We start from the raw sequence: 284,479 nt of genomic DNA, 5'->3' as shown, positions 1-284,479 counted from the left end.
CACACAAGGAACCTCACGCAAAGATAGTCATTGCAGCGTTCTTTGCAACAGCAAAACAACACACACATCTGTTAGGAGAAGAATGGACAAGGGGAGTAATTTATGAGTGGAAAGGGCCGAACCACATCTACATACACCAGCATGGAAGGATCTCCCAATATATCATGGTGGGTGGAAATGACAGTCTGCAGAATGAGCCCTACCGTATGAAACGTGCCATTTAAGTAACCTTCAAAAAGCATACACCCAACCTCTCCATCACTCATCAGAGTATGGAAGGTGGGTTGGAAGGACACTGCAGAAATTCAACTTCACATTATATTTAGTTTAGCCCTTTTCAGACACAGCTTTGCTTCCTATAACTGCACGAGAGAGCTGGCAAAATGCCCTCCAAGAGAACTCAGATGCTAGAAAGAGCGACCGAGTAACAGAATGTGGGGGAGCTGATTTTAAGTTAAACGAGCAATTTCAATTTGGACAAAATGAACAAATGTGGTACGTTTTATGACTTTGCCTCAGTTAAAGATTTTCTCTCTGGACATTAAGAGAAGCCTTTTTAATTAAACATTGAATATTTTGGAGAGAGAGAAGCTGTAATCTTGGCAAAATAAAACATGCATAGATTTTAAAACTTAAATAAGACCTTTATTTCGCTGGTGCTGTTTCCAGCAGCATTCCTTGTTCTTTGTGTTCCTGAGGTCACTGGATGGTAGAATTCATGGTGATTCTTAAATTTCAAGGAGGTACAGGGACCAGGTTTTAAGCAGCATTAACACATATAGTGGAAAAGTTATTCATCCTTCAGTTCATGCAGGGCCTCATTTACTCATAGTGATTCAGATCTGTCTTCATATTTTCTTTTCTTTCTTTTTATTTTTGCTGCGTTGGGTCTTCGTTGCTGTGCACAGGCTTTCTCTAGTTGCCTTGAGCGGGGTTTACTCTTCGTTGCAGTGCGCGGGTTTCTCATTGTGGTGGCTTCTCTTGTTGCGGAGCACAGGCTCTAGGTATGTGGGCTTCAGTAGTTGTGGCACGTGAGCTCAGTAGTTGTGGCACATGGGCTTAGTTCCTCCGCGGCATGTGGGATCTTCCCGGACCAGGCGTTGAACCCGTGTCCCCCGGCATTGGCAGGCAGATTCTTAACCATGGCACCACTAGGGAATCCCGGAAGTTGCTTTTATAGGTTCCTCTCTCAGGTGGTACTTGGATATCATAGAAAATGTGAAGTCGGATCTGGAACTTCCCTGGTGGAGCAGTGGTTAAGAATCTGCCTGCCAATGCAGGGGACACAGGTTCAAGCCCTGGTCCGGGAAGATCCCACGTGCTGTGGAGCAACAAAGCCCGTGCACCACAACTACTGAGCCTGCACTCTAGAGCCCACGAGCCACAACTACTGAGCCCACGCACCACAACTACTGAAGCCTGCGTGCCTTAGAGCCTGTGCGCCACAACTATTGAGCCCACATACTGCAACTACTGAAGCCCACATGCTCTAGGGCCTGTGTGCCGCAACTATGGAGCCCATATACTGCAATTACTGCAGCCCTTGTGCTCCAGGGCCTACACACTGCAACTACTTAAGCCTGTGTGCCTAGAGCCTGTGCTCCACAACAAGCCACCGCAATGAGAAGCCCATGCACCACAACAAAGAGTAGCCCCCACTCGCCAAAACTAGAGAAAAGTCTGTGCGCAACAAAGACCCAACGCGGCCAAAAAAAAAATAAGAAAAAAAAGCAACTTCTATTGTTCTCAGGTGACCTGCTTTACCTGGCAGTTATCCTGGTCCAGCTTGCCCCCTGGTGGCAGTGTCTCTAAATTGCAGGCAAAGTAGTTAGGTCTTAGAGATCCAGGACGTACATGCTAAGGAGGGGGCCCAGAGACCATTTAGTTACATCTTTCTAACCATGCCTTTCCTGCTCCCCACTCATATCTCCATTTTACAGATGAGGAAACTAAAGCCCAATTGAGTGAATTTATGTTGAATTTGGAAGTGAACAGTCCACGTGGTCAGCTTTGCAAATCCAATCTGTCAGTGATGGTCCAGTGTGGCTGGCAGAGACTTTCCCCCTTCTCCCTCCAGGAATCATGGTCTCTGTGGTAAATGGGAGCTAGCAGGAGCTGCAGCAAGTCCAGAGGAACTCCAAGAGGCAACCAGAGACTCTGCAGCCCTAAGTTACTCTCTACCTGGACTCGAGTCCCTGGGAAGACCAACTTGCTTGTCAGAGCCTCGTTCTCATTTACAGCAGGGGTAATAATATCAATCTCAGGTTTGCCTGAGAAAATGCACATCCAGGACAAGGCACAGTGTGTAGCCCTCTTCCAGGCATGTAACAAGTGCTTATTCTTTTCTTTCAGGCCTAGGTTTCCCAACTATGTTTCAAGAAACACTGGGACATGTTAATGGGTGTGACGTAAAAAATTGTTCCATTGTCAAATGGATGATGCTGATTTAAATAACACTGAACAGTTTTCGTTGGTACAAGACTTCTTAGGACCTGGAATATGCTAAGCTTCATTGTGTCACCCCAAATTATTGTCTAGTGTTCACTGTCCCCCACTATGCTGGTACAGACAGAGCAAGCCACCAAGACCTGTGACAATAAAAATGATTTTGTTAAAATTGCACGTTCAGAAACCTGGGAAGTCATCTGGGGGAGAGGAGCCTTGTTTTTTGGGGGGTGGTGGGTGGACTGATGTGTCAACCAAGATGCTCATTATCAAAGCCTAAGGGCCTGGCCCCCTCCCTCTGGCCAAGCCTGCAGACATTCCACCTAGGGAGCAGATAAGTAATAAGAGAAGGCGTGTGAGCCTGTCCTCAGGACAAGGTGGTGAGCTTGATGGTGGTCCCATGTGAATCAGGCTGAGTGAGGGCTAGCCCAACCTCCTGCTCCCAGTCCTGTACCTCTGGCTTCCCTGGTTTACAAGCTAAAGGGTGACATGATCCAGGCAGTGGCCAGGAGGCAGGCCTATGTCTCTCCTATTTCTAACCTCTCTCCAGTGGGCTTGCATTTACTGAGCACCTAGTATGTGCTGGTGTTTGGCACCGTGGGTGGAGACAGGGATGAGTAGTCCTTGTGCTCAGAGGGCTTCCAGGCTGGGGTGATAATAACGGAGGACATAGGTGAGCAGAATGCTAGGCAGTGTAGAGGGTAAACCCTGAAGGTTGTTTTTTTTTTTTAATTTATTTATTTAATTTATTTATTTTTGGCTGCGTTGGGTCTTCATTGCTGCGCGCAGGTTTTCTCTAGTTGGGGAGAGCGGGGCTACTCTTCGCTGCAGTGAGCGGGCTTCTCCTTGCGGTGGCTTCTCTCATTGTAGAGCACAGGCTCTAGGCGTGCAGGCTTCAGTAGTTGTGGCACGCGGGCTCAGTAGTTGTGGCTCACGGGCTTAGCTGCTCCGTGGCATGTGGGATCTTCCCGGACCAGGGATGGAACCCGTGTCCCCTTCATTGGCAGGCGGATTCTCAACCACTGCGCCACCAGGGAAGCCCCTGTTTTTTATTCTTTGAATGCAAGGGCTTGATTTAAGCTTTGATTGCAGAGGCATCAACTTCAAAGATGATAACAAATAAACACATTGCCAGCCATACAACTAAATAAAGAGCGAGGTCACCTCCCCCACTGAGGCTCCTGGTCTTAGAGATCTTGATTGATTTCAATCACTGACCATTTGGGTCACTTGTTCCCGTGCTTTAAGTTTCCCCTCTTGGGGACTTCCCTGGCAATACAGTGGTTGGGTCTCTGCACTTCTAATGCAGGGGGCATGGGTTCGATCCCTGGTCAGAGAACTAAGATCCCACATGCCGTGTGGCCAAAAAATTAAAACAAAAAATTTCCCTTCTTGCATTTTAAATTCACCAATAAAGAGTGAGTCCTCAAACCTTAGGCCCCCACTTTCGACCCCAATAAAAGCAGGACCCCAGGCCCTCCTGTTTTCTCTCTCTCTTCCTCCCCAGGACTTCGCTGTATGGCCCCAGTGTACTGTGTAATTTTCTGGTCTTGTAAGTAATAAATCTTTATTTCTTCAACATTTCCTGATGGTTATTGCTGAGGGGCGTCTTGCAATCATAATAAGAATCACATAATAAGAACCACAATGGTGGGTCCAACCACAGCACTGGTTACTGATTGGCTGAGACCAGCACGGAACAGAGTGAGAGGGTCAGGAGATGGTGCAGCAGGATGCTGGGGCTGGAAGCTCACTGCCCAGGGCCTCCAGGGTGAGCATGAAAAGCCATGAAGCCCTGCCCCGGCCCCAGGAGACTCAGGGTGAATGTTGATGGAGCCGACCACGGTCCTGGTAGAGACTCAGTGGGGTAGATCATTCCAGATCTGGGGGAAGGAAATCTGTGAGATCTTTTGGAGGTCAGAAGTGAAGACTTCCACCGCTGCTTATTTGCTCCCCAACTGGTTTCCGCAGCCCTTCCCCTCGGCTGTCTCTAAGCCCTCAAGCCCTGTGATTAGAAGGTTCTTCCTTCCATTGACCTGTTGACTGGGGGGGAAAAAAGCACAATTTAGAAGTTGAGAGTTGTGTTTTATTTGGTAGACTTTCTGAGGACTTCAAGCCCCGGGGGACAGACTCTCAGATCGCTCTGAGGAACTTCTCCCCAGAGGTGAGGGAGGAGCCAGAATACATAGGGGTTTCTGCAACGAAGACCAGGTAGTCGGAACATCGAAAGATTAGCATTAATGAAAGAAAACCAGACATCTCAAGTTAAGGAATTTAGCATTTTTCTATGTATGAGAAGATGCAAGAGTCTGGGCTCACTGAAATCATTCCTTTGATATGCACCTTTGATATCTAGGGCCAGTATCCCGTTCTCTCCCGGCCTGAGTCCCCTCAGGGCTCACCATGGGTGGGGGAGCTGTAGTGGCTTGATGGCTGCAACACCCTTTGTTTACTGATACGGCAGGCAACATTTTTCATTCACAGATCTTAACCCATGACCCCTAAGAGATATTCCCTAGGTTTTTGCTTTCCTTTCAGTTTTGTCTATTTACCCCTTTGCCCAGGGTAACTCCCCACTCCTCAACCTCCTTGGAAAAGTCTACCACAGAAGAGGGGAGTCACTGTGGAGAGCCTGTATGTCCTCGAACTTAAGGGACTAGAAACCCAGGGTGACCCCATTTAGAAAATAGCACTGAGAACTTTGCGTGCATCAAGTCAATCACAACACCCCTACCAGGTAGGTTCCTTATTGTCCCCATTTTACAGATCTGGAAATGGAGGCACAGAGAGGTCCAGTGACTTGTCCAAGGTCACACAGCCAGTAAGTGATGGAGCTGGGATTTGAATTCCGAGGGTCCAACTCTGAAGTCCTCATGCTTAACCACAGGTTACATTGCTCTGAGGAAATGTAAACGGTGGTTTTCTCAGGAATTAGTGTGGACAGGAGTGAGGCTTCTAGAATGTTTGTGTCAGAGTCCAGAGGAGGAAGTTCACACAGAGATTTTCGTGTTTGCTGCTAGTCCTTAAATTCTTCCTGATAATGTAATGCCAGTGATCTTTTAAAGCTGGGTGAAGGAGGAGGAGAGCTACAACGTATTTGATCTGAATGATAGCCAGACAACATCCACAAAGAAAATTAACCTGGGTTATGTTTACAGGCTACCAGGTAGGCAGGGCATCTTGGACTGTGGCCTGAGGTCATCAGACCATGTGCTCCATCCCTAAAAAGGAGCATGAGGGCACAGGCTGGAGGGACTTTAGGTAACCCTTGTACCCCCTTAATTAACAGATGGGGAAACTGAGGCACACAAAATCAAGTGAATTTGATTCACTTCTCCTCTCGATGACCTCTCAGTGACCTTCCTTGCCTTTGCTAACTCAACTCATGGTGGCGGGCAGAGCTGGGACTTGGGTCTCAGGATTCTCCCTCGGGATGCCCAGCTCAGCCGCCAAACAGGTGTGAGCCCCTGGGCAGGTTACTTAAGGCTGCTCTGAGCCCTGGGGTCCTCATCTGTAACAGGAAAGTCAGAAAACAAACCTCCTAGGGCAACTGTTGCAGGGGAGGGGGGGCGTCAAAGATAAACAGAGCCTGACATTAGTTAAAGAGGTGAAAACAGATTTTACGCAGTGACTACTGACAGTAGGGAAAGAGCTGAGTCCCTTCTGATTTCTGCAGAGGCAACTGGGCGTTTTAAAGGGAGAATGAGGGGGTGCGGAGGGGGGAAATGGGGCTCAAGTGAAAAGTTGCAAAGGTTTGGGTCAGGTAAATGCGATGAGACAGGGGGTGCCTGGAGGTGGGCAGTCGTACAGGCTGAGATTCTGTCCTCCCACAGATACTGGGAGACAGGACTGGCCTCCCTGGTGATTGCTTTTCAGAGGGATGGTTTTCATTCAGGTCCTTGAGGAAGATACTCCTGGGGTGTAGGAGAAAGAGACATCTCAAAGGGACAGAGGAGGGATTTGTCATGGTGAGCGCTTTCCAGCAACCTCTCTAAGAAACAGAGGACAGGGACCTACGGTTGGGTGTTGGCTGCAAAGGACAGTACATTCTCCGGGCAGCGTGAACTTTCTCATGCAGGCCTTTCAGTGGGACGCCTGGGGTCATCCTAGGGGCACAGCCTTACTCTGCCAGAAGCCATGGTAGAGTTTGGTCAGCTCTCCTAGTGCAGGGGTTTGCACGAGTCTTTATGCGCTAAGAGTTCTGCAGTTTTGAGCGGCAGCCCAGCTGCCCCTGTTGTATGTGGTACCCAGAGCTGAAATAGTCAAAGGATAGTATGACCTGAGAGGGCTTTAGCAGAAGTTAATTGGTCACGGGGTACTTAGGACTGATGTAGTGGGGCAGCCTATGAAAGTTTTAATCTGTACAAGTGAAAACACTCTTAATGGACAGAGATGTGATTTGAATCACCACACTAGGGAGATTTACCCCCTCGTCCAGTTCCTAGAACTCGGCCAGTTCACAGACCCGGAGCCCCTTGATTGAAGGGAAGGGTGGGTTCCCTCAAGGAAGGACCCTGCTACACTGCCAAATATGTATATAGTAAATGTTTCTTCTAGCCTTCTCCAAAGGGATTGTGCATCAGGGAAAGGAAAAGATCCAGACTTTTGGAAAATACTGGTCCAGGAACAAGGGCCAGAACTGGGACTGGCCTTTCTTAATGGCCCACTGGCAAAAATTTTGTTCCTGTCTCTGCAACGTTGGGTTTTAGTGGTTTAGAGAGCTTAGTTCCCAAGGGAGAAATGCTTCTAACAGGGGACATCAAACAAGGGTTCTGCTGTTCTGGAAGCTGAGGCTGCCACCTGGCCAGTTGGGGTTTCTCACATCACTAAACCAACAGGCAAGAAGGGCGTCACTGTCCTGTAGGGGTGATTAGTTGTGACTCTCAAGGGAGAAGAGGATTGTTATTACACAATGCAGAAGGAAGAGCGCCTCTGGAACCCAGGGCCTTTTTGCAATGCCTCTTAATATTACATGCTCAATGGTAAAAGTTAGAACAAAGCTACAGCAACCCAAGAGAGGCAGAACCACCTTCAAGGATGGTGTGAGTTGCCCCAGCAGGTAAAGAACCAGGAGTCTGGAAGTGCTGGTTGAGGGCAAGGAAAACACAGAATGGGTGGTGAAAGGAAAGTTATTAACACTAGTTATGTCCACGTGGCCAGTTGCAGAAATGAGCACTGTTAAGTGCTATTCAGTTTTTTCTCCCCTTTTTTTTTTAAAGAAAAAACTCTATACTTCATTTTATTATTTAGTGATTGAATTGCTAAGTGTACCCTGAAGCTTCAACATCCACAAACTAAAGTCAGTTTTATCTGTGCTCTGACACTTGATTGATATAAATGTCTTTTAAGAAATTCCTCAGAGACATCTTTGGTTTGGAATACATTCAGTAAGTTCATACGCATCATTTTTTAGATTCTGCATATAAGCAATATCACATGATGTGTGTCTTTCTCTGTCCGACTTACTTCACTTACTATGACAATCTCTAGGTCCATCCATGTTGCTGCAAGTGACATTATTTCATTCTTTTTTATGGCTGAGTAATATTCCATTATATATATATATACCACAGCTTCCTTACCCATTCATCTGTCAGTGGACATTTACGTTGCTTCCATGTCTTGGCTATTGTAAATAGTGCTGCAATGAACGTTGGGGTGCATGTATATTTTTGAATTATAGTCTTCTTCAGATATATGCCCAGCAGTGGGATTGCTGGATCATATGGCATCTCTATTTTTAGTTTTTCAAGGAACTTCCATATTGCTTTCCATAGTGACTGCATATGGTTTTGTTTTTAACTTTACTTTTAGTGTTCACCACCACATACACCTTTAAAAATTGTATACAGTCAAATCTGTCAGTATTTTCTGTTAGGGCTTTTGGGTTTCATTCCTTCAGTCATTTTTCAAGTATTACTTAAGCATTTGTAACATGCCAGGTACCTGTTTCTAGTCCTGGGAATACAACAATCATAACAATGCTAGGGAACTTCCTTCTCTCATGAATTGTTCCCACTAATCAGGTTTAGAGGACATTCCTATCTGCAGATCATAAAAACAGTTGCCTGTATTTTCTTCTACTATTTTTATGGTATTCTATTGTTTTATTTATTTATTTATTTATTTTTCATAAATTTATTTATTTATTTATTTTTGGGTGTGTTGGGTCTTCGTTGCTGTGTGCGGGCTTTCTCTAGTTGTGGCGAGCGGGGGCTACTCTTTGTTGCAGTGCACGGGCTCTAGGCATGTGGGCTTCAGTAGTTGTGGCATGTGGGCTTCAGTAATTGTGGCACGTGGGCTCAGTAGTTGTGGCGCATGGGCTAGTTGCTCCGTGGCATGTGGGATCTTCCCGGTCCAGGGCTCAAACCCGTGTCCCCTGCATTGGCAGGTGGATTCTTAACCACTGTGCCACCAGGGAAGTCCCTATTGTTTTATTTTTAGATTTTTAGTCCATTTGGAAATTATATTTGTGAAGAGTATGAGGTAGGGAACCTAACTTCCAAACGAGAGTTAATTATCTCAACAGTTTTGGGGTGAGTCATCCACCCTTTCACCAGGATGTGAAATGACACCTTGTCTGATAGTAAATTCCCACACATATCTGGTTTTGTTTCAGACTCTTGTGGTTGGCAGCCTTCTCAAACGATTCCCAATGATCCCTGCCTTCTGGAAGTCATGCCCTTATGTCTCCTCCCCGGGAGTATGGGATGGACCTAGTGACTTGCTTCTAACCAATAGAACACCACACAAGCGATGGGACCTCACTTCTGAGATTAGGTTGTAAAAGGCCGTGACTTCCTCCTACTAGTACTCTCTTGGTCTCTCTTGCTAACTTTGGTGAAGCCAGCTGCCATGGTGCAAATTGTCTGAGGAACAGCTCACGTGCTACGAAACCGAGCATGTCAGGCTCTGGTCAATAGTCAGAAAGGCACCGAGGCTCCCAGTCCTCCAGTACACGAGACACTTAATCCCTCCAACAATCACTGAGTGAACTTGGCAGCAAATCCTGGCTCAGTCAAACCCTGAGATGACTGTGGCCCCAGCTGACACCTTGACTGTGTCCTTGCCAGAGACCCTGAGCTGGACCATCCAGCTAAGCCACATCTGGTCTGACCCAGAGACCGTGAGATAATATGTGGTATTGCTTTAAGCCAAGCACCCTGGCCCTGTTCCCAGCCCTCCGCTTGAAGACAGGGTTCTTCAACCTCTGGGGCAGTCTTAGAGTCTGGCTTTCTACCAGTTCTCTTTGCAATGGTGGCAACACCAGAGGGGTTTGCCTGTGGCCAAGAGACCCCCTGCAATGGCCAGATGAAGTTACCAGGGCCCATGTGACATTCAATCACACGTTCCTTTTATCTCGCTTGGGATAATGATGCAATCACTCACTTTTCTCTAATTTTTAAGAGAAGCATATACGTACAGAGACAGCAAGCAAGTGGAATTCCAACCACAACTCTGAATTATTTTTAAACATAATTTTGAGAAGGCAATTGAGAATGAAGAACTTGCAGACATGGTGTAATTCCTTCTTTTTAGAGATAAGCAAGCTTTGCCTGGAGGGACATGAAGCCCTTGGCATAGCCTACTTAAGAAAAAGAGGCAAGAGCTAACAAGAAGGAAGGATGGAAGGAAGGAAGGAAGGAAGGAAGGAAAGAAGGGAGGGAGAGATGAAAGGAGGAAGAATAATTCCCTTCTTTCTTCCCACCAGAAGAAGAAAGTTCTGATGCTCTGGTATCACGAGGTCTTAGGTTCCATGTAAAGAATTTTCTTGAAGGAACCTGATAACGACCCACCAAAGGTGAAATGTTAATACTGATGAAGTTGTAACTAGGACTTTTTCTGCTTCTGGGTTAGAAAACATTTTGCACTAAGGGCATTAATGATCTCATCTAGCATATGCAGATTATATCAATAATTTTATTCTGAGTATTTTAGAAGACTTAATGCTGTCCTGGCCTAGATCTAATTTTTAAAAGAGAAAACAAAAGTGTGTAATGTTTAAATGAGAAAAGTAGATATTGTCATAGAGATAGAGAAAATTAATAGAGTATAAGAAAATACTATGTGCAACTTTGTGCCAATAATTTGGAAGATCTGGATGAAATGCCTAATTATCCTGTAAACTATAATGCACCCAAACCAATTCAAAAAGAAGCAGAAATGCTAATGAGAGAGAAAAAAGATGAGAATCTTTCTGATGTTGGTTTTAATCTGATGCTCAGTTTAATAATATGCCACATTGCCATGGGGGAGGGGGTGGGGGGAGAGGGAAGTATTGGGAGTTTGGGATTAGCCGATGCGAACTATTATACATAGGATGGATAAAAAACAAGGCCCTACTGTATAGCACAGAGAACTGTACTCAATACCCTGTGATAAACCATAATGGAAAAGAATATGAAAAGAATACATATGTATAACTGAGTCACTTTGCTATACAGCAGAAATTAAACGCAACATTGTAAATCAACTATACTTCAATACTTCAATAAAATTTTTAAAAAGTAAATGTGCCACAGAAGCATATTAAACTAATACTATGCTACAAAAGACAGACATAGCTCTTGCAGGGCCTTTTGCTTTGGACACAGATCCTTGAGATGTGAATGTAGAAAGAGTATTTTTCAGATACCAAGTCTCCTTTTAAGTTTTAAAATAATACAATAATCATAGAAACAAATGGAAAAGCATATTTAATAATTAAACACTTATAAATGTATCAGGTCTAGACAGTTTAACAAGCAAGTTCTTTTAAATTTTTAAATTCATTTAAGTTTTTAAGTTATTTTAAGACAAGTTACTTTTAAGCAACAGATAGTCCTTGTGTTATTTAAATGATCCCAGAGGAAAGGTAAAGATGGAAAGAAAACTTCCCAATTAGTTCAATGCAGCTGTCACATCCCTGAACTGTGGGGAGAAAGCACATAAGCCCCTCTTTAGAAAGAAAACTTAAGATCAGGAAGATGAATGGAGGTCGGCCAGCTGCTAATCAGAAACAGGCTTGCAGGGTAGAGTTTAAAACTAAAGAAAAAGCCTCAAAACCAATGCAGTTTTGCTTTACCTGCTTTACCTAAACTCGAACTCACCTCCCAGAAAAAAATGAATTCCTCTGATGCTAATAAACACGTTCGTTTACTTTTTATTGCTCATATTAAGAATCTTTGAAAAATTCAGTTGTTTCAAAGGCTTCTGAAACATTGTTCAGGGTAAATTATATAATTCATGAAAACTGATGATGGTTCAAAAATTATGTCAGTATACATAAATGATTCAACAGCAAGCTCAGCAAATTTCTTAAAGCAGCGTGATAGTCAGAGAGCATGACACCTCAATGGATGATTGCAGCATTAAGGGAGACAGCCTTCTGTTTTCTTTTTTACTGTAACAGAATTTTAAAATACTTGATACTTGACAGCTTTTTTTCTCCTGAAATCCAAACGTGGAAGCAATGTTTTTTAACTTATCATCCTTTTTAAGTTTTTCTTTCATGTTCCCAAAATTTGATAAAGCTAACATAAAAAGAGATCTATAGATTAACCTGACTTACAAATGCAGATGCAAAATCATCAATAAAATATTGGCAAATCAGATCCAGCAGTGTTTTAATTTTATTTATTTATTTATTTATTTATTTATTTATTTATTTATTTATTTATTTATTTATTTATTTATGGCTGTGTTGGGTCTTCGTTTCCGTGCGAGGGCTTTCTCTAGTTGCGGCGAGCAGGGGCCACTCCTCATCGCCGTGCGCGGGCCTCTCACTATCGCGGCCTCTCTTGTTGCGGAGCACAGGCTCCAGACGCGCAGGCTCAGTAGTTGTGGCTCACGGGCCTAGTTGCTCCGCGGCATGTGGGATCTTCCCAGACCAGGGCTCGAACCCGTGTCCCCTGCATTGGCAGGCAGATTCTCAACCACTGCGCCACCAGGGAAGCCCTCCAGCAGTGTTTTAAAGGAATATCTGACTGAATAGAATTCAATCCCACAAGGCAGTGATAGTGCCAACTTAGGAAATCAATCAGCACAATAAATTAAAGGAGGGGCCCTACCAGTAGGTCCCATAACATTAGAAATCGCTCCATAAGCCATAATCCCTGGTGGGTTTGGGACTCCAAGGGATTGTCCCACCACTGTGGCTTCCGTTGCCAAAGCAAATTGTACCCAGCAAAATAAAACAAGGGAGACTTTATTTAAGACTACTGCAACAGGGGAGAAAGACTAGAACCAAGTTTAAACTCAACTTGCCTGAAACAAAAAGAGCAGGAGGGTTTTCAAGAGCTTACCAGAGAGGAGGCTCACGGGCTCTCTGTGTTTGCTAACTGGCTTTAGCAAAGAAGAAGCAAACGTTATCTTATCTCATGTCAGGAGGTAGTTTTACAACTTGGAGCAATGTGCCCACCGTGGTTAGGCACCTACCTCTGCACCGTAACTGGGAGAGAGAGACCCATTTTCTTTGATGATGACACTTCAAAGGGATGGCAGCCAGGTCCTTGAGAAAGGCAGTTCTGGGTTGTAAAACTGGAAAGGGGCTTTTAAAAACGATGTGATATCTCAAAGGGGCAGAGAAAGAGTTTACAAGTTTTCTAAAGAAAAGGCTCTAAGAAAAGGGAGGTCAGAGCCTAGGGTCAAGAAGCTGGTCTAAGGTTTAGTAAATGATGGTTTCTTTCTTCTTTTCTTTTTCCCTTTTTTTTGCACGGCATGTGGGATCTTAGTTCCCCAACCAGGGATGGAACCCTCGCCCCCTGCAGTGGAAGCACAGAGTTTTAACCACTGGACAGCCAGGGAAGTCCCAAACGATGGTTTCTTTCTTTTTTTTTTTTTTTTAAAATATTTATTTATTTGGTTGCACCGGGTCTTAGTTGCAGCAGGCGGGCTCCTTAGTTGCGGCATGCGAACTCTTAGTTGCGGCATGCATGTGGGATCTAGTTCCCTGACCAGGGATCAAACCCGGGCCCCCTGCATTGGGAGTGCGGAGTCTTATCCACTGCGCCACCAGGGAAGTCCTTGATGGTTTCTTTTTAATTGGTCTGATTTAAAAAAAAAAGTTGGTACTGCTTCTCCTTTTTTCTTTCTTTCTTTCTTTCTTTCTTTTTTTTTTTTACTCACGAGTATCAGTGAAAACGCAAAGCTTGGAAACCACCTATGTAGAGAGAGATAGGAAAGCAGAGAAGAGGGGTGAGCAGTAACAGAGGAGGAAACAAGTCCCCACTCACTAATCAGGGGGGCCAAGAGGAAGTCTCTGGTACAAGGGGTCCCACTTGCAGGACCCAGGGTATGGGACCAGAAGCCCATCAGGAGCTGGGGAGGGACAGAACAGGACAGGTCTGACTCTTGAGTCTTGTAGGACAGAGACTCCAGCATGAGAAAGAAGGCAGGGATTCAGCTGTCAGAGGCTGGCCCCGGGTTGCCCCAGCTCTCAGGAATGAGACTGGACCCAAGGATGAGAACAAAAGTGCACAGGGGTCAGAAACTGCTCTGGCCCTGGGCATCCCTGCTGCCTAGGGCCAGGGTTGGTCCTAGGACTGAGGATGGCTCTCTGCCTCCAGCTAGGCAGTGGAGGCGGGGAGAGAGGGGATGGGAGGGTGGGGCACAGGTGGCTCAGTCAAAGGGAGAGAAGGACTCCCTGCTGAGCACAGAGAGACCTGGATGGACAAATCCTGCAAGTGTAGCCCAGGGCACAGAGCTGCCTCTGATGCAGGGCCAGTGGGCGGAGTGCTGATGGAGGAGGGGGGAGGTGGGAGGCGGGAGTGGAGGGCTGGGCTCCTGAGCTGGGGCCCTGCCCAGCCATGGGGAGCCTGTGGCCCTGGCCCTGGTCAGGGGGAGCTGGCTCGTTTCCTGTCCTGGGAATCCCCCAAGTCACAAATCACCACTGGCAGACACCTGCCCAGGTTTCTGCATCCCAAGTTCCTAGCTTCAAACGCACAGACCTTGGGGGTCAGCGTCCGAGCCTGCCTTTCTCTGGACTACAGTTATTCCAGACCTGTCCATGGCTCCCTCTCCACTGTATAATTTAATTCTTTTGAATTAATAGCTTTGAATGAGGCAGAGGAGGTGGTCAGCTTGTGCCTTGAGAGATTAGGACAGAGGTTGCTTAGACACAGGGCTGACTCACACCAGAAGGGTCCCAAGGAGATAAGGGGTTGGGGCTTGGGGGTGACTCGGGGAGTCAAGTAGATCCAGGCTGCCTGAGACCATCAGGTCCTGGACGGTCCCTTCTCCACAATCAAGGTAATGAACACACCCGTCACCCCAGCCTGATGGAAGAACTGCCAGGTCTCCTCAAGGTACCCCAAGGTGGGAGGGGCTCGGGTTGGGGGCTGTGGCTGACATGCCAGCCCCTCAGCTGCAGTAAAAGTCGGTCAGTCTGACTCTGGGACCACTTCCTTGGGCGGGATCAACTTTCAGGGCCTTTGCCTCCAAGTTACAGATGACATTTTTTTTCCTCCATCTGATCCTCCACTGAATGCTGCTGAATCTTAAAGGAGGACAAAATCATGCAGATTTAAAATGAACACAAGTTAAAGATTTCATTTAATTCATTATTAATGAGAAAACCAAGTAGACATTACATCCAGTTCAAAGGAGAGTCCAAAGAACAGACATATTTACATTTACAGATTGAGAATGTTGAAATAAACCAAGTGTGTGTGTGCGTGTGTGTGTGTGTGTGTGTGTTGAGGTTGGGTGTTCCTCTGCTGAACAGAATTTATTTGCACGTCTATAGGCAAGGATTATTTTGTATTGCTATCGATTATGTACCATTTATAGAGTTTAAAATAGCTCAAAGGCAGTAAAAGGCTAGGATCATATCTCCCCTCTTCCTACGTGGGTGTGCTCTAAACAAGGTGTCATTTTCCCTTGGAGAAAACTTTTTTTTGTTTATTCCAACTTTCCTTAAGAGACAAGAGGAAATTTTAAGTATCTGGTTAAAGGTGATGTAGAGTTTCTAGCCAGCCAGGGGCAAGATATAAATTGTACTGCAGCCATCATTCATAAGTCAGATGTGTCATGGTGTTCAACTTATCTCACGGGCTCTCTTTATCTTTGACTTTAGTGATAATACAAATATGTGCCTAAGGACTTTCAGAGCCTTCCTGGCAATCTCTACCACCCAACTCTGTTTAAAAGATTTTGCAGAAGTGGTGGTGTGGCTCTCTCCCCTCTGTTCCCAGCTCAGGATAGAGGGGACTTGGAGAGGGGCACCTCCACCTGGCCCATAGGGTGGGTGCCTGCTGGTCCCTCTGGGGCTTATAAATATCCTGAGTGTTGTAGGGAGGCAGTGACCCCACTTGGGAACTGAAGCATCTCCGTGGAAGCTTCCAGGCACAGGTGGCACGTGGATCCCTCTCAGCTCAGGCTGAGCTCCCAGGGTCCTGGGAGGCCTGCCCCTTGGAGGGTTCTGGACTGGTTCCTGACCCAGCATGGCTCCTCGGCACTGGCCCAAGGGTAGTATAATCATCCACCTCCAGCCCCCTGGCACCCTCCAAATCGTCACATTCAAGGTGTGAAATAAAATTCATATTTTATGGCAAGAGAAGAAAATGTAAACATAAAATTTTTTCTCTGCCCTTCGGCCTCCTCTCTCCCCTGCCCTGCGCACTGTGTATCTGCCTTGTGCATCAGCAGCAATACCTGCTCAGCTACAAAGAGCAACATTCTCCCAGCATCGACAAGACAACAAAAGAGAACATTCCTCTCGATCTTGTAAGGACGCTTAACTCTAGATTGTGTATACTGTCAATAATACGTCATTCTGTAACAGGGAAGAGCCAATTCTGACTCCATGTTGGATCTCTTTCTTTTACTTTAACCCTTGCTTTTTGTTGCTTTTGTTATTATAATCACTGTCTATAGCTGTAAGCATACATAATGGCCTGCCACAGGGAACCCTGCCTCTCTGCCTGACTGTTAAGCTAAAGTGCCTTTGTTCAGCTCACAGAAAGACATTCTTTTTTTTCTTTTAAAAACTTTTTTCCTATTTATTTATTTATTTTTGGCTGCGTGCAGGCTTTCTCTAGTTGCGGTGGGGGGGGGGTTACTCTTCATTGTGATGCACGGGCTTCTCATTGCGGTCGCTTCTCTTGCTGCAGAGCACGTGCTCTAGGTGCACGGGCTTCAGTAGCTGTGGCACACAGGCTCAGTAGTTGTGGCTTGCGGCCTCTAGAGCGCAGGCTCAGTAGTTGTGGTGTGCAGGCTCAGTTGCTCCGCGGCATGTGGGATCTTCCAGACCAGGGCTTGAACCCGTGTCCCCTGCATTGGCAGTTGGATTCTTGACCGCTGCACCACCAGGGAAGCCCTCACAGAGAGACATTCTGACCCTGCCCACCTGTGAATGGCTGCAGAAGAGAAGAAATTAACACATCCCTTCCTATTTTGCAAGATAAATGGCCCTTTTACTTTACTTCCTCACCTCCTCCCCCTCTCTGTTCTATAAAAGAAACTGGCATCCAGACCCTGATAAGATTGTTTTTTGGGGATCCTAGTTCGCCATCTTCTTTGTCTGTGGGTTTTCCGAATAAAGTCGCTATTCTTTGCCTCAGCACCTCGTCTCCCAATTTATTGGCGGGTCGTGCAGTGAGCAGAGCAAGCTTGGACTTGGTAACAATTTGATGTACAGCCCTCTGTCTCAAAAAACTTACATATTTGTGCCTTGACTTCTAATGGGCAGAACAGTTCTCAGAGCTTTCTAAGATGCTCTTCCCAGGTTACAATTCTCAAATTTGGCTCGAATAAAATTTTCCATTTCTTTCTTAGACTGACTGATTAATTTTTCATTGACAAAGGACAGGTGCAGGCATATAGACCAGACACAGGGCCTCTTGACCCAGGCTCCCACAGCACCCTCCATGATCTGCAGACACAAAAGCCCCTTTGTTCCTCGGCTTCTTCTCATTCTCAAGAGGGCCCCCCCACCTCCCCCCGCCAAGAACAGTTCAAGGCCTTGTGGAAGGATGATTACCCTAATCTCAGTAATCCTCATGATAACTTTATGAAGTAGAGGAACAGCTATGATTGTTCCCATTTTACAGATAAGGAAACTGAGACTCAAAAAGATGAGGTAACTTGTTCAAGTTCACATAGCTTAGTGGCAAAGCAGGTGTTGGGCTGTATCCCACAGGCCTATGAGGCCTGCACTTGCCCAGTTTTAAGACCGAAGAAAGATCCGGGAGTCAGCAACAGAGACATCAGTGGTTTAATGGACAGGGGGAAGCTTACACGTCTGAAGCAACACCCCACCGTGTGCGGTGATGGTGGGCAGGACACGGTGGCAGTCCTCACTCCTGGGGGTAAGAAGAGGTTACCCATTTTAAGGGGGAATTACGTCAGGTTGGCTCATTAGTTACCAGGGAAACCAGCAGAGGGGCATGCCCCTCACTGTCCCTTTGATAAGAACAATCTCTAGCTGGGGCCTGGGGCAAGTATGTAGGAAGGTCAATCATATGAGTAGGGTGTAGGTGAAGCAAGCGCTGGTTGGGCAGGGGATGTACAGAGAGCAAGAGAACAGTCATTTTGAGTGACCTGACCATACAGCAGGATTCAACCTCCCATGTGACTGCAAAGTCACTCCTCCCACAGATCCAGGTTGTGAACCCAGGCATGAGTTTCTTGGCCAGGGGTTCCCATGCAAGGGATTTTCATAAGCGTAGTCCCATCATTGGAGAGGGAAGGCTACCATGTTTCTGAGCCCTAGACTCTTCCCTCTGTCATCACATGGGAGCTGCTTCTTCTCTGTCTTTGGAGATAATGAGCACTGAGAGATTCATCTTCCTTGCGACTGCAGAGTAGTTCCTGGTATCTCCTTTGACCCACCCTTGATAAAGGCAGGTGGCTTGGGGAGGGGTGTGGTGCCTCCTCTCTAGTTCCTCATTTTTGGCTCAGGCCACCCTGGCCCATGTCCAGCACTTCTGTGGCCTTAGCAGAACCAGTGGCCCGGGGCAAGTCCACTTATAAAAGGAGAAGTGGTCGGGGGCTGAGGGGTCATAGTCAGGATGTTGAATTCGAGGCGTCTCTGGAACCTCTAAGAGTAGTGATGCCGAAAACTGGTCTCTGTGCATCATGCCAAATCGAATCTTGGAGACAGAGTTTGGGGTGAAGTAGAAAAGAATAACTTTATCGCTTTACCAGGCAAAGGGGGATGCAGTGGGTTTGTGCCTCTCAAAACTGTGTACCAACCCAGAAGGATTTGGTGAAGAGTTTTATAGCAATGGTTCAAGGGTGGGGTTGCTGATAAGTATTAGGGTGTGTGCAGGGCCTCAGATGGTCTCCTATTGAGCTTCTCAAGGTTATCAACTTCTCAAGGTTATCAAACTGTGATCTTCTCTGGAATGAAGAATGCTAACATCTTCCATTTGTTGGGGGTTTAGTTCTGTAAAGAGCTCAATGATATTGTTATGCGTATCCCTTGAGGCGAACCAGGACCCTGCCCCAAGGCTGCACTATTGTTTCATGGCTGCTTCTCCACTGTTTCTGCATCCCCTCCCTTCCCTGATTAGCAACTGTTTGAAAGATTTCCGTGCCCAGGAGCCCCACAGGGTCCTGCTCAGTTTCAGGAGGTGCCCTACATGTAGCTGGATTTGTGGCTGTCAGGTTTGGAGGAAAGAACTGGCCTGAGAAACATCCAGGGAGAAGCTTGAGAGAGCCTGAGAACCTGAAGGCAGGGCACAAAGCAGGGGGTCGTTCATGGGGAGTGGGGTGAGAAATGGAGCATTAAACCCCTGGGGACATGATGGCCGATGGGGGGCGGGGAGTGGCTGAAGAGAAGGGACAGTCAGAGGGGGAGGAGGGAAAGTGGTGGAAGGCATAAAAGGGAGAGATGTGTTAGGCACCAGGGGTGGAACAGTGTTGGACGTGTGTCCCCGAGAGGTCAGGGAGGAGGTAAGCCCCTGGGATAAGGGGTCAGGAAGCTCCTGGACGATACTGATGACAGACAAGCCCGGGGTGCATGGGGGCAGAGCTAGACTGTAGTGAATAGGATGAACACAGCTGTTTGGAAAAGCTTGGCTGGAAAGGGAGGAGAGATGGCATGGAAACCTTACATGGATGCTTGGTTGGCGGGAGGGGCAGGCCTTTTTTTTTTTTGAAGATGAAAGAGAGTTGATTATGTTTTCAGGTCTGAGGAACATCCCAGAAATTTATTAGATACAAGACAAAGAGGGGATCAACCGATGGGATGAGGGAGATGGGAGGGATGGACTCCAGCTTGGCACAGTATAGGGAAGAGGGAGACAATGGCTGGGAAATAGGGATGCTCTGAAGTTGGGCCTGGAAAGGCCAAATGGCCAAGCGCCTGCCTTGGAGACGTTTCTGACATTGCTTCTGTGGGGCCAACAACGTGACCCCAGGATCCCAGAGGTTACACTGAATCTAACCAGCAAGCCAATGTCTGCCTTAAGAACAAACACTCTGGCCTTTTCTGGTGGCACAGTGGTTGAGAATCCGCCTGCCAATGCAGGGGACACGGGTTCGAGCCCTGGTCCGGGAAGATCCCACATGCCGCGGAGCAACTAAGCCTGTGCTCCACAATGAGAGAAGCCACCGCAATGAGAAGCTTGCACACCGCAACGAAGAGTAGCCCCCGCTCGCCACAACTAGAGAAAGCCGTGCACAGCAACGAAGACCCAACACAGCCAAAGATAAATAAATTAATTTAAAAAAAAGAACAAACACTCTACTGCCGTGTAACAAACTACCCCGAACTTGGTGGCTGAAAACAACAAACGCTTACTGGCTGTCGCTGTCCCATGTGTTGGCTGTGCTCAGCCGGGTGGTTCTTCGCTCCATGGGCAGCATTTAGCTGGGAACTTCGCTGGGGCTGGAAGGGGAGGGATGGCCTCACTGACTGTCAGTTGGGAGTCTCACTTCCCTCCACATGGCCTCTCATCCTCCAGGCCTTCTCTGTCCACAAGGCCTCTACAGCAAGAGAGCCGGGCTGCTTTGCCCAGTGGCTGCCTTCAGAGAGGGCAAAAGGAGCTGCAGGGCTTGGTAAAGCCTAGTCCCAGAGGCCACACGGCTTCACTCCCACTGCATTCTACTGGCTGACGTGAGTCACAGGTGGCTCGGATCCAAAGGGAGGAGAAATAGATTCCCCCTGTTGATAAAAAGAGCTGCAAAGTCACGGCATAGAAGGGCATGGGGGTGGGAGGGACTGTTGCTGCCATCTTTGGAAACAACTGACCACAGCATGTCTCAGGAGTCAGCGTTCTAGCTGAACATTCATTTTCACGCATGGGCAAGCATTTGAGATTTAATGTGCAGTCAAAATATCTTATGTGTTTTTTTCACTGCTCAGTGAATGCAAGTTAAATGAAAAAAAACCGTCTTAAATGAACATTGTATTTTATTCTTTTATTACATAAATGTGCATTGATTATGGGAAAATGACAAAATAATGTTTCACAAAAAGGGAAAACGAAATTCACTTGTAATCCCATTCCCTGAAGAAAATGCACAGTAGGTGAATAACCCTGCAGATTTTTGGACTGACTTTCAACCTGTAATACCTTCAGCTAGAAACCCCTCTTCTGACAATTAAAATTCTTAGAAGATATATTGCTCTCCTCGAATCATCATGCAAAATGATGATGTGAAACTAAATGTTATTGGAACAGAGGGGGCTGTGAAGTTTAAACCTAATTAGTAAATTAGGATGTCTTCTATATGTCTGGGAGTATGCTAGGCTCCCACTCCCAAGCTGCTCACAGCAGAATGGGAGAGATGGATGAATGAAAAGAGAGTTTCTATTTATTGTGGTGAGAGCTACAACAGAGGGATGTGGGGAGGCCTCGGGTCCGTGGGGTGGGCAGGGGGAGGGGGAGACAGGAGGAGAAACAGGATGAGTTTCTCTTATATATGATGACCTCTGAGTAGAGGGTCAAAACACAAACAGGGTTGCACTGGGGCCAGAAGGAAAAGGGAAAAGCATGAATAAAGTATGCAGGTGGAAAAGGAAATTTATAGAAGGCCTTTGATGTTACATATTATGTCCCAAGTTTTTGTTTTTCTTATTTCCAGATTGCAATTTTATCCTTTTTAAAATATATATATCTATATTAGATTTTCTTTCTCAGCAAATCAGAGCAATCTTCTCCAACACTCCCATCTTTTTATTTATTTATTTATTTATTTGGCTGTGCTGGGTCTTAGTTGTGGCACGTGGGCTCCTTAGTTGTGGCATGCATGTGGGATCTAGTTCCCTGACCAGGGATCAAACCTGGGCCGCCTGCGTTGGGAGCACGGAGTCTTAACCACTGGACCACCAGGGAAGTCCATATCATTTTTTAAATCCTGTTTTGGACTTCCCTGGTGGTCCAGTGGTTAAGAATTCACCTTCCCATGCAGGGGTCGTAAGTTCGATTCCTGGTAAGGGAACTAAGATCCCACATGCCCGCGGGGCAACTAAATCCACGCACTGCATCTAGAGAGCCCACGCCACAGTGAAGACCCAGTGCAGCCAAAAGAAAAAAAAAAGAAAAAGAAAAAGAAAAAAGAATATTAAAAAACAAACAAACCTGCTTTATCGTTAAATACAACATAGTACCCCAAACCACACGAAACATGTGTAGCTTAATAAATTATTGTAAGGTAAACATCCTTGTAATTGCACCCCCCAGCACAGGAAACAGAACTTGACAGCCACCCAGAGCCCTCCACAGGCTGCCCCCAAACACACTTCTCAGCCCCCCAAAACCAGCATCCCGACTTTTATGGCAGCGCCCATCATTTCCTAATTTCTCTTTATTGTTTTATCATCTAAGGTGCATCTCCAAACATTATATCATAGTTTTGCCTTTTTAAATCTGTAGCTACTCCATCTACTTCTCTTTTTTCTCCTTGCAATGTGTTTGCTTATGCAATTTTTATGTTAAAATTGAGCCAGTCAGTTGAAGTATAAACACATATTTATTATTTCAAGAGTAAAAGGCTGTGCTAATTAATGGTGGTGAAAGCTGTTAATTTTCTGAAGAAAAACAATAATTAAGGGCTTTAAAGCATTGACTAGGGAACTAGATTGATGGTTAATACAAATATTGAAAGAGTGTATTTGCTTGATAATTTCAGGAAGACTATTATAGATGGTTTGAGCTTATAAAATATAAATAACAATAAAAGGCAGAGAATGGAGATTTAATTATAATTTTCATCGCTGTAGAAATTTTAGAGTAGTAACATTCCTTACATGGAACAGAATCTCTTTAAGAATTTTATTTCATTTTTTAGTGGTTTAATTCCATTTAGGCCATATACCCTTCAAGAAAAGCTCCAGTGTGAGAATTGTTCATATCTTGTGTGAATAAATTAGAAGTGAAATGTCAACTTAGCCCCGTCCATATTTCACAAAGAGGAAAAGAGTTCAAAACTGAGTTCCAGGTCCACGATAAATTATCTTTGAGGCAGACACATTGAAGACGATGTAGCAAGGAAGAAAGGAATCCAGTATTACACATAAGCAAGGCACCCAGACACATTTTGTCCTCATTATTCAAACCTCAGAACAACACACTTCACAAGAATGCCTTAGGAAGGCCATTCCTCATAGTTTTGAGTCCTCAGAGGCTAAAATCTAAACAAAATGCTTGTAGAAATGACTGTTCCAGACTGCCAACCATTTTCAGAAGTTAAAGATGAAGGCTCTGGGATCTGCCTGAGCAATTATTCCTGGGTATAGAATTCCTTCTGGAAACATATTGCCCGAAACTTTTACCTGACTGATGTTCATCTGCACCGAAAGATGAGGACTATTTTCCAACAGTTGGATATTATCCAAAGGAGTGTTTATTAAGCATCACAGGCGTGTAGGCGAGGAAACCCAGGAGTGATCTGAGGTTGACAGTGCTGAGAAATTGTTTTTATTACCCAGAAAAATGTCAGTGTTTAAAATTTGGAGACTCACATTTGTAATAATAAAATTGTAGAAATGTTTCATTTTCGGTGGATAACGTTTCAGATTTATTCTTGGATTCCAGAAGCGTGTTCTAGGATGGTAATGGTTGATTTGGGCCTCCTCAGGGCCCTGGGTTCTGCTTGCGGGGATATCAGAGAGGGCTGGAGGGCCCCCAGGCACGCGGTGGCTGGGCTCAGGGCTCAGACTGGTGAATGCTGTCTGACACCCACATTTTACAGGCGAGGAGACCTCAAAGCGAGGCTCAGAGACGGTGAGCGGCACGTCCAAGGTGGCACAGCCAGGTAGAGGTTAAGTCGAGGCTGGAGCTCTGATCTTGGCTCCAATCCCAGGAGGGCTTCCTGGAGCACAGGCGGCAGCCAGTTAGGAGCTCAGGCTCACACTGCAGCCCTGAGACCCGGGAAAGAGTACATGCTTCTCCCTGCGACTTCTCAGGTCCTGACTTTCCAACCAGCCTTCTCTGCAGCTCACCATTTCTGTCGTGAATCCACGTAAATCTCATCGTTTAATTGTCAGCCTGAATTCACCTCCACCCACCTGCCCACATGTAAGGAGACCTCAAGTTGATTTTCCCACAAAGAATTGCTATGGCTCTATCTTAAGCCTAAATGTTCAAACACACAAGCCTTTTGCCCCTTTACAACCGTTGATTCTCGTCGTCAGACTCAGGACCTCCCACAAGGCTCCATTATCATTATTCAATTTTTAGATATTTTATTGTTTAATATTTTAATGTATCTTTAAAAGGGAATATTTTAAAGTTTGCTGTGATAACTTCCTGTGTTCCATCTCCCACTTCCCACTTCTTTGCAGCCTGGCCAGGGGACTCAGCTCCTGGTACGCAGGGAGTCGGGAGGCTGAGAGACACCTTCGCCCACCAGGCGAGGCACCAGCAGTGTGAGTGGCTCAGTGTTCTCTTGGTGGGTGACGGGGGTAGCGATGGAGCTTCCTAAGTTCCCAGGCAGCAGAAATCCCTGGCAGACCCTGCCCCCGTGTTGGTCTTCCCGGGCCCTGATGTTTCGGGGGTGGCGGGAGGGGGAGAACGTAGAGGAGCAAACATGCTTTGAGGAACATCTTCCTACTTCTGCTTTACACACCTCCAGACTGAGCTCCTTCAGGTCAGCTCTGTGAATGGCACATTCCTGGGCTCCCAGGGCAGCCTAGGGGTTCCAGGAAGCTCAGGGAGAGTGCTCAGCAGGAAAAAAAAATCCTGGGGACAGGATTCCGGGATTCCAGCTCAGATACCGCGTGTCCTGCACTGAAGCCCGGAATGTTCTCTCCATGCCAGGATGGTGATCGCACACATGCAGGAGGGCCAGAGAGTGCTCTGGCCAGACGTGCCCTTCCTGGCAGAAAGGAAACAAAGAATCATCAGAAGAGAATGCCAAGTGCCCACTCTTTCCCTCTCCTCCTCCCTGCCCTTCTCCCCATCCCAGGAAGAAGGCAGGATATCAGGGTCTGAATTCTGAACATCAGGACTCAGTGTGCCCATCACTATGGTCTACACACAACACCCAGCTCATTCTATCATCAAGTGAGGCTCCCCAGTTCATGGGCCCAGCCCAGGGTCTGGCTGGATAGAACCAGAGAGAGGGGAGAAGGTGTGGGCTCTGGAGTCTCTGTCCTCAAGGAGTCACTCATTCATTTACTCATTCATTTACTTGTTCGTTTGTTCATGCATTCCACACACAGAGTCCTGAGTGCCACCTCTGTGACAGGACATGTGCAGACAGCCAAGGAAAGAGATATTAACAAGGTTGGGGGCTGGACATGAAAACTGAGGACTATAGGACAGTGTGGGTGGGTGCAGGGAAGGAGAACGACTAAGGAGAATAAAAGCACTTTCAGCTACCACTGACTGGGTTATCATGCACCCTGCGTCATCTCACTTGATTCCTTCAAAACCCCTTCGAGGTTCATAGAGAGAGAAAGAGAGATAGAGATAAAGAGATAGAGAGAGAGTTCTCTGGTGAACCTTCTTTTTGTTTTTTTTAAATTTTATTTATTTATTTATTTATCTGTTTGTGCCAGGTCTTAGTTGCAGCATGCATGTGGGATCTAGTTCCCTGACCAGGGATCGAACCTGGGCCCCCTGCATTGGCAACACGTAGTCTTATCCACTGCACCACCAGGGAAGTCCATCTGGTGCACCTTCTTATAAGGACATTAATCCTATTGAATCAGGATCTTTATGACCTCGTTTAACCTTAATTACCTCCATAAGGTCATATCTCTAATGCAGTTGCATTGGGGTTGTTAGGGTTTCAGCATATAAATTTGTGGGGGACCCAATTCAGTTCACAGTACTCACACTCTGAGCAGGTGGAGGTGGGAATCGAGGCCAGGACCCTGTGTCTCTGGGCTCTCACCTGCTCTGGGTATTGCAGCCACCTCCCCCTGCATCCCCCTGTGGGTGTCAGAAGCTGCATGAAGGAACTGTGCATTGGGCTGACAGAGGATGTTTAGAAGTTTACAGGGAAACAAAGTACAGAAGGTAGAAGTACTTCTGGCAGAAGGAACAACATTTGCAAAGTAAGTAAGGCTCAGAAAAAAAATTGATATCTTGGTGTCCACAATTCTAAGAAGCTGGGCAATCTCGTGAAGAGTCACTTGTGTGGAAGGAGGCCAGGGCCAGCCCCACTTCCTCTTTCTGCTTCTCTGGTTCCTAATGACGTCAGCATAAATAGGAAGACTGAGAGGCTCGTTGGCTGCTGCCAGGAGATTCCAGCAGAAGGCCCAACTGTCCCGGCACAAGGAGGTATGGCCCGGCTTCAGGGGCAGGCTGAAGGGTGGGGTGGAGAGCAGGGCAAGTGTGGGAGTCTGGGATAGAAAGGATAGGGAGAGCCTGGGGATGTTGAGTGGGTAGGCATGCTCTGGGGACTTGAGAGGTTAAGGCTTGATCTCTCAAGCAGGCATTGGAATGAGGGGTTGGAGGAGAGAGCTCTGGAGTCAGATATCTGTGTTCTGTCCCTTGCTTTGCCACTAAAGCCTTGGTGACAGTGAGAATATTCTCTCCCCACTTTGGGCTTCTGTCTCTTCATCTTTAGAATAGGAGTATTGGAGCTGACACTCTCTGAGACCCTTTCCAGCTCTGACACATAGATTTAGAAGTGTGTGTTTGTGTGGAAGTGTGCGTGTGTACATATGAGGAATGTGAGGGCAGAGGAAGAGGGATATAAAAGGTGGAAGCTGGAGATTCTCTCTATGCAGGCTCAAAGCTCAGTGTGGTGTGGTGAGCTCAATTTAGGAGTTGCAAGGGTTGTCCCAGAGCTGTGTAAAGACATTGACTCTTCTTGAGCACCAACCATTCATTTCCCCCAAATGTTGTGTGATTAACCTTGTATCCTGTAACTTTGCTAAATTCACTTGGTCTAATAGCTTTTTTAAAAAAATTTATTTATTTTATTTATTTATTTTTGGCTGCATTGGGTCTTTGTTGCTGCACGCAGGCCCTCTCTAGTTGCGGTAAGTGGGGGCTATTCTTCGTTGTGGTGCGTGGACTTCTCATTGCGGTGGCTTCTCTTGTTGCAGAGCATGGGCTCCAGGCATGTGGGCTTCAGTAGTTGTAGCTCATGCGCTCAATAGTTGTGGCTTGCAGGCTCTAGAGCACAGGCTCAGTAGTTGTGGCACACGGGCTTAGTTGCTCCGCAACATGTGGGATCTTCCCGGACCAGGGCTCAAACCCGTGTCCCCTGCATTGGCAGGCAGATTCTTAACCACTGCACCACCAGGGAAGCCCAGTCTAATAACTTTTATTTTTTGATAGTTTCCTTAATATTATCTGTGTGCATGAGTATCAGCTGTGAATAAAGACAGTTTTATTTCTTCCTTACCAATCTGTATGCATTTTACTTCTTTTTCTTGATGTATTGCATTGGCTAAGACCTCCAGCAACATATTGAATAGCAATGGAAGTATAACATTCTTGTCTTGTTACTGATCTTGGTGGGGGGAAGCTGTTGTAGCTTTTTCATAGATGCCTTTTATCAGCTTGACGAAATTATTTTGTATCATGAATGGGTGTTGAATTTTGTCAAATGCTTTTTCTGTGTGTATTGAGATAATCATATGATTTTCTCCTTTAGTCTGTTAACGTGGTAAAATTATACTGACTGATTTTCAAATGTCAGGCCAACCTGGCATATCTGGTATAAACCCTACACAGTCATGGTGTATTACCTTCTTTATATATTGTTGGTTCCAACTTGATAATATTTTGTTAAGGATTTTTGTGTTTATGCTCATAAGAGGTATTGGTCTGTAATTTTCTTTTCTTGTATTGTCTTTGCTTGGTTTTGCTGTAAGAGTATTGATGACTTCATAAAATGAGTTGAGAAGTATTCCCTCCTTCATGTTCATGTAGAATTGGTATTATTCATTAGAATTCATCAGTAAAGCCATCTGGGCCTGGCATTTTATTTGTGAGAAGGTTTTTAATTATAAATTCAACATTTAAGCAGATATAGGCTTATCCAAAATTTATAATTCTTTTTGATTTAGTTTTGGCAGTTTGTGTCTTTCAAGAACTTTTTTAATATTTATCATTTTTGGCACCCTATTCCTTTACACAAATTCAAATTTCATCTAATATAATTTTCCTTCATCCTAAACAGATTCCTTTAATATTTCTCATAGCGCAGGTCTGCTGGCAATGATTCCCTCAGCTTTGGTTTGTTTGAAAATGTCTCCATTTCATCTTTGTTGTTGAAAGATATTTTCACTGGATGTAGATAACTAGATTGGCAGGGTTCCCTCCCCCCACCATTTAGCATTTTTAATATTTCCTTCTATTGTCCCCTGGCTTTCATAGTTTCTCATGAGAAGTCTATTATTTTCCTTATTTTTATTACTATGTATGTAATGTGTCTTTTTTTAAAATACATTTATTTATTTTATTTATTTTTGGCTGCATTGGGTCTTCATTGCTGCATGTGGGCTCTCTCTAGCTGCGGTGAGTGGGGGCTAATCTTTGTTGTGGTGCGCAGGCTTCTCATTGCAGTGGCTTCTCTTGTTGCAGAGCATGGGCTGTAGGCACATGGGCTTCAGTAGTTGTGGCACGAGGGCTCAGTAGTTGTGGCTCATGGGCTTAGTTGTTGCGGCCGGCATGTGGGATCTTCCTGGACCAGGGATCGAACCCATGTCCCCTGCATTGGCAGGTGGATTCTTACCCATTGTGCCACCAGGGAAGTCCTGTAATGTGTCTTTTTCCTCTGGCTGCTTTGAAGATTTTCCTTTTAGCACTGGTTTTCAGCAATTTAGCTACTTACTACTTGTTAGTTAGCAACTTCTTTCTTTTTTTTCTAGTTTTTTTTTTAAGTTAAACATCTTATTTTGTACATACAGAAGAGTATGAAAACTTGTAAGTACAGTTTAAGAAAAAATGATAAAATTGAACACCTGGCTACCCATCATTCATACTAAGAAATTTATTTATCCCACAAATATGTATTGAGCATCGTTCTAGGTACTTGGGATGCATCAGTGAAAAGAGAAGACAAAAGAAATTTGCCCTTACAGAACATGTGGGGAGAGAAAATGATGGAAAGAAATGGAGCTAGTGGGGAGGGAGAATCAATAAACACACTAAATTAGTATATCGTATAGTGTGCTAGAAAATAACATGTGCTAGTCAGGGTAAGAGACACCAGAATTTGGAGGAGGGAGGAAGTGGGTCGAGGCATGTCTCATTGAGAAGGTGCTCTTTGAGCAGAAACTTGAAAGAAGTGAGGCAGTTAGCCATGTGGATATCTAAGGGAAAAACATTCCAATAAGAGGGAACAGTCAGCGCTAAGGTTCTGAGGGAAGAGCAAGCTTGGAGTATTTGAGGAATACCCAGGAGGGCAGTGGGGCTGGAGCACAGTGATCTAGGAAAGCATCTAGAGAATAGTAGGAAAGGAGATCAAAGAGGTAATGGGCGAGGGCAGATTTTGTGAGCCTTTGGAAGAACTTTGCTTTAACTCTAATTGTAACAGGGGAGCCATTGGCTAATTTTTATTAGAACTGACATCTGCTTATGGCTTCCATATTGTGAATAAATAATGAGGGGAGACGAGGATGGAAATGGGAAACTTTAGGAGGCTTTCCCACAATTCCAGATGAGATCTGATGAAGACTTAGCCAAAGATGTTGGCAATGGGACAAAATCAAGGCAAAATCCTGATTAAAGACAGAATGGATGGAGAGCAGTAAGGATGCTGAATGCAGACAACTCTGAATGAGTTTCATTGCAAAGAAGGGAAGACAAATAAGGTGTAAGTGGTGGGGGAAAGTGGGACCAAGAAAAAGGCTTTTTTTTTTTTTAAGATGGAAGAAATTACAGCATGTTGTGAGCTGATGGGAGTGATCCAGTAGTGAGACCCAAACTGATGCTGTAGGAGAGAGAGAGGGAGGGAGAATTCTTGGAGCCATGTCTCTGCCTAGGCAAGCATGGACGGATCCTGTGCACTAGTTGGGGGCTTGGCTTTAGATAGGAGCACGAAGAGTCCATTGGTGGCAATAGGCAAGGGCGCATTGTGTGTGAGGGCAGACGCTGGTGATGGGAGTCTGTGGGGTGGGGGAGGAGGCTTTTCTGATCAGTTTTTCTAGTGAGGGAGAAAGCAGGTGGAGGCTGAGAGTGGGAGTGGGTATAGTGGAACTGGAGGCGTAAGGGGAGTGGAGAAGGTATGAAATAACCTCCTAGGATTGGGAGAGAGAATGGACTGGGTAAGTGTGGGATGGGGGTCTGGCAGCACTGCTGGATCATAGTCAAATATACTTTAAAATTTTTAAATTTTATTTTGGAGTATAGTTGATTAACAATGTTGTGTTAGTTTCAGGTGTACAGCAAAGTGATTCAGTTATACATATACATGTATCTATTCTTTTTCCAATTATTTTCCCATTTAGGTTGTTACAGAATATTGAGCAGAGGGAATTCCCTGGTGGTCCAGTGGTTAAGACTCACGCTTCCAATGCAGGGGGTGCAGGTTCAGGGAACTAAGATCCCACATGCCACATGGCATGGCCAAAAAAAGTAAAAAAAAAAAAAAAAAAAAAAGAATATTGAGCAGAGTTCTCTGTGCTATACAGTAGGTCTTTGTTGGTTATCTATTTTAAATATAGTAGTGTGTACATGTCAATCTCAAACTCCCAACTTATCCCTCCTCCCCATCGTCAAATATTTAAAATGAGACTAATTGTTGTGGTTTTGTCCAGCTGTGCCGGGGGTGGTGGGTAGGTGAAGGGTTAGAGTTAGCCAAGACTGTGGATTAGCCCAGAAGTAGAGAAATAGGCAGACAGAGTTGAAGGTGGATGCTGAGGGCGTATAAAACATGATCATTTTCTGTACTTACAAACACCGCTGCCTCCTTGCAAACCCCATCTCAATCGGGTCCTCCTTCCTACTGCTTCCCAAAGTGGGAGGTAACTTTTAGACTGAATTCTATGTTAATCTTTCCTTGGTTTTTCCTTAAACGTTTGCCATGTATTGCTAAACAATATACTATTAATCTAATTTTGGAAACTAGAAGCATTCACAAACCTGGCTGGTAAAGGAAGGATAATATCCCCACTGTTGGATGGAGGCTCCCAGGAGAAGGAAATTGGACAGAATCTCTGACTCTCAGCTCGGCCACAGAAGACCCCACGTGTGCCGGCCAGCCGGCCCCTGCTCCAGAGATGGCGCTGACCCGGGGGCTGCTCCCCCTCGCCCTGCTGGTGCTCTGCTGGGGGCCCTGCGTGGCAGGGGCCCAAGGTGAGCCCGATCGCTCCCTCCCCCTCTCCCTCCCCCTCCCCACTGCTGGGCCCCATCCCAGAGGAAGCTCCAGACCCTATGCTCCAGCCTTCCCTCCCTTCCTTCCTTGCCCCCCGAAGCCCCTGCTGGTTCTCTTCTCTCCTGGTCGTCCCCGGAGTCCCCTCTTCCCTCCTCCCACACTCCCGCTCATTCTTCCCTGGCCTCCTGTAAAGGCCCTCTCCGGTTGTGTGGCTTCTCTGCCCACGTTTCTCCCTGCGGCATTTGAGGCCTCTGACCTCCTGGCTGGCCATTCCAGTCCTTTCTCTGACCCTCCTTCGCCCCCAGACACCAGCACCTAGACGGCCTTAACCAGTTCCCACCTGGGCGCCCTTGCTCCTGGGGACCCTCGGCCTGGGGGTCTCTCCTCCTGCCTGGAGGCCCTGCTGAGATGCTCCCCGGGCTCTTCAGGCCTGTGAACCCCCCTCCCCAAGGGCTCGCTGAGAACTTGGCTCCCCTGATAGCGCTGGAGACCACGCTCCCTTTCCCAGCAGCTGACCACGAGAGCAGGGTGGGGACGGCCCAGAGGGGGGCCCTGCCACACCGCCCCTTAGGGGTGGGTCTGTGTCTCTGCTCCCAGGCTGCACGCACCCAGGGGCCCAGGGGCAGGGCCTGTGCCTGATGCACGTCCCCACCCTGGCGGGGGAGGGACCCTGTTCCAGGAGCAGGGCAAGGCGGGGGCTCAGGACGTATACTGTGAATCAACCAGACTATGTGTTTCTGTGCAGACAGGAGGGTCCGTGGCTGGCACCCTCACAGCTGCAGAGCCCCCAGCCCCGCCCAGGGCTCCTGGGGACCTCTGTCTGGCCTCCAGGAGCCTCTACGGGACTCTGGGAGACGCCTCTCCAGTGCCACACACCAGGAGGGGCTGGGAGGGGCGGTGACAAGGGACATCTGGAGGGGAGAGGTGTGACCCCCTTTCTGCCTGCCCCTGTCAGGGACCTTCCCCCTGCAGACCCTGCGTTGCCATAACGACTACACCAGCCGCATCGTCTGCAGGTGGGCGGACACCCAGGACGCCCAGCGGCTGGTCAACGTGACCCTCCACCGCAGGCTGAACAGGCGAGTGAGGCCGGGCCTGGGGCCGGAGGGCAGGAAGGGCCTCTGCTGTGGGGACTGTGCCGGGGTTGGGGCTGGACGGGGGGGTGGGGCGGGGAGGCCCCTGCCCAGGAGCTGCTGCCCCACCAGGCGGCCTGCCAGGCCCGCGGGCTGGTGTCTGACATCAGGTTTGGGGGAAGAGCCTCCTGTGTTAATATGGTTGTTATGATGGTGATGGTGATAATCTTCTCTTGTTTTGTCACAACTGAACAAGATCACCAGGCAGCAATCGATCTTGGTTCATCCTCCCTGTGAGGTGGGCAGAGATATGATGCCCAATTCACAGATGAGGAAACCGAGGCCGTGGAGGTGAGGTCCCTCCCCCAGGCCACACGGTGGGGAAGTGGCCTGAGCGGGACCAGTGTCCTGCGTCCAGCCTGCATGGCTGGGCTCCACGCGCCCCCCGGGCCCTGCCACCTCCAGAGTGGTGGCGTCTCCTCTCTCCTCACCTGGTCTCTGGGGCCTACCCCATTAGGGAATGTGCTCCCACCATTCTGGGATTTGATGAGAGTCTGACTCACCATAATAGAAATAGTGAAACAGCTGGCATCACAGGGTCTGGGGTGTCCCCTGGAGGCCGCCCCTGGGAAGAAGCCGCTCTCACCCCACGGCGTCACTGCCCTCCCGCTCTCTCTCCTGCCCTCCCGGGAGCCTCAGTCTTCCTTGTCCGCTGTCCTCTGCCCCCACTCCACCTCCCACCCTTAGCTGTGACCCACTTCCTTCTGCTCGGGGACAACAGATCCTCCCACCCCGGGGACAACAGATCCTCCCACCCCAATCAGATCCTCCCACCCCAATCCCTAGCCCCCCACCTCACACGTCTGCTGCCTTCCTGGCCCCGCCCTGCAGGATCTGCCCTGTCCCAGGCTGTCTGAGGCTGCAGTCGGGCTCCCACCTGGTCTTGCTGCTCAAGGACGTCGCTGCCACCACAGTCTCCACTGTCCCCGTGCTGTCAACGGACCCTCTCCCGGGACCCACTTTCAGATGCCAACCAGGCTGCAGCTCTGGAGCCTCCTGAGCCCCATCTCCTGCAGCCGGGCCCTTCTCTCCTCTGCTTCCCTTCCCATCAGCACTCTACTGCCTTCTCCCATTGGGTCCCTAGAACCTGCTCCAGTAAGGATTTCCCTCTCACCACGTCAATCAACCCCCCTGGTCAAGATCATCTGTGTCCTCGTGTAGCTGAGCCTAAGGTCATCTGTCAGCCTTCTTTACCTGACCCATCCACATCACCTGGCACAGGTGACCCCACCATGCTCCCCTTGACCTCCAAGACAGTCCACTCCCAGGTGTGCCTTGTGCCTCCCTAGCCTCTTGATCTCTTTTGCTCGCTCATCCTGATACCCCACGCTCCGCACGGCAGGATGTTCTAGCGCTAACATCACCTGCTCAGGCCGCCTTCCCTGACTGCCCACTGCACGTTGCACGCCATCTGCCCCTTCCCTGCCGGACCTATGTAAAGTTTCCTCCGTTTGACATATGACATAGTTTATCCAGTTGTTTCAGGTGTGTCTCCCTCTACCAGAATGTTGGCTCTGCAGGCAGAGATTTGTGTGTGTTTTGTTCCCTACCAGCTCCCCCTACCGCCCCGCCCCTGGCCCTGGACAAAACCTCGCACATGGGAACCACTCAGCAATGTTTGTGAATGAGTGATTTTTCTTCATTCTGTGTCCCCTCTTGGCAGGACAGCCTCGCAACCAGTGTCCTGCGATCTCAGTGACGGCCCTTGTCCCCGCTGTGTGCCCCGAAGTTTCATCATCCCCTACTGGAGCTTTGCCTTTGCTGACTATGACTACTTCTCATTCCGACCAGACCGGCATCTGGGTACCCAGAGGTTACTCTGAGCCAGCACGGTGAGACCTGGGCTTCCTGTGTGGACAGTGGTGCGAGAGGCAGACCAGGAAGTAAGAGCCTTCAAAGGGTGGAGACACCGGCTTGAGATGGGTTTGGCTCTTGGGGGAAGAGGATACGGTCTCCTTAGATGGAGGCGTTGGGGCAGGTTCAAGGTGAGGAGCCCCAGCCAAAGGTACCTCCCCCGCCCCTGATGTTCCAGCCCTGCCAAGCCATTGCCATCCAACCCTGAAGGCTTTCCTTCTAGAAGCACAGTCCTTCCTATTCAGATACAAACTTTATAGCTTGCAAATCTTTCATCAGTTTGGTCTCTTGCAATGTCTGTGACAACCCATTTTATAGATGAGGCACTTGAGACCCAGGGCAATTACCTAACTTTTCCAAAGGGCCACCATGAGCCGTCATGACAGTGATGGGCCGGACTTGCCGAGTGCTCTCTGCATGTTGGAGGTGGAGGTCGTCCCCTTACTGCCCTCGCTGCGTGGCCCCCAGTGTGTGCACTGCGCGTCCACAGAGCCTAAGAAAGTCAATGGTCTTGGGTGGGTGTTGATGACGGTTTCATATAGTTAGATTTTATTTAACTATACATTAAAAAGAAATATAACCAACACTTTGAACTCATGCATTCAGGGAAATTATTTCTGAGAATAAGGCTAAATAGAAAATGAAAAGTCCTATTATGAAAATTTACATTCACGTGGCCAAAACTATGCCTATCCGGGCTTTCAGCAGACACTGTTGGTTCTTATTTCAATCCCAAAACAACACCAAAGTAGATAGTATTGGGACTTCCCTGGTAGTCCAGTGGTTAAGACTCTGCGCTTCCAGTGCAAGGGATGTGGGTTTGATCCCTGGTTGGGAAACTAAGATCCCACATGCTATGTGGAGTGGCCAAAAAAAAAAAAAAAAAAAAAGTAGATAGTATTGTTACTGCTATTTGGGGATAAAACAGACAGAGGGCAGTGTATGCCCACAGCCTCACAGGGGCTGTGGGCAGAGCTGAAATTCAGACCCAGGAAGGTATGACTTAGCTGCTCCTTGCAAGTGTCAGATGGGGAAGGGGCTCCAGCCTTTGTTTCCTGCCTCTGATCATCACAGCAGCACAGAGCTGTTGCCTGGAGTAGGGGATGGGTTAGGCAGTGGTGAATTCACTACAAACGATGTCTCAAACATGTGTCTGATGGATGAGAAGGAGTCCCGTCCCGGTGGAGCTCAGAGCGTACAGGGCAGGGCACACCAGATGTTGTCGGGTGTGATCACTTACTGAAGGCGGGTGCGTGCCACGTGCCGAGGGGCAGTGGACAAGGAGCCCCTGGGAGGTCAGGACAGGCTTCCCCAAGCAGGGAGCTTTGCAGGGAGATCTACAGGGTGGGAGGGAGGAGAGTGGGAAGAGCATCCCTGGCTAAGGAAACAGTGTGTGCCAAGGCTGGGCGACTTAGAGGGTGAGGCTGGTTGGGAAAACTGCTAATAATTGTGTCTCCAGAGCATCAGCTTCAAGAGGACTGGACAGAGGTAGGAAGGAGAGGGGCAAGGGAGACAGAGGCCTGACCAGGACGGGCTTCTGTGTCCTGCAAAGGAGTTTAGGGGTCACCCTCTATCCAAGGCGGGCAAACACCTATAGAGTGCCAGAGAGGAGATATCTTAGGCTTTGCAGCCAAATGGTCTCAGCAGCAAATCCTCAACTCTGCCATTGTGACATGAAAACACATAAGTGAATACGTTGGCTTGGCTGGGGTGGTGGTGGTATGGGATGAATTGGGAGATCAGGATTGACATATATACACTAATATGTATAAAATAGATAACTAATAAGAACCTGCTGTATAAAAAATAAAATTAAATTTAAAAATTAAAAAAATATGTTGGCTGTGTTCTGATAAAATTTTTTTCATAGACAAAAATTTGAATTTCATTGAATTTTGATGTGTGGCACAATATTTTTCTGATTAAAAAAAAACTGTAAAAAAATATGTAAAAATCCATTTTCAGCTCCCAACAAGCTGTGGGGCCAGATTTGTCCCTCGGGCCAAAATTTAACAATCCTTGCTCCAGATAATAGTGGAGAGAGAGCATCACAGGTCAGATGAGTGAGGAAGCCAGGAGAGGTGAGGGTAAGTGCGCCATGGGGGTGAGGTTTAAGGTGGGAGGTGAGAGCAAGGTTGGAGTGAGCAGACCATAAAAAGAAGATGGAAGTGCAAATCATAGGGAGTAGAAGGGATTCATTCATTAATTTGCTCCTTCACTGAGCACCTACATAGGCCAGGAGAGCATTGAAGTGCTCAGGCAGTATCCCTGCCCCCACTGGGCTTACAGTCTGATAACCAGAGAAGGCTTCATGGTGGAGGAGACCAGACAACTCAGGGATGGGGCACCATAGTGCTTGGCCTCCTAGAGCATGCCCAAAGTCAGGATGTCAGTTCTAGGCCCCCAAAGCTTGGCAGTGAGTCAGGGAGGGGACATATGTGTGTCTGATCTGCTCTGAAGCTACACATGTGGAGATCTGGATATTTCACTTCCTCTGTCACCTCCATCTGTGAAATGAGCTCATGGACTACATCTCTCAGGTTGGATGAATAGGTTTTCCATTGGTTTCCCAGTCTGTTCAGTTGGGAGCAGCTTCCTAGGGCTCCAGGCTGACAAGGAGTCCCACTGCATGACAGGCTCAGGGGCTAGGAGTGCATGATTGATTAGCGATGCCTGCTGTGGCTGGGGCTGGGGCAGCGGTGCTCTAGATCTGCCATTCTGGGCTGAAGATTTTCTGAGGCTCCAGCTCTGACACGCTCTATCATGCCCTGTCCCCTGTCCGGCATAGAATATTGACATCTTGTTTGGCTCTTATGGAACTTTTTGTGTTGGAAAGTCGTCTCTCAGCATTCAGATATAGAAGCTTCAGGAAGTCTGCAGCCATGCCATTCATGGATGAATCTGCACACCCAACCCTGTAGGTCCCAGCAGGTGTCTGCTTGCTGTTGGTGATGGAATGATTTCATGAAAAGTCTCTGAAGGTGGACTTACATGTACTCATTCATTGATTCCTTCATTGATTCATTCATTTTGTCCCCATATTCGATGAACCACTCATCTCAGGCCCTGGGGAGAGGCAAGGGGGTCAGGACCCCACCCCTGACATCCACAAGCTCCTGGACTACTTGAGGGGACAGATGTGGAACCATCTATATCCTCCAGGGTTGTTAAGGACCATACAAAGGGCTACGGTGGGGCAGGAAAAGGAGCAAGGGATTCTGCCTGGGGGAAGGGTCCAAGAATGTTCTAGAGGAGGAGACGTCTGCTGGGCACTGAGAAGTGCAGGATGACACTGGACACTGGAAATAAGAAAGTGTGGACAGGAGAGAGAGTAACATGAGTCACAGCGCCCTCTGCTGGGAAGGAGGCCACACAGAGCTCCTCATGGGCAGTGGGGACAGAAGGAAGCCCCACTTGGAGTGTAACTGCCGGCACTTTGTACGGAGCTTATGTTCTGTGCGCCCAGCAATCTGCACATCTTCATTCACATGCACATTGAATCCTCACAATGTAGCAGATGAAGGTCTGAGGCCCACAGAGGTGAGGGGTCTGTCCAAGGTCGCTCAGTCCGTGGGGGCCGTGCTTGGCCTGGAGCCCAGGTCTGTCCACACGTGGGCCCTGCAGGCCCTGAACCTCCCACACAGTCGTCCAGCCCCTTAGGGACCCTCTCCTTCCTCTCCCTGCAGTGCAGCCCCCCGCACCCAAGGACCTCAACATCCGTGCTGCCGGGGACGGTTTCCTGCTGTCCTGGAGTGTGGCCCATGGGGGTTCCCAGAGCCACTGGCTGTCCAGCCTGGAGTTTGAGGTGGTCTACAGGCGGCTTCAGGACTCCTGGGAGGTAGGGACGCCACCAGCTGTGCCCTGCGCCCACGGGGACCTGGCCCAGCCGGCCCTGCTCCAGCAGCCCCTCTCTCCCCCAGGACGCGCCCACCATCTACTCCAGCTCCTCCCGGGCCATCCTGGGGCCAGAGCACCTCATGCCCAGCAGCACCTATGTGGCCCGAGTGCGCACCAGGCTGGCCCCGGGCTCGGGGCTCTCGGGACGGCCCAGCCAGTGGAGCACGGAGGTTCGCTGGGCCTCCCAGCCAGGTAACAGAGTCGGAATAGGGATGGCGCCCCCCTGTGGGGAGGGCAGCTCCTTACAGCTCCTGGACAGAAGGCGTCCAGGGGTCCGCACCGTGGGATCCACGGAGGCTCTGAGTCATGTGTTCAGAGTGACTTCCCTGGCCCACCCCGTCCCTGCTGTGACTCTGCAGAGGCAGCGGCTGCATCTTACTCACTTCTGGGCCCCAGTTTGCTGCCCACTTTCTGTGGAGGAACAATTACAATTTAATCACAATGGCATATGAGCATCTGTGTTTTCGTGAGAACTGCACCATACGCAGACATATCAACGTGATTGTGTTAAATTCCCAAACCCTGAGGCTGACATGCCCTCCCAGCTTTGCACAGGGGGGTGTGAAGGCTCACAGAATTCACTCTCTGAGCTGTGCTTACACAGCTGGCCCTTCGGGCTGAGTTTAACCCCTGGTCTTTTTGGCCCCAATGCCCATAATTTCTCTGTGATGAGCCTCATGGTGGGCCGACTGAGGGTTAGGGAATGAATGAATGAGGACTGAATGAGGGACTGTCTCCCTCCCAGGGAATGAGTCCCAGCCCCAGAACCTCCAGTGTTTCTTCGACGGGGCTGCCCTGCTCAGCTGCTCCTGGGAAGTGAGGTCCGAGGTGGCCAGCTCGGTCTTCTTCACCCTCTTCTACAAGTCCGGCCCCAGCGCAAGGTGAGTGTCCCCTGCCTCTGTCCCCTCTGCTCCTCTAGGCCTAGCCCTCTCCAGGCCTCCTCCTGCCCCTGGGGGCCCAGCAGATGCCGCAGTTCATCCGGAGGTGTCATCCCTCATGTGGCCCTGCCTCCCCCTGCCCTCGCCTGTGCCGTGATCCTCAGGGAGGAAGAATGTTCCCCAGTGCAGACGGAGGAGACCAGCAGACCTTACGTCCGGCACTGCTGCCAGATTCCCGTGCCTGACCCCAGGAACCACAGCCAGTACATCGTCTCTGTTCGACCAAAGGAGGAAGAGAAACTTATAAAGAGCTCAGACAACAGTGAGTTTGCCCCCAGCCTTCTGCATGGAGAGTCTTGTGACAGCACTGTTTCCTTTGTGACCCGTAGAAACTCAGGGTTCCTCATGGCCCAGTCTTCATGTCTGTCACTTTGCATGAAATGCAGTCCAGCAACCCAAACTGAACAGGAGCAAGTCTAATGTTTAAATTCTCAAAAAATATATAAATGATGCGGTTGATAACATATCAGTCCAATTCTGAAAATACTTTCCCCATTCGTTTGCTCTGTGTTCTCAATCTGAGTTTCCAGACCTTTGGCAACTGATACCACTCAGTCTCAGTTGCCCTCTCAGCATGTCCATTGGGCTGTCCAGTGTTATTTTACACCTAACATGCTCCATAATGAATGTCCCTTGTCTCTCTTATCCTGCTTTTCCATATCCTCCCCACTTCCCTAAATGGTAAGTCTTTTTTAGTTGCTTTACCCAGAAACCTTGGGATCCTCCTCGTCATAGCTTTCTCTCAAATGCCACATCCAGTCTCCCAGCAAATTTTGTCACCTCGATCTTTTTAATACACCTAGAATTGGACCATGTGTCTACTGCAGGCCTTAGTGCAGTGAGGTCTCCCTCTCCCATCCTTGCAGTCCCTTCAGTCTCTTCCCAATCAGCAGCCCATCTGATTTTGTTAACACATAACCAAATTATGCCCCTCCTCTACCCCAAACCTTCCAAGAGCTCCCCTCCTGCACAGAGGAAATAACAAGATCCCTGTCACAGCCCACAAGACCTTTCTGACCTACTCCCCTCGGCCCTTGACTTCAGCCTCATGGCCTCCTCCACATTGGGAGACTCTCTGGGCACACCCCTGCCTCAGGGCCTTTGCACCTGCTTCCCTTTGTTCTCTCAAGTTGCATGGCTTCCTCCCTCACCTCCTTCAGACCTTTGCCCAAATGTCACAATCTGTGTGAAACCTTCTCGGAAAAGTTTATTTACAATAGCACCCAACCCAGAAATCATGGGTCACCCCACTTTCTTTTCCCACAGTACTTATCACCACCTGACGTATATTTATCTATCATGTCAGCTTTGTCAAGACAGGGACTTTGCTTTGTTCCCCAGAGCAGCACCTGGCACACAGTAGGCCCTCAAAGTGTGTTGAATCAAGGTACAAACATTGCCTGACAGTACAGGTCTCTCCCCACCTCCTGTCCGCTCTCTGTCCTTTGCCCCCCGCCTTCCTCCAAGGCTCCCCCCTCCCTCATTGCCTCAATCTACCCCCCATGGATTTTCTTAGGATGGGGATGGGGAAGGGAGGGGCCAGGGCTGGTGTGGGAAGGGATGAGGGGTAGGAGGAAGGAGTTCCTTCTTCTTGAGGCCTTTGAAGCAAAACAGGGATAAAAAATAACAATGTAGCTAAATAGGATCTTCTTTTTTTTCTTCTTCTTATAATAATAATAAATTATTAAATTAATTATTTAAAAATTAAATAGTAACAATAATAATTATTTTTGTCCCTGCTGTACTTTGATGACTCCAAAGAAAAGCAATCTCTTGTATTTGCTTAGCACTTTTTAAACAAATACTTTAATTTCATTCGAGTATAGCTGATTTACAATGTTGTGTTAGTTTTAGGTGTACAGCAAAGTGATTCAGTTGTGCATGTACATATTGCCTAACACTTCAATATCGCAGAGTGTTCCGTGCTCTGTCCTTTTAACTGTGAGAGACACAGCCCCTGGTTAAGGGCAGCAGGTGTGCCAGGTAGACCCAGTTTGAAGTCTCCGGCTTCCCCAGTGGATGGATTTGCTAATGCCCAGTTTCTATGTCTGTAAAGGGAGGCCCCAGTCACACAATGGAAAGAAGGAGATCAGGGGTTCAAGCCCAGGTCTGACTCTGGAGGCTGCATTCTTCCCCCTTCTGAGATCCTGCCTCTCTTCCCCTCCCCCTTCCAAAAAAATCTGGGAGCACTTCCTCCTGCAAAAGCCAGATGATCCTTCAGTTTCTGTATAGCCTGAACCCTAAGAGATCTCAGATCCACTGTCCTGGGATAAATCAGGCTGGCGCTGTCCTGTTGGACCCAGTAAACAAGCTATTTCCCCATCTGATACCATTCATCCCAGTTATGGGCCAGTGGTGAGCTGGTAGAAAGCTCAGACTCACCATTCTGTCCCGTGGCCCTCACCCCGGTCCTGAGCAGGAGGAAGAGCGATGACCGTGGTCTTTGTTTCATAGATGAGGAAACTGGCGCTGAGACCAGTGGTAACTGGATAAACTGACACATCAAATGCAGAGCCTGGGCTGGAATCCTCGGCTTCTGTATTAGTTTCCCATTGCTCCTGCAACAAATTACCACAATAATAAAAAAGACTGAAATAGGTTTTACTGGGCTGAGGTCAAGGAGTCGGCAGGACCACAGTCCCTCAGGAGGCTCTGGGGGAGAATCCATGTCCTGGCCTTTTTCAGCTTCTAGATCTGCATCCCTTGGCCCCTGGCCCTTCCCGCATCTCCAAAGCCAGCAGGAGAGCACCTTTGAATCTCTTTCTGCTCCTGCCAAGTGCCTTCTCTTTGTAGTCAAATCTCCCTCCTGCCGCCAGCATATAAGGACCCCTGTGATTACATTTATATTATTTTTTTAAATTTAATTTTATTTATTTATTTTTAAATTTTTTGGCCACACCACAGGGCATGTGGGATCCTAGTTCCCCGACCAGGGATTGAAGCCCTGCCCCCTGCATTTGAAGTGCACAGTCAAACACTGGACTGCCAGGGAATTCCCCCCGCTGTGATTACATTTAGAGCCCACTTGGATAATCGTGTCCCCATCACAGCATCCTTAACTTAATCACACCTGCAAAGTCCATTTTGCCATGTAAGGTAGCAAGTTCCAGGGCAGGACCTGGATACTTTCGGGGGTCCTTGTTTATTCTTCCACAGCCTCTCTCTGGTCTTTTCATCATGGCAGCTCCAAATCCTGCCCCGAGGGTCAACCTCAGGGAGGGGTGGGCACAGGGCCATTGGAACAGCCTGGCCTGTGTCCAGTACTAATGAGGGGATGGGCCTCTCAGAGCCTGGATGGTGTGTCCGCAGTGAGCACCTCCGAGTTCCCTCTCGAGATGGGCAGTCTGCACCTGTGTCCTGTCTCTGGAGGACAGGGGTCTGTCCCATGCCCGGCAAACCCTCATGAGGGGCAGCCAAGCGAAGACAGGCTGGAGCCACGGGTGGAGAAGGGCACCGTTCCAGGGCCTGAAACTCTGTTCACCTTCCCTTCTCAAGGCAGCATAAAAGGCAGGTGCCTGGAACAAATGCTATCAAAGTGGTGACTTTGACTCAGCCCACGTCAGTTTCAGGTAAAAGGCACAGATTGTCAAATGCGGCTTCTTCAGCTACTGTGAGTAACCAGCAACCCAGCCACCTCATTACTGATCAACAGACTGCAGCTTATCTCAGCACCTCCCAGGGAGGAGCTGGTCTGGCCATGATAGATGCTGGCACCCCAAGTAGGGGCACAGAGACCCATGATGGTGGGACCTGGGGTCCTGGACCAGTGGAGAGAGCACCTGTGACCAGCCTGGAACACAAGGAATGTTCCACCAGAGGAATGTTAGAAACAGCGTTCTCTAAAAGTTTCCCTCCCTGCAGTCCAGATGGCTTGCCTGACCCTCAACGTGACCAAGGGCAGAGATGGCTACACCCTGCACTGGAAAGAAGGAAAAATGCAGGACAAACGCATAAATCTCATCCTCCAGGTCCAGTACAAGAAAGAAGCTGCCTCATGGGAGGTGAGGGCCTGTGCCTGAGGAGTGGCCTGGATGGGGGAAGGGGGAAGCGAGAAAGACCAGGGAGAGTGCCACCGGCCAGGTTCCTGGCTCCCAGCAGGTGCCCAGTCAGCGGGAGCCACTGGGACTTGGCAGTCATGCCCCTGTGCAGTCAGCAGGTCACTATCCTTCCCTTGGGGAAGGAACTGAGACTCACAGAGGTGATGCGAACTTGGCCAAAATGAACACGTGACCCTGAATTGCAAAGGAGGTGTAGACATCAGGACGAGAGACAGCTGGAGGAAGGGTTTTCAAAAGTCATAAAGGGGGCATTTCTTCACGAGAATCTCATCCAGAATGCAAATGTGCAGCTGCTAAGAGGAGAGCTGCTCCCTGCGAGGCGGGCAGGGCTCCAGCCTGGGACTCAGTATCTGGCCCCCACCCCCAGGTATCCATCAGGGCCTGTGGGCAGAACCTGGGGCTCCACAGAGGCCAGTTCAGAAACCTCGGAGCCAGCCCCAGACCTTCAGGCTGGAAATGGGGAAACTGAGGCCAGAGGGGGTGTGTCAGTGGTGGAGCTGGAAGTGGCCCCTGGGCTCCTGAACATCTGTCTAAGGGTCCAGAGTCCATTCCTCCTGCACTGTACTCCTGGGAAGGCCATAATTAGGGTCCAGGCTGTCCCAAGAGGAGCTGGGAGGCTGAGTGGGGGACATGGTGACTGACTCCTCAGGGTTTCTGGGCCTCGGTGTTGTCATATGTCACGGGGCGCATTGCAAGAGGTGCTGTCCCTGATCCCGCCTGGGTGCCGCCCCTCTGTGGGCACTGGAGTGTGGTCCTCCGCGGTGGGAGTGATGCTGCCTCAGATCTGGGGATGTGACTACAAGGTGACGACTGATGGGCAGCAGGAGATCTGGGGTGCTGAGGCGGGAGGGCTTCATAGCTGTGCCCACGCGCACGAGACCTCAGCACACCTGCTCACACACCCGCACCCACAGGAGACCAAGACAGAGGACTTCCAGAACGCCCACAGCATGTGCCTGCCACCTCTGGAGCCTGCCACCAGGTACCAGGCCAGAGTGAGAGTCAAACCTGACCCCCAAGGCTACAACGGGATCTGGAGCGAGTGGAGTGAGGAGAGCTCCTGGGACACTGAGTGGGGTATGTCCTCCCGGCCCCCACTCACCCCTCCAGGCACAGCCCCACTGGGCAGAGGACGGGGGTGATATGGACATGAGATGTAACCCCACCCCAGGCTAGTATCCTTTCCTGCCAGGTGTCATTAGAGATGAGAAAGTGACACCTGATGTGCAACACAGACTGCAGGTGAGGTCTCGAGAGGGCAGAGGAGAGCACGTCTCACCAGCAGGTCTCTCTAAGCCTGGACTTTAGCCCTCTATTAATATGGCCATGCTTTCATTAGCTTTTGTGGCAGCTACTACCCAGGGACCACTCAGCCCCAGTTTTCTGTTACCATGAAGAACTACAGACTGGGGCCTGGGATTGGAAAGTTTTGGTCTGATTTCTCAACCTTCCCTCAATCTGCACTTGCTAATTTCATTTATCTGTCACCATCACCATAGCGGTCACCAGGAGACAAGTACAGAACAAGGTCCGGGAGGTGGTGGCAGAGAGAGGAAAAAGTGTTGGCAGCAAGGTCCCCAGTCTCAGCCAGCCGTAGCAGGGAAAGAGCACGAGGAAGAGGACCCCAGCCAAGCAGAAAGAAGGGCTGGGCCACTGGACCTAAGGGAAGGAGACCAGGGGAGTCCTGGAGGCGCCCGGCCTCTGAGGGGCTTGAGGTCAAGTGGAGAGTTGTGAGGGCCCCTGATGGGCCTTTACACCTTCTGGTTCCTCCACCATCACCCCTTTCCCCTTCTTGGCCTCTCCAGTCCTCCCTGTTCTTGACAACCACCTTGTATGCTGCCTCCTTCAGGAAGTGCCCTATGATTGCCTCTGGCTGCAGTCACTGCCCACCTACAGCAACACCTGCTACTGGACAGGATCTAACCCCCTGTGTCCTGCCAGCAATCCAGCACTGTGGGTGGCTCAGACAAATGCCCTCTTCTTCTTAGTCTGTTTCTGGCCTCTTCTTCCCCTCTGCATGCCAAGGCAGGAACTTCACCTCATCTCCTGAGCCCCCAGCCCTTTCCCTCCCCGAAAGCTAATGCGCCTTTTCCCTCCTGGCTGCCTGGAAGTGCTGCCCATGTGGGTCCTGGCGCTCATCCTGGTCATCAGCACCTTGATCCTGCTCGTGTCCCTGCGCTTCTGTGGCGTCTACGGGTACAGGTAAGGCGACTCCAAGATGGGGGAGGGCGCTAGCCAGGGCCCCAGACGATGCCAGGGACCCCACAGCTGACTTTCTCCACTCTCTGCTCTGCAACTCACACCCTGTGGGGCCTTGGTCAGAGCTGCCCTCTCCCTGGGCTTTAGTTTCACCTCGGTACATGAGCACGAGGCAGCTGCCCTGAGGTCTTGGGCAGCGGTCACCTCCCTGCTGTCTTTCCAGGCTGAACCAGAAGTGGGAGGAGAAAATCCCCAGCCCCAGCAAGAGCCACCTGTTCCAGGTAGGGGCAGGCTGTGAGGGCGGCGGAGCTGCCGGACCCCTGTGCTCCTGCGCCCACGTCCCCACGCCCGTGTCCTCCTCCCCTTCCGGTGGGCCCTGAGTAGGGGTGGTATGTGGCCAGGGCAGGGGCTGGGAAGCTCTAAGAGCCGGGCCGGCCCCTGCAAGCCCAGCACCGCGATCCCCTGGGCCCCCCCGATGCACAGGGTACCCCGCCCGCGGGGACTCCCGTGGAGCAGCAGAGCGGGTTGGCGTGGGGTTGCCAGGACCCAGGGGGGCACAAGGAGAGCCTTAGTCACATCGGGGGCAGGGGGGATGGCGGGAAGCCGCGTCGCTTCCCCAGGACAGGACAGCAGCGCTGAGCTCTGGAGGATGGAGGGTGGTGGCAGGTGGGAGAGGCCACTGCTGGCAGAAGGCGAGTGGAGGGTGGAGACAAGACTCCTTGGAGAAGGGACCTGAGGGGCGTGGGCGGTGAGTCTGGGGCGCAGCACGGGAGGCTGAGAGGACCCCGGGGAGGGTGCCGGCACGTGGGGAGCGGAAGCCCTTTGGTCAGGCAGGCGGGCCCAGGACTGCCTTGGGAGGGTCTCACGGCCAGTGCGGAGGAGACAGACGAGGGGTGAGCATGGAGACAGGGACAGCCCAGATGGGCGTCCTCGTGGGAACAGGCTGCCCGTCCTTGATGTCCCAGGGCCCCGGCAAAGTCCCAGCCCCTCTCTGGCCTTGCGTTCCTGGTGTCAGGAGGGCGTGGTCGGTCCTGCCCATGCTGAGATGCCGCCACGTCTGGGGGCTCCCGAACCCTCGCCACCCTCAAGGCCCTGCCCCCACCTCACCTCCTGGGGTGCCCCCACCGCACAGGCACGAACGCCCTCTCTCCCCCCAGAACGGGCGCGCCGGGCTCCGGCTCCCACACAGCATGCACGTCGTCGGCAGCGGGAGCCACGCACACAGGGGGCTCTGGGGCGGCAGCTGCCCTCAGCCGGAGGGGTGAGTGTCGGGCGAGGGATCCCTGGGAGGTGGCACGGTGGCTCCCTCCTGCACATCGGGGGCCCGGGGGAGGCGACCTCGGCCTGGGGCTCAGCAGGAACAGGTCCTTGGAGGCTGGCTGCACTAAAGCAAGAGGTGCCCCGGCTGGATGGAGGGAAGAGCTTCCCAATTCCCAGCTTAGGGAGGGTCGGGGCCAGAAGCAGGAGACTGGGGCAGGTGACCTCCCCCGGCCCTGCTGCCCAGGGAGACGCCACGCTGCCGCGGCCCCACTGGGTGGCAGAGGATCTGCGAAACCTCGTGGCCTCAGCACCTGAGTGGCCGGCTCACCACTCACCCGCAGGTGGGGCAGGTGAAGGCCGAGGGCATGGCCGAGCCCAGGCTGGGCGCTGACGCTGGGTGACGGCAAGGAGCGGGAGGTGGGAGGGGCCACAGCTGGCACAGCGTGACCTTGAAGGAGAGCACGGAGGCTGGAGGGGGAGACCCACAGGGAGGCTGAAGGAGCGCCCGTTGCCTGTTCCGGGCCGGCTCCCTCACCCTGCTCTGCGTTTTCTGTGAGCTCTGGGGGGAGCCCGGCCTCCATCCCACCCCAGGGCTCCCTGTGCACAAGCTGAGGCGTCTGTCCAGGGTGGTGCCAATGTCCCTGCCCTTGTTCTCCCCACAGGGCGTCCCCTGTAGACTTTGGGCACAGTGAGGTGTCACCTCTCACCACAGAGGACCCTAAAGATGCCTGTGACTCATCACCTGACCCTGACATGACTCTGATCACCTCGGACCTCCCCACGGAGCAGCCGCCACGGCCCCCGCCAGAGCTGGCCACCCCCTCGAGCAGGCCTGAGAGCCAGGCTTCCGGCTTTGATTTCAATGGCCCCTACCTGGGGCCGCCCCACAGCCGCTCCCTGCCTGACATCGTGGGCCAGCAGGGACCCCTACGGACAGGCACGAGCAGGAAGCCGCAGCCCTCAGAGTCCCCAAAGTACCTGTTTCTGCCCGCAGGGGGGCAGGTGCAGCTGGTCCCACTGGCCCAGGTGATGGGGCCGGGCAAAGCCAGGGATGCGGACCTGAGGTCCAGCCCAGGCACCGAGGGGAGCCCTTCCCTGGAGTCAGGGGCAGGCCCTGCCCCTCCTGAGCCTGGGGTGATGGTGGGTGGTCAAGGCCCGAAGGACAGGGCCCCCCCAGGTCTGCCCACTGGCTCTCGGGGTCCTAGGGAGGGCACTGTGGCCACTGGTTACGTCACCGCTGCAAATCTGACATTCACTTTGCCCATAGGGGCCCCATCTGCCTCCCAGGCCCCCCCTCTGGGCCTCCCCTCAGACGAGCACCCCTACTTCCATCCTGGACTGAGTGATGGGCTCCCTGCATCCTCGGCCCTCTAAAGCCAGAGTTTGAGGGCTATGTGGATCTCCCTCCAAGTATGGACCAGTTTCCCTAGCCCCCTCTGGCCAGTCCTGTGCCTCCTGCAGTCAACAGCCTTATCCTGTTCCCAGGGGACCCCAGGGAGATGTGTGCCCAGCCTTCCCACCCGCCCAAGGGGCTCCTCATCCTGAAGTGTGTAGGTGACTCTTCCCTCCCCTCCAGCTTTGGAGTATGCCAGGTACCTCTCCAGGGCAAACTCCTGGAACTAAGTTACCATGGTCAAGATGCCCATGCCAGGCTGAGTGTGAGGGACAAAGTATAACTCAGATCTTCAAAGGGTGAAGCCACTGCAGGATCCAGCACCACTGAGGAGTGACAGCCTGCCTGGAGCGGTCTAGCTGCTTCCTCTGACTCAGCTGAGGCTCTGCATCTGCCATTCATCCCCTGGCTCCTTCCCCAGAACTTTCCGTGTGTCAGAGGAGACACCGTAGTAAAGAGCGGTGGTTCCCAACCTTTATCATACACCAGAATCAACTGCAGAGCTTGTTACAGCAAAATAGTTGTTGATTCAGTAGGTTTTGGGTGCAACCCCTAGGTTGTATTTCTCAGGAGTTCCCAGGTGATACTGATGCTGTTTGTCTGGGGACGGTACTTTGAGGACCTTGGTGTAGAAGCAAGGGCTCAAACAAGAGCTATACCTCTGCCCATTAGTGGGCAGAAACTGCTTGCAATTAAGATTAATTATGAGCAACTAATCAAGATTCTTCTTTGTTCCCCTCTGTTACTGATTTTTAGTTTTATTGTATTGTGGCAGAAAATGTAGCCATGATACAATACAGAATTCCTCCTCTCTGGAATTTCTTTAAACTTTCCTTGTGGCTAAGTAGATTGATTCATCTATATCTATCTATCTACCTATCTATCTATCATTCATCTATTTATCTATTCCCTAGGAATAAAAGAAAAAAGCAAGAAAAGATCATCTTTATTTATATATTATATACATATTGTATATTATACAGTTACAAATATACTTATTCACCTATATAATCTCACTTATTAATTATTGTTTTATATAAGTTATATCCAGAGGCAGTAGAGGGAAATAGCTCTGATTCTATAGTTAGATTGCCTGGGTTCAACCCCCAACTCAGCAACTTAGTACCTTTAGGCAAGTTCCCAACCCTCTCTGTGCCTCTGCTCCCTCATCTGTAAAATGGGACGATAATCATACACGTCTCGCAAGGTGCCCAGGAGGATTAAGAGAGTAAAGTGCCTGGTATAAAATCAAATGTTATCTAAGTGTCAGCTCTTAAATAATTTCTCTCATTCACTCACCCATATTTGTTGAGTGTCTACTCTGTGCCTTGTACCGGGCTAGTTCCTTGAATCCTTGTAATTATATTTTATCTATGTGATCTGCCAAATATGAAGCAAGTATATTACATTTGCCAACTGAGATTTTAGTTTTATCAGATTGTCTTAAATTTATAAGGATTTGCCTTATGGATTATCCCATGCCGTTCAGTTTTAAAAGGTTTGTGATCATTGTATCTTCAAGGTTGTTATTTATTTTTATTGTAAGTATCCTTCTTTGTCCTATTTAATACACTTGGCCCTAAATATTGTTTAATCTGATATTAACACTGCCATCTGCATTTTCTTGTTGTTATTAGCATTTGCCTTTTCCATCCTATTATTTTCAACTTTCAATCCCTCTGTGTGGGTGTGTGTCTTGAAAACAGGCTAGAGCTGCATTAAAACACATGTAATCCAATCTGAGAATCCTGACCTTATGGCTCTCTGCTTTTATGGTGATAACAAATAGATATTTGATTTTCTTTCTTTTTTTCTTTTTCACTTCCCTTGCTTTTGATACAATAATATGATTTTTTAAAATAATGGTTTTATTTTACACAGGTAACACATAAACTTTAAAAAGTCAGTTTGAAAGGGTGTAGAATAAAACTGTCCTGATTCCATCTCCTCACCAGAGGAAACCCCTGCTGTGGGTTGCTCTGTGCTCTTGCAAAGTGCCCCCTTGCATTTATAAACTTGAGCTTAGATTGACTACTTCCTTCCAGGCCCCCCACCTACAAAATGTGATTCTACTCAACAGATTGTTCTGGACCTTGCTTTTTCCAGTTAATGTATCTTTGAGATCTTTCCATAATATTCTTTCTTTTTAATGGCTACATAGTATTCCATGGGGTGTAATACATACATCCACATCTCTCCCTACCCCAGGCTGAGGGAACACACTGTTGCCTTCGGTGGTTTCTGTTTCTGAAAGTCAAACAATGTTGCAATAAACATTTATATACCTATCTTTTTGGTCATGTTTCCCAAATATTTTTAGAAACAAAATTGCAAGGTCAAAAGGTATGCATTTTTCATTTTGCTCCGTATTGTCTAAAAAACTACTTCCCACCAGAATAGTATAAGAGTACCTGCTCAAGAGAATGAAAAAACAAGCGACAGACTGAGAGAAAATATTTGAAAAAGACATATCTGATCATGGACCATTATCCAAACTGTTCAAATAACTCTTAAAACTCAATAAGGAAATGAATAACCCAACTGAAAAATGAGCAAAAGACCTGAACAGACACCTCCCAAAAGAAGGTGTACAGATGGCAAATAAACATATGAAAAGATGCTCCACATCAAATGTAATTAGGGAACTACAAATTAAAACAACAATGAGATACTACTACACACCCATTAGAATGGCTGAAATCCGTAATACCGACAACGCCACATGCTGGCGAGGGTGTGGAGCAACAGGAACTCTCATTCATTTCTGGTGGGCATGCAGAATGGTGCAGCCACTTTGGAAGACAGTTTGGCAGTTTCTTATCAAACTAACTATACTCTTACCATATGATCCAGCAGTCATGCTCCTTGGTATTTAACCCAGAGGAATTGAAAACTTATGTTCACCAAAAAACCTGCACATGGATGTTTATGGCAGCTTTATTCCTAATTGCCAAAACTTGGAAGCAACCAAGGTATCCTTCAGTAGGTGAATGGATAATAAACTGTGGTACGTCCAGGTAATAAAATATTATTTAATGCTAAAAGAAATTGATCTATTAAGCCATGAAAAGACATGGAGGAAACTTAAACGTATATTGCAAAGTCAAAAAAGCCAATCTGAAGAGGCTACATACTATATTATTCCAACGATATGACATTCTGGAAAAGGCAAAACTATGAACACAGTAAAAGGATCAGTTGTTGCCAAGAGTCAGGGGGCAGGGAGGGATGAATAGGCGGAGCACAGAGGATTTTTAGGGCTGTGCAGCTACTCTGTATGATACTCTAATGGTGGATACATGTCATTACATGCTTTTCCAAACCCATAGAATGTTCAACACCAAGAGTGAACCCCAGTGTAAACTCTGGACTTTGAATGATAATGATGTGTCGGTGTAGGTTCATCGATTGTAACAAATGTGCCACTCTGGTGCGGGATGTGGCTAGTGGTGGAGGATTTGCATATGTGGGACAGGGAATATATGAGAAATCTCTGTACTTTCTGCTCAATTTTGCTGTGAACCTAAAACTTCTCTAAAAAATAAAGTCTATTAAAAACAGCATGAGTACTTATATCTCATACCCTTCCCAGTTCTGGATATTGCCAGTCAAGTTCCCTGCTAGTACTTGCCAATCTGGTGACTAAAAAACTGTATCTCATTCTAAGTTGAATATACCTGATTATTAGTGAGGGTAAGTTTTTTCTTTTTTTTATTGGCTATCTATATTTCTTTTGTAAATTACTCATTCAGGTACTTTGGCCATTTTTCCTACTGGGTTCTTATTGATTTGTGGAGCCTCTTTATTATGGCTGCTAACCCCTTTTCTACCATCTCTAGCCCAGTGTTGGCTGGAGCTACACTGTCCTGAGCTGTTTGGGTACAATTGCCTCAAAGCCCCACTCCTGAGTACAGTGAAGTTATCGCTCCTGCTTCCAATCCCCGTGCCCCATCTCTCCAATTCTCTACATTCCAAGAGGCACCCAGCCTCCTGGAGCCTCTGCCTTCAGGCCTTCCCAGCTGTGCACACGGACTCTGCCTCATCTCACATCCAGTGCAATCCAGACTTGGACCCAATCTCTCCCCAATGCCCCCTGGCCCCACTGATAGCCCACACCACTTGTGTGAAGTTTTCTGTCAACCTCAGTGATAAGTAGGGTCACAGAGCGTTCCACTAACCCATGGTTCCTTCATTCTCTTTTCCCCTTCTCCTCTTCTCCATCTTTCCTTTCTTTTGACTTTCAGGAGCAAGAGAATCATCTTGCCTCTCCCAATGCCGTAGTTAAGGGAGGATATCATTCTGCTTCTATGTGCTCTTCTGGGACTCACCCTCCAACCCAAAAGGCTTATCAAGTCCATCTTTGGGGGCTTTTGAGTTACAGTTGCTTTTATATCTTGACATAGACGTCAAAACCTTTACTCATACTTTATCACTTGCTTTCCAAATTTATTTTGGGGTGGCTTTGAATCAACCCTCCTCCTGGGTCTGTAAGAATTCGGGATCTTTACCTGCGCTGTCAGCACCCACAGGTCTATGGGAGACAGTGATTTAACTAATAAGGCACCAAGATCTAGACCCTGCCTGCTCCCCCCACCCCACCCCAGAGGACTTCTAAGGACACACAGCATGGGGTCATCATTCAGGTGCTGCCTGCAACTTGCTGCTTGCTTTCACGTGGTGCCTCTTGAAAAGCTTGTTATAAGTAGACCTTCCTCATTTTAGTGGCTTCCTAGTATTCACCCCCATGTAAATGTACCCCTTAATTAATTAATTAATTAATTAAACTTATTCAAACCATTCCCCTGTTGATGGACATTTGGATGGTCTCTTAGGTTTTTCAGTTGTGAGCAATGCTGTAATGAACATCCTTGTGCAAACGTGAGCTGAGAACAGAGTTGCCAGATAAAGTACAGGCCACCCAGTTAAGTTTGAATTTCAGATCAACAGCTTACACTATTTGTTGATGATCTGAAATTCAAATTTAACTGGATATCTGTATTTTTTTATTTACTAAGTCTGGCAATCATTTAGGGGAAGTGGATTCTACACCCTAGGCATAATCCCTCCCAGGCCACTAGAGTATCCTGGTGTCTCTCCCAAGGCTGTAAACAATGTTGAAAAGACCCAACCACCTCCCCTCTTGCTGGCTGTTGCATGGTCTTTATGGAAACCCAGGCTGTAGGTGTATGTATTTGTTTTGGCACCCAGCAACTAGTCAACTTTCTTCATCCTCCACAGCCCTTAGTGGAATAGTTGAGTCACCCCAATGGGGAGGAGGAGAAAGAGTGGCACGTTTTCTGGAGTGTCCCCAGCAACAAACACTGTGTCGGATCCTGAGTCCCGCGTGAAGCCTGTCATGAGTCAGATGGTGGCTGGGCCTCAGGGAGGTCTCAGTCTCATCGAGACACAAAGATATAAGCAAGAAATTAACAATATGGGCGATGAGGTCACCGCAGCACAGGGCCCATGACGTTGCCCAAATCACCTGCATTTCAACCCTTTGGCCACACCACCTCCCCTGGCTGCCCAACCTTGATTGATTGAGTGAGTGGCGTGCAGGCCACTTCTGTCCGGCTGGGAAATGAATGTTTCAAAACAATGGAAAGGTTTCCTTTGGGAGCAGATAATCTGTTGGGGCAATGACTCTGTGTAATAAATAATCGTTCAAAGATTCAGACACTGTTCAGCCTCCCAATCAGGAAAGGACCAGCAGCCCAGCTGCTGACGGCCTCCAGCATTGGCTCCTTTCTTTTTCTCAGGGCACCCCAGCTGATGACTGACACTATGAGGGCCCTAGGACCTGGCCACTTCTGTCCATCGTGGGGCCCTTTTGGCTCCGGAGCTCCCCGTGGGCTGGCAGATGTTTATCCGGGTCTGGAAGCGCTGACAGCTTCTCCTGTTCAGCTCTGCTTCCTCCCCTGTGCTGTCATCCCCAGTGTGTCCTTTGAATGTCTCCCTCCATCTCGGGAAGAGCTTCCTGGAGCCCTCAAGCCATGACAACCCCTCAATTTTCCCTTGCCACATGCGTGGCTCTGGGCTGGGTTCCCAGGGGCAGACAGGTGAGGGAGACGGGGTCCTACCTGCAAGGTCTCTCAGGACATCAGTGAGTGAGAACCCACACCCTTAATATTTAGCTCCCAAAGAAATAAAAACAATTTTTCTGCTCACCTCTGGCTCCATCTGCCCCCACCACCAAACCTGCTCGGTTTATAATCTTTTCTGTCTTGCCAAGCAACGTGGATCATCTTGCATTCAAGAGTGGATCTTCTGGTGGGAGACCTTGCTTTCGAGGGCAGGCTCTGAACCACAGGGCCAAGGTTCGAATCCTGCCTCTGCCACCCACCAACTTGTTGACCTGGGGCAAGTTATATAACCTCTCTGTGCTGTAGTTTCCCCACTTAACAAAAAAGAGTATCATAAAGGTAGCGTTTGTCTCAGAGGGTTGTGGTCCCCTAAATCAATGGAGCAGGGTCTGACAGGCATAAGCTCTTACTAATTCTCATCTATTTTTACAGGGAATTCGTTCTCTTTCTTATTTCTCCACTCTCATTAGAGACCAAACACAGGATGCCCAGTTAGATTCAAATTTCAGATTACAACGAATACTTCTTTTTAGAGTGAGTGTGTCTTTTGTACTTCTCTCCCCCAGCCTGTATTTCTCCTTTCCTCACTCCCTCCTGGCTTGTCCAGGGAGTACCACCTGCTTCTCACTCTCTTACCCCCAGCATTTCTGTTCTGATCAAAACTGCTCCTAACTCACTGTAGCAGACCGAAGGCCCTTCTGTTGAACAGAATCCATCCTCTTTAGGGCAACTGTGCTTTCAAACAGCAACCCTGCCCATCTATCCCAGCACATATACACACCTTAATGTTTTATAATAAAAATATTTTATTGAAATTTTTTCAGTTAACAATGTCCAGACATTTTGGAATTCATATCTTGGACTTCTTTCTAATGCATGTAGGTCCACCTCATTCATTTTTTAAAAAAATTTATTTATTTTATTTTTATTTTTGGCTGTGTTGGGTCTTTGTTGCTGCACACGGGCTTTCTCTATGCAGCGAGCGGGGGCTACTCTTAGTTGTGGTGCACTGGCTTCTTATTCAGTGACCTCTCTTGTTGCAGAGCACTGGCTCTAGGCGTGCAGGCTTCCATAGTTGTGGCAGATGGGCTCAGTAGTTGTGGCTTGCGGGCTCTAGAGCGCAGGCTCAGTAGTTGTGGCGCACCGGCTTAGTTGCTCCGCGGCATGTGGGATCTTCCGGACCAGGGCTAGAATTCGTGTCGCCTGCATTGGCAGGCGGATTCTTAACCACTGCGCCACCAGGGAAGTCCCCCACCTCGTTCATTTTGAACACAGGATTCCACCTCAGAATGGACTCAAATGTCGTGATTAATTTCACTATTGGTGAGGATTTAAATTGTTTATCATTTTCTTCGACCACAGACAATGCTGTAATGAACAGGGATTTGTGGACAAAAGGAACAAGAACATTTGCTCTGCCACTTATTAAAACATATTATAAAGCTAGAACAGTTAAAATGGTGGGGTGCCATGGAGAGGACAACAATAAAAAGGAGAGCCTAGAAACTGACTAAGCATACACATGGATTTTCTATATCATAAATGTGACCTTTCAGATACATGGACGAAGAATGGGCAATTCAATCAATGATGCCAGAACACCCAGGCGACTCGTTTAGGGGAAACATAAAACTGGCTCTCCGTTTCACATGCATATATTCCAAAATCACTATAACGTCACATGAAAAGCTTGAAACACAAAAAGAACCAGAAAAAAATATAACTTTGGACAAATGCAATTTTGAAGTGGGGAAGGGCTTTGTCAATTTGACACCCAAAGTGGAAGCGTGAAGAAGTTCACCCGTAGATCTATCTGATCACCCAGACAAGTCTACATTGAATACACCCAAAAGCGTCATGTACAAAATTAAGAGACAAACCACAAACGAGGAAAACAAATTTACACCATCTATGAAAGGCAGGAGCTAAATAGTTTTTAAAGCTTAATCAGAAAAAAGGGGACATCCAACACAACGAAGATCTTAACGGGCTTAGATCAGTAAAAAAAATACAAACACCCAAGAAATATGAAAATATGTGCAAACATGCTAGTTCTCAAATAATGCAAATTAAAACAATTTAATGCCATTTTTTTTTGCATATCAGAAAGGCAAAGATTTATGAAATTTGAATTTCAAAGAACCGTGATCCCCAGCGTAAGCCAAGCCATAGACCAAAAGCCCCTCGTACGTGGCTGGTGGGCATGGGATTTGTAAGGTCTTTCTGGAGGGAGGGCAGCTGCGAGATTTGGACTATAAGCCCCAGAGTACATGCCTTTGGGTCATTTTCCTTTTTCCCTTGTTGAGCAGTTCTTTCCAACTTTTCTGCGGTCGACATGGGTTCTGGACTCCCCTCCCCTCGTGAATTTCTCCAGGCCCCACCAGCCTGGATGTAGGAAGGAGATCACTTCAACCAGGAGTGGCACTGCCCACTGCTCAGGTCAGTGGCCTCTACAAGATGCAGGGCCTGGGGTCCCTGAGGCTCCCCGGTCACCTCCGTGAGACTAGCAGGGCTTCCTGTGAGCTCAGAACAGTGCTTCTCACGCCATGCCCATTTCTTGGAGTGACAATGGAGGTTGGTGCTTTGCTACCATGTCTGGGCCTGCAGCGCCCGACAGAAAAATGCTGAGTCCAGAGCTGCTCTTCCAAGCCTGAAACCCCCAAGCCCTCACCCCATGCCTTCTGCCTCCTGCCTCAGGGCTGGAATCTCTTCCCCTCCCCGCACTGGGCCACACCACAGGGTGTGACATGTGGGATCTTTGTTCCCTGAGCAGGGATCAAACCTGTGCCCCCTGCATTGGGAGGGCGGAGTCTTAATCGCTGGACCGCCAGGGAAGTCCCCGGGCTGGAATCTTGTCGTGTGCATTCATGCCTGCCAGGGACAGACAGAAGTCCTCCACGAAACCAGATATGTCAGCATCTGAATAGGTTCTGACTGAGACATGGCATCTCAGAATAGGCTTAGCCCAGACCTCAAACTCACTCTAATGATAAATCAGTGGAAAGAGAAGACAATAGGAAAAGCAGGGAAACTGGGAAAAAAGGAAAACGGGGGCAAATGAAATGAGTATGTGTATAAAGCTCTAATAATTCAGAACCTAAAAGAAGTGAATTTGAAAGAACAGTGTGTGTGTGTGTGTGTGTGCGCGCGCGCGCACGCGTGTGTGGCAGAGAGGGAGGGAGAGAAAGAGGAGCTTGACCTTGCTGAAGGTCAAGGGAGGAGGTAGATGGTTGACTTGTTTTTCTGGTCTCCATGTTACAACATGGAAACTTCTTCTTGGCTTTGCGGAAAGGACCATGGAAGGGACCAGGGGCTGGCAGGAGGGAAAGGCAGGGCCGGAGGAAAGGCAGACCCTCTCCTTCTATTCCCCTCCCTCAACGTCTACAGGGTCTCAGCGCACCTCCCCAGGCCTGCTGACATCCCAAGGGGGTAGTGACAAGTAATCTTGCTGCTTCAGGGCTTTGAAGAGCTGAATGGCCGGCACCTGGGGAATGGCCTGAGATGGGGGCTTCTTGGCCTGGAACACCTGGTTGAGGTCCCTGATCTCAGGACAGGGTCCTGGGGAAGTGGGCTTACTCTGGGGTGAGAGAGGGCCAGAGCCTGGACCAGGGAGGAAACAGTAGTCACCCACTTGCTGCAGGACGAGGAGCCCCTCGGGGGTTGGGGAGACTGAGAGCACATCTGCCCGGGGCGGCCCTGGGCTCAGGACAGCACTGCTGGCTGCAGGAGGGGCGGGGCTGGCCAGAGGGGACTGGGGAAATTGGCCTGTGGTTGGAGGGAGCTCCACATAGCCCTCAAACTCTGGCTTCAGTGGGGCTAGGGATCCAGGGGGACCAGCGGCCAGTCCAGGACAGAGGCTGGGGTTCTGGTCTGAGGGGAGGCCCAGAGGGGGACTCTGGGAAGGAGACGGGGCCCCTGTGGGTGGGGTGAATGTCAGATCTGCAGTGGTGACGTAACCAGTGGCCACAGTGCCTTCCTCAGGACCCCGAGAGCCAGTGGGCAGACCTGGGGGGGCCCTGTCCTTCGGGCCTTGACCACCCACCATCACCCCAGGCTCAGTAGGAGCAGGGCCTGCCCCTGACTCCAGGGAAGGGCTCCCCTCGGTGCCTGGGCTGGACCTCAGGTCCGCATCCCTGGCTTTGCCCGGCCCCATCACCTGGGCCAGTGGGACCAGCTGCACCTGCCCCGCTGCGGGCAGAAACAGGTACTTCGGGGACTCTGGGGGCTGCGGCTTCCTGCTCGTGCCTGTCCGTAGGGGCCCCTGCTGGCCCACGATGTCAGGCAGGGAGCGGCTGTGGGGCGGCCCCAGGTAGGGGCCATTGAAATCAAAGCCGGAAGCCTGGCTCTCAGGCCGGCTTGAGGGGGTGGCCAGCTCTGGCGGGGGCCGGGGCGGCTGCTCCGTGGGGAGGTCCGAGGTGACCAGAGTCATGTCAGACTCAGGTGATGAGTCACAGGCATCTTTAGGGTCCTCTGTGGTGAGAGGTGACACCTCACTGTGCCCGAAGTCTACAGGGGACGCCCTGTGGGGAGAACAAGGGCAGGGACATTGGCACCACCCTAGACAGACGCCTCAGCTTGTGCACAGGGAGCCCTGGGGTGGGATGGAGGCCGGGCTCCCCCCAGAGCTCACAGAAAATGCAGAGCAGGGTGAGGGAGCCGGCCTGGAACAGGCAACGGGCGCTCCTTCAGCCTCCCTGTGGGTCTCCCCCTCCAGCCCCCGAGCTCTCCTTCAAGGTCACGCTGTGCCAGCTGTGGCCCCTCCCACCTCCCGCTCCTTGCCGTCACCCAGCGTCAGCGCCCAGCCTGGGCCCGGCCATGCCCTCGGCCTTCACCTGCCCCACCTGCGGGTGAGTGGTGAGCCGGCCGCTCAGGTGCTGAGGCCACGAGGTTTCGCAGATCCTCTGCCACCCAGTGGGGCCGCGGCAGCGTGGCGTCTCCCTGGGCAGCAGGGCCGGGGGAGGTCATCTGCCCCAGTCTCCTGCTTCTGGCCCCGACCCTCCCTAAGCTGGGAATCGGAAAGCTCTTCCCTCCATCCAGCCGGGGCACCTCTTGCTTTAGTGCAGCCAGCCTCCAAGGACCTGTTCCTGTTGAGCCCCAGGCTGAGGCCACCTCCCCCGAGCCCCTGATGTGCAGGAGGGAGCCACCGTGCCACCTGCCAGGGATCCCTCGCCCGACACTCACCCCTCCGGCTGAGGGCAGCTGCCGCCCCAGGGCCCCCTGTGTGCGTGGCTCCCGCTGCCGATGACGTGCATGCTGTGTGGGAGCCGGAGCCCGGCGCGCCCGTTCTGGGGGGAGAGAGGGCGTTCGTGCCTGTGCGGTGGGGGCACCCCAGGAGGTGAGGTGGGGGCAGGGCCTTGAGGGTGGCGAGGGTTTGGGAGCCCCCAGACGTGGCGGCATCTCAGCATGGGCAGGACCGACCACGCCCTCCTGACACCAGGAACGCAAGGCCAGAGAGGGGCTGGGACTTTGCCGGGGCCCTGGGACATCAAGGACGGGCAGCCTGTTCCCACGAGGACGCCCATCTGGGCTGTCCCTGTCTCCATGCTCACCCCTCGTCTGTCTCCTCCGCACTGGCCGTGAGACCCTCCCAAGGCAGTCCTGGGCCCGCCTGCCTGACCAAAGGGCTTCCGCTCCCCACGTGCCGGCACCCTCCCCGGGGTCCTCTCAGCCTCCCGTGCTGCGCCCCAGACTCACCGCCCACGCCCCTCAGGTCCCTTCTCCAAGGAGTCTTGTCTCCCCCCTCCACTCGCCTTCTGCCAGCAGTGGCCTCTCCCACCTGCCACCACCCTCCATCCTCCAGAGCTCAGCGCTGCTGTCCTGTCCTGGGGAAGCGACGCGGCTTCCCGCCATCCCCCCTGCCCCCGATGTGACTAAGGCTCTCCTTACGCCCCCCTGGGTCCTGGCAACCCCACGCCAACCCGCTCTGCTGCTCCACAGGAGTCCCCGCGGGCGGGGTACCCTGTGCATCGGGGGGGCCCAGGGGATCGCGGTGCTGGGCTTGCAGGGGCCGGCCCGGCTCTTAGAGCTTCCCAGCCCCTGCCCTGGCCACATACCACCCCTACTCAGGGCCCACCGGAAGGGGAGGAGGACACGGGCGTGGGGACGTGGGCTCAGGAGCACAGGGGCCCGGCAGCTCCGCCACCCTCACAGCCTGCCCCTACCTGGAACAGGTGGCTCTTGCTGGGGCTGGGGATTTTCTCCTCCCACTTCTGGTTCAGCCTGGAAAGACAGCAGGGAGGTGACCGCTGCCCAAGACCTCAGGGCAGCTGCCTCGTGCTCATGTACCGAGGTGAAACTAAAGCCCAGGGAGAGGGCAGCTCTGACCAAGGCCCCACAGGGTGTGAGCTGCAGAGCAGAGAGTGGAGAAAGTCAGCTGTGGGGTCCCTGGCATCGTCTGGGGCCCTGGCTAGCGCCCTCCCCCATCTTGGAGTCGCCTTACCTGTACCCGTAGACGCCACAGAAGCGCAGGGACACGAGCAGGATCAAGGTGCTGATGACCAGGATGAGCGCCAGGACCCACAGGGGCAGCACTTCCAGGCAGCCAGGAGGAAAAAGGGGCATTAGCTTTCGGGGAGGGAAAGGGCTGGGGGCTCAGGAGATGAGGTGAAGTTGCTGCCTTGGCATGCAGAGGGGAAGAAGAGGCCAGAAACAGACTAAGAAGAAGAGGGCATTTGTCTGAGCCACCCACAGTGCTGGATTGCTGGCAGGACACAGGGGGTTAGATCCTGTCCAGTAGCAGGTGTTGCTGTAGGTGGGCAGTGACTGCAGCCAGAGGCAATCATAGGGCACTTCCTGAAGGTGGCAGCATACAAGGTGGTCGTCAAGAACAGGGAGGACTGGAGAGGCCGAGACGGGGAAAGGGGTGATGGTGGAGGAACCAGAAGGTGTAAAGGCCCATCAGGGGCCCTCACGACTCTCCACTTGACCTCAAGCCCCTCAGAGGCTGGGTGCCTCCAGGACTCCCCTGGTCTCCTTCCCTTAGGTCCAGTGGCCCAGCCCTTCTTTCTGCTTGGCTGGGGTCCTCTTCCTCGTGCTCTTTCCCTGCTACGGCTGGCTGAGACTGGGGACCTTGCTGCCAACACTTTTTCCTCTCTCTGCCACCACCTCCCGGACCTTGTTCTGTACTTGTCTCCTGGTGGCCGCTATGGTGATGGTGACAGATAAATGAAATTAGCAAGTGCAGATTGAGGGAAGGTTGAGAAATCAGACCAAAGCTTTCCAATCCCAGGCCCCAGTCTGTAGTTCTTCATGGTAACAGAAAACTGGGGCTGAGTGGTCCCTGGGTAGTAGCTGCCACAAAAGCTAATGAAAGCATAGCCATATTAATAGAGGGCTAAGGTCCAGGCTTAGGGAGACCTGCTGGTGAGACGTGCTCTCCTCTGCCCTCTCGAGACCTCACCTGCAGTCTGTGTTGCACACCGGGTGTCACTTTCTCATCTCTAATGACACCTGGCAGGGAAGGATGCTAGCCTGGGGTGGGGTTACATCTCATGTCCATATCATCCCCGCCCTTGCCCAGTGGGGCTGTGCCTGGAGGGGTGAGTGGGGGCCGGGAGGACATACCCCACTCAGTGTCCCAGGAGCTCTCCTCACTCCACTCGCTCCAGATCCCGTTGTAGCCTTGGGGGTCAGGTTTGACTCTCACTCTGGCCTGGTACCTGGTGGCAGGCTCCAGAGGTGGCAGGCACATGCTGTGGGCGTTCTGGAAGTCCTCTGTCTTGGTCTCCTGTGGGTGCGGGTGTGTGAGCAGGTGTGCTGAGGTCTGGTGCGCGTGGGCACAGCTATGAAGCCCTCCCGTCTCAGCACCCCAGATCTCCTGCTGCCCATCAGTCGTCACCTTGTAGTCACATCCCCAGATCTGAGGCAGCATCACTCCCACCGCGGAGGACCACACTCCAGTGCCCACAGAGGGGCGGCACCCAGACGGGATCAGGGACAGCACCTCTTGCAATGCGCCCCGTGACATATGACAACACCGAGGCCCAGAAACCCTGAGGAGTCAGTCACCATGTCCCCCACTCAGCCTCCCAGCTCCTCTTGGGACAGCCTGGACCCTAATTATGGCCTTCCCAGGAGTACAGTGCAGGAGGAATGGACTCTGGACCCTTAGACAGATGTTCAGGAGCCCAGGGGCCACTTCCAGCTCCACCACTGACACACCCCCTTCTGGCCTCAGTTTCCCCATTTCCAGCCTGAAGGTCTGGGGCTGGCTCCGAGGTTTCTGAACTGGCCTCTGTGGAGCCCCAGGTTCTGCCCACAGGCCCTGATGGATACCTGGGGGTGGGGGCCAGATACTGAGTCCCAGGCTGGAGCCCTGCCCGCCTCGCAGGGAGCAGCTCTCCTCTTAGCAGCTGCACATTTGCATTCTGGATGAGATTCTCGTGAAGAAATGCCCCCTTTATGACTTTTGAAAACCCTTCCTCCAGCTGTCTCTCGTCCTGATGTCTACACCTCTTTTGCAATTCAGGGTCACGTGTTCATTTTGGCCAAGTTCGCATCACCTCTGTGAGTCTCAGTTCCTTCCCCAAGGGAAGGATAGTGACCTGCTGACTGCACAGGGGCATGACCGCCAAGTCCCAGTGGCTCCCGCTGACTGGACACCTGCTGGGAGCCAGGAACCTGGCCGGTGGCACTCTCCCTGGTCTTTCTCGCTTCCCCCTTCCCCCATCCAGGCCACTCCTCGGGCACAGGCCCTCACCTCCCATGAGGCAGCTTCTTTCTTGTACTGGACCTGGAAGATGCAAGCTATGTGTTTATAGTTCATTTTTCCTTCTTTCCAGTGCAGGATGTAGCCATCTCTGCCCTTGGTCACGTTGAGGGTTGGAGGAGCCATCTGGACTGCAGGGAGGGAAAGTGTTAGAGAACATCATTTCTAACATTCCTCCAGTGGAATATCCCTTGTGTTCCATGCTGGTCACAGGTGCTCTCTCCACTGACCCAGGACCCCAGGTTTCACCATCTCAGGGTCTTTGCAGCCCCACTTCACCATGTCACCTATTTTGACCTGAGCCACCCTTCTCTTGGGAGATGCTGAGATACACTTGTTTTGTAGTGAAGTGACCAGAAGTGTGGGTTACCCCTAGTATTTAAGCAGAAATAAAATTACTATTAATTTTTTCTAATCTAGAGTATTGACAGTGTTCTAAGCATTATTATTAATGGTAAACCTACATGAATTATTTCTCTCAATTCTGACAACAACCCTATGTAGTAAATACTCAATTTGTCCACTTCTCAGACAGAGAACTGAGTCCCAGAATGACTAGGTAACTTGCCAAGGACAAGGAGCTAACAAGTGGCAGAGACAAAGATTGCAACCTGGACGATCCCAAAGAGTAAGTAGTGAATTCAAACCCAGGTGACTAGGGCAAATTGGCTGCTGTCTCTGACACATGCTAGAGACGGGGTAGAAGAACTTGATCATCATGAAGTAATGCAGGAGATTCCTTTGCATAAGGTCCTTGCTATGTACCAGGAATCAGGAAAATCAACCTGTAAGGAACTACCGTCCATTTGCACACACTCTAGTCCCCAGCTGAAGAAGTAAATCATAGATCAATTATCTTGAAGACTGAAAATATGTCAAGGGAGGACTTTGGAAACCTAAAAGAGAAAAATCAAATCAGGGAAAGAAAGGGAAAATGTGGTGGGAGGACCAAGAGGCCATGGGCAACAGTAGGAACTTCAGAGCAGCTGCAAAGTTGGAAGGGAAAATAGAGTTAAAAGAATGAGGTCAAAGGTTTTAATATTGATATTCTTGAGAATATCAACTGCATCTTCCTTCATGTTATTTACCATTGTCATTGTTGCATTATTGCTACTTGAGAACTTCCAGGACCGATTGGAATCATGTTTGTTCAATTTGCTCCCTGGACTTTTCACTGAAAGTGACAGAAATGAAGACTGGGCCATGAGGAACCCTGAGTTTCTACGGGTCACAAAGGAAACAGTGCTGTCACAAGACTCTCCATGCAGAAGACTGGGGGCAAACTCACTGTTGTCTGAGCTCTTTATAAGTTTCTCTTCCTCCTTTGGTCGAACAGAGACGATGTACTGGCTGTGGTTCCTGGGGTCAGGCACGGGAATCTGGCAGCAGTGCCGGACGTAAGGGCTGCTGGTCTCCTCCGTCTGCACTGGGGAACATTCTTCCTCCCTGAGGATCACGGCACAGGCGAGGGCAGGGGGAGGCAGGGCCACATGAGGGATGACACCTCCGGATGAACTGCGGCATCTGCTGGGCCCCCAGGGGCAGGAGGAGGCCTGGAGAGGGCTAGGCCTAGAGGAGCAGAGGGGACAGAGGCAGGGGACACTCACCTTGCGCTGGGGCCGGACTTGTAGAAGAGGGTGAAGAAGACCGAGCTGGCCACCTCGGACCTCACTTCCCAGGAGCAGCTGAGCAGGGCAGCCCCGTCGAAGAAACACTGGAGGTTCTGGGGCTGGGACTCATTCCCTGGGAGGGAGACAGTCCCTCATTCAGTCCTCATTCATTCATTCCCTAACCCTCAGTCGGCCCACCATGAGGCTCATCACAGAGAAATTATGGGCATTGGGGCCAAAAAGACCAGGGGTTAAACTCAGCCCGAAGGGCCAGCTGTGTAAGCACAGCTCAGAGAGTGAATTCTGTGAGCCTTCACACCCCCCTGTGCAAAGCTGGGAGGGCATGTCAGCCTCAGGGTTTGGGAATTTAACACAATCACGTTGATATGTCTGCGTATGGTGCAGCTCTCACGAAAACACAGATGCTCATATGCCATTGTGATTAAATTGTAATTGTTCCTCCACAGAAAGTGGGCAGCAAACTGGGGCCCAGAAGTGAGTAAGATGCAGCCGCTGCCTCTGCAGAGTCACAGCAGGGACGGGGTGGGCCAGGGAAGTCACTCTGAACACATGACTCAGAGCCTCCGTGGATCCCACGGTGCGGACCCCTGGACGCCTTCTGTCCAGGAGCTGTAAGGAGCTGCCCTCCCCACAGGGGGGCGCCATCCCTATTCCGACTCTGTTACCTGGCTGGGAGGCCCAGCGAACCTCCGTGCTCCACTGGCTGGGCCGTCCCGAGAGCCCCGAGCCCGGGGCCAGCCTGGTGCGCACTCGGGCCACATAGGTGCTGCTGGGCATGAGGTGCTCTGGCCCCAGGATGGCCCGGGAGGAGCTGGAGTAGATGGTGGGCGCGTCCTGGGGGAGAGAGGGGCTGCTGGAGCAGGGCCGGCTGGGCCAGGTCCCCGTGGGCGCAGGGCACAGCTGGTGGCGTCCCTACCTCCCAGGAGTCCTGAAGCCGCCTGTAGACCACCTCAAACTCCAGGCTGGACAGCCAGTGGCTCTGGGAACCCCCATGGGCCACACTCCAGGACAGCAGGAAACCGTCCCCGGCAGCACGGATGTTGAGGTCCTTGGGTGCGGGGGGCTGCACTGCAGGGAGAGGAAGGAGAGGGTCCCTAAGGGGCTGGACGACTGTGTGGGAGGTTCAGGGCCTGCAGGGCCCACGTGTGGACAGACCTGGGCTCCAGGCCAAGCACGGCCCCCACGGACTGAGCGACCTTGGACAGACCCCTCACCTCTGTGGGCCTCAGACCTTCATCTGCTACATTGTGAGGATTCAATGTGCATGTGAATGAAGATGTGCAGATTGCTGGGCGCACAGAACATAAGCTCCGTACAAAGTGCCGGCAGTTACACTCCAAGTGGGGCTTCCTTCTGTCCCCACTGCCCATGAGGAGCTCTGTGTGGCCTCCTTCCCAGCAGAGGGCGCTGTGACTCATGTTACTCTCTCTCCTGTCCACACTTTCTTATTTCCAGTGTCCAGTGTCATCCTGCACTTCTCAGTGCCCAGCAGACGTCTCCTCCTCTAGAACATTCTTGGACCCTTCCCCCAGGCAGAATCCCTTGCTCCTTTTCCTGCCCCACCGTAGCCCTTTGTATGGTCCTTAACAACCCTGGAGGATATAGATGGTTCCACATCTGTCCCCTCAAGTAGTCCAGGAGCTTGTGGATGTCAGGGGTGGGGTCCTGACCCCCTTGCCTCTCCCCAGGGCCTGAGATGAGTGGTTCATCGAATATGGGGACAAAATGAATGAATCAATGAAGGAATCAATGAATGAGTACATGTAGGTCCACCTTCAGAGACTTTTCATGAAATCATTCCATCACCAACAGCAAGCAGACACCTGCTGGGACCTACAGGGTTGGGTGCGCAGATTCATTCATGAATGGCATGGCTGCAGACTTCCTGAAGCTTCTATATCTGAATGCTGAGAGATGACTTTCCAACACAAAAAATTCCACAAGAGCCAAACAAGATGTCAATATTCTATGCCGGACAGGGGACAGGGCATGATAGAGCGTGTCAGAGCTGGAGCCTCAGAAAATCTTCAGCCCAGAATGGCAGATCTAGAGCACCGCTGCCCCAGCCCCAGCCACAGCAGGCATCACTAATCAATCATGCACTCCTAGCCCCTGAGCCTGTCATGCAGTGGGACTCCTTGTCAGCCTGAAGCTCTAGGAAGCTGCTCCCAACAGAACAGACTGGGAAACCAATGGACAACCTATTCATCCAACCTGAGAGATGTAGTCCACGAGCTCATTTCACAGGTGGAGGTGACAGAGGAAGTGAAATATCCAGATCTCCACATGTGCAACCTCAGAGCAGATCAGATGCACATCTCTCTGTTCCCCAGCACCTCAAGGCCTCCCTGATTCATTGCCTAAATGGTTTGGGCTAAAACTGAACTTCCCACGCAACATATGCTCCAGCAGGCAAATGCCACACTGCCCTCCCCATTTCTAAGTGGTCCCCATCTCAACCATGACACCTGTCATCACCCCATAAGCTTCACAGGGCCAGGGACACTGACGACTTTTTCACTGCTTTCCTGTATGTGCAAGTGTTCTATTGAAGAGCAGTTTAATGAATGAATTGCTTGTATATCCTAACTTTGATTTGTATCCCTCCAATTTCCCATCCCTTGGCCATAAGGCAATTGAATCCCTACCACTTCTCTCTGGGATGGGTACCTTAGGCCACATTCTCAGCTCCATCCTCCCACCCCCTCCTGTCCCCTGCCATCTACACTGTACATCACCCACCTCTGACGTCCTCACACCCACATCTGATCATGACATGCCCTTTCAGTGGCTCTCCATTGCCTAAATGTTGACCCCTAAACAACTCCTTTGCAGAACACAGAAGCCTCTCCAGGTCAGGCCCCTGCCTTCCCTGCCCCCCTCCTTACCACTGCCCAGTCCTCTTGAAGTTGATGCTTCTGAGACACAATTATTTACGGTTTTCCCAACCTGCCTCGTCCTCCCGAGTCGCCCAGCCTTTGCACATACTTCTTGCTCTGCCAAGGATGCTCTTCCCACTCTCCTCCCTCCCACCCTGCAGATCTCCCTGCAAAGCTCCCTGCTTGGGGAAGCCTGTCCTGACCTCCCAGGGGGCTCCTTGTCCACTGCCCCTCGGCACGTGGCATGCACCCGCCTTCAGTAAGTGATCACACCCGACAACATCTGGTGTGCCCTGCCCTGTACGCTCTGAGCTCCACCGGGACGGGACTCCTTCTCATCCATCAGACACATGTTTTGAGATATTGTTTGGAGTGAATTCATCACAGCCTAACCCATCCCCTCCTCCAGGCAACAGCTCTGTGCTGCTGTGATGATCAGAGGCAGGAAACAAAGGCTGGAGCCCCTTCCCCATCCGACACTTGCAAGGAGCAGCAGGTGGCCCAGGGTTTGGGATCCAGGACAATAAATTCAGACACTAGCATCTGAGTACCTAACCTTGGGCAAGTTCCTGCTCTCTCAGCCTGTTTCATCATCTGTGAAATGGGGTAAAAAGTAGTGCATGACACCACACATTATTGTAATGATTAAATAAGATCAAGTCGTGTTTCCTGCAGATTTCTAATTTTTAAAAATGACCCCGGGCTTCCCTGGTGGCGCAGTGGTTGAGAGTCTGCCTGCTAATGCGGGGGACACGGGTTCGAGTCCTGGTCTGGGAGGATCACACATGCCGCGGAGCGGCTGGGCCCGTGAGCCACAATTACTGAGCCTGCGCGTCTGGAGCCTGTGCTCCGCAGCAAAAGAGGCCGCGATAGTGAGAGGCCCGCGCACCGCGATGAAGAGTGGCCCCCGCTTGCCGCAACTGGAGAGAGCCCTAGCACAGAAACGAAGACCCAACATAGCAATCAATCAATCAATCAATCAATTAAAAAAAAAAAATGACCCCATGTTTATTTCAGGGTCATTCTAAGCACAAATATAATTGAATTAAAGTGATGAAAGTGCTGGTTATATTTCTGTCTGAGGTACAGTTAAATGAAGCCCGACTATTTATATAAAATGATCATCGACTCCCACCCAAGACCATTGACTTTCTTAGGCTCTGTGGACGCGCAGTGCACACAGTGGGGGCCACGCAGCGAGGGCAGTAAGGGGACGACCTCCATCTCCAACATGCAGAGAGCACTCGGGAAGTCCGGCCCATCACTGTCATGATGGTTCATGGTGGCACTTTGGAAAAGTTACGTAATTGCTCTGGGCCTCAAATGCCTCATCTATTAAATGGGTTGTCACAGAAGTTCCATGAGACCAAATTGATGAAAGAATAAAGTTTGTATCTGACTAGGAAGGACTGTTCTTCTAGAGGGGAAGTCTCAGGTCTGGAAGGCAATAACTTGGCAGGTGCTGGAGCATCGGGGAGGGGGTGGGTACCTTTGGCTGGGGCTCCTCACCTTGAACCTGCCCCAATGCCTCCATCTAAGGAGACCGTATCCTCTTCCCCGAAGAACCAAACCCAACTCAAGCCGGTGTCTACACCCCTTGAGGGATCTCCCTTCCTGGCCCATCTCTTGCAGCCTGGACACCCCTGTCCACACAGGGGACCACCCTCGGCCAGGGCCCCCAAGCCTCACCATGCTGACTCAGAGTAACGGTGAGCTGGGCGCCCAGAGGCTGGTCCGGTCGGAATGAGAAGTAGTCATGGTCAGCAATGACAAAAACTTCGTAGGGAATGACACATATTCTGGGCACACAGCCGGGACAATGGCCATCGAACCAGGGCATGCCATCACTGAGATCGCAGGACACTGGCTGTGGAAGGCCCCTGTCAGGAGAAGACGCAGGTTAGCCCAGAGAGAAGAAGAATCACTCATTCACAAACATTATTGAGTGGTTCCCATGTGTAAGGCTTTGTTTAGGATCAGGGGGCCTGGCAGGGAACAAAACACACACAAATCCCTGTCAACAGAGCTGACATCCTAATAGAGGGAGACACACATGAAACAACTGAAGAAACTAGGTCATGTGTCAAATGGAGAAAACTGTGCATAGACAAGTCAAGAAGAAAAGAGGTGTGAAGAGGCCAGAAGGTCTGGGTTGGGGATACAATCTGAAATAAGGGAGGCAGGAAAGGTCTCTTAGAAAAGGTGACATCTGAGCAGAAACTTGAAGGAGATGAGAGAGGACTCCATGCGGATTCTGAAAGGGGATTTCAGTTAAAGGGAACAGCAAGTGCAAAGGCCCTGGGGTAGGCACAGGTTTGGAGTGCTGTATAACTAAGCAGTTAACCAGTGTGCACAGAGTAGAGATGTAAGGGTGGGAGGTCTAGAAGCCTAGTTGTGGGAGGTGATGGGAGGCCAGTGCTCAAAAGGAATTTAAGGAAATTTGATTATTTTGATTTCACTGGAACTGGGGAAAACTCAGAGTTATGAGCAAAGGAGTGACATTTTGGCATGCTTTGAAAGGATTCCTCTGGCTCCTGGGCTGTGGATAGATTGGGTTGCAGGGGGTGGCAATATTGGAAGTGGAGGGACCAGTTAGGAGGCTTTTGGACTATCTCAGTGATAGGAAGTGTTTTGAACCATGGTGTTAGCCAGATTCACATTCTATTTGAAGATAAAGTTGACAGCATTTGCTGATGGATTGAATGCTGTGGTGGAGAAGGAAAGGAGGGAAAGGTGACTGAAAAACAAAAACCAAAAAATAAAAACCCTCCCATTTGTCTGGCTTGAGCCCCTAGGAGCTCCCATCCAGTGAACTGAGATGAGGATCTGGAACAGGCACCTTCTTTGGGAGGCAGAGCAGGAATGTGGTTTGGGACATTTGGGGTTGAAGACACCTATAAGGGATGATGTGGAGAGGCAAGTGCACCTACGGGTCTGGAACTTGGGGGAAGATCTGGGCTGGAGAGAGCACGTAAGGGTCATAGCCATAGTCTGAGGCTGGATCTCTGCCACTGGATCCAGATACAAGAGTGGAGGTCCAAGAGCCCTGGGACATCTCACGCTTCAGGGAAGAGACACAAGAAGAGAACAGACTAGGAGATGGAAAAGGGTGGGCCAGGGAGACATGGGGAAGGACCAGGATGCTGGCCGGGGTTGGGGCAGGGAGGTGCCTCAGCAGGACCCCATGCTCAGGCCCAGTCAGTCCCAGTCAGGTGCAGCCTACAGGTCCGTAGGGAGAAGGCCGGGACTGACAATTGATTTAGCACCAGGAAGGGCAGCGCTGACTCCAGCAGGAGCAGTTTAAGTGACCTGGTGGGGGCAGCAGAGTCCTGGGGGAGTGGGTTCAGGAGGGTGTAACTGAGAGACACTGGCTACAGGGGTCTAGACAACTCTTTAGAGGAGGTTGCCTCAGAGGGAAGCAGAGGAGAGAAGGGCCCGGCTGCAGGAGATGGGGCTCAGGAGGCTCCAGAGCTGCAGCCTGGTTGGCATCTGAAAGTGGATCCTGGGAGCGGCCTGTCAATGGCATGGGGACAGTGGAGACTGTGGTGGCAGCAATGTCCTTGAGCAGCAAGACCAGGTGGCAGCCCGACTGCAGCCTCAGACAGCCTGGGACAGGGCAGATCCTGCAGGGCGGGGCCAGGAAGGCAGCAGACATGTGAGGTGGGGGGCTAGGGGTCGGGGTGGGGGGATCTGCTGTCCCCGAGCAGAAGGAAGTGGGTCACAGCTAAGGGTGGGAGGTGGAGTGGGGGCAGAGGACAGCGGACAAGGAAGACTGAGGCTCCCGGGAGGGCAGGAGAGAGAGCGGAAGGGCAGTGACGCCGTGGGGTGAGAGCGGCGCCTTCCCAGGGGCGGCCTCCAGGGGACACCCCAGACCCTGTGATGCCAGCTGTTTCACTATTTCTGTTATGGTGAGTCAGACTCTCACCAAATCCCAGAATGGTGGGAGCACATTCCCTAATGGGGTAGGCCCCGGAGACCAGGTGAGGAGAGAGGAGAAGCCGCCACTCTGGAGGTGGCAGGGCCCAGGGGGCACGTGGAGCCCAGCCATGCAGGCTGGACGCAGGACACTGGTCCCGCTCAGGCCACTTCCCCACCGTGTGGCCTGGGAGAGGGACCTCACCTCCACAGCCTCGGTTTCCTCATCTGTGAATTGGGCATCATATCTCTGCCCACCTCACAGGGAGGATGAACCAAGATCGATTGCTGCCTGGTGATCTTGTTCAGTTGTGACAAAACAAGAGAAGATTATCACCATCACCGTCATAACAACCATGTTAACACAGGAGGCTCTTCCCCCAAACCTGACGTCAGACACCAGCCCGCGGGCCTGGCAGGCCGCCTGGTGGGGCAGCAGCTCCTGGGCAGGGGCCTCCCCGCCCCGCCCCCCGTCCAGCCCTGACCCCGGCACAGTCCCCACAGCAGAGGCCCTTGCTGCCCTCCGGCCCCAGGCCCGACCTCACTCGCCTGTTCAGCCTGCGGTGGAGGGTCACGTTGACCAGCTGCTGGGCGTCCTGGGTGTCCGCCCACCTGCAGACGATGCGGCTGGTGTAGTCGTTATGGCAGCGCAGGGTCTGCAGGGGGAAGGTCCCTGACAGGGGCAGGCAGAAAGGGGGTCACACCTCTCCCCTCCAGATGTCCCTTGTCACCGCCCCTCCCAGCCCCTCCTGGTGTGTGGCACTGGGGAGGCATCTCCCAGAGTCCCGTAGAGGCTCCTGGAGGCCAGACAGAGGTCCCCAGGAGCCCTGGGCGGGGCTGGGGGTTCTGCAGCTGTGAGGGTGCCAGCCGCGGACCCTCCTGTCTGCACAGAAACACATAGTCTGGTTGATTCACAGTATACGTCCTGAGCCCCCGCCTTGCCCTGCTCCTGGAACAGGGTCCCTCCCCCCCCAGGGTGGGGACGTGCATCAGGCACAGGCCCTGCCCCTGGGCTCTGCCCCTGGGCCCCTGGGTGCGTGCAGCCTGGGAGCAGAGACACAGACCCGCCCCTAAGGGGCGGTGTGGCAGGGCCCCCCTCTGGGCCGTCCCCACCCTGCTCTCGTGGTCAGCTGCTGGGAAAGGGAGCGTGGTCTCCAGCGCTATCAGGGGAGCCAAGTTCTCAGCGAGCCCTTGGGGAGGGGGGTTCACGGGCCTGAAGAGCCCGGGGAGCATCTCAGCAGGGCCTCCAGGCAGGAGGAGAGACCCCCAGGTCGAGGGTCCCCAGGAGCAAGGGCGCCCAGGTGGGAACTGGTTAAGGCCGTCTAGGTGCTGGTGTCTGGGGACGAAGGAGGGTCAGGGAAAGGACTGGAATGGCCAGCCAGGAGGTCAGAGGCCTCAAATGCCTCAGGGAGAAATGTGGGCAGAGAAGCCACACAACCGGAGAGGGCCTTTACAGGAGGCCAGGGAAGAATGAGCGGGAGTGTGGGAGGAGGGAAGAGGGGACTCCGGGGACGACCAGGAGAGAAGAGAACCAGCAGGGGTTGCGGGGGGCAAGGAAGGAAGGGAGGGAAGGCTGGAGCATAGGGTCTGGAGCTTCCTCTGGGATGGGGCCCAGCAGTGGGGAGGGGCAGGGAGAGGGGGAGGGAGCGATCGGGCTCACCTTGGGCCCCTGCCACGCAGGGCCCCCAGCAGAGCACCAGCAGGGCGAGGGGGAGCAGCCCCCGGGTCAGCGCCATCTCTGGAGTCGGCTCTGGAAGAGCAGGAGGCTGGCTCAGGTGGGTCCAGGTCTGGGTAGGGTCTGGGCTCCTCACTGCTTTAGAATCTTGTGTTCCTCCCCAGCTGGGGGCCAGGCCAGACCCATGTCCTCGGCCCTTGGGGATCCTCTCTCCAGGACCCTGCCTCTTCTAGGCCTGTGGAAGGAAGCGTCAGCCCTTGGGACTCGGCCCACGTGGTGGGGCGGACCCAGGAGTGGCCCTGAGGCCTGGGCTCCAGCTCCCACTGCTGCCTCAGCCTGGCACCTGGGACAGTGCCTTCTCCTCGGCCTCAGTGCCTGGGACGTGACCGTGAGGGAGATGCACTTAATGGCCTCTGAAGATGTGGGTTCCTGCTGGATCGCACATTGGGTACCCTGTGCACCGGTGTTGAGAAAAATCTAAGAGGGAGGCCTGGTATTTGATTTGTCCCCAGGTCCCCCTGGAACTGACCCACATCTGCTTGGGGGAGTCACTGGGTGCTGGGAGTGTGGTCCTCCTCTGGATATGAGCACATGCACGCTCACACACGCTCGCTCACACACACGCAGGGGCCTGGGGCTCTCCCCGCCCTTTTCCATTTACCTCATTCCTCCCACACCACCCCCTGAAATGCCAGTTCCCTTTTCTCCGCAGAAGACTGGGGATTTCCTCTTTTCATTTCATCCAGCCCTGGGAAGTACCAGGAGAGTAGAACAGAGACGACTGTGACTCCTTTTCTGCCTGTAAGATTGTCTAAAACTTCACTCAAGCTGTACACATGCACACCAGAAGTTGTCTTGCTGGGAAAAGCATGGCCCTGGGCTCAGCCAAACTGACTTTCAACACAGGCTGTGCCCCTCCCATGCATTGGCTGACTCACCAATGCTCCCTGAACCTTGCTCTCTGCATCTGTAAAATAAGCACAACCCAACGTATCCCACATGGTGGTCATGAGGGGAACCAAACTCAATGATGTTTACAGGGTGGTTAGTCCAGGAAATGCTCAGGAAGGAAGAGCGGGTTTGTCTGGAGCTGGGGGACAGTATTGTCCACTTTAGGTCCTGCAGGGGGCAATGCCATGGCAGGCTTGGGAGAGTCTGTGTGAGCTGGTGCAGCTTGCTCTGCCTACCTGTAACTTGCCTAAAAACTCAGAGCTTCTCTTTGGGTCTTAGCACAAATGTAAATACTGCACATGCAAAGAGGTCAATTCATCTGAAAGTCAGTTATAGGTTTAACACAATTCTAATCAAAAATTAACAAGATTTTTGTGTGTGTGGGAACTCAGAAGAAAAAATATATATATGTGAGGACAGTTAATGAGATTTTTTAAAATAAGGAGTCTCATAGAAAACAAACTTATGGTTACCAAAGGGCACGTGGGGGAGGGATAAACTGGGAGTATGGGATTAACAGATATACACTACCATATATAAAATAGATAAACAACAAGGATTTACTGTATAGCACAGGGAACTATATTCAATATCTTGTAATAAACTATAATGGAAAAGAATCGAAAGTAAAAAAATATAGATATATACATATATATGTACCACCAAATCACTTTGCTGTATACCTGAAACCTACAAAATATTGTAAATCAACTGTACTTCAATAAAAATAATGAGTCTCCACCTAATGGCAAAATCTATTGCAAAGGTCTAAGTAAAGCAATGGGTTTTCACACACACACACACACACACACACACATACACACACACACACACACACATATGATAAATCAATGGACATACTGACCAGACAAACTCTATTTCACCAGAGAATGTACTCTGATGAAGGAGGAACCACAAATCAGTGTGAAGTGATGGAATAATAAAAAGTGTTGAGACAATTGAATAACAACATAGAACATATCAGCCTAAATCCCTACCTCACACCATTCTCCACATATCAGGTCAATGAAATGTATGTAGTTAAATCATATGAAATTTGCAAACCATAGAAGTGAATCTTTGAACTATTTAAGCTTCAAAGCACTAGAAGATATCAGAGAGACAAAGGCTGACAGAAGTGCATAAAAGTGAACTCTTCTGTATTTTATAAAAATAACTGAGCCGTAAAGCAGAGGACAAATCACAAAATAAATGTGTTAGAAGTATGGAGAACAGGTGACTACCTTTACACTGTAAATAGTTCGAACAAATTAATGGCATCAAAGGACACACGTCTAAAAGACACATACATGCAGAGAATTCATATTAGTGGCTAACAATTATAAAATGCTTACCATCAGCCAGGCACTGTACTAAGGGCTTTACAGATATTAATACATCAATGTGTAGGTTAAAATCTCCACTTTGTACTTGAGGAAATCGGTATAGGGTCCATGATCATACAGCGAGTAAGGAACAGGCTGACATTGAAGCCCACAGCAGGTTGGCTTTAAAGTTTATGTTCTTAACCACTATGCCAATAGTGGTGGTATTTCCCAATATTGATATCATATGTGTCTATTCTGACATATACTGACCCAGTAGACACTTCTACAGACATGCACAGATACAGCAAAGACAACACAAAACTTTAAAACATCTTAATTAACATCCTCAGGGAAATTTGAGAAATCATAGCCATTTAAGAACAGACTGCTATGCAAAGAACAAATAAACAGAGTTCTTGGAATCTGAAGGTATGAGATCCATAAAAAACAAACAAACAAAGAAACAAACACCACAACTCAATAATGGGCTAAATCACAGAATTAACACTATAAACCGTCATGTTACAAAGGTAGGTATTGAAGACAGCAAATAAGCGAGGAGATGGAAAGTCTTAGAAAAAAGTTGAGACCTAGAAAAGAAATCCAGGAGTTCCAACATCTAGAAGCAGAAGACAGAGAGAATTGAGGGCAGATATGGCAGACAGTGGCAGCTACCTAGCTGTCCCTTTCCTCCTTGGTAACAGAAGCTCAAGTTTTAGCTAGGTTTATTGCTGCACAGAATAAAAGATTATATTTCCTACACTCTCCTATTACTAAGTGTGGTCATGTGACAAAATGTCCAAGAAGATGTGAGTGGAATCATTGGGTGTCTCTTCCAAGAAAGGCTGCTTAAAGGAAGTTGGCTCAGGTAGGAGGAATCCATTTTTGCCCTCCTGCTTTTTTTCTTTCCTCTAGTCTGCAATTTGGAAGTGATGGCTGGAGCTCCAGCAGCCATTTTGGATTATAAGATTATCTTGAGAGTGGAAGTCATATGCAACAGACAAAGAGGAACCTCGATCCCTCTTCTCGCTGTGGAACAGCCATACCAGTCTGAGACTGCCTACCTCTGAACATCTGCTATGTGAGGGAAAAAATAAACTTCTATATTATTATGCCATTGTTATTTGGGGATTTCCACGTGCAACCAAAGAGATACACTTGGAAACAGAAGAAAAATTCACAGGGCTTTAAAGGAGACGATAATCCACTAAGTGAAAAGCAAGATTCATTTTTTTTAATAGCACCAAACTCAGTCACATGCTAATGAGCTTTCTGTCATCAAAGAGTAAAAGGGTAATCCTAGAAGCTTCCAGAAGGAAAAAGACAAGCAAACAAGTTATTTTCAATGAAAAAAGATCAGGTTGGCAAGATTCTCTCACAAGTGACCTGGAACTCTAAACAGATAGTAATGTCTTGAAAATACTGAGAGGAAAATATGTTTCAACCTAGAATCTTAAAAAGTCAAGCTTATTTTGAAGTTCAAGGGCAAAAACCCACAACATTTTGGAAATGTAAGGACAATGAAAGCTTTTCAGATGTTTTCTAAGAAAATTAGTCTAGTGTGGATTTCAGACTAGGAAAGAAAGATAGCATGTGATACTGGAACCAGTGTTGAGAGAAGAAACCAATAAGACTTATAGTTAAGTAAAGAAGAATTGTTACTGTATAAAGTGAAAATAAATAAATGTATGGTAACAATATTGAAGTAAAACTAAGATGATTTTAACATGGGAGTTGGCTGTGAGGTTAAGGGTGAAAAGCAGAGGAGAACTGAAAGCTTGCTAAGGATCTTGTCTGGTTTTGGAGGAGCGTATATATTCTAAGTAAGCCCAAATGCTGATGGAAAATATAAGTTAAATATGTGTATTTAAAATGTAAGGGTTAAAAATCACTAAGAGTGAGGGGTAAACATGGGAGTAAGAGGATGGTAGGGAGGGGCAAAGAAGAAGGAGGGAGAGGGAGAAAGAGGTGAGAAAAGCCAAAAGCTTTCTCACTCAAAATAAAATAAACATGTAACACAAAAATTCCCAAACTCATGAAGAAATTTAATGATAAAAGTAAAAACTGGAAAAGGGAAAAAAAATCAAAGCACAAATTCACTCCAGACAAAAACAATTTCATAGGACAATCTGACAAAGACTTTAAGAATGCATCAACTCTATTCATGATTAAAAGAAATAGATCAACAGATTAAAAGGAAAAAAAGGATAAGTTTATCTTGACAGTTGCTCCTAAATTTTTGGTAATACAAAAGCCATTCCTGATTAAACAAAGAAATAAACCTTGGCAAATGAGGAATTGAAGGGAACATTGGCAAAGAAATAAACCTTGGCAAATGAGGAATTGAAGGGAACATTGAAGGCTATGGCACCCATCATCAGGGAAAGGACATAACCGAGCAAGAACCAGATAATTTTCATCCATTACATTGGACACAATTAAAAGATTGTTTCCCTAAAGAGAAATCAGCTTTTTTATGCACGACTGTGAGGTGTATGTTAGTTCAGCTACTTTGAGGATGGTTTGACAATATCTATTACTATTTTAAACGTGCAATCTCTTGCCCAGCAATTCTGCTTCTAGGAATCTGGGCTGCAGAAATACTTTCACAGGTGCGGAAAAATTGGAAATCACGTAAGGGTCTAGCAACATGGGATTGGGTAAACTGTGGGGTGTCTATACTAATAAATGCTATGCATCTCTTGGGGCTAATTTATGAGTTAAATCTCCATGTGTTATTCTGGAACGTTGTCTAAAATGTAATATTAAGTGGAAAACTAAGTCATAGAACAATATGTATGTTATTATCTCATTTATGTACTCCCAATTTTTAAATTTTTAACAAAGAAGATATCCATATATTTACTTGGTTAGTATTAAATACGTTCATTAAAGAACTCATGAAGTATCCTGTAGTATTAGTGGATATAGCACAACATAAGTAAAACTAATGAATGAAAAAAAGGGTGACCAAAAATTAATAGGAAAGGTTTTACTCATTATAAAACCATTAGAAAACAGGGAAGATGATAAGTAGAGAAACTTAGAATCTGTTTATACAAAAGTATAACAGTGGGGCCTTTGAAGACTTAACATCACACATTTGCAACTTGTCACTGGAGCCTGTCTGGCGAGTGTCCACAGGCTTGTACCCCCGTGGGGACCCACAGAAACACCTGCCCTCCCATCCACAGGGCAAGTGCACACACCTGCACACACCCGGAGGCAGACACCCCCCGACGCCCCCCACTCAGCCAACACACTTCAGTACAGGACATCCACACCTGGGCCCAAACCCAACTAAGCAACAGTGCGTCAGGGAGGAGTGCGACCGTAAAGAAAACATTCTTGGAGGGGGGAAGACAAGTCTCTAAGGAAGTAAGGGACTGGGCGTCTTCCTATCTTCCAAAGTGAGCTTCTCAGCCCACACCAAGCTCTGGGCCTGGCCACAGCAAGGCTCCCGTCTTCATCCTCTGTCTCCCAGTATCTCTCCATCCTTGTGGACATCCACATATGCATATGCGTATGCCCACGCGCGCACACACACACACACACACACTCTCTCTCTCTTTCTGAACCAGGATGTCAGGAACTATCAGTGCTCTCCCCATTCCAGACGTGAGACAGAAGCCCAGGGCAGGATATTCCCACTGCCACCAACACCTTCGTGACACCTTAGTGACAAAGCAAAGACAACGGTACACAGGGGTCTGACTCCCAGGCCTGAGCTCTCCACCGCCCCAGGCATCTTCTCTGCTGCCAGGACAGTAGAATCTTCCAGTGAGGCCTGGAACCCCCCAAAGCCCCTCATACAAAACCCAGGCAGGTCGGCCCTCACTGTCTCCTCGTCCACTGGTTGCCTAGGAGTCTGGGTTCAGGACTTCCCAAGAGGCCAAGCCCTAACCTCCCAAGTCCCCAGAGCACACCTGTCCGCTCAGCACCCCCAGGCTCTCCCTGTCCTTTCCATCCCAGACTACCCCTGCTCCCCACCCTGCCCTTTAGCCTACCCCCAAAGCCGGGCCGTACCTCTTTGTGCCGGGACAGACGGACCTTCTGCTGGAGTCTCCAGGCGGCAGCCAGCCAGCCTCTCAGTCTTCCTATTTATGCTGACGTCATTAGGAAACAGAGAAGCTGAAAGAGGAAGCGGTGCTGGCCCTGGCCTCTTTCTGTACAAGTGACTCTTCAGAAGATTGCCCAGCTTCTTAGAATTGTGGACACCAAGATATCAATTTTTTTTTTTCTGAGCCTCACTGACTTTGCAAACGTTGTTCCTTCTGCCAGAAGTACTTCTACCTTCTATCCTTGGTCTTCCTGTAAACTTCCACGCATCCTCTCTCAGCTCAATGCAAAGTTCCTCCATGCAACCTTCCTTGACACCCCCGGGGGGATGCAGGGGGGAGTGGCTGCAGTACCCAGAGCAGGTGAGAGCCCAGAGCCACAGGGTCCTGGACTCCCACCTCCGCCTGCTCAGAGTGTGACCTTGTGCAAATTACCTGCATGTAACTTCACCAGGGCTCCGGACCCACCTCTGTGACTTACAGGCATCTGCAAACATCGAAGGGCCATTGAAATGTCACAGAGCAAGACCTCAGCTCAGAGCCTGGGGCATGATAACCCTAAGAGTTAGCCGCTATGATTTTGATTCCCCTGGGGTCCCTTTGCCTTGCACCTCCCTCCCTCATTGTCCCACAATCTTTGGGGTGCACAGCTGTCTTTCCCCAACACTGTCGTGTAGGGCTCCCTTTCTCTCCCCAGTACCCAGCTTGTGCCCTGACACTGATGGGGCCCTTAGCGACTGTGTGTGGAACGGATGAATGAACGAATGAATGAATGACTCCCTGAGCACAGCAGGGCCGGGGTTAAGGCCAAGTGAGTGTGGCATTCCCTTGGGCGCAAAATTTCAGGAGACACCCAAATACTCAGTAATCAAGATGATATTTTAATACAATATTGTAAAAAAAATTTTTTAATCCATGATAAACAAAATATAAAATTTTAAATGACGACAGGCTTGGTGACAGTTCACGCTGAGCCATACTGGAGTCTGGCAGGAGGAAGAAGCAGTGTCTTTTCTCCTGAGCAGAGACAGAGTGACAGGAGAGAAGAGAAATGAAGGAAGAGGGTACAGGGCAGGGGTGGGGACCAGGGGCGGGGAGTGCCCAGAACCTGTGGCCACTGGATTCCTGGCCTGATTGTTCTTTGCTTTTCTTCTGCCAGGAAGGGCCTGGCCGGGAAGTGCCTGGAATACCCCACGGGGCAGAGAAAGCATGGGTTGTGCTCCTCCGTTGTGGCCTGGCGGGTGGGAACCCCACCCAGAAGGGGCCACCCCAGGCCTGGTCACTAGTGGGAGGAGATAGGCCCTTCCAGAAATCGAGGTGGTGTGGGCTCACTGGCCCGAGCTCTGTGACCTGGGATCAACACGCGCTGGGCTCTCCAGGTCTCCAGGGAGCATGAGGGGCTCCATTTGTCACCTCGGGGAAGGCCTAACACCTCCCCACCCTGTTTCCCCCACCTAGAGAGGGCAACAGACCCACACCGCTGAGAAGTCTGGCTCCCGGTTAAAAAGCTGTGTGTGCTTTTCAACCCTGACCACAGGCAAGCACCAAGCTTTCCCTGGCTGCCCTCCACCTCAGACTGGGTACACGCAGTACAGGGCCGGCTCTGGGGGAGCTGAGGTCAAGGACTCAGGCGTCCTGGCCAGTCACGCTCTTTTGCATCTTTGCATTCCTAGGCCTCTTAGGTGAAGCCTTGGGTGGAGGCCTCCTTATGGGGGGAGGGGAGGACACTTCCCCCCTCTGACTAAGAACCCTGTGCTTTTCCACGCCAAGCCCTAGCCCTGGTCCTCCCCCAAACCCAAGGTCCATAAAAGGGCTGGAGCCTCGTGTTCTGTCTCCCTCAACAATGAGAACATCCATCTGACCCTATGGGGGAAGGGGGAGTCGGCTCTTTCTCCAGTTTTACGATCTTGCTTATACCATCTTATAGCATCTTACACCATCGCAGTAAATGATGAAGGTTAACTCTCTCAGTCGTCGGCTTGTTGTTGTAATCAGCTCTCCGATACCTGGCAGCCCAGTTCCCTCTCCCCGCTCAGCTGAGCTCCCGACAAAGGCCACACTCCTTCCTCAGTGGGCAAAGGTGCCCCTCAGCCTCGGGGCTCCCTGTGAGATGAGGACTCACTGATGGGAATGTGTGACCAGGACTCAGCAGGGAGGTGGCCTGAGCATGGAACATCAGAGGTTAACAATGGTCCACTTCTAAAAATAAAGTTGCCAATAATATAAAAACCAACAAGCAACAACAACAAGAAGTTACGCAAAAATAAACCAAGAGAAGCCGTGGCTATGATGTGAGTGTGAGCTCCCAGAGGGCAGGATGGGGCGTGTGGTGACTCAGCACTGTTCTGATGGGGGGGTGGAGGTTGCCCGCATCCCACCCAGTTCAAGGCAGGCTGGCTTTTCTCAACTCTGTGATTCTTTTCTCAACTGCCATGAGTGTCGCGGAGCCCAGCTCCTCTCTGGCTGGGACTTAAGAAGTTTTGCTTGTAGAATTAAAAAAAAAAAAATTCTCTACTGTATTTGCATTTTTGTTTGTTTTCATTTTTTTATTATTTTTATTTATTTATTTATTTATTTATTTATGGCTGTGTTGGGTCTTTGTTGCTGAGCTGGGCTTTCTCTAGTTGCAGCGAGCGGGGGCTACTCTTCGTTGCGGTGCGCGGGCTTCTCGTTGCGGTGGCTTCTCTTGTTGCGGAGCACGGACTCTAGGTGCAACGGCTTCAGTAGTTGTGGCACTTGGGCTCAGTAGTGGCTCGCGGGCTCTAGAGCGTAGGCTCAGTAGTTGTGGTGCACGGGCTTAGTTGCTCCACAACATGTGGGATCTTCCCGGACCAGGGCTTGAACCCATGTCCCCTGCATTGGCAGGCGGATTCTTAACCACTTCACCACCAGGGAAGTTCCTGAATTTAAAATATTTTAAAGTTCTGTACTCTAAAATGCAGAAATCCTGAACGTACAGTTTAGGGATTATTAATAAATCTATACACTCTTATAACCATCACTAGATCAAATACAGAACATTCCCAGACCCCAGAAGGCTCCTTTGTGCCTCCACCCCGCCACTCTCTCTCAAAGATAACCATTACTGATTTCTCTCACTGTAAATTAGTTGTCTTTTTTTTCTTAATTGGAGTGAAATATACATAGCATAAAATTTGCCATTTTTACCACTTTGCACAGTTCAGTGGTATTAAGTGCATTCACATGGCTGGGCAACCATCACCACCATCCGTCTCCAGAACTTTTTCATCATCCCGAATTGAAAGTCTGTCCCCATTAATCAATAACTCCCCATTCCCACCTCCCCGTAGTCCCTGGCAACCATCATTCTACTTTCTGTCTCTAGGAAATTGACCATTCTTGGTACCTCATATAAGTGGAATCATACAATATTTATCCTTTTGTGACTGGCTTATTTCACTTACCATAATGTCTTCATGGTTCATCCACATTGTAGCATGTGTCAGAATTCCTTTTTTTTTAAGGCTGAATAACATTCCATAGTATGGATAGACTATGTTTTGTTTATCCAATCATCTGTCAGTGGACATCTGGGTTGTTTCTACCTTTCAGATTATTGTGAATAATGTTGCTATGAACACTGATGTACGCATATGTGTTCAAGCCCCTGCTTTCACCTCTTTTGAGAATATTCCCAGAAGTGGAGTTGATGAGCATATAGTACTTTTGTTTAAATGATTGAGGAGCTACCATTCTGAATTGTGCCTGTTTTTGAACCTCACTTGTATGGGATCACTTTATGCTTAGTTGCATCTTACTTGCTTAATTAAACAAAGTGATAGGCAAAAGCTTTCTGACTCCAGAATCGTCCACAGCCTGCTCTGTTCTGCTTATTCATTTTAACTCGCTCATGCCATGGGTAACCCCTGACTCTCAAATTCTGGTCTAAAGACCACCTGCAACTTCTGAGGTGCTGTGAAAAATGTAGATATCAGACCTCCAGATAAAATAAGAGCAAAGCAAAACCACAGATTATATCTCCCAGATACTAATCAAAATGAACATGAAAATCAGACAGAAATGTACCAGTAGCAACCAATCGAGGATGTGGAAGTGACCTTCTGCTCTGGATTTTATGACACAGAAGCAAGGAAATCTCGAAGAGGCCAGCAACCCAGCACAGGAAGCTCCTCTGGCCCTTCAGTCAGAAGCAATACTGAGAAAGAGGGTGAATCAGCAAATCTGAACAGAAATGCCCTTCAAAGTGGAGAGGAGCTGGTCAAGGGGCAAAGTAGACACCCTGCAAAAATCTGGGGAACGGCCCCCAAGGCTCCTGCATACCACCTGCACAGGATCAAAAAGAAAAATCAGGCCAGCCTCTGCTGCTCCAGTGTGACATTCCACAGTGAGTCAAACAGCCAAAGACAACACAAGATCTATGACTTCAGTTGGTGTGATGCTCTAGATATGACGAGGGTCCCTTTCACAACGAAACCCCTAGATCCTGGGTCCACTTAGTCTTTAAGAGCACTGCTGGACTCCTGAGGGGAGAAGGAATTCTCTAAGGCACCCCTTCTTTTCAAACAAAAACCAAAACAACAACAAAAATCAACAAAAATAGTGAGCTGAAACCCGAGTATTAAGCAAACTGGAAATGTGGTGTTGAATTTGCGATCAGTGCAAATGCTGATTAACTGCTCTGACCATTTGGAATGGATGCCTTGGGCTCCCAACAACAGGGGAGGCTGAACTCAAGATTCTCACCTTAAACTCAGAGCCCTGGAGGAGACCGCAATCCATTCTAGGGTAGGATAGCCTCTGCCTCCTGGCGGGAACAAATGCAAATCCCTCTGGAGGAAAGCATTCTCGGTTTCCCATCTATAAGCTCACAATCAACAATCACCAAGCTCACCAAAAGAAGCTGCAGAAGGTAAGTAGAAACAACAACAGATATAGACCCCCTAAGGAACAAAGACTTTGGAATAATCAGATGTTGGACATAAAATATATGTGTAAGAAAGAGATAAAATCTGTAGTCACACACTCTCTCTCCTAACTTCCCTCCCTCTCTCTTTTCTTTCTTTTTTCATTATCCTTATTTGCTCACCGGCCCACGTGTAGCCCACCTCTGTGCTGGGCTGTTACCCTGCTCTGACAGCCACTGTTACAGGGTAGAATTGGGCCCTTCAAAAAAGATATGTTGCTGTCTTAACCCCTAGTACTTCAGAATGCGACCTTCCTTGGAAATAGGGTCTTTACAGAAGTAATCAAGTGCAAACGAGGTCATTAGGGTGGACTCTCATTCAATATGACTGGCTTGCTTATAAAAGGGAAATGTGGACATAGAGATACGTGCAGAGGGAAGACGTATAGACACACAGGGAGCAGACGGCCATGTGACCGCTGTGATGCATCTCCAAGCAAAGGAACGTCAAGGATTGTCAGCCAACACTGGAAATTCGGACGAGGCAAGGAAGCATTCTCCCCCAGAGCCGTCTGAGTAAGCTCAGCCTCGCTGACACCTTGATTTTGGACTTCAAGTCTCCAGAACGGTGAGACAATAAATGTCTGTTGTTTTGAGCTACCCAGTTTTGTTACTTTGTTACTGCAGCCCTAAGAAAGGAATTCACCCTCCTTGCATGAGTCCTGGCTGCCTTCCCACCCTCATCAGGCCACCTAGTAACTTTGACTGAAAAGAAAGGAAGGGAGGGAGGGAGTCTGGAATCAGAATTTGAATACAGGCCCATCTGTCTCCAGAGGCCATGTTCTTAATTATTCCACTCTTTTTGTGCTCCAGTAGGAAAGCTAAGTAGTTGAAACAGAGATTGTGTGGCCTGCAAAGCCATATTTACTATCTGGTCCTTTATAAAAAAAAACTTTGCCAGCCCCTTTTCTGTAGTAGATGGTCAAAGAGCATCTGATGAGAGTATGAGGGATGGAGTGGTGACTTCTGCCCAGTGAGGCAAGGGAAGGCTTCCAGGGGCAGTGACAACGGAGTGAAGGAGGATGTAAAATTTTGACATTCATTCACATATCCATCCATTCAAATAGCACTGAGCACCTGCCATGGGCTAGGTATTGAAGATGAGTAAAAGCTGTTGCCTAGCCCCATGGAGTTCAGAGTCCAGGGAGGGTCATGTGCAAACCTCTCCCTCCTGTGCATTGTGAGGACCTCCCACTCACAGCGGAAGCACGTGGAAACCGGAGACGCATCTCCTAAGAGATCAGAAAAGGCTCCACAGAGGAGGTGCCCGCAGAGCTAGATCTTGGAGTTTATGGAGGCTCTTGCCAGGCAGGTTTCTTGGAGGTGAAGGCTTTTACTGATTGTCTCTGGGGTCTACTCATTGACCTGGCTCACTTAGGAGGGCACCAAGCAGTCAAAAGGGCTTCCACAAAGGACTGGGTCCACACCCGCACTTCCAAGCTCCCCGGCAATGAGTGGCACCCCAAGGTCAGAGCTAGTTAGAGGTTGAGTGGAGGCCAACACTACCTCTGATGACTTTGAGGAGAGTCAGGGATCCCAGGAGCAAACGTGAAATCCTGAACTTTCTATACCCTTTCCTCCCGCTGCACACTCCAGCTCCTGGGGCCTCGGGAAGAAAGATGACCAAGGAAAACTCAACATCGCCCCATCTCTTCACTAGGAAACTCAGTGAGAGGAGGAACCATAATGCTCCCGACCTTCTCCTGCCTCTGCCCTCCCCAATCCCTGCAGAATATTCATTTTAGCATTGTCCACAGTCTACAGCAGTTGCTTGCATTTCTGTCTTCTTTGGAAGCCTGACAGCCAATCAGGAGCAGGGACCATACCATTTATTTCTTACCATTTATTTCTTATTCTGATGCCAAGGACTGGTAGATACCCAATTAACATCTATTGAATGGACTAGAGTGTAGTTAAATCAAACAGAGGGGACAGGATGGAATTGAATCAAATAAGAATAGAAAAGGCACCAAAAGACGATCTCAGGAGGACATAGGTGGCCTCCCTACATCAGTCTCAAAGGTCACAGGCTCTTCCAATCGTCCTTTTTTGGGTAAGTTCTAAATTCCCTTTGTGGGTTTTGTCTGGGAATTTATCTACCACCATACTTTTAACAAAACATGTTATGGTATCTAAGTGACTTCCTTCTTCTTTCTTGAGCAACTGCAACTACCAAAACCTCAGTTCATTATCTCCTCAGTCCAGCCAGCCCCAGTCCTGAAGGTCTTTCCATAAACAATTTACATTCAGTACTTCTGACCCTCTTGCCTTCCCACCTGCTAGTAGATCTGAATTTGTGTTGTTCATTCTGCTCTGGCAAAAACTCAGCCTTCTGGAACTTTCTACCTGCCTCTCTGCCACACCCTAGTCAGGCCTTATTATGTCTCCGAGAGTTTCCCATCAGACAGTCCTGCCTTGCACCACTCTCAGTGCCAGCCCTTCCTCACAGGGCTGCCATGTTGTACAACTCCAGAAGGCACCATTCACTTGTGCTGTATGGGATTTGGAATGGTATGTCCTGAGACGTTGCAACACTGTGACCCCGAGTGGTCACCAGAGTGATCTGTCACCTCCTTGCTCAAAAAAACATCAACCCCGGGATTTCCATTACCCAGGGCATTAACTCTGAGTCCATCGGAGTAATTTAAAACACTCCATGGATCTACCCTTCCAGACTTACATGTCACCACTTGCAACTTCCCCCCAACCAGACCGTCCTCTCTAAGTGTACTCTGAAACTCATCATTTCTAAGACCTTGAGTCATTATTTCTCACTTCTCTCTTCTGTGTTTTCAAACTGGTCCTCTAAGCCATAAACATAAACAGGCTGCTGCCAGCTTTAAAAACAACCTCCTCCTTTGCCCCAGCATCCCTCTCAATCACCATCCTTCTCTTCATTCATTTAACCAATATTTTTGAACACCCACTGGGTGCCGACCCTTTGTTCTAGGCGCTTGGGATGTATCAGTGAACACAGCTGACAAGGGTCTCTGTCTTCGGGACCATTTTGGTCTCACAGGGGAGAGATACACTCACCAAAGATCATAAGTTAGTGAAGGATAAAGGCACGTAATATTTTTGAAGGGGATAAATGCTACCATGGGAAAAATAGGTGGAGCAGGGTAAGGGGATTGGGTGGGTGAGGGAAGAGCGGTTTGCAGCATTAAATGGGATGGTCGGGTCCACCTCCTTGGGCAGAAGAGACACTTGCCATTTCTAAAAATCTTGTCTACAATCTCCACCATCACTTCTCACCTCCCACTTACTCCTCAGCCCAGGGAAATCTGCTCCATAAACACTGCTTCTGACAAGGCCAGCAAGGCCCTCCACATTGCCAAATCCATGGTCACCTCACTGTGGAAATAGAGCTTGGACACTGTTGAACACTCAGTACCTGATGCATGTCTGTGCCTTGGCCTTGGAACACTACGCTTTTCTATTTTCTTCTATTTCTCCTTCATCATCTCTTCTTTCTCTGCCCACCCCTTAAGTGATAGCGTTTCCAAGGCCCATCCATGCCCTCGGCTCAGCTCAAGCTGCTTTCCCAAGACAGTTTCATCCATATAACATGCTGAGAAACCCAAATCTGTTTTATCCCTGAACTCTGGAGAAATCTACAGGCTCCTTTCTGTTTAGGAAAGGTGAAGCCCTTGCCCTCTTGCCGGAAACTTGCTCAGCATAACTAAGTTGCAGGAATCTGAAGCGTCCCTGGCAGAGCAGGAAGAAGGCAGTGGAGGATTTAGGTTAGAGCCCATGGTCTAGGGTAAGAGGAGGAATAGGAGAAGGCTTGTGGTGGGCTGCAGAGACCCTGTAAATATGGTCACAAGTGAAGCCCAAGTAGAGAGACCACCAGTGAGAGCTCCTTGGGGTCTGAATGGCCATTTTTGGTGGTGTGTTCTGTTCCAACCCTGGAGTCATGGTAAAGGCAGGTTGCCTAGATTGCTGTGAACCCCAGCACAGGGGGTTAGAAGAAAGAACATCCTGCTCTGTCCGCCCTTGGTTTTTGCTTTCTGTGGTTTCCCTCCGGGCAGCCATAATGAAAGAGGGAGCAGGTGTGGCAGTGTGGATATGGAACCATGTGACTTATTACGACACCAACTTGACCAGGAGGAGCAATGGGACAGTTGAACCCCAAATGCCTCTCAGACACCAAGCTCTAGTTGACTGTTTGTAGAAGACACCATTTTTTTTTGCCAAACCATGTTGACTTTCCACCTAGCCACATAAGCCCGTAATTAACAATCACCATATTCACAAAGAAATGAGCCAGAAACAAACAATAGATACTGACCCTCAAGAACCAAAGATATTGGAATAATCAGATCTTGGATATGATATATTCTTGTCCCCAGTCCCAAGTCCCAAGGAGGCAGAACTTGATTAGTCTGAGCTATGTACGGTAATTCTCCTCTTGCCAGAGATTGGCTTAGGGAAGAGGCATGTGCACTCAATCCGGCCAAAGAGTCATGAAGGGTAACCTTGCCTCCCAAGGAAAGACATCGTTCCTACCTCCTGACATTGTCCTCTGCCTGTGACGTCTGGAGCCACCCCAGCCATCATCACCCACATTCTGAGCTGTCAGAGCAGAAGCAGGGAAAGCACATGGGTTCCTGATGAGGTCGAGACCCTGCACTGACTCACATGGTACTGTCCCCCCTCCAGGCACCATGTCTTACTGCTCAGCTACTTTCAGTGGTTTTTTGGTTGCTTGCACCTGAGGGGGCCCTCTTCGCTGCACCCTTTTATATACTATATATTCTTCCCCCATTCATGGCATCCTTCTTCGCTCCACAAACCCTCCCAGATCTTCCCCCAAAGTGATGCCAACCAAGTCCTTGTGACTCAAAGTGTGGTCCCTCGACCACCAGCAGCATCACCTGGCATCTTATCAGAAAAGCAGAATCTCAAGCCTCACTGCAGATCCAGTGAACCAGAATCCATATTTTAACGAGATTCTCCAGGTGATGTGTAAGCGCATCAAAGCTTGAGGAGTAAAGAATGACTCCAGATGGTGCCTCACCTTGACTGCTTGTCTCTTTCATGTATATTTAACTTTTCTCCTTGTAATGCCGCTGTTACCACTGGCAGGGCAGCCAGAGTGGAGCATGTTCAGGGTGGCCCTGAGTTCCTTGACTCTACCAGGCTAGGCTGGAGCTCTGTTCCAGGGCCCCTCACTCATGAGGGTAGAAGAACATAAGCTGATCCTCAGTGATTGCTTGTTTTCTGGCCTCATTTTTTTTTTTTTTTTTTTTTCCACACAAGATCTGACTGCAGAGCAAAAGCATGACTTAAACTCCTTAACTTAAGCCTGTTTAACTTACACCACTGAATTTACCTATTTAACTTGATGCTTTTCCTTGCTTTCTATCATAGACAGCTCCATTTGACCAATACCCCATGCATCCCCCTAACATTTTGGTATTTCGTGTCTGGTGCTCAGATACAACCCCATCTGTGAGCCTCAGACCTCCAGAAACTCAGCCTCCCACACAGCCTTGTGCAAAGGTGCCGTGAGACATGACTACAGGCCAGTGTCTTCCCAAGGGACACCATTTTTTAAAACTCCCTTGTTTTGAAAATGTTTCTCTGAAATTCTGTGTATTACTTTGATTTTCCTGAAGAGATTCTGGTATCTGAAGTTTTTCATGCATTCAGCTCTTTTGCATGATGCCTGAGCTGATCAGTAATAAACATTGCCATGAAGTAGCAGCTATGATCATAATTTCCTTACAATCTGAAAACAACGGGACGGACCTCCCAGGCGGTCCAGTGGTCAGGACTCCGTGCTTCCACTGCAGGGGGCATGGGTTCAATTCCTGGTCGGGGAACTAAGATCCTGCATGCCTCAAGGTGTGGCCAGAAAATATAATAAACAAAATAAAACAAAACAAAACAAAAGAAAATAACAGGAAGTTTTTCTTCTGTACAGGCAGCCAAGAAGTTATGAGGAAGTAACTGTGTGTCTGCAAGGAACTGGGGGTATCTTCTCCTTGATCACTTAGTATGTCCAGCCGAGAAACTTTGACAGGACTGCACGAGATGGGCAGCATCAAAAGCCTGCCATTCACTTTGATATGATGCCAGATATCCACTTTTTTCCATGCTTTCTTCCCCTGAAGGACAAAGCACTGCGTTGCAAATTGGCTTTCCGAACCTTAGGACCCAGCATGGCCTCGTGACTGTGGCAGTGTTGTGTGGAGGCACGGACAGTGGTCCTGGGTTCCCACGTCTCCAGAGAAGAAAAAGACTCTCTCTCCCCTCCAAGGAGAAATTGAATGGGGAGGTAGGTAGACAGGTAGAAAGATATAAACTAGATGGACTTTTCCAAATTTTCCTGTGGGGATGTACTACTTTTATAATCATTTAAAAATTACAATAAAACTCAATTTTTAAATATCACCTCGGGTGGGAAGGAGATTGTTATGAGGTCAAGTGAGAACCTTCACTGAATATAATTTTATAATTTTAATTTTTGATTGTATTACCTATTCAAAATATTTACAAAAAATATAAATTCTATTCATCCTTAAAGCTCAGTTCAAACCCATTTCAAACTCATTCCATTTCTCCATGAAACTTTCCTTAATTCCCCACCCAGACAGCTTTCCCCATCTTTAACCCTCACAGAAACATGGATTCTTTGGGCATGGATTCTTTGAATAAGATGTTGTCAGGCCCTTGACATCTGTCCTACATTGTGCTCTACCTCAGACGTCTCAGACTTTGAAAAGTTACACACCGGTAAAGTTTCCCATCCCAGTTTTCCCCAAATTATTATAGTGACCACCGTAGGGTTGCCAGTATTTGGGTGGAAGGGCGGTGCTAGGTACGGACATTTTCAAAAGCAGCCACGGGTCAGTCAGTTCCCTTTTTGCTCAAGGCTGCTCGTGTAGCTTGCCATCAATTCCTGATTCTTACATTGGGGGTGTTCATCTTTTTTCTAGTTCCCTTCCTGGAATGTTAGGTAAATAAAAGGAACTATGGAATTAAAAAAAGTCAAAACCACTCACCACACCACCTACCACTGTTGATTTCACTAGAGAAAGAATGTTTTTTTGTTTTTGTTTTTTTAAGGAAAGGATATAATCTCAGAATAAATAGTCATAAATTTTAAATACAATTGTTTTAATTTTCCCCATTACACTTCAGACAGGTGAAAGCTTGATCTGGGCCACAAATTTGGGAACAGTTTGTTTATTGCTCTTCCTGTGAGTGTATCTCTGCAGGTGAGTTTTGTTCTATTCCTGGATTCTCAGTTTCTCAAAGCTGCCTTGTCTGGTAGAAACAGAGCTTGGGAGAAGCCCACATTGCTTCTGCTTATTCCCACAGATGGGACTTTGCCTCATGGCCACACTCAGCTGCAAGGGAAACTGGGAAACTCAGTCTTTATTCATGGCAACTATGTATGTTAGTTTCCTAGGGTTGCGGTTACAAATGAGCACAAACTTCGTGGCTTACAATAACAGAAATCCTTTCTCTTGCAATTTCAGAGGCCAAAAGTCCAAAATTGTTGTGTCATAGAGCTGTTCTCCATCTGGAGGCTCTAGGGAGGATCCATCCTTGCCTCTTCCAGCTCCAGGCATTCCATGGCTTGTGGCTGCAAAACTCCAATCTCTGCCTCTGTCTTCATATGGTCTTCCCTTCTCTCTGTGTCTATCCTCTGCCTTCTTCTTATAAAGACACTTGTCATTGGATGTAGTGGCCACTTGGATATTCCAGGATGGTCTCCTCTCAAGATCTTTAACTTAATTACATTTGCAAAGACTCCTTTTCCAAATAAGGTCACATTCACGTGTTTTGGGGGTTGGGTTGCAGACATATCTTTTGGGGAACCCACTACACTCTGTATCCAGAACAAATTATTTTATTAGGAAAAGGGAAATACAGACACTGGGGAACAATGCGCAGTCTCTGCCCTCTGCAGGATGATGGGCATCCTCGGGAACCCATAGAGCCAAACTTTGCAGAACTGGGAAAGTAGATGGGGACTTGCATGTGGCTGAGAATTTGAGACAGCTCTAGGGACTGGTTACACTGTCAGCTGTTCAGCAGTAGCACCTGCCACCACTGTGACCACTCCCCTCTATTTCTGCCCCCTCCCTCCTGTCCCTGCCTGTTTGCACCCTCAGCCCAACTCCCTGTATTACTCATGGCTCCCACGGGCTCTTCCATCGCAGGGTCCCTCTCACCTGCTTTCTCTCTCTGTGTCCTAGGCTGGGCTCCCTGTTAGGCAGACTCTGAGATGGTGTTTAGCATGTTGTGGGGTGTTTATTAAGATGTGTCCTTGGGATCAAAACCTGTAAGAGGGAAGGAGAGGAAGCAGGATAGCAGCAGAAGTTGAGCTCTGAGGCTGACCCAACCACAGCCTACACATGAGTCTATATTTATTCTAACCCTGGGCCACTTCTCTTTCCATACTAAGTAAATAACCAAATGCTCTGCTCAAAAATGCCCATTGGGAGGATTTTTCATTGGTTTTTCAAGACCACTCCTCAATGGGACTGCAGTGCAACTGCCATGCCCTTTCTGCTGGTACCCTCCTGTATCAGAGTGGGACTTTAGTCACTAGTGATGAACCTACACTGACACATCGTTATCACCCAAAGTCCATGGTGTTGTACATTCTGGGTTTGGACAAATGTCTAAAGATGTGTATCCATCATCACAGTGTCACACAGAGCGGCTGCACTGCCCGAAAACTCGTCTGTGTTCCACCTATTCGTCCCTCTCCTAACCCCTGGCCATCACTGATCTTTTTACTGTCTCCATAGTTTTTCCTTTTCCAGTATGTCATAGAGTTGGAATCACACAGTATGTAGCCTTTTCAGATCGGCTTCTTTCATTTAGTAATATGCATTTAAGTTTCTTCCATGTCTTTTCACATCTTGATAGCTCATCTTTTCTTTTAGTACTGAATGATACTCCATTGTCTGGATGTATCCCAGTTTACTTATTCATTCACTTACTGAAGAGCATCTTGATTGCTTTCAAGTTTTGGCAGCTCTAAATGAAGCTGCTATAAACATCTATATGCAGGTTTCTGTGTAAACGTAAGGTTTCAACTCCTTTGGAAGAAACCGCCTAACTGTCTCCCTAAGTGGCTGTACCATGTTGCATTCCCATTAGCAATGAATAAACATTCTTACTGCTCCACATCTTCACCAGCATTTGGTGTTGTCAGTGTTCTGGATTTTCGCCATTCTAATAGGTGTGTAATAATGTCTCATTGTTTTTTTAATTTGCATTTCCCCGATGACGTATTATTTGATGTCCGTATATCTTCTTTGATGAGGTGTCTGTTAAGGTCTTTGACCCATTTTTTAATCAGGTTGTTTATTTTCTTATTGTTGAGCTTGAAGGGTTCTTTGCGTATTTTGTATAATAGTCCTTTATCAGGTGTGTCTTTTGCAAATATTTTCTCCCACTCTGTGGCTTGTCTTTTCATCCTCTTGACATTGTCTTTGCCAGAGCAGATGTTTTTTAATTTTCCAGCTTATCAATTTTTTCGTTTATGGATTGTGCCTTTGGTGGCATCACCAAACCCAAGGTCATCTAGAATTTCTCCTGTGTTACCTTCCAGGAATTTTATAGTTTTGCATTTTATATTTAGGTCTATGATCCACTTTGAGTCAATTTTTGTGAAGGATGAAAGTCTGTGTCTAGATTCAATTTGTGCAGCGCCATTTGTGAAAAGACTATCTTTGCTCCATTGTATTGCATTTACTCCTTTGTCAGAGATCAATTGACTATATTTCCATGGATCTATTTCTACACTCTCTATTCTGCTGTATTAATCTATTTGTCTGTTCTTTCAGCAGTGCTGTGCTATCTTGATTACTGTAGTTTTTACAGTGAGTTGAAGTTGGGTAGTGTCGATCCTCCAATTTGTTCTTCTCCTTCAATATTGTGCTGACTATTCTGTGTCTTTTGCTTCTCCATATTAGCTTTAGAATCAGTTTGTTGATATCCACAAAACAACTTCCCGGGATTTTGATTGGGATTGCATTGACTCTATAGATCAAGTTGGGAAGAATTGACATCTTGACAATATTGAGTCTTTCTATCCATGAACATCTCTCTGTTTACTTTGTTCTTTGATTTTATTAATCAGAGTTTTCCTCATATAGATCTTGTACATATTTTGTTAGATTTGTATCTAAGTATTTCATTTTGGGGGTGTTAATGTAAACGATATTGTGTTTTTAATTTCAAAGTCCACATTTTCATTGCTTATATACAGGAGAGTGATTGACTTTTGACTTTTGTATATTAACCTTGTATCTTGCAACCTTGTTGTAATTGCTTATTATTTTCAGGAGATTTTTTTTGGTCAGTTCTTTTGATTTTCTACATAAATGATAATGTTATTTGCGAACAAAGACAGTTTTATTTCTTCCTTCCCAAGCTGTATACCTTTTTATTTCCTTTTCTTGTCTTATTGCATAACCTAGAACTTCCAGTGCAATGTTGGAAAGAAGTAGTGAGAGGGTATATCCTTTCCTTGTACCTGATCTTAGTGGGAAAGCTTTGAGTTTGTCACCATTAGTGTGATGTTAGCAGTAGGCTTTTGGTAGATATTCTTTATCAAGTTTAGGATCATCTTGAGCTTTTTAGGTTAGAGACTCTGTCATGGGGAGGAATGTAGGATTTCAGCTGTCAGGCATAAGTGAGCCCTGGATTTCAGAAACAAGGCTGGACCCAGAGATGAGAATAGAGCCTCAAGGAGGGTTGGGGAACAGCTGTGACCCTGTTCATTCCTCCTCTTATGGGTTAGGAATGGTTCTAGGGCTGAGGATGGATCTGAACCTCCAGCTGGGGAGTGAAGAGGTTCAGCCTTGGGGAAAGGAGGAACTGGGACTATCTCTGAGACCACTGTCCTGTGAGGTTAAAGGCCATGCTCCAGGTGAGAATGCAGGGACCCCTGGGAGGCATCTTGGGGAGAGGCCTAGACAAACAGATCCTGTGAGTGTGACACAAGGCATGAAGCTGCCTCTGATCAAGGGCATTCTGGAGGCAGAAGTCTGATGGAACAGTCAGGAGAGGTGGGTGTGGACTGCTGGGCTCAGAGATGGCAGCCTAGGCTGGGATCCTGCACAGCCTTGGGGAACATGGGCCACTGGCACTGGTTGAGGTAGCCAACAGAGGAATGGGAGGGAGTTCAAGGCTCACATGGCCTCCTTTTCCCATCCTGGGGACCGCCATCCAACCCCACCATTGGCAGGGACCTGCCCAAGACTCAGGGAGCGCTTAGACTCTGTTTCTAGATTCAGACACATCTTCCCCGGGGTCCTGCATGAGATTCTGCTTCTCTCTAGACTGTGGTGTTAGTCTTATCTCTAGATTGCTCTCTCTGTTGCATAATTTGATTCTGTTGAATTGATGGTTTCTTGAGTATGACAGAGGAAATGGTAAGCATGTGTTTTGGGGTGATTAGCATGGGAATGGGGGAGCTGACAGGACACATGGGTTCCCTCACACCAGACGGTCTCAGGCAAGGGGGGAGCTGTTGGAGTTTGGTGGGAAGGCAGATGAGGAGAGCTGAGTAGATTCAGACTGCATGGGCTCGTCAGCCCTGGGGTACAAGGCCAACAGGGCCTCTCCCATCTGGGTGCTGCCCCAAGACCTGACCCCTAGCTCTGATCCTTCCTCCCAGCCTGGCCAATGGGGTGGCTTTCCCTGCAGTTGGTTCTCCTGTAGGCTTCAGAAATTCTCTGCATCACTGTCTCTCTTCAAAGGGCCACTCCCTCTGCAGCCCCCTTCTCCCTCAACACCCACTAGGGCAGGAGGCCTCAAAACTGCCATAAGGGCATTCCACATTCTTAGGATTTTGTTTCCCTGCTGATTACAAGATAAAACTTGACGAGGGTAATAAATCTGGCTCATTGAGGGAAGTCACAAAGGTTCTGGAACTTCCATGGACATTCCTCTGCACAGAATTGCCAGTGGTGCTCAGTGATGTTATCTCGGCTTTGATAGCCTTGCGGAAGGTCCCTTGTCCTTTCGTTTTTAGGAGGAGAAACCCCACCCAGCCTCAACGCTGCCTGAGAGAGGGCCCTGAGGAGGCTTTCATTCCCAACTTGGCCCTGAACTATCAAGAATGGAAGAGAGGTCAGCTGTCTGGTGGCCCCACGCCAGCTGGAACTGCTTACCATCTTCCCCAAGAGACCATCAGGGCCAGGCCCAGCACATTGCCTTTCTGATTCACCCCAGTCACTGCCAGAATTCCAGGCTCCCAAGGCTTCCCCTGTGACCCAGAAATTCATTCCCAAGTTCTCTGTATGCTTCCTAATTGAACCCCTTGTCTGATCCCTCAGCCTTTCCAAACCCTACCCTGCACTCCTGGGAACTCCTGGTCTAGCAACAGCTCGGGCTCTCTTCTCTGACTGTTCCCTTAATTCCTGTTAAGGGTTGAATTGTATCCCCCACCCCCCACCCCCATTCATATGCTGAAGTCCTAACCACCAGGACCTCAGAATGTGCCCTTATTTGGAGATAGAGTCTTTACAGAGGTAATCAAGTTAAAATGAGGTCATTAGGGGTCAAAGGAGGTCAAAATGGACCCCTAAGGCAATAGAACTGGTATCCTCATAAAAAGAGGAAATTTGGAAACAGGCATGCATACAGAAAGAACGCTCTGTGAATATAAACACTGCCATCGACAAGCCAAGGAGAGAGGCCAGGGACAGATCCTTCCTTCACAGTCCTTAGAAGGAAACAGCCCTGCCAATAACTTGACTTTAGGCTTCTGGCCTCCAGAGCTAAGACAGATTTTGTTGGTTGAGCCACTCAATCTATGCTACTGTGTTAAGGCAGTCCCGGCAAACTATGATACCCGTCTAGCTCTGACACAAGCCTGCCCTCCCCTGAGGACATTTGCTTCCTCTACAGCTCTCTCCAGCAGAGGATTTTTTCTCCCATTCCTGTCTTCTAAAATCCCCAGCTCATTTGAAGTTCACGGCATCAGACTCTACTCAGCTTCCTTCCATGTTGCTGGTATCTGCTGACGCTACAGTGGACCCCTGTCAATCACTGATGGCTTGAGGACCTGGTTTGCTGTCTCCTTCCCTCCACTCCTTAGGGCATCATTTCCAAGATCCAATCCATCCAGTACCTCAGCCTCTTGGTCACTCATCACATGAGTGGCAGAGCTGTGGTTCAGAGCCTGTTTCTTTCTACAATCCCACAGCCAACAGGTGAAGTACCTGGAATCTGGAGTCCATCTACCTGGGGTTGATTTCCGTCCCTGCCACCTAGAGCTGTGAGTCCTTGGGCACATCTTCTAACCTCTCTGTGTATCAATGTCTTTGTTTATAAAGTAAAGATAAGACTAGTGTCTTCTTTATGAAGCTGTTTTGAGGACTAAATTAGAACATTCAACTAAGAAACTATGTGGCACGTAAAAAACACATAATAAATGAATAGTATTAGTATTAGTATTAATATAGCCTGGAAATAAGAGCAGTCTAGCTGGTTGAACTTTGTATCCCAAGAGGATGACAGCAGAGTGAGAGGACAAGCTGAGGAATTGTTTACTTAATTACCTTATATGCTATATACTTTATATACTGACTACTTTATATACTAATGGTAGAATCAGGTCTGGAATACAGACTTTCTAAGTCCCAGAAAATGACAATGCAATAAATAAAATTAATTTATACTTATTGTATAAGTCAAGGTCCGATCCAGAGACAGAAATTACATATTTAACTTTACTGTGTAGCAGAAACGAACACAACATTGTAAATCAACTATACGTCGATAAAATAAACTTTATTTTTATTTATTTTTCTTACTTTTTAATTAATTTTTATTGGAGTATAGTTGCTTTACAATGTTTAAAATAGATTTTAAAAAAAGAAATTACACGATTTATTTGACCAGAGAGAATCTGACATAAATAATTGTTAAGTATAAAGTTGTTAACTTGGTAACTAAAAGGTTAAAAAGAGAGAGCGAGAACTTTAAGGTATCATGGAGGTAGCAACTGCAGAATGTAGCTACCAGCCCAAGGGCTGGGGGAAAAAAGGGAAGAGCTTGGAATTATAAAAACGTAGAAATTGAGAGAAGGGACCCCATTCAGGTGAAGCTCAGACGTCTGAAGATGGGACATTGTTCAGCTGGTGCCAGTGTCTTGGGAGGTGGGGAGCAGAGTTGCCCAATGAAGCTGGTACTGCCAGTGCTGGAAAAACCACAAAATGGAGAGGAAAGAATTGCCACTGCTGGGGTGAGGTAGAGTTCCCAGAGTGAGGCTCATTAGAACAGCTAGGAGGCAGGAAGGAGCAAGTCCTTTCTTCCTCCTCCAGCCTCAAAACATCTCTCTTGGGTCCCCATTAACAGACACTAAGAGGGTACCAGCTGAAAAAAACAGAAATGTGGTTGGGGAGTCCCAGGCTCAGAATGGCAACAAAGCAGAGAACGGACGGACCGATTTGGAGCTGAGAGACAATAGCTTAATAACCAGCACAGGCAGGTTATCAATATGGGAGGAAAATAAGGAAATGTGTGTGGCAGGGTGGGTTGGGAAGGGGCTGGGTTGTCCAATCAAAAGGTGAATTTCATGTTAATGTCAATAAATTGTGCACTTATAATGGCAAGTTATGTCCTATATATTTTATATATTTATTGTATATTTGAAGGAGATACAATTTTTTAAAATCTTCCCTACCTGCCCCCCCCCCCAAAAAAAACCAACACTGAATGCCTATGGCTAAGTTGATCAGGGAATCCCTTGTTTTTTTATTTTATTTTATTTTTTAAATTTTACTTATTTTTAAAATTTTTATTTTATATTGGAGTAGAGTTGATTAACAACGTTGTGTTAGTTTCAGGTGTACAGCAAAGTGATTCAGTTATACATGTACATGTATCTATTCTTTTTCAAATTCTTTCCCCATTTAGGTTATTACAGAGTACTGAGCAGAGTTCCCTGTGCTAGATAGTCGATCCTTGTTGGTTATCTATGCCATTGTTTTTTTCTCAGAGCCGCTGAGTGACATTCGTCCAGAATTTAAAAAGCAGATCACACCTCCCAGAGCTGAACTGTACAATTGCACAGTGATAAGATGTGGCCAGCCACCTTCCAAGACAGCAAGAAAGTGGCAAACTGAGGGCAAAAGTTTACAAAACATGCTAGACACAGAGCTGATCTCCATAGGAAGAGAGATATTACAAATACCTAAGAAAAATATGAGCATACCAACTAACAATAATTCATAAAGGAAGAAATGCAAATACCCCATAAATGTGAAAAAATGTTTAACCAAGAAGATGCAACTCCATACCATTTTCTCGATAAGAATGACAAAGATTGAACGGAATAGTAACATACAGTGTTTGCAAAAGTCGGTAAAAGAAGAGGAACTCAAATTCTCACGCACTACTGGTGAGAGTGTAAATTGTTTTAAACTTTCAATGGGGCTACTTGTTAATAAGTATCAATAGCTTTAAATCAAAATACTTATATCCCTTCACCCAGCTATTTCACTTCTGGGAATTTATTTGAAGGAGCTACTTAGAGAGAAGTGCATGGATCTGTACCAAGAAGTGCTTTGAAGTGCTTTTTATAGCAAAAAAAGAAAACAAAAAAGTAAACCACCTAAATATTAAATGAGAATATTAGGTCAATCAATTATGGTGCCTACTCATCCATAAAAATTGTTCTCAATGTACTGTTAAGTGAAAATGCTGGTTGAAAAATAATACTTTTTGTCCTCAAATTATAAATCATGTATTTTTGCAAACATAAAAGGAAATATAAAAATATAAAAGGAAAAGACTGGAAGGGCATACATCAAAAAATGTCAAAAGTTTTTTTCTCTGGCTAGGACTATGGGTGATTTTTGTTTACTTCTTTTGCTTAGCTGTAGTTTCTAATTTTTCAACATGTATTTTTTTTTAATTATTTATTTTTGGCTGCGTTGGGTCTTCGTTGCTGCACACGGGCTTTCTCTAGTTGAGGCGAGCAGGGGCTACCCTTCCTTGCAGTGCATGGGCTTCTCATTGCGGTGGCTTCTCTTGTTGCGGAGCACGGGATCTAGGCGCACGGGCTTCAGTGGTTGTGGCTCGAGGGCTCTAGAGCGCAGGCTCAGTCATTGTGGCACACGGGCTTAGTTGCTCCACGGCATGTGGGATCTTCCCTGACCAGGGCTCGAACCCATGTCCCCTCCATTGGCAGGCAGATTCTTAACCGCTGCGCCACCAGGGAAGCCCTCAACATGTATTATTTATGAACAGGGCAGGAAAAGATAAGCAAAAGCTTACTGGTCACTGAAACTGCTAATGTATCTAAAGACAGCTGGGCCCATCAGGAAGGAGGTGTAGAGCCCTTGGCAGGGCAGACAGACAAGGGCAGCTATGGAGTCCAAAACTATTCAAGTCCTATTCAGAGGATGGGACCCTGGGGAAACTAAGGCACAGATCTCTCCTGTGAGATGAACACCATCAGCCATCACGCTAAATCATTATACATGCTAATCACCCACTTATCTCCCCATTCCAGGCCTTGAGGATTAGAATTCATCTCCCCAGGATGGCTCGGAGAGAGTCTCTCCGTACCTCTGTTTCCTCGTTTCCAAACTGGGGATAGAGATTGCAAGTGTTTCGTGCCCCTGCAATTATATTTCTTGCTGTAAATTGATAAGCCGAGGTGACGAGGAGGGGGAAGGGAGCGTGGTCTGGCCTGAAGCTTCTGGCTCTCAGGGCCACTGCTCTCTGCCCTGACCCGTGAGGCCACCACGTGGGCTAGTTAATGGACGACCTCAGGCCCCTAGGAAGTAGCGAGTTCCAGCCACTGCCTGGAGTTGTCATCAAAGACAAGTTTATTCCCCAAGGTAATGTAACCTCATCCTCTAAGCAAGAGAACAAATTCTCAGAACTCTAAGACAGAAAGAAACACTGGATCACAAAGGAGAAACGTTCTTCCCCTGGAGCCATTTGTTCCCCAGCTTGAGACTGGGGGCAAAACTCCTAACAGCCCTCTATATCTCCAATGCTTGAACTTCATGGGGTGTCACAAAGAGGGAAGGTGCTGATGGATGGTAAGCGCTTAGATCAGCATCAGGCACATAGTAAAAGTTCAATAAATGCTCATTGTGATCATTATTTCTCCAGTTTCTTTCTGTTCCTACAACAGACCCATGTGCCACCAGGAGGGCCACCTGGCTTCTGGGTGTCTGCATGCAGAGATCAGGAGAAGTATTTGGAGATAAGTTTATTCTCTGACACACTACTGAAAGGCCAGGGGTCGAGATATTCTTTAAATTTCATGATCTTCAAATGCAACAACTCCAAGGAACAACTGGAGGAAGCCCTTTTGCGATGTCATTCCCCAAGAGAGCACATTTGGTGTGGATTTGAAGTCAGTAGCCTCATCTGCCTAACCAAGGAGATTCTGACACTAGACCAGAGGTAAAAACAAAATCTCGAACTTGTTCCAAACACGGCAAACATCCACAACTCAACATTAGAGTAATTACAGTGGACCTCTCTCTAACCCCATCATGATGTCAAGAAACCCAGGAATGGTGCAGTCCTTGAGTTTGACGGGAGAAAATATGATGTTTCAAAAATTAAGGGAAAATATTGGAAGGAAATGAAACATTCAAAGAATTGGATTCCAAAAATAAAGGCAGATGCTCTCATGGTACGATCAGGAGTGTTTAAAGGAATGAGACAGACTGCCTGGGTCCAAATCCTACTGTCAGCGGGACTTCAGACAAGTTACTCAGTCTCTCCATACCTCTGTTTCCTCGTTTCTGAACTGGGGATGCTATTTTCCTTTTTACACAGGACCACTTTGAAAGTTCAGTGGGATGGTCCATGGAATGTGCTTCGAGCTGGCCCTGGGCAGAAGTACGTGCTCAATATATGATCCTGGATGTCTTTGTTTTTGTTTTATATTTTTTGTTTCTCTGTCTTTCTTCTTCCTTCCTTTTCTGTAGGTCACATTCTAGAATTTTCTCTAATTTAATTTTGATTTGTCTATACTGTTTTTGAGTGTATATCTTAGTACAGCCTTTTTAAAATTGAAGTATAGTTGATTTACAATGTTGTTTTAGTTTCTGGTGTACAGCAAAGTGATTCAGTTACATATATATATATATACACACATATATATATTCTTTTTCATATTCTTTTCCATTGTGGTTTATTATAGGATATTGAATATAGTTCCCTGTGCTATACAGTAGGACCTTGTTGTTTATCTATTTTATATACAGTAGTTTGTATCTGCTAGTCCGAAACTCCTAATTTATCCCTCCCCCACTCCTTTTCCCCTTTGGTAACCGTAAATTTGTTTTCTATGTCTGTGAGTCTGCTTCTGTTTTGTAAATAAGTTCACTTGTATCATATTTTAGATTCCACATATAAGTGATATCAAATGGTATTTGTCTTTCTCTGTCTGATTTACTTCACTTAGTGTGATAATCTCTAGGTCCAAATCCTGGATGTTTTTGACTGGGAGCAATTTTACCTCTTCTATATGGTCAGATTAATTAAGTCAAGCAAATCATTTGCTATTCCTCAAGTATATTTTAATCTTTGAACCATTCACCTGATAGAAGTGGATACTTTCAGTGCATAGAAAAAATATTTTACTAATTTTTATTTACTTATTACCAAAAAAAATTTATATTTTTCCAAAAGAACTTTACTTTTCCCCTTTGGCAAAAGATCTTAACACTTTCCAGCTGTTGATATTTTCTGACTTGCAGACTTTAGTTGACTTCCTTTACATCTTTCCTTAACTCTGCAGGACAGGTGCCAACAGCCTTGACGAGATATTCAGAGGAAAGTCTGGCTTCATCTGGCTTCATCCTCTGGCCACCCATTCACAGAAGGCTGGCAGCAGTGGCTTCTACCAGATGACCTCTGCTTTCCCTGGGACAAGGGGGCAGGTAGCACCAATGATGGGCCATCACCAGGTATCTTTTGGCTTCAGGTTGCAGAAATGTTTTGTCCTTTTTGTACGACTTTGATCTCATCCGTCCCACGTTGGTTTGCTGTTTGGGAAGCCTCTGCCCCACCCGCCTCTTCCAAACACCACCCTGATCTTCAGAGGTTCTGTGACTCAGTCATGGGGATTCCAGGATTCCAGTCGCCCAGGTTTCTGAGGTTATAAGACTTCAGCATCCACAAGCGCTAACGTTGCTTCTGAAAGGTACCAGTTTCCAAACAGGAAGGACATAAGCCCCGGACCAACGTCACCAAACACCCCAACGGGTGTTATTTGGGTCCAAGTGTACACTGTTTAATGTCAAATGGGTGAAAAAGTCAAACCAGCCTTACCGGAAACCTCCTGATGTATTCTGGACAGGCATGAGAGGAAAAGGACATGGCTCATAAAAGTCCACTTAACAGTAATAACCACGTCACCAGCACAGTGCTTGCATGGTTTCGTGTTTATAAGGGCATCTTTCTTCCTTGAGCGAATTGTCATAGGACGGGGTAGGTGGAGTGGGGTGGGAAAATATGATCAAAGTATCTGCGATTCCCTCCAGACTCCAGCCAGCCTGCACTGCACCCCAATTCCCCGCTGGACCATGGGCCCCAGCTCAAATGCTCAGAGTTTGTGTTAAAGCTCAGTGACTTCTTTTTAGGTGGTCTTCTTTTTATTAAGTCTGCATTTTTGGGGTGGGTGCTGTATGCCAGGGAATGTAGAAGATATATTTCCTTATTTTCACAAACCCTATGACAAAGGGAGGTACTATTATCGTGAGCCCATTTTATACAGGAGGAAACTGAGTCTCTTACCCAAGTTACCCAGCTAGGAAGTGATGGAGACAGGACCCATGTTTTCACTCACTGAGCCAGGCGCCTCCCCTGCTTTCACTCTCTTCACAGCCTCCCCCCAGCTGGCAGCTGCTTCACTTTCCTCCCCCTCCCCCTCTGCCCTTCCCAGTTGGCCCCCCTGCCTTCCTTTTGTCCATTCCTTGTTGCTCCTAAAGACAAAACTCCAAACCAAGGCTATTTTGAGGGTTTACTGCACCAGCTTCCGGGGAAATGGAACATTAGCCAGAATTTCAGAGGAAAGTCCCAAAGTCTACAGCCTGGGAAGAGGGTTCCAAGTCTCTCACCACAACAGTGCTTACTTGGATTCCTGCCTTGGTCTTTCTTCTCCAAGGCCAGGCTCACCAATCCACAACCTCATCCCGGAAAACCCCATTTCTATCACGTCCGTCAGCCAGAAGAGTCGCGAAAACATATTAAGGTCACATTCACGGACTGCAGCCTTGGGCACTGCAAAGAATAGAAGTCACTCCCTCCCAGAAAATCAGCATCCTCCAATGATTATAGAGACAGGAAGTGTCAGCCCTCAGTCCTGCCATGCCCATTCTGGAGCCGGCAGAGAAAGAATTGATCAGTGTCACTTCATGTCCAAAAATGTACAAAATGACCCAAGGGAGGGAGCCAATGCTCTCTTAGCAAGATGGATCAAATAATTAATTAACACAAAATGAACCCAAAGTTCTGAAGACTGGAGAATATGAATCTCCCATGGAAACTGACTTTTAAACTGTTTTTTAATTGAAGTATAGTTGATTTACAATGTTGTGTGAGTTTCAGGTGTACAGCAAAGTTTCAGGTGAATATATATATTCTTTTTCAGATTTGTTTCCCTTAGAGGTTATTTCAAAATATTGAGTATTGTTCCCTGTGCTCTACAGTAGGTCCTTGTTGGTTCCCTATTTTATATATAGTAGTGTGTATATGTTAATCCCAACCTCCTAATTTATCCCTCCCCCTCTTAAATTTTTAACCTCTAGTATATCCTTAATGTCTTAGTGATACATAGAAAAGAACATGTGTAACATGTATGTAAGCTACAAAGTATAACAAACAGCTGTGAACCTACCACTCACACCCTGAATACTACAACACATTACCCACCATCTGTATCCAACTGTCTTCCTCCCCTACGTATTCCCTGCCTCCCTCCCGGAAGCAACTGCTATCCTGAATTTTGTGTTTGCTATTTTTTCTTCATAGTTTTTGAGCTTTATAAAAATAGAATCCTATCTTCTGAGACTTGATTTTTTTCATTCAGTTATGCTTCTAAAAATCATTTGTGTTCTTGTGTGTTTCACCATTGTGCTCTAATCAATGAATGAACCTACTGTTCTCTGGACGAGTGTTTGGATGGATAACCTTTGTTGGGGGTTATTGCAAAGAGAGCTGCCGTCTCCTGGTCCCATGCAAGAGTTCATTCTTGGGTCATAAAATACACAAATGTTCAACTCTCCAAAATAATGGAAAATGGTTTTCCAAAGAAACTGAATTATAATTTACTTTACTTTACTCTTATTATGACTGAGCATCTTTTCATATATTCATTCGCCCTTTATTTTCTCCTCCCTGGTGGAATACATATTCATGTTTGTTGCTCATTTTAAATATTATAGAATTGTTTGTATTTTTCTTTTCTAGATGTGGGAATTCTTTAATATTTTAGATACTAATCTTTTGTCATTTATATATCTTGCAAATATCTTTTAGTTTTTGGCTTATCTTTTCCCATGTATCTTTTGATGAACAGAACTTTGTATGTTTAACGTAGTCAAATGTATTAATATTTATTTTTGTTTTATTTAAGAATTTCTTCCCTACTCCAAGATTAGATAGGCAGTATTCTATACATCTTCTCAAAGCATTGCTTTTCTTTCCTACGACCTAATATATCCAAAACTGCCTTTGGGAATTGTTTGACTTAGGGATTCAGTCTCATTTTTTGGGGGTTCCATACGGTTGAACAATTTGCCCAAGTACCATTCTTTGATTTTCTTCCTCCCTTCCCCTACAGATCTGCAAAGCTACTTCTATCACATATCAAATACCATGTATGCATGGTATTCCTGGGCTCTCTGTTCTGCTCCGTTGCTAGATTGTCAATCCCTGCCCCAATATCACACCATTTTCTTTTCCATTGCTTTACAATAAGTCTTGCTCTCCAGAGGGCATGCCTCGTCACTTTATTTTCTTCAGGAGTACATTGACTATTCCAAGTCCTTTACTCTTCTCATATCAATTCTGGAATAAGTTTATGAAACTCTAAACAAAAAAAACAAAACCAAAAAAATTATTGGAGTGTATTTTCTCATTGGATTAAACTCGTGGATCCCTGTGGGTGAGTGGGGAGAACTGACATCACTGCAGACAGAGCCTGCTTCAGCATTTGTGAATGTTGATTTACCAGCAACATTCTAAACCTTGGCAATTATGTAAATGACATTCTGAAGACTGAACACTTTCAAGAGTGAAGGAGTCTTAGGCTCTGTGATTGTAGCAAGCACAGAGTCGGAAAAAAAGATGTTTAACCTTGCTCAAAAATTCTTTGTACACGGGCTGTAATACACAAATCCCACTAGGGAGAAATAAAAACTGAAACACTGCTTTTCATTAGAAGTTCAGGAAGGGGGTGTGCATAGCAGTTTTCCAGGAAGAAGGATAACATCTCACCAGTGGTTTTGTTTGTTTGTTTGTTTTCCCCCATCCCTGCACTGAATATGTACCACTGGCACAAAGCAGTTGCTCATCGATCAGAAGATATTTCTCTGGTCACCCATGCTGTCTGGTTTGTCTGGACAGCGCTTCTTATTTGAACTAAAAAGACGTTGGCTGCTGCTTCACATTTGCTTTCTAAAAGTCTCTTGCAAAATGTCTCTTCTGGCCCATGCTAACCTGGATCCACGCAGGGAAGGAAATTCTTGGAAATACAGCTCCAGCTTAGCTAAGTCAACACAAGTCCAAAAATTATGTTCACCTTTTTGTTTATCATTTGTTCTTGCATCTCAGACTATCCCTCTAGGGCCATTTTCCTTCTTCTCGAAGCATGTACTTTAAAGATACTTTTAGTTCAGGTATCTTTTTTTTTTTTTTTATTGAAGTATAGTTGACTTACAATGTTGTGTTAACTTCTGATGTACAGCATAGTTCAGGTATCTCGATGGCAGATTCTCAGTTTGTATCCATACTTGACTTCATTTCACCTTCATTACTGAAAGAGAGTTTTACTGAGCATAGAATTCTAGATTGAAAGTTATTTTGTCTCCAAAATCTGAAGGTACAATTATATTGGCTTTGGCTTCCATTGATGTTGTTGAAAAGTCCGCTTCTCATTCTAATTGTTGTTATTTTGTAGCGATCGCCACTTTCTCTGACTGCTTTTAAGATCTTCCCTTGCACTTCCATGTTCTGTAGTTTTGAAATATTGTAGCCAGATGTGACCACTTTTAATTTATCCTGCTTATCCAGACATGCTTCTTGTATCCATAGGTTTAAGTTTTTCATCAGTTTTGAAATACTGCATCTGCCATCTATTTAAATGTTGCCTCTTTGCCAGTCTCTGTATTTTCTCTTTCTGAGATTCTGATTTTTAAAAAAAATCTCATTCTATTGTTCCTATCGCTTAACTCCATTTTCATACTCTCCAACTACTTGTCTCTCTGTGTTATATTCTGGGTAATTTCTGATTTTACCTTTCAATTCACTAATTTTTTCATCACCTGTGTGTAATATATAATACTATCCAACTCATCCACTGGGTTTTCTGTTTCAACAGATGTACACACACACATACTCCTATACATAGGTATATGTACAAGTACAATATATATGCCATCTTTCTTTTGCAAATCTGCCTGGTCATTCACTTTAGCTCATTCATTTTTATGATTTAATCCTTCATTTCTTTAAACATTTTAGTCACGCAGTTCAATAATCTGTAGACCCTGGGGGTCTAAAGCTATTATTTATTGTCACTGCCTATTGTCACTCACAGAGATTCAGTGATCTTTGACTAGGAGCTTTTTGCTTCATCTTTTTTTTAAAAAAATAAATTTATTTATTTTTTTTTTGGCTGCGTTGGGTCTTTGTTGCTGCGCGCGGGCTTCCTCTAGTTGCGCTGAAGGGGGGCTACCCTTCATTGCGGTGAGCAGGCTTCTCATTGCGGTGGCTTCTCTTGTTGCGGAGCACGGGCTCTAGGTGCGCGGGCTTCAGCAGTTGTGGTGCATGGGCTCAGTAGTTGTGGCTCGGCACTAGAACACAGGCTCAGTAGTTGTGGCGCATGGGCTTAGTTGTTCTGCGGCATGTGGGATCTTCCCTGACCAGAGCTTGAACCCATGTCCCCTGCATTGGCAGGAGGATTCTTAACCACTGTGCCACCAGGGAAGTCCCCATCTTTTTTTAAAAATTATTATTTACTTACATATTTATTTATTTTGGCTGTGCCAGGTCTTAATTGCAGCACGCAGGATCTTTAGTCGTGGTGTGCGGGATCCTCTGTAGCTGTGGTGCGGGGAATTCTTAGTTGCGGTATGCAGACTCTTAGTTGTGGTATGCAGACTCTTAGTTGTGGTATGCATGCAGGATCTAGTTCCCTGACCAGGGATCGAACCCGGGCCCCCTGCATTGGGAGCGCAGAATCTTATCCACTGGACCACCAGGGAAGTCCCCTTTTCGCTTCATGTTAATCTGAGTGACTCCTGTTAGCCTCAACTGGGGACACTTTACTCCAGAGCGGACTTTCTTCTGCTTCTGCTTGGAGGCGGGGACACCACTCTCTCAGGGTCACTTCAGCCCTTATCCCAAGGCCTTGACCTAGCCCAAGAGCCCCTGGTCCAGGCTCCCCATGTCACGGCCTCCCCTGGGGCTCAGCATTCTAAGAGCAGCACTGCCTTTGCATTCCAGAACAACCTCCCAGATGCTGTGGGTTCTGGCCCCAGCTCTCATCATGGGATTTTTTTTCAGTGGGGGTGGGTGGTGGGGTGGGAGGGTCATTGGAGAACCCCGCTACTTCTTATCAGGCTCATGATTCTTTGAAGAGTGTGTGCTATCTAGGGTCTCGATGCTTTGCAGCAGCAGGGTCCCTCAGCGGGTCTGGTCAGGCAACATGTTAGAAGTCAAACAATTGAATTTGCCAGTACATACTTTGCATGGTCTGTTTAATGATTCTTAAACAGATGTTTTCTAGTGCATTCTTACGATTGAATTGTACTCCCGCAAAAGATATGAATCCCCAGTGACTCAGAATGTGACCTTACATGGAGATAGGGTCTGGACAGAGGTTATTAAGTCAAAATAAAATGATCAGGGTAGGCTGTAATCCAATATGACTGTTGTCCTTATAAAAAGGGGAAATTTGGACACAGAGACAGTCACTCACAGAGGCAAGAAAAATGCGAAGACACACATGAAGATGGAGGATTAGAGTGAGGTGTCTACACGCTAAGGGATGGCAAAGAACGCCAGAAAACTACCAGCAGCTAAGAAGAGGCAAAGAAGGATTTCCCAACAGGCTTCACTGGAAGCATGGCCCTGCAGACACCTTGATTTCAGTCTTCTAGCCTCTAGAACTGTGAGACAATAAATTTCTGTTGTGAAAGCCATCCGTGTGTTGTTATTTATGTATTTACTTATTTTATTTTTGGCCTCGCTGGGCGGCATGTGGGATCTTAGTTCCCCGACCAGGGGTCGAACCTGTGCCCCCTGCAGTGGAAGCGTGGAGTCTTAACCACTGGACCGCCAGGGAAGTCGCTGTGGTACTTTGTTATGGCGGCCCCAGCACACAGATGTAGGGGCCGTGATGGCCTGGAATAGCGCTTCCACAACACAGGGCTGTGGGGATGAGAGGCGCTGGCAGCCTGCCCTTTCCGGGGCTGAAATGGCAAAAGACGGGGAGCTGAGGGGCGAGGGGTCCCCCATCTTCTTGGCTGCATCCACTCAGAATCGTGCATCTAGAGCAGAGTTTCCATCACATGAAGCAGGGGATGGGGAAGGGAGGGGATCACATTGAGGCTCATATGCCACAGACTCATTGTTCTTACTGAGATTTAGCAGGCTTTTCTAGAATAAATGCTTCTCCACTTGCTGTATGCCCTCAGAACAATTTCTAGAAACTTTCAATGGTTGGTTTTTAGTATTTTTCATCAGTTCAGTGTTTGTTTCACTGGGGAGGGGCGTCCACCAAGCTCCTCCTGCAGCCATTCTGGAGGTGACAGCTATTGCCATTTTAGCTGCTTAGGAGAGAAAAAGCTTATCCAGCTCACAGAGGAAGAGCCCGTCATTCTGCTTCCTCTTCCTCCCTAGTGGGGCCAGGGTCTTCTCTCCGCTCACCCCTACTTACAATGGAGACCACCAACACCACGACCCAGGTCTCTGCCCCCTCTGCAGAGCAGCAGGAATAAGAGGGCAGAGGAAACCCTCGACCCTGGTCATGCAGAGGGCTTGGTGTTGGCCTGACCCAGAGGGCTCCCGGGGGAGTATGACTTCCGTGAGGCAGGCGGCCACTCCTGGGAAAAGGCGTAAAAGGGAGTGACCAGAAGGGACGCGAGTGTTGCTGGGTTTCTCCACACCTGGGCACAGGGCGAGGGAACGGGGCAGCTGGATCAGTGGCCCAAAGCCAGGGCCCCCTCCCGTATATAAATGACCCCTCAGGGATGCTCATGAATGGGTATTTTCCTCCCTCTGCTCTCTTTCCTCAAAAGACACTATCTTCCTCAGTCCAGCACTTTGAGATGAAATGGTTTATTTAATTCAGAGACCAAATGTAGAGATGGTACAAGCCAAGACCAGTGGGTCCATCTGATTCAGAACCAGGAAGTCTGTCCCGTGCTCCCAGCCTTTCTTGGTCCTAATCCTCTCCGAGGGCTCTTTGCTAGGTGTCCCCTCACTGCCCCAGGGATGCCACTGGCTCAGGGGACCGTGTTGTAGACCTTGTAGTTGTCCTGCTGGGTGATATGCAGCTTCCAGGGGAAGAGGTGCTTCTGGGAGGGGAGACCTTGGGCCCACTTCACCATGAGCCTCACATCCTCGTCTGATAGCAGCCGAACCAGATCACCCTCGGCATCCTGATAATTGAGGGCGATGTCCTCCCTCCGGAACTCCCTCCTGGGTGGGAGAGATCAGGGTTCAGGAAAGGTCCAGTGGCCTTAGGCCTAAGCGTGGGGGCAGGGAGAGGGGACGGAGGGAGTTTTAGGGCCGGGATCTAAAAATCAGAAGGGGTCAGAGCTGGACACCAGCCCTATCATCCGAGTGGTCCAACCTCCTACTATACAGATGGGGAAACTGAGATCTCGAGGGGAGAATGGGACTTTCACAACAAATTAGTGGCGCAGCTTGAAATGTCTTGTGCATAAATGTGCTGAAGACTTAAGAACTGTCATAGGGAAGAAGAGTGGGTTTTGCCGGGTGCAGAGTAGAGCAGAAAAAAGCCCCTGTGACAGCCCCTGTGTGTGGCTATGAACCTTTTAAGGATTGGAACCGTCTGAGCTGGGGTGCAGGTAGATGGGTGAAAAGCCATCCAGTTTTCCATAGGTAATCTGATAAAATGGGTCAGAAGCCCTATCAGACTTGCAAACACCTTGATCTCCAAATCTCACTTCTAGAAAATCATCCTAAGGAAATAATCGGGCAAGTCACCAAATATGTGAATCCCAGTACTATTCACGGTAGTAGAAAAGTGGGAGATAACTTAAATGGCCGACAGAAGGGGATGGCTACGTTAGTTATGGTGCCTCCACAGAAAGATGCTGCGTAGCCAATTAAATGATATTTAAGGGGGAGTGGGGGGCAGGTGGGGTGTGCGCTGAAGACATCTGAATGCATATCAGATAATGAGAGGAGGAAAATATGAGGGGATTTCACCTCTTTATATTTTCTGGGATTTCTGACATTCTTTTTAAAAAAATAATGAATTGATATTGCTTTTACAGTCAGGAATATAACAATGTTATTTCCATTCTGTAAAATGACTGTTCATAACTCAACTGGATCTTGGGAGGTGGTGGTTCCCTGAGGGTGGAGGGTCCAAGTCCAAGGTTTTGAACCTAGAGAGACTTTAGCAAATCCAGGCCCACAAACTGTAAGCCCCTTTACCTCTCTGCAGCCCCCCACTCATCTCTAATGTGGACAGGCGATACCCACCCTTCAGGGCTGGGCTGTGGATAAAACAAGAAGGCGAAATAGATGCAAAACGCCCAGCCCCTGAATGCACTGTTTCCCCTTCTGTTCTCTCCTCCAGGGTGTCTGATGCCCCCAGTGCCTCCCACTCCAGCCCCTCACCTCATGAGATCCAGCAAGTCCTTGAAGAGTGGGGTGCTCTTGAGGTCTTCCTCCACTGCAATGTCCCTAAGGGGACAAGGGGCAGGGGTGGGGAGGCAGCAGGCTGGAAGGGGGACAGGGGGATGAGGCTGGCCAGGTCACGGTGGACCTTGACATCCTGTGACAGACTTTTGGCTTATCTGGAGGGCGCTGGGAGCCCCTGCGGGCTTTTAAGTGTGTGTGTTTGGTGGGGGGACATGCGATCTGGTTTGGGTCTTAGAGCCCAGAGTGTGATATGGAGGTGGGGGAGGGGGGAGGGGCAGGGAGGCTGGACAGGCCCCTCCCTCCCAGCAGGGCCACTAACTTGATGGTGCTGATGGTGTCCTCATAGTAGTAGCAGCGTAGCCAGTTGGTGGGGTCATCCTCCTCCGGGAAGTCCTTGAGGATCTTCACAAAGGATACCGGGAAGATGCCTGTGGTTCCCCGGACAGTGCCCTGCGAGGGGGGAGGGGGAGAAGGCACTGCCCTGTCCGGTACCAGCAGAGGCAGCGGGGCCATGCCCCGGGGACCCGCCCCTTTATAATGACAGGACAGGCGGACGAGCTCTGGGTCCCCTTAGGCAGAGGGAGGAGAAAAAGTGGGTAAGGTCACCAAGCTGTTCACCCCAAGGCATCCATTTTAGAACAAGTTAAGACCTGAATTTATCTGGAAAGCTGCTTTCACCTCATTCATTTATTCACTCAGTCATTCATTCAAAGGCTTCTTGAGTGCCAGCTACGGAACAGGCTCTGGGCACTCAGAAGAGATGAAAATCCCTGCCCTCCCTCCTGGAGCTTCCACTGTGATGGAGGGCGACAGACAATGCACAGGTAAACAGGTGAACCTCACGGGGACTCAGGTGGTGGTAGGCGTTCAGGAAGAAAATTGGGGGGGGGGGAGGGAGGAGGGAGGGGTGGGGCCCATTCACTCATTTGTCCACGGATTCCACCTGCTCTAGACCAGACAGCCAGAAATCTCCCTCCAGCCAGGCCTCTCTCCTAAACTCCATCCAAGACCCAGCCACTGCCTGTGCTTTGTCACCTGTTCTCTTAATCTTCGCAACACTATGGAAGACATATTGTTTCCGTCCCCTTTTACAGACATATAAACTGAGGCTGAAGTACTACCCTCGCTCTTCCCCTAACCCTCCCTTCCATCTGAGGCCAGAAGTCGGCCAGCATACTGACTCATAGAACTTTCTAGAAAACAAGAAGTCAACAAACATTTCCTGTTTCTGGAGAATGACCCAGCAATACTCCTCAGCTGTAACAGCTTGTTGACTGCCTGAGACAGAGCTCCGGGACTGGCGTAAAATCAAAACCGCCAAGTTGCGAGACCAACGGTTGGTCTACACTCCTCTCCAGACCCTGGATGCCAGGGACCCTCCCCTTCCCTCAATGGTTCCAGGACCCCCGGGGGCTGGCCCTGCCTCCTGTGCCATGACCTCCTTCACACCCCACCCCCCAGGAGCCCCGAGAAAAGAGAGTCTTTCATAACTATAGGACTTAATCCAAAAGGCTGGCACCAGGCCAGGGCCTCCCACCCGGTGACCCCCACCCCCCATCTCCAATCGTGCTATGAACCCTTGTATAGATCACGCTTGCCGCGTGCAGGGACAAAGCATGGCCAAGATGCCACACACCCAGGCTCCCTATGGGCCGAGCCCTGAACAACTGCGCCTCCTTCAACCCTTCCCGGAAACCTGTGAAGAAACGGCCACTGTTAGTTATCTCCATTTATGGGAAAGGAAACCACAGGGTTGAGTAAGTTTCCCAAAGTTGCAAAGCTAGTTAAAAACAGAGCTAGGATGTCACGCCAGACTCTGGAGCTCAAGTCTCCCTCATCACCTTCACTCGCTCCTTGCGTGGTGAGTAACGTTACCCCAGATTACAGACAGTGCGTCTCAACTGGGCGTGATTCTGCCCCCCAGGGCCAGAGGTCTGGGGACACATTTGATTGTTGCAGCTGGAGGGGTGCTACTGGCATCTAGTGGATGGAGGCCAAGGACGCCGCTAAACACCCTGCAGTACACAGGTCAGCCCACCAACAGAGAACTGCCTGGCCCCAAATGCCAAAAGTGAACAGGCTGAGATACCCTGTTATAGACCAAGAAATTCAACTCAGAAGGTTAACTGACTTGCTTAAAGAGACCGTTGGTTGGGGTCAGTACCAAAGGCAAGTGTAGGCTCAGAATCTGCTGCTGCAGCCACACACAACTGTATTTCCTCAGGCTTCCCCGATCCACCTGCCCAGATCTCCAGGACTATCTTTGGACAGCATCTCTTCCCTAGGGCCTTCGCAGATCCCTCCGTGTTCTCTGATCCCCTCACAGACTTGAAGTGACCTCACCTCCAACTTAACTTCCACCTCACCTCCAGCCTCACCTCCATCCTCACCTCCAACCTCACCTCCATCCTCACCTCCATCCTCACTTCCAATCTTACCTCCAGCCAGTCTTTATTGATCCGACTGAGAAGGAAGATCACATCTCCAACTTTGAAATTCAGCTCCAGTTTGCTGTTCCCAGTGAAGTCAAACAGGGCCTGGGGAGAAGGTGGAGTAAGCAGGGAGGAAGGAAACATTCACTGAGTTCCTACTAAAGTGCTTTACATACTTCAGTGTCCCATTTAACAGATGAGGAAACTGAGGCTCAGGGAGGATAAGTGACTTGTCTGAGGCCACTCTATTTGTTAGCGGAGGAGCCAGGTGTAGAACCCATGTCCTCCTGACTCCAGAATGGTGCTTCTTCCAGGTCTGCCAGGGTAAGCATGAGAGGGAAGGGGCCAAACTCCGTGGACTGGGCAACTCCCCATCCCCCAGGCCTCACTGGGGACTCCAGTGCCCCCATAACCCCCAGGGCATTGACCACACTGGTTTTGAAATGCCCATTTCTAAGGGTGCATCCCTGGGGAGCTGTGAGCCCCTTGAGGACAGGGCCTGGTCTGAGTCATCTCTGAAACTTCAGTCCCCAAGGCAGGGCTGACCCAGAAGAGCTTGCTGAATGAATGATGGATGGATGGATTCCCCTTTGCCTCTGTGTGCTCCTCACATGCCCTCCCCTCAGCTGGCTGGGAGTCCTCAGGCGTCCAAGGCCCCGGCTGTGGGTCCTTCCACCCCCCCCCCAATACCCAGCCCCATCCTGGGCACACAGCGGGCGCCAGCAGGACGGACTCAGTGGCTGAAGGGTGGAGCGAGGTTGCTGCCCAGTGGTGAGGTACCTCTGCTCGTGGAGCTGCCATACGGTCAAAGCCGGCGCCTTGTGGGGAGGCGCTCTTTCTGTGGAGAGAGAAGAGGGGCTTGTCACCTTTCCTGCTTCTGTGCCCGGAGGAGACCCTCAGCAGAGGCAGGAAAGGTAGGGGAGGGAGAGGGTGTTAAAGATGCAGCTACAATTGCTCCTCTGGACCAGCACACTCCCCACAGCTTTCACCGCCCGGGAGGAGGGATTGCATCCCCCTCTGTGGACCAGGAGGCATAGGCTCAGATATACATTTGCTTAGTGCCATAGCTTGCCAACCCTTTCACATTACTCCCACACTCAACCCCTAATTTTCCAGCTGAGGAAATGGGCTTCAAGAAGTGCTGAGCTCCACTCCAGGACACAGGGCTGCTGTGGGGCACAGCTGGAATTCAGAGCACACCTGCCTGGGTGCACAGGGGAGATGGCCAGGCACCACACAGAGAGGACACTCAGAGATACTGGCCAGAGGGAGGAAGGCGGAGTTGTGTGGGAGGGCGGGGCTCAGGAGCCCTGTCCTGGAATTCTTAGCAGCAGCAGCCAAAGCAGCAGCAGCAGCCTCTTGTTTGGAAGCCCAGCCCTATTTCGGTGGCTTGGATTTTTGAAGACTTTTTCCAGCTTAGGAGGGGCTGGAGGGAGCTGCGGGCCCTTTGGAATAAGGGAGTGAGCAGCAGCGCCCCCTGGGGGCCAGTGTGACACACCAGGAGCCACAGCCGGCCCCATGGAACTAAAACTAACCAGGGACAAGGCATCCCAGGAGATCCTGGGAGGAGTGTTTGCAGACAGAACGATTCCTCCTCCCTTCCCCACTCCCTACTCTCCCCAGGCACCCAAAGCCCTCGGACCATCCCCAGTGGTTGCTGAGGCGCCAAGCTCTCCCCCATCAATGGCCCACCAGCCCCTGCCCTCCAGCCCTTACTGTCAAACACACTTTCTGTCCTCTAGGCACTACGCTTGATTTTCCAAGCTCACCTAACAAGCCAAACCACCCTGGAGTGCTTAGGTGTAGACCTGGTCTCTACTCCTTGCTTCTTTCAGGGAAAATAAGGGCCTTTGCAGCAGAGGCCTCTGGGACAGAGCGCCTGATTAGGAGCAAGCGGCCCAGGGCTCTAGCTGATGGGGGCGCAGGGACCGGTCACTTACACTTTCCGGGTGCGCGGGCGGAGCCGGCGGAGCGCCTGGGGCACCTGCTCCGCGTCATAGGACGACTGGTAGAAGAAGATCCGGACGTCCTCATCCATCAGCACCCAGATGGGCAGGCTGAGGAGGTGCTGCGTTTGGGGAGGGTGCAGGACAGGCGGGGTGGTCAGCAGAAAGCTTTCAACATCCCAGCCCAGCTGCCCCATCCCCGCCCCCCATGCTGCGCCCGCCTCTCTCCACTAACGGTTCTCTGCCTGATAACAAGTAAGACGTATTTTAAAATCTCAGTAGGCTGAGGGTAGCACATCACAAGATCTGCCCCTGGGTTCAAGGTCAGGACGGGGCCAACTTGCTCAAGAACAGTTCATTTGGAAAAGACCCAAAGGCCTTCAGACACGACGGTAATGGTGACGACAGGTCACGTGACGTGGTGGTGACTGTCCTGGCACTGCACTGATGGCCCCACGGTGTGACCTCGCTCCACCTAACAGTAACCTGGGAGCAAGGGTCCGAAAGGTGAAGGGACCTGCCCAGGGCCACGCGGCCTAGCGAGTGACACCCAGAGCCATCTGCCACCAAGTCTCATCCCTTAGATCAAAACGAGACAATGGTGGGGGAAGTATTCCCCAGATAACCCAAATTAACAACAGTTAGTGGAATTCCAGCCTAAAAAGATGCTTCCTGATACTTCATCTCATATCACAGTTGGGGAAACTGAGGCTCAGAGTGAGAAAGTGCCCGGGCCGTTGGGCAGAGCTAGGAAGTGGTGGGGTCGGGACTCTCAATCAGATGCTGGTTACACCCACCACAATGCAACGACCCTCAGGCTGTGAGGATGCAGAGCGCCCAGGACCTGCCAGGGTCATCCCCCCAAGCTGCCCACTGCACGGGTCCCCGGGAGCACTGTGATTGGCTTTGAGTGCTACAGCTCCAGAGGCACCCAGACCCCCTCAGAGAATTCCGTGGGGGCAGCGGTTTGGGGAGGGGCCGGGAACTCCACTCCAGAGGAACTGGGAACGCAGAGCCTGGAAAAGACACGGTTGTCCTATAGGGAGGGCAGGGGGCCAGCCCAGAGATGGGTTCAAGGGCACAGAGAGAGAGAGCCAGGCGATGCCCGGGATAGAATTCCAGCTCTGCCACTCATCTGGGTGACCTGGAGCAAGGGTGCCTCTGTATGTTCATTAATACAATGGAGGTGATATTATTTCCCCCGTGGAATTGTGTAAAGATTCAATAAGTGAATACGTGCAGAACACTTAGAACAGCATCGGGCATCTAGCAAGGGCCCTACTCAAGTCGGATATTATTATTGTTGCTGTTACTTTTATTACAATACAGCACAGTGGGTAAGAGCACAACCCTGGAGTCACAGAGATGTGGGTTCAAATCCCATCCTACCTACCTAACTGCTCTGTGACACTGAGTGAGTGACTCTACCTCTCTGTGCCTCCATTTCCTCACTTTAAAATAGGGATAAGAGTATTGAACCCATAGGTTATTGAGGGAATTAAATAAGCCTATTTATTTATCCAGTAAATGTATATCAAGAGCCTCCTTGTTGCCAGTCAGAGCTCTCCACATAGTTCTAGGCAATTGTCATTACCACGTGAGCCCTATTCTTCATGAGGACAGAGGTGAGACCGGTGGGTAGAAGTCACAGGGAGTCGGGCTTTTCTAACAGCTGTCCAACAATGGAAGAGCAGCCTGGGTCAGGGGAGAGTGGTAGTGAGCTCCCCGTCTCTGAATGTTTCAAGCCCAGGGTGAGGTTACCATAGCACTGATTGACCTCTGAGCTTCGAGGAACCCACTCAGACACAGACAGGCAGAGATGAGAGCCTTCAGGCTGCTGGTTGCCAAGACCAGGCGTGGATGGAAGAGCTCCAGCTCCACAGCCCCTCCTCCCTCCTTCCAGCCCCGCTGGAGTAGAGTGGAGCCGCCAGCTGCCCAGAAGGAGCAGCTGTCACAGCGCCCCCTGGAGGGGAGATGCCTCCAGTACTGGAGCCCACGGGCTTTCCCACCCTACCCCTCCTCTGCCCAGAGCCCAGGATTCCTGCAGCCACTGGGGAGGGCAGACCGGCCACCTCCTCCCTCCCCCACCCCCTTTATACTCCTCCTGCCCCCTCATTCCACTAGGAGTCATGCTCTCTCACATTCTGGAAGCAGGTTCACAGTTTACAAAGCACCTTCCCGTCCTTTTCTCAATAGATCCCAACATCACTCCCCTCCTGTGAGACTGGAGAGCTGGGGGCACGGCTCCATTTCATAGGTGAGAAAACCAAGTCCTAGACAGAATGAGCAAATAGCCCTAAATCACCTGCTCAGTGTCAGAGCAAAGACCAGAGCACTTAGCTTGGTGCTCTTTTCCCATAAGAGTAGAACAGGGAGGCCTCACTGTCTGTGAGGATGCCTCTGGGCTATGAAGAGGGCTTCTCTCCCCAGTTTCCTAAGGTTGCCATCAAGCCAAGGTTTGCACGCCTCTAGTGACAGGGTGCTCACTACCTCATGAGGAAAACTATCCCTCTCTTGCCCAGCTCTAATTGGTGGAAGGCCTTTCCTGACCAGCCTGGCTCTCTGCCTTTAAGATGTTCCTTCCTCTGTGCTCCCGTCTTCTAAGGAGGTAGACAGTTCACGGGTTGGGGAATACACAAGGGCATCCATCCAAGGCCCCTGGATGCAACTAAAATCCAGCCTGTGGCCTGTTCATACAAAGGTGCTACGTGAGAAAGCCAGGGCCTTGGTCCGCCGTGCCCTTTTTATACAGACCGTACCCCTTAATGGTTTCATGACCCACCTGTCTGTATTCCCCCTGGACAGTGGGGACCCTGGGGCAGGCACTGGATCCTATTCTCCTCTGTACCAGGACACCTGGCACAGCCATTAGATTTGTCAGTTCAAAGTGTGGCTCTCTGAACTTTCTCCATTGCTCCTGTCCCATCCCCCAGAACCCTGAGAACACATCCTGTTTCTCTCCCTAGGCTTGGCCTTTAAGGATTGAAGATGGGGACCATCGGAGCAGGAGAGCCAGCCCTAGTTCCCAAAGCCATGCCCAGGGATGGTACCTGGGCCCCGCCCAGTCCTCAGCATCCTGGGCCCTCCCAGGGGCCACCTGGCCTGGCCCCTCTGTTACCTTCATATAGGCATTGAGGGCAGGTATCCGCATCTCGGCGATCTCCTGTTTCACACCCATGTAGACTTTGGCTGAGGAAACACAAAGAGCTGTCCTGGGAATCTGACCCAAGAGTGTGGTCTCTGGGCCCAGAGCTGCCCACCCGGGCCAGGAACCCTCCACACTGGCTCAGCGCTTTTCCCCCTCCTCTTCCCACGGCGCTGCGGTGGCCACCATCCAACGTGCGTTCTCTGAGTTGTACTATCACCAGCTGATATTTTTCTTGTTTTAATTGTTTATGTATTGGCTGTTCCTACACACACACACACACACACACACACACATACACACACACACACACACACACACACACACACACACACACACACAATTCTTCGCTCTGAGAGAACAGGATCTTTGCAATGCTCACAGCTGTATTCTCATCACCCTGGCTGCACATTTGTGTCACCTGAGAAGCATTTAAAATCTCCTTGCATAGGACTCACTTCAGAACAATTAAATCAGAATCTCTGGGAGTGGGACTCGGGCATCAGGATTCTTTAAATCTCAAGGTACTTCCAGTATGCCACCAAGGTTAAGAACCATGGTGTAGAATCATGCCCAAATCAATAAATATTTGTGCAGTGGATGGGGGAATCATGCCTCACAAGCAAGGCAGAGTGTTTGTGGGAAAAGGGAAAGCGATGACGGCTGACCAAAGACAAATGTCCTCTCCAGGAGCCTCAGGTGGGAGTCCTGGGAGAACTGCCCACCCAGAGAGCCCCCCAGAAAGCGAATGTGAGACGGGTCTGCTTCCTGCTGCCCACTGCCTGTGAGACACACTGGCTGGTGTCTGGCGGTGTAAGGAGGGTAGCGTCTGAGGTCTGGGGTAGAGAGAGACATTGGGGAATTAGTAGCAAGAAAAGGGCAGTTAAAATCACAGGCACGGGTCAGATTGCCTAGGGGGGAGTGAGAAGACAAAACTGAGGATGACGGTACAGAGGATGCCCGCTTTCCAAGGAGCACCAGAGGAGGCAGATTCTCTACGGAGATGGAGGAGCAGCAGTGAGGTAGGAAGGGAGTTGGGAGATGCTGGCAGCACAGAAGTGTGGAAAGAGCTTCCTGGAGAAAAAGAGGGACAAGGAAGATGAGGCCTGAGCTGTACCCACGGATCAGAGTTAATGGGTCACGGGCCACTGTCCCGAGGGGAATTCAGTGCAGAAAAAAGAGCTGAAACCAGGCTGCTGGGTTGAGCAGAGGATGGAAGATGAGAAGGTGAGACAGCAAGTGAAGATTTATCACCGAAGGAAGGAGAGATCTTTGAGGGCCCTCGGGGCTCAGGGAGGCTTGTGGCCAGAATGCCCACTTAGGGCACGTGTTTGTTTAAAGATGGAAGAGAACCGAGCCCTCCCGTGGTGAAGCTTGGCAGAGAATCAGAAGATAAAGGAGAAGGTGAGCCTACAGGGAACGCATGGGACAAGGTGTCAGGGAGGAGAGGTCAGCCGAGAGCAAGAGGGACCCCTCCTCCCTGCTGCTCAGAGATGGGGAGGGGCGGGGCGGGGCCAGGGAGTGGGCGAACCCCTGGGAGACAGTTTCCTCCCTGGGGCTGGATGCTGGACACTGGTTGCAGGGAACCTCGGGCCCTGGCTGAGGCAGAGAGGAAAGCAAGCTGGAGGCAGGGTTTGGAGCTTGAGGAAGGGAAGGTCAGGAAGTGGCATCTTTGCTGTTGAGGGGGGCGGTGCTCGGATGCAGCCTGCAGGTGTGCAGGGCGCAGCCAAGACCACTCCGTGTACCCGAAACCCCACTCTGATGGGGTTTTCTCCTGCTGGGCTCACGCAGGCTGGCCTTGAGAAGCCAGAGGTTTGGGCGTGTCCAAGGTGAGGACCGAGCAGGGGAGGAAGGTCAGGAGACAAGGGGTGAGGGGACTGTCCGAAAGCAGAGGTGCACACCCACAGCGTCCCAGCAGAGCTGGGAAGGAGGGGGAGCCACGGGGAACTGGGGAGTTAGAGGGCAGTTCCCCCGCAGGGGACAGAGGGAGGGCTGGAAGATGAGCCTCTGTTTCACGTGGGAGACACGGGGATTCCTCTCTCGCAGAGGAGAGGCCCGGGCTGATGCGCTCCGAAGCTGGTGGTGGATAGCTGAAGCAGGGCGGCCGTAAGGGTCATCGGAGAGCAGGAGGTCAAGGGCTATGAGCCCGGAGAGCTACAGGTGGCAGCCCGTGGCTGGCAGGAGGGGGGCCGTGGACTAAGTGAACGGTTTTCACTAAAATAGAACGGTTTGTGCTAAAATAGAAGCACCGAACAGCGCCCACAGAGCTGGGAGGAGAGGCTGGCGGGCGCCGCTCCATCCTGGGGCAGCCCGTTGGTGGCCTACCTGGGAGCGTGGGGAGGACGCAGGTGTAGGGGCTGGCCTTGCTCTCCGGCCCGAAGCGCTCCTCCAGCTTGCTCTGCAAGGCGTAGAACTGGCGGTAGCGGCGGTAGATGAGGTACTTAGACCCCCCTTTCGTCTTCACCTCGATGACAAAAACCTAAGGAGGAAAGAGGCCAGGGAGTGGGGCCTCGCAGGCCAGGGGGTGGGGCCTCGCAAGCCAGGGGGTGGGGCCTCGTAGGCCAGGGGGTGGGACTTTGCAGACCAGGGGGTGGGGCTTCGAAGACCAGGGGGTGGGGCATCGCAGGCCAGGGGGTGGGCCTTTGTAGACCAGGGGGTGGGGCTTCGAAGACCAGGGGGTGGGGCATCGCAGGCGAGGGCCAGAGCCGGGGAGAGGTCCACAGGTCCTAGGGTTAGAGCAGAATTTCTCGACTTGGTATCACATGTGAGGCCAGGTAATTCTCTGTCGTGGGGACTGGCCGGTGCACCGCACTGCGTGAAGCAGCATCCCCGGACTCCAGGCAGTAGACGCTCTGCCCCAGGCTGTGATAATCAAACCTGTCTCAAGATATTTACTGCCAAGCTTCCCTTGGAGGGCAGAATCGCCCTGTTGAGAAGCCCTGGGATAGAGGTGAAGAGAGGAGAGCGCTGGAGGCTCAGAGGTCAGGGGGTGAAGGTCCAGGGGTCTCTCTTACAAAGTGGCTGGTGAAGCCTTTCTTCTCCTCGATGTCGGCGATGTTGGCTGAGGTGGCAATGTCGTCAGGAAGCTGGTCGAAGTCGCTGAGGGAGGCGGGAGGAGGAGAAATCCTGGTTATCACCCTGCTGTGTTGGGTGGCCTCTGGGGGTGAGGCCCTGTGCAAAGTGAACCCGTGTACCCGCATTCCCCCGTTCAACACCCCTCCTGTGCCAGGCAGCGACACAGACCAGACCTTGACAGTGAAGGCATTTGGAATCGGAGCCATATATCAGCAGCCATAGTAGAGTCTAGCAAATCACTTTGGGGCTGCGTTATTCATCCGGGAACAGGGAATCAAGTACCCCTGCCTATCAGACCCTGTTCTAGGCCCTGGATCACAGGGGTAAACAAAGTCAACACACACCTCCCAGAGAGAATGGCTCATTATACCCAGGTTGGGAAAATCCTCACAGAGGAGGTGACATTGGAGCCAGGTCTAGAAGGCTGAATAAGATTCCACCAGGTAGGACCGGGGAGGGGGAAGGGCCTTCCAGGCAGAAGGAACAGCACATGCTAAGGGTCTGAGGCCCGAGGAGTGGTTCCAGGTCTAGTGTGGCTGGAGTCTGGTGTGATCAGAGACTGAATAGGCGGATGAGGCCAGGTTGAGGAGGGTCTCCAGTGCTGAGCTAAGGAGTTTTATAGGCAACAGGGAGCCATGTAAAGCTTCAGAAGAGAGTGAAAACACAATAGGACCCTGGCTTTAGGAGACCAACTGGGGTAGCTGCATGGAGAGGAAAAGGAGGGCCAAGACTGAAGGGACAGAGCACCACTGGGACACCCTGAAGTGGTCTAGCTGAGAGATGATGTGGCCCTGAGCCAGACAGTGGGGACAGGAGGAGAGGACAGACACAAGGGACACCACCCTTGGCAGACACTGTTCCCTTTTTGTGTCCCCTGCTTCTTCCTGCTAATCAAGCTCCAATTTTTTTCAGGGTGGCAATGCCTAGCCCCAAGGTGATAGATCACTACTGGTCTGAGCCAAACATGCTAATCCCGTTGCTGTTTCCCAGACCCCCTTGCAGCTAGGAGCAGCCATATGAGCAGTTCTGGCCAATGAAACCTAAGAGGAAACCTAGAGCCTGTAGGAGCCTCTAGGAGAGTGTTTGCTTCAAGATCCAGAGGATTGGACAAGGCTAGCATGGTCTCCTCCCCTTTCCCCCTCTGCCTGCCTGGAAAGCAGGTGAGACATCTGGACCTGCAGCAGCTACATTGCATCCCTGAGGCAAAAACATGAGACTGATCACAGGAATCTCTGGAACGCTGGTACTGAAGTCACTGAGCTGCAGAACCAGCTGTGGCCCTTGTCTGGACTTCTCATTATGTGAAAACATAAACCCCTGTTTGTTTCAGCCACTATCAGTTCCTCTGTTCTCTGCAGCCTTTTGCATATCCGACAGACACACTACTACTTTGTGAGTCATTCCAGAGTTACGACCAGCAGGGTTTGGAGACCGTTTGGATGCGGAGGTGAAAGAAAGGGCAGTGTCAGGAGTGACACCTACATGTCACCCATATTCTGACCAGGATGGGTGGGACGGGGGGAGCCTGGTTGATGGGATCAGTGTGGGGCATGCTAATCTGAGAGGTCCCTTGGGCACACAGGTCGAGGTCTGGCAAAAGGTGGTGTGTGGCTCTGGAGTTCTGCAGGGGTGGGGCTGGGGGCTTCTCCACTGGAGCGGGAGTGGTAAAAACCATCTGCCCTGTGACTGGTGGTTAAGACCCCCAGGGAAGAGCAATCACTGAGCAGAGGAGGGGGCTGAGAGGGACAGATGGAGGAAGAGAAAAGGGACCGCCAAGGAGATGGAGAAGGAACAGCTAGGTGTCGCTGAGTCCAGCCGCTTGTGGACAGATGAGGAAATAAGAAGCAATCAGCAATCCTGTTCCTGTTGCGGCGACTGGGAAACAGAGTGGGAGCTGGGGGCAGGGCTGCCCTGTCCAAGCCTCAGAGCTGGCTGGGACCTCAGTCGAGATTGGTTTCAAAGTCTACACACCCAGTCCCGGCCCTTGCTGGTCCCCACGTGACCTGGGCTGCTTGGGATCTCAGGCTACCTCAGGACTCTGGAGGCTGGCGGGGAGGTGACTCAGGGTGGCAGAGGGCGGGAAGAGGAAATCCCCAGCACTGCCAGAGCAATTTGGTGGCGGCTGGCAACCTCCCCGCTCACTTTCCACACACGGTCCTGTGGTAACACCCATGGGAGAAGCTTCCTCCTCCACCTTCTCCCCTGAGACTGTGCATTTCCTGGGTATTTCACCTGCAATAGGATGGGAGTGGGGCAGGAAGAAACCCGAGAGGTAGAAATGGCCCTTTGCGGGGAATCAGGAGGGTTGGGTAATAGTAACTACAGCTAACGATTTCCTGAGCACACCGACCACCAGGTGCCCTTCTAAGACAGCGTCACCTTTTTCCAGACAAGGAAACCGGGGCACAGAGAGGTTAACGAACTTGCCCAAGTAAGTAAAGAAGCTGGGATTTGGCTCCAGAATTTTGGTCCCAAACACTGCTGCACTGGCCCTGGTCTGAAAGCTCCCAGCAGCTTGTTGTGTGAACTCAGATAAACCCCAGCCCCTCCCAGCCTCAGTCACCCCATCCAAAATAATAATGATAACACTGCTAGAACCTACTGTAGCTCAGACCCTGTTCTAAGAACATTAGGACATGGCCTCTGCCTTCCTGGGTCTCATAGTTGAGTGGAGGACCTGGACAAATAATTACATAATTTCAGTGGTCCTAGAGGCTGTGAAGGAAATGCCCATGATGTTTCGAGCTGCAGCAGGGGCCTGGCCATTATTATATTCCCTCAACGAATTGGTAGTAGTGGGCAAAAAAGCTTGGCAAGCAGACAATTCTAAGATGAGGGTGACGTTTATCAGAGAAAGAGAAGCAGGTGTCCTGTGTATGTAGGAGGGCAAGGTGCGCTCAGATCGAGGATGGTCAGGGAGGGCTTCCCAGAAGAAGTGGCACCAGGTCAGGGGGAGAAGTAAAGAGGACCTGGCCCCAGGATGACAGGCAAGGGAAAGAGCGAGTGCAAAGACCCCAGCCATGCAAGAGGAGGCAAGTTATGAGGGACGAAGCCAGCGAGACAGGCAGGGCCTGCTCATGAAGGGCCCTTGAGCCTCACCCTTTGGTGGTGGGGCAAAGAAGGGGTTACATCGGGAGACCTGTGTGTCATGGGGCGGGAGAGCACAGGTGAAAGATGAAGATGTGAATTCCCGCTCTGCCGTCACCAAGGTCAGTAGGTTTGGGGAGACTCCTCTCTGCACTCTGGCCTCTCCCCGACTCCAAAATGGGGACCATGGAAGTATTCACATCCCTGGAGGGTTCAGAGGTCACATCTGTAACAAGCACAGCTGGAGAATCCCCACGAGAGCAGGGACCCTGCTCACTGCTGCATCCCCAGGGCCCAGAACAGCCCCGGCACATAGTAGGTGCTCAGGGAGACGCAAGGCCACTCCCTGTGTCTGTCTTTCAGCAAGTCCGCTTTGGGCCACATGGAAATAGTCTGGCTGCCAGGGGGTTCGGTGCGGGGAGCTGAGCCTGGAAGTTGCTGCATCAGGGCGACACCAGGGGTGCAACAAACCCGGCTGCAAGTCCCACTAGAATAGCGGCCCCCTAGACACCTCAGCCGGGACCCCTCTGAGCTGAAGTCAACTCAGGGCCCCTAGATTCATATCGTTCACGAGAAGTCCATTTTGGGGGCCTGCACGAGGAGGGCTGAGTAAGGGGTGGAAAGACCCTGAGGCGGCAACTAGTTCAGGTTCTGTGCTGCCTGCACACAGCAGGTGCTCAAAACATGTCTGTGGGAAGCAAACTCCCTCCCCCCATGGCAGTCCTTTCCATCTTTAGACGTCTTGGGTCTTAGAAAGTCCTGCTGCCAGAAATCTACTGGCCTCCCATCACATCCTCCGCTTCGGCCTCAAGCATCAGGGGCTTACTTTCAAACAGGCATCCAGGTGCAGGGAGGCTGAGAGACCCCGGGGCCTGGCTCTACAGCCCCATGAAGGAGGGGAGCAGGGCGCCTTTCCTCCGTGGAGGGCCAAGGACATCTGCAAAGGGACGGGGAGTGGGAGGGAGGGGACACACTGTCCGGCTGGCCAGCTCTGGGCATCCTCTCTCTGACCCACATGCTCTGAGAAATAGGAAGTGCCACCAGCCTCAAACAGCAGCTGTTTTCCGAAGGTTTGGGTTTGCATGCCAGGCCCAGTCTCCAGTGAGGACTCGTGGGCTGGAAGGGCTGGGATCTGGCGGGAGAACCTCACCCCAGCCCCGAGCACCAACCTCTGTGGCTCTCAAAGGCCATTCTTGAACCACCCTCCAAGCATTTGCTTCTGCTGCCCCTCCCGCCATACACACAAGCCTTCCTTCTGACATTCTCGACCTTCGGGAATTCCATCCTGGGTTCCACTTCCAGCCACAGACACCACCACAGGCCCTCTGCTGCCCACTTCTGCTGCCCAGACCAGCCTGACCCATCTCCAGTGACCCTCGGAGCCACCTCTACACTGTTACCACACTCTTTTTCTGATGTCACCTGCTGTTCCAATCCAGGAGGGCAGGAGCCAAGTCCTGTGTCCTGAGGTCCCCCCAGAGCTCGGAGCACAGGCCTGGCTACTGAGGAAACATTCAGAAAGTGCCTCCTGAGAAACGAGGCGAGGCCCTGACAAGGCTGTGCTCTGAGCCCCAGCCTTGCCATTCATTCCATGTGACCCCGAGTAAGTACTTTATTCTCCTTGGGGCTCAGTTTTCTCACCCATACAGTGACAGGATTGGACCAGAAGGCTCTAAGAACACTTTCCAGCTCAGTGGTCCATTCATTCCTTTATTCCTTCATTCATTCACTCACCAGCATTTACTGAGCACTTAGTCTGTGCTGGCATTGTTCAAATCCTGGGGATATAGCAGTGATCAAAAGAGATAAATACCCTATGGAACTTGCTTCTAATTGGGGAGCCAGTGATAAAGAAAACCAACGAGGGAGTATAGACTATTATGCCTGTAATGTAAGGACTACACAGGAAAAGGAAACAGGGCAAGTGTTCAGAGGGGGCTATCAAGGAAAGCTTCTCGGAGGAGGTGATATTTGAGATAAGCCCTGGAAAAGAGCCAGATTCTACGCCTCTGTCTGAACAGAAAATGAAAAGCCATTACTGAACAGTGTGGAGCAGCAAGGCCCAGCCTGGGCCCCAGGACACCTGAGTTCCCCTCCAGACTCTACCACCCACTCCTGCGTGACCCTGGGAAAGTCACTCCCCCTCTCTGAGCCTCAGTGTCTTCATCCGTGCCTGAGGGAGGTGAGCCATGACTTGGAGTTTCCTTAAAACAGTTCTCAGAGTCTGCATTTCTGAGTATTTGGGTTCTGACTCAGCTCCAGCCTCTCAACTTTCGACGTTGATAAGGGGCTGCAGGAGGGCAGGCCTCCATCCCCCAAAGCCTGCCAGGAAGAGTGAGGAGCCCCCGGGAGGGCAGCGCCCCTGCACTCACCTCTCAGCCCGCAGCTGCTGGGCCACAGCCATGGCTGTCAGTGGTCCAGGGGCGGGGGTGGCGGAGGTTCTCTCCCAGCCAGGCCCAGGATGAGTTTGCCCCTCACTTCCCTCCAGCCACCTTGCGTCTCGGCTGTGGTCCCAGGAGTCCTCAGGAGCCACCTTTAGGGAGGCCCCAGCCTGGCTTCTCTCAACTCTAGAAGAGGCTCCTCCCCCAGGCCCTCTGGGGCTGGCCCGTGGCCCACACTTCCTCTTCCCCACCTCCCAGCTGTACCACAAGTGGGGAAGTGCACACCCGCTGATGCTGGGTATGCAGGAGTGCACTGATATGGAGGGTGTCGGGGACTTCCTCGATGTCAGTTCTTGGGGCCAGGCCTCAGCTGGGAATCAGAGACCCCCTCTCCATCAGAGATCGGGTCCCAGTGCTGGCTCAGCCACCATGGGGACTTATAACCTTGGGGAGTCACTTCACATCCACTGACTCATCAAATCCAACCTGCACCCCTTCACTGTTGAGACTTTACCCAACCTATTCTCTAGGCCTGGAGTGCTGACGTCCACCTTGCCTGCCTTCCCAAAGGCCCAGCTCAGAAGCCACTTCCTCCAGGAAGCCTCCCTGGTTCCCTCAACGAAGTTAGTGCTCACAGGTGCTTGTGTCATATTAGAGTGTGAAGGTTGGTTTATGCTTCCGTCTTCCCCTTTTCCTGGAGCTCTGGGCTGTACTTTCCTCATCCCTAGCTCCCCGGGCCTACATGGGCCTGCCATAGCCAATCCTCCCTACAGGGCTGCCATCCAGAGTGAGCTTCACAGTACAAACCTGATCACACCATTCCCAGCTTAAACTTTAACTGCTTCACCCTGCACTTAGGAGAAAGTCCAAACTTCTAGTCCTGTCTGCCTCCAAAGTTCTGAACACCCTACTGGCTTCCCCAGCCCCCTCTCCCGGGCTGTTTCCTTCCCACACTGGCCTCTAGTCCATTTCTAGAATGTTCCAAGATGTCTTCTCCTCTGGGCCTTTGTGCATGCTGTTCCCCTGCTAGAATGCTCTTCCCTGTCTCATTTAGGGCTCGACTTGGAAGTCACCTCTTTAGGGAGACCTTTCCTGAACCCTCACCCTAAATATGCAACACTCTCTGATATATTCTCTCCCAGATCCCTGTACTTTTGCTTTAGAGCATTTGGAACTATTGTAACTTCATATTTGTTTGTGTATTTATATGTTTGACCACTGTCTTCCCAGCTAGCGCAGTGCCTAGCACATTGCAAGTGCTTACCCAATATTCAGGAAATGAACACAATGCTTCTAGTTGGTGATTCTGTGGCCCCTCTAACATGTCTGGCTATTGGATTCCGAGGGAGCTCACCCTAGAAGTTCACAGCCACACCCAGGAACCCCCAACTGGTCACATACACACACACACACACAATCATATTTACATTCATATAAACTCATGCATCACAGATGCAAAGTAGAAAGGCAGCAGGAAGAGGATATAGATGATGGGGAAACCGTGCCTTGTGCAATCACAGAATGGGCCCTTCTGACTCCCTCTGCCCCAAACCCATGCTGAATTAAGACCCCCCCAGGACTGGGACAGGGTTCTGCGGGTTCAAAGCCGGCTGGGTGGAGCCTGGAACCAGGATTTCCCACTGCAGTTCCTTTGTTATTTCCCAGACACAGGGACTGGTAATACGAGCCATTCTCAGGATCCCAAGGGCTGTCTGGCTCCAAGAATGCAGGGCAGCTGGGAGCCTCAAACCCTTCCTCTGAACCTCATCCCGCTCTACGTAGCCGCCCCAAGGGAACTTCTGCCCCAAATAGAGTTCAGGGTGGAGGCAGAGTCCCCAGGAGGAAATATGCTCTGGGCCCAGTACTACAGTCCTGACCCAGTGAGGATCTGCCTCCCTCTCTTCAGGGCCAAGGGCTCGTCTGAAACCAAGATCCTTTATGGACTCCTTGGGAGGCAGAGACTGCTTTGGAGAAGGACAGAAGAGAAGACAAGAAAGGAGAAAAATGGAGAGAGATACCCAATCAACAACTATTTACCAAGAAAGGCATTTAGAATATAGATATAAACTAACATCGCAGGGTGAACACAAGTTGAAGTTTCCCATCCTACTCCAGGCATATAAAAACTGCTAGATAATATATTTTTAAGTATTTTAAACATAGAGAGTCCAGCTCAAAAGCAAGAAAGTGTAATTTTCAGATTTTAAGAGAGGGGAGACCTATACCAGTGAGAGGCACGCCACACCCAATGGGAAAACCAAGGGTGGAAATGGGTTCATAGGGCTGAGATTTTAATGCCTAATCTGAGACTAGGTCCAGGCTATAGGTCCTGCTCTGTTGGCAGGAAGTCAAATCTGCGCTCCCAGTGTGAAACTGAGTGTCAGAACCGATTAAAGGAATAGAACGTCTCAGCTATCAGCCTGGGGTCACTGCAGGAATTGAGATACTCTCCCAGGCCATGGGTGGAATGAGAGAGACATACACCAGATCAGAGCGTCAAGCCTGAAACGTGCACTGATCTAAGATCTAAGCTGCCCACAAGGTATAGAATTCCCAAGCTGAAGCATTACATCAAAATACTTTGGAGGGGCTTCCCTGGTGGCGCAGTGGTTGAGAATCTGCCTGCCAATGCAGGGGACACGGGTTCGAGCCCTGGTCTGGGAAGATCCCACATGCCACGGAGCAACTGGGCCCGTGAGCCACAACTACTGAGCCTGCGCGTCTGGAGCCTGTGCTCCACAACAAGAGAGGCCGCGATAGTGAGAGGCCCGTGCACCGCGATGAAGAGTGGCCCCCGCTCGCCGCAACTGGAGAAAGCTCTCGCACAGAAACGAAGACCCAACACAGCCATAAATAAATAAATAAATAAATAAATAAATTTATTTTTAAAAAAAACCAAAAACTTTGGAATCCGTGAGCCTGCAGAGCAATAACAAAACTGCCCTGTGGGCTCACAGACCAAAATTACAAATTGTGGAAAGAACCTCTCCACTATGAAAGATAGCTTATAGACCGAACGTACAGAAGAATTCACACCCAAAGAGCTAGAAATAATACAAACAATGACTCCGACCCAGTCACTGGTTTCTCAGCGTTCTGCTCATCTGGAGGATGAAACAACTAAATGAGCAGTAACGGGACAGGGTTACTTGTGGCCGATGTGGCCATTGTCTGTGAGTTCCAAGAGGTGCAAGCGCTGAGCCGTGGCTGGGGACCAGGAGGACATTGGCCTAGAGTTGGTCAGGAAAGACAGGAAGTGACAACAATTTTAGTCAGAAAGTATGATCCAGCACTGGCATGTGATTGTGTGTATCATCATATGTGTATACTTAAAAACACATATTGTATATAAACGTGTTTATAAACACACACGAGTCTGTGTAGACAAGTGTGTGTTTGTGCTGTGTCTATCCAAGCATGCGATGTGTGGAGTAGTGACATTGTGAGTCTGAGGATATATTTATTTATTTACTAAAAAAATTTTTATTGCGGTTGATTTACAATGTTGTGTTAGTTTCTGGTATACAGCAAAGTGATTCCATTTTATATATATACATATATATTCTTTTTCAGATTCTTTTCCATTATAGGCTATTACAAGGTATTGAATATAGTTCCCTGTGCTATACAGTAGGACCTTGTTGTTTATCTATTTTATATATAGTAGTGCATATATGTTAATCCCAAGCTCCTAATTTACCCTCCCCTTCCCCTTTGGTAACCATAAGTTTGTCTTCTGTGTCTGTGAGTCTATTTCTGTTTTGGAAATAAGTTCATTTGTACCATTTTTTTAGAGTCCACATATAAGTGATATCATATGATATTTGTCTTTCTTTGCCTGACTTACTTCACTTAGCATGATAATCTCTAGGTCCCTCCATATTGCTGCAAATGGCATTATTTCATGCTTTTTATGGCTTAGTAATATTCCATTGTGTATATATCCCACATCTTCATTATCCGTTCATCTGTCGATGGACATTTAGGTTGCTGCCATGTCTTGGCTATTGTAAATAGTGCTGCTATGAACACTGGGGTGCATGTATCTTTTCAAGTTAGAGTTTCCATCTTTTCCGGATATATGCCCAGGAGTGGGATTGCTGGATCATATGGTAACTCTATTTTCAGTCATTTAGGGAACCTCCATACTGTCCTCCATAGTGGCTGCAGAGAGGATATATTTAAATGCTGGAATCTAAGTGGGCACAAAATGACCATAAACATGAATACATTTACAGCATGTGAACCTGGGTGAGCTAATATGTCCTTTTTCATCCTTTCTTTACTCATCTGTAAAATAGGCTTACCGAATGGGGTTGTAGTAATAATTAACAAGAAAAAATGTGTGAAAAGTACCTAGATGTGGGAATTTCTCAATCTTATTCAAAGTTTTCAATGTGTACGTGTGTGTGTGTGTATGTGTACGTGTGTGTGTGTGTATGTGTGTGTAGGGTAGAACAAGCCCTCAAATTCACCTTCCCAGGTTTCTCAAGGTCTTCCCTCCCCATCCCCGGCCCCCTCCACCCCCAGAAGCCTCCCGTGGCCCTGACTCAGCCACTGCGCAGCTGCCTCTGCCTCGGCGGGTGGGGGGCGGGGACAAGGATGTCTGGGGAAGGGCCAGGGGCCTGCGGTGGGCCAGCTCTTTCCCTCCCCAACTCCTTCTCTCCCTGTCTTCTGTCCCTGCCCATGGGTCTGCTGAATATGGGTATTTTCCCTGGCTCCTCACATACAGAACACTGCTGCTAATTTTTTTTTTTTTTTTTTTTTTTTATTTATGGCTGTGTTGGGTCTTCATTTCTGTGCGAGGGCTTTCTCTAGTTGTGGCAAGTGGGGGCCACTCTTCATCGCGGTGCGCGGGCCTCTCACTATCGCAGCCTCTCTTGTTGTGGAGCACAGGCTCCAGATGCGCAGGCTCAGCAATTGTGGCTCACGGGCCTAGTCGCTCCGCGGCATGTGGGATCTTCCCAGACCAGGGCTCGAACCCATGTCCCCTGCATTGGCAGGCAGATTCTCAACCACTGCGCCACCAGGGAAGCCCACAATGCTGCTAATTTTATGCCCGAGCTCTGACACTGTGTAATTTGAGGCCAGACATCGTCAGCAGCGGGCTCCGGCCCTGCTGCTGCGGTTCCCGTGTCCCTCCACCCCTACCATCGGTCTTCTGCTGCTCCTACTGCTGTAGCGGGAGAACGAGGCAGAGGAATAGTCAGGAAGGGGAGCCAAACCCTTCACACATTCCAGCAAGCACATCTGTATCCAGCCTTTCTGGGTAGATACAAAGAAATGCCTGAAGTGACCTCCTGCATCTCGAGAACTGACTTGTGATAACCTCCCCCTCCCCCTCACCCCGCCACAGCCTGTGAGTAAAACTCACACACAAGTCATCTAGCTGTCCAAATTGGTACCTCCCAGTCCAGGCAGCAAAGCTCACATATTTTATTCACAGAAGCATGCACGCCGGCCCTCCCTTCCCGCCAGGTTATTTTGAAGGTACACCCAAACCTAACAGCTCAGAGGTTTGAAGCAGAGAATCAGGAGGAAGAAGACTGCTAGGGGCAGTCGGAAGCAAATGACAGTAAAGTGACATTTTGACAGTGGCAGAGAGGATGGAATATGAAAAATAAATAGGCTCAAGGACCAAATGCCGGGGGCCACCCAGAGAAGGGGCATCGCTGCATTATGAAGGTTTACTAATGTCCATTCATAACCACGTCTCCAAGGAAAGTTTCAATACACTCAGAACATACCTGAGGAATTGCCAGAGCCTGAATGAGGGCTGGATCTAAATGTCACAAAATGCACAGCCTTTTTCAAACCTTACTCATTCGGGTGCTGCGGGTATGCAAGATAAAATGAGGAAACCTACCTCTGAGTAGCCATTTTTCAGGGCTAAGAGCTCCAGCTGCAGGAAAGGGAGCATGGTAATGGTCAGGGGCTGGGGAGGAGGTAAGCAGCTTCTGCAGGACCAGGAGATTCTCCCAGAAGCTCATCATGGGAACTCAGTAACTGCCTGCTGCCTGAATCAGTGACTCTCCTGGGGAAGAGAAGAAAAATCTCAGATCAGACTGAACAAGAGTCCTGGGGATCCCTCATGCCCTGAATTCCCCAACCCTGACACACATGTGTCTCTTTATAGTTTATGAGGGGAGCTTCACTGGACCTCCTCCCTGAGCCATAAAGAGCCACCCTGGCAGGCCCTCAAGAGCAGTATTTGAAGACAGAGAGTGTGTGGGTGAGGCCAATTAAACAGCAAGCTCCCTGAAGGCAGGGTGCCCTGCCCGCCTCTGTGACGCACCAGCAGCAGAGCTGGGTCTGGAACTCAGGTGCCCTGGCTCTGGCACACACGAGCTCTGTGACCTCTCTGACCATCAGTTTCCTTGTTCATTTTTCTAAATGGAGATAATATTTGCTTTATAGGATTATTGCCTTATTCATTTGTTCAAAATGTAGTGAGCACCTTCTACATCCCAGACACCTACTGTGTGCTAAGTTCCATTGTTCTTGTGATAAATACCTTCTGGAAGTGTGTTAGATAAGGTGGTGAACGCCAAGTACTCAGTACAATGCCTGGCCCGTGGAAGGTGGGCAGTAAATCATTGATGTTGATGTTATTATTGATGATCATTTCCTTAGTATGTCTTGGTCCCTTCTTGGTCTATCTCTCCCTGCACACCTTACCCTCCTCTGACTTAAAACTTATCACATCAAATTCTATTTTTTCCCCATATATGTCATCCACTATCACTGCACTTGAGTTGTGGAAACGGCTCTGCACCTAATCAAAATATTTACGGAAATAGACCACCAGGGGGCGCTGCGACCGAGAAGCCCAGTTCCCACTCTGCAGCGCTACCTAGAGGAAGAATGTCGTAAACCGCAAGAGAAGGACCGGTCCGACCAGAGGGTCAAATGTGTGAGATAGCCTGGCAGAGCGCTGCCTGCTGGATCTCACAGCCCTCTCCAGACGGCCTCATCAGTCAGAACCTGAGCAGGGTTCATGAGAAGATGCTCCCTGAGGCTTAAGGATCCTGAATCTCCTCTCCTTTGATCATAAGTATGATAACGGCCAAGACGCTCTGAGTTTATTGTTTAACCCTCCACCATAAAATTGCAGGAGTGGGGCTTCCCTGGTGGTGCAGTGGTTAAGAATCCGCCTGCCAATGCAGGGCACACCGGTTCGAGCCCTGGTCTGGGAGGATCCCGCGTGCCGCGAAGTGGCTAGGCCCGTGCACCACAGCTACTGAGCCTGCGCTCTAGAGCCTGTGAGCCACAACTACTGAGCCCACATGCCACAGCTACTGAAGCCTGTGCACCTAGAGCACGTGCTCTGCAGCAAGAGAAGCCACGGCGGTGAGAAGCCCGTGCACCCAGTGAAGAGTGGCCCCCCGCTCGCCACCACTAGAGAAAGCCCACGTGCAGCAACGAAGACCCCACACAGCCAAAAAAAAAATTGCAGTACAGGAAAAATTACAGGAGTATATGAGTTAGCACTTGCAAAACCCTTCCAACAGCGTCTGGCTCATAGCCCAGCTCTGTACATGTTGGCTCTGATTATTGTTACTTAATCCTCACACCAACTCCCATAAAATAGGTCATATTTTTATCCCCACTCTGAAAATGAGGAAACCGAGGCTCTATGGGATTAGGAGACTGAAACAAAGTGACCTAGTGGGTGAGTGGCAAAGTAAGATTTTGACCTTAAATCTGGCTGACTCCAAACCCACACTGTTAATAACTGTGCTCTACTGGCCCATTCATTCATTTATTCATTCCACAATCATTTAGCGTCCACTCTTCACAGGTAGAAAGGATACGGAGATGAATCTGGCACAGGTGCTGCCTTCACGGAGCTCACACTCCTATTGAAGTACACATGTAAATATGCATGCATGCATACACACGTGCACATGCACGCACACGCATGCATATGCACAGGCATGCGTGCACCTGCACACACAAGAACATACACAGACGTGTGTGCACACGCACACATGGAGACACACACACACGCATGCATGCATGCCCACACATTAACACGTGCATACAGAACAAAGCACAATATGGGGAGAAACCAGGAGATACACGTTAAGAATCCAGTTTCCCTGATTCCATGCCCAATGCTGTCTTCCGCCCCCAGGGGGTTGCAAACACAAATGTCTCCAGGGACCTGGCAGGTATCCTCAGTTTCTGATGGAGCCAGGGTGGAAAGGCAAGGGGGTGGGCAAGCTGTGGCTTAGGGTCTGCCTTCCATGCCATCACCTTCTGGCACAGAACTCCAAAAGACTCCAAGAATTCTAAATTTGAACCTGGGCTTCCAGCTTGCCATGAAGGTTTACTTGTCAAGGTAGAAGGGCAGAATTGTTTTATTTGCAGTTTGTTGGCTCGTTCTGCAGCTTTATGTATTTAGACACATGGTACCTGGGCCTCCATTTGTCCTACTGCTCCAGTGCCCGTAGTGTTGGGGTCAGTAAGTAGGGCAGAGGGACTTGTAGGCCACAGTAATCCTCTGGATTTCATTCAAAGGGGAGAGAGAATCCATGAGAGTGTTTAAAAAAAAAGAGTGATGTAATCTGATTAACTTTTTTTAAAAATTTATTTATTTATGGCTGCATTGGGTCTTCGTTGCTGCGTGCGGGCTCTCTCCAGCTGTGGCGAGCGGGGGCCACTCTTCCTTGCGGTGCAAGGGCCTCTCATTGCAGTGGCCTCATGGGCTCTAGGCACGCGGGCTTCAGTAGTTGTGGCACATGGGCTCAGGAGTTGTGGCTCACAGGCTCAATAGTTGTAGCGCACGGGCTTAGTTGCTTCACGGCATGTGGTATCTTCCCCGGATCAGGGTTCGAACCCGTGTCCCCTGCATTGGCAGGCGACTCCCAACCACTGCTCCACCAGGGAAGCCCTGATTAATGTTTAAAAGATCCCTTTGTCTGCTACTTGGACGGTGGCTCACGGGAGGTGGCCTTGGAAGTAAACAGACTATGTGCCCCCTTCTAACAGCATTGTTTTTAAGACTTGGCTTTATCGAGGTATAATTTACATATGATAAAACTCACCAACTTAAAGTGTAATTCAATGGGTTTTGACAATTATGTAACCACCACGTCACAATATAGGAGATTTCCACTATTCCTAAAAGGTCCCCTAAAAGATCGTGCCCCTTTGCCATCAATCTCCTCCCTTCCCCACCCCAGGCCCCGGCAACCACTGATCTGTTTTCTATCATTCTATTTTGCCATTTCTCAAATTTCATACAAATGGAATTAATTATAGAGTATGTAGTCTTTTGTGTCTGGCTTTTTTCACATGGTATAATTCATCAGAGTTGATGTGTACATCAGTAATTTATTCTTTTTATCGCCAAGTAGCAGTCTATTGTACGAAGATACCACAATTTGGTATCCATTCACAAGTTGACGGACATCAGTGCTGTTTCCAAGTTTGGGGTTATCTAAACAAAGCCGCTACAAACATTCACGTACAAAGGCTTGTGTGGACGTGAGTTTTCATCTCTCTTGGGTAAATAGCTAAGAGGGAGATGCTGGGTCATATGGTAGGTGCATATTTAACCTTCTAAGAAAAACCATTTTAGAAAGTGGTTGCAGCATTTCGCATTCCCAACAGCCAGCCAACAGGAGGCATATATGTTCAACGTTCCAGATCCACCGTGGCTCAGAGACAGGGGCACAGGGTCTGTAAAGACCAGAGGTCTAAATGCATCCATAGCCTGTGGGCTAGTTATTATCTCCTCTTAGCTCCAAACTTACCCTTCTATGCTCAGCTTTCTTGAGCTGAGGTTGGGTCTCCAAACCACATTTCTGCTTTGCCAACTGATTCCCAGTAGTCTCTGCCACTAGGGGGCACTAGAGGGAGGCCGGAAGGATGGAGAGTAGGAAGGTATTTACTCCTTTATATTCGTTCACTGTACCCAGCGGTGCTGCCCTGGAAGCCGTAGGTGGTCCCAGTAACAATCGATTCTAGTTTCTAGTTTTTTCCACATTCCCAGTATGAGGCTCACCTCACCCCTTCCTCAGCGATCTGAAGTTCTGAGTCCCAGCTCCCTGAGGTCTCTCCTCCAAGTTTCTAAGGCACCAGCACCAGCTGGGCAAAAACACCCCCTCCACCATCTCCCTCCTCCAAGCTTCTAGGTTGTGACAACCCTACTCTCTTTCTCCTGTTCCCACGGTCGTAGGAAGCAGTTACTCTCTGGTCACCTCAGTGTCCCCTTTTGCCTTTTCAGTCTTCTGAGATCTGTTCAACCAATCCCCTATATTAAATTCTCACTGCTAAAATAATTTGTCTGCTGTTTCCCCAACACCCAGCCAGCCTCGCAGGCCACAAGTCTAGCTCCCAGCTAGAATGTCCCCAGGGAAGCAGGATGGTCAGGCAGGAGGAGCCTTGTGCAGGGAACAGAAGGACGGGCCCTTGGACAACTCACCTAACCACTCTGACCATCAGTTTCTTTATCTGTAAAAAGCACCGAGCTAGAGCCTGATCTAATTGAGGGCTCAATAAGTATTTGAGGAAGGAAGTGGGGGAAGGAGGCATTTTATAGTGTTACAGACGCCTGCTCAGTTTGGGCATGTTACAAATTTTATTCCAATATCTTACAGGGAATGCAAATTCCTCTCCCTCCTCACTCTGTGCTTTTGTTCTTGACTAGAGAATGCTCTAGAATCCATGTTCCCCTTCTTCCTTCGGTAATAAAGTCCAAAGGAAGTTGGGCTGGACTCATGTCCCCCTGGTAAAGGTACCATTTCCCAATCTACCTTGTAGCTACATGTGACCACGTGACCAAGGGCTGGTCAGTGGGATGGGAGGGGAAGCTATGGGCATGAGTTCCGGGCTGTGCCCTCAAAGGAAGAAGGCGTATCCTCCACTTCCCTCTTCCCCTTCCTGCTTGCTGGAGAGGCCCAGGGTAGCAAATGGTTGAACAACAAAGGCGAGGGAGCTTGGGTCTTTGACCAATGCTGCACAACTCACATTCAGCCTGTTCATGAGAAAGAAAGAAATCTCTATTGTGTTCAAGCCACTGATATTTTGACCTTCGTTTACAGCAGCTGAGCCTGTGTCCTACTTCATGCATTAGAGCAGTGCTGGCAAACGTGATTTGTGAAGGGCCAGGTAGTAAATATTTTAAGCTTTGCAGGGCGCCGTTCTCGGTCAGTCATAACTACTGGATTCTGCTGTCATAAACAATAAATAATTGAATGGGTGTGGCTGGCTTCCAATACAACTTTATTTACAAAAATAGGCCACAGATACGGCCCTTGGTCCGTACTTTGCAGATCCCTGCACCAGACTTAAGAGCCAAGAGTCTCCCTGATAACAGTTCACAGAGGCTCTACTAAGAGCTGAGGAGAGCTCAGGTGGGGATGAGGCCGAGCAGCTGCCCAAGTGCTTGCCCTGCCCCCCACCCAAGGTCGCCTCCTTCCCGGGGATCTACTTCTGCTTCTTGGTGCCACTATGATGCCACTGCCTTTAATTAAAACTCTGCCCCAGGAAAGAAGGGCTCCTCTGACTGTGGTCTGTACAGCCTAGCGATGTTGGTAATTGATGTTTTTTAATGATTCCATTTATTTTTTCACATTTTTTTATCGAGGTAGAGTTGATTTATAATATTATATAAGTTTCAGGTGTACAACATAGTGATCCGTGATTTTTAAAGGTTACCCTCCATTTATAGTTATTATAAATTACTGGCTATATTCCCTGTGCTGTACAATATACTTTTGTAGCTTATTTATTTTATACATAGTAATTTGTACCTCTTCATACTCTATCCGTATCTTGCCCCTCCCCCTTCCCTCTAACTTGACTTTCTTGAAGGCACCAAAAGGGGAGACTCCCTCGCCCAGGCTCTCCCTCCAGCCCCAGCACCCAGGGCATGTTTTCCTCCTGTTTCCTGCCTTTTGTGTATCCTACAGATCAACTTGGCTTCTCTCCATGCCTTCTCCCCACTTTCCTCCCATTGCTGTGATTCTAGGGCTTTACCTCATCCTTTTAACTCTCTGTATCACCTAAGCTGGTCAAAGACTTTCCCTGAAGGCTGGGCGGCCTCTCTCTCTAGCTCCTGGGAGTTGGGGGTCTCTATCAGATCATCTTCTAGACTTTCCACCTCTTCCTGCTGAGGATTATGTACCACGAGCACATTCAGGTCAAGGACTGTGTCATATTCATCTATGAATCTCCAATGTCCAAAGCAGGGCCAACAGGAGTTGTTGGGAGAGAGGAGGTGAAGAAGGGTGCACTGCAGGTGAGGGGCTTGCAGCCGGCTGGGACTGGACTTCCGGTCCCAGGAACTCCCCTCTCCCTGGGCCAGGCTAGGACCCTGGTGACCGAGGTAATGCATTTCCTCTGCCTCATGGCTCTGCCTTCAGTGTTAAAGGAAGCGCTTCCTCTCTCCTAGCCCACAACATGCAAGAGCTTCCCAGAGTGCCCCGCTGCCCTGGAAATGTACACACAGGAATCGGACAGCTTTGCAACATGAGGTCCTAGAAATTCTGTAGCCGCCCTTCCATCTTCTCCCCCTTTGGCAATCTGCTCCCACCCCTGAGTCCCTGGGACCTCCTGCCAGGGTGGCCGGAGCTGCTCTCGGTGCATCCACTCCAGGCCTTACATAGGGCCCCTTCTCCATCCTTGGCCTCTTCTGATGCCCATGAAGCAGGCTTGGTTCCCTGGCACCGCCTCTCCAGCATCTCCTCCTCGTCTGGGGGCTCCATCCCAGACTCCTCACCATCTGCTTCCTCAGCCCCCTTCTCACCCTTCACACTGTCTCTGGCTGTGGGTTCCATCCACTCCCCGGCCTCATTCCCCTCCTCTCCCAACTCCAGCCCACACTGCAGGTTGGTCCCTGAGCATGTATAAAGCTTCTCTGCTTGACCAACTCCCACTTCTCCTGAAAGACTCTATGTACCATCTACAGGAAAGGTGTCGCAAGGATTAGAAACGTGGTATCTCCTGGCACACAGTAGGTGCTTGAGATGAGGAGGTTAGGATTGTTATGTGTGGGGGACCCCAGAGCCCTGGGGGTGCTGACACCAAGCATGGTTACTGCTTTCATCAGATCCCAGCGTGGGCGTTACCTTCATAATGACATCTGATGCTCTGACCACTCCAACCAGTGTAGTGGTGAGAGAAGGGGTCACCCTTTCCCCATAGTCCACTTCTCCTAGAAAGAGGAGGAAGAGGGGCCTTATCTCTACTACTCAGCAGCCATACCCTTCCACCCCTACCCCTGCCCCCTTGGGCCCTGCAGTGTCCCATGTGGGGCATGGGTCTGCCCCTCATTCCCCCCAAACCGCATTTACAGGCTTCCATGGAAGGGTGAAAGGTGTGGGCTTGACCAGAGGGGTGGGAGGCTCCTCGCTGGCTCTCTGTCTTGGGCCAGATGCATGGCCCACTGCAGGAATCTTCTCCCATGTATGATCCTTCCTTTCCGACTCTCCTCCCTACCCAGTGGCTCTGACTGCACCTGTTACTTCTTTTCATTGATGTGTCACCGTTTGAACAAAAGATGCAGACATTTATTTCACAACAAGGAAGAAGATTTTGAAGGATGCATTGGAGGTTAATGCTCTGAGTCCTTGCATACCTGAAAAGGTCTTCATCCCATCCTCATGCTTGATTGGGCTTAGCTGGGTATAGACTTGTTTGTTGAAAATCATTTTCAACAGAATATCAAAGGCAGTTTTCCATTGTTTTCTAGCATCCTGTGCAGGTCTTGGGAAAAACAGAAATACCAACTCCATTCTTATTTTGGTTTCAATGTATTAAAACTTTTTTTAAATTTTGGAAGCTTTTGGGACCTTCTCTTTATCTCTGGTCTTCTGAGGTTACATGGTGATGTTTGTGGTGTGGATTATTTCTTGTTCATTTTACTAGTTCCCAGTAAACCTTCTCAATCTGGAAACTCACGATCTTCAGTTTGTGGAAATTTTGTTTCTTTGATAATTTTCTTTGCTCTCTCTCTCTGTCTTTAATTCTTCTAAGTCAAATGTTAGACCTCCTGAGTTGTTTTTCTAAGTCTGTTTTTCCCCCTCATATTTTCCTTCTCCATTTCCTCCTGTTATACCCAAAAGATATTTCTGTGACTTATCTTCCAAAGTTGCTACTGAAATATTTATTTTGGCTACCTTATGTTAAATTTCAAGATCTCTCTCTTGTTCTCTGATTGTTCAGTAGTTTCCTATTCTTGTTTTATGAATTGTATCCATCAGCTTTTGCTGTGTAACAAACAACCACAAAAATCTCCGTGGCACATAACAATAAGCAATTTATTTTTGCTTATACATCTGTGGCTTGACTGGAGTCATTCTGATCCAATGAATCATTCTTTTTTTTTTTTTTTTTGGCCATGCTTGTGGGATCTTAGTTCCTCAACCAGGGATCAAGCCTGGGCCTCAGCAGTGAAAGTGTGAAGTCCTAACCGCTGGACTTCCAGGGAATTCCCCAATGATTTGTTCTTGAGTCCCATCTAGTGGGACAGTGTTTCTTCCAGTTTCTTTTTCTTTTATCATTTTAGTTTGGTATCTCTGTTTCACATGGGTGGTTTTCCTCATGTGTCTAATGCTCTTTGGTTATTCATTAGTATTTAAGACAAATGCACTAATAAGGCTGCTCAGAAGCTCTGCAAGGGTGGGTGATGGCATGTGGATTGACAGGTGTCTATTTGGGTGCCGGGGCAGGGAGGCAGCTATGTTGTTGGGAACCCTCACAAAGATAGTCTGTATAGGTCTGTTTCTCTAGTCAATTTTCCAGTACTTGTCTTGCAGCTGACCTTCTACGACTGCAATGTAGGAGTGGGCAAGTGTGGACTGGGGGTGAGAGTTTCGGAAGGATGTCCTGACCATTCAGAATGTAAATTTCTGATTAATACCATTTTCAGCCCTGGGTCTTGTCCCTGTCCCCTGTCATGCTGGTGGCTTTGGTGTCCTGAGAGTCTCCCCTCCACCATCTCCAGAGAATAAACCTCTTGCAGGAGGCTCAAGGGTAAGTCCCTGCCTACTGGCTCTCAACTCGCCCCATCATCCCCTCCACCTGTGTCCCTAAAGTCCCGGTCCTTGTTGGGGTTCTGGAGGCTCACTCGTTTTCTTCTCACTGGAGTCCCCTTCTGTGTGCTCTGGTTTCTGCTGCCTTCTAAATATGTTACCATCATTCCAAACAAATCCCTCTTCTAAAAGTGTGTTGCAATCTCTCATCTCTTAATGCACCCTTTCTATTCCCTTTGTCCTTGTGGGATTATACTGTTTATATTTTTTTCTCTATAATGACAGCTCATGCTCAAGAGGGAGGAGAATCCAACACTGCTACCTTTTTTCTACAAAGTAGTTTATTGCTTTTTGTGTTTATAAACATCTTTCATCCAGACTTTGCCCAGGGGGCCTCTCTAGTAACAACACAAAAATTAATCAAGGTATTTTCCTGAACTAAGAAGTCATCATCTGCTACCAACTCCTCCAGGAATGAAGCATAACAGGTATTTTAAAAATTGGCAATGCATATTTTTTTTCTTTCATTTGCATTATTCCTCTCATTTCATAGATGAGGAAACTGCAGTTTGGAGAGGGGAATGAATTGCCCAGGTCACAGAGCTGAGCTGGGACTTGAGTTCCATCCTTCTCATTTCAGAGTGCCTGCTGCTTCCCCTACACCACACGGCCTGGGGCCCAGAGCGCTCCTTGATGGAGAACACAGATGCAGGGGCCACACACAGACCAGGTGCTTTACCTGGCTCATTCAGCACTGCTGGCTGCAACGGTCCACGTTTATACACAAGGAAACTGAGACTCGCCAGAGTGACACACTTCACATCCCCAAAGGGCAGTTCCCCTCCACGAAGGGCTGACTTCAACCATTTTCTGATGCTTCTCTTGCAGACATTTCTAACTTTGTCACAAATTCAAAGATGGTTTCCCGACAGACCTAGCTTAGGCATCCACCAAGCATCGGGTGCCATGGAGACCGTGAAGCAACAGAACCATAGGAGAGGGTTTTCCCTTTGGAGACTGTCATCTGCCCTGGCCCGAGGAGACCCAGAGGCCTGGAGAGGCTGAGTACCTGGTACAAGGTCACTGGCTCCCATCAGTCCAAGAGCTCTCAATTCTCACCATATGAGAGAAAACACCCTTCGTTCTTAAATGTGGTGACTAAACTGTGTCTCAAAAGCTAATCCAATTTGCAGACCTATTTGGATGGAGGTCTCAGGTGGTGAATCATTATTTTGCATGCCCCCCTGCTGTTTGTGTAGCATGTGCTGGGGAAGGGTGAGGGGAGCAGGCTGGAAGCTCCCTGGCGCCCATCCTGAGTGTGTGGCCCCAGGGCCGAGGGACTTTTAGGCTAAAGAACCAGGCCAGATGGGTGTCCACAGTGCCATGTGGGGAGGGAGGATTTCCAGGCCCTGCGGACAAACTCTGGGAAAAAAATGGGTCACCCTAATGCTGTACAGTCTTCAAAATAGAAGTCTCCAAATAGTAATCGGCTGGAGGTGGCCACAGAGCAATTAGGCAAGGAAGCTGGGGAGAGGGGAGGAAACAGGGCCAGGGATGGGGAAGGAGCTTTCCAGAGAAGCAGGCACAGCTGTGCCACTGTCAAAATATTGATATGCTTCTACACCAGTCAGTTAAAAAGCACTGCTCCTTGGTGCCTGTGCACCGCCCCCCTTCCCAACACTCCCCCCGGACTTCTGGAGCCTCCTCACAATGCAGCAACTAAAGGGTTAATGCCTGGTATATCAGGTGGCCTCCAGGACACTGCTTCGGACCAGACAATTGTGGTGACAGATTTTGAAGAGGACCCCTGAAAAAATAATGACATTAACTGACACGGATGCCACGCTGGCTTAGGGCATTCACTCTCTGCGTTAGCCCACGGGCACATCCATGGATCAAGGAGCCTCTGCTGTGTGCCAGGCCCTGTGCTGGGCCCTGGGGAATCAGGCAGGATGCAGGTGCAGCTCAAAGTCAAGTGAGGTTCAGAGACCTGGGAGTTGGTTCATTTGGCTGCAAATAGAGCAGAAGCGGAGAGAGAGGAGAGGCGAGGCGGAGAGGTCAGCAGGGGACAGACCAAGGAGGGCTTTAAAAGCCAAACGAAGGAGACTGAACTTTATCCAGCAGCCCAGGAACAGCTGGGGAGGGATCTGAGCAGGGAAGGGACCGGATGGGATTTGCGTTTTACCTAGAACATCAAGGAAGCCAAGGGAAAGATGTGTGGGAGCAGGGCAAGACGAGAAGCTGGAAGACTGGGCAGTAGACTGAGTCTGTATCTAGGGGAGGGTCTGAGGAGAAGGACAGACAGAAGGCAGGATCACAACATCCTTGGCTGATTCCATACAGCCACACTGTGTATGGAGCAAGGTTCAATATCATCCCCATTTGAAAGGTTGGGAATGTTGAGGCTGCAGAACAATAAAAGTAGCCCACCTATATTGAGTGCTTACTGTGTGTTCTAGCACTGCTCTAGGGGCTTTACATGTAAAGTACCAATAAGTTATCTATTCCTATGATACCCATTTTACAGATGAGGAAACCAAGGCAAAGAGTCAGTAACTGGTTCAAGGTCATGCTGCTAGGAGGCAATGTGAGAAGAGGAGAAAACTCAGAAAGAGACTCATGCTGGCTTTGAAGAGACGTAAATTCATTCTGTGTGTCGTTAAGAGGAAATTCCAGGTAGGATAGAAGGAAATGCCAGCTCCATATAAAGCATTTTCTAACAGGCCAGACTGCCTTGTGAAGCAGTAAGCTTTTGGTCAATGGCAGTCTGCTAGTGCAGTGGGGGGTCCCTGTAGGGAGAAACACCTGGAGCAGAGGGACATCCTAAGAGGGGGCTCTGGATCCAGATGAACTGGGTTCAAATCCTAGCATGCTACCTTCCAGCTGAGTGACTTTAGAAAGTTACTTAGCCTCATTGTGACTCAGTTTCATCATCTATAAAATGGGGCTAAGAGTAGTGTCTGTCTCCTAGGGTGGTTAAATGAGTTAATACATGAATTAACTCACCATTATCAGCACCCTCATCACCTGAAAACGAGCCCCTCTAAAACCAACTTCCCTTCCCGAGTTTATGATTGCTGTCTCTATCCAAACCCTTTCTTGCTCCCTCTGACCTCAATCTTATGCGAACTGAACACTAATCAACCAGAGTCAGATGACTAAAATTGCTGTTGTTAAGATCATTAATGACTAAAACTGTTGTTGTTGATAACATCGTCGATGTACTAAAATTGCTGTTGTAGACATCATCATTAACATACAAACTCAGGTTGTTTGTCCAGGGAAAGATGGGTTAACAGGCCCTGAGCCATGGACCACCTGGCCAGAGAATCGTAAACTGGAGACATCCTGACTCCCGAGACTATAATTAAGAACTGTCAGAAGATGACGATTCATCCCAGCTTCTTTGTTCTTCTCCTTTAAAAATACCCCCAACTCAAAGACCAAGTTGGAGGGGATCTGAGACTTGTCTCCTACTCCTTTGCTTGGCGCCCTGCAATAAACCCTTACTTTGCTGCAAACACCCACTGTCAGTGTTTGGCTTTCTGCATCTCGGGCACAAGAGCCCTTGCTTGGTATCCACACCCCAGGGTTGTGGGGTGGCAAATGGCACTGAGCCCAGGAAAGTAGGCCAAGAGCTAGTTAGTGAGGGACCCAAGAAAAGCAAGCTTTCTCTGGATTCTCTTGAGTGACAGGCTGCAAGCAGGTTCCAAACACCAGATAATGAGCTGAGCAAGACGTGCCTAAATTCATGTCCTCTTTGTGTTTACTTCTCAACTGCTCTCCCTTAGGGTTCAGGGAAGTCTTTTGACAGTTTCAGGATGATTCTGCCTGAATTCCAAGGATAAATGTAGGAAGGAGTTTGTGTCCCTGGTTGTGTTGGAACATTAAGGGATCACAGCATCCCCTTCCCAGCCCTTGAGGCCAGAGTGAAGGTGATGACAGATCCAGACTCCAGGGAAAACCCTGTCCAATGCCTGTGAGGAAATTGGACTTTCTGTGCTCCACCTTCATCTCCTTATGTTCACACTCTTCCTGTCAGGGTTGTAAAAGTAGAAAACCAAAACCAGGAGGAAGGAGACAGCTCAGTAAGTCCTATGAGAAGATCCGTCTCATGTCTTCACTGTGAAGAATTCTTTCTCATGCAAAATGGACAAAAATGCAAAAAAGACAGCTTGATTCTCTTGCTCCTCCTCCTTCTTCTCCTTCCTCTTCTTCTTCTTCTTCTTTTTTCCCAAGACTGGGGTCTAAAGAATGGCTACTGCCCCAAATCAAATCTACCTGGTGCATCACCCAGGGTCCAGCCAAACAGGAGAAATCACACCAGTTATTTTAATAGAGAGAATTTACTAGAGGGAATCGTTTAGACAGGTCTTACAACCTAGAGGTTCAGAGAAGGGACCCTGGAGAACTGAGATCTGAACCACTGAGAAGGGGCACTAGCCAGCTGGCTCTGGGATCTGAAGGAAATGCAGTAGGGCTAGTTTTGGGTGCTGGAAAAACTGGAGATGGTAACAAGTGCTGCCGCGGAGAGGAAGGGCCATTGCTAAGCTGCAGATGTGAGGCCAGGTGATGCTCACGAGAACGGCAAGCAGAAGGGAAAACCCAAGGCCCTTCTACCTCCACGAGCCCGCAGCCTCCCTCTAGCGCCCACTAGTGGCAGAGCCCTACACGAGGCAGCTGGCAACACAGAACTGGATTTGCAGAATCCCAGCCCCAGCACCACAGAGTGGGACATAGAAAAGGGTGGGTTTGGGCCTGAGATGATAGCTTAATAACCAGACTACCTTCACCACTGGGGACTTGCAAAGAAATGGGCCACAGGCCTCGGAGCAACTCCCAAAGCACCATTTAGAGGGATAAAAACTCTCTTAGAAATAAATTCTGATTTATCTAACATTTATTGATCACCTACTATGTGCCAAGCACGGTGCTGGGTGCTCTGGGGAGGCTTGGAACCAAAAAGATCTTCAGGGTTGAATGCTCACATGCTGACTCTTTATCAAGAAAAATTACAAGGCAAAAGCTGGCTCTACTAGGAGCTGCTGGACGAGTCACAACATTGACCTCTATTTTCTTGATCATCCAAGGCAGATGGAGTGATCACCTTACGTGTAGACCTTATGGCATAATTAGGAGAATTGCATGAGCTAAGAAAGGTAAAGTGCCCACACTCAGGAGCCTCAGATTAGCCTTCCTTTTTCCCCTCCTTTTCATTCACCTCATCTTGGTCCCTCCTCTGCTCCTGGCCTTCTTTTTTTCCTGTTCCACCACCACGACCACCACCACCACCATCATCATCACCATCATCACCTGCAATTGGCCCCTCTCACTTAGATGCTGCACGCATTATTTTATTTACTCCTCACAACCATCCTATAAAGTGAGTAACATTATTATCCGTATCTTATAGACAAAGAGCCTGAGTCCCCGAGAAGTAAAATCATTTGCCCAAAGTCACAATACAAAATAGGAAGTATCCCTCCCCTTTTACAAATGAAACCAGTGAGGTCCAAAAAAAATGAAACGACTTACCCAGAGTCATCCCATAGCCTAATAAATGACAAAGCCATTCAGATGCAATTTTCAGACTGCATGTCTGGAATCCGGCTTGCTGGAAACGACTTGCAGGTTTTTCTATTTTGTCTTATATTATATACATAATAGGGTTTTTTTCAAGTCAGAAAATATAGATGGGTTCATCACCCTGTGATCCAGATTATACCCCGAAACATTTTTTTAAATAAAAATAAATGATGCGTATGGTAAAAAAACAAAAACAAAACAAACCTCCACAGTATATTTCATTGTATGGCTAATCCATAGGTATCTCCCATTGATGGAAATTTAAATTGTTTATAGTTTATTTTTGCTATCACCAAAACCTTCTGCAAACATTCCTTTGAGAGAACCATCATAAGTATCCACAGGATAACTACCTCACGGTGGAATTTCTGGATCAAGGGGCTTGTGCATTTTTAATTTGGATAGAAATCACCAAATTTCCCTCCTAAAAGGGAAATTTACATTTCCTCTCCTCATTGCCATTGCTGGATAGGATTATACTTTAAAGTTCTTGCCAATCTGATAAAAAAAAAAAAAGTATTTCATTTTTGATTTGTGTTTCCTTTATGGTTGATGAGACTGAGCAGAATTTAATACATTTATTAGCCATCTGTATTTCTTTCCCTTTTACCCTCCTGTTTGTGCTCAGGACCCTTTTTTTCTATCAGATTGTTCATCATTTTCTCATTGATTATGAGCTCTTTGTAAATCAGCACCAATCAGCTCCTTTTCTCTTGTGCGTGTTGCAAATATTTTTCTGTCCATTTTGTAGTTTGCTTTCTGATTGTATTTTTTTGTTTGTTTGTTTTTTTTGCCTCGCAGAAGTTCTACATTTTCCTCCAGTCACATTTTTCCGTCCATTTATTTATGGTTTCCGGGCCGCCCGGTGGTTTTAGAGCTGCCCCTCTCCTTGTCAGCAGGTCGCTCTGCGTTGCTCAGTGACTCGGTGACTGGCTCCATCCCTGTGCTCACCCTGCAGCACCCCTACGCAGGGATGCTCCCCTGAGAAGATTCAGCAACTGCGGCCCCTTGGCCTGCTTTGCTCTGGGAGGCCTCCTGCCTCCACTTTCACGGCGAACTTCGGGATGCATCGGCTTTGCTTCTCCCCTGACATCCAGCTCCTTTTAAGGAGCTGTGCATCTTATATGTTCCTTAATCCTCCAACTAAACTTACCAGCTTTTGCTTGCAGCCAAGGCATCAGCTAAATTAAACTTTGGAGTCGTGAACACAGTGTGTCAGATGCACCCCAGTGAAGAGTGATGAGAGTAGCCATGGCCCATCTGTCCTGAGGGCTGGGGGTCAAGCCCTGCCTCCTGGCATCTCCCTTCACTCAGAAATGCAATTGTGGTCGGGCTCCCGCCCCACCTTGAGCACCCCTGGCCCAACCATGACCACGCCCTGCCCAATTTCAGATACTTAGACTCCACCTTTACTTTCACCTACGTTGGTGGCCCCAAAAGATGGGCATGTGTAAAATATCTTGAGGAGGACCTTCAAGATGGCGGAGGAGTAAGATGTGGAAATCACCTTCCTCCCCACAAATACATCAAAAATACATATACATGTGGAACAACTCCTGTAGAACACCTACTGAACACTGGCAGAAGACCTCAGACTTCCCAAAAGCCGTGTGGCTGACAGGGTCTTTGTGCTCCGGCCGGGCATCAGGCCTGAGCCTCTGAGGTGGGAGAGCCGAGTTCAGGACTTTGGACCACCAGAGACTTCCTGGCACTACATAATATCAATCAGCAAGAGCTCTCCCTGAGATCTCCGTCTCAATGCTAAGACCCAGCTCCACTCAACGACTAACAAGCTCCAGTGCTGGACACCCCATGCCAAACAACTAGCAGGACAGGAACACAACCCCACCCATTAGCAGAGAGGCTGCCTAAAATCATAATGAGTTCACAGACACCCCAAAACACACCACCGGATGCGGTTCTGCCCACCAGAAAGACAAGATCCAGCCTAATCCACCAGAACACAGGCACCAGTCCCCTCCACCAGGAAGCCTACACAAGCCATGGAACCAACCTTAGCCACTGGGGACAGGCACCAAAAACAACGGGAACTACAATCCTGCAGCCTGCAAAAAGGAGACCCCAAACACAGTAAGTTAATCAAAATGAGAAGACAAAGAAATACGCAGCAGATGAAGGAGCAAAGTAAAAACCCACCAGACCAAACAAATGAAGAGGAAATAGGCAGTCTACCTGAAAAAGAATTCAGAGTAAAGGTAGTAAAGATGATCCAAAATCTTGGAAATAGAATGGAGAAAATACAAGAAACATTTAACAAGGACCTAGAAGAACTAAAGAGCAAACAAACAGCGATGAACAACACAATAAATGAAATTTAAAATTCTCTACAAGGGATCAATAGCAGAATAACTGAGGCAGAAGAACGGATAAATGACCTGAAGATAAAATAGTGGAAAAAACTACTGCAGAGCAGAGTAAAGAAAAAAGAATGAAAAGAATTGAGGACAATCTCTGAGACCTCCGGGACAACATTAAATGCACCAACATTCGAATTATAGGGGTCCCAGAAGAAGAAGAGAAAAAAAGGGACTGAGAAAATATTTGAAGAGATTATAGTTGAAAACTTCCCTAATATGGGAAAGGAAATAGTCAATCAAGTCCAGGAAGCACAGAGAGTACCATACAGGATAAATCCAAGGAGAAACACGCCAAGACACATTTTTTAAAAAAATTATTTGCTTTATTTATTTATTTATTTATAATTTTATTTATTTATTTATTTATTTATGGCTGTGTTGGGTCTTCGTTTCTGTGCGAGGGCTTTCTCTAGTTGCGGCAAGCAGGGGCCACTCTTTATCATGGTGCACGGGCCTCTCACTATCGCGGCCTCTCTTGTTGCGGAGCACAGGCTCCAGACGCGCAGGCTCAGCAATTGTGGCTCACGGGCCTAGTTGCTCCGCGGCATGTGGGATCTTCCCAGATCAGGGCTCGAACCCGTGTCCCCTGCATTGGCAGGCAGATTCTCAACCACTGCGCCACCAGGGAAGCCCGCCAAGACACATATTAATCAAACTATCAAAAATTAAATACAAAGAAAAATATTAAAAGCAGCAAGGGAAAAGCAACAAATAACATATAAAGAATCCCCATAAGGTTAACAGCTGATCCTTCAGCAGAAACTCTGCAAGCCAGAAGGGGGTGGCAGGACATATTTAAAGTGATGAATGGGAAAAACCTACAACCAAGATTACTCTGCCCAGCAAGGATCTCATTCAGATTCAACAGAGAAATTAAAACCTTTACAGACAAGCAAAAGCTAAGGGAATTCAGCACCACAAAACCAGCTTTACAACAAATGCTAAATGAAGTTCTCTAGGCACGAAACACAAGAGAAGGAAAAGATCTACAATAACAAACCCAAAACAATTAAGAAAATGGTAAGAGGAACATACATTTCGATAATTACCTTAAATGTAAATGGATTAAATGCTCCAACCAAAAGACATAGACTGGCTGAATGGATACAAAAACAAAACCCGTATATATGCTGTCTACAAGAGACCCACTTCAGACCTAGGGACACATACAGACTGAAAGTGAGGGGATGGAAAAAGATATTCCATGCAAATGGAAATCAAAAGAAAGCTGCAGTAGCAATTCTCATATCGGACAAAATAGACTTCAAAATAAAGACTATTACAAAAGACAAAGAAGGACACTACATAATGATCAAGGGATCAATCCAAGAAGAAGATATAACAATTGTAAATATTTATGCACCCAACATAGGAGCACCTCAATACATAAGGCAAATGTTAACAGCCATAAAAGGGAAAATCGACAGTAACACAATAATAGTAGGGGACTTTAACACCCCACTTTCACCAATGGACAGATCATCCAAAATGAAAATAAATAAGGAAACGCAAGCTTTAAATGATACATTAAACAAGATGGACTTAGTTGATATTTATAGGACATTCTATCCAAAAACAACAGGATACACTTTCGTCTCAAGTGCCCATGGAACATTCTCCAGGCTAGATCATATCTTGGGTCACAAATCAAGCCTTGGTAAATTTAAGAAAATTGAAATCATATCAAGTATCTCTTCCAACCACAATGCTATGAGACTAGATATCAATTACAGGAAAAAAACTGTAAAAAATACAAACACATGGAGGCTAAACAATACACTACTTAATAACCAAGAGATCACTGAAGAAATCAGAGAGGATATCAAAAATACCTAGAAACAAATGACAATGAAAACATGATGACCCAAAACCTATGGGATGCAGCAAAAGCAGTTCTAAGAGGGAAGTTTATAGTAATACAATCCTACCTCAAGAAACAGGAAACATCTGAAACAACCTAACCTTACACCTAAAGCAATTAGAGACAGAAGAACAAAAACCCCCCAAAGTTAGCAGAAGGAAAGAAATCATAAAAATCAGATCAGAAATAAATGAGAAAGAAATGAAGGAAATGATAGCAAAGATCAATAAAACTAAAAGCTGGTTCTTTGAGAAGATAAACAAAATTGATAAACCATTAGCCAGACTCATAAAGAATAAAAGGGAGAAGACTCAAATCAAAAAATTAGAAATGAAAAAGGAGAAGTAACAACTGACACTGCAGAAATACAAAGGATCATGAGCGATTACTACAAGCAACTATATGCCAATAAAATGGACAACCTGGAAGAAATGGACAAATTCTTGGAAAAGCACAGCCTTCCGAGACTGAACCAGGAAGAAATAGAAAATATAAACAGACCAATCACAAGCACTGAAATTGAAACTGTGATTAAAAGTCTTCCAACAAACAAAAGCCCAGGACCAGATGGCTTCACAGGCGAATTCTATCAAACATTTAGAGAAGAGCTAACACCCATCCTTCTCAAACTCTTCCAAAAAATTGCAGAGGAAGGAACACTCCCAAACTCATTCTATGAGGCCACCATCACCCTGATACCAAAACCAGACAAAGATACCACAAAAAAAAATTATAGACCAATATCACTGATGAATATAGATGCAAAAATCCTCACCAAAATACTAGCAAACAGAATCCAATGACACATTAAAAGGATCATACACCATGATCAAGTGGGATTTATCCCAGGGATGCAAGGATTCTTCAATATACGCAAATCAATCAATGTGATACACCATATTAACAAATTGAAGAATAAAAACCATATGATCATCTCAATAGATGCAGAAAAAGGTTTTGACAAAATTCAACACCCATTTATGATAAAAACTCCCCAGAAAGTGGGCATAGAGGGAACCTACCTCAACATAATAATGACCATATATGACAAACCCACAGCAAACAACATTCTCAATGGTGAAAAACTGAAAGCATCTCCTTTAAGATCAGGAACAAGACAAGGATGTCCACTCTCGCCGCTATTATTCAACATAGTTTTGGAAGTCCTAGCCACGGCAATCAGAGAAGAAAAAGAAATAAAAGGAATACAAATTGGAAAAGAAGAAGTAAAACTGTCACTGTTTGCAAATGACATGATACTACACAAGAGAATCCTAAAGATGCCATGAGAAAACTACTAGAGCTAATCAATGAATTTGGTAAAATTGCAGGATACAAAATTAATGCACAGAAATCTCTTGCATTCCTATACACTAATGATGAAAAATCTGAAAGAGAAATTAAGGAAACACTCCCATTTACCATTGCAACAAAAAGAATAAAATACCTAGGAATAAACCTACCTAGGGAGACAAAAAACCTGTATGCAGAAAACTATAAGACACTGATGAAAGAAATTAAAGATGATACCAACAGATGGAGAGATACACCATGTTCTTGGATTAGAAGACTCAACATTGTGAAAATGACTATACTACCCAAAGCAATCTACAGATTCAATGCAATCCCTATCAAATTACCAATGGCATTTTTTATGGAACTAGAACAAAAAATTTAATTTGTATGGAGACACAAAAGACCCCAAATAGCCAAAGCAGTCTTGAGGGAAAAAAACGGAGCTGGAGGAATCAGACTCCCTGACTTCAGACTATACTACAAAGCTACAGTAATCAAGACAATATGGTACTGGCACAAAAACAGAAACATAGATCTATGGAACAAGATAGAAAGCCCAGAGGTAAACCCACGCACCTATGGTCAACTAATCTATGACAAAGGAGGCAAGGATATACAATGGAGAAAAGACAGTCTCTTCAATAAGTGGTGCTGGGAAAACTGGACAGCTACATGTAAAAGAATGAAATTAGAATACTCTCTAACACCATACACAAAAATAAACTCAAAATGGATTAAAGACCTAAATGTAAGGCCAGACACTGTAAAACTCTTAGAGGAAAACATAGGCAGAACACTCTATGACATAAATCACAGCAAGATCCTTTTTGACCCACCTCCTAGAGAAATGGAAAAACAAAATAAGTAAACAAATGGGACCTAATGAAACTTAAAAGCTTTTGCACAGCAAAGAAAACCATAAAAAAGATGAAAAGGCAATGGGAGAAAATATTTGCAAATGAAGCAAATGACAAAGGATTAACCTCCAAACTATACAAGCAGCTCATGCAGCTCAATATTTAAAAAACAAACAACCCAGTCCAAAAATGGGCAGAAGACCTAAATAGGCATTTCTCCAAAGAAGATATACAGATTGCCAACAAACACATGAAAGGATGCTCAACATCACTAATCATTAGAGAAATGCAAATCAAAACTACAATGAGGTATCACCTCACACCAGTCAGAATGGCCATCATCAAAAAATCTACAAACAATAAATGCTGGAGAGGGTGTGGAGAAAAGGGAACCCTCTTGCACTGTTGGTGGGAATGTAAATTGATACAGCCACTATGGAGAACAGTATGCAGGTTCCTTAAAAAACTAAAAATAGAACTGCCTTAGGACCCAGCAATCCCACTACTGGGCATATACCCTGAGAAAACCATAATTCAAAAAGAGTCATGTACCACAATGTTCATTGCAACACTATTTACAATAGCCAGGACATGGAAGCAACCTAAGTGTCCATCGACAGATGAATGGGTAAAGAAGATGTGGCACATATATACAATGGAATATTACTCAGCCATAAAAAGAAACAAAATTGAGTTATTTGTAGTGAGGTGGATGGACCTAGAGTCTGTCATACAGAGTGAAGTAAGTCAGAAAGAGAAAAACAAATACCATATGCTAACACATATATATGGAATCGGAAAAAAAGAAAGGTTCTGAAGAACCTAGGGCCAGGACAGGAATAAAGTCGCAGACATAGAGAATGGACTTGAGGGCATGGGCAGGGGGAAGGGTAAGCTGGGACGAAGTGAGAGAGTGGCATGGACATATGTACACTACCAAATGTAAAATAGATAGCTAGTGGGAAGCAGCTGCATAGCACAGGGAGATCAGCTTGGTGCTTTGTGACCACCTAGAGGGGTGGGATAGGGAGGGTGGGAGGGAGACGCAAGAGGGAAGAGATATGGGGATATATGTATACCTACAGTTGGTTCACTTTGTTATACAGCAGAAACTAACACAACACTGTAAAGCAATTATACTCCAATGAAGATGTTAAAAAATTTTTTTTTCATTAAATATAAAAAAAAAAAAAAAAGAAATGCCATTGTCCCGCCACCAGGACATCATTTATATTGAGTTACCGCCTCTCTCTCAAGGATCCATCCATTCATTCAATACATATTTATCGAGTGCTTCATTTTGCCAGGCACCAGTTCTGGGGAAACCTCTGAGGTTTTCTTTCTAGTGGGGGAGACAAATGATGGAAAAATGAATAGGCAATCCCCAGGCAAGCAGCCGAAGAGCCTTGAAGAAACAAAAGCAAGTGAAGACAGAGGGAAGTGGAGGGGAGGGTTGGATGCCACCGTAGACTTGGTGGCCGGGGATGGCCTCTCGCATGAGGCAACATTTGCGCAGAGACCCTGATGAAGCTCTAGAGAGTGCCATGAGGGTAGGATATCTGGGGGAAGAAGGTTCCAGGAGGAGGGAGGAGCTAGGGTAAAGGCCCCAAGGTAAGAACACACGTGGCATTGTGTCCCGAGACCAGCAGGGTCACCAGAGTCCCTGGAATACACAGTGAAGAAGGAAGGGCAGGGTGGGAGATGAAGTCCGAGGGAGGGCGGATGGAAGCACCCAGAGGTTGCAGGTCATGGGTCCTGGGATGGAGTTGGGATTTCCTTCTACATGTGATGGGGGTGTCATGGGAGGGGTGAGCATTGGGAGTCAAGGGATCTAATTTCCATCTTTACTGGATTTGGTTTACATTTCCCCCTATGGCAGCCTACATGATGGAAAGGCCAGACATGGATTCCCACTAAGAGAGGCCTACCTGGTAGCTACATGTGAGCTCTAATGGCGGTGTTTCTGGTACCACCACCACTCCTGTTCCATCTTGGGGATGTGCACGAGGCCCTTCCTGCTCTGGGCAGAGTCCCAGGCAGCGAGGTCCACCTGGCCCAAAGCAGCATCCTTCCCACCTGGAGGGAAGAGGCCCCTCCATCACTGGAGACTCAGGCCCAGCAAGTTCTGTACATGGGCCCAGCTGTGATCCTGCATCCCGGTGCCAGACACCAGCTGCTCAGCCTAGCCTCTGAGGATGGGGCAGGAGTGGCAGGGGGGCGACCGTCCTGTGCAGACACCACAGGCTGGGTCTGGCCCTCGGTGTTGAAGGCTCCAGAGTTGAATTGACCAATGCAGTCAGAGCTGAGTCAGACGTGCAGCCCTGTGCCAGCTTGCTAGGTTCCTAGGAGGAACAGTTATAAAGCACCATAGCGCACCTGGTAGACAGCAAGGCCTGGGTAAATATGGCTCCCTCTCCAATCTTGGCCGGTGAGATGCATGGTCACCTCCGGGGGGGTGGTTGAGTTAGGAGTGTCAGGACCAGCCCAGGAGGAGCCCAACCACAGGTTCCTGACTTGATATCAACCATACAAACACACACACACACACACACATACACACACACTCTCACACTCACATAGTGTCAGCTCCATATGAAAAGGCTCCCTCATCTTTTTTTTTTTTTTTTTTTACCTTGTATTCCAAACCCCTAAATCTGGGTATGTTATCTTCTCAAATGGCTGCTCTTGCTTTTCTTTTTTTTTTTAAACTTTGGGTTTGTTTATTTATTTATTTATTTATTTATTTATGGCTGTGTTGGGTCTTCGTTTCTGTGCGAGGGCCTTCTCTAGCTGCGGCAAGTGGGGGCCACTCTTCATCGCGGTGCGCGGGCCTCCCATCATCACAGCCTCTCCTGTTGCGGAGCACAGGCTCCAGACGCGCAGGCTCAGTAATTGTGGCCCACGGGCCCAGTTGCTCCGCGGCATGTGGGATCCTCCCAGACCAGGGCTCGAACCCGTGTCCCCTGCATCGGCAGGCAGACTCTCAACCACTGCGCCACCAGGGAAGCCCCCTCGTCTATTTTTGCAGAGAGAGGACTCCCAGGCCCAAGAATCACCCTCATGATTCCATTGTTAAGCCCCAAATTCCACCATTAAATTCCACCTGTACCACCAAACTCTGCACATATGTAGTTATGGCCAAGAAAGACTTACTTAATTTTTAAAAAATTTTTATTGGAGTATAGTTGATTTACAATGTTGTGTTAGTTTCAGGTGTACAGCAAAGTGAATCAGTTATACATATACATATAGCCACTCTTTTTTAGATTCTTTTCCCATATAGGCCGTTACAGAGTATTGACTAGAGTTCCCTGTGCTATACAGCATGCTCTTATTAGTTATCTATTTTATATATAGTAGTGTGTATATGTCAGTCCTAATCTCCCAATTTATCCCTCTCCCTCATCCCCTGGTAAAGCCTCACTTAATTTGACTTCCATTGAACATATAGAGCAGGATATGTCACTCAAAATGCCTCTTGGTTGTTCAGTATTCCAATAAATTGGAGGTAGAAATTTTATGCCAATCAAAGAAAAGATTGCCGTTTGGGGATAAACGATCAAAGCTTTATGTGTCTAGGTCCTACTATTGGAGCATCTGCAAATGTCATATGTGCAAATGCGGCTGAAAGTAAACACAATCGCGGCTTCTTTTTTAACATATTCTCTAATCTTCCTGCATAAATCTTCCTCCAGACCAAAATTAGCTTTACAAAGAGAAGAGAGCATTCCTCTACAATTTCCACTGCAAGTTAATTCTTTTGGAGTTCCTGGGATGATGGCAAACAGAGAGAAAAGCTCTTAGGAGATGAAATGATGGCTCAGCGTCGTTGGGGCCTTTTGAATGTAATCAAAGGAAGAAGCTGGAAGGTAAAACATCCCTTGACAGAGGAGCCCATCACGTCAGGGGAATGCGCAGCAAGCCTGAGCAGATTAATTTCCTCCTGGCACAAAATATTCCTTCTGATCATAAAGAAGTTTGTTCAGAAGTTACTCCAGCAAAATACAGAACTGTTACAGGAGAGGTGCTGGATGACAAATCACAACTTTGATGGCGACAAAAAATAGAAAAAGTGAGCATCTCTGGATTCAAATTTGTCCTTCCCTGTCATCCTTCAAAGGCGAAATCTCCAACCCCACCCTCCCCTCCACTAGAGAACATTAAGTCTCTCATACCTTAGTATGAATTAGACTGTCTCTGATCAAGAAGGGCAGGCAGCCAGATAACCGTAGGGAGGAAAGAGAGAAAAGTGGTTGAGATGAAGACACAGGATCAAGAATTCAGCCTGGCTCCTTGGCGCTTTTCTGAACGTCCACCATCTTTTGCATCGGGAAACTGGAGTTCTCAAAGTGTGTCACGTGGAACACAAATCACATAAGATCCTCCAGTGGAAAAGTTTCCAGAATATTTAGAAAAACAGCATAACAACATACTATAGGCCTCTTTTTGCCCCCTTGGAGAAAAGGCTGCAATTAAAGAATCTTATTTCCATTTTGTTTTTTCCACTGCCATCAAATGCTCTATTTGTCAAACACCTGAAACAGTGTGTTGAAATTTAAATATTTCCATCTAATTTTTAGCTGAGAGTCCAAGACAAGAGCTGCCAACTGTTCCCACATACCAAAGGGAGATTCTAGATTGGAAAATTTCTCTTAAAGGGTCAGATATTAAATATTTTAGGCTTTGTGGCTCATACCTCATGAGCCAGTAAACAAATTATAACTCAGTAAAACTGGGAGAGGAGAGGTGGTTGGCTGGATTTGGGCTATACTTTGCCAACCCCTGTACTAGATCCCTTATGCTGGTCTTGCAAAAATGAAAGCGTCAAAAAACTCTTTTGTGACCCTTGGCCTCTCCTCCACTGGAAGCTATAAGAGGGTTAAAGTTGGAGAGGCAGAGAAGTTGAAGGTTAAAGATTTTTCTTTAGAGGGGTTTGTTGGAGGATGTGCCCCAACCCCAAGGGGTAATTGCTGGGGTATGTTTCAGTTACCTATCACTGTGGGAAAAACCATCTCAACCTTAATCTTCAATGATAAATTATTTCTAATGATTCTTTGGGTTGGGTGGTTGGATAGGTCTCTTGCTCTGTGTGGTGTCATTTGAGGATTACTCACACGGCTACACTCAGCTGGGATTTAGGTGCAACTGGGAGACCAAGGGGGTGTCACCCACAAGCCTGGGACATCAGGCTGTACACCTGATGTACGGGGATTGGAGCCTGGCTGGGACTCTCTCTCTCCATGTGGACTCTCATCGTTCAGTGGTTCAGCTCAAGCTCTGCTACAGGGTGGTTGGATCCTAAGAAAGCAAAGATGGAAACTACAAGGCATCTTGAAGCCTAGGCTCGGAAACTCACACAATGTAACTTCTACCCATGCTGTTGGTCAAAGCAAGTCAGAAGGACGTCCCAGAGTCAAGGGTTTGGAGAAACAGATTCTGCATTTTGATGGGAGGTGTGGCATGCCCTCGCATGCCCTCGCAGGGTGAGATAGGGAAAAGATAACTTCAGTAGATGCTTCCATTAAAAAACAAGAGAGAAAACAGAAGGTGCACAGCCATCAACGGGCCACAGCAATTTGAAATCCAGCAAGGCACATGTCGCCGGTGGATTCAACATTCGTGTGGGTTCAAATCCCACTTCTGGTAATAACTCCTGTATCAGTTTTCTATTGCCGAGTTAGTGTTAAGCCCAACATTTAGTGTCTTAAAATAGCAACAACTGTTTGTTTGCTTATGATTCTGCAACTAGGTAAAGCTTGGTGGGAACGGGCCATCTCTGCTCCATGGGGTGTTGGCTAAGTTGCTTCAGCTAAAGCAAGAGGATTCAAGGTGGTTTTTCTAACACTCCCTGGCACCACGAAGAGTGAGTAGAATGGCAGGGCTTCTCTCTCACCCTTTGTTGTCATTCATTCTCCAGGTCTTCTCTCTCTGACAGGGTGATCAGATGTCTTTATGCGATGGCTGGCTTTCTGCTGCATTGTGTCAGTCAAAGCCAAGTCACAGAGCAGCCCAGATTCAAAGAGGGGAATGTAGACTGCACTTCTTGATGAGATAAGATGCAAAGAACTCGTGACTATCCTTAATCCACTCTAGTCTGCCCTTTGGCCACAGATATCACGCATATAAGATACCCTTCTCCCTCCCCAGATCCCCAAAGTCTCGTTTCATTTTGCAATTAAGCTTAAGGTCCAGGATCTCGTCATCTCCATCAAACAGACACAGGTGAGGCTCCTCAGAGGCAGCTCCTCAAGGTCAGTTTCCTCTTGATTCAGAGACTCTGAACAAAAAGACAAGTTTTCTGCCCCCCACACCCAGTATACAAGGGTGAGACAGGGATGAGATCACCGTAATAGATGCGACCATCCCAAAAGAGGAGGAAAGGGAAGCACGTAGCAGTCACTGGTCCATAGAAAATCTGGAAATCCAGCTGAGCACATGTTACCATTTTCCCCTCCTCTAGGACAGTAAAAGCTACTTCACTAGGGAGTAATTCTTTAATCCACAGTTCTTGGCTCTTGGTCTACCCTCTGGGCTCTTGGGTCCACCCTCTGAGTCGTCTTTCCTTTTCCAAAAGAAATGGCCCACCATCTGCAGCAGAGTAGCTTTCTTGACTTGCTTCCTAAATATAGAAAGTTGGGATCCCAAAGACCTCTCTTCAATATGAACGATCTCTCTTTCTTTGAGTCCAGGCTGATTATCCTTTCACCAATCACTCTCCTCAAAAACTTTGTAAGTTTCTCATGAATGTTATTGGGATTTACTCTGTGTCCCAAAAGACCCACCCATAATTCTTTCCAAAACAGATTTATTTTTCCTTTGAGCTTGGCAGGGTGTGTGGGGAAACTCCCTTAAGATTTTTGAAAACTTTGGTCTATCTGAGAGGGTCTATAAAGAAAAACCTTAAATGTTTACAAACTCTTAAAAGAGGTCTTACAGCCTTGATATGATCTTCAGCCTGAGGCTGTATTTTACTGGCAGCATGCCCCTGTGTTTTATCTTTGCCCTGATACTATTTCTGACTTTGAGAATTTTTTGCTGACTGGAGAGGCTGTCCTGGGTCCTCTGTTGCCTCAAAATTCTACCTGAATGGGACTTGCCTGGTGGTGCAGTGGTTAAGAACCTGCCTGCCAGCTCAATATCAAAAAAACAAGCAACCCAATCCAAAAGTGGGCAGAAGACCTAAATAGGCATTTCCCCAAAGAAGATATACAGATTGCCAACAAACACATGAAAAGATGCTCAACATCACTAATCATTAGAGAAATGCAAATCAAAACTACAATGAGGTATCACCTCATACCAGTCAGAATGGCCATCTCAAAAAATCTACAAACAATAAATGCTGGAGAGGGTGTGGAGAAAAGGGAACCCTCTTGCACTGTTGGTGGGAATGTAAATTGATACAGCCACTATGGAGAACAGTATGCAGTTTCCTTAAAAAACTAAAAATAGAACTGCCATATGACCCAGCAATCCCACTCCTGGGCATATACCCTGAGAAAACCATAATGCAAAAAGAGTCATGTACCACAATGTTCATTGCAGCACTATTTACAATAGCCAGAACATGGAAGCAACCTAAGTGTCCATCGACAGATGAATGGATAAAGAAGATGTGGCACATATATACAATGGAATATTACTCAGCCATAAAAGGAAACGAAATTGAGTTATTTGTAGTGAGGTGGATGGACCTAGAGTCTGTCATACAGAGTGAAGTAAGTCAGAAAGAGAAAAACAAATACCATATGCTAACACATATATATGGAATCTAAAAAAAAATGGTTCTGATGAACCTAGGGGCAGGACAGGAATAAAGACACAGACATAGAGAATGGACTTGAGGACACAGGAAGGGTGAAGGAGGGAAGCTGGGACGAAGTGAGAGAGTAGCACTGACATATATACACTACCAAATGTAAAATAGATAGCTAGTGGGAAGCAGCTGCATGGCACAGGGAGATCAGCTCGGTGCTTTGCGACCACCTAGAGGTGTAGGATAAGGAGGGTGGGAGGGAGACGCAAGAGGGAGGGGATATGGGGATATACGTGTGCATATAGCTGATTCACTTTGTTATACAGCAGAAAGTAACACAACATTGTAAAGCAATTATATTCCAATAAAGATGTAAAAAAAAAAAGAATCTGCCTGCCAATACAGGGGACACGAGTTCAAGGACTGGTCCGGGAAGATCCCACAGGCCGTGGAGCAACTAAGCCCGTGCGCCACAACTACTGAGCCTGCGCTCTAGAGCCTGCAAGCCACAAATACTGAGCCCACGTGCCACAACTACTGAAACCTGCACGCCTAGAGCCTGTGCTCTGCAACAGGAGAAGCCATCGCGATGAGAAGCCTGCGCACTGCAATGAAGAGTAGCCCCCGCTCGCCACAACTAGAGAAAGCCCGCACGCAGCAACGAAAACCCAATAGGGCCAAAAATAAATAAATAAATAAATAAAGTTAAAAAAATTTTACCTGAAAATTGAACAGTTCCTTCTTTAACTTAATTTTCTTTTGAAATACCTATTATATGCCAGTAAAAGAAGCTAGTTGTCGTTTCAACATTCTGCCTGAAAATCTCCTTAGAAGATCCACAAATTCATGAAGTACGTTTTCTGTCATCTGCATTATTGGAGGTAACAGTGTTGCTAAAACTTCTGCTACTACATAAAGGGCTCCACCTTTCTCCAGCCTCTAGGAGAAACTTTCTCAATGCTCTCGTGGCCTCCACTAACAATCTCCTCCCTACCCTTCTCTCCACCTGCCACCAAGTCCCAAGGCCAATGCCATGTGTTTCAGGTCTTGTTCCAGCAGCACCGACTTCTAGGTACCAAATTCTATTTCAGTTTTGTTTTTCTTTTTTCTTTTTTTTTTTTTTGGCCACGCTGTGCGGCATGTGGGATCTTAGTTCCCTGACCGGGGATTGAACCCGTGCCCCCTGTGCTGGGAGCGCAGAGTCTTAACCACTGGACCGCCAGGGAGGTCCCCTGTTTCAGTTTTCTATTGTCATGATTAGTGGATTAAAGCAACAATGCACTATGTCTCATGATTCTGTGGGTCCATTGGGCTTTGCCGGGCAGTTCTCCTGCCACATGGTGTCAGCTGGGGTCACTCGTGTGACTGCATTTGGCTGAAAGCTGGAGTGGTTGGAATGGTGGGGGTGCTGGCCAGGCCTCTCTCTTCTCATGTGGTTTCTCATCACTCAGAAATCTAGCCTGAGCTTCTGTACGTGGCAACCGGATCCCAAAAGAGCAAAGGTAGAAACAACACAGCATGTTGAGGTCCAGGCTCCAAACTTGCACAGATCACTCGTGCCTTTTCGGTTGGTCAAGGTCAGTCACAAGGTCATCTCCACCCATCAAAAGAGCAGAGGGATGGACTCCACCTCTTGCTGAGGTCAATGGCATGTACATGGAGACGAGAGGAATTGCTGGTAGCCGTCCTTGCAGATTAATCCACCATGGAGTACTTGAGCAGATCCAAGCAGACCAATGGGAAAGGTTGACCCAAGTGTTCTGGATACCCCCAGCCCCACGGATTGCTGTCTGATGAAGTGGCCAGGGGCAGCAGAGGACAGAACTCTGACTGACAAGTGACAGTACTCCCAGCTACATAAAGTCTAATGCTGTCTGGGGAGCTTATTTTCTGTAGACGTGGTCACACAAGAGAGCAAGTCAGCATAAGATGATCTTAGATCCTGACCTTGACTGCTGCCTGGAGGGGTGAAGAGACCTTGGCAGAAAACTGCTGGAGGGGTAGAGGTGGATACCCAGGGATCAGGAAAGGAGACTTCAGGGTCCTTTCTGAGAAGTGTCACCCACAAAAAGAGGGAGAGGTCCCTAGCAGTGAGAGTCTCCAAAGAACCCACGTAAGTGGCCTCCTGAAAGACTCAATTTTAAACATCTGACAAACCCAGAAAGAGCTTCACCACTTCCCAAGAGTGCCAGAGAGGTAAGGACTCCCCTGTCCCCTCACCATCAATTCTTAGCAAGCCAGGGGATGAGTCAGAAGAGTGAAATGCAGGGAACCAAGAAAACTGCGCCCCATCCCCCTTTCCCACTGCAGGCTCCCCCTCTGGCAGCTAGAGGAGGGGCGAAGCTTTATCTCCGAATAAAATCTGGAGTTTAAATCATTAAATAAAACTGGACAGGCTAGTTATTGAACTGATATCTACGGTGGCTACCGGCACGAGAGAGCTTTTAACTACCTAAGAGCGAGACAATTTCCTCCAGGACCAGAGTAGGAACAAGCCCCATAGCATTGGTGTGGGACAGGAGAGAGAAAATTGCTTCTGGTTAGACCTGCTCAGTCGCTGTGACAGCTGTAAATCTATTTCCATGCCAGAGGACACTGCTTGCGTAAGGCTCAGTGAAAATTAGCCTCCAGGATGCCCTGGAGGCTCATTAACGCTCGAATGGGGCCTGGTTCACACAGCGACATACCTGTTCTCATTTCTGGCTTGATTTAAAAAATTCTATCCCATGCTGATAGGGATAGAGTAGGATCATTAAATAGTTAGTTTAGAAATCCCACCAGGGGATTAAAGACAGAAAGGGGATTTTTAAGGGAGTTTGGGAGACTGTTGTAAGCTAATGACCACTCAAGAAAAGAATCTAGTAACCTAGCAACAATCTACTCTACCTTGAACGAAGACCAGGCACATTCAAGCACCAGACACACTCAAGCCACCAATCCTGATAGTTAAAACACAAGACAATAGATATGGGGTCTGAATCTTGTAACATGAAGTCACAGTGTTAACGGTCCTTGAAGAATTGCATTTCTGCATGTAGCTAGTACAGGAATATAGGTGAAAAGTGAAAAAACTCGGGAAAGGGGATATTACACCAAAACCTGAGATGAATTACCATATTTTAGCATATATTATCACCCTTCTGCTACTATACATATGATGTAAATAGCACCATGACAGTCCCAGTTAGACCATATAGGGTCAAAGGAGGAACTAAGGATGTAAGCCTTGATGTCTGCCCAAAAATGAGGAAGAAGGTTGTCTTCTCCCCTCCCCACTTTTTCTTTGATTATAAAAATGTAGCCCTCTTCGTTCTCGGGGCTGTGCTCCCTTGCCTGCCCGCTTGTATCTCTCACAAGCATCCTGTGCTAATAAACTCACTCTTTGCCTGTCACTTTGCCTCACACTGAATTCTTTCTGCATCGAGACAAAAGAACCTGAGCTTCAGTAAGTCCTGAGACCAGATGAGAGGTTTCAATTAAAAGACAGTGGGTCCGAGTCCCCTCCTAAGTCAGGGATTGTGGGTTCAAGTCCCAATCTGAGGTGCAGCTGGGTTCGACTCCCATCCGAAGGAGTGTGGTTTCAACGCCATCCCTGTGGACAAAATACCAGAACATCTCCCTGACCCTCCATGCCTGTGCTGCAACGTGGAGGCTCATAGCATGGGTTTTGGGGTCAGAAAACCTAGATTCAGATCCTAATGCTGCCACTTATTATTCATGGGATCTAGAATAATTCACTTAATTTCCTTATAGTTCAGTTTTCTCATCCATGAAATGAGGATATTATGCCTCTCTCACACAGTTGCTATGAGGATTAAAGAGATTATGGGTACCAAGCATTTAGCCGGTGCAGGGGAAATTCTTGATGCATACTTGTGTGTACAGTGGGTTACCTCCTAATAATTATAAAAAGGGAGAAGCCTGCATCTGTTTGGAATTGTGGTTGCCCAGACACAGAATATCTCTTGAAGGAATCATAGGAAGCTGATAACATTGGTTGCCTTTGGGGAGGAAACTGGGTGCTTGGGACAGCAGAGACGGAAGGCTAGACTGTTTAACTTTTGATACCTTCCAAATTTTGAAGCATGTAAATGTATTTACTGTTTTAAAAGTAAATTTAAAAAATTTCCAACATTCTATTATGAAAAATTTCAAATGTACAGAAAAATTGAAGGAATTCTACTGAATACCAGGTACCCACTGCAGAGAATTACTCAACATTTTGCTAGACTAGCCTTATCTCATATATTTTAATTTTTTTAATAAAAATTAATCAATCCCTAAGGCCCAAGAAAGTCACTTTACTTATTAGAGTCTTGATTTTCTCTCTGAAAAATGAGATGCATGGAGTATTATCCCTGTTTTTCATTATACCAGGGCTGATCTGAGTGGTAGAGCTGTTGACCATCTTGCCCATAAAGCACAAGCAACTGTTGGGGTGGCTCCCTGGTTTAAAACAGTTCCCTCTCCTTGAGAACAGCCCCCTGTCACATGTGAAATTAGATGGGGCCATGTGTCTAGCTTTGGCCAATGAAATGTAACAGGAAGTAAGGCGTGTCCTTCTAAGGGAAAGAACTTAAGAGCCAATGTGGTGTACTCCATGCCTGTGTTCACCTGACGTGCCAACCAATCAGAGGCCATGTTCCAGATGGTGCAGCCACAGGATTCTGAAATCTCCCTCAGCCTGGATTGTTGAGTTGCTACAAGGAGATCAGTTGCCCTGGAAGGTTGTCTGGACCCCAGCAGTCCATATATCCTTTGGATTGAATTCCATCTGAAGTATGTTCAGTTCCAAAATACATGCTAAGGACAAACTATGCATAATGCTCTGGGTTTTGCACTCTGCAAACACTTTCCCTTGCTGTTCATTCAGTCATTCATTCATTGAAAGCAATGTTCATAGAAACTCAAACGTATGCCACATTCTAGGCTGGATCCCAGGGATATAGCAATGTGTATGATACACTTGTTGCCCTCAGTGAGCTCACAATCTAATTTGGGCAGCAAACATGTAATAACAATAACAACAACAATAAGGAAAAGAATAGTTGATACTTAGTGAACATTTTCTATGTGCCAGGTACTGTGCTAAGCAATTTACATGCACTATATTACTTAGTTCTAACAACAACCCTATGAAGAAGTATATTAGTCAGTGCTTCAGTTATCTACTGCTGTGCAACAAGATACACCAAAACACAGTGGCTTAATACAGCAATCATTTTATCATCACTCCAAATACTGTAATCTGAACAGGGCTAGACTGGGTGATTCATCAGGTCTCGCCTGTGATCACTTATATGGCTGCATTCAGCTGGCAGGTTGACAGGGGGCTGGACTCTGCTAGGACACCAGGAAGCTGAGCTTCTAACTCTCTGTGTGGCATCTTGACCTCTCCCTCTTCATGTGGCATCTCCAAAAGGTCTCTCCTTAACTTACAGGACAGCTCAGGCCTCCCGAGAGCACAGAAGCTGTCAGGCCTTCTTCAGGCTTAGGCCCAAGAACTGGCACAACATCATTTCCATCCCGTTCCATTGATTAAAGCAACTTGAAAGCCCTGCCCATAGTCAAGAGGAATTAACAACACAAGGGCATGAATACTAAAAAGCATGGTTCATCAGGAACCACCAATCATAGTCAGAATTCTCTTTGGTGTAAGGGAAATAAACTTGACACTTGCTAACTTAAGTTTAAAAGGAAAGGTGTGGGGAAGGATTTATTGGCTTTTGTAATTGGAAGCCCAGGAGTTTATCTGTCTTCAGGAATGGCTGGATCAAGGGGCTCATATGATACAATCAGTGTTTCATCTTTCTCTCCATTTCTTAGATAGATTCTTTCTATGTGGTGGGTAAGATAGCTGCCCACCTCTCTAGAACCACATTCTACTTGCTTAGCAATCCCTGAGTGAAGAGACAATCTCTTCCTAGTTTCTTATAGAAAGTTCCAGACAGGTCTGGATTAGCTTGTTTGGAGCCACATACCTATCTTTAAGCCAATCACTGTGACCAGGAGATGGAGCCCTCTTTTTGTCCAGGTCTGGAACACCTGCCCACCACTGTAGCCCTATCAAACCACATGGGATGGCTACTTTACCTTAAAATAGAGACAAAGGAAGAGAGAAAGAAAGGCTCTGTTATCAGAAAGTCACGTGATGCTGGGAAGACAGGTGGTATGAGCATCCTCATTTTACAGGTCAAGAATCTGATGCTCAAAAATAGTGAAGGTATTTGCTCAAGTTTGCCCAAGTTCACAAAGCTAGAAGACAGTACAGCCAAGACAGAAAACTGGGTCTTGTGGATGCCAAAGCTCCTGTACTCAATGGCCAAATTATACAATAGTGTTTGCAAACAAACGACGATGAGACAGTGTGATGTGAGCAATGGTAAAGAACCGGCCGTGGTACAGAGATAATGGAGCAGAGCTGGGCAACGGCGGGGTGATGAGATGAGTCAGGGGAGGACTCCTCAGAGGAGGTGGTGCTTAAGCTGGGTCCTTAGGGAGGGTCACTCCAGGACAAGGGACCAGCATGTTCAAATGTGCCTCGGGAACCTGCAAAATTTTGGAAGAGGGGAGGGATAAAGATTCCCAGCTGAGGGATAAGGATCTCTGGGTTCAAGGATTCGTATAGTCTGAGAATTTATCTCTGAATCCAGCCTGGTTTATAAACTGAAAAAATAATACATCCACATCACAATTTATCAGATATATTTTAAAGTATTACTGAAATCATGGCAGCTTTTTTTGGTAGATGTTTTCTCAACTAATAGATACTAAAAGTAGAACTATTACCATGCTTGGTTCAGGAATTATTTTGACATTATAAAGGAGGTTTATACTGAAAAAGAGACATTGATTCTCAAATGCATGTTACAAAAGGGTCACTTCTAAAAATGGGGCAGAGGAGGGTAGCAGGACCTGCTCAAGGGTTTTCAATGTTATCCCAAAATCAGGGGTGAGGGGTGGGCTGGAGGGTTTTAGGCAGTGGAATGGTCGATTCAGAGTGTGTGGAAGGTGGTTGGAGGGGCTGATTTTGCAGACAGAGGCGCATATAGAGGCTGCTGCTGGTGAGTGTCAGGAGATTATAGGATGAAGAGCACAGGCTCTGGAGCCAGACTGCCTGGGTTCAAATCCCAGCTTTGTTACTTATCTGCTGTGTGGCTTTGGGCAAGATACTTAGCCTCTCTGATGCCTTAGTTTTTCCATCTGTAAAATGGGAATGATGACAGCTTTAGAGGATAGAGGAGCTGAAAAATGCAAAGTGGCTGGAATTATGCCCAGGGTTAACACCATGTAGGAATATTATCACCTCTTATGTGTGTATATATTTATATGGATATTTACTACTATGGTCCAAGAAAGTCTTTGCAGTGGCCTGAACTGTAGGGCATAGAGAGCTGGTGAAGAAATACTTGGAGGCATATACATATTTACATGTATCTACAAAGTTACACGTATCCACTTCTATTTCAAATACCATATAGACATATTGATATATCTATCTGTATTGTAACTGTATACTCTTTGAGGGCAGAAATATTTTCCTAGGTGTTTTGCTCCCCCTGCTAGGGACCCACTGACTGATTTCCCATCATGCAGAGAAAGGTTCTGGGGTCTGTCTTTAATGCAGAGAACGTGGACCTGGAGAAGGACACAGAAGACTCCTTTCTTCAGCCCAGGACGGGCAGTCAGTCTGCGGACCTCTGAGGGAGCTTCACAGGAGACAGGTGAGGATGGAACCAGGCTGGGATCTCTTGTTTCCTCAGAGCTCAAGAGTAAAGGAGAACGGGGAGCAGACCTGGAGGGCAGCCGTGGGACGAGTGACCGTGCTCTGGGGCAGGGTTGGCTCCTGGGACATTTCTGCCCCTCCGCACTCCCCCCTCAGCACTTCCTGGGCTCAAGAGGGGACTGGGGAGTCCCATCACTGCCTTTACAGCTCACAGGCTTCCCTCCATGGGAAAAGGGGCGGCACGCTTCCCCCATTAGCCAGAGGAGGAAATGGACGTCTGGAGAGGCAAGTGGTTGCATTCCATGTGAGAGAGAACTGAGGGAACAACCCTGCTGAGCCTGTGTGAACTGGGGCCTTAACGTAGCATCTCAGGAATCTGCTGAAGTGGGTGGATTGCGCCCATTTGACAGGTGGTGAAACCAAGCTCGGGTGGTTAGAGTATTTCCTTGAGTTCTCAGGTAGCCTAGAATTTGCAATACCTTTCCTTCCATCATAATGAGCAGGGAGGGAAGTGAGAGGAGGGAATTCAGGGATCAGCCCACATGTTTGATTCATCCTACTGACGTTTCTTTGTCATTTGTGGATCTAAGACTTTAACTGAACTCTTGCCCTGGAGTTTGGAGTCTTTAGGGAGCTGCTTGCTGTAGCCTCCTCAGCCTGGAGAGTGGGGCCCCCGCCTCCGCCCTTCTCCAAGGTCACTTAACTATGGGACTTGACTTTCACTTACCCTGGAGGATAGTCCTGGTGATGATCCTCGCCCCTCCCTCTCACCCTCCAAAAGTGGAGGGGCCTTAGCCCACATCTGTGGTCTGAGGGAATTCAAGCGGGGGCATCACCTCCTGCCTCTGGCCCTTAACTGCTCACCCCTCAGCCTGCAAGACCAGGTACCAGCTGTGCCAACAAGAATGGACCTCTCCTAAAACTCTAATTTGAAAAGATGCATGCACCCCAATGTTCACAGCAGCACTATGTACAATCACCAAGACGTGGAAGCAACCTAAGTGTCCATCAACAGATGACTGGATAAAGAACATGTGATATGTATATACACACATACATACATACATATATACATACACACACAATGGACTATTACTCAGCCATAAGAAGAATGAAATAATGCCATTTGCAGCAATGTGGATGGACCTAGAGACTGTCATACTGAGTGAAGTAAGTCAGACAGAGAAAGACATATCATATGATTTCACTTATATGTGCAATCTAAAATATGATACAAATGAACTTATTTACAAAACAGAAACAGACTCCCAGACACAGAAAACAAACTTATGGTTACCAAAAGGGGAAAGGGATGAGGGAGGGATAAATTAGGAGTTTGGGATTAACAGATACAAACTCCTATACATAAAATAGATAAACAACAAGGTCCCACTGTATCGTATGGGGAACTATATTCAATATCTTGTAATAAACTACAATGGAAAAGATTTGCATTTCTCTAATAATTAGTGATATTGAGCATCTTTTCATGTGCTTTTTAACCATCTGTATGTCTCCTTTGGAGAAATGTCTATTTAGATCAAAATGTCATTTTTTGATTGAATTGTTTGTTTTTTTTGATATTGAGCCTCATGAGCTGTTTGTATATTTTGGAGATCAATCCCTTGTTGGTTGCTTCATTTGCAAATATTTTCTCCCATTCTGAGGGTTTTCTTTTTGTTTCGTTTATGGTTTCCTTTGCTGTGAAAATGAGTATGAAAAACAATATATATATATACATATATATGTATATCTGAATCACTTTGGTGTATACCAGAAACATACAACACGACATCGTAAATTAATTGTACTTCAATTTTTTAAAAAAGCAAAAAAAAAAAAAGAAAGGATCTCTCCTCTCTTGCTTTTCTGAAAATCATTTTAAGAATTTGGGTAGGAATTTGGAGTTCCTGAAAGTTCACTGCTGAAGAATCTGTTCAGAACCCAGCAAAGAGTTGAGCATATTTCAATTTCTGGTGCAAGACATCATTCTTCCAATCTCCCAGTGGTGCTACACAAGCAAGGCAACCTGGTGGTACATGTGCGCATGTGCAGCTATTGAGTGCATGACCCATTCCTATGGCCACTCTCTGCATTAGGTCTTCCCGTTGGTGTGACAGTCCAGGGAAGTCCTCTCATGAGTCCCTATTTACACAACCCGAAGTGGAGGCTCAGAGAGGGTGACTCTCTGGCCACGTCACACAGGAAGAGCTGGCAGTTCAAGCTAATACTATCCTTTCCTGTCGCCGGGCAATGGTAGCAGGCATTGCTGTCCCCAGACACTCACCCCCGGGACTCACCTCATCGCTGCCCCAGCTCGACCCTCCTGCACCACCGCAGCCCTCCCTCGTGGACACCAGGCTGCCCATTCTACAGTCCATCTGGTCAGGGAGGTAGTCTGACAATATTCGGAAAGGGCTGAAACTAAGGGAAAAGCAAAAGCAAAACAATAATAATGGAGAAGGAGAAGGAAAAGAGCAAAGTCTCTCAGGGAATGAGATCATGTAATCAAGACACCTTGGCCCAGTCCTATAGGGAAAATATCACCTTCATTCTCCAGACGTGAAACTGATGTTCCTAAAGGTTAAGCAATTTGCCCCAAGGTCACACAGCTAATAAGTCAGCCAAGCCAGGCTTTGAACCCAAGTCAATATGGCACCAAGATCTACATAGTTTCCTTTCCACTCTGCCGCTAAAAGGTCCCTGACCTCAACAGGCTCGTAGACAGGGTGGGAGCACACAAGTCAGTGGATAATTGCTCCACAGGAACTCTCCTAGTAAACGCAGGGAACATGAACATGGCGTGTAATCAGGGGGCAGAGGGGAGCAATCAAGGTGGGCTTCTGGAAAGCGGTGACACCCGAATTAAGTCGTGAGGGATGAGTGGCAGGTGTCATGGGCCTGCAAGAGGGAGAGGGTGAGGAAACATCCAGAGAGGGAGTACGGTGTCAGATCTGGCCATTCCTACAAGCCGTTGTTATGGTGGCCTAGGAAATCCTTCAAGGCAAACGGAAGGCTGTGTCTCCTATGAGTGTGAACCCACCATGACTACACCTGTGAAACCAGCTGTTGTGTGATATTTTGTCATCTGCATATTCACGAAAAATCTTGTGAAAGAAATGTTTTTAATTGAGGTGGCAGTCACACAACAGAAAGCTACCCTTTTATTTATTTATTTATTTATTTATTTATTTATTTTATTTATGGCTGTGTTAGGTCTTCGTTTCTGTGTGAGGGCTTTCTCTAGTTGCAGCAAGTGGGGACCACTCTTCATCGCGGTGCGCGGGCCTTTCACTGTCGCGGCCTCTCTTGTTGGGGAGCACAGGCTCCAGACGTGCAGGCTCAGTAATTGTGGCTCACGGGCTAGTTGCTCCGCGGCATGTGGGATCTTCCCAGACCAGGGCTCGAACCCGTGTTCCCTGCATTGGCAGGCAGATTCTCAACCACTGCGCCACCAGGGAAGCCCAGAAAGCTACCCATTTTAAAGTGAATCATTCAGTGGCATTTAATGCCTTCACAATATTGTGCGACCATTACCTCTATCTAGTTCCCAAACCTCTTCATCAACCATAATAAAATCCTTTATCCATTACGCAGTTACTCTCTATTCTCACCTCTCCCAGCCCCTGGCCACCACCGACCCACTTTCTGTCCCTATGGATTTTATTCTGATTATCTCATATAAATAGAATTGTGCAGTATGTGGCCTTTTGTAACTGCCTTCTTTCACTGAGCGTGTTCTCAAGGTTTCATTTCATAATTTATGTCTTTTCCAGTTAAGGAGGAGACGACAGAGCCTGGACCATGGTCTAAATATGACCCAGCTTCTCCAGCCCCTGCCTGGGCCCTCTCCCACCACACCTCTTCTTCCTCTTCCCTTTGGCATGTCCTACCTGCCTTCAGGACCCAGGAGGCGATCCACAGGCCTGGGTGTGTGTCCTCACTCTGCTGTGTCCCTTGACGTGTTCCACGCCCTCTGAGCCTCAGGCTTCCCATCTGTAAAATGAGATGGTTGACACAACAATGTAATACACTTAACACAACTGAACTTTACACTTTGAAGTGGTTAAGATGGTGGACGTGATGTATTTTTTCTTTTTTTAAATTACATAGCAGCTATGATTGAATACTTACTATGTTGTAAGCACTGTGCTTACAACACATGCTTTTTTTTTTTTAATTAATTTATTTATTTATTTTTGGCTGTGTTGGGTCTTCGTTTCTGTGCGAGGGCTTTCTCTAGTTGTGGCAAGCGGGGGCCACTCTTCATCGCGGTGCGCGGGCCTCTCACTATCGCGGCCTCTCTTGTTGCGGAGCACAGGCTCCAGACGCGCAGGCTCAGCAATTGTGGTTCACGGGCCTAGTTGCTCCGCGGCATGTGGGATCTTCCCAGACCAGGGTGCGAACCTGTGTCCCCTGCATTGGCAGGCAGATTCTCAACCACTGCGCCACCAGGGAAGCCCAACGTGATGTATTTTTTATCACAATTTTTAAAAAAGCAATACAAGGAAAGAACTTTAAAAATGAGATGGTTGAATTGATCAATTGATGGCTAAAGGCCACCCAATCCTATAGCACAATAAGACCAAGGACTCATGATTGAGAGTCGTGGAAAACAAAGGCTGGCCAAGGAGACAAAGGAAGGAAAGGAAAAGTCCAGTCAAGGAAGAGAGAGAGAGGGAGGGAAGGAGGAGGGGATATGGAGAGAGGGGGGATGGGGAGAGAGATGGGGGGAGATAGTAAGAGAGGAGAGACAGGGGAGAGGAGGGAGAGGGGAGAGAAGGAAGGAGAAGGGAAGGAGAGGAAGGGGGAGAGGGAGAGAGGAGATGTACAGGGAGAAGGGGGGAGGGGAGAAGGAGGGCTGTCCTGCAGTCTTTCTCTGCCTTGCTTTGCCCATATATTTATTTCCAGATTCTCAGTTATTGTCAATCACTGTCACTCTCCAAACTTCAGTCCGATCTCTAATACAATCTGTGGATTAGTCTACAGTACTGGAGCAAGATGGGAACCACTGGGTTTTCAAATAGATTCAGCTTCTGTGATTTACGATATCTTTTCAATAGAATTTGACCCAGAACCAGAATGAAAGCAATACAGAGCAGGTAAGAAAAAGCGATGATTCAACCATGTCCTTAAAACACGTTGGTCGTGTCACCAAGGGCTTTCCCACTAGGGGCCAACATCAGGCCTCCCCCCATTGGCTGAAGGGACACCAAGACGTGTAGGCACCAAATATTCCAGATTTGCTTAGTCTGGTTTCAAATATCCAGTTCCCTGTTCCCCAAAGCACCCTCTCTTATCAGAATATGAACTGCAATTTTTGGCCTACAAGTGAGAGCCCCGTGAATATGAGGCTTGAACCCCAAGGGAAGGCTGCAGTTCCTGAAAGACTAATTCTACACCAGCAGGTGCCCCTGAAGTACAGGTGAATAAGTGGATTTAGATGGCTTTAGAAGTAGCAATCCAAGAATGTTTTAGAGAGCAACGACTGTCCACACACAGCCAAAAATAAAGACATCAGTTTGATTTATTCTCCTTGGAGGCCGTCCTGGAGAAGCTGGATGCCGGTGTTTGTGCCTCAAACTCCCAGCTGAAAAGGCAGCTGGAAACATAGAAAGAACAAGTGGAATAATGGGGCCATTACCAAGGTAGTGATAGACGTCAATGCAGGGGCTAGGAGGAGCATATGGTCAGGGGGCAGAAACCAAGGAGGGCTTCCAGTAAGTGGTGGCATCCAAGCTGAGTCACCAAGGGTGATTGGCAGGTGGATGGCCTGGCAGGAATAGGAAGGCAAAAAAGCCTCCAGAAATGATGACAGTGGCTGTACTTGGGTAGCAATGGATATTGGTGACTCCCCCACCCTAGCCCCTCTATTTTCCATTGTTTCTGTGAAGAGTATATATCGCTTTCATAATAAAAACATTTTTTAAGAAAGTAAAGGTAACCATTTCAAAAGACTTGGAGAGTTTTCATGAGAACATGGTCCATGTCTTGGTGGTGGAAATGGAGACCCCTTCCCTCTTGCACCCCTTCCAGCAGCCTCTCTCTGTTGCTGGCGTAATAGTTTGCTAGGGCTGCCACAACAAAGGACCCCAGGCTGAGGACATTAGACAACAGACATTCATCTCCTCACAGTCATGGAGCCTACAAGTTCAAGATCAAGGTGTCAGCAGGGTTGTTCCTCTTGAGACCTCTCCCTTTGGCTTGCAGACGGCCATCTTCTCCCTGCGTCTTCACATGGTCTTCCCTCTGTGTGTCCGGATCCCAATTTCCTTTTCCTATAAGAACAGCAGTCACAGTGGATTAGGGCCCACCCTAGTGTCCTCATGTTAGTTACCTCTATAAAGACCTTATCTCCAAAAGCAGTCACAGTCTGAGGTCCTAGAGGTCAGGACTTCAACAGATGAACTTTCGGAGGACACAATTCAGTCCATAACACTGGGGTACAGATAAATAGTTCAGGATGAGTCTTTTGTTTTCCCCCATTGCTGTGAGAAGAGTTCAGAACGTTAGTATTTACTTGATTTTTATGCAAGGATGCTTGATGCTGGAGAGGATGCATGTGGACTGTTAGAGCTCCTGCGCCCACCTGTGGGGAAGTACCAGGCACCACCGTCCATCCCAAGAGCCAGTTAAGAGCACACTGGATGGGAGTCCTGAAAAACACATGGAAATGTATCACCCATCTCCTGCGGGTGCGCCTGCATGCACGCATGAGTGAGAGCGCACGCACACAAACGCACGCACACGTCACATACACACAGAAATACACAACCTCTGTCAATGATCATTCTAACTCTTTGTTATGGGATGTGGGTTGTTTTGGTGATGGGAGCCAGGATAGACAGAGGTAGAAATGGATTGAGGCAGAGACGATAATGTGAGAAAGGCTGTTGCCTTTAGAACCTAGGATGGCTTTATCCATCTGAGCTGGGCTCAAGACAGGGTGTTGTCTGCTCCCCTGATGTCAGCAGGTGTCTGGGAGCCAAGAGAGCCCTTAAACACTCTGCAGACCAACCTCTCTCTGCTTGTCCACACACATCCCCCAGCACAATCCGAGAAGGCAGAGTCCCAGGTACTGCCCGTTACCAATTTCTACCAGATTTTCCGACTTTCACAGTCATGACCTTGGGGTGTCCTGCTCCCCTTTATAACTCCAGCTTCACAGGGACCAAACCCTTCCTTGATTTTCTCTGAGCACCACTGAGATGGGACGGAATTTTCAAGGGAGGGACACAAACTCAGGTGGCCAAGAGCCCTAATCACCTGGGTTTACAGACCCCCAACCCTGGCTTACTTGCCAGAGTCCTAGCTCCATCTAGGACCACCCTGGCTCTCAGACCCCTCTCTCAGCCCCTTGCACCTTTCACATCCTCCACCTTTCCTTCTCCTTTGTCGGTAGCTCCTGACTTCCCCAGCAAGGACACTGAGTCCGGCCTCAGAGACCTTCCTGGGAAAACCAGGGGTGCTCAGGGTCCAGCACTCCCTGGTTCCCCACGTTTCCATTCACAAAGCCACTCTGGGGTCCTCTCAGTGGGAGGACTGGGTCAAGGGTAAATTCCTCACAATGATAACCACCCTGATTATCATTTCTGTATCCTCCAAACCCCTTACTCAGAGAGGGTCTCATTTAGTATTCAACACAGCTTCCTCCTCAGCTCCATTTTACAGATGAAGAAACTGAGGCCCAGAGAGGCGAAGCGACTGGCTCAAGGTCACACAGTGGGTAAGTGGCAGGGACCCAGGGCTGTCTATCTTCAGTGGTGAAATTGTACTTAAATACAGGCAGGAGGGGAAACAAGGCCACAGGCTCAAGATCTGGCTCTCAGGAATGGGGCCAAGATTCCTTCGAGTTAATACACATCATCTCACAGGGTTGACCTCATAAATATCATTAGATCCTGCAGCCTCCACCCAGCCTGCCAGGGCCCTGGACGTGAGGAACTCTGTATCCTGTTCCCGGCCACAGCATGTGGAAATAGTGTGAACTAATGAAATATCACCAGCGCAGCTAAAAGCTGAATGCTCGTCTCCTGGCAGACGGCAGCTAGGAGACTGCTGACCCACACACACTGGCCTCCTTCCCTCCACCAGCTGGGAGGCCAGAGCGGGCTTTAGAAAGAACACTGGATAGGGGTGGAAGCAGACAGACCAGGCTCTGGTCTCTGCATGCTGTGTGACCTTGGGCAAGTGACTTGATCTCTCTGAACTTAAGCTTTTTCATCTATAAAAAGAGGATAATGGGATCCATTTCAGTAATATATACATGGAAGTGTTCAGCTGAAGGCCAGGCACAGTTTGGGGACCAAGGGGATGGAAGAGGCGAGGTCAGTGTGGGGATGTGACATCCATCTATCTACCCAGCCCACCTCATCACTGTTCAGAGTAAGAAACCCTGAAGCTAGGAGAAAATTCCACTAGGCACTGCTGCTGCCTTTAAGTAGAGGACCAAGGGGGTGGGAGTAGCTGCCTGTTAGGCCACACAAGGATCAGGATGGGGTTGGAGATCTCAAGTTCAGAAAGGCCACTTTGGGCCCCAGAGTGAATCATTCTTGAGAAGTTCGGATGTATTCTGTCATCAAACTCATCAAGGACTTAGGGCATAAACCTCCTTAGTGCCTGGCATGCTTGGGCATCCCCCGACCCCAGAGACTAGCTCAGTGAATAGTTCATGGCTTTGACTGCCCAGAATCCTTTACCTCCTCCCCACACAGTTCCTATGGTGTAGACTTGAAGGCGCCTTGCAGCCCAGGTCTGTGCAACCCTTGTAATTGATAGTGACCAGTTCAGGGGTGGTATATGACCAAACCAAGCTAATCACAGCCAGTGAAACTCAACTCTGGGAATTCTGACCAAGATCTTAGGGCAGTGGACTCCCTTTTCCCCACAGGACTTGGACCTGAAAGTTTACAGCACTGAAGGGGAGGGCAGTGCTGTAATCCTCAGGGGGACAGCCAATCTGAGAAGGTGGCCAATGCAGCACAAGACATTGCTGAGAAATAGAGAGAAACAGCATTCTCGTGGCAGTTGAGTTCTGGATCAAGCCATACCTGAACCTTCCTGGCCTTATCAGTCACATGAGTCAATAAAGGCCCCTTTTGCCTTTTTTTGGCATAGAATTTTTCTTTCTGCTCTGTGACCTTAGGCAAGTCACCTAACCTCTCTGAGCCTTGTTCCCTCATTAGTAAAATCCTGAAGGCAGTGCCTACCTTGTAAGGAGCGTTACAAGGACAAAAGCATGATGCAGTGTGCACTGCATAGTACTCAACAAATGAGTGTGATTATTTCCCCAGATCCTAGCCAGGGATCTTCCTCTAGGGCTCGTCAAGATGCTGCATTCCCGCCCCCCAGAGCTCAGCTGTGCCTGTGACCTGACCTCCCTGATGACCACCAAAGCTCTGTGTCTAGCCCAACCTCTCTCCAGAGGTCAGAGCTTTTGGGCACGTCCACCAGAATGTCCTCCAGGCGTCCCAAACCCAGCACAAGGTTCTGGCTGGTTCACTGCTCTCTGTGTGATTTGGGTCTGTCACCTTGGTCTTGGTTTCTCCACCTATAACATGAGAAGGTTGTAGTAGATGATTACAGAGGTTCTCCCAGCCCTAACATCCTAGGACTCTCACCTCCCATGTATCATCTCCCCAGCTTGACACCACTTCCTCCCCAGACTTACCACCTTCAAAAGCAGCGCCGCCATTCTCCAATGAACCCCAGGTTGAAAACTTAGAGTCAGCTTGGTCTTGTCCATCTTGTTAATCACAGCTCCCAAGTCTGGGAGAGTCTCCTCAGAGATGCTATCCTATCTCTACACCCCTCCCTGATGCCACTACCATCACCCTAGTCCAGATCCCTAGCCCTACACATCCGGTCCAGCACTGGCTTCCCCATCCAGGCCCCCCTCTGCTCCTTCCATCCTTGGAGCCAATCAGTGGTCAATGAAGGACAGGTGCAGCTTCCCTCCCAATCCACCTCTGCATGGAGGCTGGGCCTCCTAATGTCACTGTCAGGAACTAGACTGCCCTATTGACAATGTCAGTGCCTGGAGATTCTTTTTAAGGCTGGGGACGAGAAGAGGAAGTTTTCATGGTGTTCATAGTAGATACTCAGTAACTATGTGCTAAATTCATTCATTCCCTCATGCTTTCCAAAACTCACCCCTTGGATGGTCATCTCCAATCCAAGACAGACCACCCCAGAGACCCAGTCTCATGAAAGCTGTGGCCATTCTCTTCACAAACGAGCACTTGCACGTGACTTTGGGAATATAATTTCAGAGGGTTCTTCGTCCCGCAGTCCATCTATAGAGCCAAGTTTACCCCTGTTTGAGCTCATTTTACAGATGGAGAGACTGAGATGCAAAGAGAGGAAGGAATTTGTTAGAGAACATGCAGACCATGTGTTTCTGGGAGGCACTAGGTCAGCTTATGAAAATGCTGGGTCCACTCGCAGCTCCGGGTCCACAGCTTTGAGTAGGTCAATCACGGAACCCCTAACATCTCTGTTTCCTCACCCGTGAAAGAGGGACCAGGCCGTCACTGCAAGGCTGCAGTTAGATGGTGTAGGAATAGGAACCTAGCCCAGCCCCGTGCGTGGAAGACAATTCCTGTTCCATCCCTCTGCTTGCTTTTTCTCTTCCCTTCCTTGTAGGCTTTTGGAGGCTGGAGATGTTACTGCCATCTCGAGTGGTCACAGAAGGCTTTGTGGAAGAGGAGAGCCCTGCCTGAGCCTCAATTTTGGGTGCTGGAGGGAGTCAGGGTCCAAGGGTTATTAATAGGCCTGGCTCGAGGGGCCCAGGGAGGGTGAATGTGATACAGACACTCAGCACCATGGCTGGGGAGTACCTGACACCAGAAGGGGAGGGGGCCGGGGGCAGAGGGGAGCGCCACGTCCCAAAATAGCCAGAGCAGAAGCTTACATAGGTGGCCATCCTACGGCCAGGCTCACTTCCTGACGGGACCTCCTACTGGGCCAGCCCTTCAGCGCAGGTTCCAGCCCTCCACCGCCACCTGAGGTGAGTGGCAGCTACTGGGGTTGGAGGAGGATGGAGGTATGCAGGGGGGAGGAGGCCAGCTGGAAGGGACAGCCACACGTCCCCTTCCCCCAGTAACACAGGCTGGGGTGGGGGTGGGCAGCTGTGGAGTCTAGGGCTGAGAGTACAATTCCTGGGGTCTCCATCCTAACTCCTGGTGTGACCTGAAGCAAATCCCTCCCCCTGGCTAAGTCTCGGGTTCCCCACCTATAGAACGAGAGGGGTGGAGCCAGACATCTGTGGGTTCAGGTGAGGAGGCCCCTGCCTGGGCAGAGGAGGCAGGAGGAAGGGGTACGGAGGGCTGATGGGCTGACCTAATGACATCCTCTGATGTTCTGGCTGGGTGGACTTCAGCCCAGAGAGGGTGTCAAGTTGATAGGAAGCCTCTGCAGCAGGAAGAGATGGAGGAAGGAGGGAGAAGGATGGGGCCTCTATTGATGTTCCAGCCTCTGCCACAGCGGTCAGCGTTTGGGGACTCTGCAGGAGCCGGTCTCTCATGGCTCAGACATGTGGGACTTGACTAGGCTGGGTCCTGAGCACTGGAGGAGCTCCATGGAGGGGGTCGCTGAACTTGAAGTTAGCACACCCGGGCCTCTCTGAGCCACTGCCTTGCTGTGTGTTTTTAGGCCATTCACTGACTCTCTCTGGCCTCAGTTTCCCCACTAGCATAAGGATCCTTCAGCTGGGGAAGCAGATGCTCCAACTAGGTCCCTGGAGTGAGCTGAGCCTGGGGGTTGAAATGATAGCACAGAAGCCCAGCATCTCCAAGTTAACAGCCCAGCTGGGGGCAGGGGCAGCAGGGGCAGCTGAGGGGTCCGGGGAAGGCCTCACACTGCAAGAGATCAGGTTGGGAGCCGCAGCCTCGGCGCCTTGGAAGCCAGCTGCTGGGCTGTCACCTGAAGGAGCTGACTCACAGGGAGGGGGCCAGCTGGGGCCAGCAGCATCCTAAGGTTTCCAGGAAGGGCAGCCGTCCAGGGCCGAGCTGAGGGAGACTGTGTTGACAGCAGCGAGTGCGAGGGAACTTGAGCTACACGGCAGCTGGGCTGCTCTCCCCAGCGCCCCCATCAAGGACCACCATCTCAGCCCACCCACACCTGCCCACACCTTAAGTTGGAGTCTCAAGATCCCACCACAAGGGACCTCCCATACCATCAACACAGCAGAGGGAGACTGAGGCCCAGAGATGGGGAAGGTCACAACCCAAGGTCACATGGGGACTTAGTGCAGCCCCAGATCTAGAACCCAGGCCTCCTGACTCCCTGTCCAGTGCTCTGCACACTTTCGAGACAGCTGGTTGCAGACTGAATCCTTTGGAGACTGTGGGAACGAATGCAACTGGTCTCTGGCTGCATAAAGATTAGGAAGTGTCACATTTCCCAGAAATGAAGTTCAGGCCATAAAACCTGCTTCGTTTGTCTAGAAAGTGTAGTCTGAGGGTGCCACCCTCTCCCCAAGCATAGGCCTTCTGGTCTCCAAGTGGGGGGAGGGTGTACAGAGACTCCAAGTAGCCTCTCCCTCCCCCCCACCCCCAGTGGTTTATGGGGGCAGGAGTCTGGACCTGCACTATACTCCTTAGCTCAGGAGACCAGGAAAGCAAGTAGTTAGTGAGGATCTGAGAAGGGTTCTTTGAAAAGTCAGACTACGGAAAAAAAAAAAATTCGGTTTCCGTGTGTGGTCCCCTGGCCAGATGTGGGACGGGGCACCCGCAGAGGGCCCCAGCAGCACCGGCCTACCCGTGCCACCCCCTCAGTGGGTCAGGTATCCAGACCTCAGCGCTCAGATTTTGCAGCATAAATTTGCATCCAGGACAGACAGAGCGGAGGCTGAGGTAGGAGTGGAGAGAGAATGGGAGCAGGGCCAAGGGGCCCACGAGGGTGTAGGCCTGGCCCCTGCCAGTCCGGTATCCTCCCGGAAGCGGCGGGACATCTCGGAGGTGCGCTCATCCGAGACCCTGCGCCGCACCAGGCCGGCGCCTCCTGCGTGCCCTTGACGGCAGGAGAACCCTCCAGACCCGGCTGGGGACGCGGGCGCCCGGTAAATTCCAGAGGTTGCCCCTTCCCCTGGCGCCCTGGCCGCAGCCCCTGGGATCCCAAGGCCCCCCGGCGGGGCGGGGCGGCAGCGGCAGAGCGACGGCTCGCCAGCCCGCCGGCCCGGCCCGCGCAGCTCGGCGGCGCGGCTGGACTGAGCTGCTCTGGCCGCGCGCGGAGCCCCGCGCCCCCTGGCTCTGCGCCAGGCCGGCGGGCGTGCGCCCGGCGCGCGGCACTGCAGCGCAGGTCATATGAGCAGAAACGATGAGAAAAGCACTTTTTAATCTTTTCGCAGTTGCTCTGCCAGCTCAAACAGTTGCAGGATGTCGATGACAGACTTTCTCAACGCTGAGGACATCACGAAGGCAGTGGGGGCCTTTACCGGTGAGCAGCGCGCTCCCCTCCGCGTCCCTCTCCCCTCATCCACCACCCTGGCCCCTGCACCCCGTGGGTCCCGCGGCCGGCCAGTCTTCCCCAGCGCTTCTCTGCCCACGCATCCCGCGGGGCGCTGGTGGAGCGTGGAGGGGGGTCCACAGCATTTCCCAAACTCTGCCCGGGGCCGGACTTGGCACAGGGAGAGGGCGGGGAGGCCGTGCGCCCGGCCGGACAACCGAAACTCTCGGGCGCCAAAGGCCGGATGGCCACGCTGCGAGGACCCGGGTCCCGGACCAAGGGCGAAGACAGGGGTGGAAAGCTGCACCTCTGGGTCCTTGTGGGCGCTCGGGGCTTCCTTTGCAAGGCACTTGGAGGGGGCTATAGGCTCATGCTTCGCTCCACGAGACCCCTTTCCAGACAGGCCTCTTTCTTGGCTCCCTGAATGTCCAAGCCCCTTCTCCGGGGCTCAGAGCTCAGCGCCCTCCGCAACGGATCTGCGAGGGAGCGAGGTGACCTTCCCGTAGCTGGCGCTCCGCTCTGCTCAGCCCTGCGAGGAGCATTCTCCGCGCTTGCAACTTCCAGCCTCCTCAGGCACCGAGGGAGGGGAGCCGGCAGTCTCATGTCTCCGAGCTGCCCTGGACTTGAGCGCTTAGCTGCTTACCTTACTTCTCCCCCCTGTCACCCAGATGGGGAAACTGAGGCAGGGAGAGGGCTAGAAACTTGCCCAAGGTCACCTGGCAGGACAGCAGAGGAATTAGCAGGGGGGTCACCTCCGGATCTTGTCCCTGCCCTCTCCACCCCTCCCCCGTCTAGTGTCTGAGGTGGACAGAGCAGCTTTCCTCCCCTCCAGCCCAGGGAGGGAACAGTGAGTCTTCGTGTGATCGCCCCTACCCCGCCACCCCCGTCCCACACACACACATAAGTTACTTGGTCTAAAGTTTCCTTTCTCAGGTGTCCTTAAAAAGGAGCTCGGGACATAGAAAATTGGAGGAGGGTTCCCATTTCCTTTCTCTTGGCAACCCCTCCCCTGGGCATGAAGAAACTCTGGGAAGCCACCCTCCCAGGGCACTGCGATAACCCACCCACTTCTCCTTGATCCATCTTGCTCCCTCTGAGAAGAAACCCAACTGGGAATTCTTGGGGAGCCTTCCAACACCCGCCCCCATTCCCACCAGAATGGATTTCTGCAGCAAAGCCGGGACTTCTGGGTCCTCCCCTTCCTCCTCCTACTGTGTGACCTTGAGAGAAACTTGTCCTCTCTGTGTTGATTTTCTGGCGACACAATCTATGACCAAGAAAAAGGTCGACCCTCCCTTCTCCCCTGCAGCATAAACACATCATGTTCACAGCGCCTCCAATTCCCCTGCCCACCCCGACTCAGCCGCCACCCAAAAGGCTTCATGGAAACCAGGAAGCCCCTCTGCCTTCAAATGCTACCCCCACCATTAGTGAAGGGTACAGTGGAGGGTGGGGTCCGGTTGGAGAGCCAGGGTGATCTGGGTGGAAGGCCACCTCCGCCACTGTGCAACCTTGGGCCAAGCCCCCTCGCCTGGCCTGGGCTCCCTCAGCCCTCCCGCGGAGGTGTGTCTCCTCCATCCCACAGGACTGGCCCTGCGGAGGCGATCAAAATACTGTGACACCCACATTCTCCCACCCTTCCCCAGGCCCCTTGTCTGCCCTCATTTTCACCCCCTCTCTCCACCCCCCAACAGCTGTCGACTCCTTCGACTACAAAAAGTTCTTCCAAATGGTCGGACTGAAGAAAAAGAGCCCGGATGATGTGAAGAAGGTATTCCACATCCTGGATAAAGACAAGAATGGCTTCATCGATGAGAAGGAGCTGGGGTAAACTGAGGCCTGGAGGGGCTGGGGGCTGGGGCTCTTGCTTCGGAGTTCCTGTTCATCTGCCCGCCTCTCTGCACCCTTCACAGAAAACAACCATCCGTGCCTGATCGCTGTTGCTTCCGGAAAATAAAATCCTCAGCACAAAGTGCAACTAATGAGATTAAATGATAGCCACTTAATATTGCTAATGCAATGATGCTACTTAATAATTGAATACCAACCAAGAGGCGGCTTTTCTCGTTGCCTAGCACCATAGGCAAGACAGAGAGCGCTCCCTTGAGTATTTCATTGATTTTCATTCCTCTAAAAGGCAACTTCTACCATCCTGCAGACCCTTACCCTTCTGTACCAGCAGCTAGAACAGTTTCTGGGCAAGTCAGGGATGCAGAACCAGCTTTGGGGGTTCAGGAGTCCTAGGAGCAAGACAGAGAAGGTTATGACTAGGAAAATGCAAGATGACATCAGCAAAAAAACCTCCCACCATCACCCTCTTGGCCACCCGGCCCATATCTGCCAACCCTGCTGTGCTTTCTGTAACACTCTGGCCAAGACTGCCTCGAATTTTGTCAGAAAGAGAAGGGAGAGGGTGCGGAGAGGGGCTTTTCCAGTAGGGACTTCCCCATCCATCCTGTGTCTCCCCTAAACCATCCCACAAGGGTAACCTTTGTCTAGAACCTTCTCCTCCACCCTCCCATGCCCAATGTGCACACACACGCACGCGCACACACAGATGCTGCCTTCTACCTATCCTCCAGACATCACCTTCTCCAGGAAGCCTCCCCTGACTCTTCCCCTTACCCCCAGGTGAATGGATGCATCCTTCAAGCACTGCTCTCCACCTCCCCATCATTGCCTCCATCACACTGTGTGGTCTCTCCCAGAGTACGTGGCCTCCTCCCTGTTTTTTCAGGTGGCTTCCTAAGACCACCTCTGTGCCCCCCGTTTCCAGCATGACCGTGGCACAGAGAAGACACTTCTGTGTTTATTGTGTTGGCTGAATAAATAAACAAATGTAGGTGCCCTGGCTGAAGTGAGGGCAACCCTTCGCAGAGGACAGCCTGTCCTTCCCTGCACACCTACCCGCGAAGCATCGCCATGGTGGGGCTACCTGGCCCAGCACAACTGCACGCATGCTCGCTGCTCGCCCCCTGTCCCAGCCGCCTGCTTCCCCGGTGCAGACGCCAGCCCACCATCCACACGGTGCTCCTGCAAGGCGACCCTGGCCTGACTCCCTCCCCACTTTCTCCCTTTCCTCCTCCAGAACCATTCTGAAAGCCTTCTCCCCAGATGCCAGAGACCTATCTGCTAAAGAAATCAAGACACTGCTGGCTGCTGGAGACAAGGAGGGGAATGAAAAGATTGGGGTCGATGGTGAGTAGCCATGACCTGGGCACGTGGTGGATCTCAGGATGTTTGGATGCTAAAGGCTCAGAGCTATGTCCCTCCACCATGGGAAGGGGAGAAGGAGGGGGGGGTCCCCCACTCCCCAAGATTAGAAGAAAAAAGCCAATCCATTAGGTCTGAGAGCTCTCTCATGTAAGCCAGGCAAAGAAAAAACTGGTATATTTTTTTCTAGATTTGAATAACCCAAAAGGAATAGATTCTTTTTTTTCTCCCTGCTGTGTAAGGAATCCAGGAGAATTTGGGATTTTTCCTGAACTTTGTCTGTACTTTTGCCTGAGTTCTGGTCCCAGCTTTGCCCAAACTGGCTATGTGACTTTGGGCAGTCTCTCTCCTGCTCTGGGCCTCAGTCTCCCATCTGTAACCCAAGGAAATGAGGCCAACTGATCCCCCAGGACCCTACTGACTCTCACATTCTCAGATTCCAGGAATGGAAATTCATTATCTCCTATCCTCCTCAGCATCTTGTCCTGGGTGTCCTGTAACTTCGCCTCAAAACCTATTTTGGCTTCACGCAAATATACCATTTCAGAATTGCACGAGAGCCAGGAAAAAACAGCCAGCCAGGGATGAGCTGGGAATTAGGAAAAGGAACATCTGGCCTGACCTTGCTTTTCAAGCTTTGCTTTCAGAACAGACGAGGGGCTGGCGGTCCACCATCCCACATCCTTCTCCATTCAGATCTAACCAGCATTCACATCCCAGCATCATTATCTTTCTTAGCAGCACAACATCCTTGGGAATCATATCCATTTTGCAGATGGGCAAAGTGAGGTTGAAGGTGCTTGGCCTGTTCAAAGATCTAGCACATACGTGGGGGAGCGGGGATTTAGAACCAGTTCTGAATATCTCTGTCCAATATTCTATGCCATATCAGTGCTGGTCCTCGTGATGGTCCTTTCTGCCAATTTAAGAGAAGACTATGTGTAGGTGCTCAGCCTCTGGGCCCGTGCTGTCTGGGTTCAAATCCCAGCCCAGCCACTTGCTAGCTGTGTGATTTGGGGTGATCCAAGTAACTACTCTGGGCCTCAGTTTTCTTGTCTCTGAACTGAGGATAACGATTGTTCTTATAAGATTGTCAGAGGATTACATTTGTTAATGTGTGACGTGTGTAGAACAGTGGCACAGAAGAATTGCTGTATACATGTTTGTTAACTACGTTTTTAACAAGGGCTAGGTTGTATTCATCCTTGTATCCCCAGTCTAGCCCATACCCAACCCAAAGCAGGCACTTAATAAATATCTGTAGCTTGAGTGTGAAGTCCAGCCCCCTATGCCCTACTTGCTCTCTGCTCTTCACCAGCTGTGACCTTGACCATCACCTCTCCATACCTAGGTTCCAGTGTCTGACAAACGGGGTGCACAGTTTTATCCTAAGACCTGCTTGGGCTCGTTGTGAAAATTAAGCGGCTGCCGACACAAAATTGCCGTGGGAAATGTACAAGGAGTCTGAACGTGGGCATAGTTTATTAAATTTTTATGCCAGAAATGAGAATGGAGAAACTCTAGAAAGGTTAGATGCAATGAGCCGCCTGACCTCCTGATGCCAGCTGCCCTTCTTGTGGCTGGGAAAGAGGGAGGTGGTTTTAAAGAAGGTGAAGCAGAGGGCGCTGGAGGGAAATGGGTGGCTGGTCTAGGTGATTCCAGCGAGAGGTGTGTCTCTCCCACACCCCCATCCTCACTAAGTCACTTATCGGACAGTTCCACCCCGAGCTTGGTTCCCCCCGTGACCCCAACTCAGGCCTTTGGACCTCCCTCCCATTTTTATTTGCAGCCAATAGGCTACAGCTCAGAAGCAACCTACACGGTGAAGGAAAACCAGGCCAGATCCTGGCCTGCCTCCCTGCCTCCCTAACTGCCCAACTCACATCTTAAAGCACTAACTCAACTCTTCCATCAGACCCAAAAGATATTTACTGAGTAGCAACCCTGTGCTGGGCAGTGGGGGAAGCAAAGTGGAATTAGACCCAACCCTCAGAGGCACCACTTCTTGGCCGGGTGCCCCTGAGCTCACTGGGATTTTGTGAGGATTCCGTGACACGATGTATGGCAGTGTTAAGTGCAGTGCCCAGCGCACAGTAAGTGCTCAGTAAACAGCGGCTGCCACACTATTTCTGTTCTACCTGCACGATGTTTACAGCTCTATGATTTATACACAAACACACAGTAATACCAGGCAGAGGCCAGGAGGTGCAGACGAGCTCTTCAGAGAGGGAGACAGTGGGCACTTGTGCGGATCTGGAGACCACGGGCAAGGCTGCCACAGGCCAGGAGGGCAAGTGAAGGGAGGTCCAGGCGAGGCCTTGGTATCAATCAACAAAGGCACTAAGGCTGGGAAGTTTAGGGCATGTTTAGAAAGGGGCAAGAAGATTGGTTTGCTGAGGGTGGGAGGGGAGAGAGAATTATTAGCAGGGTGAGGAACGTGCGCCCGGCCCGATGCTGGACTCTGCATATGTGTCACCGCATTTGACCTTAGGATGACAAAGGACATAGATGCAGATGCAGAAAGAGCAGCTCCGGTGCCCAAGGTGACATGGATTCAAACCCAGGTCTGCCTGCCAGCACAGTCCAGGCTCAGGCCAACCTGGTGAAAGTCTGGAAATCAGGGCAGAACAAAACAGGGGGGCAAGAGATGAAATGGGCAATGAGAACAGATCACCCGAGGCAGGGGGGCCCACACCTCTTGCTTTTGAGGTGGGAAGATGCAGACACGCCCCCTCCCTGCTTCCGCCCCCAAACACATTACTTTATCCGGAGGGCGACAGGAAGGATGGGTGTGATGGTGTCTAATAAACAGCGGGATGGGAAGAAGAGCCCTTCGTGGGCCCAGAACTTTCTATTTTAGACTCTCTGCTTTGCTGCCCACTCCCGCTAAAGGCCAAAGAGGCTGAGGCCTGTCCATCAGCCGGAGGATGCCTTCAACTCCCGGTAGGACTTGGGACAAGTCACAGAACTTCTCTGACCTTCAGCTGCCTGCTCTTTAAAATCAGGGGTCAGATCGCTGGCTGATCACCGGGGTCCCTTCCAGCCCTGGGACTCTCCAGGTGCCCCAGTGCATACACCTCTAGACAGAGGACCAGGTTGGCACCTAGGCTCAGCTCTGTGACCTTGAATAACGATAGCAATGACATCTAACTTCATGGAGCCCTCTGTGTGCCAGGCACTGTGCTTAGCGTTTTACTCATTTAATCTTCCCAGCTTCTTTGAGGATACTATTACTATCCCCATTTTACAGATGAGGACACTGAGTCTCAGAGAGGCTAAGAGTTTGCCTAGGAAGAAACAAGGTCAAGCTCTGAGTTCAGGTCTGTCCAGATCCAAAGCACATGCCCTGTGCTGCCTGCTTCATTCATTCATCCATTCATTCAAAGTCAAAGAGCATCTACTGTAGACGATTTTATTTATTGACTTATTGCTTGCTTCTCTCTCTCCCACTGGGTTGGATGTCATGTCCACAAGGGCAGGAACTTTGTTTTGTTCAGCTCTGACCCCAGCACCTAGAATAGGGCCTGGCACATAGGAGGGGCACAAGAAAAGTTTGATGAATGAATGTGTCCAGTTCTGGGGGTGCAATGATGAGGAAGTATGGTGTATAGGGAGAGGTCCACAGGCTGAGGGTGGAGACCCACTTGGGCTGGGGCTTGCAGGTGCTAGGAGATTCTAGAACCAGGGATACTGCCTCCGTCTCTAGCTGCTTGCCCTTCTGAAGGTGAGTGATATTTACCAGGTCCTTTAGGATCACAGGTTGTTGGGAGTGGGTAGAAAGACAAAGTTCTAATAATACCCCTTTGCTTTCCCACTTCTGGGCAACTACTTCCAGGAAGCTCAAAGACTTTTATAGATGTGGTAGATTGATTCTCAATGGCCACCCTTGAAAGCCTGGTGTAGAGCTGGTAAAGGGGGGGTTTAAAGCAGAAAAGGAGGGAGAAGGTGATCAAAGTTGGAAGGTGCCCCCAAACCCAGGGATCAGTAACAGGCGAGACTAGTAAGTGGCAGGTTCTCTCTCAAGTACCTGTCCTTCCCCACGGCGGGTCTCCAACAGCACCTGGCATCAGAATCACGGACGGCTTTTCACGATACAGATGGCTGGCTGGGCCCCATCCCCAGAGTTTCTGATTCCTTAAGTCCGGGGTGGGGCCCAAGCATTTGCATTTCTACAAAGTTCCCATGTGGTGCTCATGGTCCGGGGACGACACTTTGAGAACCACTGCCTTATAATCATCCTAGAAAATAGATGCCATCCCTCTTCCGGTTTGTAGCTGAGGAAACTGAGGCACTGAGCGGTCAAGAAACATGCCCAGGGTCACTCAGTAGCAGAGCCAAAATTGAGACTCAGAGGTCCAGGCAGGACCCTCTGCCACCCTGCATGTGTCCCCAGCCTGGGTTCTCCATACCCAATACCTGCCCGCATGGACCGTGTAGGCTGCTGGGAATAGCAGGTACCATCCGTGTGGCACTTCCTTCCGTCCTCACAAGAGCATCACAAGACATGCCCTCACTGTACAGACAAGGAAACTGAGGCTCAGGGAAGTGGGGTGACTTGCCCAGGATCACACAGCTATTCAGCATTGGAGCGCTGCTTCAAACCTCGACATTCTCTGCCCCGCCATGCTGTCGACAGGAACTGTATACCCCGCATATACACATGCACCCACGCAATCCTAGTTAGTTTCCCTGAAACCTGATCCCAGTGGCAGATCCCGTTTCCTGTGCTTCAAGCCTGTTCCAACTCAAGAGCCTGTGGTTTGCTTTTGTTTCCGTGGCTGAAAAATTTAGTCATAATGATTGCCTGACCCTTGCAGTTGTTTCCGCGTGCCTGAAGGCATTTGCTTTTTCCGCTTCCTTCTGGCAAAAATCTGTTCTCTTTTCTCCTTAAGTAGCATATTTAACATGGGAGGCAGGAGGGAGGGAGTAAGCCCTCGGGCTGAAACTCCTGAAGTCAGGCAGAAAATACAACCTGTAGAGTGCCGCTACCGGCAGTGTGAATGGCCAAGGCTTCTCCTCTCTCTGGACATCCATGTCCTCATCCCAAAGCAGGGTTAAAAATAACCACCTTCAAAGGTTGTTGCAAGAATTGTGAGTGTTCTGGAAATGGTTCCTTTCCTCTTGTTTTGTGTGCTTTCTCTTGTAAGGTACCTCAAAACCCTTTGGAAATAGTGGAATACCCACTCTCAAAGGAAATGAAATGGAGTCTAAGATGGGAAGAAACTGAGAGGGACAAAAGGAGAGTCATGCCTGCCTCCCTGTAATTCCAGCCCTCCAGCCCCTATGGGGTTTGATTTCCAAGCAAGGCAGGATATGCACATCGGGGCCAGCCCGCAGCCCTGATGGCAGAGCCCCAAATCATGCAGTGTTTTGTCCTATTTCATTACATCCTCATCCCAGCCCAGTATGGTCTGGGGGACAGAGTCTGTGGTCCCCAGTGAGAGACGTGGAAAGTGAGGCCCAGCAGACGTGAAGTGCCAAAGTCACACAGCAAGCCCTTGGCCGAATGGAACCTAGGTCTCCTGAGTCTGCCACTCTCTCCACCAGGCTGAGCTGGGACAATCGAGTTATAAATGGTTTCTGTGCTTAGCAAGATGCTCGTTTTTATTCCCGTGTGGACTCTCCCTAACTTCCGACCTTATGCTGCACTAGATAAGATTTAGCCAAAGGAGGGAAAGCAGCACTCCTTATATAACTGCCCTCCTGAGAAAAGGAGCAGTAGTGAGGGCAGAAAGACTTTCCTTCTCCATTTATCCCTCTCCTGCCTCTGGAGGTTACAGCTTGATTCAAGAACCCAGGGCTGTTCAACTCCAAGCTCTGAGAAAGAGACACATCCTGCCACAAGCCAGGCCTGAGTTACAATCTTCCTGGCTGAGTGACTCTCGGCCTCAGTTTCCCTGTAAGTAAAATGGGGATAAGAGAGCTGGCGAGGATGAAATGGGACAGCTTGCAGGGCGGTGCCTGGCACAGAGTGTGCCCCCAGGACTGTTTACCAGCTCTTTGCGGCCATCCAGCTAGACCCCAAATGACCTAGCCTCCCCGTTCTCTGGGGTGGGAAAGCAATCCCTGTTTGCAATACCAGTTTATAAGAAACCCAGCCTGGGAGCTATTTAGAAGTGAGGTGATAAACCGGAGGCCGGTGCCTTCATCTTGGTCATCACGACAGAGGGGAGGAGAGAGTCTTCCAGGCGCTGACTCAAAGTTCATCTCATTTTCACCTCGGGCTGTCAGCGGGCGATGCTCTCACCTGTCAGTAGCTTCTAATTTTGTCCAATCCCCACAGCGCCGGGAACGGGGACAAACCTCATTAGGCTAATTTCAGTTTCTTAAGGGACAGGAGAGGAATGAGTCCGCCCATCCTCTGCCCCTTTCCTGCTGCACCCCATCCCCACCCCCACCCCTTGTCTCTTCCTGATTGGATGATGAAGATACCAGCGAGCTGGCCCCAGGGGCCTCAGGTGAGGCTTCCTTGGCAAAGGTAGAGATGTACCTGCATTTTTATAGGAGGAAGGACTCTGGATCCAGCCCCCCTCTACCCAGGAACACTCTCTCTCACACCTCAACAGTAAGACTTGATTTAACTATGCTCCCTCTGTGTGCCAGGCACCACTGTACCTCATGTAGTCCTCACTGTTGCCGTATAAGGAGATACTCTCATTGTCCCCATTTTACAGACGCAGAAACTGAGGGGCACAGACTGAGTGTCCGTGGACAGGCGTGTTAGGGATAGAATCCTAACTCGGATGGGATAGACAGTGTCAGAAACTTGCTCTTTGGGTGCCCCGTGTCCTCTGTCTGTTTACATCTTCCTGTCTTAGTTTTGGGATTTTTGTGGCTATTGTTGTTATTATTTCAAAGCCCCAGCCTGTGCCAGTTGTGCTGAGGAGATCCAAGGAACTAACATTTATAAGCCATCTCCTACGTGCCAGGCATCTTTCTGTATTTTCTCATCTGGTCTTCCCAATAGCTGTGCACGTTGACGTTATCATACCCATTTTACACATGAGAAAATTGAAGCTCAGAGAGGTCAGGTGGTGACCTAAGGCCACCCAGCCAGAAAGTGATGGAACAAGATTCAGATCCAACTCGAGGATTACTGGAACGTTGTCGGCAGGTGCCAGGCAGGACAGGAAATGGTGGGGGATGGCAACAACCAGGCCAAGAAATAAAGGTTACAGTGCCATTGGTGGCATCCTCCCCCTGTGCCGGGCGGCAGCCAGGCATTTCATGGACTTGGTTTTAAAGTGGCTGGAGCAGCAATCCCACTACTGGGCATATACCCTGAGGAAACCATAATTCAAAAAGAGTCATGTACCACAATGTTCATTGCAGCACTATTTACAATAGCCAGGACATGGAAGCAACCTAAGTGTCCATCACCAGATGAATGGATAAAGAAGATGTGGCACATATATACAGTGGAATATTACTCAGCCATAAAAAGAAACAAAATTGAGTTATTTGTAGTGAGGTGGATGGACCTAGAGTCTGTCATACAGAGTGAAGGAAGTCAGAAAGAGAAAAACAAATACCATATGCTAACACATATATATGGAATCTAAAAAAAAAAAAAAAAAAAATTTCCAAAGAACCTAGGGGCAGGACAGGAATAAAGGCACAGATGTAGAGAATGGGCTTGAGGACATGGGGAGGGGGAAAGGTAAGCTGTGACAAAGTGTGAGAGGGTCTGGACATATATACACTACCAAATGTAAAATAGATAGCTAGTGGGAAGCAGCCACATAGCAAAGGGAAATCAGCTCGGTGCTTTGTGACCACCTAGAGGGGTGGGATAGGGAGTGTGGGAGGGAGACACAAGAGGGAGGAGATATGGGGATATATGTGTATGTATAGCTGATTCACTTTGTTATAAAGCAGAAACTAACACACCATTGTAAAGCAATTAAACGTCAGTAAAGATGTTAAAAATAAATAAATAAAGTGGCTGGAGCCAAAGAAGCATCTTGATAATAACAGCTACCAAATGCTGCATGCTGGCTATGGATCAGGCCGGCGACAAGGGATTTAGTGCTGGTTCCTCTGAACAACCCAAGGAGGTCCACTTTACAGATGAGGAAACAGGCTCAGTGAGGTGAAGTATCTAGTCCCAGGTCACAGAAGCAAGAAATGGGAGTTGAGGGTTGACTCCCAGCTCCCTTGCTCCAAACTCCGGAGGAGAGCTAGAAAGGCATCTTCTAGACCCGAGGCTGCACAGATAAGAAAACAGAGACCTGGAAGTGTGAGGTGTCTTGTCCGAGGACACGAGTGAAAAGCAGGACCATGACCAGAGCCCCATCCTCTGCTGCCCATCCTCCATCCCGGCGTCCTACCGCTAAATCACTTGACCTAGACTTTACAGGGTCTTTGTATGTTTGCTCATTTGTTTTTCTCTCAGGAGAGACCTAGATGTTTTAGAGGAGACTTTTTTTTGATAGGAGGGCATTAGTTAATTGGCTGGTTCCTGAGCTCTGCGCCAAGAGGTGTACAAAATGTACAAAAGAGGTGACTCCTGCCTTCCATTTGTCTCCAGAGTGCCCTGCTCCAGGTTCTGGGTGGACAAAATTAGAATCCTGTGTTCTCTTCAAAAAGCCAGGGCATGTGCCACTGTGACACCCAGCTGCTTCATGGTGGATCCCAAGGGTCTGTTTTTAGAGGCTTTTGAAAACCCCACAGGTCCAAAACCTCTCCCATAGTCAGGCTCCAAAACGTCTGACCTTCCACCGCTGGAGAGTCCCTTGGTTGGGGTCCCTTGGTCCCCTTCATGCTGACTGCCCCAAATGCCATCTGGTGTGAAGGTGATGGTCAGGCTCTTTGCTGAGGGGCAGCCCAGAACCCGTAACTTCTAGGGTGAGGATTGGGGGGAGGGGGCAGGTAGATGCAAGTCAGGAAACGGTAAGGACCAACTTCCCCTCTTGCCAATCACTCCATGAGCTGGTGTTGGTGGACGGACTCATGTCTCCTTTATCCCAGGACAGAACAACTCAGTGCCCAAGGACAGGCTTTACTGGCTCTGGCCAGTTTTCCAGATCAAATGGCAGGTTAAAGCTGGAGAGAGTTCATGCTTCCAGCCGATCTGGGATGCTAGCGCCATCAGGAACGGCCTCTCCACCTTGATGTAGGGGGTGTTCATGGGACCTCAGGCCAACTCCTGCCCCTGCCCCTTCTTTTCCACGTGACCCTGCCACTTGACCTCTCCAGGCCTCCACTTCCCCATCTATAGAATGGGAATCGTCCCACTCACCTCCCGGGGCTGAATTATAGGCAGTAAGTCAGTACTTTTTGAACCCTGAGGAGGACTCATGGGCCATGCCATCCATTCGTCCGTCTGTCCATCCATCTGTCCACCCATTTGACGTTTGTTTATGGGCACCTGCTGGGGACCAGGTGTGTTCTATTGCTAGGAGAGCGGTGAACAAGATGGACAGCGCCCCCTGCCCTCCTGGAGTTTATGTTCTGGTAGGGGGAAACTGACAAAAAGTAAGTACGTACATAAATAAGATCATTCTCAGAGAGTGCTAAGTGCCATGAAGTAATAAAAAACGGCTAATATGACAGTCATGGGGGTGGTGATATTTGAGCTGGCTCCTGTGTCATTCTAGACCTAGGTCAAAGTAGGTCGGAAACCTCCAGGGTAAAGAGGGAAGTTTGAATCACGTCGCTGTGTGATCTTGGTCACGCTACTTGCTTTTTGGGCCTCAGTTTCCCGATCTGTAAAACGCAGACAAAAGCGTCTCTCCCATGGAGGAAGTGATTCTTAAAAATAAGAATTTTTTAATTCTGTAAAAATCGGCAATACTAATCAAAGTACTAACGATGAAAGACATCTCAGAAGAACCACCTGGCTTAGCGAGGTGCTGTAGGATCAGAGGAGCTCGTGGCTGAGAAAGTGGATGCTTTGACACCTGGCCCGTGAGAGGCATTCTTAATGTTTCGTGTTCGGGTTGCATTCCTGTCACTGTGATCGTTCAGCCAGTGATTCTGAGGGTTTTCAGGGCCAGCAGGAGAACCCTTCCCCTCTCCCACCTTGAGTCGATACCCAGGCCCCTACATCCAGGCCACCTGCCTTTCCTGGCCTCAGGGACTACTTGGGGACAGGAGAGAGTGGTGTCCATTTCCCGGGTCAAACCCCAGAAAGGTGAGGAGCCCTCCACCTGGCGGGGGTCAGTGGCAGGTCATTTCCATGATGATAGCACGTGTCGGTTTGGGTGGTTTTTGTTTTTTCACTTTGTAATTTTTAAATACTTCTAGCTCTATTGACGAGGTCTAACAATAGTACAGCGAGTTCCATATCCCCCTAGCCCGGCATCTCCTAATGCTAACGTTTTACATAACCATGTGCATTGAAGAAATTACACTGGGAGGTTCTTACAATATGTGCTTCATACTAAGCCTGGGGAGGGTGGGACGTACCTCAGGGGAGCCCCAGATACCTCTTGTGGCCTTTCTGAAGCCACTTCACATTCAGTTTTTCGTTTGTCTCTCACTAGGAATTGTTACCGCCCCCTTCCTTCACTGCACAGGCAGATGCCCAGAGGGGGACCTTTCCCAGCAAACAGGGCCAGGCTGGGCCTCGAAGCCTAGCTCTTGATCCCCACCTGCGCTGTCCCCACATCACAACACTGCGTTTCCAGAGGTGATGGTGACTTACCTGACGCCCCCCAGTGTTTGGCAGGCTGGGGACCTGGCATCTCAGAGACACATATTGGAGAGGGTGGCAATCTCCTTCTGTCCTCTCTTGTCCCCTGGAGAGAAAAACAACAGAGAAGACTCTCCTAAAATAAATCTTCCAAATAAAGGTCTCAGAAGAGCTGGCTAGTGAGCAGCACCCCTTCTAACCAGCACACGAGGGCCCCGCAGTTGAGAGGACATGGAAGGGGGTGCAGCGGGGTTCCCAAGGCGGGCTGAGGCCTGCTGTGCACCAGCACTTCTCTTCTGACTGTCTCTGGATCAAGAAGCAAAGCCGACTTTCCTTCCTTTTACAGACAATGCTAGTGAGGCTCAGAGAGGCTAGGCGCCTTGTCTGAGGTCACACAGCCCGTCAGGGGAAGAGCCAGATTCGGGGGCCCAGGCCTCTTTAGCTGAGCTCGTCCTATCACACAAGAGGCCAGCCCAGCACAGCTATTGGGTCTTTCCTAAATACACCCCATTGCATCCTGCCCTCTGAGCCTTGACCCCTCCATCTGCTTTCTCCTGTGGGAATTCTGCATCTTCTTACAGGCCTGTATCAGAAGCCACCTTTCCTCTGAAGGTTTTGCTGATCCCTTAAATAGAAGGCACCTCTTCTCCTGTGATTGTGAAGTCTCTGTGCCTCTCACGTCTTTTCACAAACACATGTGGTCCCCTCGGTGTCAGCTGTGGAGCCAGGAGGTGGGATGGAGGGAACAAAGCTAGTGGGGGCTGCAGCCTTATGGTCCAATGGGGGAGGCAGACAGCAAGTGAATAAGCAAGAATATACTCAGAAGTATTTCGAGAGTGGTGAGTGCTGGGAATATAATAAATAACGGTGAGAGCAAAGAGGATCGCAGTAGGGGTGGGTCACTGCTTGTGCCCTGAGAGTGGTCAGAGAAGGCCCCTTGAGGGGTGACGTTTAAGCTGAGACCAGGTAAGTGAGAAGGAGCTGGCTGTGAGGCAGCCTGGAAAGTGTACCAGGCAGTGAGAACAGCAGGTGCAAATATCCTGCGGTGCGAATGCCCTCGGCATGATTGAGATTCAGAGAAAAGGCCAGCAGTACAGAGCATTTCCTGATATCATCTTCTTCCAGAAGCTCCTGGGGTGCAGGGACCATCTCCGGCTCCCCTGTGTCTCCCCTCACCTGGTTGGGACATCCCTTTGTTCATTTTTGTGGAGCTGGATTCAACAGAGGGACATCTGATCAACCCCTGGTGCTGACACCAGTCTCTGACCTCCTTAATTAATATTAAGGCTAAGCAGAGCAGCTAGACACTGCTGGGGAGATGGGGGGGGCCACTGTGGCTTGCAGGCAAGGCCACACGGAGGGGCCCGGACCCCAGAGCTTGAATCCTCAGCCACCTACAACCTGGACACTCTGAAAAGTCACTTCTCCTCCCTGGGCCTCAGTTTTCCCCTCTGTAAAATGGGGATAATAACTCCCAGATCCCTGAGTGTTTGTGAAGATTAATAAGGATTCAGAGCCCAGCTCGTTCTGAGCACCTGGACGCGCTCACCCCTCTGAGCTGAGGTCACGGGCTCCAGGGTCTGGCTCCGTCCCCCAGATGAGGAGGAGCACACAGTGGTTCCTGGCTCCTCACCAGATCGCTTTCCCCGGACCTTCTAAATCAGAAAGTTCAGGGCAAGGGGACTCTATATCTTCTTAGATCCTGCTGGTGACCCTCATGGGCTAAGACAAGTGGCTATGAAAGAGCTCAGGGTCCGAAGTCAGACACACCTGGGTCTGAAGCCTGGCTCTGCTTCTTACTAGCTGTGTGACGTCATAGACATTGCTGGACTCTGAGCCTCAGTTTCCTCATTTGTGGAAGGGGAATAATGATAAAATGCACAATATGGGATTATTGCCAGGGTCAAATAAGATATTGTACATAAAGCACTTAGAAAAGGGACTGACATGATTAACATTCAGAAAACTATCATCACCACTATCATTATAGTTATTATTACTAACAATTTATGGGTGACATGACATCATGAAGCGAAAGATATGGTAGGCTCATCATTTCGCATCTCACTTCATTCATTCACTCATTCATTCATTCATCCCCACGCTCACTTGCTCCATCACTTCAGCTTTCCCTTCTGCAGCAGATTCAACAATCAAGAGAAAACACCAATGGGGGGTGAGGGGGCCGCAGTCAGGTCCTGGCCGGTCTCTGCTGCACGGACCACCTCTGACTCACCTCTGTCATTTTCTTTTGCAGACTTCTTTGCTCTGGTGGCTGAAAGCTAAGAGGCTCTGACTGCCCAGCTCTTGTCCTTCTCTGCCCCAAACACCCGATCTCAGCCCCACTTGCTGCCCTCCTGCCTTTCTGTTCAGTTTGTTTATGTTATTTTTACTACCCCCGTCCCTTGTGGCCCTTGAAGGACACCATTCTTCTGGAAAATGATGGAGATGCAATAAAGGCTGTACCAATCAGATTCTGCTGCTTGAGAGAAACCAGGCCTGGTGGGGTGTGTCTCCTGCCTTGGCCTTCCAGGCTCACCTGCACGGGGATGGGGCAGGATACAGACAGAAAAGATGAAATGGAAGGGAAATTTACTGAGCCCCTCCTTGGCCTTTGGCACGTGGGTTGCCCATTCATCCTTGAAACCACCCATAAGGTAAGTGATGAAACTCTGTTTTACAGGTGCAGAAACTGAGTCTTGGAGAAAGTGATGTGTCTAAGCCCACACAGCTAGGACTTGTGGATGGTTGGATGGATGGATGGATGGATGGACAGATGGATACTCATTAATACTCTTTTTGTTGCAAATGATAGAAACCCAACTCAAAGTAACTTAAGAAAAAAAGGAAGAAAAAGACTTGGTTATGTTCCTGAATAGTCCAGGGGTAGATCTTCAGGAACGGCTGGATCAAGGAACTTAAGTGATTTCATCAGGATTAAGTCCTTCTTTCCCCATCTCTGAGCACTGCTTTCCTTTATGCTGGATTCATTATCAGGCAGGCTCTCCCTCCTGATGGCAAGATTCCTCCAGCCGCTCAAGGTGTATATTCAGAATATCAGTTAAAAAAAAAAAAAAAAAGAGCTTCTCTTTTGCAATCACTCCATCAGAAGGCCCCAAATTTAGTCCTATTAATACCAGTAGCTCACGTTTACTGAGCACTTACTCTGCACTGAGCCCTTTTACATGATTCCATCTATACAACAATCCTATGAAGTGGGGACTATTATTCTCTCCATTGTATAGATGAGGAAACTGAGGCACAGGAAGTTACACGTTCACCCAAGATCACATTGTGAGTAAGTGGTGGGACCAGGACCCCAACCCCGCAGCCACCTCCAGAGCCTGCATCCCTCCCTGGACCACTCACGGTGACCTGAAGCATGGGAGCCCTGATTGGCCCATTCTGGAAGGTGCCTATCTATGGACACAGGCAGGGTCAGTGACACAGAAAGCTCAAGTGTGGAGAAGAGTAGGGGAGAGAGGTCCCGGTGGAACTCAGAAGAGGGGAGGGAAGCTGGGTGGGCAAGCATGGCAGCGGCCCTGCAGGATGGCTTCTGCTCTTGCCCACGACAGCCTTGGGGTGGGAAGTGGAGCAGTGTTCTCCCCTCCCGTGTCATGTTTCCAGACCCCGTACCCAGTGGTGTCTCTTGACCCTTCCCCTGGGCTCTGAGGTGTTGCCCTGGGTGGGGCTGTCAGGGAAGGTTCTCACTGAGGATGAGGCCTGGGCAGGCAACCCATCAGCATCCAGGCTGAGAGGTGGGGATGGATGGGCCACCTTCCATGGTAGCAGCCGGACAGAGCCAGCGCTCCCAGGCCTGGGAGGGGACTTGGGGCCAGAACCAGGAATTGGGCCAAAGCAGTGGCAAGCCCCGGAGGGCCGCCCTGCCGGGGATCAGCCTGGCACTAGGCCTCGGGGGCTGAGAAGGCAGCAGGTGAGCCAGAGGTCAAGCGGCTGGAAGTGGGCCTGGGTGGGCCTGAGCGTGTGAGTACATGTGAGCAAGAGACAGTGTGTATGAGCTGGTGGGTGTGAGGGCACGTGTGTGCACACGCGCTCGTGACAGCAGTCAGGACCAGGGCCGACCTGGGTTTCCATGTGAAGTCTAACAGGGCCCAATTTTGGACACTGAGGACTGGGCAGATGAAGAGGGGCCGCCCTACGCGTGGCCCATGTGGATTACAGGAGAGGGGCCGGGGAGCCGGAGCGTCTCCCACAGAAACCAGTACAGGGCCCCGCGAGAAGGACACGGGTCAGGAACAGTGACAGCTGCCGCTGCCACTGGTCTGGGGTGGCCTTCAGCGCCCCCCGCCCTGCACCCAAACGACAGCCCGCACGTCACGATGCAGACCCGGGGCAGCACCTGGTGCAATCACCAAGCGCGTTTGTTTGACCTCGTAGGGGACACAGGACATTGGCTCCAGGGCCCTGTTTTGGAAAGGATTTGCCTAGAGCCTGGGCAGGACAAGGTCAGGACAAGGTAGGGGTACCTTGCCGGGGCGGGGGGAGCAGTGGTGCAGTCAGAGGAGGTGTCATGACAAGTGACACCCCGGCCATCAGTTGCCAAGTCCACCTCCTCCCTGGCGGCCACCGCCTGAGTCCAGGCCTGATCATGGGCTTGGCAGGGGCGCTACTCCATGGAGTCACGTGGCCTGGGTCTCACACTTGTGAAGAGCCTCCAATTAGCATTTTTGGCATCTCTTCCAGTGAGGTGATTCTGCCAGTCGCTGTTGGTAACTCAGGTTTGGCATTTTTATAAACGGGGAAGTTTACTGTATGACCTGGCTTCAACCAGGCTCTGAGAGACGCTGGTGGGAGCTGCCCCGGCCACTGGACCATTGCAGTGGTCTCCTACCCAGTCTTCTGGTCTCATCTCCTGCTCCCTAATCCATTCTCCGCACAGAGCCCCCAAGGGCCCTTTCCAAAACAGACCAGGTCACATCATTCTGCTTAAAACTACCCAGTGACTGCCCCTTCTAGAGGATAAAATAAACCTATTTATAATTCTGTAATATATTTAAAATATATTTATAATAAAGTAGTCTATAAATCATTTTATAAGATAAAAAGCCAAGCCCAGCCTTCCCTGCCCCCAGGGATGGCCTGACCTCCCTCTCCCCAACCCCATCCTCCATCTTTGCCTTCTCCCTCCAAGCTGGTCCCTCAGCCTGGACCATTCTACCCTCCCTGCCCTCCTCACCCCTCTTGCCCTGGCTCAGTCCTCTTCATCCTCAGGAAAGCCACCTGGACGATGCCCCCAGCTGGGGTCAGAGCCCCTAAACTCTCCCCATCACAGGTGAAAAGGAGGGAGAGTATGACCAGCTAATTCACAGCCATGTGTCCCAGAGATGGTAAGATGCTGAGGGCATGTCTGTGGGGTTCCCTGCTGGATCCCAGGGCCTGGCACACGAAAAGGTGGCATGACGCAGATGTGGCCACAGAGGCCCAGCGTGGCCAGTGACTCATTCAAGGCCACACAGAAGTGCAGAGCAGAACGGGGACTTGAACTTGTCTCCTGCTTTCCCACCCTGCCATCCACAGGGTGCCTCATCCAAAGGGACCTTCTAACTCAGCAAGGAGGGAGGGGCACAGGGGAAGTCCCGCCTGCCCAGCATCCCCTGCTGTAGGCCGAGTGTCACCAGCCTCCGACCACCCAGCATCCATCGCCCCAACACCTCGTCGTCACCCTCTGAGCCCCCTTCCTCGTTTGCTCATCAGCTGAACGCGACTCCTCTTCTTCACTGTTATGCTCAGAGGAGCCTCGCTCATTATCTCTGTCTCCCTTCTGTCTGGGACAGACCGGGAGCAGGTAGGAGGGAGCTCGGGGCTGGGAGGAGGAGCCGGCAAATGGGTTCCTGGTGCCCTTTGATAAGAGCGGGAGCAGCCTGCACCTGGGCAGAGAGCTGAATGATGCATTGAATGACCAAGAGCAGGGAGAGCATGCAGATGGCGGCGGGGTGGGGTGGGGGGAGCGAGGAAGGACCAGAGGGGGAGAAGGATGGATGGGGAAAGTTGGGGTCGGAGACGCTCTTCCCTTTCAGCCATGGACTTGGAGAATATGACTGTGCCAGGCTCCAGTTTTGGGGCTGGACAGAGCCTCCATCCACATCTGCCTCTTCCTCCTTTGAGCACTTAATATGCGCCAGACGTTTTGTGTATAATATACCACCTCTTAATCCACACCGTGACCCTCTAAGGAAGACAACAGGTGAAAAACACTAAAGTTCAGAGAGGTTAGGTAATTTGTCCAAACCAGACAGCTGATAAAAATGAAAACAGAAAATGAAAATTGAAAACACTTATTCATCCATTCAACAAATGATTTTTGAATGATTACTTGTGCCCTGCACAGCTCAGCACTTTAGAAGCATTACCTTGTTAAGTCATCATAGCAACTGCGAGAACTCTTCCCAAAATGTTCAGTCTCCTGGCTCTGTCTCCTACAGTAAAGATGCTGGACCCCCAGTGCCCTGGCTGCCACTCTACGGGGACATTAGCCCACTCTCAGGGCTTATATAGGAATCAGGACGTCATTTGTGAGGGGCGGTTCAGAGTGGGACTCTCTGCCCATTTTGCACCTTTCTCCATTGGAGCAGCCAGCCTGGACACCAAACCGCATCACAACGGGCCCTCACCTGTATTACCTCTGTTTCTGCTCTTCCTGCACCTTCTCAGGGAAGTAGTAGAAGATATATCTGCATGTGGGGCTTTATGGGGATCAGCTTTGAGGCTCCCAAGGGCCGAGGGCAGGCTGCCCCATGCGTGGTGGCACCCAAGCCAGATAACCCTCATTATCCCTATTTTGTAGATGAGGAAATGGAGCGTTAAGTATCTTGGCTGAGACTCCAGGACCCATTTGCTTGACCCCACTCACTTTTCACCTGATGGGGAACAGAACCAAGATTCAAACCACAAGGAGCCTAGATCCAGAGCTAGAGCCCACGTTTTTCTCCTGCTTCCCCTACATCCAAGCCTGAGGAGGGACTGGGTTCAGTCTGTGTGATTCCGCAGGCACGAAACCAGGACCCACCAGGGGGACTTACAAGGCAACAACTCTTGACTGAACCTCAGGAAGCCCTGTCTACTCTTCGAGCTGCTGGGCAGTAAAGCCGGCTGTCCTGTGTGGCAGTGAGCATCCTGTCATGAGAGGCATGCAAGTGGAGAGGAGGGAACAGGCTGAAAGAAGTCATGCATCAGCAGGAGAGTTCCCTAGACACAGCGTTCCTTCCAACTCTGAGATGCTGTGATCTAAGCCGACTTACGGGCCATTAAAAATCCTCTTATCTCCTGCTGGCTGCTTGCTACCTTGTTAAATCAATCATCCACTGGATATTTATTGAGCCCAGATGTCAGGCGGGTGGATCCAAAGGGGGTACCATGTCCTAGAGAAGCAGAGAAGTTTCCAGGTTGCTCTTTTTATTTTCTCCCTCCCGACCTGACCCAGTGTTCAGAATGCCACCTCGGGAAGGTGACCTGCCGATGTCACCAGGTCCATTGCAGATTTCTGCTGTCCCTTTGGTGTGCTCACCACCTCCTGGCCCTGGTGCTGACTCCTACTAACAGCACTGCTGCCAGATGCAACTGCGCCTGATGCCACTCCACAGGGCTCACCTTGGTCCCTCCCAGAATGCCCACATCCTGGCCCCTCTCTCCCTCGGGCCAGGCCTTGGTGCAGAAAGGAGGCTGCTGCAACACCAGGAGGGACGAGGTTGAGAAAATTATGGGCCATCCACAAACACACTATAGTGTGCCCTTTAAACTAGACATTGTGGATTTTCCATAATAACTTGGGGAGAGATCTGTGATGTGACTTTTAATTGCTTACAGGCAATATAATATTATATTATATTATATTATATTATATTATATTATATTATATTATATTATATTATATTATACAGGAAGTCCCCTATATACATATGAGTTTCGTTCCAAGAGTGCGTTTGTAAGTGCAATTTGTTCGTAAGTCCAACAAAGTTAGCCTAGGTACCCAGCTCATACAATCGGCTATATAGTACTGTACTGTAATAGGTTTATAATACTTTTCACACAAATAATACATAAAAAACAAACACAAAAAATAAAGAAAACACTTAAAGTCTTACAGTACCTTGAAAAGTATAGTAGTACCAACTACATCACCTCTGCTTTTACGTTTGCTTCCGGACTTCCTGGGCTTGAAATAAAGATACTGTACTACTGTACTCTATATAGGACTGTACAGTAAAGTACACAAAAGCACAACCACTTGTTGTCAGATGCATGCACCTGACAATGTATGCCAGACACATGAACTAACTTACATGACTGGACATTCGAATGCACATCTTTGAAAGTTCGAAGCATCTTTGAAAGTTCAAAACTTGAAGGTTCATATATAGGGGACTTACTGTATCATATTATATTATATCATATTATATTATATTATATTATATTATATTATACTATATTATATTATACTATATTATATTATACTATAATTTGCCTACTCATCATTATAGTTGCCTACTTTTCACTAATTCTCACCTCTTTCTTTCTATCGCAATCCCATTTGGGGGCAGGACAGCAATGTACCCTGAGAAAAACACCTGACCTGGGGACACGGTTTTGGTCTATGACATATAAACAGACATCCCTGGGTGAGGCTTGCAGGGAAGCTTCCGGAGAAGCAGATCCCCTTAATCTTTTGGCCTTTGCCTTCCTCCTTCACCCTGTCTAGGATGCAGCTTTGGTGTCCAAAGACAGAGCTGCGTTCTTATGACCATGGAGAGTAAAGACGCAGCTGGTGACGGTGCCATCAGAAAGCTAGGAGTCTGGTCCCTCATGGCTCCTTGAAGCCATCGTACCAGCCTGGAAGCTGTCAACCTTGAGAGTGCTTGTGACAGGAAGAAAATAAACCCCTATTGATTAAGTTGCTGTGGTTAGTACATGCAGCAAATATAACTCAAACCAATGCAATCATAATTAAAGAAAATTTGTAAAATGTAGTGTAGTGGGTTGTATGTCCACTTGGAGCCTCTGAATGTGACCTTATTTGGCATAAAGGTCTTTGCAGATGTAATTAAGTTAAGGGTCTCGAGATGAGATCATCCTGGATTAGTGTGGGCCCTAAATCCAATGACAGGCGTCATTATAAGAGACAGAAAAGGAGAAGATACTCAGGGAAGAGGCTGACGTGAAGACAGAGGCAGAGGATGGAGTCCTCTGGTTGCAGCCAAGGATACCAGCAGCCACCAGAAACTGGAAAAGGCAAGGAAGGATTCTCCCCTAGAGCCTTTGGAGGGAACATGGCCCTGCTGACACCTTGATGTCAGACTTCTGGCCTCCAGAACTATGAGAGAATAAATTCCTGCCATTTGAAGTCACCAAGTTTGTGGTCATTTGTTATGGCAGCCCCAGGACGCTAATACATACAGAAAAGTAGGTGCCATAGAAAATGTGACACCTAAGCTGGGCATTTGAAGGATAAATAGAAGTCCGTTGGTTAACAAAGAGGAGCAGGGCCTTCCAGAAGGACGGGCGGCAAACTATAATGATAATGGCAGCAGTAGTGAGCACGTCCTCTGCTGCATGCTTTGCATCTCCTTTCCCTAATGAGTATTGTTATCCGTTTTTAACAGATTGGGAGACGGAGGCAGAGACAGGTTAGAGGACTGTGGGTGGGGGGAGTGGTCACAGCAGTTATTGCAGTGCCCTCACCTCTCACCCTGAAGACCCCAGACTCGCCGTCCAAGGGGTTTTGGTTCCCGGCTGTGGACGTCCAGCCCCCGCACAGGGCAAGGCGGATGTGTGGAGAGTAACAGCTGTGCAGCTCCGACCAGTGCTGGATGGTGGGGCGGATAAGAACTCGCCAGCTCCCTCAGCCGAGTTGGGGTGACTCCAGGCTCCACGCAGTGTCCCTGAGTCCCCAGGGGGCTGAGCTGCCCACAGCGGCAGTTGGCTTAGTGCCGTGCCCTCCTGGTCCCTCTTCCCTCCCTGTCTCATGTCCCCACCCCCCGAGCGGTACTTCTGGGAATCTGTTCACCATAAAACCCTGTGCTCAAGTCCTTGGTCAGGGTCTGCTTCTGGGCAAACCCCAAACCAAAACAGTGTTGGAGTTGGGCTTCCCTGGTGGCGCAGTGGTTGAGAATCCGCCTGCCATTGCAGGGGACACGGGTTCGAGCCCTGGTCCGGGAAGATCCCACATGCCGCCGAGTAACTAAGCCCGTGCGCCACAACTACTGAGCCTGCGCTCCAGAGCCCGTGAGCCACAACTACTGAAGCCCGTGAGCCACAACTACTGAAGCCCACGCACCTAGAGCCCGTGCTCTGCAACAAGAGAAGCCACCGCAATGGGAAGCCTGCGCACCGCAAGGAAGAGTAGCCCCCGCTCGCCACAACTAGAGAAAAGCCCGCGCGCAGAAATGAAGACCCAACACAGCCAAAAAAAAAAAAAAACCAAAAACCATCCCTGGTTTATCTGACCCCAGAGCCCCAGCTCAGATCCACTACAGTCCTCTGCCCTATGGGATACATAAATGATGTGTGTCCCATATTTAGGGACACGAATTAAAAAGTAGCTGGCTATCTGCCACCAAGAGCAGGATGCAGCAGGGAAGCAGCAGCCAAGGGACCAGCGTGGAAGCCGCTCTGATTGTGGAGGCCCTTGAACATTCTAGCATTTTCTGTATTCACTGCGGTACCCGCAGTGCCGACTTGGATGTGCTCCAGCGAGAAGCCGGCCCCTCTCTTACCACTGCAGCTTCTCCAGGTCCCGGGCCACTTGTCACCCTCTCCTCTGAATCTCACACCTGTTACCTCTTGAGAAACGAGCAGAGGGCAGTCAGTTGGGCAGAGCACTTCAGAGACAATTCTGGGTTGGCTGTGAGACTTGCAGGGTGAGCCAGCGTCAGATGAGAAATTGCTACGCCACAGTCTTGCAAAATTCAAAGTTTTTTGCTGCAGCAGAGGGTCAGTTATTGGAAGGCTTCCTGCATAATCATCACAAAAGGCCACCTTGTCAGCATCGCTGGAGAGATCATCGTGGATGGTCTGCGCAGCAGGCCAGCCCTTTCTTGGCTTTGGGAAAGATCCTTCAAGAAGGTGAATGACATAGAGGAAATGAGGGCCAAATCTTCTGCCACCATACACGGCTTCAGTGGGCCTTTATTTCCATCTAAAGGAAATTGCCTTCATTTTTGGGGTTTCTTGCAAGGGAAGCTTCCTAGGCCCGGGAGAGGGCAGAAGTACATTTAAGTTATTCATTCATTCATTCATTCATTAATAACAGCGAGTCCTAAAGTAGTAATAACTGCCAGTATTTGTTGGGTGCTTACTCTGTGGCTGCATCAAGTGGTTTACATTATCCTGTTTAATCCTCACAGCTCTCTGAGGTAGGTCATTGGTCCCATTTTACAGATGATGAAACAGAGGCTCAGCCGAGTTCATGAGCTCTCCCAAGGCCACTAAGCAGTGGAGCTGGATTTGGAGAGAGAAGATATGAATTCTAATTCCACTCTCCCTTCTCACTAGCCACGTGGCGTCAGACACATCTTTTAAGTCATTTATCGAAGCCTCTGTTTCCTCCTCTGGAAAATGGATGCACTGACTGTTGAAGTTTGAGAGAACAGGGCAGAGCTTTGAGCTTTGAAGTGCCAGCCCTTTGAGGGACGACTCCACACGACTTGGTATCTATTCTTCCTTTCAAATGTCCCCAAACTGTTTTTTTCTTTCCTCATGAGATCTTAAAAATCTTTCCCAGCAAGCAAGACATCAGAACTATCTTTAGGAAAACTGAGGGTCGTCTCACTGAGAGGCGAGACCAGAGTCATCTTTTTGTTCCGATCAGGCTCTGAATCCAGATCTGTTGACTTAAAAGTCCATCCCCCTGTCACTCTGGCACCATCAGGCACACAGCCCCCGGGCAGGATAAGTCAAGAGGCTCTGGGTGGCTCGTGTCCTGCCAGCTCCCTCTTCTAAAGCGAGGGATGCCTGTGTCTCCAGGTGATCACGCCTGTTTACAGCGACCAGAGGCTTGGCAGGTGGGCCTGGAGGCCACCCCGTAGGGCAACATGCTCACTAACCCGTGTTTAGCCCCGTGGTTCCATCTAGAAAAGGCCCCTCGACTCTGCATTCTGAACGGTTGTCAGGTATTTCCAGTCTGTTCGAAGGCTGCCAGATGCCAACCCACGGATGCCACATTCGGGTGCTGACGACGTGTCCCGAGAATCCTTGGAGCAAGAGATCAGGAATCGACCTCGGAAGGGAGCCGATCACGGTAAGAGTGACAGCCCTTAACTTTGCCCAGCACTTTACAGTTTGCCAAGCACGTCTGAGGCAACAGGCAGAGTCAGTTTTGAGCCGCACAGGAACTCTTTGAGAGCGAGGGGTGAGGAATCGCGAGTCCAGGTCCAGCCACGTCACGTGGCCCGCGGTAGGAGTTAAGTCGTGGCCTGAGCACACTCGCCAGGGAGCGCCTGGAGGGCAGGCTGACAGCCCTGGGGGCCACCGTCTCGCTGCAGGGAGCAGAGCCTCCGCCAGTGCTTTGGAGAAAGACACTGGGGAGGCAGGTGGAGGGCTAGGAGAAGAGGTGTCACCAAGCAAGGCGGAGAGAGGGCCAGGAGGGAGGAGAGGCCTGCCAAGCGGCAGAGGTGCCCTATCGCAGACAGCGGCCGTGGCTCTTGGCACAAGCCGGCCTGGATCCGAAGCCGGCCCCACTGTTTCAAGCGTGTGATCCTAGGCACATTGCTCCACTTCCCTGCGCCTCAGTTTTCTCATCCTCACCTCACAGGGTACCATGAGGCTTGAGTGCTTATCGCGGGCCTGGCACGTAGTAAGGGCACAGCGTCCCCCATCCCTGCAGCCTTGGCATTGCAGTGGACCGCTCGGCCATGAGTGACCTTTGACACAGAGGGGGTGTCTGTTTGTAGCAGGTTATGGAATCAGTGGGCGGTGAGGGAATGAAAGAGGGACGGGCAAATCCTCCTTGGAGGAGCCAAACTTTGAAGGGAGGTGTGGGGAACACAGGACTGAGGGATGGTCTCCTCTGGAGAGCCAGGAACGGCTTGAGCTTGTGTAGGCAGCATGGGTGGAGGCGGGTGGGGCGGAAGTGGGCAGAGGAAATAAGAGGGCCCAGGAGCAAGAGGGTACAGCAGGGGGCCCGAACCCAGGTGGAGGGACTGGCCACCTTCTCTCTCCAGGAGTCCAGAGGTAGATCAGGACATGGGCTGCCAGGTTGGAGGAAGGAGGGGGTACTGGAGTTGGGTCTCGAGACCTGCCTAGAATTGAAACAGGCAGTGATGGATGGGAAGGGTACCCCCAGGGAACAGCCGACACTCAGTCACAGAGATGGCCATCTTTGAGTGAAGACAACGTTTTTTAAACGTTTATTGTTTCCTAGAAGGCTTCCTGGGTTTGACTCCTAGCTCTGCTCCTGTGTGACCTCTGGCAAGTTGCTAAACCTCTCTGTGCCTCAGTTTCCTCACCTGGAAAATAGGGCTAATGATGCTACCTACCTGTCAGGATTGCTGTAAAGATAAGAGGAAATAATCTAAGGACGAGCCTGGCACCAGGGCCGACAACCGTTGGCTGTTATTATTAACTAGTAACACAAGAGGCGTGGTTCAAAAACTAGTGGGTTGGGCTTCCCTGGTGGCGCAGTGGTTGAGAATCTGCCTGCCAATGCAGGGGACACTGGTTCGAGCCCTGGTCTGGGAAGATCCCATGTGCCGCGGAGCAACTGGGCCCGTGAGCCACAATTACTGAGCCTGCGCGTCTGGAGCCTGTGCTCCGCAACAAGAGAGGCCGCGATAGTGAGAGGCCCACGCACCGCGATGAAGAGTGGCTCCCGCTTGCCGCAACTAGAGAAAGCCCTCGCACAGAAACGAAGACCCAACACAGCCATAAATAAAATAAATAAATAAATAAAATTAATTAAAATTAAAAAAAAAAAAACAACTAGTGGGTTAAGACAACGATTCCTCCAGAGATTCCTTCTAATATGTAAATACGCCCAGTAGGTTTGGCCCATATTTCTACAATTCTTGCTCTGCACCAGGCACTGGGGTCTGACACCTGCAAAAGAGACACAGCCCTTACTGTCAGGGTTTGCATGCAGCAGGTGAAAGTGAAACAGAGCAGGACCCTTTGGTCGTTGCCCCCCATGTCCTCCGCCTGCCTTTTGTCTGTGGAAAAACTTTAGCTAAAAAATAAGTTTAATCAGAGAAGTGAGAAAATGCAGAAACAAAGGAAAACAGTCAAAGGAGACCAAATAATAGTAGTTTGGTCATTAAGCACAGTCAAGGACCTTCAGTTTCTTCTCAAGGGCTATAGATAATATTCTGAGCCATATCCTGTGAGCTGTCTTATAGATACTGAAACTCCCACCAGATGGAAGAAGTTAACTGCATGATGACCAGACTGTAGCCATGACACAAGCTGCCACAATTCCGAGAATTGGCCTCAAAGAAATGGGAATAAACTGACCCTGGAACTGAAGATTAACTGTACTTAAAACAATCAAAATGACTGTCAGAGCTGACTGTGCTGTTCTGCAGGTAGCCCCCTCCCTCCACCTATAAAAGCTCTTGCCCACTGGTTGTCAGAGGGTGGGTGCGGGGGCGTCGGCCTTTGGACAGGAGTCCGCCCTCCCCCTTCCCCCCAGCCCCTGGTTGGTGGCATCTGAAATAAAGCAGACTTTCCTTTCCACAAACTTTGCCTCTGTATTGGCTTTTGAGCTGCGAGCAGCTGGACCCCCCTTTCCGTTACAAAAGAGATGAGCCGCAATCCCCACAGCCATGGAGTCTTGCTCTGTGCTTGCTCATCTAGTCATTGAATCCTCACCGCAAAAGCCCGGGACGAAGGATCTACTGCTCTCATTCCACTCGTCAGAAAGGTGTGGTGAGCTGCCCAAGGTCACCCAGGCACAGAGTGGCTGAGCTGGGATTTGAACCTCAGGAGTATGGCCTTAGAGCCCGTGACTTAATCACACTGCTACAGTGCCAGTAACTGCAGACAATGGTCACCACTGTAATGGCATGTACAGGACACATGGAGCAAGTAATGTTTGAGCTGAGAAAAACACAGTAGGAGTAAAGGCTAGGTTAGGAGGGGACAGCAGGGGCAAAGGTCCTGGGGCAGGAGAAGCAGGTCAAGTTTGAGGATGGAGAAAGCCAGCCTTCCCAGGGCACAGAAAGTGAGATGAAGCTGGAGATAGGCAGTGGCCTGCTCCCCAGGCTTGGCAGCTCTTTGGGGGAAGCAGACTTTACCCCCCAGGGCAGTAGGAAGCCTTTGAGGAGGTTGCAGTGGCAGTACGACAAGATTTAGAAAACCACTTTCTGCAATTGAAGAGGACACTGCGATTAAAAAAAAAAGAGAACAAGGGGCCCTGTGGGTACTGACACAGAACCTCTCCGAAGTATATGGTTAGATGGAAAAAAGCAAAGTGCAGAAGCGTGTGTGGCAGCTTCTATTTGTGGGGCAAAGGAGAAGAGAAAGGATAAGAAAGAATGTTCATGCATAGTTGCTGCAATGTACATAAAATCTCTCTGAAAGGATGTAGGAGGAACTGTTAAGAGTGGTAGCCCCTGGGGATGGTGACTGCAGGCCTATGGTCAAGGGTGGGAGGAAATGTCTTCTGTGTACTCTTTTCCATCTTTTAAATTTTAAAGCTAGGGAAGAGACTGTTCAAAATTTAAAAATTTTAAATATGACCCTGGCTGCTGGGTAGAAAATGCAATGGAGCAGGTCAAGAGTGGACTCAGGGAAATTATGAGAGAATGAGACTCTGGACTGCTGAGTTTCTATGGTGGGGGCAGGATGGGGAACAAGGAAAGATGGCGCCTGAGCATAGGGTGCAGCTGCTTAGGGTGCTTTCTGGGAAGGGCATTGTGTCACTCAGATAAGGGGCAGGATGGGGTGCAGTGAGCAGAGGGGGAAAGGAACATAGAACAACAGGAACCAGTTTAACTTTGTCCCTAGCACAATTTGGCCTAGGTTCAGACTGAGCCATCTGGAAATGGACAGACATGCTAAATGTAGAATGTTCTCCAAAAGCAACTCTTGGCTCCCGCAGATAAACTACCATGGGCTGCTAAAGGAAACCTCGGGTGGCCCTGGAGGGATGATTTGCTCAACTTGAAATACCTGCAGCAGCGAAGTAAATCAAAACAGCGAGGCAGCCCCTGGCGCCCTCCTGCAGCAGCTGGCATTTTCCCAGCTGCTGCTGCCCCCTGCTGACAGAATTGGGATATCGCAGCCTCTGTGCAATTCCGAGGCCACAGCTCAGGGCTCCACTTTGCATTCTGGGCACACAGAAGGTGAGTCAGTCACATTTCCTCTGCCCTTTACCGAGATGGCCATCGCCGGGTACTGCATCAGCGGAGACATAAACCACCAGGCCCACGTGAACAGTGGAAAACTGAACAGCAAAGGTCATTACCATGAGAAAGCAGTGTACCAGAAGGCAGCTGCGACACAGTGCATTATAGGAAATTGTAAAACAGACGCCACCGCTGCATTATAGATCCCCCTAGGGGGATTCATCAGCGTCCCAATGGCTGTTAATAAGAGCGGGTGTTTACTGAATCTCATGACTTGTCAGGTGCCGGTCTAGAACACTTACTTGTCATGTGTTAACTCAGCTGATGCTCGTGGCACCCAGACATGCAGCAATGAGGAAGCTGAGCTTAAGAGGCAAAGCAGGATTCCAATGCAGAAAGTCTGAGTCCCAATCCTTTCAGATTTCAATTTTAAAATCAATATTCCCTACCCACTGAGTTCATACATCAGTGGTCCTCATCCATGGTTAATTTTGCCCCCCCAGGGGACATTTGGCAATATCTGGAGGCATTTTGGGGTGTCACAACGAGGGACATGATTCTGGCATCTAATGGGTAGAGGCCAGAGATGTTGACAAACATCCTATAATGCACAGGACGGCCCCTACAAACGAGAATTAGCCAATCCAAAATGTCAATAGTACCAAGATGAAGAAACCCTGATCCAAATATATAAAATTCCTACAAATCTACTAGCCCTCTCTTTTGCACTGCCCTCTCACATGAGGGCATTAGAGCAAGTCTGCTTTAATGTATGAAAGGTATTCTTCCTGAGGATTCATGCCGGATAACTCTCAAGAGGCCTTTCCCCACTCATTTCTCCTAAAGCCTCTATGTCCCCAGTGGGATTGCTTTGCATCCAACAGTCCTGCGAATACACTCTACAAGCTTGGGACTCTGAGGAGCAGCCCAGGCAGAGCAGAAACCTCTGGAACCACGGCAGAGGGACTTGTACCCTGAAGTGGGCATGATTGGCCAGGGCGCCGTGCGTGGAATACTGCAGGTGTCCCTGGCACTGAGCCGCAGCTCAGATGCACGCTGCTTGTCAGGGCTGTCAGGAAGCATTCAACCCCAGGATGATTGAACATTCCCTGGGAAGGACTCGTCAGGAGCTGCCTCTCCGCCTCCTTCTCACCCAAAGCCCTCGCTTCCCAATCAGCCCAAACAGCCTAATCCTTGGCTTTGGGAAGCAGCGCTGTTAACCCCTCCTCCTCCACGGAGCCCTCAGGTCTGGAAGTTCTGGAAGGTCTGGAGGTTCTACGGGTTGGGAGCTGGCTGTGCAATGCGGGGGAGGTGGGGGTGTGGAAGACCCAGGCATCAGGCTGCCCCTGTCCAAATGGCCATGGCACCCCTTCCAACAGTGAGCCTATTACCTGCACAAGAGTTGGTTCTAGAATCGGTGCTTGTTGAATGAATGAATGACCAGAAGGGTAAACTCTATGAGATTCATTCATTCATTCAAAAATATTTCCTGAGCATCTCACCATGCTGGGCACTGTCCCAGATGCTGGGAGGACAAAAGAGACCAAGTCCCTTTTCCCATGAAGCTTACCTTCTAGTGGAGGGAGACAGATACTAGATAAATAAACAAATTAATATGGAAAGTAATACCAGGTAGTGGTGAATACTATGAAGAAAGTAAAGTAAGACGAGGAGTTGAGTCTGACAGATTGGGGGCGATTCTTTCAACTGGATGCTTCTGAAGGCCTCTCCAAGGAGATGACATTTGAACAAAGAGCTGAAGGTTGTGAGAAAGTTGTGCAGTCATGGTGAGAACAGTAAGTGCAAAGGCCCTGAGGCAGGAAGGGTCTTGGGGAGTTTAAGAAATAGTAAAGCAACCAGAGAAAGTGGATAAAAGTGAGTCCTGGCAGGGACTTCCCTCGTGGTCCAGTGGTAAGGAATCACCTTCCATGCAGGGTACACGGGTTCAATCCCTCCTTGTCGGGGAACTAAGATCCCACATGCCACGGGGCAGCCCGCGTGCCACAACTATTGAGCTGGTGAGCCTCAACTAGAGAGCCTGTGTGCCACAAACTACAGAGCCCATGTGCTCTGGAGCCCGCGCACCACAACTAGAGAAGAGAAAATCCACACGACACAACTAGAGAGAAGCCCAAGTGCCGCAACTAGAGAGAAACCCGAGCGCCGCAACGAAGAGACCACATTCCATAATGGAAGGATCCTGCATGCCTCAACAAAGACCCCGTGTGCAGCAACTAAGGCTCGACCCAGACAAAAAAAAAGGAAAATAAATAAATAAAATAAATAAATATTTTTTTGTTAAAAAAGTGGGTCCTGGCATGACCTAAGAGCAGTGGTTCCCAAACATGAGCATGCATCTGAATCACCATGTGCTTATAAAAACACAGATCGTGAGTTCCACCCCCAGAGTTCAGTTGGTCTGGGTGGGACCTGGGAATGTGCATTTCTAATAAGTCACCGTGTGGTCCAGGGACCACAGAATAGAATGTTTTTTCTTAATGCAACTAGTCATTTCCTACTCAACCCTGACCACAAGCAGTCATAGATCATCACCTGCCTCCCCACTGGGCTGGATGCTCCCTGAGAACAGCCACGATGATGGTTCAGTCCCTGGCACTTAGTAAGTAGTACTCAAGAAAATCCTTGTTGAATGAATCCCTCAAAGAAGGTTCTAGGCCTTGCCTCATTTTCTTTTGCCATTCCGCTGTATATTTGGCTTCGAGCAAAGGCCTGGGTCAGACCCATCTCTTACGGTCTCCCATTCACACCTAAGACAAGAGAGCCACCTGCCATTCTCCAAATGCTCAACTCACTCCTACAACTCCATGCCTTTGCACGTGCTGTTCCATCTGCCCAGGAAGTCCCTTCCCCTGTCTCTGCCTCATAAATTCCTACCCACTTTTCAAGGCTCTCCTTCCAGAATATCTTTCCCAACTCCCTCCACCTAACCAGGGTTCGGGGTGCTCTTTGGGGTCTTGTATCGATCCTTGTCAGAGGATTTGTTCACACATTTGTCTGTCTTTCTTGACTAAATGTCACAAACGGGCAGCCCCCAGAGTGAACCGGACAACAGAGGTATTCTACGCAGCTGCGGTGTTTTAAATTGAAGTTCGTTGCCAAAATTTGAGAGTCAGGGGAATTCACACAAAAAATCCAGATTCCTGGCTCCTCTAGAAAACGCAGGGTCCTGCAGCACTGGGCCGGTATTCCCACGTGTCCATGATCTGCCAGAGCTGCCTGGGTCTCTGTCACCTTCACTACGTGGCTCCAGCAACTAGCTCAGGACCTGGCCTAGGGTAGGCGCTCAAGGAAAGCTTATTAATGAAACAGGAAAGACTACATCAAGCAATGGAAAAAAAACATCGGTTCCAAGATCAGGAGACCTGCGGTTGGTTCTGATTCTAGCTGGCTTGTTGCACGAGCCTGGGCTCTCTGTGGGCCTCAGTTTCCTTACCTGTGAAATGAAAGGAATGACAATTTCTACTTCCCAGAGTCATTGCATCCAACAAGAGAGAGGATGTGAAGGGTTTAGTACATGCCTGGCATATCTAATGCTCAATCAGCAGGAGCTATTAGTGCAGTGAACTCAATAAATATTTACCCTCTAGGATGGGAAGAAGTGTGAGAGGATTAGAGGCAGGAGAGGTCCCTGTCAGGGGCAGGAGGTTGATAGTCTACCTGCGTTCAATTCCCAGTTCTGCCCTTCACTAGCCATGTGACCTTGGGCATTGGATTTCACCTCATTTGGGCCTCAGTCTCCCTGTTTATCAAACAGGGATGATGCAAGCCTCACAGGGGTTACTGTGACTATCAAATAAGCACATGAATATTAAATTAATGAATTCTTTAAAGCAATCAGAATGAGGCCAGCACTCAGTGTGTGCTCAGCAAACGCCAGCTCTGTTATAGCTGCTCAGGGAAGGGTGAGACTAGAATTTCTCAAGGGCCCTCACGACTCCCAAACTCTCTGATCACCTAAAACTCAGTGACAGTCATGCTGCTGTCGTTTCGTCATCAACGGTGTATAGAAGGCCCTTGGGATGGTGGAAGGGGGTGGTAGAGTTCATCGTATGGGGTTTACCACCTCTCTGGGAAGATCCAAAATGCTCTTACAATGGTGCTGACCAAAATCGTTCACAGGAGCAGCAAGGAAAGGGTCAGGGCAGATGTGGTGCCGAGGAGGACAGCCCTAGGAGGGAGGTGCGATTATTACCACCCCCGCCCCTCGCAGATGAGGAAACTGAGGCTCCCAGATCTCAGCATCTGAGCCCCACGGAGCTGCCTCAGGAGGGTGACTCACTCAAGAGGTCCTTTAAGGGATTAACAGGACAGCATGGAGGCGAAGGCAGGAAGACCAGGCAGAGGCTTCGTGACTCACCGAGGCCTGGGGTGTCTGAGACAGACTTGCCCGATGTCTCCAAAGAAGACAAGTAGGTAAGGGAAATGCAGGAGACAGGTCTTAACCACACCACCAGGAATGACTGCCAAGGAAAGAAAATTCCAGACAACTCGCATTGTTTTACTCCCCATTCAAGGCTGAAGCATTCACAGCGATTTACAGAGCGTGTGTGTGTTCATTGCCCTACACAAGGCCGGTAGCCAAATGAAAGGCATGTGATGGCGAATCCTGGGGGCAGGCGTCTTACCTGAGGGGCTGCTCTTCCCTTTCAGCACCAGCCATCCCAGGGGAACCAGCGGGAGTGAGAAGAGGGGTGCATGCATCTGGCCAACATATGACGGTGATGATAAACCCAATCTGTCCAGATAAATCTCTTCTCATTCATCCATTCGTCACCGTTGAGCACCAGCTATGTCCCAGGCACCTACAGATGTTCTCTCTTCTAAGCCTCAGGACAACCCCAGAAGGTGGGTTCCACTAGCCCCTTTTAAAAATGAGGAAACAAGCTCAGGAGTGAGGCGACTTGCCCAGGTCAGGAAGACAGCAGTGACTGCAGACTGGGGTTCCTGACCGCCAGCAAGAGGGGCCTCCCCGGAAAGTCCACAGATATCTCCGGAGCCTCCCTGTGGGATGGGAAGTGTCCTGGAGGCTCGCTTTCATTCCGTATGTGGTATGTGATACATTGTCCATTTTACAAGAGGGGCTGGACTCAGAGGAAAGTACAGCCTCCAATTCCTGAGTCCAACGGCTCCTCCACATCCTTCACTTGTCCTTGTTCCACAGACATCACTTTTAACACTTTCATATTTTACATTTTAAAGCGCATAATATCCCTGGGCTTTAAAAATCAGATTCGCCTGCGAGATTGATGCACCTTACGGCCGCGCTCCCCGGAATCTGGGACTTGGGGGAGCGACAAGAACCTCGGCGAAGTCAAACCAGCTCAAAGCTCCGCCTGGGGAACGGCACCTTGTCCACGGGGCAGGCGCTGCTCCAGCCTCCCGCGCTCCCAACCGGCCCACTTCGTGGGCGAACCCACCTCCAGAAGGGCGGGAGGATACGGCGAGTCCCCCTTCCTCCCGAAGATGGGCCAAGCCAGTCTCTGACCAATCAGAAAGCTTCTTTTATCACCGCTTCTGGATACACGATGTTGGAACTGCTTTTCCTGAACTTTCAGGCTGTGCGGGGGCGGGAGGCAGAGATGATTGACATCTCCTACAACTATTAGTCAAGCGAGATAAGCTTGAAGAGCAGATACTACTACGAATTATCCGGCGAGGAAATGTTGTTAGCCACGCCCCCTCCTCCCACTGGTCTCCGTGAGCCTTCGGGGGTGGGAGCTTTTGATGGCAGCCAATCGACGGTCAACGAGGAGGAGGACGACGATGAGGAGGCGGGGCAGGCGGGGTATGGTTTCCTGGAGAGCGCATCTGTCTCCGTGCTTGCGGCCGGAGGGTTGCTGGGTCACTATTCCCGGACCGCACTGCCAGGGGCTGGGCCGAGTACGAGAGCCGCATCGCCTCGCTGGCACCTTCCAGGCTGCCTTCTGAGGCCTTGAACCTGGCCCCATCTGGCGCTCCTGTTCGCCCCGCTGCGACCCTAGCGCCCGATATCCTCCCCGCGGACCGTCCGGAGGGTCCAGGCCCCATTGTCCTTGTCCCCACCGCGGCCACAGGCCCCTTGAGCGCTAGCCCTCCCCACTCCCCTTCCCAGGCAGGGCCACCAACGCCTCCAGCAGCTGCTCTTCTCCTGTCTGGTCCGTGGAGGTGGTTGGTTACCATGGTGAAGCTGGCAGCCAAATGTATCCTGGCAGGTGAGTCTGAAAACTTGCGGGTAAGTACAGTCTCCGGAGTGCAGAGACTTCATAAATTGTCGAGAGCTTTTGTTCACGTAAATTGTCTACCCTCTTTCCCTTTCTCTCTCGCAAAGGCGAGTTAATGCAATTACTGATAGAGTAAATTTCATTAGGCGTGGAAGAATTATCTTCCAGAGCACATTTGTAGCTCCAGGTGGTTTCCTTCACTCCCTGTCATACCTGAGACCACCGTCACCAATTAGAGCTGTACTCGGGAGGAGTAGACTCGTTAAAAAAATCAGGCTAAGCACACCATAAGTGCTTCAACTAAACCAGGTGCTGCACCCCAAAGTTAGGCATCAGTGACTTTGGTGGTCTTTACTTATGGGATTTTTTTCCTGACCCCAATCTTATGCAAACAGGGATAGGAGACAGTAATGTACAGTTGACCAGAGTTTGCAAAAAGCTATGTGTGTTGACTTTAAGACCCAAAGTTACAGTGCTGCCTCATGGTCAGGAGGACATAAATGTTGAATCCCCCAAAAGTGGGAATCTTTGTTTTGCTGACTGATACATCCCAAGCACCCAGAACATACATGTAGAACATAGTAAGTACTCAATAAATATTTGTAGAACGAATGCCTATGTGGCATGCACATTTGCGGTGTTCCTGCTCATTTAGAAAAACATTTGCCTGGATTATGGACCTGGGACCACAGAGCACAGATGTACTTTCCTGAGTCCTTACTGCTTGTCAGGCACGTGCATTTCATTTAATCCTGTCACAGTAGGTAGCACCCTGGGGTAAGTGCCGGATGGTTCTGACTTTACCGAGGCACTGAGGTGAAGTCTCTTGCCCAACGTCACCCCCTAGCGAAGGAAGGTCATAGGCAGGATTTCAACCCTGAGATTGGCCTAAAATTCCTAACTTCCTACCTCCAAAATTCTTAACTTGTGTCACTGTTGAAACCTGTGACCTTTCCGGGTTTATCTGACCAGTTCAGGAAAGAAGCAGTGAGAAATTATGCAGAGGAAAAAGAGATCCCTTTTTTTGATTCCTCTCTTCCAGACCGAAAAGGATGGTATTTTTAATGACTTTTCCAATTTGGAAATAAAAGGGTCACACAGAAAGATGACTGACCATAGTCAATCAGATCATACTGAGCAAAAGAAATTAATGGTTCTCCAGAGCAGTCTCTAGTTTCCAGAGCACCAGTGGGGGCAGTATTGTGTCACAAAATTAATTCTGCTGTTCCTCAGATTGGCTGTGTCCTCTTGGACAAAGCACTTCTCTGAGCCTCAGTTTCCTCATGGATAAGGTGGGATCGTTTTTTTCTGAAGTTAGATTTTTTTTTTCTAAATGGGCCTCTCTCTCTGACTGTTCTTTCTCCTATTTCTTTTTTAAATCAACTCCCACCACGAGGCTAACTTACTGAGCACCGTCTGTGTGTCAGCACTGTGCTAGACCCTCACCACGGGTCATCTCAACAACCCTATGTGGTCAGGATTATTGTCATTCTCCTCTACAGATGGAGCAGCTGAGACCCAGAGAGGTAAGGACACTTGCCCTGGGTCACACAGCTGGATTTGGCTGAGCTGGGATCTGGATCCAGGTGATCTGATTTCCAGGGCTTTGTTTTTAGCCCCACACTGTACCATCCTCAGGCCTCAACTCGAGACTCCTTGCCCTTCTTTATACCCACACCCTCAGGTACTAGTTTTACCTGATTTCATCCACTGCCTGGGAAGTCATTCCTGAGCTCCAACCTAGCCCTCAATCTGAAGCCTCCTTTTGAGGCCTCAAGGGTATCTGTCTCCTCTTGGAAGTTTTCAGGGGCCAAAAGACCTCAGCAGAGTGAATCACTGCACACAGCCCTACCTCCACCACCCATCAAAACCTCGTTCTTCACCCCACCCTCACCACACAGGCCCCCTCACGGGCCAACTCTTTACAAACACCACATTTTTTAAAATATATATTTAATTTATTTATTTGGTTGTGCCAGGTCTTAGTGGCAGCAGGTGTGCTCCTTAGTTGCGGCTTGTGGGCTCCTCAGTTGCGGCACGTGTGCTCCTTAGTTGTGGATCACCGGCTCCTTAGTTGTGGCATGCGAATTCTTGGTTGCGGCATGCATGTGGCATCTAGTTCCCTGACCAGGGATCGAACCCCGGCCCCCTGCATTGGGAGCGCAAGTCGTAACCGCTGCGCCATCAGGGAAGTCCCCCGACTGTTTAAAATGGAGTCAATCTGCCTTTTTTCTCTCACGTAACTAGTCACCGAGGGACCTGATAATTCAAGTGCTTATTCAGTCCACATATTTATTGAGCACCTACTATGTGTGAGTCACCACGCAAGGTGCACTGGGAGTACAAGGGTGAACCTGGCCAGCCCCCGCACTCAAGGAAGTGCTGAGTTGTGCATAATAGCTTATAACGCAAGAAACAGGAATCAAATGCCCTTTGATCCCAGAGAAATACCTCAAGTTACAGCTGCTAATTGTTCTGATTCAGATGGAGAGAAAACAACACTTAACATTTATCTATATTTTATGTGCTTGCAAATCACGTAAATATTACTTAATATATATCAGGCACTGTACATGTTAACTCATTAAATCCTCATAACAATTCTATGAGATAGAAGCTGTTATCCCCATCTTGTAGATGTGGCAACTGAGGCCCAGAGAGATTACTGACCCAAGGTCATACAGCTCGTAAGCGATGGAGCTGTAGTCTGTGCCCTGAGTACTTACTGCCTCTTGACATACATGGGGATGATAGACCTGACTCCCTGGAGGGCCGCTCTGACGTCAAGTCTCGTGCCACCAGCAGTGAGCTGCACTAGCCACGCAGGTAAAGACAAAGGAGCGAGAAACGACCTTCAGAGGCTGGGCAGGAAGGACATGTTTGAGCTTTGCCTGGCAGAGACTGAGCAGGATTAGGATTTGGATTAGGGTGACCTGAAAGGAGGTTATCTTTGAGGAATTTTCGGGGATCAAGAGAATAGGACTGTAGAGCCCAGATTTTGTGTAAGGGATAGTCAGAGACAGAGTTGGAAGGTGGGGAGGGGTGTACAGCGGGAAGAATCCTTTGACAGGCTCTGTGTGAGAGCGTCACCGGAGGAAAGCACTGTTTTATGAAGATCTGTCTGTTGATGCCAAGCTCAGGGTGGGTTAGAGCAGAGAGAAAAACAAAAAGGAGATAGGGCCAGTTGGGAAGTGTTTTCAGTCCAGACCTAGTCAAGAAAACAGAAAATACATTAGGCATTTCAACAGAGAGAGTTTAGTATATGGAATTGGTTCAGCGTGCGTCAGAGAACTGAAAAAGCCAGAAGACAACATTGTGATGACACAGAATTGGTGGGTGGATGTCAAGGTTGTCAGACGCTTGAAGAAGAACCTCCCCCAACCCTGAGCTGGGATCCAGACCTCTGAGGAGGGGGCACTGCCTGGCTGGGGTGGTACCCAGTGTGTGATGCCAGCACGTGCCACCCATCACTAGGACCCATTGCCCACTGGCCAGGAGCTCAGCCCTATGTTTAGGGTGAGAAACCGCCAAACCAATTCCAGACCATCCTGAGGGTCTGTGTCTTAAGACCACTCCTGGTACCAAGTGCTACATGAGTCAGGGTCCAGACAAAAAGCTGAAACTACATAGGTATCTCGACAGTGAGGATTTAGTTTGGAGTGTTCATTAAACAGGTACTGGAGGACTGGAAAGACAAAAGGGGACGGTAAGGCAGCACAGAGAGTAACTTCAGGAAGGAGCCTCCTCCCAGGGCTGCGGGGCAAGAGGGAAGAGGGCAGGTTGTCAGAACCTCGAAGCGCAGAAGGGTGCTGGGAGCTGAGCTGCAGATCTCTGAGAAGGGGACGCTGCCCACTGACGCTGGTGTCTCTGAGGGGGCATACTCAGGCTGGTCCAGAAGTGCAAAAACACAAAACAAAACACAGTTGGAGGCAGCGACTAACCTTTGCTGCTGGGTGAAGGCCATCACTAGGATTACACTAAGAGAAACAGCAAGCAAAGGGGAAGGAGCAAATCCCACCCCCCCGCCTGCCCCCAGCCCTCCCGTCTTGCTCTTGAATTCACATTGGCAAAGCCTGACGGGAAATCCCTGGCAAAAGAGAAACATGTGCAGAGTCCCAGCTCCAGCATCACAAGGCAGAGCATGGATGGGTGGGTTTGGGGCTGAGACAGGAGCCCAGGTTGAAGTTTGAGGTAACTAGGGCAGTGTTGGTCATGACAGCAAAGGAAATGCGGGCTGGAGACACAGAAGATGATGTAAGGAATGAAGAGGAGGCTGACTGGCCTTGGGAGGAAGGAGGAGGAGCCTTCAGAGGTGACCGTGGGTGAAGTCTGGGGACATCAAGAGTGGTGAAGAGAACAAGTAAGATAAATGGGCGGGACTACTCAGGACCCAGCCTGGCTGTAGGCACTGAGATCGCGTGAAGGCCTGACATTCCAGTGGAAACACCCACAGGGTGTTGGAAACACAAAGCTTGGGAGAGGGATCCTGGCGCGAGAAGTGACAGTCAAGGTAACGAGAGTAAGTGGGACCGAGTAGATGGGAACAGAGGACCAAGGACAGGCCCACTGGAGTGTCCACATTTGGGAGGCAGGCAGAGCGGCAGGAGGACCAGGCCGGTGCGGGGTCACCGGGGCCAGAGGGCTGCCGGGGGCGGGGTCCTGCTTCAAACCGATTCATCCTTCAGAGACATTGAGGAGCGTGAGAACTGAGGAAAAACCACTGGACTTGGCAATTACGAGGTCACAGGTGACCTTGCATCGTGCCTTTGCAGATGGCACCCTCTCCATCAAGCAGTGCACCCACCCCCCGCCGTCACCCCTGGGCTCAGCCTCCTCCAGGGAAGTCCTCCCCGCTGATGAAACCCCTCATCAGCTTCTCTCCTCCCTGCACCCTCAGACGCCTTGATTCTCAGCTTGTACTATTTGAATTTGCACTTGTCATTCTGTTGCCCTGCAAATGTGTTTATCAGTGGTCTCCCCTTCCTGGGCTCACTCGGATCCCTCCTCAGCCGACACAGGAGGTTTTCCAGAAGTGTGGGTGACTCTGACTGACAGTCGGAAGCAAGAGTTATGAAATTAACCAGAACAAATCTGTGGGGAATTTCACAAGCGGGAAGAGCCAATTTCCAACTGGATTCAGAAGCAAAATTGAAGTCGGGAGGGTGGATGCAGTCATTGCACCAGATGTGCCCTGTTTGCCCTGAGATGGGTGGGTACCCAGTGAAAGTCCAGCCCACGGTCGTCTCCCCCGGTGTCCCGGAAGGCTGCGGGGATGAGGAACTGCAGGGACAGTGTTAGAAATGGGTCAGATGGGTCCCTGAGCTCTAGGAGAGGAATGGGATCTGGCGGAGAGAGGGCGATGTTGGAATCCTAGGCAGGTTACCCAGCTTCTCTGAGCCTCAGTATCTTCATCTGTCAAATGAGGTTAATGATAGTCCCCGGCGGGGGGTGGAGGCTGGGAAGGAGCGAATGAGATTGTATGAATGGGTCCATGACAGAGGCTCAACCCATGTTGGTTCCCTTCTAAGAAGTGGTGGCAAATAGAAAAGCAAGACCTGACTAGCCCACTCAGACCTGGAGGAGTTAACGTGAAATGAAATGCCACGAGTAGGCAAATAATTGTCTCACAAGAGAAAATTATAGGTGAGAAGAGTCAAAACTGAAAAGTGAACAGAGCGGCAGGCTATCAAGGAGTCAAGTAAAGAGGCAAGTTGAAGCTGCCTGTAAAACGGGGTGAAGGTGAGACGATTACATCAAGGGTTGCAAGGCAGGAGGATGTGAGCGTGGTGATTTTGCTGAGGATCAAGGGTGTGAGAAAGCAGCAGACAGGTGTTCTGCCAGGGTGCTGGGTGATGGAGGGAGAATCAGTGTGAGACTCTCAAGGTGGAAAAGGTCTTGCAGATGAACACAGTGTGGTATCAAAGGAAGCCACGCAGAGCCACCGGTGGGGACGTGGGGAGGGTGCAGGAGAATTAAGGATGGGCACGGAGAGCCTCCAGCACCCTTGGGGGCCCGGGAGGAACTCCAGAATAAATTGCCCCTGATCACCTTGTGAAAGGTCCGGGTCTCAGACTTGAAACTGTGACATAGATCTTTAGTTTCCAGGTACCAGTTTATGGGGCTCTCCACTAACAAAGGAAAGCCGAGGAGATGGAGCCGGTAGGTATGAGACGGGCTTAGAGGAAACAGTGGCTGTTGCCGATCGACTTACAGGAGAGGCCCTGGGAAGATGGGCCCGCAGTGGTCGCAGGTGGGTTACCAGGAAGTGGAGGTGGAAAATGTCACTTGGAAATGGGCTTCAGGATGGTAAATGTAGCCCCTGACTTTTTGTTTCTCATAAATGTAGAAACCCACCCAACTCTCACCCTCTCCCCCCCACCCCAGAAAAGTATGCAGGAGTCTCAGGATGGACGCTCTAAACTCAAAGTGGTTCCATTAGAGAGCTGAACCTGTAAGTCTGTACCTGGTCACACTTCCTTACCTTCAAAACTTCAAAGTAATTTCAAGTTTGAAAGGGACAGGTTTTCCCCATCGGGTGTGTTTCAGTGGAAGAGTGTCAGTTCTATTTCCAGTGCTCAGAAGCCCTCCTTCAGCTCTGTTACCTTCTGGGTGGGTTTCTGTAGATGAAAGGATTAGCCCAGAAGAAAAGAGACTGGCCGTCATGGGTTTGGAAGATGGGTCTCACAGACCCGCTGCCCTGCCAGCGACCCCGGAGCAAGTTCTCATGAGAATCAAGCACCTTTTCCCTGAGAACTCATTGAAGGTTTTCGGTTTCTAGACCAGCGTTCTGTAGTGGGAGAGCCTCCAGTCAGCTTAGGATGAAAGCGGTGTGTTTCTTCTACTCTGACCTCACAGGAGACCCAACCGTGGGCAAGACCGCCCTGGCCCAGATCTTCCGCAGCGACGGAGCCCATTTCCAGAAGAACTACACCCTGGTGAGATGTGGGCGTCGCAGGTCTGGCGGAGGCTTAAAGACAAGTGATCAGATAACCCTGGGGCAGTGACTTTCCAAATGTCCTTAAGAAGCCCTAAGAGGCCTGACCGTATGGCCACGGGGCACGGGGCAGTGTGTGGAGCAGCCTGGCGGTGGTCGGCTGGTCACCGTGTACAGCTCGCTCGTGGGCAGGGGGTTGGACGAGACTAGGGCCTCTCTGACTTCCACACCAGAAGTGAGTCCAGAGCACAGACACTTGAGCCGGGGACATGCGTCCCCTTGGGATCCCGCGTCCCCTTGGGACCCCTGACGTGCGTGTTCTCCCTTTTCCTCCACAGACAACAGGGGTGGATCTGGTGGTGAAGACGGTGCCAGTCCCTGACACAGGGGACAGTGTGGTGAGTGGTGCCCTCGCCCCAAGGGGGCTCAGTGCTGCCCCAGCTGCACCCGAGGGCTCCGTGGTCACTGTCATCCTCCCTGGGAGAGAGGCAGTGCTGTCACCGGGGGGGACAGCGATTTCCTCAGTTCTTACCTTCTCAAGGGAAAGATTTCAGTCGAGAGATGTAGAACGGTTTTAAGTACTAAGAGTTTTCTTAAGCAGAGCAAGAGTACACTCCCAAGAAAGAATGAGAGTGGACTGTCTGGAAACCAGAAGCAGCCCGCAGTGGGGTAGGGCTGGGCTTTTTAGAGTGGTGGTCCCTCCCTGTGTCCTGCGTCATTTGACTGACAAGTTGATTGACAGCTTTAGGTTCTGTAACGTTTCTCCTAGTGCACAGGCGCTTGCGCACGAGCACCCAAACCGCAATGCTAATGTATTACAAATACGGCATAATGAACCCCAGGTTACCTTGAGACACCTTTTAGGTGTTGGTGCACCTGCAACGACCTGTGCTGGTGGGTTTATCCTGCTTGGTCCTGATAAGGCTGGTGGTCCTTGACTAGAAGAGGGAGGGTCTCTGGGTGGGTTCTGATCACTAGTGTCCAGGTTGGGGAGGGAAAGATGACCCCGTCCAGGATGGGGCGAGACCCACTCATGTCTGACTAGCTGCCTAAAAGTGCCAGGACTTGGCCTAGACTTGTCTGAGCATTCAGGAACAGGCTGGGGGGGACACGGGAAGCATTGTATGGAAGGGATGAGGAAGAGGAAGTGAGGAAGACAGGGCTCTGAGTCTTACCCTCAGAACTTACCGAATATTGAGGTTCCTAACCTGGGTCCCTCTGTGGGAAGCCTCGACCCTTGAAATTGAATTGCAAGATGCTAGGTTTGCATGTGCTTTTCTGGAGAGAAGGCTTAAGAATTGCTAGATTCTTAAAGAGGTCCATGAGCAAAAAGCAGTTTTAAGTACCCCAGATACAATGAGAAGGGATAAGATGAATGCACCAACAACCAATGTGCAAAGCAAAGAAGGTTGCTGACCTTCAGGCAGCGTGTGCCAGAGGCCAGAGCCAGCGGGAAGTTAACGGGGAAATTAGGGGAGACTTCCTGGAATGGCAGCATTGGGGAGGGGCTCTCACCTGGGCCGGTGAAGGTTCGGACACGGGCAGGAAGGGTCGCCCTGCGTCCTCTGCTAGAATCACACCTCAGCCATCCAGAACCATGACAGACTGTCCTAATTTAAATGCCTTCCCCAGGCCTCCTCGGTGACCTCCTTTAAAAAGGATCGTTTCAAGATTTGAAAATCAATTTGGTTAACAAAGTGCAGAATGACCTTTTGGAAAACAGAGCACTTGTCAGCCTGTCTAGCATTCTGTTCTGCCAGGTGGGAAGTCAGCTTGTTCCTGGTATTTTTGCACTCGGGGTTAGGAGAGGTGAGATGCCGCCCAGAAAGAGCCAGTTGGGGTGGAAAACCATGGTACTTGAGCTCGTTCCTCCTCCCGCCGTCTTCCTCGTGCCTTGGGCAAAAGACAAATGTGTGGGCACGTGCGCATGCGTGTGTCACCCTGAAGGTGCGCTGGGAGTCCTATCGGGGATTTGCAGCCAAGGGTTTCCCCATGTGTAGGCTTTCCTGGGACCTGTCTTTCTGATTCCAGGAACTCTTCATTCTTGACTCGGCCGGCAAGGAGCTGTTTTCTGAAATGCTGGATAAATTGGCAAGTAGCATTCAGTCTTTTTCCTAACTATCACCACCACCTCCCGCCAAAGGTTTGCCCCTTAGCGATGCCCTCACAGAAATTTCACTTCACTGCAGCCGCCAGGAGAAGCTACCATGGCAACATCCTGTAAGGGGCATTCCTCCCAGCCTTGGGGTTTGTGACCCCTTGGCAGGTAGGAGCAGCTCTTGCATGTGATTCATGATTGCTTCCCCCCAGCCCTGGAATGGCTGGCTCCCAATGCGCCAGAGCTCAGCACCTCGGTCCTCGCAGCCCCCCACTCCGGGGCCTCCCTTCTCTGGAGTAACCCCCTCCTGGGGGTGTGCTTTCAGCCCTCCTCCACCTCCTGGGTCTGGAGCAAAGATTTCCTTCCCCACTAGGGGGTGCCCTAGAGGCCCCACAGTGAGGCTCACCTTCCCAGCCCACCCCCTGGTCCCACCTAGGTTTGCTCTGGGACCTGTCCCTGCTGCCGCCCCAGGCTCATCCAGCCCGCCCAGCCTTCCTCTTAGGATCCAGCTTGCTGTACCTTCCAAGGTAACGGTTCCGCTAATGTGGGCCAGTGAGCTACTTAGAAGGTTTGAGATCTCCAGAGCCCTCCCCTGCCTTTCCAAGAACAGCTACATTTTAATAGAAACTGTTTGCTGCCACCCTTTTTTTTCCGCCTAAGAGAAATAGATCTAATGATGGTAATTTCACACAGGGCTGGCCTCACGCATCAATTCTTGGTGTTTTGCCACGCGGCTCCCATGTACACTGTCCGACGCTGCCCAGTGGAGGAGATGATGTGTCTGGACAAGTCAGGGTCACACGCTGCCCATGCTGGGTCCCCTCACTGGGGCCTGGAGGAAGGAGGTCTCTCCTGCATGTGCACAGGGGTGGTCAGTGTGACTGTAGCTAGGGCTCTTTAGTCTGTGGAGTGAAGGTGTGAAGGGATCATCAATTTAGTCCAAGCTCCTCCCATCCTGGACACCTCCAGGAGGGCAGCCAGGGTTGCCTTAGGGGCAGGAGGGTGAGGCCTCCAGAGCCAATCCTGGGCTGACCTTCCAAGGACAGCTGGAGGGAAAAGGATTCTCCCTCACACCCTGGGAGGTGACAACACCCCAGAAATGAACCAGGCTCTAATTGTGCAGGATGGGGGTCCCCAGAGACCAGGGCAACGCCAAGAGTCACACGCACCAGGACTAGCCTCACAGCCGAAGCAGGGCTGCCCCACGGCCCCGTGCCAGGCAGCAGGATGGCCCAGGACTCAGCAGCCCCTGAAGGTGCCAGCCCCCGAGAGCATAGCCCTGGTTCTTAATTGGGACAGCGAACCCTGTCCAGTTGCTGGTCTGGTTTGGATTAGGGCTGATACACTGCAGGAGAAGCAGAAAGTGCCCTTTGCCTTTTGAAAAGCCGGCCCTTATTAGGAAAATGTAAGCAAACCAGCTTCCAGTGAGTGGCTAATGAAAAAAGGATGCTCTTTCAGGCCTGCAAAGCAGAAAAGCATATCACCTTGCATAATAGTGGGCCCTCTATAAGAATGAGTAGAAGAATGAGTTAATGGAACCGGGGCAGGCAAAGCGTTTCTGGGTAGAGAAAAGCTTCAGCCCCACCCTGGTGTTTAAAGCCTGTGTGACCTGGGCAAGTCAGTTACCCTCTCTGAACTCAGTTTCTTCAGCTACACAGTAGGGATCTTCAGACCAGCCCTGCAACGTTGGGAGGTTTCATGATGATGCACAGAAAACGCCCAGCAGAGAGCCTGGCACGGATGCGAGCTCTCGCCCTCGCCGTCACCATCCCGGGCCTAGGCCTTCCCCGCCGCTTCGCCCAGCCCTCCCATTCATTCCTGTGGGTGAATCGTTTTCTTCTGTGGATGTGGCTCGGTTTTCTGATTCACATCCCCTTTAGAATTTTTCACTTCCCTCTGCCCACGTGTCCCTTCCCTTAGAAGGCCACATTTCCTCCCAGTCTAGAAGTCACTTTCGCTGTCAGTGACATGTCCCCATCCTGTCCCCTTTGCACAGTGGGAGAGTCCCAACCTCTTGTGTCTCGTCTACGACGTGACCAACGAGCAGTCCTTCACCAACTGCAGCAAGTGGCTGGAGAAGGCTCGGTCACAGATTCCAGGCGCCACCCTCCCAGGTACGAGCTGCAGGCATCCGGGGTTTCCAGCAGCACCTCTGACCTTCAAGTTCAGGAGCACAAGGTCACTGCAGAAATGGCTGTGGGTGCAGAAACAGGGTGCCCTGGTCTTTGAGTGTGATGGTCTGGACTGTACCCTGGCTCTGCCTCAGCAACCACGGAAACCTCAGTGAGTGGCCCCACCTCTGTGAGTCTGTAAAATGGGCCTGCTGACGCCCCCCCTGGCAGGGTTATGGGGTGACTCAAGATAATAAGGGGGAAGGTGCTGTGATAGGAATATGAGTTGTTATTTCCGGGAAGCTAACCCCAGGGAAGCAATCCTCATTTTCTCCTATATGTGGGGCACCAGTAAACATGCAAGGCCCGTTTTCACTTCTGAATGCTCTCAATCAGTTTATTTTTCATCCCTATGTGAGATCAACAAATTCTCCTCATTAGAGACCAGGGAAAGCGATCTCCAGAGACAGGCTCAAAAATTAGCCGCAGCGGATGCAGCTGGCAACAGAACCAAATTACCTCTGAATCCCTGACTCTGAGCGCAGCCCTCAGATTAGTGTTAATGACCGTTTTGAAAGTTTGCTCCATGTGCTAGGAATAATTGCAAATGCTCACATCAGCTTGGTCCTCGCCTTCACGGTTTGCAGCCTTAGGGAGAGGAGGCGGACAGGTACCCGGGAGGTCTAGCAGAGGGGCTGAGCGAAAGCTGCAGGTGCAAAGCGCCGGCCTCCCGCTCTGCTGCGGCCCTCGGGGGCCGGTGCAGGGTCTCCGGTCGTGCTCATCACCTCGGATCAGGGAGCCTCTCTCAGATGAGGTTTTACACACCTCAAAATTAGGCTGCTTGCTCTTTTATCTCTCCAGCTGTCCTCCCAGACGGCCACGGTTAAATGCGATGCTCCGATTGTTTCTCTCGAGTAGGTGTGCTGGTGGGGAACAAGACAGACCTGGCCAGCAGGCGAGTGGTGGAGTCGGCCCAGACCCGGGCATGGGCACTGGGCCAAGGCCTGGAATGTTTTGAAACATCCGTGGTAAGTATTTCCGGCTGCACCGTAGCCAAGTCTGGAGCGGACCTCGGCTGGAAGCGGTTTTTCACATGACCTCACATGCATCGAGTTGTTAGTCCACCATATGCAGAGCCTAATTTGGAGCTGATGTTTACATCCTTAGCCCAAGACCTCTTCTCAGCATAGCAAGAGTCACTCGTGTGTTACAAAGAAGCAGGCTGGCTGGCTGGCCAGCCCTGGGAAAAGCTGGATCTCAATTAGTAAGAAACACAAAAGTGTATTGTGTTCAGTTACAGTGATACTTGATGTTGGCATGAGACATCATGGGTTACTGTGTTGTTGGCACATTATTTCATAGACTCTTAAAATCAGCCCCATGATCCAGGAGCTGGCCCCCACTCCCCACTTTGTGTTGGGGTGAAGTGACCGGCCCGTGAGTCACGTTGACTCACGCAGGGTTGAGCGAGTCACGTTGACTCACAAAGGGTTGAGCCAGGACTAGGATCCCTGACTTCTGGTTCCCCTCCGTGCTCCCTGCCCCCACCTTGCCGCAGCCCCAGGGTGACGCCAGGCCACGGAGTGTCCTCTGGTATATTCAGCAAGAGCCCTTGGGAAGGGGGGCGGTCAGAGGGATTTGTTCCCGGCCCCTTCAGTACCCGATAAGCATGATTTGGGCATGTTCACAGTATTGTGGGAAGCTCCCTCCTATGTGGGGAGTTCTGAGGTCCCAGCCTCCCTGCAGCCAGGGTGCAGGCACGTGACCCAGGCTGCACCAATCAGACACACTCGTGTGCTACTATGGAAGGGGGTCAAGTGAAGACACCCCCCTGCAGGAGCCGCCCAGAAACACCCACTTCAGAGCCAGCAGGGACCAAGGTGCCAGCTGCAGTGCCCCTTCCTGGGGCTTCGGGGGAGACTTGCCATATCGGGCACAGCCTGAAACATCCATGGTGGTAACTTGGACTTCATTCCTGGCCTTGTGGCCTCTGGCCCCGACTGATTCCTTGGTCCTCCCAGAGAGTCAGTGGGCTAGTTAATAAATAGCCCTGAGGTCGCTTTCTACTCAAACTCTCCTTAAGCTACAGGCACTCTTGTTGTTGCATCTATGAAATTTGACAAATGCCGCTATTCAGTTGCTGTATGGATGTGAATTTCTTAAACCCCCTCAAAGCGGCATGCTTCCTTAGGGAAAGTAGCGAGTGCGGGCAGGTGCTCTGACCTCCGATGGTGAGGGCTGTGGGCCGCTTGGTGTGTTACGTAACCTGTTGGTGCCTCAGGTTCCTCACCTGTAAAGTGGGGATAGTAAAATATATCCCTCGTTGAGTAATAAATATGAGAATTAAGTCAGATGGTGAATATAAAAACACTTAGCACGAAGTCTAAGGCATAGTAAACGCTCAGTCAATGTTAGCTTTTTTAAATATAAATATTCCCTCTAGTAATCTCATTTATGCTATTATTACTGAGTAAATCCTTGTATTCCTAGATTGTGCAGAGATAAATGTCAGTTTTGCCTCTGGTCCAATGATCACAAATGCTAAATTAGTGAAGTTCCGATTAGCAGGCTTTTACTATATAGAGGGTTGCCCATCTTTTATGCAGGACGTCTTTGAGCAAAGCAGTAAGCTGTACCACCCACAGCAAACAGTATCTTCCTATTCCCTCCTCCTCCATTCACATTTATGAAGTTGCCTCCTTACCCCAATATCCCACGTTCCCTGGAACTCTTGACGGAACTCAGAAATTAACACCCACTCCCAACACTTCCATCACCAAAGGCTACTGGGCTGCATGTTTAAACTCTGGTCAGGAGTTTGCCGCTACACAATTGAAACGGGAGGGTATAAATGATGTCTGACGAGGCTGTAGTTAAGCACTTGGTATTAACTGTGCAAGTTAACTAGTCCCCCCCTGAGTTGATGCCAACAAAACACCACCGGCAGCTCGGTTAAGAAAGCTGTAATTAAAAAGGAGATATAACCAAATGCCATTTGAGACACAGCCAAGTCCTGACACCAAGCCCATCGCCTCCTCTCTTTCTAAATGCAGCCATAATTGTCCTGCAGACCTAAAGGAGATACCTGCATGGCGATTTGACTTGCTTTTGTCTTTATAATTCCATCCCCAGAACATACTCATTTTAAAACTGGAGGTTTTGTACCCTTTGACCACTTTCACCCATTTCTCCCGCCCCCGTCCCCACCGCCCCTGGCAACCACCAGTCTACTCTCTGTTTCTGAGTTTGTTTTTTGTTAGATTCCACACATAAGTGAGAACATAGCAATATTTGTCTTTCTCGGCTGGCTTATTTCACTTAACATAATACACTCAAGGTTCATCCACGTTGTCACAAGTGGCAGGATTTCCATCTTTTTTATGGCTGAATAGTATTCGTGTGTGTGTGTGTGTGTGTGTGTGTGTGTGTACCACATTGTCTTTATCCATTCATTCATCAGTGTACGCTTAGGTTGTTTCCATGTCTTGACTACTGTCATGACTATTCTCTTGGCAGTGAAGATGGGGATGCAGCTATCTCTCCAAGGAAGTGATTTCGTTTCCTTTGGTTACATACTCAGAAGTGGGATTGCTGGATCATATGGCAACTCTATTTTTAATTTTTGAGGAACCTCCATACTGTTTTCCATAGTGGCTGCACCAATTTTCATACCCACCAACAGTGCACGAGGGTTCCCTTTTCTCCACATCCTCACCAACACTTATCTCTTGTCTTGTTGATGATAGCCATCCTCACAGGTGTGAGGTGATATCTCATTGTGGTTGATTTGCATTTCCCTGATGGTTAATAATTATGAGTACCTTTTCATGTACTTGTTGGCCATTCGAATATCTTCTTTGTAAAAATATCTGTTATTCGTCCTTTGCCCATTTTTTAATCAGAGTGTTTGTGTTTTTGCTGTTGAGTTGTACAAATTCCTTGTATATTTTGGATATTAACCCCTTATCAGATGTGTGGTTTGCAAATATTTTCTCTCATTCTGCACGTTGCCTTTTCATTTTGTTGATGGTTTCCTTTGCTGTGCAGAAGCTTTCTGGTTGGTGTAGTCCCACTTACTGATTTATGCTTTTGTTGTCATATTCATAAAATTATTGCCAAAGCCACTGACAATGATCTTTTTCCCAATGTTTTCTTCTAGGAGTTTTTTTGGTTTCAGGTCTTAAGTTCAAGTCTTTAATCCGTTTTGAGTTAATTTCTGGCAGGTGTAAAATAGGGATCCAGTTTCATCCTTTTGCATGTGAATATCCAGTTTTCCCAGCACCATTTATTGAAGAGATTATCTTTTCTCCATTGAGTATTCCTGACTCCACTGTCAAATATTAGATGACCATATATGTGGGGCAATTATTTCTGGGCTCTCAATTCTGTTCCGTTGGTCTTTGTGTCTGTTTTTATGCCAGGTCCGTATTGTTTTGATTATTATAGCTTTGTAATAGGGTTTGAAATCAGGAAATGTGATGCCTCCAACTTTGTTCTTTTTCAGTATTACTTTAGCTATTCGAGGTCTTTGTGGTTTCTCTTTGACTTTCTAACACCCCTCAATATTTGGCATTTTCACACCAAAAAATTTAAGAGCATTTCTTTAAACAGCAGTTAAAAGTTTAAAATGCATTGTTTATTACTGCACGAAGTTGGACAGTATTAAATAAAAGCGAGTTCAGGAAAGATCCATAGGGATGGCTTCCCTTGCAGGAAGGTGAGGGGAAGGGAACTGATGTTTGTTGAGCACCTACTGTGTGCTAAGTGTCTTGCACACATTATCTATTTAGGCTTCCAACAGTCCTGCTGCTATCTGTATCTTACTGATGACAAACAGACTCAGAAAGACTGTGTTGCTTTCCCTGGTTGCCCAGCTAACGAGCAGTGGAACCAGAACTAGAACACAGGCCGGCCTGTCCAGCTTGATAACCTTCTAGAAGGGGCTCTGGCCTCCCACAGAGCCTACTTTGGGAGTCTCAGGGGCAGAATTCTAGGCCAGATTAAGCACTAGTCTGAGCCTGCTCTAAAGATTCTTCACGCAAAGCAGACCTACTCTACAGCTGTCAAACGATGTCAGCAAGATTATGATTCATCATTTAACAAAAGGATTCCTATCATTGGCAAGCCCTCCTAATGCATTTGGAAAATGGTTCTGTTTACATCTGCTATTTCAGGAGCACTCCATGTGTATAAAGAGACTTGCCTCCATTGAATTCCCTACTTTTTATGTTGCTTTCTCCGAAGATCTGGCTTTCAAGAGCTTTCAGATTCAGTTAGAAATCCTTGTGCATGTGCTTTGCAGGCCTCATTCTCTTCCCATTCAATGCTTAACTATACTTGCAACCGACGTAACGTTTTGCTATTTGACTTTGGTGTAGCCTAGGACGTTATGCTCTGTACAGTCAAAAGTGTCTTGCAAATATAACTGAGTTATTCCTCTTATGTCCTGCTGAAGAGTGACAGCCTTCCGGTCCTTGGCAGTCATGAGTTTAGTATAGACGCTCGTCTGGGCCACCAGCTGTCCTCTCATTTCTCAGCACCCTTTCAGCACTGCCACCTCTGGTTCTGCTCTTGGTGACTTGTCTCCTCCACTTTGGGGACAGGTAACTTTCTGCAGGAACTGGTTTCGTTTTGCGCGCTTCTGTCACCCCAGCTGGCAGAGTGAAAAGGCTGCTCTTCTCAAATTTGGGGCATCTGAATTCTAGATTGGGTTCTGTGTAAACCAGCTGGGCCACTGCACCCCTGGGCCCCGGACTGCTGTCTATAAAACAAAGGCACTGAGCTTGATGACTTCGTTCCATCGTTTGGTTTGGAAATCCTTCTGTTATGTTGGGGATATTTCATTACCTCTTATCAAGGCTGCACTTTTGCCACCAGCTACGGATTGTTTGAAAACAGGTTCTTGTGCATTCATAGTTTGAGCTACTGTCTTGAAAGTAGTGGGTGCTTTCTTCTGCCAACTTATTTCTTTAAAAAAATTTAAACTACCCATGGATGCACACATAGAGAGTGAGACACGATAGCTAAGTGGAGAGGGTACCATTTTCTTTCTCCCAGAGCCTGTCAGGCTCACCCTATAGGGCTGGTTCTTCCTACCAGATGAAGAAAATCTAGGGCAAGTTCCAGAACTTTTCTGATCTCTCTCAGATAATAAAAAAATCCTTTGGGCACCTTTAGTCACAAAATTATTCATTATTTCGCTTATTAAAATGCCCAGTCCTGAGTGAGTGACAAAATTCGTAAAGTCAGCGCCGCCTCCTGAGCCTGCTGTGGGAAGGAAGCAGGGCCAGGCTGCTGCATCTGTGTTTCTGGACCTGTGCTTCCCCACCAGCTCACTTCTGTTGGGACCTGCTGTGGCCCCCCTGGACTTGCCAGGTGTCAGAGATGCCCTCCCTGCCCCCATCAGGGGCGCTCTCTCACCTGCGGCTTCCACCTCACAGGTGACACCTCCTCAGGCTAGGACACCTCCTCACCCTTCCTGCGACCTCAATTCCGGGCCGTCCATTCTTGTTGGGACCCATCACCCTCCTGGAGGCTGTCCCCGCGGAGTCCCTTTAAGACAGCTCCAGGCTGGGCTTCCGCTGGGCCCGTTGCTGGTCCAGGGAAGCGTTGCTGCAGCCCCAGTTTGACAGAGGAGGCATTGCAGGCCATCCCCAGTGCGCCCTCTCCTGCTTGGCCATCCAGACAGCCAACCCCAGCCTCACCTTGATGCTTCCCAGGCTTGGGTCCAGCGCTGGCCTACGTCCCCAGGCTGCAGGCTTCCTCTTGGGACCCTCCCACTGACCTCAGGATGAGGGAGAAGCGCCCGCATCCCGGGGGAAGTGCCACAGCACTCCCCGACCTCCATCCTGTCTGGTCCTCCCTCCAGAGCGTGGAGGTCCTTGCCATCTGTTGTTTTGTTTTGACCTTTGGGGCCTCAGTCAAAACTAAGCGAGAAAGAGTCTCATTTTAACATCCTGTCACACACACAGTGCGAGTGGCTAAAAGTACAGGCTGTGCAGGAACAGGTCTAGGTTCAGACCCAGCTCCATCACGGGCAAGTGTGTGGCTTTCGGCACGTGACCTTAACCTCTCCACGTCTCAGTTTCCTTCTTGTAAAAGGGGAGGAACGGTAGTAGCTGCCCTGAGTGGTGGGAGTGCTGGGAAGGAGAAGTTGGGGCAGAGGGCGGAGCCCCTGGCAGGAGGGAAGAGCGGGCGATGCCAGCTCTCTGTGACAATCCTAAAACCAACCACCTTCTTCAATTTGTCTCTCCAGAAGGAGATGGAAAACTACGAAGCCCCCTTCCACTACCTGGCCAAGCAGTTTCACCACCTGTACCGGGAGAAGCTGGAGGTTTTCCAGGCGCTGGTGTGAGGGGCTGCCTGGACCATTCCCCGCGATGGAACCTGGCCGCGGGCTCCATCTCCTCAGAAGATGGGAGAAGATGGAGTTGCCTGGGCACTTCCAATCTATCGTGACAGCTTTAAATAAAACGAGGAGAAAAATGGAGAAGCAGCAGCTCATTCCATTCTTGGTCAGGGCAGCCCTGGTGCCATTTTACACTTTGGCTGCTGCTTCCAGAGCAGCCTCCAGTGGTGGGAGCTGGTGCTTGTGACGGTGGGTGTCCTGCCCTCCCCGAAGGACCTCCCTGCAAGAGCCCACCCCACAACTTGCCGTAGTTGAGGTGCTCAGCTTGGAATCTGCCACGTGGCCAGGGGGCTGATGGCCCTGTCCTTATTCTAGCACATTCAACTTTGCTGCCTGTCCCGCTGTCCACCGTGCTCCTCAGCCAGAGCTCCCTGGTGATGCCAGAGCCCCCTGGTGATGACTGCTGTCCCTGGCAAAAGCAGTGCCCTCTGCCGGCTGCCCTGGGTGCCTCTTCTTGATGAAGACGCAGCCCCTCCCAGCTGCCGGGAACCTTGAGCACCCAGGGAGCCAAGAACGAGGCCACTTTCCTTTAATGACCCTCCTTTCAGCAAGCCGGGAAGCAGTCATAATTCTTTGCACTGAGCTTGATTCTTTTCCATCCTGTCTCTGCTGCCAGTTTAATCTTCCTAAAACACCACTTTCATCATTTCACTCTCCTGATTAAACACCCATAGAAGTTCCTTATTGCCCCTTACATCAGGGCTGCGGGCCAAGGTCTGGCATTGAAGCTTGCCTCTGACTGTCACCCTCACCCGGGGGTCTCAGCTTCTTTCAGCTCCAGGGCCCCAGAGGGTCATCGCCCTCTTTCAGTCCCCCTCTTGGTGGGAGTGGGGGTGCTGTGCAGGGTGCTGGCTTTGGCGGTAGACAGATTCTGGGTCTGTCCCGGTGATAGCAGTCATAATGGAAATTAACTCTGGTTCCTGTTTATGACCTGCCATGTCTCTACATGAGCTGAGCACATTACACATATTAGCTAATTTAATCCTTAACAACGTGGAGTCTTGCTGTCCTACATTTACAAATGAGGAACCAGAGTCAGAATCGTGGACGCCAGAGCCCGGCCCACAGCCGCCGCCCTCTCCTGGGATCACCTGAGCTTGGCCGGGAGCAGGAGAAGGTGATGGCTGGGTTGCCCCTCAAGATCACTGTGAGAAGTGACATAACATGAAGGGCATCGGGCACGTATCAACCACCTCAGGCCCCACCCATCCCCCCTCCTGTCACTTCTCAACACAAACTCACTGTAGCCACAGCCATCTTCCCAGTGAGTCGTTTCTTTCGGAAGATAGGGGCCTGCAATTCGCCGGGCATTTTCCTAGGCACTGGTCACATCAAGCTGTTGGTCTCTTGGCCCGTGTTCCGGAAGAGAAGATCTACAATAAACAACCAAGGAGACGTGGAGGGGACATTTCCAGTTGCCCCAGAATTGGTTACTGGGACCCATGGCTGTGGCCAAAGAGATGCTAAGAAACCCACTTCCTAAAGAGATCACAAAAGGCTGGGGCCAGACGCCCTCCCCGGGGCATCCTGGAGGTGGCAGAATTGGCCCTGCTACCAGGAGCCACCCCAGCCCCTCCACTCCTTGCTCTTTGCTGTTTATATAAGAAAATCGAGTGGTCAAGAGGAGGAGGGAGTGAGGGTGGACAGTGTTGGTGGATGGGTACCCCTCCCTCTCTGGCCCCGCCCCCAGAACCAGGCACTGGAGACCCCAGGAGAATCCTCCTGAGACGAGACAGAGGACACTGCCGAGAAGAGGAGGCTGGCACCTTGCTCCCCAGCTGTGTGCTCGCAGAGCTGCTGGAGCCTGGTGCCAGCTGCAGGGGCAGGGTGGTGAGGGCGTCCTTGGGGGAGCTTGGCACGCATCCCCTAGCCTTGTGCCTGGCTCCCTCCAGGGGCACTGGGGAAGGGGGCAGAAGCCTGCACCACCAGCAGGGGGAGCAGGTGCTCCCACCTCCGCTGTTCATGGTCCCCAGGGGGCTCACGTGGGGACCCACACAGAGGGTGGGACGCTGAGGGCAAAGTGTCGGTCCCTGTTCTAGGAATTGGGGACTTGGAGAGTAAAACAAAAATCCCTACCCTCAGGATGCTTACATTCTAGTGGGGTGAGAAAGAGGTTCACTTAGGGAAATCTGGCAATCTGATGGATGGTATCAGAGCAGGGGGTGCAGAGGGTGTGCCAGGGAGGGGGTAGCGGTATGAAATAGGGAGGTTAGAAGAGATCCCCCTGAGAAGGGGACACTTCAGCAAGATCTGAGAGGGCAGAGCGGCCCCTCTCGGTGTGGTTGATTCATAGGCCCCTCAGAAGTGGAAAGCCCGCCTTCCACTTTCTTTACCTGGCGGCTGGCACTCGGTCTGAGCTGTGTGCGTGGACTCTTGGGGGATCTGGAGATGGATGGGACCCAGCCCCTGCCCTAGAATCACCTACAGGCCATAGAAGAGAAAGATGAGCCAACACTTCACTTCTCAACCCCAGTGGAACCCCAAAAGCATAGGCGCCAGGGCCCCCCACTGCCGTGGACGGGCACAGGAGCTGAGCGCTTCTCCTGCTGTCTTTGGGACATTCCCTGTCCTGCACGGTTTCCTTCCTTCTGCAAGGAGTGGTCTGAGGCAGGGGCCTGGCCTCTTTCTGTTCACTCCCTGGCTCTGTGAAGCCGACCCTTCTGCGGTACCTTTTGCTGCCTGCTGGCCTCACTTGGGTTCACCCACCAAGAGGGCAGAGAAGCCTGGGTGAGTGGGAGTGTGGGAACACAGCGGGGCCCATCGTGCTTTGGAGTGGTCGCTTAGAAATACAGACCCCAGTTCCAACATGGGCCCTCAGGCACTTTCCCTGCCGAGTTCTTTGTTGGGGTCCCACCCCGGAAGAGTTCCCCATTCAGGTGTGGATGGCATGGGAGGCAGCCCCAGGAGGATGTCCTGGGCCCAGTGGTTCACCCTGACACTGTTTTTGCCGTGAGCACCAGCCCTTAGTTTTCCATGACTGGGAAAGTTGCCTTGGTTAGATGGTCTTCTGCGAGGAGACTCGGAGAGTAGGAGGCTACCTGCTGTAGCTAAAGTACATGCATTCTGGTGCTAAAATGTGTATTTTAAAATGGTATATTGCAAATTAAAAATTTCCTGTCCCAAACTGGGATGGCAGTCAGAGCAGATTCAGTGGCGCCCAGGCTGGGAGCTGAGAATCATGCTAACCCAGGTCTCTTGGAGGAGTTTTTGGTTTTGAGAGAAGCTTTTGGTTTTGCACCTGCCGGTCCCATCCCTGGGTCCATCTCGGTGCAGGGGCCCCGCTGCATATCGGGATGGCTGAGGCTGTGCCCTCAAGGAGCTCAAGTCTCACAGGCAAGAAGGGTTTCCAGGGACCTCGCAGGGAAACACCCAGTGTCAACCAGGGAAAAGTATTCCAGACAAAGGGAGCCACACGTGCAAAGGTCCTGAGGCATGAAGCAGGGTCCCCCTTGTGGAACTGTGCGTGAAGCTCTGGGTGAGGAGTGAGGGGTACCCAGCTGGTGAGAGGTTGGAGAGAAGGCAAAACAAGAGCATGGAGGTTTTGGTACATAGACCAGAGAAGTTGGACTTTTTCCAGAAGGAAATGGGGAGCTTTAAGGCTTTTAACAGAGGTGACTCACCTGGATTTCTGCTTTAGAAAGATCAGCCTGGGGGGAAATCGGTGGAGGCAGTGGGAGAGGAGGTGCTTGGAGATTAAGGAGACCAGTTCAGAGACGTCCCAGTATTCTGGCTGAGAGCTGATGGGGAAGATGTGGAGACAAGGCTTCACCCATCTCCAGCATGAACAAAAACTTTGTATTTTCAGCCCAATTTAGAATTGTCTTCTCCCCCACCCCACCCTTTTCCTCAGAACACCAACTGATTTTTTTTTTAACACATTATCCTTTATTTACTTTAGGGACAGAGAAAACACAGAGAGAGGGACTTCTTTGGGTTGCAAATTGTTAGTGATGGAGCCAGGATTAAGAACTTGGGCTTGCCAGCCCAAGTGGATTTTATGATATTTATGTATACAATGTCCGCTCACTCTTCCGCTCTGCCAGTAAACAAAGCTGATCAATATGAAGAGGACAGCAACGAAGAGCTCGTTTCCATCCTAAAAAGGCAAGAGGACTGGGAAGATTCATTAGGAGAAAATATCGAACAGCCAGTGTCTGAGTTTTACCTGTGATGTGACGGGGGAGAAAGTGCATTTTTGTGGAAGCCATTATGTAACTGTCCTAGGGACAGAAGGGGTGACTCCAGAAAGGAGCATGGTGGCAAGCAACCAGGAGAGCAAAGACAGTGTCGGTCCCTAGCAGGCAGGAACCACATCGTATACTCCTTATTGGTCCTCTAGAAGCATCTGGGGTTTAGTGGAAAAAGCAATGGTTTCACGTCAGAAGAATGGAATTAAAATTGCTGCTGTGTGTCTGTAGGCAAGGCACTCACCCTCTCTGATGGCCAGCACCAGCTTCCCTGTTATCAAATGGGAATGTCAGCATCAACCTTACCTATTATTGTGTGTAGATTAAGATGTGTAAAACCTCCTTCTACAAAGCATGGTATATTTTAAAATCCAGGTGATTTCCAAATTTTCTTTACTGGCTTTTTTATGAGCATAAAAGTAATGTATGGTTATTGCCAAAATAAAGTCAGAAACTACTACAAAATATAAAGAAGAAAATGGAAATTACTCAACTCGTTCCATCCAGAAATAGCCACCATTAACATTCTGGTGTGTGTACTTCCGTCCTTTTTCCTCTGCATATAAAAATACATACATATTTTTTTAAACCAGAAATGTGATAATGCCATATATGCTACTTGAAATGTTTCTCCTTTCGCTTAAAATTATCTTGGGGACATCATTTCAGACCAAAAAATACAGTTTTATGTGATCATTTTATTTCTTTTTAAATCATGAAAATTTTAAAGATACACAAAAATAAAGAGAACAGTGTAACGGATGCTCCTTTACCCATCAGCCAGATTCAGAACTTGTAAGATTTTGCCTCCCTTGCTTCATCTCCTTCCCCCTTCCATTATTATTATTGTTGTAACAGTTTAAACCAAATACTAACCCTCTTGCAGTGTGCCTCTAAACCAATCTCAAGGTCATTATCACACCTGACAAAATTAACAGTAATTCCTTAAGAGCACCAAATGCCCAGTCAGGATTCAAATTTCTCCAGTTAGCTCCAAAGGGTTCTCTTCCAGTTGGTTTATCACATGATCCTTTTTAATGACCCCCTGTGGATGGATACCAGCTTTGCAAGTTGTCACTCGTGAAAAGCACGGAGGGCAACATCTTTTTGCACATATTCGTGGACCCCTGTCCAATTATTTCTACGGGACAAATTCCTAGAAGGGGACTTTCCAGGTCAAAGCCTATGCACTTTTTTTTAAGGCTTTTAATAGCATTTGACAAATAGCCCTCCAGAGAAATTGTACCAATTTACACTCCCACCAGCAGGGACTGGCACCCTGGACGGCTTTGGGTTGTTAATGAAAGGAAATTAAGGGGAGAGAAAGCAGGTAGGGAGGAAAAGGAGAAAGGAAGAGAGGCCTGGAGGGAGAGGGTGCAGGAGGCTCTCGATAGCCCCCAGGGACCAGCCCTCCCGCGCCTGAGAGCAGCTCGGAGAGCCAAGTGTCCCAGCCCATTGGTGACTGCACCAGATTAAGTCCTAAAGCAACGATTCAATCGAGACGGAGAACAAAGCTAGAGCAAAGACTCTTCGATCCATTCTAATTAGGAGCTGCCTTTCCAGAGAAATCAGGAACAGGCTGCCACGGCTGAAGGTGGAAAAAAAAAAAAAAGAAAAAGGAAAAAAAAAGCAAAGCTGCAGCCCAGCTGTGCTTGAAGCTTGTCTGTTTTCCGAAAATCCCAAGAAAGAGCTCCATCCATTGTGCACACAATCCAGGGACCCTGTTCTGAAGGTTATAGAATTCGGCTTGGGCCAAGGATCTCCATCCCCAAGGTGTGTGCTGGGCAGGGGGCACTTTCTGTTCTTGCCCTTGCTAAGGGCAGGGGGAGGAGGGCAAGGAAGTAGTAGGCACTTACCTTGTTTCTCCTTCATTTTTGCTGTAGCTTAAAACCTACAATCTATTTCAGGTTTGAGAAGAGGAACTAAAATTAAGATACATTTGAGGGCTGGCTCTACATGCAAATATGGAGACCAGGCTGGTTCTAGTTCTTGCAGCCTGGGTTTACATTGGAGTTTTGCTCGGTGGGTGGAGGTCATGATGCTTTGCTTGCCTTTGACTCTCCGCCTCCTGTTTGCACTATGCTCTTCCCATGTCGAGTACAAGCACTCAAAGAAGGACTCGTCCAAGGGTCAGCATTAGCCAAGCTTCAGTGACAAAGCCATTCCAACTGTAAGCATTGAGCATCCTAACATAAGGACTGCAGTGAGTTCATGGTCCAGAACTTCCTCGGGTGCTGTATCATTTGTAAGATGATATTTAAATTAAGAGCATGCAGGATCCAGGTCATGGTGGATTCTTGCCGATATCGAAGGATGTTTTCAAGCAAAGATCAAGAAACAGCTTCCCAAACAACATATCGGCAATTCATATACATCTCAATTTTATTTTGTGTGCCCACTCTTTGAAGCGGATGTTTTGCACCCAACTTCACATGAATGTGACATGACTTCCTGGCTAGCAGGAGTCAAGTCTTGAACCTGCCTTCCCTCCCACTCAGGTCTCTTTCCATGACCTTGGGCTGCCTTCTCGGCATCTGTGAGCCTTTTTTGTCCCCTACCTTGTACCTCCCCATGGATCCCAACAAAGCAGCTCCCTTTCCCAAGGGTGCTGGGGCGCTGGAGCCGAGAGGAGAGCCTGGCGGGGAGACAGCCCTGTGAGCCCCACTTGGTGCCAGGATCACCCCAGTCCCCTTCAAGCCCGTTTCCTCTCACTCAACCCTCACACAACAAACCAGGAGGCTGAGGCAACGTTCCAATTTCACAGCCGAGGGTACCACAGGCCTGTGACCTTGGTTCTGAATGTAGATTTCCAGGAATGCCTACAGCTGCTTTCGGGGATCTGTGAATCTCAGGATACATCCTGGGGAAGCTTGGGTCCCTCCCTTCAGGCTTCCTTCAGCTGTTCTAACAGCTCCCTCTTCTAACAAGCAGAGGTGGTAACAACTCCGAGAAGCAGAGCGTGGAGCCGTGCGTCTGCACACAGCTTTCTAGGCTCGGGAGTCAAACAGCTCTGGGTTCAGGTGTCCACTCAGGCGCTTTGTCACAGAGTGACCCTGGGCAAGTCACTTCACTGCTCCAGGCCCTGGAACATCACCTCCCTTGGATGGTTGCTAAGGATTCACAATATGGCGGTACTTACAAAACGCTCAGCCCATGTTGGAACAGTACCTGTTCAGGCCTTACTATTGTTGTTGCTGTGTGGTCCCCACCCTGGGTAATCCCAGGATGAAGAAGCTGAGTCTGCTGCCTCCCGACCCTTCATCCAAAGGAGCTCTGGGACTGGGAGGCCTGGGTCCACTATGCGTGAAACCTGGGAAACAGCCGGCCACGGCCCAGAGAAGACTGGAGAGAGACTGGACCAGGGTGGGGGGCGCCAGGAGACCTGGGTTCAAGTCCACCTCTTCCCTGCACTGGACTTTGCCCCTGGGGCGTATGTGATGACAAGGTTGGACTAATGATCCCTAAGAGTCTTAGCCGTTCTAACTTCTTTGGTTCTCCATGCCCAGCAGGCAGGCGAGAAGGGCTTAACAACCGCTCTGGGCACAGGGTTGATGCATCTCAATCAGCCCTGGCCTTCTGAGTACCAACCATGTGCCAGGTCTTGCTCTCGGTGCAGGGTCTTCAAGGCTGAACAGGACATGTTAGGCCCCTCTCCTTGCCCCATACAGTCTAGGGGGGAAGAGAGGCAATAGCAAGTTTATAAACACGTATATAACCAAGTTGTAAAAGCTGCTTGAAGGAAAAGACCAGAGCCCTCTGAACAAGACTACAAAGGAGGCCTATTTTAGGTTGGGGAGAAGGTTGTCCAGCAAAAGCCTCTCCATGGAAATATGAAGGGATATGAAGGGGTAGGAGCTGGGCGTGAAGCAGGGAAATTGTGTGTCAGCCAGAGGGAGCAGCATGTTCAAAGGTCCTGAGGCAGAGAGGAGCAGCAGCCCCAATCCTCTAGCACATCTCAGCAGAGCTTACTTCTCGGCCCTCGCTCTCCCAGGGTTTCCACGTGGGGGGACTGTCACCCCCAAGAGAATCGAAGACACCAGATATGGAACAGATGCTCAGATATGGGCCTTGAGCTAAGGTGGCAGTACCCACGCTTTCCTTTATGGCATGGGCAGCCCTGGGGCTCCACACAGGACTGACCCAGCACCAGGCCCATGCACAGGCTGCAAAATCAGGCCTGAGGGAGGACTCCGCTGAGCCTCAGAGGTGAGAGACAGAGAGAACCACGTGGAGCAGGGGAGGCTCCGAGACCCCCAGACTATAACCGGGCAGGGTGGGGAGGCACTGTCATCGACCCAAAGCTCCCATTGCATAGATGGGAAGATAAGACAGGCTCAAGTTGCTCCAGTGCACAGCCCAGGCAGTTCACACACCATGTTGCCCTCCCTTCCCTCCCGCCCTCCCTGTGAGAGGGCAGGGCATGCGCATTTGAGGGTCAAGGAAATCAAGGCCCAGGGAGGTGAAATGACTTGGCCCAGCCCCACAGCCAGCCGGGGCGGGGGTGGGGGGGGGGGAAGGCAGAGGAGCCCCCAGCCAGCACCTCCTCTGTGCCTGGCATCTCACATCCTTCACCTCTCTTAATCCTCACAACCACCTTTCCAGGTGGGCGTGGTTTGGCTCATTTTACAGGTAAGGAAACTTGAGGTTCGGAGAGATAAAGCCAGTGACTCAAGTTCAGCCAGAAAGTGGAACCCACATAGAACCTGTGCTCTTTTTGTCACCAAGAAGCAGCCCCGGTAGGTGAGCAGGTACCCAGGAAGGACACCGTGGGTAGGAATGTTTGAGGACAGGCCAGCAGAGAAGCAGCTGTCCTGGAGAACTTGCGAGAAAAACCCACATAATAAACACTGTGAGCTCTGGGAGCTGGGGAGAGGCCCCCCAGGAAGGGCAGAGGTAGAGAGTATGAAGTGTTGGAGAGGGGCGGGTAAGAGACCAAGGTCACACTTACTGAGGGCCGGGCGCACAGTAAGGCCTCAGCAAACCTGAGTTCCCTTGACCGTCCCAAGGGAGGTCCTGCTGCCACCACAGCCACCCACTGAGGGTCATGCGCTCCCTGAGGCATCTGTAGGGTGGCCCGCACCCCGCCCCTCCCCCTGTACTCTCCTGCCACCCTCCCACCCTCCAGTCCGGCGTGGGCTGCCCCAGAGCCCCTGGGATCCACGTCTCGAACACCCGGGACTGCGGGGCATCTGGGCCATGTCACATCACACCTCACCATGCTGCGCGGTACCCCCGGGCAGCCGAGCTTGTCGGCTTCTCCAGGACAGCAGCAAGGGCAGCGGAGCCCAGCGGAGGCAGAGACAGACAAGATGGGACCGGCAGACCCTCCTGACCCCATTCAGACAACGCTCATTTCCAAGACCATCTGCTCAGCCAGGCGCAGGCCACGCAGGGCACTGGGGCAGAAAGAGCCGGCACCAGGCTGGCCATGTGCTGGCCTCCGGGGCCTGCCCGGTCAGGAGACCCGGCTGGCCTTTCCTCTGCAGCTGCCAGCACTGGCCAGCCCGTAGGGGCGCCAGGCTCCAGCCCAGACCCTCCCTGACAGAGGCACCGGGGGTGGGGGGCAAGGAGGGACTCTGTGACCTAAGAGGGTGGGACAGGGGCCAGGGGAGGGGTGGAGCTGAGGCACCAAGTGTGTGTCCCCCCTTGAGAGATGAACACTGCAGGCTGGGTGCAGGGAACAGAGCCCCTCTGATGCCCAGATACTCCCTGGCCTTCAGGGTGACCCCAGAGCTCCAGAGACCGATGAGTGCCCCCCGAATGACTGCCAGAGCCCCCACCCCTCCCCTTTCATCTGCTCAAGCCCCTCTAATCCTGGTTTGCCTCGGTCACCATGGTGACACTGTCCCGGCGTCAATCAGAACATGTCACCCCATCTGCATAAAGCCCTTCAAAGGCCTCCTATGTCCCTAAGTTAATGACCCAAATCCTTGTCCTGGCCTGAACAGCCATCTCACCTTGTCCCATCTTGTCCCATCTCAGACAAACACACACACACACACACACACACACACACACACACCCACCACTGTTGGTGTTTTAGTTTCAAAGACCCTTTTTCAATTCTGTGTTTGCAACTCTTCCGTGCCTCAGTTTCTTCACCTATTAGATGGGGTACTTAATAGTGTCTTAGTTTTGGTTACTCCAAAAACAGCCCTGGAGACAAGTGTTCAGGAGCAAATAGTTATTTTCGAGGTGACCTCAGAAGCACAGTGTGGGGAGGGGGAGTGAGACAGGGTGGGAGAAAATCTGAGGAGGTGCACACTGATGGCGGTACCCCTGCGGCACGGGGCGTCCAATCACCTGGGGCTTCTGAGAGGCAGTGTCAAGCTGCCTCAGAATCGCCCACTAATGGGGAGGAAGCCGAGATATTTATCCTCCAATTCCCATCAGTTATTGGTGAGGGCAGTCCTGGGAAGTGTAGACTCTCTGGTACTTCCAGCCAACAGAAGCTGCCAGCAAATATGAGAACTGTCCTTAGAGGACCCCTGGGATGGGCAGAAGGAATACAGGCAGGGCATTCATGGCTTCTGCAATTGGGAATATCTCTCTCATAGCATTGTGCAGATTAACTGACATAATACATAATACTTAAGTGCTTAATACAGTGTCTGGCACATAGTAGGTACTCAGTCTGAGCTATAATAATATTAATGTCATTATTGTTGTTGTCACGACTGACATAAAACTCTCTCTGACCTCAGGGCCTTTGTCCAGGCTGTTCCCCGTGCCTAGCACACTCTTCTCTGCTCATCCTCCCTCCACTTGGTTAACATCTGCCTTGCTTCAGGTCTCAGCCCAAATGTCACCTCCTCAGCGAAGCCCTCCCTGACCACTGGATTAGATCAGGTTCTCCCTTAGATGTGCTCAGAGCACCTACTCTGCCCCTTTCTTTCAGGGGGTTTGATTACTGTTGTCACTTTAAATTTATTTGCACGACTGTTTGCAATTCTCTGATTCTCTGCTCATTGCTGGTCTCTCCTGTTGGACTGCAAGCTCCCTGAGGACACAGGCTGGGTCTGTTTTGTTCACAGAGACAACCCCAGGGCCTAGCACAGGGTTCCTGCACAGGAGATGCCCCAAAACAAACTGGTGGAGTAGAGAGAGGAATCTGAGTGGGGAAACAGGCACAGAATAAGTAAAACACAATGATGTCAGTGCCAGATCAGAGGTATTTACGAAGAGCTCTGGGAGCGTGCACGAAAGACAGATTCATTCCTTTCTTCAGTAACTGTCTCTAGAACACCTATTCTGTGCTGAGCATGGGGCAGGTGGTGCTAAACAAAACAGGTACTGTCCCGGCCCTCCGGGATCTTCCCATCCCATGGGAGTGGGGGGCATTTGTGCAGGGAACAAAGCGGAGTAGGAAAGGTGTGGAAGGACAAGCCTGTGTGCCAAGCCAACCCTGCTTCATCTTCCTCCTGAGCACCAGAAAGACTACATTTCCCAGTTTCCTTGCAGCTCGGTGGGGTCATGTGACTAGCTGTCACCAGTGGAATGTGGGAGGAAGTGAGGTGCAGCACTTCCAGGCCTGGCCCACAGAAACCTCCCCCCAGATCTTCCACACTCCCTTCATAGGCCTACAGAGCCCTAGAGCAAGGGTCAGCAAATGTTTCTGTGAAGGCCAGAGGGCAGACATTTTAAGTTTTGTGGGCCATCCAGTCTCTATGGCAGCTATGTAGCTAATGGGTGTGGCTGTGTCCCAATAAAACTTTATTTACAAAAACAGGTCCTCGTCTGCCAGCCTGTCTTAGAGGATGGTAGAGCCACTGGACAGAGGAACTGAACCCCCCCCTAGCTGTGTGGAACAGAGCTCACCTACCTCACCCCAGCCAACTTTGACTCAACTGTGCTCTGAGCGAAAAATAAACTCTTGTGTGTTAACCACTGTGGTGCTGGGGTGTATTTGTAACAGTTAGCAAATGCTAACGTACATGGAAGGCTTCACAGAGGAGGTGGCACTCATCTTTGGCTTTGACAGGGGAGTAAGGCACTCTCCAGGCTGGCAAGATGAGGAAGGGCATTCTTAGGGAAGACGGGACCCCTGTGAGCCAACTCATTGAAGAGTGGAGTGTGGAGGCTATCATAGGGCTTGTGCTGCAAAAGGGACATAAAAAGTGGTCCCAAGGGAATTCCCTGGCAGTCCAGTGGTTAGGACTCTGCACTTTCACTGCTGAGGGCCCGGGTTCAATCCCTGGTCAGGGAACTAAGATCCCACAAGCCACACAGCACAGCCAAAATAAAATAAAATAAAATAAGAAGAACTTTTCTTTAAAAAAAAAAAAAGAAAGAAAGAAAAGTGGTCCCAGGGGACTGAGAAGGAGGAACTGGACGTTTGGAGATAAAGCTAAGGGAAGAGGGATAGGAAGCAACCACACTCTTGGAGGCTTGCTGTTCCCTCCACACTGTGTGTTTCCCCCATTTCTGTGCCTTTGTTCATGTGGTACCCCTGCCTCACATGCCCTTCCTTCTCCCACCTGCTTTGAGCCCACTCTTCCTTTAGGACTTAATAAAGTCCCTGGGTGCCCCAGTGTTCAAAGCGGCAACAGAGTTTCTCAACAAGAGTGCAGGCTTTTAGAACAGAGAGTCCTGGGTGCAAATCCTGCCTCTATCAATAAGAGAAGCCAAAGAACAGACTATTCAATATAGAGGAGCCAGGACTTTCTGGGTTTGAACACTTTTCTCATTCCCAATCGATCCACATGACAAATAACTCTGAAGAGAAGAAATGACTCCCAGGCAAAGATCAAAGCCACTACCAGGAAAACGGTGTAAACATGAATCCAAGGTGTGACTATGAAGTCTTTTTTTAAGACCTGAGAAAAATTTCAAGTGTCTCATAGACCCTCTCAAACCCGCAAAGTCCTTCTGAGGATCTTAACAGCATGTGCTGTAGACCCTTTCTGTTAAATAATCGAAATTTGAAGAATCTCAAGGGCAGCCTTGCCAGGAGCCCAGAATAAAAAAGAACTTTGTGGGTGTGCCTTTTGTCAAATGGAATGAATTACAAATTGTTTCATAGGAAACCCACAAAACTTTGAAAGGAATTGTTTGGGCTATGAATGAGTGGAACAGAGAGAACACCAAATGAAAAGAGAGATCTTTAGACCCTCAAATCTCTATGGGTAGGAGGCAGGCTAAGAAAATTACTCAGCTGCAGACCCTGGTCATTTCTTAAGGAAATACAAGAATGTCTCAGAGAAAAGAAGCAAGAACCTAGAGGGCAGCGTCAAGAGCCACAAGAATCATTCTCAGGTAGGTGGACTGAGCACTAATCAAGGAATTGGCAACATGTTCCCAGATGGATTTCAGAATTTCTATGATCCAGTGACTGATGTGTGCCTCCTGCATCCCTTCTTTTAGTGGGAGTGTCTATGATGGTTGTCCTATGCCTGTGTCACCTTTGTTTACTGGCTGTGGGGCAGAGGGCAGAGAACTTGTTTCTTTAGCTCACAGATCTTCCTATTGAGAGGAGTGGTGCTCAAGAATTTGTACCCAAGGAATTCCACCTAAGGAGACGTGTCCCTACCTGCACCTGATTTAGATGACAAGGTCTTGGGAGAGGAGAATAAATATATTTTGCATGTGGAGGTATGTATCAGTTTGCTATAGGGCTGCCATAACAAAGTCACAGACTGAGGGGCTTAAACAACAGAAATTTACTTCCTCACAGTTCTGGAGGCTAGAAGTCCAAGATCAAGATCTTCCGAGGGCCATGAAGGAAGGATCTGTTCCTGGCCTCTCTCCTTGGCTTATGGATAGCAGTCTTGTCACTGTATGTCTTCACATTGTCTTCCTTCTGTATGGGTCTGTGTCCAAATTTGCTGTTCTTATAAGGACACCAGTCAAGTCCTATTGGATTAAGGCCCACCCTAACGACTTCATTTCAACATAATCATATCTTTAGAGACCCCATCTCCAAATATAGTTACATTCTGATGTACTGGGTGTTAGGATTTCAACATATGAATTTTCCAGGTGGGGTGACACAGCTCAACATAACAGCGAGGAATGTGAGTTGTTATGAATCATTCTGGCCAGAGGGTACATGATGGCACATTGTATTTTCCAAAGATCCTCCCACATGATCTTCCTACAGGTGATCAGCCAACTCCCCTACCAAGAGGTGGGGGTCTGTGTGCCCTCCCCCTAAACCTGGACGGAGTTTTGTGACTGCCTTAGACTATAACACTATTGCCAATAGAGTACAACATGAGTGACACTATGTGACTTCTGAAGATAGGTTATTAAAGGCAAAACAGCTTCTCAGAACCCAGTCACCATGCTGTGAGGAAGCCCAAGCCACATGGAGAGGCCAAGTACAGGCATGTTGGCTGCCAGCTCCAGGTGACGTCCCAGCCCCCAGCCATACGAGAGAGGAGGGCTTCGGAAGGACTCCAGCCACAACCCAGCCACCATTTGACTGTGACCCCATGAGACCCCAGGTGGGAACTACCAAGCCAAGCCCAGTCACCCCCAGAACCATGACAGATAATAATAATAATTAATTATTGTTTTTGTTTGACACACATCCCCGCACTAGATTTATGGTGGTTTTTAATGCAGCAAAAATAACTGATGCAACTGGGGGTGAATATAAGAATCAGGGCAAAAAAGAAGGGAGGAGGCAAAGATGGTAGGAAGAAAGAGGGAGAAAGAAGGAACTAGAAGTGCCACAGGGCAGGGATTTTGTGGTTCTCATTCACGGAAGAGGCCCGGCACAAACTAGGTGCTCAGTTAATACTCGTCAACTAAATAAATGAAGGAGAAACTTCCCTGGTGGTCCAGCGGTTAAGACTCCAAGCTCCCAATGCAGGGGGCCCAGGTTCAATCCCTGGTCAGGGAACTAGATCCCACACGCCGCAACTAAAAGATCCTGCATGCCGCAACTAATGATCCCGCATGCAGCAACGAAGATCCCGCGTGCTGCAACTAAGATCTGGCATAGCCAAATAAATAAATTAAACGAATAAATATTTTTTAAAATAATAATAAATGAAGGAAAGGGAGAGAGAAGGACCATAACTCTGAGTGAGCTGCATTTTTTTATGCACATTTGGAGACAAACTCCAAGATGGCCCCAGGAGACACTACAAATTCCCAGACAGAGCCCTTGGCTGCACAAGATCCAATGTGTGAAGGTTGAAGAAGAGAGAAATCAAGCCCATAGTTGTGACCTGGGGCTCAGAGGCAGATTGCGCTTGGGCAACCAGCAGCAGGACTCCCTGGACTAATGACTTCGGGCAGGATGGGGCAGGCATGGAGTCTGGGAAAGACCCCGTGGAGGAGCCAGACTCTGTGGGCTGGACACGCCTGGGCTGGGCTCCAGCCCTGCCCAGCTCTCAGAGGCTGGTCCACAGCCTTGCCCAGATCTTAGAGGCTGGTCTACTCACTCTGCCTAAGGACCCCAACTGCCCCGGACCTGCTCGAACTTGATTCCTGTCTTGTTGACCAGCCCTTCCTCCCCAGCTCTCTAGCCTTGAGGTTTTGTATACTCTTGTTCTGTTTCATGTTCTCTGTTTCTATTTCCAACAAATAGCCAATCCTGTCTTGCGGGTGGTCTATTTCATCCACTTTTCATTTCTTTGTCCCCTTCATCCTATTCTTCCTCTTCCAACAACTTTCTTCCAGGACTCTGTCTCTTCTCTATTCCATCCACTTACTGTTCTTTCTAGGACTTCCTTTTGTTCTTTTCAACATTTTAGTCCCTCTAACTCTGTTATCACCCTTGAATCTCTTTTGCTAATTTGTCTTCTCCCCCCTGTTTTGGCCCCTTTCTCGCCCATCTCTCTCATCTCATCCGCCCTCGCCCTTTCAAATGCGTGAGCATCTGCCTCACTCTCTCCCCGTCCCAGCTCCTCCCTGCATTTTCTCCTGTTTCTTCTCTTCCTCAAACTGGGTTGTGAATGCCATCTGCCTCGGAGCAGGACACGCTGTAAAGCCGAGGTTCCCGGAGGGCCAGGTTGTGATCATTTTATTTTTACAACGTCCTTGGATAGATCGAGGTGTTTGTGCAGGGTGGGGTCGCATGCTGGGTGGGAGGGGACCAAGACAGCGAATAGCACTTGAGATTAATATAGGTCACTTGCTGAGCAGTGTCCCAATGGTCCCGGGGAGAGGAGAACCTCGTCATCTGGGGCCGGCTCTGCAGAGGTGGCCGCAGTGCCGTCTCCAGGAAGATGCAAGGAGGGGACCTGGCCCCGGGGCAGGAGACGGAGATGGGCGGGCTGCTCTTTTGGAACCAGAGGGGCTCCTCCTGCTTCCTCCTGGGGCCTGGGAATGGAGGAAGACCTCCTCCAATGGCTGGCAGGTGAAGGAGCCAGCCTGATCCCACAGGAAACACAGAGAACCCTTGTGCCCAGCTCTGCTGCTGTGTTCTTGGGCTAGCTGCTTACCTTCTCTGGTCCTCAGCTTCCTCGTCTGCAAAATAGAGCTATCACCCCCAGAGCCATCAGGGACATTTGTAAAATGGGGAAGAAGCAACATTTTATTTATAACTTCACTGTCCCGGGTACTTCCATACTTTACCACATCTAACCTCCCAGCCTAAGAGGCAGCCCAAGTGACTTTCATTTTATAGATGATGAAATCAAGGTTTAAATGTCCTGAGGGCTGAGCTAAATGAGATTAGAGATCTGAAAAGAGCTCTAGAACTACTCCTGGTTGACAACTGCATGATTCCGTCTCCTCGGCTCTTTCCAGCACAGGACTGGAGCGGGCAGTTTCTGGCATCTTGGGGAAATGGCAGGAAACATCTTCATTTGTTTAACTGAAACTGTCGAGTGCCCATTGTGTGCCCGGCACTGAGCAGGGGGACAGGGATATGATGGTGGGCAGAGCAGACAAGATGCCTGTCCTCACGCAGTCCCTGGAGAGAATTCCAGAAAAACCGAACCACATACACAAGTAAAAACACGATGACAGATTATACAGGGTGAAGGAAACATATGGAGTGCTGCAAGAGAGAAAAATCAGGGGACCTAATTTAGAGAGAAGGCAGAAAGAAGCATCCCTGAGAAAGTTTCTGTTGCAGTCTGAAGGAGGAACTGGTGTTGCCCAGGTGACGAGCATAAGAAAAGTATGTTCCAGGGTGAGGGGTGAGCATGTGCAAAGGCCCAGGGTCAGGAAAGAGCATAGTATGGTGAAAGAATTGAAACATGGCCAGGGAGCTGAAGAGAGAGAGAGCTAAAGGCAGGGGCAGTGGCAAGAGGTGGGCCTTGGGGGGACAGGAAGGGCCACGTCACACAGGGTACTGGGGATGTATGTGAGCCTAGCTAAAGGTTTTAAGCAAGGACTTGACATGAACTGACTTCCGTTTCAAAAAAAAAAATCCCTCTGGCTGCTGTGCAGAGAAGACGCTGCAGAGGAAGGAATGAGAGCAAAAAAGGGAAGACCCCTAAGAAACATCTAAGCAGGAGATGGCAGCAGCTTAAATAAAGAAAATACTCAGACCTTTACAGTTTGTTAATCTCTTTCACTTGCCCCTGGGAGATCAGCATTATTGTGCCCATTTGACAGATGAGGAAACTGAGTCTTCAAGAGGTTAAAATGGTTCATACAACATGACTCATCTAGTGAGTGCTGGACTCTGGATTGTAGGCCCAGGTATTCCCATGCCGTCCACACCCCTTTCCTTTCTATCGAAGAGTTAAACATGTGTGCCAAGTGAGAGTTCAAAAATCAGCTGCTGGGCCTTTGCAATGTGCAATCTTTGGGCATCCTCCTTGTTATTTTCATATGTTAAGCTTCCTAAGTCTCCTTAAATCTTGGTTTAACCTGTGAGATGGGGATGATGACCTGCCCTTCCTTCCAGGGCTCATTATCATTATCATTGAGAATTATCATTGAGAATTCAATGATAATGGATGTAAAGCACTTAGGAGAAGGTCTGGCACACAGTAGGTGCTCAATCAATGTCAGATTGTCAGATCTCCTTTCCTTTGAAGAGGACGGAGGGTCCAGCCTGCCTGGCTTCAAGAGCCGGTGACACACGCCCGCTGTCATGCCACTGACCCTGGGTGATGGATTTGACAATCAGCCATGCCGCACGCCCAGCACAGGCTCTCAGCACCTGCGGGAAGGCTGAGTCAGTCCTCTGGGTGAGTCCCCACGCTCTGGCCATGAATTTATAGAGGAGGAGCCAGTCCTACAGCTGCCCTCTGGCCAGGATGTCCCTGCGCAGTCCCCAGCAGCAAGCCACCCATGGCTGGTTCCAGATCCCATCTCCTCCTAACCACACGCCCAACTCCTGGGTTCAGCCAACTGCCAGGTCTTTCCCAGGCCCAAGAAATGTGAGCAGCAGATGAGAACAGGAAGCCTGTCCCTGCCCACAGGGGACTTCCTCATCAGGGCACGAGGAGTCCACGCTTCTACAGAGCCTCGCCACAGCGTCCACGGGGACAGTCTGGGTCAGGGGCTCAGAGCCACCTGACTCGCCCTGCGCTCTACCTCACACTCCTCATCCATGACACCCTCCCTCTCTCCCCAGCCCCGCCCCTGCCCAGAGGCACATTCTCCCCTCCCCGCCTGGAACACAAAGCCAGGGTCAGTGACAGCCAAGTGCAAAGAGCCTGTGTCCCTGGATGACCAGAGGGAGCAGAGCCCCCCTCTCCTCGCTGCTGAATGGACTCTGTGCAAGCAAAGCAAGTAAAACACGTTCTCTGCGCTAAGCCACTGAGGTTTGGGGGTTTATCTGTTTCTAGAATTACCCCCAGCGAATCCCACTAGCAACTGTAGTCAAAGGAATAGAGAGCTGCTCAGGGAAAGTGGGTAGGTGAGCAGAGAGGGGGTCAGGGAGGGGGTCCTGGGGAGCACAGATGTTTATGGGATGCGCAGAGGATGAGCCATCTGCAAGGGAGGCTGGGATGGAGAAAGCGAGAGGTAGAAGGAAACCTCGAGAGGGTGGTAGCACGTAAGCTGAGAGAAGCAAGGGGTTCTAGAAAAGAAGAGACATCAAAAGGTGCATGGGGCTTCCCTGGTGGCGCAGTAGTTAAGAGTCTGCCTGCCAACGCAGGGGACACGGGTTTGAGCCCTGGTCTGGGAAGATCCCACATGCCGCGGAACAGCTAAGCCCGTGAGGCACAACTACTGAGCCTGTGCGTCTAGAGCCTGTGCTCCGCAACAAGAGAAGCCAGGACAATGAGAAGACCGCACACCACGATGAAGAGTGGCCCCTGCTCGCTGCAACTAGAGAAAGCCCGCGCACAGAAACGAAAACCCAACACAGCCATAAATGAATAAATAAATAAATAAATTTATAAAAAAAAAAAAAAAACTCCGATGCTTTTAAGAAAAAAAAAAAAGGTCCAGTGCTACCCAGAGCGCCAGTGATTGAGGTCTGAAAGCCGTCCAGTGGAGTTGGTGACATAGAGGTAGCTGCTGTCCTGGCTGAGAGCAGCTTAGTGGAAGGATGAGGAAGTGAGTCTGAACAGAGACAATCGTTGAAAGCCTGGCTTGAAAGTGGTAGCCGCAGAGGGAGATAGAGCGGCAGGGGGCTTGGGGGTGCTCTTGTTAAGACTGGGGCACGTTTACACACCAGCGAGGAAGAGGCAGTTGTAGGAAAGGGATGTGTCATTCGAGATGCAGGCTTTGTTTTTGCCATATCTGTGCCTTTCATCTCAGGCTGCCTCAAATCCTATTTGAAAGTAGAGTATAAATAAATGATCGAATAATAAGACATTGTTCATCCCCTGCCAGCTGGTGACCTTGAAAGGGTCTTCAGAACTGTTTTTGTCCTCTCCTGGCTTGTGTCAGATGTGCTCCATCGTTCGCAGTAAACAAACACTGACCAGGCCACTGCCACGTGCCAGGCCCTGGGCCAGAGACACAGGACCAGAGCCCAGCCTCTGCCCTCAAGGAGCACACGGTCTGATGGTGCAATGGACGTGACCTCAGGAGCCAACGCGACTCCCGCACTGAGAAATGCACTCGAGGTACAGAAGTCATTTGGAGGGAGGAAGGAGTCTCTCAGGACTTAGGAGGATGGGAGGGTAATAAAGGACCTCAGGGAAGAGGTAACACCTAACCAGGACTTTGAATGACACCCCGGAGTCCACGGGGCAGAAAGAGGCACTGCATGTGCAAAGGCCCTGCGGTATGGCAGAGCAGGAGCCTACAAGGGCTTTGACCTTGAAGGAGCCTAAAAGTGAAAACCAGAGTAGAGGAGATGAGCTTGGGAGTGGGGGCAGGGGCCAGGTCATCAACCTTCCCTGCAGAATCACTTTGTTTCCTGGAGATTTTAACAATATCTTGTCCAGTGGAATGAACTTATGTTCTCCAGTCCCCAGTTTTAGGGAGAAAGTTGAGGATCAGAGGAAAACTATAGTGATTCATCACAGAGGGTCCACTCTGAGCCAAGCTGTGTTCCAGAAGCTTGTGGGTGAGCAAAACAGGCAAAGAACTTCACCCCTGAGGAGTTGACATGCTGGTCTCAGGAGTCAGACAATAAATGGCAATCTTAACTCACCTTAAGTAAATTGTGTAAGTTGTCAGAAGGTGATACTTGCAATGAAAGCAAGAAAAAGTAGGACAGGGTGAGTGGGATTGAGATTTGAGGGTGTGGGATGTGGGTGACGCGATCTTAGTGTGGCCAGGGAGGAAGGGGTTGTCCAGCAGAGATGCAAAAGAGGTGAGGGGTGAGCTATGTGTGTATCTGGGGCAAGAAACACCAGCCAGTACAAAGGCCTTAAGGCAAGAGTGTGCTTAGTATGCTGGGGGGCAGCAAAGGGACCCGTGTAGCTGAGCAGAAAGGACAGCGGGGCGACTGTGAGATAGGAGGCCAGGTCAGTGGCCCTGGAGGCCACTTCAAACCTTTGATTTTACCCAGAGTGAAATGGGGAGTCACCACCCAGGCTCAGGCAGAGAGATGACACAGTCTGACTTATGTCTTCAAAGGATCATTCCAGCTACTGTGTTGGGGACAGATGGAGGTAGAGCCAGGACGGAAACAGGAAGATCGGTTAGGAAGCTAAAAGGATGATCCAAGCAGGAGAGGATGGTGGTTCAACCAGGGTGAAAGCAGAGAGAAGTGATCGATTCTGAATATAGGATTTCCTAATGGACTCGATGCGGGGTCTAAGAGAGATTGGAGCCAACGATGACTCCAGGGCTTATGGATGGAGCCCAAGAAGGCTGGAGACACCAGGAATCAGGTGGGGGGAGCTGCAGGAGAGGCAGGGTTGGGGATGGAGGAGACCCGGGGTTAGGATGTGTGGAGTTTGAGGTGTCTGCCAGATATCCCAGTGGCGAGAAGAAGCCTGTGGGAGGGAAGAGTCCAGAGTACAGGAGGGGGCTCCAACTGGAGGTCGCACCACCCATGGATAGAGGGCATTGGTGAGGGTAACACCGTTTGTCCCCAAAGGATCCAGACGTGGTGCAGGGAGGAGGTGAGGTCCCCATTAGTATCTCAGAGTCAGGATAAGTTTTTACAGGGAGCAGAATCAAAACTGTATTAATAGGAGGAGTGTGTATATTTCTCGTGTAGATCAAACTGTTGTCTCTGGAAGGATCAAAGACTTCTGTGTTTGCCCTGAAGGAAATCAGAAGAAGCCAGGCACAGTCACTGTTGAAGGAGAGACCCTGGGTGGCAACCAAGCACCTTCCACGTCTCCCCAGCAATATCCCCCAGCCTCAACTTACTCATCCACATTATGGGTATACGTCACCTCATAGGAGTTCTGGGAAGAGTGACTGTGACAACATATGTTGCTGTTACTTTTATGACTAGGGTTGTCCTTACACTCATAAAGGCACATAGTAGGTGCACAGAACAATCACGATTGTCGCTCTTAATAACCACGCTGATGATGATGTTGGTGACGAGGAGAACGGTGAGTCTGGCCCCTCCCGGCTGAGGCCCCGCCTGCCTATTCGTGAGAGCCGGCAAAACTGGGGGACAAGACGGTCGGCCCCCACCCTAAGGCCCCTGGAACACAGCAGTAGGGATGGCTTCCCACCAACACGCCCACCCGCCAACCACCTGAGCCGACTGCCACGCCATAACACGGTCCATTAGTGCCAGCTGCGGTGAGTGGCCATCTGATGTGACACGAGCATCTGCTTGGTAGGAACTGAACCAAGATCTGTCAGTTCAGGCCTCGGGAGGCTCCCCAACAGCCCCGAGGCCTGGGAGGGCCAGGTGTGGCCACACACCCTGCTTGGATCCCGGATGTGAACCAGAGCCCAAGAGGAGAACAGTAATAATAATGGCAACGGTCATTCGCTGAGTGCCAGCCTGCACCCGTGTCCTGAGTGCTTTATAAGTCAGAACTCACTGAGACACAGAAAATAGAGGGGTCCCATCAGGCAAAGAGCAAAACCCCCCAACACCACCACGCTTAGGGTACCAGACAGGATTATGGAAACCAACTGTGGCTGACTGGAGCAAATAAAATGAGGAGTCCTGCTATATTTAAAATGGATAACCAACAAGGACTTGCTATATAGCACAAGGAACTCTGCTCAATATTCTATAACAACCTAAATGGGAAAAGAATTTGAAAAAGAATAGATACATGTATATGTATAACTGAATCACTTTGCTGTACATCTGAAACTAACACAACATTGTTAATCAACTACACTCCAATATAAAATTAAAAGTTTTTTTAAAATGCGAGTGGAGGGGATTTAGTGGAAAGACGCTGGTTAGTTCGCTGAACTGTTAGGTGAACTAGGGTCTGGAAAAGGGCAGGGATTGCAAAGGTTCCATGATCCGGGAGGCCTGAGCTACCTAACAGCTTGTCAGACCAGTGCTGGAGCGAACAGGCTGCAGCTCCTCTTTATCATTTGTCTGTTGCTTTTTTGGGGGGGGGGTGTTGGGGAATGTTTGTCTCTGCATCTCTCTGCTCTAGATTCAAGGCCTGGACAGAGGGTCCCATAGAGTTGAGTTTGGGTCGTGTATCTAAGGGGGGGTCAGGGGCAGCTGAATTGACGGTGCCCCCAAGACTGTAGCCAATGGGGAAGAGGTAATTGCTCCCAAAGAAGTCAGGGTGCTGTGACCAGAGAATGGGAAATCGATTCTGTGTGGCCCCAAATAACCCATACCTCCCACTTCTGGGCTCTGAAGACAGGCGGACCTGGATTCAAATATTGCTTCTGCCACACGCTGCCCATGCCAGTTCGGGCAAGCCATTTCATGTCTGAGCCTTGGTCTCCTCATCTGTAAAATGGGAATAATAAACCCACTGTGAGGGACGTGAGAAGCATCAACAGATAATGCTTATCAAGTACCTGACAGTACCTGGCGCAGTCTGGGTGCTCAGTAAACAGGACTGCATGTAACAGATGCCACGAGTCTAGGGCTCCCCAACCCACATGCCCTCCCTCCAATGGGCTCCAAACGAACATTGTGACTAAATTCTACAGAGCCATCTCAAAGAAGGTGTGATTCTTGGAGCCCTCAGACTTCCCATAGCCCCAGGGGCAGGAGACACCAAGCTGATAGGGCAGCATTTCCCAGCAAGAAATGCAGGGAAGAAGTCTGGGGATGGAGTGAAGAGTGCAGGTACAGCTGCCTCTCCACAAGACCAGGAGTGCCTGAAACGGCCTCGTCTGCCCCCCTCCCCAGGTAAGTAAGTCTCCTCCTCTGACTGTTCTGAGCCATTGAAACTGCAACGCATCCCGTGCCTCCAGGTTTGACAACCCCCGGGTGTATGGAGAAAGGGACAGAGGAGCTGGCAGGGCAGAGCAGAGGGTGCCCACTGCTTGGTGTGGTAAAGACTTGTGGGCATCCAGTGGCTTGAATGGACATCAGAGTAGGTGGCAAGGATTTAAGTCAATGTGCTAGCCCATTCCCAAGATCAAGGGCCCTGGGAGTCAGAGCTCTGAGACAGACTCCTTCTTGCCAGGGAGAACCGAGAAAAAGAGGGAGAGTCTGAGTCTGAGATACATCCGACCAGCACCTGTTCTCTAGAGAGCCTGCCCTTGGGTACCAGCCTCACAGCTACTGTGTATAGGACAGAAATACAGGCAAAACCATGGTTGGGGGTGTGTGTAGCAAACTCACCATCTCTGACACAGGGCTGTCTGCAGAGGGAGCAAGCAGCAGGTCTGAGCCACCCAGGTGGGCACAGCCCACTCACCAGATGCAATCACATGACAAGGCAACTTTCTCCTGGACCTGACTCCAGACGATGCACACATGCACATGCGCACACACACGTGAACACACACATGCACAGTCATGCACACACACACGTACACACACGTGCAACCCCGGGGGGAGCACCGAGTTTCATATGAGATTGACAATTTAAAATGAACAGGATTGAGTCTTACTAACCAAAATGAAATTGTTCTTTTTAATAAAAAAAGAGATTGGAAAGTTATGGAATCGGCCTGAGGTGTCCTGAAGGAAACCAGCAAGAAAGACGAAGCTCAGTAGAGCAGAGTGGGAGCAGTTATTAGAAAAAAAATACAACTTTTTCAGTTTACCTGGCAAACTGAAGCTCCTCACACAAAGCGGCTTTATTAATTACTATCATCGCCCCATTTCAGGCTGGGAAACTTTCTTGCCATCCTCCCAGTACACAGAGGAAGCCTCCCTTAATTTGGGAAACTGATGTGTAAACCAAAAAATTGGTGATTGGGAGGCTTTCTCACTGCAACCTAGTTGCTTTCATATCGCAAAGTATGTTTACAGAAAAGTTCACCCGTCTGAAGGGTCTAAAGAAATTTTATAACCAAGCTGCAATGCAGGGAGCCCAGGTTCGATCCCTGGTCAGGGAACTAGAACCCACATGCATGCTGCAACTAAGAGTTCACAAGCCGCAACTAAGGAGCCCGTGAGCCACAACTACGGAGCCCTGGAGCCACAACTAAGACCCAGTGCAATGAAAGAAAGAAAGAAAGAAAGAAAGAAAGAGAGAGAAAGAAAAGAAAGAGAAAAAGAGAGAAAGGGAGAAAGGGAGAGAGAGAGAGAGAAAGAAAGAAAGAGAGAGAGAGAAAGAAAGAAAGAAAGAAAGAAAGAAAGAAAGAAAAAAGAAAGAAAGAAAGAATGAAAGAAAAAGAAAGGAAGGAAGGAAGGAAAGAAAGGAAAGAAAGAAAGAAGAAAGAAAGAAAGAAAGAAAGAAAGAGAGAGAGAAAGAAAAGAAAGAGAAAAAGAGAGAAAGGGAGAAAGGGAGAGAGAGAGAGAGAAAGAAAGAAAGAGAGAGAGAGAGAGAAAGAAAGAAAGAAAGAAAGAAAGAAAAGAAAGAAAGGAAAGAAAGAAAGAATGAAAGAAAAAGAAAGGAAGGAAGGAAGGAAAGAAAGGAAAGAAAGAAAGAAGAAAGAAAGAAAGAAAGAAAGAAAAAGAAAGAAAGAAAGAAAGAAAAAGAAAGAAAGAAAAAGAAAAGAAGAAAGGAGAAGCTTACAGGTGTTTTTGTTTTGCGATCCCCTATTTTGTGCCTGGCTCCTACCAGCTGTTTAGACACCCTGCTCTGGAGAACCCTGTGATAACAAATACTCCCACTTCATGATGAATGTCAGCAGTATTGCTCCAACAGCATCTCTGGGATCTGAGCTCAGATCTGTCTGCCCTGAGCCCAGGAGCGCTCCTCACCTCGCTGGTCCAGCTCCGATACTAACAGGCTAGCTGAGGTCTCCATTAGCATGACCTTCATCTCTCTGGAGGGGACTATGCTGGAAGGATGTCCCATGCAGGCATTTCCTCTGATTACTGCAGGATGAGCCTTCCCCATTCACTGATCCTCCTGACCATGAATCAAAGCTCGTCTTTTTTTTTCCCTCTGCTACCAGCCTTGAGTTTCCGATTTCACCATTGGCTCATTGAACGGTAACAGCATTTGCAAACCTCATTCAGGAAGACACCATCTTCTGCAGGACACAGAGGGAGAGCAAGGAGGCAGAGCCCAGGGGACTGGAGTGGAGTCAGAATCAGACCACTCCCCCCGGGGGCCACCCACAGGCAGGGCCCAAGTGTGACTGGCTCAGCCCCCGTGTCCTCATCTGTGTCGAGGGTCAGCATCCTTAAACCCCAGCAGACACTTCATGATGTATACACTGTAAAGAACTAGAGGGGTGTGAGGGAGAGATGTGTACTGTGTAGAATAAAGGGCTTTGTACGCTGTGAAATGCTACACCTGTGCCAGCCATTAGTGCTTCTGTAAACCCCAGGGAGCTACTGCATTGTACCTTTCATGATGTCAAGAAAATGCCCCCAAGTGTGGACCTGGCCTGTGAGGGTGAGAGAGAGGGATGATATAACTATTTCAATTTTGAGATCAAAGACACCGGGGAGTGTCTTTGGGGTCCCTTGTATCCCCAGTTGTAAGAGTTGTTATTAAATGAGGTAATAATGATGATTATGATTACCATTTGCCCTGCTAAATGCTGTATATGCTTTCTCTCATTCTATCCCTGCAACAACACCACTCTGAAGGAAATGGCACAGTCCCCTCCATTTGACAGATGGGCAAACTGAGACCTGGTGAGTGATGCAACTTTGCCAAGGTCACACCACTAGGGCATAGTGATCCCAGACTCAGATTCGCCTGCTTACTCCAAGGAAGTCCCCTTAACCTCTGGCTGGTGTGGGGGGAACAGCCCTAGAGAATGTGGCTTCTCTACGTTTCCTGCATGGGGGGACAGTGCACGGCTCAAGCAAAGGACATGAGTTTCGGAATCCTGACTCTGCTTCCCCTGGAGGTGGGCTGCAGACCAGGAACGGGGCTACGGCGGCCAGCAAGGCAGGGAGATGCCCACAACAGATGGTGGCAGCAGGATGGAGAGGGAAATGTGTATTCAGGAGACGTTAAGGAAGCCCCAGATGCTTCAACAAAAAGAGTCCTGGGGTCACATGACACTGACACCCACATTCCACATCCCTCTCTTGGAGATCTTCAGGGCAAAAAGTCCTGCAGCCCTTGGAGCCTGTCCAGTGCCCTTTAATGCAGGTTCTCGAACTTGATTTGCCACAGAACCCTCCTGCTGTCATTTTCATTTTGACACCCTGGTTAACAACCGGTTCCATAGAATTCACTATGAGGAAGCAAAATATGGGAATAGACTGAACAGAGTGAATACTCGGCTCCGTAGCACATGCGCGGCACATGGTAAGTGCTTATGTAAATGTTTGTTGCAGGACTTCCCTGGTGGTCCAGTGGTTAGGACTCCACGCTTCCACTGCAGGGGACGTGGGTTCGATCCCTGGTCAGGGGATCCCACATGCCTCGCAGCATGGCCAATAAAAAAAAAATTTTTTTTTTAATGTTTGTTGGATGGACCAATGAGCACAGGTGAAGTTAGTGGCCACCTGCTGCTAAGGTCCAGGGCCCGATGAGAGGCTTTCTGCCACCTCCTCCCTCCTCCCCTCCAGACCTTTTTCACCATGGCATTCATGGTGATGCCATTAGAAGTCTGAATGTGAGAGCTAGAAAGCCATTTTTGCTCCTGGAGTCTATGTTCTGAGAGATGGGGAAACAGAAACCCAGAAGGACCAGTGATTTGGCCAGAGTCGCAGGGCAGAGCCTACCAGGTTACTCTCCCACTGAAATTCACTGTGATTTTCACTTCTAGGAATCTACCCTAAGACAAAACCAAGAAACCATTTATGCACTAAGATGTTCACCTCAGTGTTATTTATAATCATTTTAAATGGAGGCATCCTTAATGCCAGCAATAGGGAAATTAATCACATTTTTTCCCCAACCACACATATCTTAGATTTGAGGCCATTACCTTGCTTTCTGCTTTTGGAAGACTCCTTGCCATTTTAAGCCTCTATGTCTCTGCCTAACACCCCCTTCCTTTCATCTCTGTCTGTTAAGCTCCTATCCGCCCTGGCAGTCTAGTGGTTAAGATTCTGTGCTTCCACGGCAGGGGGCACCAGTTTGATCCCTGGTTGGGGAACTAAGATCTCCACATGCTGCATGGCACGGCCAGAAAAAAAAAAACAAAAAACACCGCAGCTTAAAATTACCCACAAAGATAAACAATTTATCTTTATGCCTAGCACCTAGCTCAGACCTGGCAGACAGCACCACTCACTCAATTATCTATTGAATGAAGGAAGGAACCATCTAGTGAAGCAAAGACAAATATGTAGGTCTCTTGACTCTCTATCTAGAGCTGTTTATTCCTTCTGGCTTTTTTGCCTAACACCCAAAACCAAAAGACAAATTCTAATGTCTAAATGTATAGTTTGGCACGACCTCTCACCAAATCTTTGGCCAATCTACCCTCTTTTCAGAGCAGCTTCCCCTAGCATACTCTCCTTTGAGCCCGGTACCCTTGTTAAAGCCGTGACCCATGTGGTCCAGGCCACAGAGAGGTGTTAGAGTCAAAGAATCAATCCAACAACCAAAAGCTCAAGAGGACTTAAGCGCCTTGATTATGTTTCTCAAACACTATAAAGGGACACATCACCTGCAGGGATAGTTCATAAAATCCACCTTTCCATTCCCACCTTCCTCCCTCATCCCCCGTGAAGTTCCTCCAACATGCTTTCCTCCAACACCAGGAAAAATTCCCTCAGAGCCCCCAGCAGACAGCTCCTTGTCCATTTCCCTCTCCGCCTTTCTTGTGGTAGGTGAAGGCTACACTACAAATGTGCTTGTATCGCCAGCCATTTTTCAAGGGAAACACTGTGCTTGGGTGCATTTTATCTACAGAATCCATTGAACTCGACATTGTCAGATACCTACAAATACAAACTAGGAGGGACCACGCAAAATATTAAACACACACAACATGAGTTTGATGCAAGCAGTCACCACCACCTGCGCCTTTGAGAATCTGCATTGTGGATGCTCCTCTGACATTTGGACCTTTGGACCATGAGTAAATTCAACTTATCAGAGGTCATCAATGCCTGGTCCACCCTGGTCCCCAGAAAACACACAGCTTTCTGTCTACACTGGCTGTCCGAAGTCACTAACCCCTTGCTTCCTCTGCTCCCGGTTGATTTGGCATTTTATAAGCAGCATAGATCAATTGGAAAAGTGAATTTTCCCCAGTTAGTGACTGATAATAAGATAATAATGTCATAGCCATCCAAAAAAGTGTGTAGGAGCTGGAGAAAATGTGGCAAGAGCAGAAAAAAATTGAATCAAGTTATGTAAAACAATATCAAAAATGGGTGACTTTGGGACAAGGCAAAGAGCGGTTAATTTGCCTTTGGAATTAAATTATTCCTCTGTTATAGATGAAGTTAGCACGGCAAAATGTGGGGAAATGTATTTAAATGATCATTGAGCTAATAAATCCAATATATCATTTTGATCTTACTGAGATATCTTAGTTCTTTTGTTTGAACCTATAAACATTGTTTTACTACCGTCTGCAGTAAGATCTGATCCGCCACTTTGCTTATACGGCCCTTGTCCTCATTGGGTGGGCTCCAGCCCCACCAACCTATTTTGATCTCAGAGTCTTTGCATTTGCCGGTCCCTCTGCTTGAACACCTGGCCCAGATCTCCACGCAGCCTCCCCATCTTCATCCTCACTGAAGGAGGTCCCCACCCCCTGTATCCTCAGTCCCACCTTCTCCCACTAACAGTCTTTCTCTCCCCTACAATCCTATTTTATATCTTCCATAGCCCTTCCTGATGTATGAAATAATGATGTGTGTGTGTGTGTGTGTGTGTGTGTATCTTTTTTGGCCCAGATCAGAGCCCACTCCCCACCCTGTCTCTCTTTCTCTGTGTTGTGAGGCCACAGTGAGAAGGTGGCCGTCTCCAAGACAGGGTTCTCACCAGCAACCAAATCTGCCGGCACCTTGATCTTGAACTTCCCAGCCTCCTGAATTTGTGAGAAATAAATGTCTGTTGTTTAAGCCACCCAGTTCGTGGTATTTTGCTATAGCAGCTCAAGCTGATTTAAGACAAGGCTATTCTGAGGATTTGAAGAATTAATAGATGTAAGGCAATTAGAACAATGCTTAAAACAATAAGTTCTGAATGCATTTTTAAAACTTTTTATTATGGAATATTTCAAATATAAAAGTAGAGAGAATAGTATAATAAATCCTTATTAAACCATCACTGAGCTTCCATAATTATCAATTCACAGCCAATCTTGTTTCATCTATATTTCCATCCTTTTCTCCCACCCCTAGCTTATTTAGAAACAAACTCTAGACTTTATATAATTTTAACTGTAAATATTTCAGTATTATCTCTAAAAGACAGGGACTCTTTATTTTAAGCATAACCACAATATCATGATCACACTTAAAAATAATGAACATAATACCATTGTCACATCTTAAAAATCAAGTTTGTCTTGACTTTGGCCACCACTATATCCCCAAACCTAAAATAAGGTCTAGTATACAATAGGTGTTCAAGAAATAGGTGTTGAATACAGGAATGACTTACCTCTTCAAGGGTCTCAAATATGACAACCTTCCAGTGTCTCAATATCTCTGAAGCTTTCTCTGTTTAGTTATATTTGTCCACTCTGTACACATTTTCATGTTAACTACTTTTGGTCTGAATATTACTATTCGATACCTCTTCTAGTCCTGGCGGAAGAGAGACAGGACACATTAGGGAAGGAAAAGAACAGCAACAACATTCAACAAATATCTCCTTTCTCCAATTGAATGTTTGACTCCATGTTAAGTTGCTGAGATCCCGTGGTGACTAAGACACCACTGAATAAAATAATTTCAAAGCTCATGTAGAAGAATGAAGACACAGCAATAACCAGATCGTATGTAAGAGAAGAATATTGGGGAAGAACTTGGCTTATTAGAGATCAGAACATATTAAGGCCTCTATAATCAAATCCAAATGCTGCTGGCAAGGAAGCAATACACAGATCAGTGGAACAGAACAGCAAGATCAGAACTAGATCAACATAGCCGTGAGAATCCAATATGTGGCAGAGATGGCATTTCAGTGCAGTTGAAAAAGGAGTGATGGTTTAATTAATGAAACTTACACAACAGCTAGCTTTTATAAGAAAGTTGAAACCTGATTTTACATTATATACATAAATAAACCCCAGATGGATTAAAGAGTTAACAGCCAAATAATAATAATAATAAATATCTTGAAAGAAAACGCAAAGATGACAAGAGCAGTCTCTAGTATTAAAAAAACAAAAAAAAATCATATTTAAAAAGAAAGACATTTTACTCCACAAATTACTTTCATGGCCACAGACATCATTCACAGTCAATATAAAAACAAAAAAATTTGATTATGAAATTATTTGCAACACAGATATCAAAGAAAAGATCTCTCATATGCAAAGAGCTCTTACAAACTAATAAGAATTGAATGAAGAGGATTGGAGTCAAGCAAAGGATAAGACTAAGCAGGACATGGTGCAAATCCAAATGGCCAGAGAATACAAGGAAAGTGCACAAGCTCACTAGTTGTAGAGGAACTTGAAATTAAAGTAACTATGAGATTTAATTTTATCTCCATCAAACTGGCAAAAACTAGAAATAATACTAACACCTATTGCTGGAGTAGATGTGGAGAAAGAGTAGACTCATGAATTGTTGGAGAAAATGTGACTCGTTACAGCATTTTTGGAAAGCCAACTGGCAACACTAACTGAAATTTAAAAATACATATACCCTTCAACTGAGCAATCCCACTCCTGGGGATCTAATCCATCGAAATAAAAACGCCATTGGAAAGGATGTATGTACAAGAATGTTTATTGCAGCACTGTTATAGTGGAAGGGGGGATAGTACCAAGAAATAAAGTGAATGCCTGTCAGTAGAAGGCTGGATGAAGAAATGACAGTAATTCCTCACTATGAAATATTATGCTGCCATTAAAAGAATGAATTAGAGCTATGGCAGCTGACAGAGAGAATCCCATGAGTGTTGTTGTTTGAAGGATAAAGCAAAATGAAGAAAGGGTGCCTCCTAGATTTCCACTTTGCAAAACAATGACCAACCCCATCCTGTGAATGTGCATATGGGTAGATGCTGGTGTGTGTTTACGTGCGAATGTTATCTGCATGTATATTTTATTTACAATTGTATGAACGTGTAGAAATACACAGGTTGTTAACATGGGGATGAAGGAGATGGGAGAGTGATCTATGCAGGGAGGAGGGAGACAAGCAAAAGAGAAAAAAAAGAAGGTCTGGGGACTTCCCTGGCAGTCCAGTGGTTAAGACTTCACCTTCCAATGCAGGGGGTGTGGGTTCGATCCTGGTCGGGAGCTAAGATCCCACGTGCCTTGTGGCCAAAAAACCAAAACATAAAACAGAAGCAATATTGTAACAAATTCAATAAAGATTTTAAAAATGGTCCACATCAAAAAAAAAAAATCTAAAAAAAAAAGAAAAAAGAAGGTCTGAAAGAGAGCTGGTATGTTCTGCTTTATCCCAGTTATGCCCTTTTGCAGATTATCTCCAGGTAGATCTACGTAGAAACACAGAGGAAAACATGGGAGAATGGATAGCGCAAGAGAGCATGGCTTGTCCAGGGAAAGAAAAGGAGTGTGGCGGGAACAGTGTGTATGTGGAGATGGGGAGAGCAGGACAGAGGAGTGGGGGAGGGTGAAACAATGGGTGAGATTGGAGGACCCAGGGCCAGGTCTCACAAACCGCGTGTAGATTCCGTTACAGGTTCTAAGCAGGGAGATGCTACAACCTCACACCTTTCCTGAGTATCTATGTACCACACAGTCCTGGGTGCGCGATATAAATTAACCCATACTCTACTGAGGGCATCAATATTAGTTTTCCCATTTCCCAGATGAAGAAATTGAGGCTCCGGGGGCGAAGCACCTTCCCCAGGGTCTCTGGGACTCTAACGCAGTCTTCTCACTAGAGACTCCACATTCTTTCCACTAACCATTCAGTTTGGCTTCCACAGCTAAATATAATCCCCTTGGTGGAGGAGGCGGGCCTAGCTGTGAGCCCCGAAGCCCCCTGTGGGAACAGAAAGAAGACAAGAGCTCAGTAGTTATCTATTTGTCACTGAGTCTCAAGCAGAAGGGAGAAGGCAGCTGACCCACAGACACTCTCCCCACTCTGGGATCCTGATTACCTGTTGGCTGAGGCTGTGCAGGCAGGCAGAGCTGTGTGCAAACTGTGAACCTGCTGTTTGCTGGCTGTTTGGCTTGGCATGCTTAACCTCCCTGAGCCTCCATTTCCCCAAGGTTTCTGCAGCATTAAAGGAGAAAGGGCCCTGGCACACGATAGGCAATCTGCAAATATGGGACTCTAGAGCATGAGAGCCTCAGGGCTGGAATCGACTTTGTCCCTTATGAGCTGTGTAGCCTGGGGCAGAGTGCTTAATCTCTCTGTGCCTTGGGTTCTCCATCTGTGAAATGAGAGCCACGACAGAACGTCCCTCGAGGGCTGGCTGGGAGGATTACCTGAGTTCAGATGATGTGAAAACTACCTGCAAATGTCACGGGGAGTGGGTAGTCAACAGGAGTCCCATCATTAAAGAAAATATTATGACTTTTGCTCCTCTTCCCTCTCCTTCTGCTCACCCCAGCCCATTTAGCAATGAACATGTATCGAGGGCCTGTTCTGTGCCAAACTCTGGGCAAGATGCAAAGGACACGACGAGGAGCACGAGGGACAAGGACCCATCCTCTCAGAACTCAGGGCTTATCAGGAAACACACGAAACAACTATTGAGGCACAGGAGGGCGAGGCCCAAGGAAGGAGGTTGAGGGAGCCCAGTTAGGGCACCAAGCCTGGCTGGGTCTGGGGGCAGGGCTCCACCCAGGCCTTCGGAAGCCCCACATCCACCTGGGAGACAGTGAATTCCAAGCAGGCCCTTGGGGCGGACTGACCGGCTAATGCCCAGTGAGTTACTAGGCTTGGATCATAGACAGCCCACAAAAGTGCAAGAGACTCCAACTGCCCCTGAGGGGGTATTCAGGCACCCACGGGTTGTTGAAGAGGAACCTATTTTAGGGGAAGAGGAACTCGGCACCCTGCAGAACCCATCAGGGGTCAGTAGACAGGGCCATCGTCCACCTTCATCAGGCCTGGCCAAAGCAGGACACGGTGCTGGGCCCCATCCTGCAGGTGCTCAGAACCTGGCTACCCTCCCCACCCACCATAGAGACCCTTCAGCTGTTTTGACCACTTCCATAAGGAACCAGATCAGCCACATTTATGGAATTGGTGGTGTACTTAGCAGAACATATTAACAAATCATTTGTAATGAAAACTTAGGAGAGGAGAGACTCCCCCACCCAACTCAGTCCTCATGACTTCGACAGCCCCATGAAGCCACCATTACGCCCATTTTACAGATGAGCAAATGGAGGCATGGAGAGGTCAGTAACCTGTCCCGAGTTCACATAGCTTGGGAGGGAGGGGTGGAGCCAGGATTGCTAGAGCCCCTGGCCCCATGGTCAGCCTGTCAGTTCTTCCCACATTCTGGTCTTTGGGTCTATATGATGCCAACAGATCCTTCACTTGTATCCCAGGCCTAGAGAAGGAACTCTGCCAGGCTCAGAACACTTTGCTATTGAGCCACCCTCGGGTACGACTAATGCCCCTTTAAGCCTGCAAGGTAGGGAAGACGGATCCTGAAAGCCAGGATGGTGAGCTTTGGGACTGCTATTCAATTGAAGAGGCAAAGGTCACTTCCTCCAGGAAGTCTTCCCTGCCTTCCCTGTCCGTGCTGTGCTCCTGTCACACCATGGCCCTCCCTTATCACTCCACATTCAGTCTTTGGTTCCTGCCAATAGCAGACTTGGTTTTGTTCATCTTTGTATCCATCACACAGAGCTTGGCACACAGTACGTACTGTGCCTGGTGCAAGGTCCTCCCTGACCTGCCCCACCTCCCTTTCCAGCCTGATCTCTGCCAGTTCCTCCGGGCACGTTGGCCAAACAGAATTACCTGTAGCTCCCAGAAGTGCACTGTGATTGCAATTAAACAATCAATTGTGAAATCAATGACTTGACATCTGCCTCCCATGCATGTGTGATCCTGGTGGCACCAGTTTTGTTCACTGATGTGTCTTGACACATAATAGGTGCTCAACAAACTTTTGCTGAGTGAATGTTCACATCCCCTATCTTTGCATCTACTGTTCCCTCTGCCTAGAAAACCCTTCCTGGTCTTCTCTGCTCCTTGTCTTCTGCTTCTCCTTTAAGACCCAGCTCAGCTGTCACCACCTCCTGGAAGCCCTTGCAGAATACCCGGAGGGCATTCCCTGCCCTCCCTCCACTTGCAGGCCTCTCTCCGCTCTGCTGATTGTTTCTGAGCAGGGCCCACATCTTTTTCATTTTGCAGTTTATTCAAAGCACATAACACTCAGTAGGAGCTCAACATGTCGCTAATATTTATTTAGGGCTTACTATGGAGGAGGAACTGCAAATGCTTTTTATTTCATTTCATTATCAGAACAGCACCTCGAGGCAAGCGTGCTTCCCCATTTTCCAGACAGGCCGGCTGAGACTTGGGAATGTTTGGTCACTTGCCCGAAGCCACACTGCTAGGAGGCAGCAGAACTGGCACCTGATCCCCTGTGGCCCAACCCTGCCACCTCAGCAATGCCTCCTTCTCCATCTGCCTGAAATCCACATGGAGAGGAGTGCCCTCCCTTTTCTTTCCTACTGGTCACCTCCCCAGCTTCCACATCTCCCAGAAACCTCTGAAACGCCCCCTATTCTTCTCAGAAACCTCCAGCATCTTCTTCTGAAGATACTGTCAACAATCCTGTGCAGAGTTCCAGGCCAACTCTCCCAGGATGTCCCAGTCAGATGGTCCCCATTTCCTTCCTCCTCTTGCCTGCTTGAGCGTCCATGTTGCTCCCTACTGACCCAGGGGTTTTTACTGTGCAGTCCACACATATTTGGTGAGCACCTACTATGTGCCAGACCCCATGTGAGAGGCAGGGAATATAATAGCAACATAACCAAGCCCCTACCCTTACACTATAAATAAGAAAATAAATACATATGTGAGGTGAGAGGTGCTGCAAAGGGTTAAGGAGAGAAATTATACAGGTAAGGAAATAGGATGATGGAAGAGGGGCAGGTGGGCTTTTATATCAGGTGGTCAGTTGAGCAGACTGCTGCGGGAATAAAGGATTGAGCCAGCTGCCAGGAGATGAGCATCCCAGGCAGAGGAAGTGTTATGCAAAGGCACTGGGGTAGGCGTGGGGCCATGGGATCCAGAATAGGAGTCTGACTGCAGGAGACGGCGGTAAGAAGGGAGAGCATGGAAGAGGAGAGGCTAAGAGGTGGCTGAGCCTGGTCAAGTAGGACATTCAAGACCCATTCTCTGTCTCCTCCCAAACTTACTCACCCAAGTGCACTACCTTCCTCTCATTTTCTCCATCCCCCGTTGGATTCCTTCTCCCCTAAAAGTCACTGGAAATCACCTTTTCTCCCTGCCCTTTAACATTGTTTCTTGCTTCTCCTCTGCATCTTTATGTGACCGCTGTATTTTACTCTATTACTTTATTATCCATTTTCTATCATAATTTTCTTTGCTGTAGCTCAGTTCCTGGTGAAATCCCACACCAACCCCAGAGGTGGGAGGTGGCGGGGAAGAAGCATCGGACGGATTCAGAGCTCAGACTGGGGGTAGAAGTCCCAGTGGGAAAGCTACTTCTCTGTGGGAATTCTTGTCACGGGCACCTCTACACATGGATTTTCAGCTTCCGGTTCTCACCAGGCTCAGAACTAAACATGCAGCCCTGCTCCACTCTCCCAGCCCCTCCAGCATCAGACACCGGGGGCTCCCTGAGGTTTCCTCGACTGCCCTCAGCTCTGCAAGGAGTAAAATCTGCCTGCTGTCTCCTAGCATCTCCTTTCCTCCCCATCCCAGAGCCTGACACCCCCATCAGGGCATCTCTGCAGCAGATGCCCCAGCATGGGGCTGAACAGCGAAGCAGGCTGGAAGCTTCTGGTGATCCACAGCGGGCTGGATGTGCGGACGAGAGAGCAGAGCAGGCCCAGGAGGAGCAGCGTGGGGAAACCAGGCCAGTGCTGGCCTCCCAGGTCCGACTCTGGTACTGCCTTATCTCTTGTCTGCTCCCAGTCCTCCCATAGCATCTTGGGGCACCTTCACCTTTCCCAACCACACCCCAACCCCACCCCCACCTGCCAAGCTCCAGGGGCTTTTAGACACCTACTCCTACTATTTTCCAAATGCTTATGTCTTGTTTAATCCCCACAACCCTAACCTTATTCATTCAGTCAAAAACCATTCACTGAGCACCTACAATATTCCAAGCACTTTCTAGGCATCGGGGATACTGCAATGAACGAGTATCATTCGAGTATCACACATGTGCTCTGACATCCCGGGGGAAGTGGGAGGCTGGGGACAGACTTCAGATAATAAATAAGAGAATGTCAAGTTGCAACAAGCACGGTGATGAAAACAAAACAGGTCAATGTCATATAGAGTGACATTTTAGATTGTGTGACCAGCAATGCCTCTCTGGGGGTGATATTTCAGCTAAGACTTGAATGATGTGCTAGGGGTCCAGCCTTCAGGGAGGACAGCATCCAACAGAGGGAACAGCGAGTGCAAAGGACTTACTTCAGGTGGGAACCATCGAGACACCTATCACCCCATTTACAGATGAGGAAGCTCAGAGGGGATAAATCCCAGCCCAGGGTCACACAGAGAGTAAGCAGCAGAGCTGGGATTCAAACCCAGGTCCATCTGACTCCACGGCCTGCTCTCTTCCCACTTCATTGCTCCTGCCAGGCAAGGACGGTGATGCCCATGGATGGCTCGTTACCCCACGCACAGCAGTTTCTCTGGATTCAGCCCCAGCCTCCCTGAGATTCCTCATCCGACTTCAGGTCTCTGCATTTGCACGTGCTGTTCCCCTGCTTGCAATGTGCTCCTCTCTTCCTTGCCCAGTTGTGAGCTTTTCTCCTGGCCTTTGAGGGTGAGCTTGTCACCAAAGCCTTCTGGGACACTCCAAGACAGAAATAAATGCTTCTTGCCCTGGGCTTTCACAGCACATGTCTTCATTTTGTTCATTTATTCCTCAAATGTGTACTATGGACCCACTATGTGCCAGCCATTAAACAGAAATTCCAAACCCAGAGAGAAGTGCCACAAGAGGAGAAGGGGAGTTGTAGGAGCACACAGAAGGGAATGCCGGACACCCCAGATCTTCCTGGGCCTGGGTCGCAGTGCCTTGGAATTAGCTGTCTTCTTGACGATCTCCCTGATTTGGGTATTTTCATCTCATCTGCCTCCCTAGCACCTTAGCACATTGCCTGGCACAGAGCAGGCATGCATTTGGATTTCCATATCCACAAAGTAGTTTGTTTGTACGGGGTGCCCGCTCTGTGCTAGGCACTGTTCTAAGTGTTGGAAATACGAGAACACAGCAGACCAAAATCCCTGCCTTCGTGAGGCTTCATTCTAGTGAGCATAGAATGTAATTGAATGAATGATTGCCATTCCCGATTAATTCATTCACATGCTGAAAAGACATAGAACGGGAGCAGGGAGTGAAGAGGCAGTAGCACGGAACAAAACTGTGCAGGTGGCCAAAGTGGAATCATCAGTTTCCCCTGCTCCCCGCAGCCCACTCATGCTCCAACCAGCTTCTTCCTCAGAGCGACGCATCTCAGCCGCGGACACCAATATTCATCAGTTTTCTCCCCAATACCCCAAGTCCCTCAATTTCTTTCCATCCCCATTGCCATATACTGGTCTAGCCCACCATTGTCTCTCGCTTGCATCCCAGCCATAGCTGCCATACTGTCTCCATGCCTCCAGGTTTGCTTCTCACACTTCCTTTCCCACCAGTCTCCTCCAGGTGGCTTCTTATGCTTCAGTCTCCCTTCCATGGCCTCCAGGCTCTTAGCCTAAAACATTCCCCATCATTATCTTTATTTTTTTATATTTATTTATTATTTATTTATTTATTTTCCTTATTCTTTTGGCTGCGTCAGGTCTTAGTTGTGGCACGCGGGATCTTTCATCATGGCGAGCAGTCTCTTCATTGCAGCGCTCGGGCTTCTCTCTAGTTGTGGTGCGTTTTTTTGGTTTTTGTTTTTTGGGTTTTTTCCCTCTCTCTCTAGTTGTGGTGCATGGGCTCTGTAGTTTGAGGCACGTTGGCTCTCTCATTGAGGCGCGCGAGCTCAGTAGTTGTGGCACGCAGGCTTAGTTGCCCTGCGGCATGTGGGATCTTAGTTCCCTGACTAGGGATCAAACCCGTGTCCCCTGCACTGGAAGGTGGATTCTTTACCACTGGACCACCAAGGAAGTCCCCCCCTCATTATCTTTAAATTTCTTAGCATCTTTTCCCTAAAACTGGCCAATCCTCTTTTCCCTCCTGTGCACACTTCTGCACCTTTGCACAGGCTGTTCCCTCAATCTGGAATGCCCTTCCTCTTCTCAGCTCCCCTCCACCCTCCCACCCCCATCTTAGCCTAGCTGACTCTGAGTTAATTTCAGTTTAAATGTCCTGTCCTCCAGGAGGATGTCCCTCACACCTTAGGTTGGGTTTAGTCTCCCTGATCCATGGCCCTACAGCATCCCTCACCTAACATTCTCCTCACTTTAATGTGGCTCTTCCTCACCTGTCTCCTCCTTCTGCTTGTCTTCAGGTCCTTGGAGGAAGGGACCATGTTTGTCCTACTCAACATCCCTGGGAAATCTACTATGTGTACCTGACACATAGTAGGTGCTTGATTTGTTGAACAAATAGATGAACAAATGAATAAACTATGAAACTTGGATCTAGTAGAACTTGAAGCAATGCAAAATGTTCAAATCTCTGCTGTCCCGCCTAACTTGATATATGACCTTGGGACTTGATTTGTGACCTCTCTGACCCTCTGTTTCCTCACCTATAGGATAAGATAGTAATATGCATTTGCAGTGTTGTTGGAATGGTAAGTGTAAGAACCTGTGTGACAATTTGTATGGGAACACAAAAGACCCCGAATAGCCAAAGCAATCTTGAGAAAGAAAAACGGAGCTGGAGGAATCAGGCTCCCTGACTTCAGACTATACTACAAAGCTACAGTAATCAAGACAGTATGGTACTGGCACAACAACAGAAATATAGATCAATGGAACAGTATAGAAAGCCCAGAGATAAACCCACGGACATACAGTCACCTTATCTTTGATAAAGGAGGCAAGACTATACAGTGGAGAAAAGACAGCCCCTTCAATAAGTGGTGCTGGGAAAACTGGGCAGCTACATGTAAAAGAATGAAATTAGAACACTCCCTAACACCATACACAAAAATAAACTCAAAATGGATTAAAGACCTAAATGTAAGGCCAGACACTGTAAAACTCTTAGAGGAAAACATAGGCAGAACACGCTATGACATAAATCACAGCAAGATCCTTGTTGACCCACCTCCTAGAGAAATGGAAATAAAAACAAAAATAAACAAATGGGACCTAATGAAACTTAAAAGCTTTTGCACAGCAAAGGAAACCATAAAGAAGACGAAAAGACAACCCTTAGAATGGGAGAAAATATTTGCAAATGAAGCAACTGACAAAGGATTAATCTCCAAAATTTACAAGCAGCTCATGCAGCTCAATATCAGAAAAACAAACAACCCAATCCAAAAATGGTCAGAAGACCTAAATAGACATTTCTCCAAAGAAGATATACAGATTGCCAACAAACACATGAAAGAATGCTCAACGTCATTAATCATTAGAGAAATGCAAATCAAAACTACAATGAGGTATCACCTCACACCAGTCAGAATGGCCATCATCAAAAAATCTACAAACAGTAAATGCTGGAGAGGGTGTGGAGAAAAGGGAACCCTCTTGCACTGTTGGTGGGAATGTAAATTGATACAGCCACTCTGGAGAACAGTATGCAGGTTCCTTAAAAAACTAAAAATAGAACTACCATATGACCCAGCAATCCCACTACTGGGCACATACCCTGAGAAAAACCATAATTCAAAGAGCCATGTACCACAGTGTTCATTGCAGCACTATTTACAATAGCCAGGACATGGAAGCAACCTGTGTCCATCAACAGATGAATAGATAAAGAAGATGTGGCACATATATACAATGGAATATTACTCAACCATAAAAAGAAACAAAATTGAATTATTTGTAGTGAGGTGGATGGACCTAGAGTCTGTCATACAAAGTAAGTCAGAAAGAGAAAAACAAATACCATACGCTAACACATATATATGGAATCTTAAAAAAAAAAAATGGTCATGAAGAACCTAGGGGCAAGACGGGAATAAACACACAGACCTACTAGAGAATGGACTTGAGGATGTGGGGAGGGGGAAGGGTAAGCTGAGACAAAGTGAGAGAATGGTATGGACATACATACACTACCAAACGTAAAATAGCTAGTGGGAAGCAGCGCATAGCACAGGGAGATAAGCTTGGTGCTTTGTGACCACCTAGAGGGGTGGGATAGGGAGGGTGGGAGGGAGGGAGATGCAAGAGGGAAGAGATATGGGGACATATGTATATGTGTAACTGATTCACTTTGTTATAAAGCAGAAACTAACACACACCATTGTAAAGCAATTATACTCCAATAAAGATGTTTAAAAAAAAGAAAAGAATCTGTGTGAAAATATGTGACACCTAGAAGTTACTCCCTTAAATCCTTGCCAAATCTGTGGATGAGAAGCAAATAGCCTTGGTGTAATATCCTTATTCAGAAAGCTTATATCTTGGGTCAAGGCACAGAGGTTAAGACCTAGGGCTGTTTGCTGGGCTTCTGGGCTAGAGCTCTGCCACTCACTCACTGTCACTCACAACCTTAGGCTAGATGTTTAAACCATTATGTGACTCAGGTTCCTCATCTGTAAAATGGTTCCTCCCTCATAGGATTGTTGTGGGACTCAGCCTAGATCAGTGCCTGGCATGTTAGCTATTGTCGTGGTTATTTACACATAACACTGACAACCACACTGTAAGGCTTCTGCCAGTGGCCCTCCTGACAGATGAAGAGAGATTTCCAGAGAGGTTAAGTGACTGCCCAAGGTCATACAATGAGGAAATGGCAGCCTTGTGCTTCAAGGCCAGGTCTGCGGTGCCCAAATCCCATGTTATTTCCACTCCATCAAAGAAGGAGCTCAAAATAGGCCTGTGGCATTTCAGCTAATTTCCTCTAAGCCCTTACCAAGTCACCAACTGCAGGCTCACAAAGCTGCTCCCCTAAGAGCATCCATTCAGCAGCTGCTAAGTATGTGTGCCTGGTGGATCCAAAGCATCTAATGTGGTTTACACCAAGCCAGGTCTTCCCAGGTAGCCTTGCCTGGTCTGCAGAAGGGACCGCAGGAGTAGAGCTAGGCTGGGGAGGGGGAAGGGGAGTGGTACATGAGTTAGATGGAAGAAGAGGCTGGAAACCAATCTGGATATAAATGGGGGGAGGAGAAATGAGAGGCAAGTCACACTTACTGAGTGCCTACTACGTGCCAGGTACACCATTTAAAACACACTAGAATCACTCAGACTTTATTTATCAAGTATCTATTATGTATCAAGCCCTGCACTAGGTCCCAAAGATACAGTCATGAACAAGACACAGCTATTGACCTCAAAGGGCTCACAGGTCAGTGAGAGAGCTGACACAGGCACAAAATAAAGTGCTACAAATGGGATGGTAGAATCTGAGCAGGGTGGAAGCTGTGAAAAGCAGGGAGTAACTGGGAACAACTTCAGAAAGGGGGAGGCAGTACTATGTGCTCATTTTACATGTGGTGAAACTGAGGCTCTAGGAAGCCGACTTGTTTGAATCCTGCAGTTACCAAGTAGCACAGAGGCAAGCTGTGCCCCCAGGCCTGTTCTGTCTCCAGAAGTGTCTGTTCTCTCCACACCATCAACCTAAAGCTGTTACGTGTCCCCTCACCCACTTTCCTTTACTCAATGATTATCTGGCTAGAAGATTAATCAAATGCTGCTAAAGCTGCAGCCACTGTCAGTGGCTAAGATGTTAGCTGCTTCTGCAGTCAAACAGAAGCTTTTGAGCCTCTGTTACTGATTCTGTTAGAGCAAAAGATTCAGGGGTTGGTCTGAAAGGGATGGGGGAATAAGGAGGGTTCTAGCTCCAGTCTGAAAGGACTTCTTGGACAGGTCAAAGGCAACCAAGGTGACAGGAGTAAGTGAGAGCAAGCTTCTCAGGCTCATGTGACTGCGCCCAAACTTCTCTCCACTCCCCTCAAAAGGCCCGTTTAAGAAGGCTTCCTGCTTGCCCCTCACTTTTTTCTCAAGGAAGGGAGCCAAGAAAATCACTCATCTGAACCCCTGGCTGAACTTGCTAGGCTCCCTGCTGAGTGAGATCAGCATATCAGTGCCTCTCCATCCCAATTCCCATCCCCATCCTCAAAGGACAAGAAACCAAACAGGAGAAATCCTCAGTCCGCAAAAGTAGCTCTTGCTATATATACCCTAAAGGTACCTTAGCAGAAGTTGCTGTAATCTTGGTCATGTTCTCCAGACACCAGGACCCTCTCCAAGGTGCCAGGAGCACAGCGATTACCCCTCACAGGAGTCCTTCCTTTCTGAGCAGGGAAAAGAGAGAGAGAGAAGGAAGTTTCGTGGAGGATGGAGAAACAGGTAGTTTTTCTACACCAAAAAAAAAAAAAAAAAAAAGTATTGGCCATACCTTCAGACCAACTCTGAGCTAAGGGAAAGACGTTAGGCAATACCAAAGAAAGTCTGTTTTGAATTCAGTCATCTTTATATACTCTTTGATAATCACCAGATCACTAAGAAATTGTCAAGCAAATTATCTCCAGACAAAAATGGAAGAAGAAAGAAGAAAGTATAGAATAGTTGAGCTATGAAATTGAAACATCTCTAATCCCCAACTGACCCATCAGACTTACACCTCTCTCTAGGATCCTCCCCCCACCCAAAATTAAAAACAGTGCACCTACATCATGTCGCATGTGCTCTCCCTCACCAACTAGGAAACTGATCAGAGGGAAATATAATCAGTAGCAGCAGGAATCTGATGGGATTCTTTTTCCAGGGGTCACATTAAGGAAAAGTTGCATGTATAGAAACAAGAGGTGACGCTGTAATTAACACAAGATAACCATTCTGCTGAGGAAAAGGGGAGAGTTATGATGTGTTTCCTTATTCACAGCAGGGAGGTTTTTATCTCTTCCCATCCAGTTCACAAATGACATGGGAAACTTAGAAGGACTCACATTTCACCCACTTCCCCTGCAAACATGTTTATCCTTGAGATGAAAATCATCGCCCAAGCCCCAGCCTCCAGTCACCCTTTTGCACCCTTTTCCATGAATAATCTTTCCAAGAGGTCTGCTTGTAGGAGCAAGATTTGGGATTTCACGGAAAACTACAGAGACACACATACACACACACCTTGTTAGCTAGAAAGAGACAGAGACAGAGAGAAACTACCAAAAGGAGAACAGCTAACGTGCCAACAAAATAAAACAGATCCCCCAAACAGCAAAGTGCAAAAGATGATTTAAAAAACACATAGAGACCGTGTTTGTAATTACCCGTCCAGGTTATATTTTCAGGGCTTCCAGGCAAAGAAACGGCTGGTTGAAGTTTTGTGCCCGTCTGATTGTGATGGGAGGGTTGTATTTGAAGCTCTGGGCACGTAGAGATGGAATGAGAAGGAGGCTGAGCTGGAAGAAACACCGAGGGGGAAGGGAAGGGGAGAGAGTGTGAGAGAGAGAGAGAGGGAGAGGGAAAGGGAGAGGGAGCGGAGCTATCTCTAGCTACGCCTTCCTCTAAGCTCCGGGAGCCCAGGAGAGAGCTCATTTCAGGATCTGGGAGAGGGGTAAAAGGAAAGGCAGCCCCCGCTCTGCCCCGGCCTTGCTTCCCCCGAGGGAAGGGAGGACTCTGGCCCGCGCCCCCCTCCTGGCGGGCCGCCGGGGGAGCCGGGGAGCGCGCGAAGCGGGCGGCGCAGGGAGCTGTCCAGTTCAGCACCACCCGGTAATGCAGTAGGTGGGAGCGCCTCCGCCGGGGGCCGAGCCGGCAGGGAGTGGGGTGGGAGGGGGCAGGCGGGCGGCCCATCCTGCAGCAAGACGCCGGCTCCCTTGTTTCCAGGAGCTTTGCAGATAGGGGGAGGGAAACCCGCCTCGATTCTCTGGGAGAAACCCCCTCCCTCCCCCACTTCGCCAACACTACCACCGCCACCAACAACAATAACCGCCGCCGCTGCTCGTCCTGCCGCCGCCGCCGCCGCGCCTGCCCGCCCTGCTGCTGCAGCTGCCGCTGCCGGGGCACAACCATGGAAGGCGAGACCCCCGCACCTGTTCAGCTGAAATCAAGGGCTTACAGAATACTGGGAAGTCTGGTCTGAAACGAAAACGCCCGAGACCCCCCCCCCCCCCAAAGGAAGAGAACTGGCGAAGCAAAGGATTTTCATGGCGCAGGCCGCAGAGCCGAGAGCGAAGACGGAAGGTTGCATCTCGGCTTTTACAATCTCTAACTGTCTAGGTCCCGACCATGAGAGATTGTGTT

At 49.2% G+C, this 284,479-nt stretch overlaps 5 protein-coding genes across 8 annotated transcripts; 3 read left to right on the top strand and 2 right to left on the bottom strand.

The window, feature by feature from the left end:
• Positions 1-30,883: 30,883 nt before the first annotated feature.
• On the top strand, positions 30,884-49,090 carry LOC309609203 (cytokine receptor common subunit beta-like). Its single transcript, XM_082350381.1, is given in 16 exon segments — positions 30,884-31,076; positions 32,051-32,174; positions 33,892-34,037; positions 34,040-34,060; positions 37,769-37,920; positions 38,003-38,171; positions 38,725-38,860; positions 39,022-39,179; positions 42,779-42,918; positions 43,890-44,052; positions 45,087-45,177; positions 45,398-45,455; positions 46,332-46,435; positions 47,097-47,791; positions 47,794-47,861; positions 47,865-49,090. Coding segments are annotated over 16 exon segments (2,547 nt in total). The 5' UTR covers positions 30,884-31,000; the 3' UTR covers positions 48,111-49,090.
• A 6,883-nt stretch (positions 49,091-55,973) lies between these two features.
• On the bottom strand, positions 55,974-80,167 carry CSF2RB (colony stimulating factor 2 receptor subunit beta). Its single transcript, XM_082350329.1, has 14 exons — positions 79,023-80,167; positions 72,703-72,952; positions 71,592-71,715; positions 68,817-69,007; positions 65,165-65,316; positions 64,914-65,082; positions 64,225-64,360; positions 63,906-64,063; positions 62,609-62,748; positions 61,474-61,636; positions 60,350-60,440; positions 60,072-60,129; positions 59,092-59,195; positions 55,974-58,430 (listed from the first exon to the last, which is right to left on the bottom strand). Exons 2-14 carry the CDS (start codon positions 72,776-72,778, stop codon positions 57,302-57,304), a joined length of 2,691 nt encoding a protein of 896 aa, XP_082206455.1. The 5' UTR covers positions 72,779-72,952; positions 79,023-80,167; the 3' UTR covers positions 55,974-57,301.
• A 29,857-nt stretch (positions 80,168-110,024) lies between these two features.
• Positions 110,025-216,442, bottom strand: NCF4 (neutrophil cytosolic factor 4). 2 transcript variants are annotated; one of them, XM_082350361.1, is made up of 11 exons: positions 211,821-216,442; positions 128,140-131,050; positions 122,620-122,704; positions 121,931-122,084; positions 119,579-119,649; positions 116,455-116,582; positions 115,295-115,352; positions 114,521-114,619; positions 112,402-112,532; positions 112,059-112,124; positions 110,025-110,885 (listed from the first exon to the last, which is right to left on the bottom strand). In XM_082350361.1, the coding sequence occupies exons 2-11, from the start codon at positions 128,169-128,171 to the stop codon at positions 110,690-110,692; spliced, it is 1,020 nt and encodes a 339-aa protein (XP_082206487.1). In that variant the 5' UTR covers positions 128,172-131,050; positions 211,821-216,442; the 3' UTR covers positions 110,025-110,689. The 2 variants fall into 2 exon arrangements, with proteins under 2 accessions (XP_082206487.1, XP_082206488.1); XM_082350362.1 differs by lacking the exon at positions 211,821-216,442 and having other exon boundaries at positions 128,140-135,344.
• On the top strand, positions 183,377-200,361 carry PVALB (parvalbumin). Of its 2 annotated transcripts, none has more exons than XM_082350379.1 (5): positions 183,377-183,446; positions 183,941-184,029; positions 185,733-185,865; positions 187,127-187,236; positions 200,145-200,361. In XM_082350379.1, the coding sequence occupies exons 2-5, from the start codon at positions 183,969-183,971 to the stop codon at positions 200,171-200,173; spliced, it is 333 nt and encodes a 110-aa protein (XP_082206505.1). In that variant the 5' UTR covers positions 183,377-183,446; positions 183,941-183,968; the 3' UTR covers positions 200,174-200,361. The 2 variants fall into 2 exon arrangements, with proteins under 2 accessions (XP_082206505.1, XP_082206506.1); XM_082350380.1 differs by lacking the exon at positions 183,377-183,446 and adding an exon at positions 183,564-183,652 and having other exon boundaries at positions 183,953-184,029.
• A 3,511-nt stretch (positions 216,443-219,953) lies between the features above and the next one.
• On the top strand, positions 219,954-239,038 carry IFT27 (intraflagellar transport 27). Of its 2 annotated transcripts, none has more exons than XM_082350377.1 (7): positions 219,954-220,394; positions 227,259-227,338; positions 227,676-227,735; positions 229,369-229,428; positions 231,432-231,549; positions 232,465-232,574; positions 238,802-239,038. In XM_082350377.1, the coding sequence occupies exons 1-7, from the start codon at positions 220,361-220,363 to the stop codon at positions 238,898-238,900; spliced, it is 561 nt and encodes a 186-aa protein (XP_082206503.1). In that variant the 5' UTR covers positions 219,954-220,360; the 3' UTR covers positions 238,901-239,038. The 2 variants fall into 2 exon arrangements, with proteins under 2 accessions (XP_082206503.1, XP_082206502.1); XM_082350376.1 differs by lacking the exon at positions 219,954-220,394 and adding an exon at positions 221,775-221,929.
• The last annotated feature ends 45,441 nt before the right edge of the window (positions 239,039-284,479 follow it).

This window comes from Balaenoptera borealis (genome assembly GCF_965194805.1).
Source record: "Balaenoptera borealis genome assembly, chromosome: 13".
Lineage (NCBI taxonomy): Eukaryota > Metazoa > Chordata > Mammalia > Artiodactyla > Balaenopteridae > Balaenoptera > Balaenoptera borealis.
This window is presented reverse-complemented; position numbering and strand designations above follow the sequence as displayed.

Bases quoted from the DNA above. Each gene is read 5' to 3' on its own strand.
- CSF2RB (XM_082350329.1), bottom strand. From the start codon at position 72,778: ATGGCGCTGACCCGGGGGCTGCTCCCCCTCGCCCTGCTGGTGCTCTGC. The intron at 65,317-68,816 runs GTGAGGCTTGGG...CTCTCCCTGCAG, and splicing joins CGTTACTCTGAGTCAGCATG to TGCAGCCCCCCGCACCCAAG. The intron at 65,083-65,164 runs GTAGGGACGCCA...TCTCTCCCCCAG, and splicing joins GGCTTCAGGACTCCTGGGAG to GACGCGCCCACCATCTACTC.
- NCF4 (XM_082350361.1), bottom strand. From the start codon at position 128,171: ATGGCTGTGGCCCAGCAGCTGCGGGCTGAGAG. The intron at 116,583-119,578 runs GTAACAGAGGGG...CCCCAAACGCAG, and splicing joins CCCTCAATGCCTATATGAAG to CACCTCCTCAGCCTGCCCAT. The intron at 115,353-116,454 runs GTAAGTGACCGG...CTCTCTCCACAG, and splicing joins CGCCCGCGCACCCGGAAAGT to AAAGAGCGCCTCCCCACAAG.
- PVALB (XM_082350379.1), top strand. From the start codon at position 183,969: ATGTCGATGACAGACTTTCTCAACGCTGAGGACATCACGAAGGCAGTG. The intron at 185,866-187,126 runs GTAAACTGAGGC...TTCCTCCTCCAG, and splicing joins ATCGATGAGAAGGAGCTGGG to AACCATTCTGAAAGCCTTCT. The intron at 187,237-200,144 runs GTGAGTAGCCAT...TTTCTTTTGCAG, and splicing joins TGAAAAGATTGGGGTCGATG to ACTTCTTTGCTCTGGTGGCT.
- IFT27 (XM_082350376.1), top strand. From the start codon at position 221,872: ATGTGGTCAGGATTATTGTCATTCTCCTCTACAGATGGAGCAGCTGAG. The intron at 221,930-227,258 runs GTAAGGACACTT...CTGACCTCACAG, and splicing joins AGCAGCTGAGACCCAGAGAG to GAGACCCAACCGTGGGCAAG. The intron at 227,736-229,368 runs GTGAGTGGTGCC...TTCTGATTCCAG, and splicing joins CTGACACAGGGGACAGTGTG to GAACTCTTCATTCTTGACTC.